This window comes from Schistocerca nitens, chromosome 11, assembly GCF_023898315.1.
Source record: "Schistocerca nitens isolate TAMUIC-IGC-003100 chromosome 11, iqSchNite1.1, whole genome shotgun sequence".
NCBI classification, from domain to species: Eukaryota; Metazoa; Arthropoda; class Insecta; order Orthoptera; family Acrididae; genus Schistocerca; species Schistocerca nitens.
Window position 1 is genome coordinate 71704677 of NC_064624.1, and position 288358 is coordinate 71993034.

A 288358-nucleotide genomic window follows, 5' to 3' on the forward strand; every position below is an offset into this window, starting at 1 on the left:
GTCAACAATGATTTACAAAACATCGTTCTTGTGAAACACAACTAGCTCTTTATTGGCATGAAGATTTGAGTGCTATTCACAAGGGATTTGAGATCGATTCCGTATTTCTGGATTTCCGGAAGGCTTCTGACACTGTACCACAGAAGTGGCTCGTAGTGAAATTGCTGACTTATGGAATTTCGTCTCAGTTATGTGACTGTATTTGTGATTTCCTGTCATAGAGGTCACAGTTCGCAGTAATTTGATGAAAAGTCATCGAGGAAAATAGATGCTATTTCTGGCGTTCCCCAAGGTAGTGTTATAGACCCTTCGCTGTTCCTTATCTATATAGACAATTTGGGAGATAGTCTGAGCAGGCATCTTAGGTTCTTTGCAGATGACGCTGTCGTTTATCGACTAATAAAGTCATCTGAAGATCAACACAAATCGCAAAACGGTTTAGAAGAAATATCTGAATGCTTCGAAAATTGGCAGTTGCCCCTAAATAACGAAAAGTGGGAAGTTATCCACATGAGTGCTAAAAGAAATTCGTTAAACTTCGGTTACACGATAAATCAGTGAAATCTAAAGGCCGTAAATTCAGCTAAATATCTAGGAATTACAATTACGAAAAACTTAAATTGGAAGGAACACATAGAAAATATTGTGGGGAAGGCTAACCGAAGACTGCGTTTATTGGCAGGACACTTAGAAAATGTAACAGACCTACTAAGGAGACGGCCCACACTACACTTGTCCGTCCTCTTTTAGAACACTGCTGCACGGTGTTGGATCCTTACCATACAGGACTGGCAAAGTACATCGAAACAGTTGAAAGAAGGACAGCACGTTTTATATTATGTCGAGATATGGGAGAGAGTGTCGCTGAAATGATACAGGATTTCGGCTGGACATCGTTGAAACAAGGGCGTTTTTCTATGCCACGGAATATTCTAACGAAATTTCAATCACCATCTTTTCCTCCGAATGCGAAAATATTTTATTGAGACAGACCTGCATAGGGAGAAACGATGACCACGACAACATGAGGGAACGGAGAGCTCGTACAGAGAGATACAGGTGTTCGTTCGTTGCACGTTATACGAGATTGGAATAACAGAGAATTGTGAAGGTGGCTCGATGAACCCTCTGCCAGGCACTTAAACGTGATTTGCAGAGAATCCATGTAGATGTATATGTTGTTGATACTGCCAAAGTGAAGGTCAATAGCTGTGCAGCTGATATATGGATTCCTCATTATCTATAGGTAATGATAGCTTAACGTTTACAAACGTTTGATAGACATATTACGCTTTATCATTCACGGAGAGTCAAAGAAGCTGTTTAATGTCCATCAATATGGATATCAGCAACTCTGCTGACGGATCACTAACTTAATCACAATTATTTACTTGAATTACGGAAAAAGTATCAAATTATTCCCTGTAATTCTGTTATTACCGCCTCAGTTGCACCATTCTGCCTAGGGTGGGTTCCATTTCATGTCTATCTTTGTGAAATTTGTTTGACTGTCTTGTGTTCATAGGTCACAGTTTCACTTTTGCCTGACTGAGAACTTCTACCCTTTTGACAACTTTATTTGGATGATGAAATGTATGCACGATGAAATGAAGATGGTATCAATTTCATTTTTGATGTGTAACATATTCCATTTCCCACCCATGGACCATAGACTTTGACGTTGGCGCGGAGGTTTGCTTGCCTCAGCGATACAGATAGCTGTACCATAGTTGCCACCATGATGGAGGGGTATCTGTTGAGAGGCCAGACAATCGTGTGGTTCCTGAAGACGGGCAGCAGCTTTTTCAGTAGTTGCACGGGCAACAGTCCGGATGATTGACTGATCTGGCCTTGTAACATTAACCACAACGGCCTTGTTGCTCTGGCACTGCGAACGGCTGGAAGCAAGGGGAAACTACAGCCTTAATTTTTTCGAGGGCACCGCTTTACTGTGTGGTTACATGATTATGGCGCCCTCTTTGGTAAAATATTCTCTAGGTAAAAAAGTCCCCCGTTCGGATCTCTAGACAGGAACTAGTTAGGAGGACATAATTATTAGGAGAAAGAAAACTGGCGTTCTGCAGATCGGAGCGTGGAATGTCAGATCCATTAATCTGGCTGGTAGGTTAGAAAATTTAGAAAGGGAAATGGACAGGTTAAAGCGACGTTCTTTGGCAGGAGAAACAAAACTTCTGGTAAGGTGAATACAGGGTTATAGAGGTAATGCAGGAGTAGGATTAATGATGATTTAAAAAATAGGAGTGCGGGTAAGCAACTACGAAAAGCATATGGAATTCATTATTGTAGCCAAGATATACACAAAGCGCTCGCAGTGGTTGAGAAGGGAGTGAGACAGGGCTGTAGCCTATCCCAAATGTTATTCAATCTTCATATTGAACAAGCGGTACATTTTCTGCAGTTCATCACACTGCTGACTAGGGCACCCGCCCTGCCAGAGTTGCTGCACGTGCAGGCGCTCTGCCGATGTGACGCCTGGTGCAGGGAGATGCACAGACGACGGAGGGAAGGCAAGAATTGAAAAAGGGAAAATATGCTGCAGCACCCTGCAGTGTCACCGTGAAGGTCTATTTTACCCCACACATCGTAATGTGTTGTGGAACTACAGTTTTACGGCTCTGTTGGGACATGTGTTACTAACGGTTTTCTACAGTTCGTTGTAAATAAACGTAAACCTATTATATTGTTTCATATCATGCGCAAACGATATGGTGCAAATATTCGTACTAACGCCATGTTATGAACACACTAGCTTTCAAACCATCTCTACTGCTGACACATGAGTAAATTTAGTCTGGGATCAGAACTAAGTGGTGTGAATATTGCTATTAGTCATATTGTAACAGAGGTCGCACACACAGAGGCAGTCTTAGATTTGAAGTGAAAATGCATTCTAACCATAGAGTTCATATGCCAGTAATATGGATGTGCCACACACGTGTTCTGTTTTCTTGGTACCAGTGTGTATCAGTAGCTCACGCGCACTCTTTGGTTCCAGCGAAGCTAAGAGTTCCTAGCTCCGCTGGTCAGCTGTAGGTGCCCGGGCATAGGGTATTTTGGGCACATGAAGGACAATTTTACATGGCCGATGGAGAATTTCGTGGTCAGAGTCATGGACGCTGAGGGGGACCTATTATTGCTGTGTTTGCGGTTGTTGGACTTTGCAGAGTCTTGGATTGTAGATGACCAATGGAGCTGTGTGATTAATGCATCAGGCCTTAGGCGGAAGGAAAATGGTTTGGACTGCCCGATACTGCGATTCTTGTAATTAACTGTGACACTTGATATGTCTTACCAAGTACTGGTTTCACATCGCAGTAATCCATCGCATTCTGGTTCCACCTCTATCTTTCTTCAGTTAATGTTCTCCTCTATGATTTTGCTGGCGCCTTTACCTGGTCAATTTGTACAAAGTTTGGCAGTTATATATTGCGTGCAGTGGTGGAACTTCAGATATATTTCTGTGTGGTCAATTCATGGGCTGTGAGAGTAACTGATCTTCGGTGTTAACTGCAGATATCGTTAGTTGTGATTGATTTGTGTTAGTATTCCGCGCTTCTCTTACAGACCTATGCTCTGGTTTACAATATGTTTTAGTGTGAGCCAACTGATGGACTGTTCTGAGAAAACTACTGATTTGGCTGCTTGTTATTTATTTTTGTTGTTGTGTACTAATTCCTACTATTCTTGCCAGTGACTTAAGATCTAGTATAAATGTCCATTACTAAATAAAAATACGAATAGTACAGGCCTAAGCCAGGATTTGTGACCAAGGTCATTACTTGTCTTAAAGGGGAGTCTGGCTAAGTTCAAAATTGTACTAATCCACGTAACACTGCTTATCCACCGTCACTCATTCTTTGTTCGTATCGTAATTGAGGTATTTGGAAATGTTACGTTTCCTTTAATAGTAACCGTAGGCCAGTGTGTGTTAATTGCATAGTGTGCTTATTTACTCTTCCTCGTGAGCCTCCTACAGGTATCCAGCGTAGTGTTAACTTTACTCTGTTTGTAACCTGTGGAACGCTGTTGGCTGTTGGGCACTACTCTGCCCAACAAGACTTCTGCTAAGTCGTTCCAGTTAGAGCAATTGGTTACTTAAGTTTATTTTCGTCTTCTTTTTATATACTAGTTTCACACAATAGGTAGAAGTTTATGCCAAATTATATGTATGGTCACATTTGACCGACATATATGAAGTTCCTTTTCATACATTCATTTATTTACAGAGAGAAGTTAAGCAAGAGCGCCTTATCTGATGCCTCTTGACCAGCTAAAACGCACACATCAAGAAAAGTTTTGCATCAACTCGGTTCGGAGGGTTTCGGAATATGTATAGAATCTGGAATAGAGCTCAACATAAACATCATTTCCTCCCCTTTTATTGCCCATAAAAACCACACACTGCATGTTGAACCACCATAGAGCGAGACGTTCAGAGATGGTGATCCAGATTGCTGTACACACCGGTACCTCTCATCCCCAGTAGCACGTCCTCTTACATTGATGCGTGCCTGTATTTGTCGTGGCACACTACCCACAAGTTCATCAAGGCACTGTTGCTCCAGATTGTCCCACTCCTCAATGGCGATTCGGCGTAGATGCCTCAGAGTGGTTCAAGGGTCACGTCGTCCATAAACCGCCCTACCTATCCCAGGCATGAGCGATTGGGTTCATATCTGGAGAACATGCTGGCCACTCTAGTCAAGCGATGTCGTTATGCTGAAGGAAATCGTTACAAGATGTGCACGATGTGCACGATGGCAGCGCAAATTATGGTCCATGAAGACGAATGCCTCGCTAATATGCTGCCAATATAGTTGCACTATCGTTCGGAGGATGGAATTCACGTATCGTGCTGCCATTATGGCCCCTTCCATGACCACCAGTGGCGTACGTCGGCCCTACATAATGCCACCCCAAAAGAGCAGGGAACTTCCATCTTACTGCACTCCCTGGGTGGTGTATCTAATGCGTTCATCCTGACTGGGTCACCTCCAAACCCATCTCTGACAGTTGTCTGACTGAAGGCATATACGACTGTTATCGGTGAAGAAAACTTGATGCCAGTCCTGAGGGATGCATTCACATATTGTTGGGCCCACCTGTACCACAATGCATGGTGTTGTGGTTGCAAAGATGGACCTCACCATCGACATCTGGAGTGAATTTTGTGCATCATGCAGCCTATTCCACACAGTTTGAGTTGTAACACGACGTCCTGTGACTGCACAAAAAGCATTATGCAACATGGTGGCGTTGCTGTCAGGGGTACTCCGAGCCATAATCCGTAGGAAGCGATCATCCACTGCAATAATAGCCCTTGGGCAGCCTGAGCGAGGGATGTCATCGACAGTTCCTCTCTCTCTTTATCTCCTCCATGTCTGAACAACACCACTTTGATTCACTCTGAGACACCTGGACACTTCCCTTCTTGAGAGCCCTTCCTGACACAAACAATGCGAACGCAATCAGACCGCAGTACTGACCGTCTAGGCAGGGTTGAACTACAGACACCACTAGCCATGTACCTCCTTCTTGGTGGAATGACTGGAACTGATCAGCTGTCTGACCCCCTCCGCCTAATAGGCGCTGCTCATACATGGTTGTTTACATCTTTGGGTGGGTATAGACAACTCTGAACAGTAAAATAGACTGTTTCCGTGATACAGTAGCCAAAGTCAACATCTATCTTCAGGAGTTCTGGGAACTGGGGTGATGCAAAACTGTTTTTCATGTATGTAATTGGCTTAGAATAACACGTAAACATAATCTTAAATTACTCTACATGAGATACAGCTCTGAGCATTGTTTGATAGATTGTTACATTGACTCTTAAGGCCAGATTAATAATATTTTACCTTTTATTTCTTTAAGTTGTCGTGATCTTACGGTTTCCACTTTGTGCAGCATACTACATGCAAGAACCAGTCAGTATTTGTTTCACCAAAGATGATTTATTTTCATGTATGTGGACTCCTCCAATGAAAATTTCTGTGGGTGTATGCCTTATAAATTTTGGAAATCGTTGCATTGTGAACACATTTGCATCTCCGCAAGACATGGATATAATTAGTGAGTGTGTTTCTCTTGTAAATGCTTGTCCTTGGCAAGTAAGAAAATTCTTGATGTTTTTAAGAAGTGCTGTAATATCTTTATGGTATTGTAAGAGGAATGGTTTGTTTTAGTAATTATTGTTATTTTTTCCACAGCTACTGTGATACTGTATTACAGTATTCTGAGACACAAACTAAGCCTCTGGGGTTTCCTTGGGGATGACTGATGTTCCTGCTCAATACAACGTGCTCTTTTTCTGTTCAGACGACTGTCTTTGGACTTTCATCATAACTGTTTACTTAAAGTCATACTTGACAGACACTCACTGGCAGTGTTTGCAAACTGTGCAGTTTGCTGAATAAATAAATTGTTGTTGATTAAATTGAAGATTTATTGTTACTGTAGTCCAGCAACTTACCGCAACAGTACAGAGCCTTACTGCCACACTGGCTGTGGTGTTATGTGTAATAGCATATTTTTACCAATTACTTTACAATAATGAATTTAGTTAAAAACATGTTTATTATTAATGATATACGTTTCGATTACTGTTGAGTTTTCATGGAAGGAAACTCGCTTCTTGCTACACACATTAGTGTATATGAATCTCACATTGTCGCTACTGTTGTGATTTTACTAGAGCAGTGTTCTATTTACTTCAGAGGTGTGTATTGAAGTGCTAGTCTCGTGTTATCCTGTCTATCCAGTGTTGGTGGTTGAACTGCCTGGCGTGGTCCACTGGGGTTTTCCCCTTGTGATTCCTGGCCCCGCTGTCAGCCCCTGCATCGAGTAGTGCAGTCGCCTCCTCCGTGCGGCCGTGCTCGGCGGCGAAGTGCAGCGGCGTGTCCCCGTCCACGTTCCTGGCATTGAGGTCTGCAGACGACGCCGCCAGCAGCCGCACCACGGCCGGCCGGCCGCCCCATGCAGCCCAGTGGAGCGGCGTGTTCTGGACCCAGTTCCCGGCGTCCACCTCCGCGCCAGCCCCCACCAGACAGCTCGCCGCTTCCACGTGACCCTCCCAGGCTGCCCAGTGCAGCGCAGTATTCTTGTTCCCATCCGTCGCACCAACATCAGCCCCAGCTGCCAGCAGCATCTGCAGCTCTTGCACTGTCCCATCGTTAGCTGCCTTGATCATCCTCCTGCCTTTCTCCGCTGCAGAGTGGGTCCTACACAAAACACAGAAACTCTCATACTTTCCTTCAGACACACATTTCTGATGAAGAAGCGTATCAGAGTGGTACAACTGTAACCAATTCTAAAACTCATCTCTCTGACAACTGATAAATCTCCCTTCTGTAATACAGAACCCTGAGAAAGTTGTATTATATTAACGTACAGATGCACAGTTACGTCATCCTCTCATATTCTTCATGCACTCTCCACAAAAAATTCCTACACTCCAACTCTCAAGATACAAAGTTATCACATTTTGTCACTTTAATTCGTGATCGTTAGTTTTTTGACCTTAGAATTCAGTCGTTATAGAAGTTGTTGCCTTCCACTTCGTTCAGCCATTACTACGTCTCTGTGTGCAGAAGTCCTCTCTGACACTTGCAAACGTGACAAATAATGCTAATGACGTCTCCTGCTATTTAAAGAGAAGTTTCTGTTATTACAGGAGCAAAAGTAAACCCAATTATCAACAAGTTTCTTGACACAAACCATTGACAGGAAACCATTTAGTAGTGACGTTTCGGATACAGCAATGATACCAACTGAACTCCTCTACCCCTACACACAATCACGCTCATTGACAGATGCACGGCCGGCCGAAGTGGCCGTGCGGTTAAAGGCGCTGCAGTCTGGAACCGCAAGACCGCTACGGTCGCAGGTTCGAATCCTGCCTCGGGCATGGATGTTTGTGATGTCCTTAGGTTAGTTAGGTTTAACTAGTTGTAAGTTCTAGGGGACTAATGACCTCAGCAGTTGAGTCCCATAGTGCTCAGAGCCATTTTTTTTTTGACAGATGCACATACACACAAGAACTAACACAAACAAACAAACAAACAAACACATACACACACACACACACACACACACACACACACATACACACACACACACACACAGAAACATACACATAGAGAAAGAGAGAGAGAGATAGAGAGAGATAGAGAGAGAGAGACAAAGAGAGAGAGAGAGAGAGAAACTTTCGTCTTTTATTCATCTGGCTGTGATGCGCATTAAGGCGACAGCGAGATCATGAGAGTAAATTAAAGTTTAATGTACTTGTCTCAATATGACAACCGTTGGAAAGTAAATCTTGTTTCCTGGAAAGTGCTGCAGTATGTAATTTACATGCGACAATCTCGTTAGGACGGGTCTAAACGAAAATACCTTCCTGCTGATACAACGCACTGTGCGGCATGTGTTCAGGAGAAGAATTTAGTAATATCTTCTGAAACTAAAGTCAATTAAGAAGTAATTATTTCCATTATTCTGGTAAATGACGTATTAAAATAACGAATCCAATATCCGCTGATCGATAAAATATATAATTCCTTTTTCTAGAAATATTTTGGGCAGACAGATTTGCAAATGTTGATGATTCTATTGGAAATCATACAGTTGACATACTCAAAACTCATTTTATAGTTCTGATACCTGCATGAGATAATAATGGTTCTTTTCTATATAGAGAGAAACAGACGTGAATCCTGAATGACTGTACAGGAACCAACAGCTCTGAAGCCCTTTTGACTCCTACAGTGCTTAACTTGGTGTGGTCCCAGTGGAGGCAGTGTATTAATGTTTGCCTCGCACACATGTTTGAGTGTGTGTGTGTGTGTGTGTGTGTGTGTGTGTGTGTGTGTGTGTGTGTGTGTGTGTGTGTGTAGTCTGGTGAAGGTGTACCCACGGTGTGACACTGAATGTTTGAAGTAGTGCTACTTAGTTTTTAAATGCACAGATCACTGACAGACGTCAAAGTCACATCTCCAGATTCTAAAAACTCCTACAGCTGAGAGCCAGACTCTGAGCTGTTTGGGCAATTTAATACGGAGCTGTGGAAGCTGCTTCACAAACAGGCGTTAATCTATCATTACTGGTACTTTAATGGTAATCATTTATAACCTGACCAGAATCAGTGACGATTTAAGACACTTAATCTACTACAGTTTCTTATTACTACTGAATATTTTATGGAATCGCCACTTTAATTACACCTCGTTGCCTCATGAGTACACCCAGTGCATGATCCCCTCTCCTCCAATCCAACAGATTTTCTGGGTGGACAAGATGCTGCAAGTCTATATTCTGTTAGATCAGTCGTATGTGGGCTTCTGTGCCACTAAGGTTTTCGCTGTTAAAAAATTATCCGCTACTCTGTACTCTAAATCTGTTGCTGAAGCAGCCACACACAACTTCTACAGAGCGATGAGTCTTTGCCTTTCATATGTGTGGTTATTGGGGCTGGTAGTGGTACCACCCAGCATGGGCGTGCCTCAGCTGTGAACCGATGATAGCCACCTTCTATACACGAGTGATCTCTGATGGGGAGTGGTGTAGCAGGCAATTTGTTGAGTGGTGTTTCTAGCACTGATGTACAATGGATATGGTGGAGACCTGCAAACCATGCCCAAAATTGCAAGCATGAAGATGAAAACTACACGTCATAAGCTTTTCTAGCATTTTCTCTCATATTTTTGACAAATATTACATACATATAAACTTTGTTAGTAATAATGAGTCATTCCCAATTCTTTCAGTATTTAGCAGCAGTCCTTCCACTGCCCAAAAAATTTCATAACAGAACACAGCCAGTGGTGTGTCACTTTCTATGTAATGACAGCATCTTCAAGACTGCCTTTAGTGTCACAATGCTACAGTACATACAGATGTAGGATCTCAAACCATGGGACTGACTGTGCTCCCATAAATTAAAAGTTCGCTCTCTGCATATGGATTACTGTACGTAGAATACTAACAGGAAATGGGGTAACCTATGATTCACTCTGAAATGTATGAATGACTTTATAAAAAATTGGTTATACTTAACGGACTTTTAGCTGAAAGAATCTCAAAACAGTGTTTTTCATTTATAATTTTGGCACACAATTTTTCCTCTCTAGTGATGAAAAATAATGTTTCACCTCATGAAAGTAGCAGGAACACAAACCTATTATAAAAATATAATTCAGCTATAGTAAGTAGTTTTGAGAGGAACCCGGCCGAGGTGGCCGAGCGGTTCTAGGCGCTACAGTCTGGAATCGCGCGACCGCTACGGTCGCAGGTTGGAATCCTGCCACAGGCATGGATATGTGTGATGTCCTTAAGTTAGATCGGTTTAAGTAGTTCTAAGTTCTAGGGGACTGATGACCTTAGAACACAGTGCTCAGAGCCATTCGAACCATTTGAGCGATAGTATGTGCCATAAGCAATAATTGAAGTGAAATTAATCTAATGTACTAAGAAAGAAGAAGCCAATCACACTGAAAACAATGAACATGCACTGAAGTGAAATGATATCCTGGAAAACTACTCAGAAAAGTTGAACTTGCAATGAACATTAGTGACAGTTTAAATTTGGTTTGACATCACGACCGCAAGTTAGATTTCCTGCTTAGCATGAACAGACACTTTAACAGATTTTTTAATCTTTCACTTTGGGAGACAGTTAATAGGATTTCTTTTCTTTAAAATAGTGATTTACTGCTTTAGTGATTAGTATACACTCCTGGAAATGGAAAAAAGAACACATTGACACCGGTGTGTCAGACCCACCATACTTGCTCCGGACACTGCGAGAGGGCTGTACAAGCAATGATCACACGCACGGCACAGCGGACACACCAGGAACCGCGGTGTTGGCCGTCGAATGGCGCTAGCTGCGCAGCATTTGTGCACCGCCGCCGTCAGTGTCAGCCAGTTTGCTGTGGCATACGGAGCTCCATCGCAGTCTTTAACACTGATAGCATGCCGCGACAGCGTGGACGTGAACCGTATGTGCAGTTGACGGACTTTGAGCGAGGGCGTATAGTGGGCATGTGGGAGGCCGGGTGGACGTACCGCCGAATTGCTCAACACGTGGGGCGTGAGGTCTCCACAGTACATCGATGTTGTCGCCAGTGGTCGGCGGAAGGTGCACGTGCCCATCGACCTGGGACCGGACCGCAGCGACGCACGGATGCACGCCAAGACCGTAGAATCCTACGCAGTGACGTAGGGGACCGCACCGCCACTTCCCAGCAAATTAGGGACACTGTTGCTCCTGGGGTATCGGCGAGGACCATTCGCAACCGTCTCCATGAAGCTGGGCTACGGTCCCGCACACCGTTAGGCCGTCTTCCGCTCACGCCCCAACATCGTGCAGCCCACCTCCAGTGGTGTCGCGACAGGCGTGAATGGAGGGACGAATGGAGACGTGTCGTCTTCAGCGATGAGAGTCGCTTCTGCCTTGGTGCCAATGATGGTCGTATGCGTGTTTGGCGCCGTGCAGGTGAGCGCCACAATCAGGGCTGCATACAACCGAGGCACACAGGGCCAACACCCGGCATCATGGTGTGGGGAGCGATCTCCTACACTGGCCGTACACCACTGGTGATCGTCGAGGGGACACTGAATAGTGCACGGTACATCCAAACTGTCATCGAACCCATCGTTCTACCATTCCTAGACCGTCAAGGGAACTTGCTGTTCCAACAGGACAATGCACGTCCGCATGTATCCCGTGCCACCCAACGTGCTCTAGAAGGTGTAAGTCAACTACCCTGGCCAGCAAGATCTCCGGATCTGTCCCCCATTGAGCATGTTTGGGACTGGATGAAGCGTCGTCTCACGCGGTCTGCACGTCCAGCACGAACGCTGGTCCAACTGAGGCGCCAGGTGGAAATGGCATGGCAAGCCGTTCCACAGGACTACATCCAGCATCTCTACGATCGTCTCCATGGGAGAATAGCAGCCTGCATTGCTGCGAAAGGTGGATATACACTGTACTAGTGCCGACATTGTGCATGCTCTGTTGCCTGTGTCTATGTGCCTGTGGTTCTGTCAGTGTGATCATGTGATGTATCTGACCCCAGGAATGTGTCAATAAAGTTTCCCCTTCCTGGGACAATGAATTCACGGTGTTCTTATTTCAATTTCCAGGAGTGTATTTTGGTTTAGGAATGCACTTGAATTCCATGTGTTTGTAAGTTGCTCTGTTGGTGAACATGTTTTTTCCACCATGCAGCTCCATTCATCGTTTGTCTACTATTCAGAATTGCAGGCAAAGTAAACTTGGAGGGATAGAAAACTGTATAATTTATCTGTGATGGGAACATTATCACAAATTACCTCCTACCTGCTGGCTCTGAGTTTTGTGGTCAGCAAGGGATTATTTAGATTATTCCCTGAAAAAAAAAACTCTCCAACAAATACACGGAAACAGAATCTAGCTTGTGATTTATTAGATCTACATTGATCGAAGTGTATCTGCTAGATGCTTCATATGGAGTGAGAATGCATTTGGACATAGCAGTAATTTCTAGTCTTTCGTGACGTTCAGTTCCATGGCTTGAGATCCAACATCTGCATGTCCTGTAGCATTGTGACACTAAAGATGGTCTTGAAGGTGCTGTCATTACACATGAAGGAATACACCACTGCCTGTGTTCTGTTTCGAAATGTTGTGGACAGTGGAAATACTACTGCTAAATACTTTTACCAATGGTATAAGTCTTCATGAAAGTTACAACTTGTATCTTATAAGTAATTTTTGTGTCACAGCCGTCTACCCTTTCAAGCACTGACATACGGTTATGTTCCTAACTAACTCAAACCTTATTGTAAATTGTGGGAAAATACATAAGATCCGCAAGCATCCTCTCGTCTGTTACATTTATGGAGATGATATTTAGCCTAGTTTTGTGAGCTGGAACTGTTTCGTAGTCTATTACTGGTCTCACTGTTCAAACGTGTGCAGTTTTCTGCAAATTTTAGTTCCTGTTGAACTGAAAACTGATTTATGAGCATTTTCCTTACATATCTTCTTCATCTTGGAAATCTGAAGTCCTTGTCATATTACGAGATGTGATTTAAAATCAGAAGCATGTGATGTTGCTGACAGCAGCCATCCCATACTAATCTGGGTATAGTGGTGTCATAAGATGCTGACTAACGATGACCGTGGATGCCTCGTTAATTACAACACTGTGCATCATGTTAGTCACTCATCCGTTATATCGCATTTTGCTCACAGTCATATTAAAAATTGTTTTTCACTCAGTCATATGCATTGTCAAACCCAACTATCATTTTCGCTGGATGTGATTTACAAGCTGAGGTCTGATATAAAATATATCTGTACATTCTGGCAATAGATCTGACATGTTCCTAGCTATAGCACTACGAAAACTGCATTGAGTTCGATTGTTTATGAGAGCAGTTTTAGTTGGTTGGTTGGTGTGGGGAGTAAATGGGTCAAACTACGCTGTCATCTGTCCCTTTCCCAACATTCAAACAGCTCTAGGGTTAAAAACATTACGAAAACGAATTCGGGAAAGTAAAAGGCGAAAGACTGACTCGAAACCACACTGAAGAAGAAAACAAAAAAGGCTAACAAAAGGGGAAAACGTAAACTAAAAGAAAAAACAGTGGATGGTATCAGAATAATGTAGCAGATGGCCAGGACTGGGTGATCACAACAGGAATAAAGGATGAGCGAGCCACTCTGCAACACACTAAAACCTCCAGCCTTGAAGACAAGGCTAGACGAACTTGGACAGGGAAAATACGAACGCCAAAGCTAAAAAACAGCAAAGAAAGAGTGAGGAAGAGTTAAAATAAAGGTAGAAAAAGCCAGATGCTCACCATTAGATTGTGTGATAAAAATTCCCCTCACAGATAAAACGTAAAACGATGTCAACCTTTAAGACATTGACTCCCAACACCGTTAACAGTGTGATGGGAAGGTTAAAAGTCCACTGCAGAGCAACTAAACTAGGCAGTCCAGTGAGATGAGGACGACAGTCAAGTGGGACCTACAGCAACACTGAGGTACGTCCTAGCGACGGAGGAGGTGTCAATGTGTCAGCCAGGTGCGGCTGATGTGGGGTTAGCAAAGGACAACAGGCTCCCTGCGAGTGGCTTGCATGGATGATTATCACAGATTTGTATTCTCCTTGACAACACATAGTTTATTTGGTGTACTGACCGTGTGTCATTAAGCATCCCAGATCCTGAAAACTTTACAGCATAAGACCAACTGGAGATCAGTCTCCAGTGGGAAGATTTGCAGAGTTGGTTTACTGATAGCATGTTTGGTCAGCCTGCCAGCAAGATCCCAGCATGTCCTGGGGTCCTAATGTAAGTCACTGAATGTCCGCTGTCGCCGAGGGCACAAAGAGACTGCTGGATGGTTAACAGCAAAGGGTGGTGAGGGAAGCACTGATTGAGAGCTTGTATGCTACTTAAAGAGTCACTAGATATGACGAAGGACTCACCTGTGCAGGAATGGATATGCTGAAGAGTGCGCGAGATAGCTACCAACTTTGCAGTGAAAACACTGAAGCAATCCAGCTAGGAGCTCTGTTCAGCATGTCCAACGTGAGCATAAGTGAAGCCAACAAGAGCCATTGAGCCATCTGTGTAGACTGTTTCTGAGTCCTGGAACTCACCAAGAATAGAGAAAAACTGCCAGTGGAGGCCACAGGTAGAACTGAGCCTTTTGGGCTTTGCGATAGGTCCAGACGAACCAGTGGCTGTGGTATGGACCACGAAGTGAACACATAGAAAAGTGATAGAAGGAACGTGTCGAGATCAGTAAGAAGCAAACACAAACAGCATTGGCATCCCCAATCTGCGCTGCTGTTGTCAGGGATGGATAGCCACATTAGGGAAAGGAGATCATAATTTGAATGGTAAGGCGAATAATGAATATGGGCAGTATAATTCGCAAGCAACTGCTGTCACCTAATTCGCAATGGAGAAACACCAGCCTTTACAAGGACGCTGGTTTGGGAAGCTGCTGTCGCACAGTGGTGTGTAGAGTCCAGCAGCTGGAATGCTGAGGGCAAAGCAGAACCACACACCAGGCATCCATAGGAAAGAAGGGACTGCAAAGTGCATTGCACAGCTGCAGCAGTGTAGGGCGATCAGCAGCCCATTCGTTGTGGTGCAGGCATTGAATAACATTAACATGCTGCCAGCACATTTAAGCTGACGAAGATGGGGAAGCCAAGTTAAGCAAGTATCAAAGACCAGTCCCAAAAAGCAGAATGTCTCCACTACATTAGGTAGTTGGTCATCAAGGTAAAGTTCCAGATGGAGATGGCAGTACAACAAAAACAGAAGGGCATGACACAAGTCTTGGCAGCTGAAAACTGAAACCTGTGAGTGAGGACCCACTGCTGCACCTTTTGTAAGACTTCAAGCAGTCGACGTTCAGTCACACCAACAGAAGAGGAGCAAAGGGAAATACAAAAATCATCAGCATATACACTCCTGGAAATTGAAATAAGAACACCGTGAATTCATTGTCCCAGGAAGGGGAAACTTTATTGACACATTCCTGGGGTCAGATACATCACATGATCACACTGACAGAACCACAGGCACATAGACACAGGCAACAGAGCATGCACAATGTCGGCACTAGTACAGTGTATATCCGCCTTTCGCAGCAATGCAGGCTGCTATTCTCCCATGGAGACGATCGTAGAGATGCTGGATGTAGTCCTGTGGAACGGCTTGCCATGCCATTTCCATCTGGCGCCTCAGTTGGACCAGCGTTCGTGCTGGACGTGCAGACCGCGTGAGACGACGCTTCATCCAGTCCCAAACATGCTCAATGGGGGACAGATCCGGAGATCTTGCTGGCCAGGGTAGTTGACTTACACCTTCTAGAGAACGTTGGGTGGCACGGGATACATGCGGACGTGCATTGTCCTGTTGGAACAGCAAGTTCCCTTGCAGGTCTAGGAATGGTAGAACGATGGGTTCGATGACGGTTTGGATGTACCGTGCACTATTCAGTGTCCCCTCGACGATCACCAGTGGTGTACGGCCAGTGTAGGAGATCGCTCCCCACACCATGATGCCGGGTGTTGGCCCTGTGTGCCTCGGTCGTATGCAGTCCTGATTGTGGCGCTCACCTGCACGGCGCCAAACACGCATACGACCGTCATTGGCACCAAGGCAGAAGCGACTCTCATCGCTTAAGACGACACGTCTCCATTCGTCTCTCCATTCACGCCTGTCGCGACACCACTGGAGGCGGGCTGCACGATGTTGGGACGTGAGCGGAAGACGGCCTAACGGTGTGCGGGACCGTAGCCCAGCTTCATGGAGACGGTTGCGAATGGTCCTCGCCGATACCCCAGGAGCAACAGTGTCCCTAATTTGCTGGGAAGTGGCGGTGCGGTCCCCTACGGCACTGTGTAGGATCCTACGGTCTTGGCGTGCATCCGTGCGTCGCTGCGGTCCGGTCCCAGGTCGACGGGCACGTGCACTTTCCGCCGACCACTGGCGACAACATCGATGTACTGTGGAGACCTCACGCCCCACGTGTTGAGCAATTCGGCGGTACGTCCACCCGGCCTCCCGCATGCCCACTATACGCCCTCGCTCAAAGTCCGTCAACTGCACATACGGTTCACGTCCACGCTGTCGCGGCATGCTACCAGTGTTAAAGACTGCGATGGAGCTCAGTATGCCACGGCAAACTGGCTGACACTGACGGCGGCGGTGCACAAATACTGCGCAGCTAGCGCCATTCGACGGCCAACACCGCGGTTCCTGGTGTGTCCGCTGTGCCGTGCGTGTGATCATTGCTTGTACAGCCCTCTCGCAGTGTCCGGAGCAAGTATGGTGGGTCTGACACACCGGTGTCAATGTGTTCTTTTTTCCATGTCCAGGAGTGTAGGTGGGGAGATATTGAGGACCATTAACGATGATTAAAAAAATTCGAACGCTCAGGACAGAGCCGTGTGAGACCCCATTCTCTTGGATGTGCGGCGAACAGTGTGAGGCACCAGCTCGAGCTCTGAAATGCGTAGCGACAAAAAGTTCCGTATAAAAATCGGGAGCGGGCCCCAAAGACACCACTCATGCAGAGTAGAGAGGATGTGGTGCCGCCAAGTGATATTGTAGGCTTTCGTCAGACCAAAAAAGGCGGAAATGAGGTGCTGACGCCGGGAAAAGACCATTCAGAGGGCAGTCTCCGGGTAGAGAAAGTTGTCAGTGGTGGAGCGAACTCGCCAGGAACCGCCCTGAGAGGGAGCCAGAAGACGCTGAGACTTGTGGAGCCAACACAACGGCCAGCTCACCATACTTTGAAGCAGCATGCACAGAACGTTGGTGAGGCTGATAGGACGATAACAGTCCAAATCTAGCAGGTTCTTACCAGGCTTTAGCACTGGGATGATCATACTTTCCTGGCACTGCGATGGGGAGTCGCCATCGCTCAAGATTCGGTTGATGATGACAAGGAAGTGGCATTGATACTCCACTGACAGACGTTTAAGCTTTTGGGAATGAATGTGGTCTGCCCCAGGGGTTGAGTCAGGAGAATTGGCAAGGGCACTGAGCAATTCCTACTCACTGAAGGAAGCACTATATGGCTCGGATTGGTGTGGAGCGAGAGATAGGAATTGTCGTTTCACCACTGTTTAATTCTCAGATGCTGAGGTGCGAAGATAATGATCCACAAGACATTCTCCAATTATGTGTGGATCGGCATATACAGCTCCATCTCGAAATTCCATGTATACCTGCAGGAGTCTCATATCCATAAAGGCAACTGAGCTTGGTCCAGACCTGGGAAGCAGAGGTTCTTGTACCAATGGTGGAGTTGTATCGTCCCCAATACTACCATCATTCAATGAGCTGACAGACCTGGACACGATGTTGTTTGAAGGCAATGACGTGCCCTAGAAATCCATGGCGCTTATGATGTTGAAGGGCCCACCTACAGTCTCTAATGGCCACAGCGATTTTGAGTGACCACCAAGGCACTGACTTCCACTGGGGCAACCTGAGGAACTAGAGATTCAAGATTCAGCTTGGGCAACAATGGTAGTAACGGTGGTCCTATACAAAGGAGATTCAACAGCTGTAGTGCACTTGAAAGCATCCCATTCAGCCTTGGTAAGAGCCCATATGGGCAAGTGTCCAGGCGATGCTGGGGTAGGGACAGAAAGAGTGGAAAGTGGTCACTACTGCACAAGTCGTTGTGACATCTCAGGTGGATATAAAGGAGCAGACCAGGACTGCAAACCAAGGGATCAACGGCTCAGTATGTGTCATATGCCACACTAAGGTGAATAGGGGCACCTGTAATAAGGAGGCAAAAACTGAGGTGAGTTAGTAGATCATTGAAAACCTTACCACAGCAGCAATCTTGATTCCACCCCAAACAAAGTTAGGGGCATTAAAATCACCCAGAAGTAGGAAAAGTGGGGGTGGGGATGCGACTTGAGAAATTAGGGCAGCTAAAACATGGTGCAAAACTTCATCGTCTGGAGGGACGTATATATTGCTGATGGTAATTTCCTGCATTGTCCTCACAGCTCCCAAAAGTGTTTCAAGGGGCATAGGTTCGCTACAGACATAGACATAGATGCAGACTCCACCTTGCAGTTTGTCACAGTCAGTACAATTTATGTAGTACCCATGTCAGGCACAAAGGGCTGGGGTCCACATCACAGGAAACCACGTTTCCTGAAAAGCAATGCAAAACGCAAATGTAATGCTTAAAAGTTGTCATAATTCAGCGAGGTGGGAGTAAAAACCGCCGCAGTTCCACTGGAGCAATAGGTAGTCAGTCATTTGGGAATGTATGAAGGGATCAAGAAGACAGTTTATGCCTCAGTGTCACCATGAGTGCTAGTATCCAGGACTGTTGCGTCTGAAGCGTCAGCAAGATCTAGGACCTTGAGGGATTCTACGATCTCCACCTCGTCCCCAGACCTGGAACTGCTAGGGACTCGTGGTGTTGGGACCACTGGTGAGCCATAGTAAAATTAGCTTGGAAAAGCGCGTCACAGCACGTAGCGTGAAGCAGTCGCCCTCCTTTCTCTGACGGTGGTGCTGTTGTCGCAATTGAAGGCTTCGGTGTCTCCCTCTAGAGGGAAAGGGGAAAAGTGGGCTGTTCGCGTGGGTTTATGATGTGGCTGTTTGGGCTCTTGTGGAGAGTTTGCAGTTGCGGCGTGATGAAGCGACTTCTCTGCTGGTGCCAGAGGGACAGCGCGCAGACCACGGCATCAGCGTAAGCGACGCGAACAGCGGCTCCATGGTATGCGGCGTTAACTGCTCGTCGCGAAAGGAATCTTCCTGAGCGTGGGTCGCGAGGGGCCTAATTAGCAGTTCGGCCGTATGCTGTCGACCGGCGAAGAGGTTCTGAAAATCGGCGCGCCTTCCTGCGTCCGTTGAAATGGCTGGCAGCGGGCGGCTCGGCAGAGGTGTTGCGTTGGTTCAGCCTGGGAGTCGTAACGCACCAGAAGTTGAGTACTGATTGTTACAGATTTTATGAAGTTTAATTGAATTCAATTTACTTATTCTTGTTAATTATATCAACCGTATATTTGGGGGGTTTCCCGCCATTCATTCTCGTCTTCCCACCTGCGGGAAGGTGGTAATATTAGAAAGGGTGGTCCGCTTGTCCCCTTTTGAGGTCGAAAGGGGGGGGGGGGGGGCGAGTCAGAGTAAATCTGTGGTTCGGATTGCTTCTTTCCTCTCCCAGCTTACCTACGGGTTTGGTTCAAATGGCTCTGAGCACTATGAGACTTAACATCTGAGGTCATCAGTCCCCTAGAACATATAACTACTTAAACCTAACTAACCTAAGGACATCACACATCCATGCCCGAGGCAGGATTCAAACCTGCGACTGTAGCAGTCGCGCGGTTCCGGACTGAAGCGGCTAGAACCGCTCGGCCACCGCGGCAGGCCACCTACGGGTTTATTCGACTGTTAGCCTCTGCTATGTCTGTGAAACTCTAAGGCACCAATGGTTGTACTGTTTAAAATGCAAGGCACTAAGAGTGATTCATTCTCTCGCCTGCCATAACTGGTACTACTAGACTCACATGTAAAAGGTACTCCAAGAAAGAAGAAAAAATTCCTTTTTCTTCGTAGTAAGAACTAGTCAATTGCATAAGGAATTCCTGCTCATCTGGAAGCTCTAACTTACGTAAATTTGTGTTTATGTATACATGGCTATAATCAAGCAAGGTTGTTAATGTATGCCATAGTGGATTATTTTATATTGTTTATAGCCAGCAAGAACTGTTGTGTGTTTTTTCAGTTCAGTACCTTTAAGGCTTTTACTCAACGTGCTTACGTGTTTTATACAGTTAGTTGGTTATGAGTGTGTTTTCTTGCCATGAAAAAAAATGGTTCAAATGGCTCTGAGCACTATGGGACTCAACTGCTGTGGTCATCAGTCCCCTAGAACTTAGAACCACTTAAACCTAGCTAACCTAAGGAAATCACACACACCCATGCCCGAGGCAGGATTCGAACCTGCGACCGTAGCAGCAGCGCGGCTCCGGACTGGAGCGCCTAGAACCGCACGCCCACAGCGGCCGGCCTGCCATGAAAATGTTTGCCATTTCATTACGGGTAGAAATGGTTGCCTTGAAAGGAGAATGTTGTAACGGTTCGCAAGTCTCAACATGTGGTGCTGGAAATACTGTGGGGAAAACATATGCCCAAATTACCAGCAGTTAAAGCACCATATAGGGGGTAGGACGTATGGTTTTACATCACATCGATATACCATCACCTTGATTTTTTGGGAAATGGACGAACCTCAAAGGGCCAGATGTAGGCACCTGTAGCCACCCTACTGTTTTTCAGTCCCCTATAGATATGCCGAATGAAGTGAACACCCCACTGCTCTAAATTGGTGTGGCGCTTGTCGTCAGATTGCAAGAGATGTTCCTGGTGGAAAATAATCCCCTCGACCATGTTGTGGGGGACCATGTTGATGGGGGATGACAGAAAGAGAAATATGACTGAGCAGGTCACAGGCGAGCAATGCCCAGGGCTGGGCTGAAGATACTGTCTAATTTAGGACTGCCACATTTCTCATATTCGACAATACAGCCACTTCGTCAAACTCGTCCTCCAGGTTCTTGATAAAGAAAATAGAGGCTTTATAGCCAGAAAGCAGAGCCCATCTACTCTGCTGCAGACTAAATACCTTGGCGAACAAGGTTCTCTCTTTTCCATACTCCTTTGTTCCTCCCATGGTGTAACTACGGAGGGGAACAATTCAGGATCATATCTGTCAACATTGTAGTTTACCCTGCTCTTCTTAGAGATTGCTGGCGCCAGTCACTAACAAGAGATGACTTGGTGCACTTTATTGCAGGTCGTGCGCCCTGATGCCACGCACTCTGATCAGAGGCTCTCTCCACAGGCGCCACCCAGCCACAGCAAAGGCCAAAGAATCAGATTCAGTATAACTGTCACCCTTATTTAGCCTTCCTGTACATAATTCTGATTAAATTTATGTGTGTGTTATCTCTACATTTACACAACACAGTGCTCTCGAAAATTATGGACTACTGCTTTGTAGGCGTGGAGGTGCCGTCTGATAGCGAGCTAGATGTGTTCCATCAGGTTCACACGATGAAAATTATGTGAACGAGACAAGACGAGTTCAGTATCATTCTGCTCCAGTCACTGTACCACAATCCTGTCTTCGTGACAGGGTCATAGTCGTTGAGGAAGATATAATGCTTGAAAATGTACAGGTTATCTGAATTAGTGTACAGGTAATCCTGAGCTGTCATGGTGGCATCGGTGACAGATGTCAAGTAAGCCCAGGTGATTGCACCCACCACATAGTCTGGCTTTCGCTGTGCAGAATATATGGACCTGCGCATCTTTTGGGTAACTGTCCACCTGGACGATGGCATGTCTGGACATGGCCATCAGCATAATGTAACCAAAAGAACATGATTCATCCTACTAGAACATACGTTTCCAGTGATCCACTGTCCAGTCTCGATGAGCCTGCTGTTACTACAGTGGTAGTGATGGATCTGGCGTAACCACGAGCGCCAGAACGAAGAAAAAGAACGCAAGACCAGAGAAGGCAGAGAAACGACATGGGCCAATGGTGCACTGATTAGCACCGCACCATGAATGGATTGACACCTGCAAGAAATGAATATATGCGCCGCTCCTGCCAGCCTCGGCCAGACATTAGTGGACAGCATTAGCATGGCCTAGCAGAGAGTGCTACGAGAACTGATAGTTGTGATCCACAAACTGAGAGACAGACTTGCCTGAACATTGCATATTGCACTGGACTAGTTTATATTGCATGTCGCCCATCGCTTGTGACACCTTTTTACATTAAAGTTTTGTCAAACTGCTTTATAGGAATAAAACTACTAACGTTTTATGCTTAAGTTATTGTGTAGAATTATGAGAAAGCAGCATCCATTAAGCACCCTATACAAGACGAGTGGGCAAGATCCAACAATGATGATTTAATCTGTCCACATGCAAACTTGTATCAGATCATGCAGTATGCATATTCACATTCAACAACGTGTGCCAGGTTTTTGCTGTGAACCACTTGTGCCGGCACCAGAATTCTACTGTGCCGCCAGACTGCCACCTGCCCTGCTGTACAAAACTCTGACCTCAGTGTTCTGAGATGGGATGTGGGCGCTCAACACACCACTGTCTGCTCGTGGTTTCACTGGTCTCCAGCCACTTTCTCTAGACGCCGACGACACTGGCACGTTAGAAGCCTCTCCGTTTCTGAGGTTATCATTCGTAGGCACTTAGTGTTTCATAACTTGTGATCTTTTATGTAAGGTGTTTTACGTCTTCGCACAGCCGTCAGCGAGGAAGGTCTTAACTTTCTTCTACCTGTACATCGATGTGCTTATTGGAACCATGCATAACAAAAGTCTTTCTCGACACACGTTCTGCTCTCTTCTTGTTATCCTTACTAACACAATTCTCGACCTGTCTTTTACATACTGTCGTAGTTTGTTTTGTGTTCTGTTCTAACATTTATTTCCTTCTCCAGTGGTTCCCTCATCGCTTTTTTACAAATTTTATTAGGATTGCGTCCCTCAGGTTTTCGTAACTCTATAAATTGGTTTAATTCCTTTCCTGTCACGTACTTTACTGAGATTCCACTAATTTTGAATATACTGCATACAATATATTTTAAACTTTTTCCTCGACAGTATGTACACTGAGCTTAACGATATCGTATGTTTCGCGGTGTGCATGTTGGCTTGTCACGTCAAGCAGAGAGGTACCTGGCATTTCTATAGATTCTCGCTGTGCTCTGTCTCTTTAGTAATTTTTTTGTATACTTTCTTCTCGTTGGCTGTTAGCATGCACCTCTTCTTGTGTTACATCACCTGCATTACTTTTATGCACGACATTTGGCAAATGCTTGTCAGTTTCCAGTTCGTGATGTAACTTCAGAATAAGTGTTCTGTCTTCCATGATTATGTATTACTGTGTGTGAATTGTATTGTCCACCTATGGCGTATGAGGTTTTTAAATGTAAATTGAATCTACAGTTTATGCATGCCCATGGCTGAATGTCCTGGTTCACCAAAGCACGAAGTACTGGAATCTCTGTGGAGCAGGCGTTGTGTTTCCTTAAATTCACGTATGGACTTCGTACCAAAATATAAACTTTACAATACTTCTTTCGCTCGCATATATCCCCTTGAATAATAAAGAAATTCTTATGTCACACAATACCTTATTTTATTACGCCTTAATTATATTAAGAAAGCATGTTGAATACTGTCATTGTTGCTAATTGAGGGCACGTATACGCATAGTTCACGTGCAAAATACATAGTCTTTGACTTTAACAGTAAGTGCATTAGCAATGAAATCATTATATGGTCCTGTGCATTCACTACATACACATAATACAGCTCTCTTGGAAGCCTTTCTATGGTTCGCAGCAGGTGCATAAACACATTGCCTGTGTCCAGTGGCCTATGGAAGGACAGTGAGGCTAGGACAGAGGAGCACGCTACTCAGAATGCTGCGTGCTTTTGGCACCACGTCAGTAGAAGCCTTGTGTGTGGTTCTGGGGTCTTACCACATTGACATCATTATCCACCACAGAGCGGCGGTGTGCTGGCTAAAGAGGGGTACACATGACTAGATTCCAGTAATAACAGGGGAAAACTTTGTAGACATGAGTCAATTAAATAACAGCCACCTTGAGACCTGAAAAATGGACTGGAAGATGACCGACAAAGGCCATCGTGTTTTCTCCTTCTTCCACAATTTACAGGTACAGGTTCATCACAAGCATACGGATCCAAGCCGTGCCGTTGTTCACATTGCGACTGGGCTTGAACGGAGTGGGCCTTAGCTAGAGTACTACACGCACATGTGGGGCATATGGGTCTCCTGAACATGTGACATTACATTCAACACCCTCACACATATAAGATCTGTAACAGAGTATAAGAACATCAAAGAAATGCTACGAGACCCAGACAAATAGTGTACCCTAAGCAACGCAACTGTTAAGGTTCCAAGAACACTGCACGAGATCTACAGACGAGGAAACTCATATGGCAGATCTCAGACAGGCACATAACAACCACAACAACACGATCCTTGGGAGGACACAAACTCAGACACACCACAGACATTGACGTAGATGCGGGCACAGAAAATGACACAAGCACAGCAACAACATCAGACAAAGACTCATATTATAAGAGGTTCAATACCTAAAACAGACAAAAAAAGACAACTATAAGAAAGGAGGCATCGCATGTGATTTTTTCATTTACCTGATATGCATTTTCAATACAACAGTTAAAAATGGGAAGGAAAACGACTAACTGAAGAACTGAGACACTCATTACATCTAAGGAATATGCTATATGGTGAGGCGAATCTTTAGGTTCTGTGGTTCCACTCCAGCCTATGACATTGCTTAAAGATAAAAACATCATGCTCAGAGACATACAAGATAACAGCACACGTATGACATGTAACTACATCTAGCCATGGCAACACAAATAGTGCAATAGTATTCCCTAGATAAAATCTAATTAGTGTCACTACTCCATAGACAGTATAAACAAATACACTCGCAGTCACTCGTGATGTATTTCATTTAGTAAGGTTTCTGCCAAGGCCCTCCCACATGGAATGGCAACCACACAAATCATAATTTATATGTTATATTTTGTTTTAACAGTAAAATAATATTTGGAGATCATTCCTTTCCTATGTTTCTATTTTCTGTTCTAAATTACTATGATTTATTAATAATCTATTTCCTACAACTAATTTAATTTACTTTGTAATTAATTGTTATTACCCTCCTTTTATAGCTCAAAACTAATTTTACTAGTGATGTAGAACAATGCAGTATTATATGTAAAATCGCATAATGCACGAGATGCTTTTTAAAATGTCAGGTAGCAGGTCTTTAAATATGCAACAAATGTAATGCAATGTGCCTTCACAGTTTTTCGTGAAGTCAACTACCATTATCTGCTACCATCGACAACCGATTTGCATTAATATAAGTCGATATCAGGATCCATTTAGGCAGAAATTTCCCCATGCTTGTCAGGATCTGTTTACAGAAGACCTAGTATGCTACTACATACGACTCCACCCGACCACACGCGCAGGAGGATTGCAGATTAGCACGAGCAGCCATCTTGACCATTATGTAGTGACCACCGAAAATTTGTCCCATACTGGCTGTCGAATACGGACTTCTTGCTCATCACAAGCAGTCGCCTTTACTACTAGGCTGCCTCACCACACGACTGCACGTGTGACTTCCAGTTTCATTGAGGCTGATGTTCCAAACAAATGAATTCCATGAACTACTGCCAGACGATCTCATATTCAGCTCTCGTGGCAGACTGAACCTCCGTCTCTTACTGACGCCATTCATCCAATGGTGCTGTTCCGGCTCATTCTGTGAAACGCAATTATAGTGTCTGCAAAACAAACATGGAAATAAAACTGACAGCTGAAAGTTTGAGCCAAGTGAGGTCGTTGGATAGGATGACCTACTAGTTAAGGCTACTGCTTGTTGCAAATGTTAAACAAGTATTTTACACCCAGTATGGCGCAAATTTTCAGCTGTTGCAAAGTACTGAAACGTCAAAAACTAATTTGAAGAAAAAATGCAGAAAATCACATAAAAATTAAACTTCACTCTACAACATTCCATAACCCTATTCTGCTGATGGATATTGTTTTTACGTCTTTTCCTTCATAATGACCCAACATCATTTCCTTTTGACGACCATAACGAACTTGTACATAATTATTTATTCGCATTAAAGTAATATTTTAGTTACAATGCATAAATGTAGCTGTAACACCAATTTTATACAAATTTACTTTAGGAGATGGGAAACTACCACTGACACGATAACTTTCACCCGACACACCTATTCATTCACTAAATTTGGAGAGAAAATGTTGTTTATCGTACCTTTGTCAAATAACTGCATGAGTGGACCAATTGTGGTCTGAACAGGTTGTAATTCACACTCTGTTTCCACAAAAATATCTCGAGAAACACTATGATAAATGCTTACACAAACATCAAAAATTAACAAATAAAATGCCGTTTCTTGACAATTATAACTTCTATTTTATCGAAAAATACAATAAAGTGAAATTCTGTTTTTGGCTAATATCACTTGGCTAAAGCCCTCATAAGTGGTATGGTGAATGTGGAAATCGTGCATGTATAGCGACAGTACTCACCGCAGGAAAGAGACGGAAGCATCGTCAAATGTGGGAGTGGGGCAGGTAGCTGTGTGCTTTGCAGCTGGAACAGGAGCAATGCTGCAGTTTTTGTGGCCCATGTGCAGCTGACTGGTCGGGGTGACCTCGCTGTCTCCAGTGGCTGGAGTGCTGTGCAGAGACACAGGGTGTGGTCACGCAGTGCACACGGAGGACAGAGGGCAGCCTACTGCAGACAATGCTGCTGAGAATTTGTCCAGACACAACTAATTGAACACACAATTTCAACATCAGTAGTAGGTCCTCTGAGACGAAGGACTTACCCCTGTGCTAATCGGTTTAGCCCTCACACTAGTAGCATCACTTAGCAAACAACAGGCTGAATAAATTAAAGTACAAATAAAAGATACATGCTAAGGTCAACATTTAGGTTGAACTGACATGACAACTAGTCATCAGCGTAGTTTAAATACATAAAAACAACATTCCTACAGAAATAAAAATGGAAATAATCTTTACATGTACAACTTGTTCCATTATCATCAGATAGTATCGGTAGCTGTTAGGGACTTGGCTGTAGGATGCACAGCTGGTAAACTACAGAAGAGTAGTTTCTGAACTGTGCACCAAAAGAAATTTAGAGAAGCAAGGGATACAGAATGTGTGATACTGTGCGGCTATTCCCTTAATACGTTTAACTGTCACCAAAATAGGCAAGTAAATATATTTCTTTCACGTTGGCCAACGAGCACTGTCAATAAACTAGCGAACATTGAGCATTGAGTAAGACAAAAAAGGCAAACATAAGCATTCTATACATACACTTATGGGTGATATGTAGTCGGAAGTTATTATTTGAAAGAAAATAGAAATTCTGTTTAATTCTTATGTTCTATATATACAGTTCTATCACACTGTGATAAGAAGATTTCCTGTAGAACGAAGGAAAGAGTTGGATTTAAATTGAGGAGACATGGGTTATGTAACACAGGAGACAATGTAATGTTGTGTAAAGACGCATTAAATCATTATTAGTCATTAAATGTGACTAAAGTAAGCTGTGGCTGCTACAAGTGAGGAGAAGATACAGGTTGGTGAGTGGAAACTCTATCAGTGATGGAAGCATACATAGGGTGTTCGGAAATTCTCTTTACAAACTGCTAGGACTTGTAGAGGGGGGAGAGTACTTAATATTTTGAACAGTAATCCCGTCTGGAAATGTACTGTATGCATTCTACGACAGTTTGAGTTCACATGTTTAAATCATGTACTTCTGCTTCAGGAAGTGAATTAGGCATGATGTAGTACAGTTATTAGATAACAGACCGAAAGTAAACATAACGAAGCATCCATTTATCAGTTCCGCACATTTGTTTGCATTAACACTTAAACATTACCTTCTGCATGTACAGTATTCTAGGTTGATTTTATGTGTTGGAGTAATGTGAACACATAATATTTAAGTGATAATACAAACAAGGAGGCTTAGCTGATAAAGGGATCTTTCGTTGTGTTTCTTTCGAATTGTTATCAAATGACTGTACTGCATCACACCTAACTCAGCTGCTCAAGCAGAAGTGGATGAGTTAAACATCTGAACCGAGACCGTCGAAGGAGGGAAACGGTATGTTTTTGGACATAGATTCCAGTTCTCACTCCCCTCAACAAATCATATAAGTCTCTAAAGGAAATTTCTGAACACACTGTACACACACACACACACACAATATATATATATATATATATATATATATATATATATATATATATATATATATATATATATATATATATATAGTTAAGTGATATAGCATATAAAGAATGATAATGAGACAAAAAGTCTTATGAATACTCATATTGTGGGAGATCTATCAGTAACTGCAATGTATGGGCTAGGGAAGGTCCTAACACTGTGAAGTTCTTTGGGCAGCCTTTAGAAACAGCATAGAGAAGTACAAGCAAGGCCGGCAGGTTACTAGACAACTGACAGATGTTCCACCAAGAAGCACATACAGCGTTTTGACTAATAAAACCACCTCTCCTAATGTGCTAGAAAATGGGGATGTCAAAATTACAGCATATATCCTTTGGAACAACTGAACAAAATGCGAAAGGAAATGGGAAGCGTTGTGTGAATCTGCGCATTTTGTGGATCTTTCTGAGTTGTAGAGACTGGCCTGTTGTCTCCTGAAGTGGCCGCCGGCTGTGTGAGGAGTAAGTACCTACAGCTTCCTGGAGACGTACTTGTGTCACGTCCTACAACTGAAGTCTTCCTCATGATTCGATTCAGGACCGCACCCTTCTTCTTGGAACCTAGCACACATCTTAAGACGTGTATCTAATAACACTGTACTATTTGTGGAGAATAAACGAAGTTTGTTCTCTGAACCGTAGGTATATTTCAGAAATAAACATAGAAAGTGAAGGAGAAACATAGAAACCAAACTGCAGTAGTTATGTGGAAATAGCGATCAGTCTGACCGTCTTCTGTAGAGCACCTATTTTTTCCAAGGTTTGATATTTATGTCATGACAACAGCAGAGATTGAAAGTTTTAAATTCTTTTCTGATCTCTTTGAACTGCGCTGTAGAGTTCCTGGTGTTAATGTCGGACTACACGTTTGTTGATCAACGCCATCTTTCCATTATGCAGCATATGTCGCTTGTAAATATCTCATTGTGAACACCAGCAGAGACAGCAGACAACAATATATGTAATACTGAGTAAAGAGATTTATGGTGAATTGCACAGCAGACAGAATAAAACCTGTAGGCTCGCTGCCCTGGCTGCTCACACTACACATCGTTGTGTCTACGGTACATCTGCTGTGAGCAGCACACCACTGTGTCCACCACTGATATGGCTCCTGCCGTCTTCACAGCAAATTTACCACTTACTCAGACACTTTACACCACAAAATATAAGGCTGTTGCACATATGCAGTTCAGCACAAATAATGACCGCAAATAATGATAAAACCATTTATAAATCGACGAATAATTTAGTTCTCCAATGACTTTTTTAACCTAACCTATCCGCTAATAAACCCAGTGGGACCTAGTACTTCTTTAAATCTAACAGGTGTGAATATTACAGTTTAAGAAGTCAAGGCTGCACATTACTAAACACGAATTCTTTACAGACGAATGGAAATGGTAGAAAGCGAGCACGGGAAGACCAGTTCGGATTCAATAAAAATGTTGCAAGACGTGAGGCAATACTGACCCTACGACTTATAAGATAGATTAACGGTACGTAAACCTACGTTTGTAAGATTTGGGGACATAGAGAAATCTTTTGAGAATGTTGACTGGAATACTCTTTTTCAGATTTTGAAGGTGGCAGGGGTCAAATACAGGGAGCGAAAGGCTATTTACAATTAGTACAGAAACCAGATGGCAGCTGTAACAATTGACAGGCATGACAGGGAAGGAGTGTTTGGGAAGGGACTGAGACAGGGCTGTAGCCTATCCCTGATGTTATTCAATCTACATATTTAGCAAGCAGTAAAGGGGAGAAAAGAAAAATTAGGAGTAGAAATTAAAATCCATGGAGATGAAATAAAGACTCTGAAGTTTGGCGACAACATTGCAATTCTGTCACAGACAGAGGACCAGGAAGAGCATTTGAAAGAAATAGACAGTATCTTGAAAGGAGGATATAAGATGGACATCAACAAAAGCAAAAGGCAGATAATGGAACGTAGTTGAATTAAATCAGGTGATGCTGAGGGAATTAGATTAGGAAATGACAAACTTAAAATAGTACATGAGTTTTGCTATTTGGGGAACAAAGTAGCTGATGATAGTGGAAGTAGAGGGCATATAAAATGTAGACCAGCAGTGGCAAGGAAAGCGTTTCTGAAGAAGAGATGTTTGTTAACCTTGGGTATAGGTTCAAGCGTCAGGAAGCCTTTTCTGAAAGTATTTGTATGGAGAGTAGCCATGTATGGAAGTGAAAGATGGATGATAAATAGTTTAGACAAGAAAAGAATAGAAGCATTCCAAATGTGGTGCTACAGAAAAATGCTTGAGATTAGATTGGTAGATCACATAACTGATGAGGATGCATTGAATAGAATTGGGGAGAAAAGGAATTTGTAGCACTTGAATTAAGGAAGGGATCCGTTGGTTGGACATATTCTGAGGCATCAAGGGATCACTCAATCAGTATTTCCGGGCAGCGTGGGGGGTAAAAACTTTAGAGGGAGACCCAGACATGAATATATTAAGCTGGTTCAGAAGGATGTAGGTAGCAGTAGGTACTGGGAGATGAAAAAGCTTGCACAGGATAGAGTAGCATGGAGAGCTCCTTCGAACCAGTCTCTGGACTGAAGACCACAACAACAACATTAATCTAACATGAGAAATCAATGAAAGCATCGCTAGATATCAGAAAATGTCTGTCAGTGATGGCTTATTTTGCTGCACAGCTACACGTAAGGAAACTCGGGAGCTGGAAATACACGCACACACACAGAACTACACAGGACTGGACAACGGAGACATGTAGCTTGTCTTGTGTTTACCTGGTTTCTGCTGGTGGCTCAGACAGCAGCTTGAGCACTTCAATCAGATCTTCAGGCTGACAATGTAGCGCATCTGCCCAGCCCTTCGTGGCCATCACGTGTAAAATATGAGTCTTTATGAAGGCGGTGGCGGCCTTTTTAAGGCTGCTACAGGAGTTCCGAATAGCGAGCACAGCTGTGGTCACCGCAGTCTCAACAGACAGCTGTGAGGCCAACTGCTGCTCGCACTGTGCCTTCAGGCCTGACAAGCCGTACTTATCAGCCGCGACCAGCAGCTGGGGGGCCATCCTGGCCAGCTGCGGGGCCTGCAGGGTATACATGTAGGCCACGAGATGGCGCAGCAGTGGGCCCCCCACGTCTGGGACTGCGGCCTCCAGCGTGCCGTGGCTGAAAATAGAGGCGAACACGGGACTCCTGGCGGCCAGGACGGCCCTGTGCGCTGCCAGACGTGTGTCGCCCGCCACCAGAGTCACCACAGCGCTGTCTCCAGCGTCCAGCAGGGTGCCCAGGTCCACAGCTGCAGCGTCTTTCCCCTCCTGGACCTGTCCTGCTGTGGGCGATTCTGAAATACAGCGTCACTGAGTAGACCTTCCTCCTTGCACAGCACTCTCCATGTGAGAACATGCTTAAGCCACAAGTGGATCTGCGTCAACCATCACTTCCTAACACTAAAAGAAGTAGACTTCGCCAAACTGCTGGTAGTATCATGTGGGTCATTTTTTACCTGCAGTAGAAAACCACCATTTTGCTCGTATTTGGGTGGTATTTTGAGTGTCTTCATGTTGACAATACGTCTCTAAAATGAATAGTACACGGTAAAATATAAATTTTCTCTAAGTAAACATTTTTTTATTTTAAATGTCACAGAAGAAATTCCACAATCTTTCGTAAATTTGGTAAAGCAATGTTGTAATGTTTTTCTTTATAAAAAGATTGAAACAGAATCAAAAGATATTGTTTATGTATTAATAGTATTTTTCCTTTTATATAATAATAAGATAAGTACCAAATATTTGTGAAAGATTCTAAAAAGCCGTAGGTGACTAAAATGCTCTGCATTTTTTGTAGTTATTGCTATGAAGGAAATAAAACATAAGAACAAATAACTTCAGCCTATAATTATAAATATTTAAGTATATTTAAGAACAAGGACGTGACAGAGTTGCCTAATCTGGGATTCTGGGATTCAGAAAGCCGACAAGAGTTTTTGCTCGTCAACTTTTGCACACATACTTGTTGCACTTGACGTTTTATTTCCCTTTGTTGTTTTGTTGTCTGCAGCAAACCTGAATTTGAGAAGACCTTCTAATTCCTTATTGGCCACTGGCAGTATCGAGGGCCTGTAAGGGGAGACTGACTTTTGTCTGCAGTGTGTAAGAGGCAGCAAGGTCATCTGCTACTCTGAGGATAAGGTCCGGACGTGAAATCTTCTTAGACGTAGGTAACTTAAAAATTGTGCGAGCGTTAATCATGGCGAGGTCAAGGAAAAGACACTTACAGGGTATCGTTGGGTAACAACTCAGAGACTGTAGTATCTAGCGATTTGGTCAAAAACATTATAAAACTTCACAGTTTATGGAAGTTACCTCTCAGTATTCTCATTCATCTGACATTCGGCAGGCATGTTATTTTTTTTTCATTGTTACTTAAACACCTTTACAAGAAAGGTAGGCCGGCAGCGGCCTATCTATGCCGCTCTTTGGTCACAGATAACACACATGTAGCATGATGAGAGACGAAAAAACAAAACGAACATGGTGGATAAAAAACGGTAGTCAGACATATTAAACTACATGTAGTCATTCACAGGCGCAATGTCCGAATAAAAAACGTTCAGCACTTGTTCACAAACAGAGAAGACAGAAATTACACACGTGAAATGTTGGAGCACTAACATAGACACACTTAAGCACTAACACGATACACACACAAACACTAGCGACAATCTCCGGCGCATGACTATTCACTGTTCATGCACAAAGCCAGGGACTCGCCAAAGGGGAAAGGTGTGGGTAGGACAGAGAGGGGGAGGGTGTAGATGCCAGAGGAGAAGTGAGGGGGGAAGAAGGAAGGGGGTACTGGAAGCCCAGGGGAGAGGAGGGAGGGAGGAAGAGATGAGGAAGAGAAGGAAGAGAGGGTGCCCTGGGGAAAAACCACAGGTGGAGGAAGGGGAGGATTAAAATTGGTAGGAGGGGTAGATGGAAGGGGTGAGGGCATCATCAGGGAGGGGGAGTTGGCAGAAGCCACCTTGAGGAACGGTACGGAGTGTGGAGAGATGGAGAGTTGGTGGGATGTGGGAGTACAGGCGCAGAAGTGGACGGGGGTGGGAAAGCATGGAAGAGACAAGTGGGTGAAGGAAATCAAGTCTCAGGAGGTGTAGAGGATCTGTATCAATTCAAGAAAAAGGAGGAGGTGTGGGAATGGAATGAGGTCCATGTGGGGGGGGGTAGGCAGATGCAATAGGCGAGGCAGAGCACATGGTGTTCCACGATTTGAAGGGATTTGTAGAAGGTGGAAGAGTCAGTGGTCCAGGAGGGATGGGCGTAGCAGAGGATATGGTGGATGAGGGATTTATAGATGTAAAGGATGGTGGAGGGGTCCAGATTCCATGTGCGGCCAGAAAGGAGCTTGAGGAGGTGGGAGTGTGCCTTGGCTTAGATGGTCTGGAGATGGGGGTTCCAGGAGAGGTGACGGTCAAGGGTGACACCAAGGTACTTGAGGGTGGGGGTGAGGTTGATAGGATGGCCGTAGATGGAGAGATAGAAATCCACAGAAGGGGTGGTTTTGCCTACAGTGATCGCCTGGGTCTTTGAAGGATTGACCTTGAGCAACCACTGGTTACACCATGTGATGAATCGGTCAAGATGGGATTGGAGAAGGTGTTGGCAGCATTGCAGGGTGGGGTCGAGGGGAAGTTAGGCAGTGTCATCAGCGTAGTGGAGAAGGTGAATGGGGGCTGAAAGAAGTGGCATGTCCGTCGTACATAGAAGGTAGAGAAGAAGGGAGAGGACAGAACCTTGCAGCACACCGGCGGAGGGGTATAAGGTGTAGGAATCCGTATTATGGATGCTGACATAGGAAGCACGTTGCAAAAGATAGGACCCGATCAGACGGACGTAGTTAATAGGAAGGGCGAAGGTTTGGAGCTTGAAGAGGAGACCGGAATACGATACACAGTCGTAAGCACGTTCAAGGTCGAGCGAGAAGGAGATGGCGGAGCGACTGGAGTTGAGTTGTTCAGAGGGGAAGTGAGTGAGGTGAGGGAGAAGTTCATCAGCAGCGAAGGAAAGCCACATTGGGTAGTGAGAAGGAGGTGGTGCTGCCTGAGATGCTGGTGGATGTGTCGGGTGAAGATGGATTGCATGCTACTCAGGATACAGATATCTTTTACTTTTTCCTGTGGTAAGCTGCGAGAAGATGGTCGCCTGACTTGTGTGTTGCATACCATGTGTCCTCTCTACTTCATGCTGCAGGCAGAACCTCATTGAGTGATCTCCGAAGACCACCAACTAAATTTGTTCCTTTTTGTTTCAGCTCGTCTGCCTGTTTCATGGAGGTGAAGAAGCTGTCAGTCGTAACGTTCCATAAGGGCGACGCGACTAACATCTGCTGTAGGGTAAGAGAACTGTTAGCAGTGCTCCAGACAGTAGTGTAGGAGGGGGCGAAGGATTCTGCACTGTATAATATGTTGTCTCGAACGAAAAACAGCCCGCAGTTGCACTAAATTTTGTTTATTTTAAATATGGACCATGGTTTCTGCTGTAATAATATATCCTTGTTCAGAACTCATAAACACAAATAAATGAAAAATGTCTTAGACCAGCAGCTGCGTCAAGACCAATAAAATTACATATGGCAACGTATGTCCTCCGGCACTACCTCTTTTATACTGTCGCTGCCACGATGAAAATAATGAAGTGTAATATGTCACATATTATTCTGTAGTTTTGCGTAGGTCTGCATGTCGCCAGTTCATAGAAAACGGAAAGCCTCGCTGATATAAAGTATCATTCGACAACCGAATAATTTGTATTTAACATTCTTTTTGGCCCAAAGTATAATATACTCTAACAGCTCGTGAATAACGTCGAGGCGTGCCCAGAAACTATTTAGTGCCAGAAAACCGGTATTACCTGATATCAAACTGTGCGGGTACGGGTCAAAAATGACCCACATCGTACTACTGGTATAATAGATAAATTTTTCGTACTTATAGGTGAGTGAGCTAGGGGGGATGAAATTTGGGTAAGTTGTACAACCCCATAAATGATGAAAAGTCACGGGAGCATTTGGTCGTGCTATGATTATAGAGGCGGGTAAGCTGGGTCAAAAATGACCCACATAGTACTCCTAGTAGAAATATTGTTCTTCACAAGTCAGTACAACAATACGACATTCTTCCTGTGTCAAAAAAATGAGTCACGTGAATACCCACATATCCTTAACGACACTATTTGATCCAGCACATCTTAGATTCCACCTTAAATGAAGTGGACGAAGTCATGGCGAAACTGTATTTTTAATGGTTTGTGACGAAACGACGACAAATCAGCGTGCGAGTACCTGTCGTGGATGGCCACGTACTCTAACACCTTGTTGCTTATTTAGGAAATAAAATAGCTGGAGGAGTAAGGAGCGAGGAAAAAGTAAGAAACAGAACAAAACCTAGAAAAAAGATGTTAGCCTCTAAAACTGACTGCTAACACACCAGAAAAATGCTTCCAAAAGCGTGTTTGTAGTGTTGCATCTTGTAAATGTGAGACCTGGACTCCTTGATATAAGGAACTGAAAAACGTAATACTTTTGAAATGTGTTGTTAAAGGCACACCATGAAAAGTCAAAGGGACTAATAAGATAACAAACAACGAAATCAATAAAATAATGCTGGCTAGAAGGGGTTTGTTGATTATCTGTTTAGGTGCAATGGACATATATATATATATATATATATATATATATATATATATATATATATATATATATATATATATATCATCAGAAAAATACCAGAGGAAGTCCACGGTTGAAGTTCGAGAATAAAACGAGAGATGCCAGCTGCTACATCCACACAGAGGTAGCAAAATCATGGGATAGCGGTATGCACTGTCACATATGGCGGTAGTCCGGCATACAAAAGGTATGAAGCGGCAGTTTATTGGTCGAGCTGTCGATCGTATTCAGGTGATTCACACGAAAAGGTTTTCAGCTTGATTATAGCCGCATGACGGGGATTAATAAACTTTGAACGCTGATTAGAAGGAGGAGGTAGACAAATGGGACATTCCATTTCGGAAATCGTTAGACAATTCAACATTTGGAGATCAACAACGTCAAGAGTATGCTGAGAGTACCTCTCATCACAAACAGGGCAGTGGCCGACGGCGTTCATTTAGGGGCCGAGAGCAGCGGCGTTTGTCAGTGCTAAGAGGCGAGGAACACTTGGCGAAACAACCGCAAAAATCAATGTGAGACATACGATAAACGCATCTCTTATGACAGTGCAGCGAACTTACGTTAATGGGCTATGACAACAGGTGACCAATGTGAGGGCATTTGCATAACAGCACGACTTTCCCTGTAGCCCCTCTCCTGTGCTCGTGATCACACTGGTTGGACCCTAGACGACTGGAAGACAGTGGTCTGATTGGATGAGTCCCGATTAAAGTTGGTAAGATCTGATTGTAGAGTTCGAGGATGGTGCAGATCCCGACGAAGTCATGGCCCAAGTTGTCAAAAGGACACAGTGCAAGCTGGTGCTAGCTTCATACTGGTGTGGACTGTGTTTACATCGAGTGGACTGGGTCCTCTGGTCCCATTGAGCCGATCATTGACTGGAAATGGTTATGTTTGGCTGCGTGGAGACAATACACGATCGGGCTGTAACTATGAGATAAGTGTTTGTTCGCCAAGTATAAAAACATTTGTTTACCACATGAAGCTACAACAATTCCAAAACTATTCTGTGCCTAATGCAATTTATATATTTCCCCTCACTTTGAAAATTTGCCAATATCGTACATTCAACTTTATTTCGTATACTCTGCCAAAGTGGGCGTTGTCTTCTGTAAGTATTGTTTGTTTTTCGCTATGACGAGTCTGGTAAAGGCAGTAATCAAAATGTTACAGCCCTGCAAAACTCCAAGTTTCTGGTGTGGAAGCAAGATCTTCAATATTTCAACATCCAGGCGTGCAGTACTTACTAACTTACTATATAGCTACTCTAATCCATGGTCAAAATTTTGTTCACATGATGATGAACAAGGCAAAAGATATGAAACATCGCCAGGACCACGGCTTGGTGGAGCAGGTGGGAAGGAAAGAGAAAAGGCTAGACTCTCTCATCGATGTGGTGATTATCTGTGGATGTCAGGAGACTGCATTAAGGCCCCCTTAATGACTTATATCCTACTGAAGTTGACAAACAAGATGACAAGTACATGGGTAGCTTTCGTGCAATTATAAAGCATGTTTCTGAGGACTGGCCTATGACTGTGCTGCATCTATGTGGGGGAATTCCTGTGGGGTTCATGCATTCATACATCAGAACTATCCTTTAGCTGTTTATTCTCACTGTGGAGCTCATAATTTCTGCAAAATCCGTTTTTCATTATTGAGTATCCCAGTTGAAGCAAAAAATTTTCTTAGTTCTATTATTGTCTGTTCGAAAGGCAAATTAACTGTCACAATTTATAATTACAATCTAACTATACCTCCTCTGTGTTTCCGAACAAAATACAATTCTGTGGATTTGGCTCCACCTAAATCCCTGGAGCCGGAACACAACATTGAAATGACCAACACTCAATGAGAGCCGTTTTCCAAATCAGAAGCCTACTTCTCGCCGCTAAATTGTCCTCATCGATAGCGTAGAGACAATAGCATGAATCGGCCAACTCTCGTCGATGGGAACTGTCCACAGTGATCGCTGGGTTTCCTTAAATAGTTATTCTCCAGGAAGAACCGTGCTGTCCCACTCTAACTCGTGACCATATACGGGCACGGTTTGCGATAAGGCCAGCGACCTCTTACTTTTGCCTGTCGAGATATCTATTGGTCTGTAGTTCTTGGTGCGCCTTCTGAAAATCTTGCGTGGCTGCTATGGACTGCATGAGTGTTACATTCTGTGACATACATGGTACAACCATAGTTCATGTTGCCGCTGCCCGCCCTTCTCCCCCAAAAGTGCATCTAGGCCACAGCGGGCCCTGGAGGCCTCGACCGTGTTGGAGCATTCACCATTCGGGGGGGGGGGGGGGGGGGGGGACTGGATCCACTTCCATTCATATGGGATGAGAGCGTGACGAATTGTGGCTGGCCACAGGAGGTCTTGAGTTGGGGCAAATGGTAGATGGCGCAAAGGGAGTCGCATTACAGGCATCTGGAGTGCAAGAAGGAGTTATGGCACCCATTAGTGGTTTGTATCCATGAAGGGCCCATACTTCATGTATATGCCAGCAGCAACAGCCTCTTTGCAGCAACTGGAATTCAAACATTGCCTGCCCAATCAAATGGAGAATAAAGGGAGGGTGTCCACAGCTGCACTGGATCCTGCAAAGAAAACCTACACAATCCATTGATACAAGAAGCTATGTGGCTGTTCTGATTCTAGGGAAAATGGTGATTTGTGAGGTTGACCATGTGGACTGATGAAATTAAATTGAACACTAAGAATCAGAATTCTGCTGATGATAATTGGGGCCATTGTCAGTGACAAAGGCTTGTGTGACGCCTTTAAGGGTGAACCACCATGCAACAATCTGGATCGTCTTCGCAGAGGTTGTGAATTGCATGAAAAACACAAAGCAGAACCCACTGCTCACAATGAAAATCAGACGCCACACAGATCCAAGGAATGGGCCAGCAAAGTCCAAATGAAGACAGGACCAATGAGTCACCATAGGAGGCCATGGAAAATACTGACAGGGGGGCACAGCTTGCTTGTTTTGACATGTGAGGCACTCTTTCACCATTCTCGCATTAAATGTCTCCATACCCTTCCAGTGGATGTATTGTTAGGAGAGCCAAAATGACTTCCCAATGCCATAGGGTTCTGGGAATGAGGACCTGAGCGCGGCCCATCACGATCTTTATCAGCACAATGTGATGCAAGGATAAAGACTTTTGCTGCATGCTACAGAAGGCTTGGAGGTCTGGGTACATGAGACATTACTTTGTCAGCAGGCCATCTTTCTGTTGTATAATGCAAAACCTCCTGGAGGACATGGCCTGTCACTGTGTGTTATCCCACAAGGCGTGCATCAATTTTGGAAGATAGGTCTTTGATGATGGCAGTCTCACTGTCCTCATGACAACAGACTTCTGGATCCTCATGAAATTCTGGGTTCTGGCTGACATGAAATCGCGATAGGATATTGGCATTGGCAGGGGCGGCATTAGGGTGATATTGGATACCATAGGCATATCCTGAGAGAAACAGAGCCCACAGTGGCAAGTTGCTGAATACTTGAAGAGACGCATTAGAGGCTTATGATCTGTCATGAGTGTGAAACGGCGGCTATAGATGTGGGCATGGAAGCGTTTGCTGCCAAAGATGATGACCAAAGCCTCCTTTTCTATGTGGTTCCTCTATCCTGCTGTAAGTGTCTTGGATACAAACGCCATTCTCAATATGGGACAAAAGTGTGCCAGTCAGCATCGGCCACTAACACCAATGGTTTCGTTGGATTGTATGCCATGAGACAAGTAGGTCGAACAGGGCCTTCTTCAGGTTTTGGAACACCTTATTACATTAAGATGGCCACTTCCAGAGAACTCTGTTACAGAGCGAGTGGTGCCAGAATCGCTGAAGCATGGCGCATGAATGGTCTATAGCAGTTTCGCTGACTTAGACTTCGGCTGGAATACATCTATCAAGGCCAGTAATTTTTGGATGGCAGGCACACAATGTGGTGTAAGCCATTTGCCTGATATCCTGAAGATGTGTCGTAAATATTCGACCAGGTGGATGGAAAAAGAACATTTGCCAAGATTACAACGAAGGTAAGCTTCTGTGAATGGGGAGAAGAGCAACATCAGCTGTATACTTTCCAACAACCAGAAAATTGACAAGGTAGTTCACGGTCCCTGAGACGTCCTTTAAATGTTGCTCATCCCCCCCCCCCCATGAACCATGGACCTTGCTATTCGTGGGGAGGCTTGCGTGCCTCAGCAATACAGATGGCCATACCGTACGTGCAAACACAATGGAGGGGTATCTATTGAGAGGCCAGACAAATGTGTGGTTCCTGTAGAGGGGCAGCAGCCTTTTCAGTACTTGCAGGGGCAACAGTCTGGATGACTGACTGATCTTGGCCTTGTAACACTAAACAAAACGTCCTCGCAGTGCTGGTACCGTGAACAGCTGAAAGCAATGGAAAACTACAGCTATAATTTTGCCCAAGGGCATGCAGCTTTACTGTATGGTTAACTGATGATGGCGTCCTCTTGGGTAAAATATTCCAGAGGTAAAATAGTCCCCCATTAGGATCCCCGAGCAGGGACTACTCAAGAGGATGTCGTTATCAGAAAAAAGAAAATTGGCGTTCTACAGATCGGAGTGCGAAATGTCAGATCCCTTAATTGGGCAGGTAGATTAGAGAATTTAAACAGGGAAATGGATAGGTTAAAGTTAGATATAGTGGGAATTAGTGAAGTTCGGTGGCAGGAGGATCAAGACTTTTGGTCAGGTGAATACAGGGTTATAAATACAAAATCAAAGAGGGGTAAGGCAGAAGTAGGTTTAATAATGAATTAAAAAAAATAGGGGTGCAGGTAAGCTACTACAAACAGCGTAGTGAAAGCATTATTGTGGCCAAGATAGACATGCAGCCCATGCCTTCTACAGTAGTACAAGTTTATATGCCAACTAGCTCTGCAGATGATGGGGACGTTTATGAAATGTATGATGAGATAAAAGAAATTATTCAGGTAGTGAAGGGAGATTCAAATATAATAGTCACAGGTGACTGGAATTCGAGAATAGGAAAAGGGATAAATAGTAGGTGAATATGAATTGGGGATTAGAAATGAAAGAGGAAGCTGTCTGGTAGAATTTTGCACAGAGCATAACTTAATCATAGCTAACTCTTGGTTCAAGAATCATAAAAGAAGGTTATATACATGGAATAATCGTGGAGATACTAGGAGGTATCAGATAGGTTATACAAAGGCAAGACAGAGATTTAGGAACCAGGTTGTAAATTGTAAGACATTTCCAGGGGCGGATATGGACTCTGACCACAATGTATAGGTTATAAACTGTAGATTGAAACTGAAGAAACTGCAAAAAGGTGGGAATTTAAGGAGATGGGACCTGGATAAACCGGCTAAACCAGAGTTTGTACAGAGCTTCAGGGACGGCATAAGGGGACAATTGACGGGAATGGGGGAAAGAAATACAGTAGAAGAAGAATGGGCAGCTCTGAGGGACGAAGTAGTGAAGCAAGCAGAGAATCAAGTAGGTAAAAAGACGAGGGCTAGTAGAAATCCTTGGGTGACAGAAAACATATTGAATTTAACTGATGAAAGGAGAAAAAATAAAAATGCAGTAAATGAGGCAGGCAAAAAGGAATACAAACGTCTCAAAAATGATATCGACAGGAAGTGCAAAATGGCTAAGCAAGGATGGCTAGAGGACAAATGTAAGGATGTAGAGGCTTACCACAATAGGGGTAAGGTAGATACTGCCTATAGGAAAATTAAAGAGACCTTTGGAGAAAAGAGAGCCACTTGTACGAATATCAAGAGCTCAGATGGAAATCCAGTTCTAGGCAAAGAAGGGAAAGCAGAAAGGGGGAAGGAGTATATAGAGGGTCTATACAAGGGCGATGTACTTGAGGACAATATTATGGAAATGGAAGAGGATGTAGATGAAGATGAAATGAGAGGTACGATACTGCGTGAAGAGTTTGACAGTGCACTGAAAAACCTGAATCGAAACAAGGCCCTGGGAGTAGACAACATTCCATTAGAACTCCTGACGGCCTTGGGAGAGCCAGTCCTGACAAAACTCTGCCATCTGGTGAGCAAGATATATGAGACAGGCGAAATACCCTGAGACTTCAAGAACAATATAATAATTCCAATCCCAAAGAAAGCACTTGTTGACAGATGTGAAAATTACCGAACTATCAGTTTAATAAGTGACAGCTGCAAAATACTAACACGAATTCTTTACAGGCGAATGGAAAAACTGGTAAAAGCCAACCTCAGGGAAGATCAGTTTGGATTCCATAGAAATGTTGGAACACGTGAAGCAATACTGACCTTATGACTTATCTTAGAAGAAAGGCAAACCTATGTTTCTAGCATTTGTGGACTTAGAGAAAGCTTTTGACAATGTTAACTGGAATACTCTCTATCAAATTCTAAAGGTGTCAGGGGTAAAATACAGGGAGCGAAAGGCTATTTACAATTTGTACAGAAACCAGAAGGCAGTTATAAGAGTCGAGGGCCACAAAAGGGAAGCAAATGTTGGGAAGGGAGTAAGACAGGTTTGTAGCCTCTTCGTGATGTTATTCAATCTGTATATTGAGCAATCAGTAAAGGAAACAAAAGAAAAGTTCGGAGTAGGTATTAAAATCCATGGAGAATAAATAAAAACTTCGAGGTTCACCGATGACATTGAAATTCTGTCAGAGACAGCAAAGCATTTGGAAGAGCAGTTGAACGGAATGGATAGTGTCTTGAAAGGAGGATATAAAATGAACAGCAAGAAAAGCAAACGAGGATAATGGAATTTAGTCGAATTAAGTCGGGTGATGCTGAGGGAATTAGTTTAGGATATGAGACGATTAAAGTAGTAAAGGAGTTTTGCCATTTGGTGAGCAAAATAACTGATGATGGTCGAAGTAGAGAGGATATAAAATGTAGACTGGCAATGGCAAGGAAAACGTTTGTGAAGAATAGAAATTTGTTAACATCGAGTATTGATATAAGTGTCAGGAAGTCGTTTTAGAATGTATTTTTATGGAGTGTAGCCATGTATGGAACTGAAACATGTAGATAAATAGTATGGACAAGAAGAGAATAGAAGTTTTCGAAATGTAGTGCTACAGAAGAATGCTGAACATGGGTAGAACACATAACTAAGGAGGAAGTGTTGAATAGAACTGGGGAGAAGAGGAGTTTGTGGCACAACTTGACAAGAAGAAAGGACCGGTTGGTAGAACATGTTCTGTGACATCAGGGGATCACAAATTTTGCATTGGAGGGCAATGTGGAGGGTAAAAATCGTAGAGGGAGATCAAGAGATGAATATACTAAGCAGATTCAGAAGGATGGAGGTTGCAGTAAGTACTGGGAGACGAAGAAGCTTGCACAGGGTAGAGTAGCATGGAGAACTGCATCAAACCAGTCGCAGGACTGAAGACCACAACAACAACATAGTACCTCCAAAAAACTGATGTAACTTTGGCGATGCCAAACGGAAGCTATGTACTCGTATATTGGAGCAATCTAAAAGGAGTGGCTATGACGGTTATGATTACAGTCTCCTGGGAGCCGTTACGCAGTTTGAGGTGTAGATAAGCATCATGAAGGTCATTTTTGGCAAATAAGCATAATGTAGGTCATTTTTGGCAAATACCATAGACCCAGCGAGATGTAAACAGTGTCCTGAAGCATGGGAGTGATATATCTGACGACTACAGATTGGGCATTCACAGTATCATGGAATTCACGACAAATGCAGCCAGTGCCTGATAGTTTCTCCACAGTCAAGTTGGAAGGGCCCACTGGCTGTGTGTTACTGGGTTGAAGACGCTCTCGTACTGAAGATGTTGCAAGTCCTGTTGACACTTATCCTGGTATGAAAACTCGACGCTACAGACCTTAAATAATTTTGGAGCTGCAGTAAGAGATATATGTGACTGGAACCCCAGGATGCTCACTGGCAGAACACTGGTCCTAATTTAACCAAGATGTAGGTGGTGTAAGGAGAGGCCCAGGGCTTGGACTGCATCAGAGGTGGCGCAGAACTCAAGCCCCTAGGCATGGAATAAGTCTACGCTGGATAGATTAGAGACCTGAGGCGCCACAACCATCAGAATCCAAGCTGGAGTTACTGTGGCGCCACAGTTGCGTTTGCTATGGAAAAGTCCTCTAACAGATACGTCCTGTAACAGAAATGGTGTTGTTACTAAAACTACATAACTTTGTTGTGAAGGTATGGAAATGAAAATGCCGTGTGACTAGGGTCTCCCGTCGGGTAGACCGTTCGCCTGGTGTGCCTGGAGGAGACTTAATGGCTTGTGTAGGCCAGTCGATTACTGTAGCTGATGACCCAGTGTCAGTCTGGAGGGTGACTGGCTTGCGTTACAACTTAGCTTGTATAGAAAGCAACTGAGTAAACTGCAAGACTATAGCCTGTACCAGTGTCGCTTCTGTAAAATATGGATGGGTAGAATATTCCTTGGTGTCGCCCAGTCACCAGTCCACAGACATAGAAGTGCAGGTGTGGCAAATTTCAGCTTTGTGGGTACGCTAACACCTAGTAACACAATTCACCTTGTGGAAATGGCATTGAGGACTTCTCCAGACTTGGGCTACAACCAATGTTGCAAAGCTTCCAGTTTGGGTTATGTGGCTAATACCAGAGTTGGGTCTTCGATGAAAGCTGCTGCTGTGGCAGCCTGCTCAGAAGCTCGAATGATAGGAAGTCATGAGATGAGCAATGGATCTTTGAGGTTCATAAGATTCTATTGGAGATTTTCATCAGGAATGTGAGCTAAAATCTTGTCACAGATGAGAGCTGATGCACAAGGGGTGCATTGTGGCACATGGGGACCAGCATTCCTGAGAGAGACCCCGGATCCTAGCTATTGATTTAGGAATGTAGATTCTGACAGCTAAAAAACTTGCATTGGGCCGCAGCAATGTGTACCTGAGCACTGAAGTTTTATACGGCTTTCATGCGTTCATGGCTGGACTATGGGTGCATGGTTTATGCGAGGCCTTTTGATCTGAATTGACACTGTCCACCTTGAGGGGCTCCAGTTGGCCACAGGTCGCTATAGGACCAGTCCCATACCCAGCCTATGTGCAGAGGCTGGGGGTCACCAGCAGCTCCACCTAGTGCATCAGGCATGCAAGTTCCTCACAGCTCCAACTTCACCCACACTCTATAATGTTGCTCATCCCCCTTATTTCCAACCATCTAAGAGCCACATGCCATTTGCGATTCACGTGCACCATGTACCGCCCCAAATCCAGGGTTTTAACTGTCTGCTGCCATGGTTACTGGAGAGACCCAGAGTGATTTTAGATTTGGGGCGCTACAAGAGAGATTACACCCCTGCTTCCGCTTTTAATGACATATTTTCTGACATTTTACCTGGGCACCACAATATAGCTGTTTTTATGCATGTATCGCTACAAGGGGATCCTGTTGGTTGCTCTTTTTTTTTTGACAGATCTTGTCCTCAAGATCAGACTGCCTTAAGCGCTTACTGTCTTTTATGCAGAATTTTATGCGATCTTGCGGTCATTGGAGTAGGTGAGACGTTCTTCCAGTGATAAATTTCTTGTCTCATCCGATTTTCTAAGTTCCCTTCACTCTGTAAAACGTTTGTACTCAGCAGGGAAGCTAGTCCCTCCTCCATCTACAACGACTGGGGATTTAGGTGTCTTTTTGCTGGGTACCAAGACACATCGGAATTGCGAGGAACGAAAGGACAGATCTGGCAGCCCAGAGGATTGTCTCAAGTATTACAGTGTGCCATCCTCCTGTATGCTATCGCCTCGATGTTGAGCTTAAGAGTCTTGCATCCGTGGTGAGTGGCTGGAGGAGACTTTGGTCCACAAAGAAAGCTCTGTTCTGGAGAACAGATGTAGCGTAGGTGCATAGGAAACACGACAGAACCCAGACGACAAGTGCTGCATTCCACTTGGTAATGTATGCAAGAGTTAAGAAGAATCAGGATACTTGTATAGAATTCTTCGACCTAGGAAAAGCGTTCTACAGTGTGAAATGACTAGAAATACTCGGAAATTTGGGTGTACAATAATATGTATAGGAACACAAAAGAAGCCATAAGAACAGAAGACTATGAGAAAAGAAATGTGCTTAATGAGGGTGTAAGGTAGTGAAACGGTGTTTCTCCCCAACTATCTAATCTGTACATTTAGGAAACCGTAATGAAAATAAAAGCGAAATGTAGGAGTTGGATTAACAGTCATGGTTATAAAGTGCCATGGGGAAGATTCGCTGAAAACATTACTGTCAGTGAAGATCAGGAAGAATAATAAGGTCTGTTGTATGGAATGGGGAGTCAAATGAATGCAAATATGTACTTAGTGTGAACAAATGAAAGATTAACGTAATGAAGAATACCAGAAATAGGATTAGCATTAAATTTAACGTCAAAGTCTGGGATCACAAAATAGATGAAGGAATTTTGCTTCCTTGAAAGCAAAATTACAGATGAAGGACAAAGTAAGGCGGATTTGAGAGGCAGACATGCAGAGGGAAAGATGGCTTTCCTCCGTCGAAGGTGTCTACTACAACCAAACATAAGGAAAATATTTCTAAGATATTACGTCCTGGTATGAATTTTCAACATGGAACGTGAGATAACCCGTTCTACTCTGAAGGTAAGAGGTTGGCACAGGGAGGAAGTCGCGACAGTGCATCAGACTAGGCAGAAGGCACATGAAACACACTGACCAGGTACATGAGATGCTCAAATGTCACGGACATTAGACTTGCAGTGTATATCGTACAACAACTAACTCCCAATATTTTACACGAAAGTTTTGAGTCACCTGTCTGTAACCACTTGGTATCTCAACCAAACCATCCTGCCTTCCAGAAATAAGCATCACATGATGTGGCAGTACATCATGTAAACAGCTGAAAACCTACTCTGGGGAAATAGATGGAATAAACAGATTTCACTTATGTTTAAATGCAACACTTCACCACAGTATTGGTCTTATCAAAATGAAATACACCGTCATATGAACTCTTTAGAAAAAGGTGCCCTACACAAAATTCCAGGGAACTCTAATTGGATGCTACAAATGTGGAGAACAAATTATTAAAATAATTAATTCATACAATTAAATGTATTGAATACTTTGCAATTAGGAATAAAAATAATTTGGCTTTCAGAGGAATATTCCTATCTTTGTATTTGTGTATAACTTAGAGCATTGAAACAGAAATTCTTTTTCTGTAAATATCTTGTTTGATCGGACTAAAGCCTTTGTGCTGTTCAGCCTGCTATTAGCAATTATAAAATCAGTGACTCATCAGTTAACTGGCTAAAACCTTGTCCCATCACAGGAAGTTTCTGTGGCATCAGAACAAGGTGTTACATTTTTGTATAGCCTAGCGTCCCCTTATGCTTCGAATTTCTGGTAACAATCTGCACACAGCAGGCGTTAATTAGGTGTGAAATTAAATTAATGCTTACAGACGACACCAACGTGGTTACCTAAAATTTATGACCTACAGACATCAATTACGTCCCATTCTTGAATGACATTTTGTTTACCATGTGGTTCCTTTGAAACAGTGTACATATCAGCTACATACTGCTACGAAAATGTAGACCTACTTGTAGTTACTTTCTGTAACGTATTGTTACAGAAAGTAAATAGCAATAATTTGATGGACATTCACTCAGATAGCAATCATAATAGAGAACATGACATATCTCACACTGTGAAGAGGAACATGGTTTATTATTGATTTACTTATGTTACTAACAAGAGAACGATAATGCTACTGGTATAGTTGCAGCATGTGCCATGTAACTGGCTCTTAAGCTCATACTTGTCTTCCTAAAAAACCATTATTTCCAAGAAAAGAGAAACTAGTATGTTGTTCAAAATAAATTGAAGGAGTAAGTGCTACAAGTTATCTATATAGATGGGAACACTTAACACTCCTTCAAAATTTACTGTTTGTGCCCATGTGAAGGTTCTATGGAACTCTGTTCTACATGAAAGCAAATGTTCAGCTGAACCGCAATGATGACATCCACCATTAATTTAAAAATTCTGCCACTGATGAAAGGACACTTTGGAAGCAAACGTACCATAATTTTCAACCCATACCTCAATGAATTTAAAAAGATAAGAAACAGGGAATAACGTAGTCAGCACAAGCATTACAATTTCTGATGGATACCTCCGGAGATGATTACCATTGTCAGATTCGTGTTTTTAATTGGTTATATAAATATTGTGAACCTAAGAAGGTTTTTCTGTAGTCAATATAAATTTATGGAAGGCGGTGAACAATGTACTACCGTAATCCTGGAAGACATGTCAAATACCTGTATACCACGACTACTTATGTGAAATAGATGCTGTTTAGCTTCGTCTATTCATGTGTTATATTGATCTAGACGGGACCAGTAAACCTTTACGAACATAATTTAGAAAAAGGCTATGATTACCACTCTCAAGGTCTACCAACACGTATGTAATACATATGTAAACTGTATTCCAACTCATACAGACTATAAAAACAAAAGTAATAGTATAGAAACTCAGTGAAGTTAGAGATTTTACACATAATAATCAAATGACCCAAATCAGTTATTAAATCATCAAATAAGTCTAGCAATGAGATAAGTTTGTACTGCATGAATTTCTTGAACCATGAAATGTTTCTGGAAGTAATGGAAAATAATGGCACTTAGTCAAATTGTCAGTTCCAAAGTGGTAGACTGTGAGTTCAGGATCGAGAAACAAATATATAAAATACTTAATGAAAATATGGAATATGTTTTTCATTACCTGCTAAAACTGGTTATTCATTATCATATACAGACTTACGTAAATTTATACAAGTAAAATCTTTACCTGTACTGGGATGAGAGTCGCTATAGTCGGCAGCTGTGAGTACTGCGACAAAAATGCAGATGAACCAACTAACGCTTCTGCAGAACATGATGTAAGGCCAAATAAACAACTGCTGGAGAATCTGTAAGTTTATGAGTAAATATATCTCCACAATTTATTTACTTTCAACAAACTGGATAGAAAATCTAAATTAATATAATAACCTAATCTGGATTACGATGGTTAATGGGGAAACCACACTAGGAGGTTCGAAAAATCCAGTTTTTATTGTATAAATCGCTAAGCTAACTATCCAAGAATACTCTGTCAAAATTTCAAAGCGAAATTCGCATTCGTACAGAAAGAAATTCTTCCGATATAAGATTTATCAGGGGATGAATTACTGGATAAATGTGTAGGTGGCCACACACAAAATGCTAATGAAACTATTAATTCCACTATTTTGTGATTAGCTCGCAAACACTTGCAGTCCGGACTAAAAGTGGTTGATTTGGCGTCGTATTTAGCAGCTGGCTTATTCAATGAAGGAAATTCATTCCTTCTGATGGCCATGAACGAGGCAGGAACTGTAGGAGACACGTAAAGCTTCAGTTATGCCGAACAAATGGATAACCAGCGCGTATGCTGGCACAATCGACGTAGTTCATTGAATCGGAGGAAAGTCGGAAGGCACGCAAAGCACTGCAGCAAGCGCAAAATGAAGCCTGTGAGGAAGAAGAATGGTTACTATATGGCGCTGGAATCGCCAATCAATTGGCAAGCATTTTACATTATTGTTGACTTCCTTGAATTTCCAGTTTCCAAGAATTGATTTCTCAAACGCGTTCATCTCCAAATGACTTTTTTCACATTTGCGTGCAGTCTAACTCAAAAAGTATTGAATCGATCATTATTAAATGTGATAGTATAATTGTGTATAAAATTACTAATTATATGAACCAACTTATGAGGCGATGTCATGATTTCACGGGTATTTTTCTTCGCCTAAATGGAGAAAAAAACGTGAAAATCGCAGTAAATTGTTCCAACGCCTGCACAGTCTTTAATTTCCATTATTTTCACCTGCACTGAGGCTCATATTCTTAGAAAATAAGTTAGTAACGTAAAATCAAATCCTTTCTGATTTCAGATGAAAATCGGAATGGCTACACTGCACGTAATTGGAGAACTATACTCACAATCTTCAGCGGATATCACAGAGCAACTTTGCTATTTTTGGCTGAAATTAATCAAAAAATTCACAAAAACTCACGGACTTTGAACATCGCCTGGCGATTAGACGTCACTTTTATAATACGTCTGTATGCGAGATTTCCACACTCCTACACATCCCTAGGTCCACTATTTGACATGTGATAGTGAGATGGAAACGTGAAGCGCCAAATACAGCACAAAAGCGTACAGGCTGACCTCGTATGTTGACTGACAGACTGCCGACAGCTTGAGAAGGTTGTAATGTGTAACAAGCAGACATCTATCCAGACGGTCACACAGGAATTCCGAACTGCATCAGGATCCACTGTAACTACTGTGACAGTTAGGCGGGAGATGAGAAAACTTGGATTTCACAGTCGAGCGGCTGCTCGTAAGCCACACATCGCGCAGGTAAATGTCAAACAAAGCCGCGCTTGCTGTAAGGAGCGTAAACATTGGATGACTGAACAGTGGAAAAACGTTGCGTGGAGTGACGAATCACGGTACACAATGTGGCCAGCCGATGGCAGGTGTGGTTACCGAGAATGTCCAGTGAACGTCATCTGCCAGCGTGTGTAGTGCAAACAGTAAAATTCGGAGGCGGTGGTGTTATGGTGTGGTCGTGTTTTCCATGCAGGGAGCTTGCACCCCTTGTTTTTTGCGTGGTACTATCACAGCACAGGCCTATATTGATATTTTAAGCATCTCATTGCTTCTCACTGTTGGAGAGCAATTCGGGGATGGCTGTTGCATCTTTCAAAGCGATCGAGCACCTGTTCATAATGCAGAGTCTAAGGCGGCAGTAGAAGACAATAACATCCCTGTAACGGACTGTCCTGCACAGAGTCCTGATATGAGTCCTATGGAACACCTTTGGGATGTTTTGGAACACCAACATCATGCCAGGTATCACCGAAAAACCGATATCTCCCTTCAGTGCAGCACTCCGTGAAGAATAGGCTGCCACTCCCCAAGAAACCCTCCACCACTTGATTGAACGTATGCCTGCGAGTGTGGAAGCTGTCATCAAGGCAAAGGGTGAGCCAACACCATATTACATTCCAGCATTAGTGATGGAGAGGCCACGAACTTGTAACTTATTTTCAGCCAGGTGTCCGAATACTTTTGATCACATTGTGTATTTTCAAGGTCAAAATCTTATATGAGTCATCTCGCATATATTAAGAGAAAATCAGGCACTCCCTCATACATTACTCACTCACGTTCTTTATGTACAACAAAGCATTTGCACAGCATTACACAGAATGTTACCAGTTTCCTGTATAGTGGTAAAGTCAAAACCAGTTCACAGTAATTGTACAAATCGCACCAGTTGTGGAAGTGGACTGTGTCAAGAATGCGAGAGAAGAGCACTGGCAGAGAAACCAACATTCTGCTACATTTTGAAAACTACGGAGTACGCGAGGTCTTGTCCAGGCTGGAGTTTAGGGACGTTCATCAGTCTGTTAGTGAAGTACTGGTGCAGGAAAGAGAGAAGAAGGTAGCGCGCGTTTAGAGCAAGCTGGTTTCTGGTACCAGAGAGCAGAGAAGGGAAAAGTCGGCAAAGTGCGGTCAGCTACGACAGAAGGCTGAAAATACAGGAGCGTCTGCTCTGCATGGCGACTGCGTCACAAGAGGGCGACTTGAGTGTCCTCTGCTCCACAGGACGCGCCCAGTGGCAACATGTGACCCCTTTCCCAAGCTTCCCAAATGGCTGTGGGGTACATTCAGCAGAGGAATGAAATCGTACCCTGTCAACGGATTTTTCTAGATAGAGCCCCATATGCTATGCAGGGTTCTACATCTACATCTACGTGATTACTCAGCTACTCACAATAGAGTGCCTGGCAGAGGGTTCAATGAATCACCTTCAAGATGTCTCTCTACCGTTCCACTCTCGAATGGTGCGCGGGAAAAACCAGTACATAAATTTTTCTGTGTGAGCTCTAATTTCTCTTGTTTTATAGTGATGATCATTTCTCCCTATGTAGGTGGGTGCCAACAGAATGTTTTCGTAATCGGAGGAAAAAACAGATGATTGAAATTTCATAAGAAGATCCCATTGCGACGAAAAACGCTTTTGTTTTAATGATTCCCACTCCGATTCACATATCATTTCTGTGGCACTATCTCCCATATTTCGCGATAATATAAAACGAGCAGCCCTTCTTTGAACTTTTCAGGTGTCATCCGTCAGTACCACCTGATGGGGATCCCACACCGCACAGCAATACTCCAGAATATGGCGGACAAGCGTGGTGTAAGCAGTCTCTTTAGAAGACCTGTTGCGCCTTCTAAGTGTTCTGCCAACGAATCACAGTCTTTGGTTTGCTCTACCCACAACCTTATCTATGTGCTCGTTCCAATTTAGGTTATTTGCAATTGTAATCCCTAAGTATTTAATTGAATTTGCAGCCTTCAGATTTGTGTGAGTCATCGCGTAATCGAAATTTAGCGGATTTCTTTTAGTACTTATGAGAATAACTTCACAGTTTTGTTTATTCAGTGTCGATTCCCATTTTCCGCACCACACAGATATCTTATCTAAATCATTTTGCAATTCGGTATGGTCATCTGATGACATTGTAAGACAGTAAATGACAGCATCTTCTGCAAAGATCCTAAGACGGCTACTCAATCTGTCTCCTATGTCGTTAATACAGACCAGAAACAATAGAGGGCCTATAACACTTCCTTGGGGAACGCCGGATATTACTTCTGTTTTACTCGATGTCTTTCCGTCTGTTACTACAAACTGTGACCTTTCTGACAGGAAATCACGAATCAAGTCGCACAACTCAGGAGATATTCCATAGGCATGGTTGGAAGAAGCTTGTGAGAAACAGTGTCGAAAGCCTTCTGGAAATCTAAAAATAGGAATCCCCCGTCGACAGCACTTATTACCTCGTGAGTAAAAAGACCTAGTTGTGTTTTAAAAGAACGATATTTTCTGAGTCCTTGCTGATTATGTGTTCATAGTTTTCTTCTCTGTGCTTCATAATGTTCGGATGAACTGGTTGGTCACATAGGAACTGCAGGAACTCATGCTAGTTTCCAGGACAGCAGCTTGGATGCAGCTATATGCGTAACAGAAAATGTAAGGTATACATACAGGGTAGGGTGACTAACATAAAATTTCCACCGGAAATATTGCGGAGATGGAAAGTGCTATTGATGCGCAGTTATCACAGAACGTACAGGTAGTCAGGGCTCCGTATTCTTGGCCAATAAACAGTTTGTAATAATATTTGTAAAGTGTATTTTTTGTGCAAAGGTACACTTTTTGAATGGAACAATGCTTACTGTCATTAAGAAACTAAAAATAGTGTAAATTATAATGTTGGTTAGTTTGTTGCAGGATTCTAGTGCTAGCTGTTCACAATATAAATACTTTGTAAAGTTGCCACACTGTCACTTGTACAATACCTGTGGTAGTACACACTAAAGGACAACGTAAATGCATGCACTAGTTATGTGGATCCAGGGCAGTAACGAGGTAACCGACCATCACAGGTTGTGTTCACAATGACCACCAGCAGCGGCAGCACACGTTTCCTATCTGATATGGAGCGACTGCTGCACACATGCTTGCATTTCGTCGAACATCTCCAAGCAGGCTGCAGTTATGACTCGTTGCGTATCATCAAGTGTAGTCGGTATGTCCTTACAGACAGCGTCATTCAGCTTTCCCCACAGAAAAACTCTACAGGCATCAAATCTGGAAAATGGGGCAGCTAACGTACTGGTCCTCGCCATCCAATCCAACGTTTTGGAAACAATTTGTGAAGACACGCTGTAATACTCCACGCACTATGTAGTGCACAGCGTCATATTGCTAACACAGGTTCCTCCTTGTGCGCAGAGGAACGCCTTCTAGTATCTGTGGGAGATGGTTTGTTATGAGGCTGTGATAGTTGTGCGCATTCATTGTTCTATCTATGAAACTCATGCCTATGATGGTTTACTATCCCACAGCAAATGTTTACACTCCATGGGCACTGATGTTCCACCCAAGGAAGCCAATGGGGATTGTCAACATACCAATAGTGCACGTTTTCACCGTTTACCTGGCTTCACCACTAAAGAAGACACATGAAACATCTGGAGTACTAGTCGTAATGCTTATGTACAGAAGTTAACACGATTCTTATAATTGTTTCCATGGAGCTCTTGACTGAGGTAGATGTAATGGGGATGGAATTTACGGTGATGGAGAATGTGTAGGGCACTTGCCTGACTCATGCTACTTCCACAATCGATTGCACAGGAGGTACTGTGTTGATCAACTGCAACAACAACAAGAATATTAATTTCCCCCCATCTGTCATCACTTGTTTCATTCTGTTGCGTCCCATAGTTGTTACACTATCATTTTCACACAACTGATTGAGAAGGTGGCCGAGATTGGGCTCCTGCCGCATGCACTGCATTCTTCCTACATTCTCCATACACCATGAACATGTCAGCTTTTTCTGCACCGATAAATCCCATTATACACACATGAGATACTGCTTAGACTGTCACTTAGTAACTCATAGCAGTGCACTCAAGGAACACACAAGCACACTGTAAACCAACGTAACAACATCGATCTAACAACTATGCAGGTTGAATGGCACAAAGAAGTGTCAATGTGGAAACTTTTCACAATGTGATATCCCATAACTGGCTCGCATTAGACTTCTGCAGCAAACAGCACTGAAATTCTAGTTTACCCCATCTTTAGTTTGTTACTGGCAATAAGATTTGTTTCATTTGAAAAATTGCAGGTACAGAAAATGCAGTTTCTAAGTATTATTATAATCTCTGTATTGACTAACGGTACTAGACTCTGGTTTCCAATTCATTCTGTGAAAACTGCACGTCAATATCACATCCCATTTCCATTATATTTGCAGTGCAAGTTTGAGATGGTTCACCCTGCAGTCGCCATACAGGGCACCACAACATATAAATCAAGAGAAGAAAATGGTTTCAAGCCGTTGACATGTAGGCCACACAGTATTATAGGTGTGTTGTGGGAGTATTATCAGCTTGTTTTGTCATCACGTTTAATAGGGGCTACATGTATGGGGAGGTTGAAATACATAGAGAAGGGAATGCTAGAGAAAGGGGCAGATAGGGATGGATGGGGATAAAGAGGGATGGAAAGAGAGATGGAGCACAAAGAGATGAATAATGAGAGCTTTATAGCGTAAACTCACGAATCCAGTCACAGATGATACTCCACAGGTATGTAATTTTATTAGAAGCTGGTTGTGAGGAACGGTGTCAAAAGCTATCTGTAGGTCTAGAATTATGGAATCAACTACAGGTCCTCTGTCGATAGCAGTAATTACTTTGTGTGGACAAAAAGCCAGTAGGGTTCCATAAGAAAGATATTTCCTGAGTCAGTGCTGTCCATGTACCGATAATTCAAGGTACTTTATAAAGTTGGATCAGCCTGTATATTCCTAAATCTTACTGACTATAATGTCTGTGATATGGGTGTACAGTTTAGAGGATCAGTTGTATGTCACTGTTCCCACAATTTCACTTGCAAACCTGTATGGCACATATATTGCATACATCTCTGCCTGCACACTGTCTTCATCCATCTCCTCCTCACCCCTCTGTCTGTCTGTCCAGTCGTATGCCCTCATCATTTTCCATCTTACAACTACTCACCTACACTATCCATCTGGCTCCTGCAACCCCTGTCTCAGTTCATCTCATTCTCCCTCTACCTCTGATTATCTCCTCTATTTTCTTTCTCTACATCTCCTCCTCCTCCCTCTCACTCTGTCCATCTTCTCCACCCCCTCTCTCCATTTTCTCCTTTCCCTTTTCTCACTGTCCACATCCTCCTCCCCACTTTGTCCATAGCCTTTCCATCACTCTCCCTCTCCAACTCCTCCTGCCTCCAATCTATTATTCCATCTAAATCTGCCCCCTCTATATATCCATTTCCTCTTGCACCCTCTCCCTTTGCATCTCCCATCCTTCCCTTTCCACTTCTCCTTTCTCTTATCCATCTCCTCCTGCCACCGTTTCTCTTTCCATTATCTCCTACACCTCTCTACCTTCCTGTCCTCCTCTTCTCCAAACCCATCTCTTCTTCACTGGCCACTGTGGCCGAGCGGTTCTAGGCGCTTCAGTCTGGAACCATGCAGCTGATACAGTCGCAGGTTCGAATCATGCCTTGGGCATTGATATGTGTGATGTTCTTAGGTTAGTTAGGTTTAAGTAGTGCTAAGTCTACAGGACTGATAACCTCAGATATTAAGTCCCATAGTGCTTAGAGCCATTTTGAACCATCTCTTCTTCCCTACATTTTTTCCTCTCCTCCTGCCCATCTCTCCTACCCATCTCCTCCTATCCCCCACTCATCTACTCCAGCCGCCTCTCCTCATTCATCTTCTACTCCCGGCCACTCAGTATTCACCTCCTCCCACTCCCATCTCTCTTTATGTATTCTCCTGCTCCTTCTCTGTCGGTCCACCGCCTCCTATCATCTCCCCCTGCCTCCACTTATCCAGTCCATCATTTCCTGGTCCCTCCCTCAGTCCATTCCCTCCTCTATCCATTTAGAAATTCCCCAGCCATGCCCACCCACATATGTAGCCATTACTAAACATGTCGATAAATCAGGCTGATAATATTCCCACAACAAACATATTGTGGATTGCAGCTTACACATCAGGGACTTGAAACCAATCAGTGCCCCTGATGTCATGCAAAGAAAATCGATAAACCAGGTCAGTTCTACTTGGTCCCAACACACTGTTGATCAGTACAGCCTACCCACTGTTAAACCATTTTGTACAGTCGATTAGTCGGCATCACAGCAAAGCAGGTTCCTAAGACCAGCCACCTCTATATGAACACAACATGCCTATTATACGGAGCAGCTGATATGGCATGAGCTGTCAAAATACGATATGGTCCATATTCCCACTCCTATCGACCTGGAAGGCTACAAGACAAGCAGTGATGATGCTCATACAGTCATGTAGTTTGTCATATTTCGGTGAAATGGGTCCAGGGGTTTAATGGGAGGTCATAGGCAAACACTACGAGAACAAAAGCATTCGGACACCCCCACAACAAAAGCATCCGGACACCCCCATAGACATAAGTTTTTCGTATTAGGTGCATTGTTTGCTACCTACTGCCAGGAACTCCATATGACCGATATCTGCAGTCATTCGTCACTGTGAGACAGCAGAATGGGGCGCTCTGCGAAACTCACAGACTTCGAATGTGGCCAGGTCATTAGGTGTCACTTGTGTCATACATACACAATCCTAAATATCACTAGGCCCACTGTTTCCAATGTGATACAGCACAAAAGCGTACAGGCCGATCTCGTCTGTTGACTGACAGAGAGCGCCTACAGTTGAAGAGGGTCGTAATGTGTTATAAACAGACATCTGCCCAGACCATCATACAGGAATTCCAAACTGCAATAGGATCCACGGCAAGTACTATGACTTAGGTGGGCGGTGAGAAAACTTGGGTCTCGTGGTCGAGCGGCTGCTCATTAGCCAAGCATCACGCTCGCAAAACTGTACGAGGTTAAATTAAAGCACGATTTCTATTTATCTTGTTGTTACTGGTCTATTGAATCTAATAAAACATGACCCAGACGTCTATCTGCAGTGGAACGTCCAGAGAAGGTAAGGTTGTTATACAAGTAAATCTGTTTACTTTTCATTAAGAATGTAGAAACGTTTATGTCATTCTTGGTTACCATTAATGAGTTGTTTTAGTCGTTCCCTAACCTTTACACGAGTTAGTTTTCTGTACTGTTCAATCAGAGAACACAATAAGAACAGTGTATTTAAGTAAAACCATATAGTAACTGTTGTAGTTTGTAGATTATTTCTGAAATAGGGATGCCTTTCAAATTTACGACGTATGAATACGCCGATATATTGTTTATTTATGGAAAATGTGATGCCAATGCTACGGTTGATATTAACGAATATCGCGGACGTTATCCATCTCGGAGGATTACGAATTGATGAATCATTAGTGGAGTATTTCGAATGTTACAGGAGACAGGTTCTCTACCTAGCGTTCATAATCAGTACGAGAGCTCGACACGTGAAGACGATGATGAAGATATTATGGATGCTGTTCAAGGTAGCCTGTGTACGGAACACGGCGTATCTCTTAACTATTAGGCATTTCACAATGTAAGGTATGATGTACACTGAAGTACAATTATGTGTGTCTCTACCATAAACAAAAAGGGCATCATTTACACCTGGGAGATCCTGCCCTTCGCTTGGAGTTTTGCAACTGATTAAAAACTAATCGACAGTTACACAAATACGTTTTATTTATTGATGAGGCACTGTTTACTCGAGATAGTATAAACAATTTTTTTAACGAGTACGTATGGTCTGAAGGAAACCCACAAGCAACAGTGCAGCACAATTTCCAGCAGCGATTCAGCATAAAATTGTTGTCTGGTATAATCAACACTCACTTTATTGGACCATTCATTTTCCCAGGACGTCAAAGTGGCATGTCGTACTTACAATTCCTTCAAGAAGAAATGCCCCACTTGCCCGAAGATATTCCGCTTGCTACGTGACTGCAAATGTATTTTCAATATGACGGCGCGCCTCCACATTTCACCAGCGCAGATACTTCACATTTAAATGAACATTTTCCGCAGAAATGGGTTGGTTTGTGGTGCTACACGTCTGTGGCCACCCAGATTGCCCGATTTAACACCAATGGATTTTCGTTTATGGGGATGGATGAAAGGCATAGATTATGATGACAAAGTCAATAAACGTGAGGCACTACTTGGTTGCATTATGAATGCAATAGACGAAATTATGAACAAGTCTGTGAAACTGAAAAGAGCAACAAAATCTGTTCATACACGTGCAGCTAAATGCACTGAACTCGGTGGAGACGTTTTTGAACATTTATTGTGATTGTGATTGTATTGCGAAATTTTATATACTTTGTACAAGTTTCTTAAGTGAGCTTCGTTTTTTTCCGGTTTAACACGAATTCACGTGTGCTGTGGTATAAATAAAAGCAGATTATGTGACACATTCATACAGTTTCAGTTAACGCTTTTACCACAATTTTCCCAAAATTAAATTCTCTACAACTTCTGTTGAAAACTTTCTGCAATTGTCTGGAATTTAAAAAAAAAAAAACAAATTAGGCCAAGTAGTTAATAAATTTAAAATTTCACGAAATGACGCCTTTGCTTCTCTGGATATTCCGGAAAACTATTGTAGATACACGCCTGGGACACGTTTTATTAGATTCATCAGACCAATAACAACAAAATAAATGGGAATCGTGCTTTACTTTAATCTCATCCAGTTTTGCGATATCTTCATATTAGCGAAGTTGCTAAATTTCAGGCAAAATTTTTACTAGCCATAACTCCGTAACTAAACATTTGCATATCTTTGTGAATCACCCTGTATATGAGGACCGTACGGCAGTATTCCAGCAGATCTGTAGTCCTTCAGTTGTCGGATCTGACAAGTTTGCATCGAAAGTAGCATGCACTCGGGAACCTGTTTCTAGTGCACACAACATGTAACAATAGTTAGTGTGACCAGTGGCGCCATTACGTCGACTGTGCCGTAAGAATCAGTAGCTGCTGAAATGTGTAGATGACGGGAATCGATACCGGAATGCATATCAAGAGTTGTTGCGCTAGAGGTCGTAGAAACATTTGAGAAAATTGTGTTAAAACTCGGTACCACCTCTAGCTAGTCTCGTTTTCACAGATACCGATATTAAGGAGGATAACAATGAGAACGGGAGACCGTCAATTTGAGGAAAGTGATACGCACAGCACACCGCACAGTGCTGGAAGAAACACATAGAGACTTACCAGATGTGTGAGTTCTGCTCTGTGCCGCTGCAGCCAGTGTAGTGGGCTGTCGCGAAGACCGCCTTTTATCCTTATCTTGGCCACTGCCAGACTACTCTGTCCGCAGTCTGCCCTCCGCTCCAGAACCCCTCCACCTCATCCCTTGCCCCCCCCCCCTCCTATAGCGCTCCCTGATCAAACTTTCTCGGCGTCCGACGTTGGAAGTATTCTTGCGCAACGCCTGGCAGCACTGACCTGAAGGGCACGAGATAATTATGGCAACCGCTCTGCTGCTCATTCTGACTTCGCTGCATCTTCCAGGTACCAGCTCACAGCAGGGTGCTCACATCAGAGCCTGTTCCAGTCCATCCCCCGACAGGAACGCCGTGAGGATTAAAATACCGTCAACACTGCGTGTACCCTTGACAGTGGCCTCCATTCGGCTACGAAGGAAATACAGGGATTTCGTATGATATGCACCAAATGATGACTACATCTGTAGAGCTACTAGTTGGGGGTGAGCTGCGATCACACACTGTTCCAGGAACTCGCAGACTCGCATTTCTATGGGACTAACATCGATAGATTTAGTGGGGCTATTAAGATGTGATCGGGTTCCTGAGCGTTTGTCATGAGGGGAACGTATCCATTCAGTCCTGTGAATGTGGCTGTTGTCATCTATCCAAACGGGAGTGTCTACAGCATGCTCATCAGGAAAAAAAATTGTTCAAATGACTCTGAGCACAATGGGACTTAACATCTATGGTCAACAGTTCCCTAGAACTTAGAACAACTTAACCCTAACTAACCTAAGGACATCACATAACTCCCAGTCATCACGCTCATCAGGAAGTGCAGAAGTAAGTGGTAAGATGGTAGAACAGTAAGCAGGGCACATGGGCTTTTGGAGTGGAATGCTCACCTCATTTGTGGACACAAAAATTTATTCTCAGGGCATTAATTAAAACAGAGCACTGTTAACAACACAATGCTTGGTTAGCATTTGCAAATTGGGATGATCTACACCGGTTATTCAATTGCATAAAAGCAATGAGAATAATTCAAAACATAATTTTAAAGAGAAACAGCCTCATAGCCACAACTTTAAATTAATAAAGAATTACTTTACACAAATGTAACCATATCATAACTACAGTTCTGAGCTCACTAATCACTTGCGAATATGAAAACTTACAATTTGTAAAAGCTATTTGGTTTCAAAACAAATACTCAAATAGCAAGGTCTCATAAATCCGTGAATTAACTATTATGGAAAACATTCGGGAATATGATGTTACGATAGCCTGAAAGCAATCAGCACCTTCTCGACGTTTGGCGTTCACACCGGCCGCGCGTCTCAATTCCGTGCTCGAGAGCTAAAGTGACACCAACAGGCAGGAGGGCCTGCGCAAATCAATAACGGCTTCTAGATCACACAAACCCAGTATTAATACACAGTTCACTAAAATCCTAAAACCAACAGCCAAGTACTGGGTAGCGCCAAAAGCTGGACGAGATGTTAAACGTTATAGTGTGCCAATCCCAGTTACTGTTAAAGCAATAGTTCATTACACAGTCTCCAATGACGTCAAATTTCACTTGATAAATTTTTAAACCACAACTAGTTCAAGGTGAAAATGATCAGACAATCCGCACACATCGTTAAAAAGCAAAGCGCCATTTGAAGATGCAAAGTTGTTACTATTACAGTTGCCAACGACAATGAAGTTGGCAATTCCAATTTAAATTGGCGGCTCGAGTTTTATACAGAGAATAAGCTTTGACTCATAAAATTGACGACTTAACATATTAACAATAATAGTAATAAAAGGAATCGCCGAATATCGGCCACACTTGTAAAGCAACAGAACCAGGGCACAGTGCAGTTAGACGGACTTGCAATACCAAGTATCCCACATCCAAGTGGTTGAAGGAATGACTAGCGGAAATCAAAGAGGCTACACGGAGCAATGACTAGTTCTACGAAAAATGACTCACCATTTACAGTTAGTTCAGGAGATGGTCGTTAGCTTGCTCGCCAGGGTAAGCTCCGGCGCTCTGCTCAGGATTCCAGACAGACCCGGCTCTCAAACAGAGCCCGTGTTGGCCGGTGACTGCTTCCGCCAGACCCAGGCGCCGGAGTGTCAGCACGGTGCGTCCCCGCAGTACACGGAGCGCCGGCCGGCTGCTCGCGGCGCCCCGCGCGCTGCCTCCTTCCCCCTCTCACTGCCGCCTCTCCTCGCGGGCCGCGGCCGTCCCAATTAGAGGGCGCTGGCCAACCTGGACGCCGCAAAGAGCGTAGCTTCGACAGAGAAACTATCCTGCCAGTAGCATCGCAGGAAGTCACGGCTCAGTAACGGCAACACCAGGACACCGAGAATGTACCAAAGTACACACGATGGTTCACGTTCACGGTAACCTGAATGAACGGGCCTGAGTAACGGTACACCAAACACCGCGAAAGCTGACTGAGCCGCTTCCAGCGTGAACTGCAGCCTCCACACGTACCGGGCAGAACGCCTCGTTGCTTCTTCGGTGCACTCAGGGCCACGCGTCACTTGACGAGGGAGCAGACCTGTGATACGTCGGGCCAAACGGCACACCTCCAGCCGGCTACCGCCCAGTTCCTGTGCTGTCTGGCACAGCTGAAGACCAGCAGTCTCGTGTGCTGCGGGCTACCAACGCTAAATGTCCAGTGGATACGGTTCTGTCAGCAAAGTTCACTCGCAAACATGTCGAAATGACCATACATACAGTGACAGCAGCAATCAATAATAGGTTTGATGCCTGCTGTCATTAACGAGGTGTGACACTCGTCTTGCTTGTTATGATCACTGTTCCCACGTCGCATTACACGGAGTGAGCGTTAAGACACGTTGGGCAGTCCGCTTTGGTATACACTCAAATCAGCTACCTTTATTCAAGTTTTAGTCCTACCTTACAATCATTATACAACTTCCGTTGATTGTTTCCGATGAGGTCATCGGTCTTTTAATTCCTGTATAACTACAGCAATCTATATTCATTTCAATGTACCTACTCTACTGAAGCCTCGGTCTCCTTCCACAACTCTTACCCCCACTGCCCACGTATCTTTACACAATGAAATTGACAGCTCATTATTGCATCAAGACGTCTCCTATCAACTAGTTTCTTCCTTTAGTCAAGTTGAGTCATAAATTTGCTTTTCCCCAATTCATTTAAGTACTTCCTCACTTAATCAAATGAAAGTATATGGTTCCAGAGATCTCTTCAAGTCTGAAACATCAGATATATGTAGACTGCACCCTAGGCAGCTGTGCTGGTTAGTACGCCACCCTGCCACGGTGGGTTTGCAGAACAGTGTGCACTACCCTTGCATGCCTCAATGTTCAATTAAAATTCCCATTCCTACCAAACGGCCTCAGGTGTGAATACGGATTTGGTTTGGGGAGGGAGGTGCTCTAGGATAGTCTGTGGAGTTGTGCAAAGCCATTGTGCCAGCGTGGCGTAGCGGTTACTGCTTCTCCGTAGTGCGCATGATCCTCATTTCAAATCCCTGCCTTGGTACAAATTTTTGTCTGTCTCTTCTATCTTTTTCATTTGTCATTCAGTCCATCATACCTTCAACATTTTTTTTAAATAGCACCATGCTGTAAAAGCTTATATTCACTTCTTGTCTGATCTGTTAATCATCCACGATTTACTGCCAAACCAATGCCTACATGTCATACTCCCTAACACTTAAACTGATATTACACCTTAACAAACACTTCTTCAGTATAGCTTTCCTTGCTATTGTCACTCTACACTCTATATCATCTGCACTACGGTCTTCATCAATTATTTTGCTATCCAAACAGTAAAAGTCATCTACTACTTTTAGTGTCTCATTTCCAAATCGAATTACCATGGCACTGCCTCATGTAATTCTGCCACACTTAATTGTCGTTGATTACTAATCTCGATGTTCATCTTATAATATATCAACTCACTATCCATTTATTCCAAGTGCTCTTCCAAGTCCTTCGCAAGCCTTATAACATTAGGATGTCGTAACCATACTTAAATGTTTTTATTTTTTTACCCTGAACTTTAATTACCTTACAAAATGTCTCCTGATTTTACTTCAAAGCTTGCTCCACGTACAGACTCAATAGAAGCGGCGATTGTTTGCAATCCCGTCTCTCTCCATCGGCACTTATAACCACCATCTTGTTTCTGTACTTAATGTGAATAACCTTTCACTACGTACAGTATCTGATCAAAACCATCCAGACACCCGGTTCATAATGACTTACAAGTTCGCGGCGCCCTCCATCGGTAATGCTGGAATTCCTTTTGGTGTTGGCCCCCCCTTAGCCTTGATGACAGCTTACACTGTCGCGGGCATACCTTCAATTAGATGCTAGAAGGTTTCTTGGGGAACAGCAGTTCATCCTTCACAGAGTGCTGCACCGAGGAGAGGGGTCGATGTCGATCACTGAGGCCTCGTACGAATTCGCGTTCCAAAACATCTCGGCGGTGTTCTATAGGATTCAGGACAGGGATATGTGCAAGCCAGTTCATCCCGGTTCTTGTCGTGTAACCAATCCGCCACAGGCCGTCAATTATGAACGGGTACTCGATCTTGTTCAAGGATGCAATCACCATCCCGAATTGGTCTTCAACAGTGGGAAGCAAGACGGTGCTTAAAACATCAATTTAGTCCTGTGCTGTGATAGTGCCACGCAAAACAACTAGGGGTGCAAGCCCCCTCCAAGAAAAACACCACCACACCGCAACACCACCGCACTACACAAGCTGGCAGAGGTCGTTCACTGGGCATTCGCCATTCCCACACCCTGCCATCGGATCTTCACATTGTGTACGGTGATTCGTCACTCCACACAGCGTTTTCCCACTATTCAACGTTTACGCTCCTTAAACCAAGCGAGGCGTCGTTAATCATTTACCGGCGTGATGTGTGTCTTATGAGCAGCCGCTTGACCCTGAAATCCAAGTTTTCTCACCTCCCGGCTAACTGTTATAGAACTTGAAGTGGATCCTGATGCAGTTTGGAATCCCCGTGTGATGGTCTGGAAAGATGTCTGCCTATTACACATTACGACCCTCTTAAACTGTCGTCAGTCTTTGTAACTCAACAGACGAGGTCGGCCTGTACGCTTTTGTGCTCTACGAGTCCCTTCACGTTTCCACTTCAGTATCACATGGGAAACAGTGGACCTAGGGATGTTTAGGTGTGTGGAAATCTCGAGTACAGACGTGTGACACAAGTGACACGCTATCACCTGACCACATTCGAAGTTCAGAAGTTCCGCGGAGCTCCCCAGTCCGCTCTCTCATGATTTCTAATGACTATTGAGGTCGAAGGTATGGAGTACCTGGCAGTAGGTGACAGCACAATGCACCTAATATGAAAAACGCACGTTTTTGGGGACGTCCGGATATGTTGGATCACAGAGTGTATATTTCATCTCAGTGTCTTTGAGAACTCGAAGAGGTATTTCAATCAACATTGTCAAAAAATTTCCCTAAATCTACAAACGCTATAACAAAATGTTTGCCTTTCTGTTCTAGAGAAAGTTGCAGGGTAAGTGCAGCCTGGTGTATGCCTGCATTTCCTTGGAGCATATGCTTATCTGCCCTGACATGAGTTTTTTGTCACTTTTTCCGTTCTTCCATAAATAATTCGTCTGAACATATGGCGACTGTACCTCACTAAATTTGTGGGTCTGTAGAATTTTCACTTGTGAGCATCTGCATTATGTGAAATAGGAACTCTCACATTCTTCCAGTGGTCTGAGGATATTTCGCCTGGGCCTGTCAACACTGATATTGACTGTTGATGACTGGAAACATGTTGACTGGTCGGACGAGTCACGTTTGAAATTGTATCTAGCGTCTAGACGCCGCCTCATGAATCCGTGGGCCCTACATGTCAGCAGAGGTCTGTTCATTGTTCTATAATGGTGTGGGACGTGTGCTGTTGGAGTGATATGGGACTCCTGATACGTATAGATACGACTCTGACAGGTGACACGAATGTAACCATCTTGTTTGGTCACCTGCATTCATTTCTGTCCATTGTGCATTCCGACGCACTTGGGCATTTCTAGCAGGGCAATGCGACACCACCACACGTCCAGAATTGCTACAGAGTGGCTGCAGGAACACTCTTCTGAGTTTAAACACTTCCGCTGGCCACAAAACTCCCCAGACATGAACATTACTGAGCATATGTGGGATGCCTTGCAGTGTGCTGTTCAGAAAAACTTTCCACCCGTTCGTACCGTTACGGATTTATGGACAGCTCTGCAGGATTCTTGGAGTCATTTCCCTCTAGCACTACTTCAGACAATAGTGGAGTCCATGACACGTCGAGTTGCGGCACTTCTGCGTGTTCGCTGGGGCCCTCTATGAAAATAGGCAGGAGTACCAGTATCTTCAGCTCCTTCAGTATATATGATCCAATTAAGACTTTTTGTAATTTTGCAATAAATGCGTTAGATATGGTAACGTTAATAGCTGATCTTCCCAAAACCCATATATATTTGCAATTAATATGAGAAAAATAAATATAATATATCATATTTGAGTAAAATAAATTATCTGAAATGAATGGGCTTAATAGAATGAGAGAGATGAAGTGTAACAACGTGAAATCATACCAGTGCAATGAACACATCATCAGACATTAAGATACAATTATTTTTGAAGCTTTTGTGGAACTCCTTTCGTCGTGGAATGACAGTCGAATCGTTTAGTTGTGGTTTCGCAGCTTGCTTGAAACCAGTGGCCAGCTGCACTGATGAGTGACTATCCACCATGAAAACGCTCAGGCGCTCCCTGGACTCGTCGCGGGTCAACAGCGTAGGGGTCGCCAGCGATAGCGCGGGCCTCGCCTTCACCAGAGCGTGCCGTTTTGCGACCAGATAACACGAAGTAAAGGAGAGTTCATTTCTTGTTGCCGTTCTAATGAAAATTCGAATGGCAAAAACCAAAAGAACAGCTTTAAAACAAGAACAAGTGGAGCAACAAAGTAAATGAAAAAAACACAAGTCTTGACATTTTCCAAGAAGGAAATTAGAAGCAATCATTGCTGACGTCAAGCTGCTGTTGAGTTATGGAACAAGTTTTATGCTCACGTATCACGTACTCTCCTTGAGTGTCAGAGCGCTGTAGACATCGGCGGCCAGCTTGATTCCTCCTAGTCTACTGACTTCAGGAAGTCACTTGGGGCAGTGCCGGCTCTCCGTTTGCTGATGAAACAAGACGTCGCCGGTCAGGGGGCCAGGCTCAAGCCTTCCCTGCGGCCAGAATTCAGCACGCTGCTGTTAAAGGAAATACATCGTCAGGTGGAAAGGTGATTTCATTCGCATCAAAAGGACGTGTCAAAGGACCGATACTGTTAACATTACATACCGGGTGTTTCCGTAAGGTCGAACAAGAATTCAACAGGACATAGAGATTGCTCCACTGAACAATTTGAGGTATGGAACCTGGGGTCTGAGAAACCAGCTTAACAAGATATGGGAGTATACTCGTCCACCGCTCTGTCTAGTGTTACTCTTTTCCAGCTTATTTACAACTAACACGTGTAGAAGTTTACTGTTTGCCCTCTGAATTTTACTATTGGCACGACACACACTGGCAAAAGACGTTCACTTCGCATTCGACATACCACACCCTGCCAAACTGTGCTGTGATTCGTCACTCCACACAGCGTTTTTCCATTGTTCAACCGTCGAGTGTTTACGCTCCTTACAGGAAGCGAGGCGTCGTTTGCTATTTACCGGCGTGATGTGTGGCTTATGAGCAGCCGCTCGACCACGAAATCCAAGTTTCACTCACCTCTCACATACCTGTCGTAGTACTTTCAGTCGATCTTGATGCAGTTTGGAATTCCTGTGTGATGGTCTGGATAAATTACACATTACGACCCTCTTCAACTGTTGGCGCTCTCTGTCAGTCAACAGACGAGGTCGGCCTGTACGCTCTTGTGCTGTACGTCTCCCTCCTCGTTTCCACTTCACTATCAAATCTGTAACAGTGAACCTAGGGATGTTTAGGTATGGGGAAATCTAGCGTACAGACGTGTGACACAAGTGACACCCCAATCACCTGACCACATTCGTAGTCTGTCATTTTACGTATCATTTGCGAAGTTGGTTGACGTATAAAACTGGTACTGCTTTGGTTGGTTTTAGCTTCCTGTTTCTCTTCGCCATGATAATGCATTCTCTGCGCTGTTTACAGTGCGATAGCCACGTTTCTGTTTTCTTCTCCATTGTTAGACCTACATCTACATTACCCCATTTGACTTTGTATTGGTAAACCTATATTGACTTCACCAAAAGTCCTGTCCTTCGTCCTACCACACTTCACTACTCCCACTGCATCTAAATTGAAGCTGTTCATTTTCTTTTTAAATTCTCTAACCAACCCAAACGGCTAACGTATTCCCCTCTGTGACCTCTAGAACGCCAGTTTCGTTTTTTTTTTTTTCTGTTGATGACATCTTCCCGAGTTTCCCCCACCCAGAGATCCTCATGGAGGACTACCATACCTCCAAAACATTTTACCCGACAGTGTGCCCTCATTATTTAACTATACAGCAAAGCTGCAGGCGCCGCGCGGGATTAGCCGAGCGGTCTTAGGCGCTGCAGTCATGGTCCCAGTTGCGGTTCGAGTCCTTCCTCGGGCATGGGTGTGTGTGTGTGTGTGTGTCTTTGTCCTTAGGATAATTTAGGTTACATAGTGTGTAAGCTTAGGGACTGATGACTTTAGCAGTTAAGTGCCATAAGATTTCACACACGTTTCAACAAAGCTGCAGGCGCTCAGAAAAGTGAAGACAACTAGTAATATTTTGTTAATAGCTTTCTTCCTGATCCTGCAGCGTCAAAAGACGGCAGAATATTTAATGAAGTATGTATGTATTCTCCACACATCCATGTTCCCTCGACACACAATAGGGATTGTTATAAACTAGAACTGTACTCCGTCCGAACAGGCCATGAAGGTCCAACTGTAACGACCGGCCGCCGTGTCACCGTAAGCCTATATGCGTCACTGAATACGGATATGGAGGGGCATGTGGTCAGCACACAGCTCTCCTGACCGTACGTCAGTTTACGAGACTGGAGCCGCTACTTCTCAGTCAAGTAGCTCCTCAGTTTGCCCCACAAGGCCTGAGTGCAGCCCCCTTGGCAACAGCAATCAGCCGATCGTATGGTCACCCATCCAAGTGCTAGCCCAGCCAGACAGTGCTCAGCTTCAGTGATCTGACGGGAACCGGTGTCACCACTGCGGCGAGGCCGTTGGCACTAGGGTTTATTGCAGGTCGTTGTTAATTTCAGCTCTACAGCCTGCCCACTGAATCAGATACGGCCCTCTCTCCCTGAAGCAAGAGACATTAAACCCCAGTTTTGGCAATGCTTATTATGGCTAACTTGTTTTAGGTGAAAAGTATACTCGATGCACAGTAGCCATGTTCTCGCTTGCCCAGATGGCAAGGCAACTTCTGCTTCGGTATATTGACTGACGTCCTCTAAAATCGCTACACCAGGAAGAACAGCAATTAACAAAATATTTGTTGACGGTATGCAATATGACAAGAAACACACATGATTAACTCTGTAAGTGACATAAGGTATGGACCTCGGAGAGGCTGCTACACCGCACGGTCTCAGGCGTCTAGTCACGGTTCACGCGGCTCCCCTCGTCGGAGGTTCGAGTCCTCCCTCGGGCATGGGTGTGTGTGCTATCCATAGCGTAAGTTAGTTTAAGTTAGATTAAGTAGTGTGTAAAAATAGGGACCGATGACATCAGCAGTTTGATCCCAAAGGAACTTACCACCACCCCATCACCTTAAAACTCTGAACAAAGGTGAAGCCAAAACGAAAATTAGAATTTAATATGACTCCTTAGATAGTTTAACAAATTCGGTATTGTTGTTATTGTTGTGATCTTCAGTCCAGTGACTGGGTTGATGTGGCTCTCCGTGCTACTCTGTCCTGTACAAGCTTCTTCATCTCCCAGCACCTACTGCCACCCACATCCTTCTGAATCTGCCTAGTGTATTTATCTCATGGTCTCCGTCTACGATTTTTACCCTCCGCGCTGCCCTCAAATACTAAATTCATGATCCCTTAATGGCTCAGAACATGGCCTACCAACCGATCTCTTCTGCTAGTCAACTTATGGAACAAATTACTCTTCTCCCCAATTCTATTCAGTATCTCCTCATTACTTATGTGATCTATTCATCTAATCTTCAGCATTCTTCTGTAGCACCATATTTTGAAAGCTTCTATTCTCTGCTTGTCCAAACTATTTTTCGTCCATGTTTCACTTCCATACATAGCTACACTCCATACAACTACATTCAGAAAATACTTCACGACACTTAATTCTATACTCGATGTTAACAAATTTCTCTTCCTCAGAAACGCTTTCCTTGCCATTGAAAGTCTATATTTTATATCCTCTTTGCTTGGACCATCATCAGTTACTTTGCCTCTATAATAGAAACACTCATGGACTACTTTAAATGGTTCAAATGGCTCTGAGCACTATAGGACTTATCTTCTGAGGTCATCAGTCCCCTAGAACGCAGAACTACTTAAACCTAACTAACATAAGGACATCACACACATCCATGCCCGAGGGAGGATTACAACCTGCGACAGTAGCGGTCATTCCAGACTGAAGCGCCTAGAACTGCACGGCCACACCGGCCGGCGGACTACTTTAAGTGTCTCATTTACTAATCTAATTCCCTCAGCATCACCCGATTTAATTCGACTACATTCCATTAACTTCGTTTTGCTTTTGTTGATACTCATCTTATATCCTCCTTTCAAGACACTGTCCATTCCGTTCAGCTGCTCTTCCTGTTACTATGCTGTCTCTGACAGAACTACAATGTCATCGGCGAACCTCAATGTCTTATTTCTTCTCCATGGATTTTAATTCCTACTCCGAATTTTTCTTTCGTTTGCTTTACTGCTTGCTCGCTATACTGAATAACATAATATTCAATATAAATGTCGTGTGGCTAGGGCCTCCCGTCGGGTAGACCGTTCGCCGGATGCTGGTCTTTCAAGATGACGCCACTTCGGCGACCTGCGAGTCGATGGGGATGAAATGGTGATTATTAGGACAACACAAAACCCAGTCCCCGAGCGGAGAAAAATCTCCGACCCCACCGTGAATCGAACCCGGGCCCTTCGGATTGCCCTTTTTTCGCGCTGATCACTGAGCTTCAGGGGGCGGACATAATATTCGGTAAAATCACATTCGATGTTATACAATAGATTTCGATAAATGCTGTTTTCTTTATGATTCTTAGAAAAAATAGTAACTAAGCGCCGATCCACGGGAGGACAGGCAAGCGGTGGTGGTGGTAGGTTCCTATGGGTCCAAACTGCTGAGGTCAATGGTCCCTAGGCTTACGCACTACTTAACCTAACTTAAAGTAAGTTACGCTAAGAAAAACACACCCATGCCCATGAGAGGGCTCGAACCTCCGACGGGGGTAACCGCCCGAACCGTAGAAACGCGCCCCCGACCGCGCGGCTACCCCGCGCAGCCACAGCTAGACGGCGAAACCTTGGAACCTCAAGCAGGGCTGCACTAGTATGTGCGTGGGACTCTGCGGCACAGTTTTTGTGCCCGCAGTTCGCAACAGGAGAAGAACATAACACTGAGTAACCTACACCTGAATCATACATCGCAAGAGACTTTCAAGATGTTCTACTATAAAGAAGCTGGTTTAACGCTAGACTGCTGAATTTCTTTTCTGTGAATACAACAAATAAACAGCTTAAGCAAAATTTGGAAGCTTTTTGGTGTGCTTGCAGGAGTGTAAAATCTAACACAGAATGAACTGAATACTTCTGTTTCAGAGACGCTCACGCATAAAATACAGAAAGAGATATATGAATCGAATTTTGCCTCAGTTTTTCTTGTATGTCGTCTCAATACTTCGCTAGGTCACAGCTGTTACTGAAGTCGAACAAAGATTTTTTTTAAAGGTAATGAACATTCTCAGAGCTACGACGGAGCTGCAGTTATTGTCTGTCATTTGTGTGGACACGTTTTCTAATGCAATGTTGGGTCACCGTTTCGCTCATCATCTGAATTCAGTGGTGTTGCTAGTCTTGTCAGAGGTAAGTGCAGTAATAGTTTCCTCACTTTAAATGGTCTCGTTCCTTCCATTCCACCTGAACCTAATTCACTTGAGCTCTATAGGAGAAATTAAACAAACGAATGCCTTGAGCATGAGCCGTGTGGTGCAGTACAGCATATAGTTTGGTGAAATCCTCATATCGCAGACAGTTAGCTTCACTTTTCAACGACGATATAGCTCTGGATAAGGAGAACGATGAAGCCTGTAATTCTGCTCATGGATTTGAAATCACGATTCAAGATATTAGTTTCCCTCATTCGACATACTTTCGCAGATATTATCCCTCTCACTAAAACCGTACCCGATATATTGTAAGGCCGAGTTTATCACACTGGCAAAAGTGTAACAGCAATTTGTGCGTTCCAAGCTGTGTTGAAAACCAAATGTTGGAGAGTGCATTTCACGGCCAATGTACGGACGAAAAAGCAACTATACATCCTAGGCCTGATGCTGCCGTAAATCTAGAAGCAAACATAATTTTGATCAATGTAAGCAGTAATAACTGAAGCTTGTACAAAATCGCTTTAAGATTTCTTTGGACGATTTTTCTGCACTTGGTTTTATTTTTCCTTTTTTTCGTTCGCTGCTGTTTAAGATCACAACCGGTGGTTGCGCATATTTCCGGAGAAATGCTGGTGATTTGTCGGATTTTATTGTCAAATGGACTCCAGACAACTTTGCTGTGTTGTGCAGTGTCTCTGGTCGCGCCTCGTCGCACTTTCCAGCTCTGAGCACAAAATGAGCAGCTACTGGTGGCGTAAGCAATAGAGACGCGCTCCAGGTGAGAAGTGTGTGCTCCAGTTCGATTTCTTTATGCTGAGGGATTCCGCCTGATCTCATGCGGCCCATGTAACACAACCCTCACGTGTGATAGCAAGGAGTGGCAGTCATGCAAGATCTTTGAAGCAGGATGTCCATGATTCAGGCGGTCAGGGAAGGAAGCGAATGACAGCCGATTTCCTTGTTCACTGATTGGATAAGGCGATTCGAGAAAATCGACCTTAAGGGGCAGTCCAGAACAAGCGAAGAGGAACCCTGCCATTGGGCGGTGACCCTCTTCATGACAATGCTCAGCAGCTCACTTCAGATGCTATAAAGACGCTCGTGCAGTCTGAGATAGGAAGTGTTTGGTCTCCCACAATAACAGCGTCGATTTTGATTTATCACTAACGGCAGTGTGAAGCTGTGTCGGATGCTTCCCTGAAGTCAAAGAAAACGTCACAAACATGGCCACCGGTGTATACACCGTAGTGGGTCTCATGGAAGAACACAGCGAGCTGAGTGTCCCAAGATCTCTATACATGGAATCCATGTTGATTTTTATACAGTAGGCTTCCGTGAGCGTAGTTCATATTCCGTAATTCTTGGTTGATGTCAACGATACAGGCGTATTATTATTTACCTCGGTCTTATGAACCTTCTTCGAAATGAAAATGACCGGCGCTTCTTTTCAGTCGCTAGCTACGCTTGGTTGCTCCATGCAACCTACGATAAACAGGTCCTTCTTGTTCAGGATTCAGCGCTGTTCTTCATCTTCCTGCCACTGGAATTTTCAACAGCACGCCACTGACAGTAAAAACACTCGTTTTCTCCGTGTTATCTACAAAAGATAACGTGAGGTGACATAACCTTCAGATTGCCAGCTCTGATCCATCGAACAAAAGGAAGGACAAGAATAGAACTAAAACCAGAACATGATTCACACACCCTACCAATGACAACGCCGTTTGAAAAAAATCAAGGCTAATAGCCTCATAAAACTCGTTAATTCACATGTCTATGAACGACCTAACGTGAGAGCCGGTCGGGGTGGCCGAGCGGTTCTAGGCGCTACAGTCTGGAGCCGCGCGACCGCTACGGTCGCAGGTTCGAATCCTGCCTCGGGCATGGATGTGTGTCATGTGCTTAGGTTAGTTAGGTTTAAGTAGTTCCAAGTTCTAGGGGACTGATGACCTCAGATGTTAAGTCCCATAGTGTTCAGAGCCATTTGAACCATTTGAACCTAACGTGAAAAATATCAACATACACTGCACGCACCTGAGGACGGCTCGACGAGAATAGTTCAGGCCCGGATTTGGATTTGGGGGGGGGGGGGGGGGCAGACAGGAGTACCTGCCCAGAGCGGCAATTTCACAGGGCGCCAAGTTCATATTCTTGAAGAAAGACACCTTGTTTCACATGTCGCCTGAGCATCCAGTGCATGTTGTCTATTTTAAGTTGGTATCTGAAAGAATGATAAGTTGTTTTCGCATGTATACATAGTCTAAGTGATATCTCAACCAAGGAATTCCCTCGCGTCTGGAAATAAAAACAGAGGACGGTGCTATACGAGCTGAGCCGAATAAACCCGAACGGGTGAATGCTATTTGCAGTTTGTTTACGTGGTTGATTGCCAGTGCGAATTATCAGCGTTATTTTATTAGTTAAATCCATAAATTCAGGCTATCAGAGTGGAAAAAGCTGGTAAGACGGATTACATATTATATTTCTGCGCTTATCCAATAAAAGGAAATTTTGACAGAAAATTATTGGCAGATCGCTACATTGCCAGTTGTACACTCCCCGGTTAGCAATCGAATTAAGTTCTGTTCTCGGTAGAGAGCGGAAAACGAGTCGTACGAATACGTAATGACGCCTGAACGGGGAATAAACGCGCGATAGTTGAACCTGTGGTGCTGGCAGGGTTACTGAAAGTAACCAGAGATTAAGCTTTCACAATGGAGGGAATAGTTACAGAATTTTTGATGAAAAGATTCTTGTTAGAACGAGGAAGGAGAGGAAACGGCTACACCACACAAATTATGTGGAAGAATATGACGACTGCAAATTTATATAAATGATTTGGTACAACTATTTTTCGATCTCATGAACGAAACGTGATACTATTTCTTAATATAAAACTTTCTGCTTGTAGTAGGCCTAATAGGCATTTGATATTGATACTTTGTGAATTATGCTGTCATGTTACTTACGTAAGAGAGGTAAATAAAAATGATCATTTGTGCGAAAACACACTTATTTGGTGTGTGTTAGAATTGCAGCAATATTAGGAAGCTCAGTTCATTTTATCTAGCAGACAGTGGAAAAATAGACATAATTAAGTCGAAAAACCACACAAGTCTTGAGTACTACGCGTATTAACAGTTTTTACAGTATTAGAAGACGACATCCTGATTTTGCATATAGCAGACCGTTTGACGGACTTTGATGAGGTAGTAGATTCTTTCACAGTAAGGAAGGCACACCATGGAAATCTGTAGCAAGATTAGAGACAAAAAAATTCTGGGACCTAAGGATTAAAGAGATGTGTATTGTTTTGATGGTCTCTTGTTTCTTACTGTCTTTTTTTTCTTCCTTAGGAGGAGGCAGGATGTGAAACCGAATGACTAGGTGCAGGAAAGACGCTACAGGACAATTTAAATTCCACTGCCCTGAATATACGTTTGATGGCTTCCACTGCAAAATATACACGATCGAATTCCAAAGAGCAAAATACAGTGACGTGTGATAGACGAATGCTGTGTGAAGAAGCGTGGCACTCCAGTTTGGCATACTTAGGACCGAATAACTTGTCTTACAAATCCTCGAACATATATATTTTATACATCAAACCCTGGAGAAAGATGCGCAGTTCAAGATGAACACATGTTTGAATAATCTAATCTTTTTAAATTTTTTACGTCATATCACAAACACTCGAGGTGGTGGGGGGAGGAGGATGGGTTCCACTACGTTCCTGCCTCGCTCGCCATGTTGTAACTCTGCGAACTGAAACAGCCTCTCCAGTGCACCGCGCTTTGTCGGTGTGACGTAGGGAGCCGCCGACTTAGCGAAGGCGAGGCGCCGCATATCGCTTGTGAACCAGTGACCTCGACCGCCGGCAGTCGCTATCAAGGTTTATTTTTTTCTTTTCTGAGAAGTAATTACTCACCAGTGCAGTTGAGCAACAAATAAACTGCGAAGAAGGGGGCTGCACAAGAGGAAAAAGACGTAAAGGCACTCTCTGTATGCACATTTTATGATATGTTTAATATACAGGCTCACGTCAAATTATATCACCGTTTTCATTATACAGGGTGTATGAAAAAGAATCATCCGATCAGGCACGTCTACATTTTTGAAACTAATGAGCGTTTAGGAGGTTGTTGCATTAAGTAATGCCCCACGATATTTTCCTCAGAACGTATAAATTGTTAAGAGTCAGAATTTTGTGACAATATACATCAACATGTGTTGTGCATGTCCTATTTTTCTACGTAGTCTCCATCACGATCTATGGCTATACGCCAACGTTGTGGAAGAGCATGTATTCCCTGTTGGTAAAAGCTCTTGTCCTGAGGGCGTAGCCACGTTTTCACTGCATAACTGACACTCTCGTCATGTACGAAATGTGTTCCCTGTAGAGAATCTTCAAGCGGCCCAAACAGATGGAAGTGTGTGGGGTGAAGGGGGGGGGGGGGGTGTGCAGGTCTGGACGGTAGGATGGATGCGGCAATGATGGACAACGCAATTTGGCGATTAGTTCCAGGGTTCTCAGACTTTTGTGCGGGAATGCATTATCGTGTAGGATCAAGATTTCTGCTGGATTCTTGTCCGATCGCACATGCCGGATACGGTTCTTCAGTTTATTCAGAGTCTCCACGTATGCCAGTGAATTGATGGTTGACTCCCTTGGCATCACATCTACCAGAATGACGCCATCACAGTCCCAGAATACTATCAGGACTTTTCCGGCAGAGGGGGTTGTCTTGTATTTCTTCTTTTGTAGTGAATGAGGATGATGCCACTCCATCGACAGACTTTTTGTTTGCGGCGCAAAGTGGCGCACCCATCTTTCGTCGCCGGTAACGATCCGTGACAGAAAGGTCCCTCTGTCGGTCTCAAAATGTCAGATGATATGGCTTTTCTTTGAATCTTGTGGTCCGCTGAGAGCATTCGTGGCCGGCCGCGGTGCTCTTGCGGTTCTAGGCGCTGCAGTCCGGAACGGCGGGGCTGCTACGGTCGCAGGTTCGAATCCTGCCTTGGGCATGGATGTGTGTGATGTCTTTAGGTTAGTTAGGTTTAAGTAGTTCTAAGTTCTAGGGGACTGATGACCTAAGATGTTATGTCCCATAGTGCTGAGAGCCATTTGAACCATTTTTAGAGCATTCGTGCAACCAATCGTCAGCACCTCTTTGCATATCCGTGAGCCTCGATCATTGCAGACCCATTTCCAATGCTGGCCGACAACTGCCGAGGCAATTGTTGAGTTGTGATGCGCCGGTCGGCACGAATAATGGCTTCCGCACGACTCAGCATGTCTGGAGCAGCGGCTGTGACAAGACATACCGAGCATGGCTAATCATGGAGCTCTGTTTCTGAAATTCCTGAGGCTGTAACTTTCTTTACCCATCGACCAACTGTACTCCTATCAACTGCATCATCGCCAAAGACTGTACGCAAAATTTTATAGATGTTCGCCCCATTTCGTTTTTCCGCACACAAGAATTCAATAACAGCACGCTGCATGTAACGTTAGTCGTATGTAGACCCCATGTTGACGCTGTACTACGGCTACGCCATCTGCCAGAACGGTTCGAAACTTCACCGTGCACAGAACAAACATAAAATGTGAAGCATCAACAAGGACATTTGTCTTTGTACATTAACGCATTTTCAAAAAAAAAAAAAAAAAAATGTGGAACATTACTTACTCAGTGACCCTCGTACAATGAATATTCTTTTTTCATTAACGGGAAACTGAAAAAGTTTCTTTTTCATACCTTTTCGTAGGTGTTCAATAGGCTTCCCTTGACATGAATGGCAAATGTCAATCCGGTATTCAAACTGCTCCCCACTGCAGCTAGCATGTCCTGAGTTACAGCCTCCACAGCTGCTGTCATGCGATGTCTCAGTTCACTCATTGTTGTTGGTAATGGAGGCAAATAGACACAGTCTTTTATAAACCCCCATAAGAAATAATCACATACAGCCAGGACCGTAGACCTGGATGCCAATAATGTAAGGGTGAATCATTTGGTCTACTGCGATCGATCCATCGTTCAGTAATCCTTTGATTAAAAAATTCCCGCACTTCCAGATGCCAGTGTGGTGGTGCCCAATCCTGTTGGTAACTGAAGTCGTTCGAATCCAGTCTCCAACTGTGGGATAGGATCTCTCACAAACATATCGAGGCTTGTGCTTCCTGTAACAGTGTTCTCGGCAAAGCAAAATGGACCGTACATCTTTTACCGTCTAACTGCACAAAACACATTAAAATTTGGAGAGTCCCTCTCATGTTGTACAACTTCATGTCGTTGTTCCGTACCCCATACTCTCGCAGCATTGCGGTCCACCTTTCCTTTAAATGGAATGTTGCGTCGTCACTTAACACTAAGGGTGGGAGAAAACTGTCACCCTCCATCTGGCTGAGAACGAAATTACAGAACTCCACACGTTGCTGCCTGTCACATTCACGGAGAGCTTGCATTAGCTGAATTTTGTATTGTATCGAGCACAAACGTCGACACAACACACGCCTGACGGAAATCGGGATCATGTTGACCTGTCGAGCTGCACGGCGAACGGATTTCTGCGGCCTCCTTGTGAAACTATGGCGGATGCGTTCGACGTTTGTGTCAGACACTCGCAGATGTCCCGGCGATTTGCCTTTACGGAAACAACCTGTTTCTCGCAATTGTTCGTGCCATCGTCTAATGCTCTGTGCTGTAGGAGGATCCACACCATACCCAGTACGAAAGTCACGCTGAAAAGTTATTACCGTCCCGCACTGCACAAAACGCTCTCTGTTGTCTTTACTAGAACTGAAGTAGGTGCAAACTACTGCTACTTGGCGAGAACCATGTAAAACTTGAGTTTTCTCTTTCCATCAGTACATTATTCACGCACGTATCTCAAGTAACTTAATAGTTGCATTTTTACCAGGTCATCGAATTTTACACTTACTTGATTGGAATCCAAAGAAGGTCAGAAAACTCGGAAAGAACAGCTGCAAGCGCTAAACGAAGCATATGAGGAAGATGAAGGGTTACTATTTGCTGCTGGAATCGCAGAAATCATTTTACAGTATTGTTAACTTGAATTTCTAGTTTCCGAGAATTTATTTTTCAAAGGCGTTCATCTCGAAATGACTTTTTTGACATTTGCGTGCAATCTAACTCAAAAAGTACAGAACCGATCAATATGAAATTTGATAGTATGATTTCTTATAGAATTACGAAATATTTGAACCACTGTGTCAAATGATATCGTGGTTTTAAGGGTATTTTTCTTTGCTTAATTAGAGAAAAACAATCCTGAAAATCGAAGTAAATTGTTGCAACGCCTGCAGACATTTTAATATTCATTATTTTCACTTGCACTGAGCTTCATATTCTTATAAAATAAGCTATTAATGTAAAATCAAAAACCTTTTGATTTCAGATGAAAATCGGAATGGCTGCACTGTACGCAATTGGAGAACTATACTCACAACCTTCAGCGGACATCACAGCCTAACTTTGTTAATTTTGGCTGAAATTATTCAAAAAAATTCACAAAAACTGTTCGAAATATGAATTAAGTGATATAAAAATTGCTTAAAATTCTGATTAAATCTTCCCACCCCAAAAGAATCTCGAAAATTCAGTGTCAAACAGCTTCCTCGTGTGGTTTCCCCCCTCAATCACAAGATTATCGACATCTTTATACACTTTCAGGCGCGAACGCCTTCTCCTCCAACAGGAAGAATATAGAAAAGGCCAAGAACTGTTTGGAACAGCGAACGAAATGTAGCAGCCAAGATCTTCTCAATATTGTAGCTCTACAAATCTGGTCATCAATTGTAGGGCGCATCGCTGGATCGAGACCACTGCCATGGCTGGACGAAGGGCTGACGGCAAGTGCGGGGCGCCTCCTGAGGGCGAGTATTTGTCTGTCCGGGGTGCGTATCTCGCAGAAGGAGAGAGGAAGGCCACTGAAATGAACACCTCGTGGTGGGCAAGTACGTCGCTGTCGGGGAATGGAGTGGGCAGAGGCTGGGAACGAACAGCATCTGATGTGTCCCACGTGGCTTTCTGCTAGTCAGAGGTTCCAGCCACTCTGTTCCGCGATCGCTTATCTCAGTCTCTGCAATTTGGGGCTTCGTGCGATGATTGAAAGGAGGGACCGTATTTCGCGGTGAAACAGTTTAGAAATAGCGAATGCATCACTTTGCATTACGGTGCCAGAATGGCCACTGGGCGACAGAATACGCGATATGAATTGACTTACAGCCTTTGCGTAAGAGCAAGAATTCTTAGTGTTTCGGCTAAGATCACATGGCAGAAATATTTCGAACGTCAGACCTATCCAAGGGTTATCGTTGTCGGTGCGTAGGGGGGAGGTGGAAGGAGTGGGGGAGGGAGGGGGTCTCGAGGAAAACTGCGGACAGAGTGGGTGGGAGGCGGCAGCCCAGTCCAGCACAGGAGGCGAGTCTCACTGCCGACCACCACTGCACTGGCTGCCGCGGCGCCCGACGTGTCTGGTGAGTCTCCACGTACTCCTTCCATCAACGTAAGGTAGGTATATACTGTGCGTGTAACTTCCCTCAATTTGACACTCTCCTGTTCTCAGTGTTATCCACACTTAAAAGCGGCGGGTATGAAAACGGAGGAAAACTAAAGGGAGACCGAGATGTTTTTCTCTTTTCCCAACTATTTTCTTCTGCCTGTAGCGTGACAGCTCATATTATGAACTCCTGTATTGTATCATGTCAGCTATGATCTTTGGTAAATACTGATTCTTACAGCACAATGGAAATAATGGTGCTACTAGCAGTAGCTATTATTGTCCCGAGTTGCATGGTTTTGAAAGTGGTTTCAGAACGAATGTTGCTTTTGATGTATACTTGTCGGATCTAAATGACAACTGAAGCAGGCGAGGCTTCCGCAATAAAATTTTCCCTCCGCACCAGAGTGTGCCTAATATGAATCTTCCTGGCAGAGCACTTTCCAGAGAAAGGCAAATGTCCCGAGTTCGAGTCTCGGTCCGGCACACGGTTCTGATCTGCCAGGACGTTTCAGGCGACAGTTGCTGGAAGATTTCTACAGAGTGGTAATGTACCTAACATCTGTTTTCCAGCAGGAAGAAATTCAGATGCCCTGGGTTCATAAATGTTTTTACTAAACTAAGTAACAACGTAGAGGAAAGTTGAATGTTCAATTTATGTTCAGGCTGATTCCAAAAGTTTACTCAGCAACGTTGTGCACAACAGCAGGTGTTCGAAACGACGACTAATTGGAACGCCTGCAGCCTTCAAAAATGGTTCAAATGGCTCTGAGCACTATGGGACTCAACTGCTGAGATCATTAGTCCCCTAGAACTTAGAACTAGTTAAACCTAACTAACCTAAGGACATCACAAACATCCATGCCCGAGGCAGGATTCGAACCTGCGACCGTAGCGGTCTTGCGGTTCCAGACTGCAGCGCCTTTAACCGCACGGCCACTTCGGCCGGCTGCCTGCAGCCTTATCTGTGCAAGTACGTGACATATACGATGCTACATATCCCAGTCACTGGATAGAATGGGGAAACCAATTTGCAAGTCTCCTGCGTTCCTCTCATCGGACGCCTCATAATGTTTTTCATCTCTTATCATATCAGAAACATTGTCTACATGACACGGTGTCTGTAAAAGTTCCGTTTCGTTAACACATGTTGCCGTAAAATTTACAGTCCATCACTCAAGTTGGATGGCGTCACTTTATTTGATGTCGCACTTTTGAGAACGTGTGTTTTGGTCCTGACATTAAATAATTTGTGCAATACTTAATCAGTTTATTACTTCCCATTCGCTCAAGCACCAAGTCGGTACACACTCAAGTTTTGTATCAAAGTCTGCAAAAAATGGTTGAAATGGCTCTGAGCACTATGGGACTTAACTTCTGAAGTCATCAGTCCCCTAGAACGTAGAACGAATTAAACCTAACTAACCTAAGGACATCACACACATCCAAGCCCGAGGCAGGATTCGAACCTGCGACCGTTGCGGTCGCGCGGTTCCAGACTGTAGCGCCTAGAACCGCTCGGCCACTCTGGCCGGCTCGAAGTCTGCACCATTGCTGTAGTTCGCTCTATTTCTCAGACGAAGTAACTCTTTTATTTCGTACACAATCTCTCTTAGAGTAATGTATACCCGTGTTCTGTAATAACTATTGGTTCCTTCTCGTACTTCCCTTGTCTCCACACTTCTTCTTAATAATCTTATATCGTTTCCGTCGATACACAGCTGAAATTTGAGTTCTTGGACCTTTTCTCTTTCCTTCTGTCTTCTGACTTCTCTGTCGATAATTTCGAAACGAATAGTGGTCTCTCCACACATTTTTGTATTTTAATGCGACAGTGCTGCTGTGTTACTTTGCCGGCTACTTTACCTTTTCCTTAGTTTCTGCGTGCTCAGACTACTTCCACTGCCGGCGTCCTATAATTCGTTTCCACGTAATGCACAGTCCGACTATTACTATATACTTTTCAGTAAAATCATTACTTTTCCTACTATTAAAATAAGACTTCCCTTCGGCCCACCTGTACACAACCACAACCCTCGTTCAGCTAACTCGCTTTCGTCTTAACAAAATTTATACATCTGCATCTACATCTATGTAATTCCTCTGCTATTCACAATAAAGTGCCTGGCAGAGGGTTCAATGAACCACCTTCAATCTGTCTCTCTACCGTTCCACTCTCGAACGGCACGCGGGTAAAACGAGCACCTAAATTTTTCTGTGCGAGCCCTGGTTTCCCTTATTTTATCGTGATGATCATTTCTCCCCATGTAGGTAGGTGCCAACAGAATGTTTTCGGAATCAGAAGAGAAAACTGGTGATAGAAATTTCTTGAGAAGATCCTGTCGCGACGAAAAACGCCTTTGTTTTAATGATTGCTATTCCATTTCACGTATCATGTCTGTGACACTACCTCCCCTATTTCGCGATAATACAAAACGAACTGCCCTTCTTTGTACTTTTTCGATGTCATTCATCAGTCCCATCTGATGCGGATCTCACACCACACAGCAATACTCCAGGATTGGGCGGACAAGCGTATTGTAAGCAGTCTCTTTGGTAGCCAGTTGCACCTAAGTGTTCTGCCAATGAATCTCAGTCTTTGGTTTGCTATACCCACAATATTATCTATGTGATCGTTGCAATTTAGGTTCTTTGTAATTGTAATCCCTAAGTATTTAGTTGAATTTACAGCCCTCAGATTTGTGTGACTTATCGCATAACCGAAATTTAGCTGATTTCTTTTAGTACTCATGTGAATAACTTCACACTTTTCTTTATTCAGTGTCAATTGCCACTTTTCGCACCATGCAGATATCTTATATAAATCATTTTGCAATTCGTTTTGATCATCTGATGACGTTACAAGGCGATAAATGACAGCATCATTTGCAAACAATCTAAGACGGCCACTCAGGTTGTCTCCTATGTGGTCAATATAGGTCAGGAACAATAGAGAGCCTATAACACTTCCTTGGGGAACGCCGGATATTACTTCTGTTTAACTCTATGACATTCCGTCTATTACAACGAACTGTGAACTTTCCGACAGGAAATCATGAATCCAGTCGCACAACTGAGGCGATACTCCGTACGCACGCAGTTTGGTTAGAAGACGCTTGTGAGGAACGGTGTCGGAAGCCTTCTGAAAATCTAAAAATATGGAATCAATTTGACATCCCCTGTCGATAGCACTTATTACTTCATGAGTATAAAGAGCTAGTTGTGTTTCACAAGAACGATATTTTCTGAATCAGTGCTGACTACATGTCAATAAATCGTTTTCTTCGAGGTACTTCATAATGTTCGAATACAGTATATGTTCTAAAAACCTACTGCAAATCGACGTTATTGATATAGGCCTGTAATTCAGCGGATTACTCCTACTTCCCTTGTTGGGTATTGGTGTGATTTGAGCAAACTTAAAGTCTTTAGGTACGGATCTTTTGTGAGTGAGTGGTTGTATATAATTGCTAAATATGGAGCTATTTTATCAGCATACTCTGAGAGGTACCTGACTGGTATACAATCTGGATCGGAGGCGTTGCCTTTATTAAGTGATTTAAGCTGCTTCGTTACTCTGAGTATATCTTCTTCTATGTTTCTCATCTTGGCCGTTGTTCTTGATTGGAATTCAAGAATATATACTTCGTCTTCTTTGGTGAAGGAGTTTCGGAAAACCGTGTTTAATAACTCTGCTTTAGTGGCACTGTCATCAGTGACTGCACCATTGTTATCGCGCAGTGAAGGTACTGATTGCGTTTTGCCACTGGTGTGCTTTATGTATGACCAGAATTTCTTTGGGTTTTCTGCCAGATTTCGAGACAGAATTTCGTTGTGGAAATTATTAAAAGCACCTCGCATTGAAGTACGCGCTAATTTCGAACTTCTGTAGAACTTTGCCTGTCTTCGGGATTTTGCGTTCTTTTGAATCCGGCATGCTTTTTTCGTTGCTTCTGCAACAACGATCTGACCCGTTTTGTGTACCATGGGGGATCATTATCATCAATTTGCACAGATTAAAATTCTCATATAGGGCTAAAGTATTCTCTTTTACTCACAAAGCAATAGGAATTTTATACACACTGCGATTAATTTAGTTTAAGATCAGTAATGCCTACTTGTGTTGGCAACAGGTAATTATTGTTTGTCTGAAATCTCACTTTTAAGTCGCTGGAAGGCGAAATAGTTTTATGAGGATTAACAACAAGAGTGTGCCTTTTACCGATGTCTTTATGGGACCTCGCACGCCATTTCCACCCATTCCGAGGTCAGTTTCATTCCTGTGACACCCATCTATTTCTGTTATGAAAGTCAGTCTCCACCAGTGCAGAAAGGATTCCGTTAACGCCACAGCTGCCCTGTAGAACTTTGTGGCCTACACAGTCAAAGACTTTGGCAACTTCATCAAAATATACAGCGGAATATTTGATTTTGCTTACCTCTGCAGTCATTCCTTTTCTGAGCTTCGGTACTGTTTTCTCTATACAGAACTCTTGGTAAAAGTCAAAGTGAGCGCTGTTAAGACGTTCTGGTCAGTCACATGAGTCAGTATTCTATCCGAGCCACACTCTCATAGACTTTTGAAACGAATTGAAGTACTCTAGTAGGTCTGTAACTAATTTCGCCTAACTGAGTTTTTACAGATCTCTGTTTCCACGAGTCATTAAAGTCTGTCAGGAAGTACGGCCCCAGTAATTAAATGATCACATGCAGACTTAATAATATTCCTAGGAACTCAGGACCAGATTAAAATACGTAGAAATAAATCTATTGCGCCTGTACTGGGCTTGTTGCCAGTTTGAAGAAGTAACCAGAGTCGCTATGGTAGAGATTGACACAGTAGCGGGTCGGACCCACATGGTAATCAGATTATAATGCTTTAGTTTCTCGTCGTAATAAATTGTGCTTGGTTTTCTCCACACATTACTCATCCACAAAATTGGTAGTAACTGACCCTTTGCACAGATACTGGGTACGCTCTTGGGAACAGCAGTCATACCTGTACCGAATGCTACTTAGCCATTACAATAGGTGGACCACTATCTGAAGAAGGAAAGGAAGGACTGAAAACCGTACCTCTTATTGTTGACAAACTGAGGAAGGAATGAGGTAACTAGTCCACATGAGCATTTTACACTACGTCCAGAACACGCGTGATCACACTGCCATGCATGTGTTGACCAGGTATGTAAGCGTACTTCATCATTTGTGTTGTTCTAGTAATGGTATTAGTAGTAGCAGTAGTAGTAGTTTATAAGTAGATCACTTCTCACAGGATATCGGACACGTCTTTACATCACAATTTAGGTAAGTTAAGGTAATTCGCATATACATACTTATGCAGGCTTATAAGTGTAGAATGGCAAGATTGCAATAAGTAGTTATCTGTTGCCTTATAGTAGGAATAAACATAGCATTTACCTGAGATGATTTACGGATACCACGATAATCTAAATTATGGTGGGTGAATGAAGAGCGGACCATCCACCCTCCCGAATATAAGGCTAGTCGGTTTAAGATGGTTCTACCTCATTCGGTTTATCCCTTGCGTACAATACTTCAGGTAGCAGGGAGCTAGGTTGGATGGGTAAGGTGCTGGTGGCCAAATGAGCAAATCTAGCACACAATACGAATTCATCAAACAAATTCGATGTCTTGAATAATTAGAGAAGTCGATCATTAAAGAATTAAGCACGTTACATGATAACAAAATTTAAACGTACTTATTACTCTGAGGTCATATAATAAGATTACACCTGCTTCACAGAGCAACAGCAGAGGTTGCTTCGAACTTTATACCGACACAAGCATTTAATTAAATTCAGACTGAATGAAATATTTTGTCAAAAAATGAAGGAATCATTAAGTGAAATTAAATGCATATCAGGCTTGCAGTCAAAGAAATTCATAGCACAGTAACCAATAGCAAAGGATATACTAGTTACATAAATAACAACATCAAAATGTCTTAATGAACAATATGGAGACGCTCTATACAAGCAACAGCTGCAATAAGAGCTTATACTGATTGAGTTTTCCAGGTAACTTAGCCAAGACAATTATTCAGGGAATCTGACATCACTTACACCTTATAATGGTCGGTCCGTGAGACAATTCCAAGTTGCAATTCAATTCCCAAAATCATGACAAGCCACTCAGATAAAACTGGTGAGTTAATGGCTCAATTTATTATTTAACACAAACATGCGCTTAAAAGGTGAAAGGCTCGCCAAAACACATAAAATGAGCATGCTAAAAGCTGCCAAGATTCAACAGTAATTAATCTTGGGCCCAGAACACAACGAAACAGTTTGCTGATGTACGGATTAAAATTTGGACCAACAATTATACATGTTGCCACACAGGCTAGCACGCTGTGGAACAAATTTTTAAGCTCTCTCGGATTCAGCAACTTAGGTAACCAGACATCCGCCCCAAAGCAATGCTCTACCTTCGTTCGTTTAAAACAACTTCATCGTAACTGAAGCATGTTATTTTTGTGGTCTTCAGTACAAAGATTGGTCTGATGCAGCTCTCCATGCTACTCCATCCTGTGCTAGCTTCTTCATCTCCAAGTACCTACTGAAACTTACATCCCTCTGAATCTGCTTAGTATATTCGTCTCTTGGTCTCCCTCTAACATGTTTACCCTTCACACTGCCCTCCAGTACTGAATTCAACATCCGTTCATGCCTCAGATCATGTTCTACCAACCGACCCCATCTTCTAGTCAAGTTGTACCAAAAATTCCTCTTCTCTCCAACTGTATTCGGTACCTCCTCATTAGTTACGTGATCTATCCATCTAATGTTCAGCAGTCTTCTGTAGCACCACATTCCGAAAGCTTCTCTTCTTGTGTAGACTATTTATCGTCCATGTTTCGCTTCCATACGTGGGTACACTCCACACAAATACTTTCAGAAAAGTCTTCCTTACACTTAAATCTATACTCGATGTTAACAAATTTCTATTCTTCACAAACACTTTCCTTGCCATTGCCGGTTTGCTTTTTATATCCTATCTACTTCGACCATCATCAGTTACTTTATTCTCCAAATAGCAAAACTCATTAAGTTTCTCATTTCCTAATCTAATTCCCTCAGCGTCTCCTGATTTAATTCAACTACATTCCATTATCCTCGTTTTGCTTTTGTTGATGTTCATATTATATCCTCCTTTCAAGACACTGCCCATTCAGCTCAACTGCTCTTCCAGGTCCTTTGCTGTGTCTGACAGAATTACAGTGCAGTCGCAAGACCCACTTTTTTTATATCTTCGCCATGGATTTTAATTCCTACTCCAAATTTTTCTTTTGTTTCCCTTACTGCTTGTTCAATGTACAAATCGAATAACATTAGGGATAGCCTACAACCCTGTCCCTTCCCAACCACTGCTTCCCTTTCATACCCCTCCACTCTTATAACTGCCATCTGATTTCTATACAAATTGTAAATAGCTTTTCGCTATTATACCCCTGCCGCCTTCAGAATTTAATACAGAATATTCCAGTCAACATTGTAAAAATCTTTCTCTAAGACTACAAATGCTGGAAACGTAAGTTTGCCTGTCCTGATATCTTGCAAGATAAGTCGTGGGGTCAGTATTGCCTCTTGTGCTCCAACATTTGTTCAGAATCCAAACTGATCTTCCCTGAGGCCGGCTTCTACCAGTACTTCCATTCGTTTGTAAAGAATTCGTGTTAGTATATTGCTGCTGTGACTTATTATACTGATAGTTAGATAACTTTCACACCTGTCAACACCTGCTTTTATGGGATTGCAATTATTACATTCTTCTGGAAGTCTGAGGGTATTTCACCTGTCTCATACATCTTGCACACCTGATGGTAGAGTTTTGTCAGGTCTGGCCCTCTCATGGCTAATTCTAGTGGTATGTCTACTCCTGGGGCCTTGTTTCGATTTAGGTCTTTAAGTGGTCTGTCACATTCTTCACACAGTGTCATATTGCCCATTATTGAGACGTTTGAATTTCTTTTTGCCTGCTTTATTTACTGCATTTTTATATTTTCTCCTTTCATCAGCTAAATTCATTATCTCTTCTGTTACCCAAGGATTTATACTAGCCCTCGTGTTTTTACCTCCTTGATTCTCTGCTGCCTTCACTGTTTCGTCTCTGAAAGCTACCCATTCTTCTGCTACTATAGTTCTCTCCCTCATTCTTATAAATTGTTTCCTAATACTCTGAAACTCTCTACAACCTCTGGTTCTTTCAATTTAACCAAGTCCCATCACCTTAAATTCCCACCTTTTTGCCGTTTTTTCAGTTTTAATCTACAGTTCAATAGAGTGTGGTCAGAGTCCACATCAGCCCCTGGAAATACCTTACTATTGAAAACCTGGTTCCTAAATCTCTGTCTTACCATTACACAATCTATCTGAAACCTTTCAGTGTCTCCAGGTCTCTTCCACGTACATAATCTTCTTTCATGATTCATAAACCAAGTGTTAGCTATAATTAAGTTATGCACTGAGAAAAATTCTACAAGTTGATTTCCTTCTTTTTTCCTTACCCTCATTCCATGTTCACCTACTACTTTTCCTTGTCTTCCTTTTTCTACTGTTGAATTCCAGTCCCCCATGACTATTGAATTTTCGTCTCCCTTCACTCTCTGAATAAATTCTTTTGTTTCATCATAGATTTCTTCAACCTCTTCGTCATCTGGGGAGCTAGTTGGCATATAAACTTCTACTACTGTAGGCTTCGTATCTATCTTGGCCACAATAATGCGTTCACTATGCTGTTTGTAGTAGCCTATCCGCCTTCCTATTTTTTTATTCATTACTAAACCTACTCCTGCATTACCCCTATTTGATTTTGTATTTATAACCCTGTATTCACACTACCAGAAGTCTTGTTCCTCCCGCCACAGAACTTCACTAATTCCCACTATATCTAACTTTAATCTATCAATTTTCCTTTTTAAATTTTGTAACCAAAATGCCTGATTAAGGGATCTGACAATCCACACTCTGGTCTGTAAAGCACCAGTTTTGTTTCTCTTGATAACGATGTCCTCCTGAGTAGTCCCTGCCCTGAAACATATAACACAGTAATAACCGAGCAATCCAAAATACAAAGGTAGACATTTGTAAACAGTAAAGAAACTATTTAGTACCCAAATGTGTAACACCAAATTCTTTTTCTCGAGTGCAGGAACTTGACAAGTCCTTAACCTGTTACCTTGTTTGATCATGATACATATCACAACCTTTAACTAACAGACATAGTAGGGTATTCAGATTCAGTGTCATTTTCCACATGCCATTACACAGTATAATAGAGAAACCATAAACAGCACACAGTCTGCTTACAACAGAAATAGACAAAACATTAAACTTCAGAAGAAAGATATACAAATCCGAATACACACGGTGAGAAGACTTATGAGTGAACCCCAACTGACAGGCCACACGCTAATGACAATTTAAAGCGTCAGATTCTCTGTCCACTTGACAGGAATTTACGAAATAAAAATCAGAACTCTCATGGGATAGGATTACGAGACGCACGACTAACTGGCACTTTAATTCGGATCGCACTTTATGAAAGTTCAGTGGGCCTGTGGTAATTTAACTGGTACGGCAAACGGCCTTAATGCAGTCAGCCCAGCTCACAGCCAAACGATCACAACTCAGCACAAGTGCCTCGGCGACACAAACATCAAAACCCGCTTACTGAACAGACGCTGGGATGCTCATCGTAAGGACCGGATGTAAAGTCCCACTTACACGATGCGCATAAAGCGTATGCCTATGCACCAGCGCTCCAAGTGTGCATATCTGTAACTACAGACTGGTTCACGTCGACCTATTACACCAGCCACGAGGTAATGTACCTGTCGCACATGCGCAATAGATGGTAGTAACGCGCGAAACACGAATAGAACTGTCTGATTTCATGTTATGTCGTCCGTTCTACCGCGAGAAACACAATTGGAACAGTGTGATATATTGTAACGCCATTCGATCAGGGTACCTGTTTAATAAGAAGTTGTTTTCTTATTATTATTTATTAAGTAATTGTTAGTCTCTACTGTAGGTTACTACTGTTCAGAATTACAGACTCAACAGTTAGTTTTATATTACGACACTTGGTTACAAAGGTATATGTATATATAAATATACATTTATACCGCATTCTACACACGGAGGACGCACTTGTCTTAGGAGTTGTTGCTCTGGTAGTGACTGTCAATCTTCGGATTAGTGCAGAACGACGGTGTGAACGAAAAGCCAGATTTTGTTGGGTTTGACTCTGGGACAGGGTTTATGCATTCCTTAAGAGTGCTTAAAAGCCAGTGGCTGAAAGGGAGTAACGAAGGCATTCGAATATATTCATTGCTAATGAAAGAAATGAGGCCCGGAAATCCACAAAAATTTCGGAACTTCGAGAGGATGGACATGGCTTGATTCCAGAAACTGTTCTCTGAGATAGAAGAGAGAATTAGCAAGTGTGACACAGTCATGGGGGTGGCTATCCTATCTCACAATCTCGAAAGAGAGAATTAAATCATATGTTTGCAGGTCTTGTGATCATACCAGCCTAGATCACTGATAAAAGAACGGCTCATGCCCTATTGTGTGACAGGCTGTTGGTAACATTACGTTACCTGGCGACTGTGGAATCTTGCAAGTCCGGCTTTTAGCCACAGGATAGCACAGCCCACCATCCGAAAGTTGTTTTGGGTATATTCACTCCATTTAGCAACACTTTAAAGGCCAAATATTTAAGGGTGCACTTGTGTTATTTTTCCAAGTTCGGTATATGACCTCATCAGTCGCACTGGGAAAAACTGCACGCTGTGGAACTAATTTTTAAGCTCTCTCGCATTCAGCAACTTAGGTAACCAGACATCCGCCCCAAAGCAATGGTCTACCTTGGTTCGTTTAAAACAACTTCGTCGTAACTGAAACATGTTGTTTTTGTGGTCTTCAGTACAAAGACTGGTCTGATGCAGCTCTCCATGCTACTCTATCCTGTGCAAGCTTCTTCATCTCCCAGTACCTACTGCAGCCTACATCCTTCTGAATTTGCTTACTGTATTCATGTCTTGGTCTCCCTCTACGAATTTTACCCTCCACGCTGCCCTCCAATACTAAATTGGTGTCTGGACCCGCGTGACTGCTACGGTCGCAGGTTCGAATCCTGCCTTGGGCATGGATGTGTGTGATGTCCATAGGTTAGTTAGGTTCAAGTAGGGGACTGATGACCTAAGAAGTTAAGTGCCATAGTGCTCAGCGCCATTTGAACCACTTTCGAACCATTTGAACTAAATTGGCGATCCCTTGATGCCTCAGAATATGCCCTACCAACCGATCCCTAGTCAAGTTGTGCCACAAACTCCTCTTCTCCCCAATTCTATTCAATACCTCCTCATTAGTTATGCGATCTACCTGTCTAATCTTCAGCATTCTTATGTAGTACCACATTTCGAAAGCTTCTATTCTCTTCTTGTATAAACAATTTATCGCCCACGTTTCACTTCCATACATCGCTACACTCCATACAAATACTTACAGAAGCGACTTCCTGACACTTAAATCTATACTCGATGTTAACAAATTTCTCTTCTTCAGAAACGCTTTCGATGCCATTGCCAGTATACATTTTATGTCCTCTCTACTTCGACCATCATCAGATATTTTGCTCCACAAATAGCAAAACTCCTTTACTACTTTAAGTGTCTCATTTCCTAATCTAATTCCGTCAGCATCACCCAACTCAATTCGACTACATTCCATTATCCTCGTTTTGCTTTTGTTGATGTTCATCTTGTACCCTCCTCTCAAGACACTTCCCATTCCGTTCAACTGCTCTTCCATGTCCTTTGCTGTCTCTGACAGAATTACAATTTCATCGGCGAACTTCCAAGTTTTATTTCTTCTCCATGGATTTTAATACCTACTCCGAACTTTTCTTTTGTTTCCTTTACTGCTTGCTCAATATACAGATTGAATAACATCAGACATAGGCTACTAACCCTGTCTCACTCCCTTCACAACCACTGCTTCCCTTTCATATCCCTCGACTCTTATAACTGCCATCTGCTTTCTGTACAAATTGTAAATAGCCTTCCGCTCCCTGTATTTTACCCCTGCCACCTTCAGAATGAAAGAGAGGATTTCAGTCAAGATTGCCAAAAACTTTCTCTAAGTCTACAAATGCTAGATACTTAGGTTTGCCTTTCCTTAATCTTTCTTCTAAGATAAGGCGTAAGGTCAGTATTGCCTCACATGTTCCAACATTTCTACGGAATCCAAAGTGATCTTCCCCGAGGTCGGCTTTTACCAGTTTTTCCATTCTTCTGTAAAGAATTCGCGTTAGTATTTTGCAGCAGTGAGTTATTAAACTGATAGTTCTGTAATTTTCACATCTGTCAACACCTGCTTTCTTTGTGATTGGAATTATTGTATTCTTCTTGAATCTTTAGTGTGGTAGAGTGATAATCTGGTACAGTTCATGGATCGTTCGTTCGAGTCTCGCCTTCGTCATTTGTTTCGGTCAATTTCAAATACCTACATCTAGTAATTGCAAAATTCATCATTTTTATGAGTAATGCTCCTCTTCTTGTATCAAATTACATATTCCGCGCGAAATTCCTGTTTTCATTAGAAATATAAATTCTTAATTATCGAGTTTTATGAAAGATTGTTAATAAAGGTTGCTTGAATTAAGAACACATAACAATATAATTTTTAGGCGTAAAATAAAAATAAACGAACACTCTTTATTTGCACTGTGTCCATTGTCTTATACTACAGATGTAGTGTCACACGAACGAGAGTAATGAGTGTCGCAGCAACATGAAGAACAATCATTTTCACAACATCGAGCTCGCCATAAAAATACAGCACTCTCACAGTTGTTACTGTCCCATTACAGTATGAATCCAACAGCACTGATCGGGAGCCAAGCTAAGGGATTTGGCCTGAGAAATAACAAGACTGTTAATTTGCCAGACAGACGTATTGGAACTAATGCACACAGCTTTTTCACATGCCACTTCCGAACGCCGGCGGGTTATAGAACGGCACCTCATAAAATAAGACGAGAAAATACGGCGCCTGAGTGACTTTGTGGATTCTATTGTTGATCGCCTCGTTATCAATGTAGGAGATCATAGTTCCGAAACTGAAACGTGTTTCTCGCATTCAGATAAACAAGGAGTTGAGAGATGACGAGACGACTGACTGTAATTAATGATTTCAGTAGCTTCAGTATTCAACAGTATGGTGAAATACCTAAAGTATGCTTTTGCATCTCGCATAGCGCACTCAGAAAATTGACCTTGAGTTTAAGTTAGGAATTCTAATCACTCTTGTTTTTAATTAGAATACTACTGAAATTTCCACTTTGTATGTAAAGAATGACAGCGCTGGAAAAAATCTTATGTTATTTGATTTTCAAACAGCTAAGTAAAATTCAACGTACTCAAACAGTTTTCTCTTTACTTATTCTGAACATCACTAAACTGACAGGTAATATTTTAGCGCAACGCAATGTGACTTTCAATAATCCTACAGAAGAACTACTGCAATACAGCGAGCGCCAGTACTGCCAGCTAAATAAAAGATTCTGACTACTGAAGGCAGTAACTACTGACAGGCATGGTTAGCAAATGAAAGATTTTTATAGAGAACAAACAATGTATTTACCTTAATAGTATTCAAAAGTCATAATAGACATCCAGTCTTACAAATTTCCTTTTTCTGACGGTCACACGTCCATATCGTCCGCTAATAGTAACCTCTCAAAACTCTAGCATCTCTCTCCCCACATCCAACACTGCTGGCGGCTCACCTCCAACAGCCCAACGCTACAGGCTGTTCTCATCTAACTGCCCAACGCTACACAAGCGAATATTCCAACCATGAGTCCAACCAGCCACTGACTGCACACAGCACAGTCAGCGATTTTCATACAGAGCGCTGCGTGGCGTTACCAACATAAAAACCTAAAAAGCCCCATGCGCCCCGCAAAAAATTTTACAAATTGTTTTGGGCAGTGGACAGTACTGATTTGAAAAAAAAATCATAATTACAATAACAAAGATATCAAATGCACGCATTTATTCACACAATGTTGGTGAAAAGCAAAAATTGTCCTCACAGTCCATAAAGGCAGTCCTGATCCTTCATCACAGTAAGAATTATAGTTTTATGCCCAAGCCTGAGCAGTGAAAGAAAGTGCACACGGAAGTAGTGGATTTCCATGCAGTCTTGAAGAAGTTGTGTTGTCCTTCCAATAGAAAGACAGTGCTAACTCTTGACATGCAGACAGGTAATGGGCCACAACAGAGCAAACCCACAGTCGAAGTTTTGCAGAATTTTGGTAGGTAGGTGATCAGAGCAGACCCACAGTATTTCCTGTAGAAATGATGGTAATAGAGAGCCACCACCGATGCAGACCGACGTTAGTCCTGGTGGAGATAATGTTATTGGTGGGCCATCAAGGTGCAGACCCAGTGTAGTCCTTGTACATATAGCAAGCAATCATCTGTTGCGACAGTGTGGGTGCACAGTTACCATCAAAGAGTGTGGCAGATAATATAGTAAATCCATGAACCACTGCTTGTGCAGTCACAAACTTTTTGGAATGTAGTTAACCAGTCTCTTGGTGAATTATCAACACATGTCCAAACACTAACACAGTCATTTACCATCTGAGATTTGACACAGTATGACCAACAGAAATGTGTGCAGTAAAATGAATCCCTACTATTCACTTAATTTGAAGAACTGGTGTCTGCACAATTACAAATTTATGGCATAAGAATACAATTATAAAGGTACAGAAAACATCATTAAAGAACATAATAATACAAACAACATTTGTAGTAATACAAGTTCAACAAAAGAATAGAAATAAACACATACATGAGTATTATAGGAATTGTGACATAAGTAAATAGATGAGAAAAGAGAATATTGTAACATTAATTTGACATATGATCATTAAAGGAAAACATAACAGAATAAATAATATCTAAACATTTTTCCATAGTATTTGAGGATAACAGTACTCCTCATCATAGTAAATGCAGTTTAGTATCAGAAAATTCTACACCAAAACTCTTAACAGATAAACACATAAAGACAGGAAGAACATAGACACCCAAGGGTACATGTAAACACATAGCAGAATAACACAAAAGGAAAGGACAGGGTTTGTTTTCAATATAATATTTAGTACTGCAGTCCAACCCTAAACTTCATTCAGTAGATCTTTCCTCTTATTTCAACACTTTTTTCGCAAAAAGGTCTTATCTAAGCATGCTTTCTGTATTTTCTATTACCTTAGCTCGTCATTTATTTTTCGCTATCTTACCACATCATTTGTTTTCAAGAAAATCCTACCTAAACCTGTTGTCCTCAACCCTACTTTTTTGTTTATATCCTCTTTCAAAATAATTATTCTTCATTGTGCACTACTTTTTTTGGCCAAACCTTTCTCATATAGCTTCTCAATGCATTCTTTCCCTATTCTTAGTTTCTTATATAGTATCCCCCCTCTTAAGCTAAGTTAAGCCTACTGAGCTCAGACACATAAACAAAGGAACGAGGCAATGCAGGAGCACAAGCATTAACACAAACAGAAATGACAAAAAAAATGCATTTGCAAAGCAAGCAGCAATATATCTAAATTACCAAAGCAAATGCAACATTACAACTAATAGAAGGCAATATGCAGCAAACAAGAAAAATAAATCAATGGTAAAACTGGCTTATATGAGTAGTACAAAGTAAAATTCAGTAGGACAATACCTGACAAACAGCACCAGCAAAAGCAGTAAACAATACCTAAACTTGACGAAGCCGAAGCAGAAAAAGTATTACATGAAGATAGCAATGCAGGTATGGAAATGTCTATTTACATGTTAATACCTGTGTCACATCTTAACACTAAAGTGATGCACCACAACAACCTATTCTACAAAAAAATTGCCAAGTCCTTGAAAAGGAAATTATGTATACTGTTCTTTTTGTCAATCACTTCTCCATATGCTTCTTTTGTTTACTAGTGCTCCTTTTATCAAGAATGTAGATCATAAAATTATTATTTAATACATCTGTAGACAGAACATATTTACATTAGTACAGCTATTAAATTCCATTTGAACCAATGCTGCAGCACAGCTAGAAACCAGTTACTAAACAAAATGAGCAAATATATATAAGGCAAAGCATACTGGTTTCATTCACTAACGATAAGGCAGTAAAGAACTCTCAACTAAAAAGACAGTAGTCATAATCAGGCACATAGATATAAAATATTTCTCATCACTTCATTAGGCATTTTAGTAAATATCAGAAAGTATGAGCTCCACACTGTAATCATATGTTGTTAAGTCATACTTGCAATGCTTTCTACAAAGAAATGTCAATAGTGAGGTTTGTGGCCTCTTTTTCCTACACCTTAGCCTCTGAAAGGCACACACTAATGGTTTTTTTCCAGGCAACTGTCATGCAGGTGGGTGCCCACAGCACATTACGTCAAGGTCACTTACTCTCTTACTGAAACACTTCAATAGTGGTTTCCACTACAGTGGCAGTCTCATATAAAAAATTTCACAGGTTGAAAATTAATGTTACTAGTGTGTAGAAAGAAAATTCCATAAATATAACAGTGTCCAAAAATTTCAGTCAGCATAGTGGTAGCCACAGTCATGGACCCATCATAATGACCACAACCACACCTCAACGTCACCATACATATTGTTGTCGCGATAATAATAGCATAACACCTCAGTCAGATCTCAAAAACATCGTAGCTTTCTTAAATAATTTCAAAATCTCTAAAAACATGCTGTCATAGTATCACAGTGGTTTCTTAAGCAAATATGAACAGTTCACAAAAATGTAGGCACAATCCAATTTCATAAGTGTGAAGTTATCTGTGTAATTTCATAAACATGAGTCGCTGATGTAGTAAAAAGAATCTTTGTCTCTCTCAGCTAAATGATCAGATAGCTGTGTAATTCTGTGTTAGAGAAATGTGGTACTAATGTGTAAAACTGAATAAGCAAATGCCATATTAGCTAGGGCTCTATGCACTTGCCACACACTTAGTACACAAAGTAAACGTGTACCCCCTGAGCATTAGTGTAATTATAACATCAGGTGTTACAGGTTACAGCAATGGAATGAAATGTATCACCAACAACCTTCCTTGTATCTTTGTAATTAGAGAATCTTTGAAAAAAAAAATGATTTAAGTACAAAAATTAATCACTCAAATGCGTGTCCTATAGCTCTAACAAGGGGAGGCCGCCAATTGTGAAATTCAGATTCGATTCATACTGCGCATAATAAAAGCTCATGGCCAGAGGTGTAATGTGGCAAAGCACCAAGATGCACTTCTCAGCCGTTGTCGAGAAAATCGACAGTTAAAAGAAACCGCTGCGGTGAAATACTCTCTACGATTAATAATTTTCTACAGCGTCGTGGCGCAGCGGTAAGCGCTAGGGTTTGTAATCCAAAGGTCGCCGGATCGAATCTCGCGCCATGCAACCTTTTTTTTTTAGTATTTGTTTTTTGTTATTCAAATGTGTGTATAGACACACACACACACACACATATAATTCCTGGCAATCTGTTGCAACAATTATGCATATAATAAGTTGTTGAAAGTCGTTTGTCATGGAAAAACTGGCGACTTCGAACATCATTACGTTTTCCGCAAACAAAGTTGTATTTTATAAATGTTATTAATTGTCCTAATAATGTTAACCACGTATAGTTAATGGAAGACGTAGAAACGATATTCCGAAACGAATACGTATAGCTTAAGTCAAACGTTCGAATTAGAATAGAGACCCCACGAACACAAATTTGCTGTGGCAGGTATGAAATATAAACTCCGTTACTCGCTCGTTACACTTGGACAGATGTTGAATGGGCCGAAACGAGCCGCCGCATGACAGCGTAGTTGCCTGCTAACTTCTAAAGAAGGTAGATGCAGTCCCTAGCGCAACTTATAACATAGTCGAAAATCGGTGCGGACGGGAGAGCTTTGGTACACCCTGTTAAACAAACGGAAATATGGAGGCGGTACAATTGGAGAGCGATCCGCCTTCAGCAACATGCATAAGCAATTCATTAATAGTTTATATATATATATATATATATATATATATATATATATATATATATATATATATATATATAATTTGAATTACAAAAAACTAATAATAAAAAAAATTGCATGGCGCGAGATTCGATCCGGCGACCTTCGGATTACGAACCCGAGCAGTTACCGCTGCGCCACGAGGCTGCAGTAATTTATTAATCGTAGAGAGTATTTCACCGCAGCGGTTTCTTTTAACTGTCGATTTTCTCGACATCGGCTGAGAAATGCATCTTGGTGCTTTGCCACATTACACCTCTGGCCATGAGCTTTTATTATGCACAGTATGAATCGAATCTGAATTTCACAATTGGCGGCCTCCCCTTGTAAGCTGTGTGTCTTGCTGTAAGATAATTTGTGTCATTACTTAACGGTAAAAAATGTCCCATGTGTCTTAGTTATCGTCGTCCATAAAAAAAGTTCTACAAAAGTAAATATACTTATCTCGTTATAAACAAAAGTGAAATGCTATGCATATAATGTCGTAGTTATTTCATACATTACCGTGACCAAGAAAGTATTGTACTGTAATGTATTGTTGTGCTATGGAAAAGGCTGTCTCCTTTTAGCTATACCACAAAGGTTACTACTAGAACATATTTTACTTTCCAGAAGAATGTAGAAAAACTGTGCGGATATAAAACAGAAATGGCGCAGAAGCAATAATGTAAATTGTATTACTCATTAATAGCGACGTCATATAATCATGTAGCTGTCAAATAAACTAACAACTGTGTCATCTCTTATCTCTCAGAAAGTACTTTAAATTCCGAATGTCTATTCAAGTAAATCAAAATGTTGCATTAAAATCTCATTAGCAGTATATGCTCTAATTGTGTAAGCCTTATAGTCGTTACATAATCGTGCAACGAGCAAGCAAGAATGTACACACAATAACACTGTGTCGATTGTTCACTACAAAAATGCATTTGTAATTACTGTCTAAATATGTTACATAGGTTCTTGACTGGATAACTGACTTCAAAACATTGTTACAAGCTAAGACTTTCTAAGTGTGACAAAGCATACTAGTAACATGAAGTAGAAATCTTATAGCAATGACTAATTCAGAGAGCAAATTATCTCTCAATAAATGGTTTTACTTGTGAAATGTGATGTAGTTCAAATGGCTCTGAGCACTATGGGACTTACCTTCTGAGGTCATCAGTCCCCTAGAACTTAGAATTACTTAAACCTAACTAACCTAAGGACAACACACACAGCCATGCCCGAGGCAGGATTCGAACCTGCGACTCTAGTGGTCGCGCGGTTCCAGACTGCAGCGCCTAGAACCACTCGGCCACTCCGGCCGGCTGTGATGTAGTTCTTTACCTTTCCTAGTACGCAGAGTTTCAATTTCAATGCAATTATCATGTGGTATATGTCGGATCCTGTAAGGTCCATTGTAAATCAGAAAGAATTTTGGCTCAAGTGTTTCTTCTTATGTGACAATGAATGAGCTTCAATGAGAACTTTCTGACCAATATAGAGTTTCTTTGCATTTGCTTTACCGTTTAGTTTTCTCCTTTTGTCTGCAGCAGAATTCATATTTTTAATAGCCAAATCAATTATGTCTTTCTGTCGAAGTTTACGTGTATTCGGAAAAGGTACAAAGCTCTCGGATTCTGTTCGGTGGTTCATCATTCTTTAGCACAAGAATATGTGGTAAAGCAGGGGAGTCATGAGGCATTTCATTCAGCACGTTTTGAAATAAGTGTAAATATCTGTCCCAATATTGATGCTTTCTGTGACAATAAAGTCTGCAAAGCTCACTGATGTCTTTCACGATCCGTTCAGAAGGGTTACAATGTGGTGAGTACAATGAAATAAAACTGGTTTTGATTTTATGATTCTGAAGCATGCGTTACCAAACCGCAGATCTGAATTGCGATCCGTTATCTGAAATGACTTTAGCAACGTGTCGAACTTCTAGTAAGATATTTCTATCAAAGGCATTGGATACAGACCATTCAGTGGCTTTACGTAACCATGTGAAAGAAATAAATTTTGAAGTAAGTTCAACACTGACTAAAACGTTCAAAAATCCATTTGATGTTCTGACAAGGGGTCCCAAGAGACCAACAGCAGCAAATTCTTTTTAATTTAGAGGGAATGATAGGAAACAACGGAGCACGATGTGAGGTGGTATATGGTTTAGCTTTTTGACGAAGTTTAGAAATAGACAAGACTCTTCGAATTTTCTTTTCCATATTTTAAAATAACAAGTCGTCCAAAGAATATGATAACATTGTCGTGGGCCAAAATGTGTGTACCTGAAATGAATGTACCAAACGACCTTATTGACAGAATCGTCAGGAATGCAAAGTACGCATATCTAGTCATCAACAGTGCAACGTTTGAAGAGTATGTTGTTTCTAACCAGATAATAATACCGAATCTGTGTGTGTGTCTTTTCGTGCCATTTACTTTTGATGCCTTTCCAAATCGAATCTTTATCTTGTTAATGAGCTATGTCCTTTAAAGATGTGATGATGAAGTTCTCAAACGCGACTTTCTTAAAGTAAAGAATACTGAAATTTTTCTTCAGGTTGGTTTCTGCGTTACTTTTCTGAAGCCCAGTCGGTGCACGTGATAGTGCGTCCGCAACAATGTTCTCCTTGCCCGGAATGTAGACTACTGTGAAGTAGAATTCTTGCAGAAACAATGCCCAACGTTTTAACTTGTCAAGATTTAATTTTGAATACATAAGAAATTGTAATGCACGATGATCACTGTATACTTTTACGTGTTTACCAGAAAGAAAGAAACGGAATTTGTTGAATGCCAAACGATAGGTAAAGCTTCTAATTCAGTAACGCAATAATTATTTTCCGATTTTGTTAGCACGTGGCTAGCAAAAGCAATGGTTTTCTGAATAGTAGTGTAATTTCCTATGGCTTCTTGAAATAAATGAGCACCAAGACTGACTTTAGAAGAATCTGTGCTAAGGCAGAAGTCTTGTGACAGATCTGGATGAGCTAGTATTGGGGCGTTAAGAAGCGCTTCTTTCAAAGAATTGAATTCAAAGTGTGCCTGTTCGTCCAGGTTCCAAATAGTAATTTTTCCAGTGAGAGAACAAAGTTTTGGTGTTACTAGAATTTGCATATTCAGAAAACGACGGTAATTGTTCACGAGACCTGGTAAAATATGGACATGTTTTTTTGTGGATGGAACTGGAATGGTTCTGATTGGTTATAACTCTTCAAGATCCGGCTTAATGCCTTCAGAAAATAATGTGTCCCCAAAAATTCACCTTTGTCCTATCGAATTCAGACTTGTCCAAGTTAACTGTAATTCCAAATTCTGATAAAATACGTGATACACTGTTGAGGATGCGATTATGTTGTTCCCATGACGCATTTGCTGTTAGAATATCGTCGACATATAAGGTGATGTGACGTTTTAAGAACTCAGGTAATATGGAATTTAGCCCACGAATAAATGCTGCCAAAGAAATGTTCAAACCAAAACGAAGTTTCCGAAATTGATAACAAACGCCGAAACAAAGAAAATGTGTGTATTTTCTACTTTCTGGATGAAGTTCGATCTGATAAACGTTGGATCTGAGATCACTACAGGACAACACTTTTACACCATTTGAAGAAGTTCTTCCAACATATGTGCACTGTCTGTTTCAGGAATGACGATAGTATTGATTTGTCTGAAATCTAAGACAAGTCTGACCGATCCATTTTCTTCTCAACAACATGTAATGGATTGTTGTATGAGCTTACTGCTGACTGAATAATTCTATCGTCGAGCATACAATGTATTTCTGTTCTAACACAGTCCCTATAATGTGCCGAAATTGCACATGGTCTAACACAAAATTTAGTATGCTCACGAACACGAAACTGATATTGAAATCCTTTGATGGTTCCTGTTTTGTGAGTAAAAGCTGTGGAATGTGCTTGAAAAATGTGAAGAAGATCCTGCCTATCAGTGTCACTACATTTCTCAATTGTTTTAATTTAGTTTTGAATTAAGTCATTAGTCTCGAATGCGTCGTCGATATCATCCCTGTCAATACTTGCAGAGTGATTGGTAGTGTCAAGTTCCGTGGAAAGTTCCGAACTCTTGCCTATCAAGAGGTAATGCCGCTTAATTTCGTTGTCATGGGTTGAGAGCCAATCTTCAAATTTCAATGCTATTGACTTACGTTCTTTCTCTTAACTTATTTCAGCATTGTGAAAGTTTAAGATTGCTTCATATTCATTCAAAAAGTCTACTCCCAATATAATTTCTGTCAGCAATAATGGAACGATAATAAAGTTCATGGTGAATCTGTGACTGTGACAAAGGAATTCTAAGTTGGTTTGTTGGCATTCATCTACACCTTTTCCAAAAATTTTACCTTGTAATTTAATCTGACGTAAAGGAAGTGTAGGGCAATCGTTCGATTTATTGCATTTGCTAAAGGCTGTCTTACTAATTACTGAAATGGGACTGCCAGAGACAAGCACTGCTATAAATTTTACGTCATTTACTATAATGTGAATTACGGGATATGCAATGTTGTTTTACGTCGAGTTCCTGGAGTAATAAGTCCCTAAAGTGTTTCATTTTTACGTAATTAATAGCCACGGCAGCTACATCGTCAGCTCCATAAGTACGTTTTGTCGCTGTCAGCGGTGTCAGTCATTTGCCTACTGTCTCTTTGCTGGCGCGCGTCGCTATTGGAATTTGGAGATCTAACCTCTACAATTTCAACTTGTCGAGAGGGCCCTGCCTTGTTTCAATCACTCCAGTTTTTGTGAAATTCTGGTCTGTTGTTAAGACTATATCGTCTGTCATGATGTTGGTAATTTCTATAATTTCTTCTTGTCTGTCACGTGATGGAGAATTTCTCCCTGAATTGTAACTGCGCGGTGGGATGTTGCATCTGAATTTATTCTGTCTCCCTTCATAATAATTATTTTGGTTCCCACATTGTATGTTTCTATGATTATCTCTGTCATAATCATTACTGCAGAGAAGTGATCTTTCCCTGTAATTATTATTTCTCAGCCAACGGTTGTCATACAGGTGGTGTCTGTTTTGCTCACGATCTGCGTTGTAAGAATACCCTTGTACAGTCCAGTTATTATTTCTGTCGTCACGAAGTTGTGACGGCTGTGACCTGTAATTGTTGTTTTCCTGGTTTTGCGTCCAGCGATTGTCATTGCCAATTTCCACTTCTTGTATAACTGAAAAGCTTTGATATTGTCTTTGCAACGTCCTGCCAAAATAATATGTCTTAAATGTTCAATTTGATTAAGCATATGCGGATGAGTTCTGAGGGGCTGTATGGATTTGTCTTCAAAATGTTTGACAAGACTGGAGAATTCAGATTGTTGAAAGTCTTTCATCATTATGATGCTATGTTTTACCCGGTCTAGAGTATCCTGAGACCTATATGCTGAGAGGGAGGGATGACAGAATTCTCCTTCAGTGTGACAATCGCGAATGACTAAACGCATTCTTACGGCTGGTTCATTTTCCAAATAGCCGCACATAAATTCCAATCTGTACTCTAATGACCAGCTGGTAGGAAAACAGTGAGAGAATTGATGGAGCCACGCTAGATGAATGTCATTGCCGGAATTCTTAAATGTTTTGAATTTACGTGTAGTAATGAACAGGTTATAGTCAAAATCATTATGACGGCGAGTCGCATATCGGGCATTGTTACGTCGTGTCGGCGGTTCCATCGCAGATTTTGATGCACCTTGCCATTTACTTTCACAATTTCCAAAATGCCCTGTGCTATTATTTTGTGACTCTTCGTATTTCCAAGTCCCTCTTCCTGTGTTGGAGCGCGAGTCTCCTCTGTACCTATGTCAACTGGTCTTGTACCTCCCGGATATCTCTTTCGTACTGTGTATTGATTTGATTCTGATTTTGTTTCAATTTCTTAATTTGTTCATACCCTTCTGTGTCAGTGAAGGCTACCGGTATTGTGTCATTCAGATTATCATGTATCTTTGTAGATAAGCTAGTGAACTGATCCGAAAGTTCGGCTACTTTCTCCGATAATTAGTTGATTTATTCCCTGTGTTTTGCTCAACTTAGTTTTAGAGTATCTAATGTGTTCTTCAAGTTTTCCTGAGTTTTTGCAAGTGGCGTAACCGAATCGGTAGATGCAACTGAGTCAATTTTAGGCCGAAAGGTGTCGTGATTTTCATGAACAATAGTTTGCAGTTGTTTTATAGCTGCTTCGTGATTCTGTAATGCATTTTCATGCCGCGAAAATATAGTTTGAAAATTCTAACAAATTTGTGTTTTTACGTTATCACAGACTTTTTGACATTTAGTTACGATGTTAAGTAACTCAGCAGTTAAATCTTCGCATGTTTGTTCAAGAGTTGTGTCTAACTATTGAAGCTGTTCCTGTGTTGGTGACTGATTTTGTTCCATTTGTTGCTGTGATTGTTTTTGATTTTGTTCCATTTGGTGCATTAATTACAATAATAATGTATTAGTGTCTGGAACCTGTTCCTATATGCTTTTCGGCAGTGCATTTGCACCGGAAACATTCGCATTTTGAAAAGCAAAAAATCTGTCTTGACTTAACTGAGATAACGGTGAGGACGCAAAATCTACGGTATTTGCAAGATTGTGTCCTGTAATTTCGGATTCCTGGGGCGAGCTGTTGCCGACCGATCGATCGACAATACTACCCTGTTCACTAGCTGTTGTACTGTCTACACCCTTATTTATTACCTGGTCCGTTTCCCTATGCACAATTACCAAATTACTATTCTGAATATTTGTTAATCCATTACACGGTGGCGCTAACACACTACTCTCGTCTTCACTGTCATTTCTCAATTTAATTTGCAGCCTAGTGTTACGTTTTTCACACGCCATAATTGGCAAAATATTTCACACGATAACCCAGAGAAGCACAATTTGGAGAGCAAAATAAGAAAACACATTAAAATTGCACTGAAAATAATATGGACTTAATTGCAACGGCGGCTGCGAAATACTTGGTGCGAATCTAAATGCATTTCGCAACTGTTTTAATGTACAACAATGGAAAACTACAACTACAAAGGAGATTCCCTCTACAACTGAGCGCTAGCAATAAACAATAACTATACTAATTACACAAACTACAAGAAAAAATCAGAAGGTTCCATTGAGGTATCCTCGGCTAAGGATCGACATACGAAATTTCCCCTTTGTATGTAAAGAATGACAGTGCTGGAAAAACTCTTACGTTATTTGATTTTCAAACAGCTAAGCAAAACTCAACGTACTCAGTTTTCTCTTTACTTATTCTGATCATCACTAAACTCAAATATAATATTCTAGCGTAACGCAGTCTGACATTCAATAATCCCTACAAAAAAATAGCCCTGACTAACAATAACTGATGCCTTTCATGAATGACTTATCTCACAAATATCTTCGTTACTCGAACTACTGCAATACAGCGAGCGCCAATACTGTCAGCTAAATAAAAGATTGTAACAACTGAAGGCATTAACTACTGATAGGCATAGTGAGAGAATGAAAGATTTTGATTGAGAACAAACAATGTAATTACCTTAATAGAGCAAAAGTCATATTCATGACATCCAGTCTTACAAATTTCCTTTTCCTGACGGACACACGACCAGATCGTCCTCTCATAGTAACCTCTCAAAACTCTGGCATCTCTCTCCCCACATCCACCGCTGCTGGCGGCTCACCTCCAACTGCCCAACGCTACGCCCTATTCAAGTCCAACTCCCCAGCGCTACACTAGCGAATATTGCAACGATGAGTCCAACCAGCCACAGACTGCACACAGCGCAGTCAGCGATTTTCATACAGAGCAGTACGTGGCGTTACCAACATAAAAACCTAAACAGACCCGAATTATTTGAAACAGTAACGCAGAATAGGGAATCAGAGGTCATAAAGCGGTTACTCCATCGATGACTTGAGCCGTAAACAGGAATATTGAAAATCGTAGGAAGATTTTTCTGTTTAACAAAAGTGACCGATATAAACTGGGAGACTTAAACGTTTAGTACGGGTGACAGGGACAATGAATCCAGTGAAAGTTTTTTAAGTGCATTATCTGAAAACTACCTCGAGCAGTTAAACAGAGAACCGACTCGTGGCGATAACATATTAGTCCTTTGGCTGACAAACAGACCCGAACTATCGGAAAGAGGTAACGCAGAACAGGGAATCAGCGACCATAAAGCGGTTACTGCCGTAAATAGGAATATTAAAGAAGGTAGGAAGATTTTTCTGTTTATCAAAAGTGACATAAAGCAGATTTCAGAGTACCTGACTGCTCAACACAAAACTTTTGTCTCAAGTACAAATAGTGTTGAGGATCAGTGTGAGGAGAACTATGCGAGAGGCGTTGAATAAATTCGAAAGTAAAGTTCTATGTACTGACTTGGCATAAAATCCTAAGAAATTTTGGTCTTACGTCGAAGCGGTAGGTGGATCAAATCAAAATGTCGAGACACTCTGTGACCAAAATGGTACTGAAACAGAGGATGACAGACTAAAGGCCGAAATACTAAATGTCTTTTTCCATATCTGTTTCACAGAGGAAGACTGCACTGTAGTTCCTTCTCTAGATTGTCGCACAGATGACAAAATGTTAGATATCGAAATAGACGACAGAGGGATAGAGAAACAATTAAAATCACTCAAAAGAGGAAAGGCCGCTGGACCTGATGGTATACCAGTTTGATTTTACACCGAGTACGCGAAGGAACTTACCCCCCCCCCCCCTTCTTGCAGCGGTGTACCGTAGGTCTCTAGAAGAGCGTAGCGTTCCAAAGGATTTGAAAAGGGCACAGGTCATCCCAGTTTTCAAGAAGGGACGTCGAACATATGTACAGAACTGTAGACCTATATCTCTAACGTCGATCAGCTGTAGAATTTTGGAACACGTGTTATGTTCGAGTCTAATGACTTTTCTGGAGATTAGAAATCTACTCTGTAGGAACCAGCATGTGTTTCGAAACAGATCGTGTGAAACCCAGCTCGTGCTATTCGTCCACGAGACTGAGAGGGCCCTAGAGACGGGATCCGAGGTAGATGCCGTATTTCTTGACTTCCGCAAGGCGGTTGATACAGTTACCCACAGTCGTTTAATGAACAAAGTAAGAGCATATGGACTAACAGACGAATTGTGTGATTGGATTGAAGAGTTCCCAGATAATAGAAAGCAGCATGTCATTCGCAATGGAGAGAAATCTTCCGAAGTAAGCGTGATTGCAGGTGTGCCACAGGGGAGTGTCGTGAGACCGTTGCTATTTGCAGTATATATAAATGACCTTGTGGATAAGATCGGAAGTTCACTGAGGCTTGACTGATGACCTCCGATGTTACGTCCCGTAGTCCTCAGAGCCATTTGAACCATTTCAACCAATGAGCCTTTTTGCGGATGATGCTGTAGTGAATCGAGAGGTCGTAACAATGAAAAATTGTACTGAAATGCAGGAGGATCTGCAACGAATTGACGCATGGTACAGGGAATGGCAACTGAATCGCAATGTAGATAAGTGTAAGGTGATGCGAATACACAGAAAGAAAGATCCTTTATCATTTAGATACAATATCGCAGGTCAGCAACTGGAAGCAGTTAATTCCTAAAATTATCTGGGCGTAGGCGTTAGGAGTGATTTATAACGGAATGACCATAGAAAATTAATCGTCGGTAAAGCAGATGCCAGACTGAGATTCATTGGAAGAATCCCAAGGAAATGCAATCCGAAAACAAAGGAAGTAGGTTACAGTACAGTACACTTGTTCGCCCACTGCTTGAATACTGCTCACTGGTGTGGGATCCGTACCAGATAGGGTTGATAGAAGAGATAGAGAAGATCCAACGGAGAGCAGCGCGTTTCATTACAGGATCATTTAGTAATCGCGAAAGCGTGACGGAAGACTCTGCAAGAGAGACGCTCAGTAGCTCGGTACAGGCTTTTGTTGTAGTTTCGAGAACATACCTTCACCGAGGAGTCAAGCAATACATTACTCCCTCCTACGTATATCTCGCGAAGATACCATGAGGATAAAATCAGAGAGATTAGAGCCCACACAGAGGCATACCACGAACAACACGAGACTGGAATAGAGGGGAGAACCGATAGAGGTACTCAAAGTGTAGCGGCGTGGCAAGACAGCCAAGCCACTCGGAGGTTAGCCGAAAGGCACGCGTTAAGCTCACGCAGACTGGCGTGAGGTCTGGAACAGTTAAGGGAATGTATAGTAGCAAATAAAGTACGTAGTGGATGTAATACTTAACTTTAATCCACAATTGTAGAACATCTCTCGTTACTGTACATGCTTCACAATATTAATTATCAAATGCTATGGCGCCTTGCTAGGTCGTAGCAAATGACGTAGCTGAAGGCTATGCTAACTATCGTCTCGGCAAATGAGAGCGTAATTGTCAGTGAACCATTGCTATGAACGTCGGCTGTACAACTGGGGCGAGTGCTATGAAGTCTCTTTAGACCTGCCGTGTGGTGGCGCTCGGTCTGCAATCACTGACAGTGGCGACACGCGGGTCCGACGTATACTAATGGACCGCGGCCGATTTAAAGGCTACCACCTAGCAAGTGTGGTGTCTGGCGGTGACACCACACAAAGTACCCTCCGCCACACACCGTCAGGTGGCTTGCAGAATATGGATGTAGATGTAGACAGCCTACTTACACCATGTCAGGTGAGAACGAGAGCATTTTATGGCTTCCGTCTGGACAGCTAAGAAGCGTGAGGTAGTGCCGAATGTTATTTCATTCTCTTTAAAGATTACTGACATTTGAAGCTACATTGTTTCTCTGCTCGTCTCTTTTTACGTCTGAACTCCAACTGCTCATATCATTGCAGTTTAGTTGCACCAGATGGCTGGTCAGTGCTGCGGCTAAACCTGTTGTTCTGCATTATCACGTAGTCTAAGCGGAGGTAAACGTAGCATAAAACGTATTCTTATGACCGTACTTGATTGTACTGGACACAGCTTCGGTTCCGCTCCACGTGATACCTCACTGTCTCCAGGTGTAAACACGGCTCAACTCGGCTCACGCTGCCCGGAACTCTACATCCTCGTTTTCGGCAGCTCGCGGCCTTCTCACCGCGGGAAGTGCCGAGGGTAGAATCATGTTCAAAATGGTTCAAATGGCTCTGAGCACTATGGGACTTAACTTCTGAGGTCGTCAGTCCCCTAGAATTTAGAACTACTTAAACCTAACTAACCTAAGGACGTCACAAACATCCATGCCTGAGGCAGGACTCGAACCTGCGACCGTAGCGGTCGCGCCTTTCCAGACTGTAACGCCTAGAACCGCTCGGTCACAACGGCCGGCCTAGAACCAGGAAATGGCGCTCTGTTGACGGATAAGCCGGCGCCTTGTTAGGAAACTTGCGTGCGCGGAGGAATACTGTCTCACAAGCGGGTTACTTCACAGTGATCAAACGCTAATGCTACACTGTCCTTTTACTTCTCACACACTGTCACTTCTCACGCTAAACACGCTGTATACAGATTGTTTCATAGCACTACACAGGCGCACACTATCAGCTGACGTGAGGAGCATTTAGTGCACCGCAGCTTCGCACCTGCTAACCTGAAAAGCAGAGCCTGCATCCCTCTATAACGAGTGGGGTGCTTAGCTCAGGTGGAGGACAGGGGTCTCACTGTTATACACTGCACAGCTGTGGGAGGCGCAATCCCTCCAGAAAAATGAAGGCAAAAAAGTGGGGAAGGGAAATGTAGAGTGAAAAAGTTACATCGAAAATTAGGTTTTTTACTATCGTTATTTTTTGTATTACATTTACTTACCAGGCCGTTCTCTGCGTTATCTAAGTATTCCTTCACTGTATAGAATGTTTGGATTAACAGGTACATTTCAGTTTTCTGTTTAAATAGGTTTGTATTAGCAATATCCGTGATCTCCTTTGGAAAAGTAGTGTGCAGTTTTATTCCTTTTTTCTGGCTAAAGGCAAGTTCCGTCTTTATCCTGTTCCAGCTCTTCGTGCAGTAAAAGCAAATGTCATCTTTGATATGTACAACTGGTTTCTAAATGTACACATACAGTGCACTTAAAACCCCAGTGTTTTGGTCAGATCTTTGCAATTACCTCGAGTACAACGCTTGGTTATTGATGTGATGCCACTTTTCTGCAGTTTGAAAATTGTATTCGTATTTTGTACATTTGATTCCCAGAAGAGAATATCATAATTAAGAATTCAGCGTACATATGAACAGTGTGTAACTAAAAGATGCTGGCTGTAATACACTGAAGAGTCGAAGAAACTGGTACACGTACCTGGCAACGTGCAGGGCTCCCTCGAGTGCGCAGAAGTGCCGCAACACGACGTGCCACAGACTCGACTAATGTCTGAAGTAGTGCTGGAGGGCATTGACACCACGAATCCTGGAGGGCTTTCCTTAAATCCGTAAGAGTACTAGAGGGTGGTGATCTCTTCTGAACAGCACGTTGCAAGGCATCCCAGATATGCCCAATAATGTTCATATCTGGAATTGTCCTGCTGGAATTGGCCAAGCCCATTGGAATGCACAACGGACATGAATCGGTGGAGGTGAGCAGACAGAATTTTTACGCACATGTCACCTGCTAGAGTCGGATGTAGACACATGAGGGGTCCGATATCACTCCAAGTGCACATGCCCCACACTATTACAGAGCCTCCACGAGCTATAACAGTCCCCTGCTGGAATGCGGCGTCCATGGATTCAGGAGCTTGTCTCCGTCCGTCCTCTCGATACAATTTGAAACGAGACTCACCCGACAAGGCTAGAAATTTCCAGTCGTCAGTAATACAGTTTCGGTGTTGAGAGGTCCAGGCGCGACGTAAAGCTTTGTGTTGTGCCCATATCAAACACGTTTCGTTGAATGGCTCGCTCACTGACACTTGTTGATGCCCTAGCATTGAAATCTGCAGCAATTTTGGGAACGGTTGCACTTCTGTCAAGATGAACGATCCTGTTCAGTCGTCATTGGTCCCATTCCTCCAGCATTTTGTTCCGGCTGTAGTGATGTCGGAGATTTGATGTTTTACTGGTCTCCCGGTATTCACGGTAAGCTCGTGAAATTGTCGTACTGGAAAATCCACACTTCATCGCTACCTCGGAGATTCTGAGTCCCATCCCTCGTGCGCCGACAGTAACTCCACGTTCAAACTCACTTGAATCCTGACGAAGTGCCATTGTAGCATTAGTAACCGATGTAACAACTGCGTCAGACACTTGTTATCTTATGTCGGCGTTGACGACCATAGCTCTGTATTCTGCTTGTTTACGTATCTCTGTATTTGAATATGCAGACCGATTTCAGTTTCTTTGGTGCTTCAGTGTATAATGATGGCGGGTCTCTAAGGGTATAGCGTGCTGAATACGTTACCTCGCAAGTACCTTTGGCTGTTCAACTGAGAATCAGTATTCATCACTAGACGTTTTCCATTTGTTACATTGTCTATAGAGGTGCCATCTACATTTAACTGAATAGGATCACTTTCACTCTTCAAACTAAAATTCCTGGCGTTTGTTCTCTTTATCTTCAATGACACTTTATGGCTTATTGTCAGATTGTAAAACTCCTTAAGGGCCTTGTTTTCTCCCTCTACAAAGAGTTCCCTAGTTTTCTCAGAGACTACAGTACTGCTGTCATCAGCAAAGATATTATTTCTCCATGACTGTCAATAGTGGGAGAGCCATGGACGTATATCAGGAAGAGTATTGTTCATAAAATGCTACCCTCAGGCACTCCTGTATTAATATGTATTAACTTTGATAAATGCTTTACTAAGACTTTAGACATATTTGACGTATGTGATATCTGTACAATTTTTACCCTGTGCTAGATATGGTCAGAACCAATCATTAGCTACTGTTCTTATTACTAATGTTTCTAACTTATTTAGTAGAATGTTATGGATTTCAGTATCAAAAGCATTCAAATAATCTAAAAACTGTGTGTCACTCACTCATCTTTGTCAAGAGCATCAAGTTATGAGTTACACTATGGCTCATTCTATACTCCTACTCCTTCGAAAACCAAAAAATTATTTAGTTAAAATGTCTTTCATAAGTGTTTTATATTTTCCAGTATGTTCATAACAGGGCAATGGGCCACTAGTCTTCTAACTGTCTGCTTACCTCTGGTTTGGTAGGTGTACAACTTCTGCCTGTTTTAAACATTCTGGAAATTTCCCTGATGTCAAGAATTCGTGTGTATTAACGGAGCTTGTATACTCTCTATGCAGTGTTTCAGTACACACATTATTACTTCGTCTAATCCTTTTCACCTTTAATACTTTAGTTTTGCATAGTTTTACTAGGTTCTTGCTCTGTTGTTGTAGCAACTTTTTGCAGCAGTTTGCGACTTTTTGTAAATCTTTCGGCACCTACGATAAGGATTTAATAATTCTCGCTCATTAGGACTGTTTTTAATGTAACTGAGGCACAGAAGGATTTGGAAAGACTTCTAAACAACTGCGGTTATTCATTTGTTTTTGTGAAACATTTTTAGTGATTTGGGTGCTTTTCAAAAGGTCTTTTGAAAATTTAATTTAAATAATGTTGAGGATTTACCATTTACATTCGTTCCTCATTACAATTTATCCCAGGTTTAGGTACGCTGGTTCTTTTGGAAAATCTTGTATTTTGATTTCTGATAAATATGTTTCATAAGCTTGCAGTTTTGGGGAATTTTCCATATTCGATTTTACTGTTATTTGACAGAAACGCTCTGATAATCCAAGATATTGTACAGCTATTTCACACTTTTGTCTGTCCATACTTTTGGCGTGATTATCAATCACTGATGCCGTTGTTGTAGTAACCATTGTTGTACTATTGACCAACTGGGACATCCCAAAACTCTGAAGGATATTTGTGGGGATGCTACTAGTTTCTTTTATGATACTTGTCTTCATGTTTATGTCTCCACACAACAATATGTAGACTATTGTACTTGAGGATTTAGCTAGTACTTCCGTTAATTTATTGAGAAAAATATCCAAATTATCACCAGGATATCGAGACAAACACATACATATTGATTAATTTGTTGGCGTTATGAGTTCCTGTCCATTAAATAGCCAATATAACAGAGAGTTTTTCTGCACTTACCGTGCTAAGGTCATGTCTTGCTTCAAACTGTGTTCATTTTCTGAAATAAATACATGACCCTCCGCCATTTGAAGTAGTCATACAATAAGAGTCTATCCTTTCATCCAACGAAAATACTGCATGTTTCATATCTGTGACTCTACACAAATGCTCAGTGACAGAAAATATTGTACAGTTGAACGATTACACTCAAGATAAAATTTTTGTATTTTATTTTGTGTCTATTGCATGTTTATTTCTTATTCAATCTACCTATCTAATCTTCAACGTCCTCCTGTTGCACCACATTTCAGAATGTACCATTATCTCCTTGTCTGAACTATTCACCCTCCACGTCTCACTTCCAATCACGGCTGCACTCGTAACGGATACCACTAACTGGCACTTAAATTGCTATCAGAACTTAATAGATTTCTTCTTTTCAGTAATTCCTTTCACGATGTTCCAGTCTGCATTTTATATCCCATCTACATTGGGAATCAACAGCTATTTTCCAGTCCGTAGAACAAAGTTTTGCAACTGCTTTTACTGACTCATTTACTAACCTTATTCTCCAGTCAACACCATCTAATTCGACGAAATTTCAGAACTATTGTCACACTTTTATTGATGCTCATTTTACACCCTATTTTCAAGACTGTATCCATTATGTTCAACTGATCTTTCAAATCATTTGCAGTCTGTGACACAATTACAGTTTCGTCAGATAACCTTAAATATTACATTTCTTCTCCGTTAGTTTTTTATTTCGTTTCTCAATTTGCCCTTGGTTTCTTCACAAGACGATCAATGTGTACATTCAATTACGTACGCAATATGCTTCAAAGCTACCTTCTCATGTCCTTATAATTTCAGTCCTATTTCTGTACAGGTTGTAGATAACGTTCCATTACCTTTTTTATTTCTAATACAATGAGAAATTGTAAAGAGAGAATTCCAAATCTAGGAACGCTTCGCTCCTCAAATGTACGGTATATTGCTGCTGGAGGAGGAGAAAAATTCTTTCGCATGCTGCAAATAGAAACAGATTGATATTGTGTCAGATCCAGTGCCTATTCCTCTGCAGAATAATTTCACTTGTTTTTCTTTCCAATGGATATATATTTCGATATCTGTTGTTCAGACGTTCCCTTGATGAATTAAATAAGGCACCATAGTAAGATCGTCCTCAGCGAAAAAAGTTTGGAGACGAAGTTTAGTATATCCACTGTCTGTCAACCCCTTTTCGGTACCATTGCGTCACATAGTGTCAGGACATATGGCTTCAAAACTTCCACTGAATTAACTTTCAGATTTGTTGAGTCATACAGCTTATTGTCTTTTGTCCACGGTATTTGGAAAGAAGTAGAATAGATTAATTTATTTTTCCAGTTATTAAGTTTTGTACTGAGAGTAGAAAACTTCGTATTTACTCACATCCAAAAGAATTCGCGAATTTACGTACAACAAAGCTTCGGTTCGATGTTCAAAAGACATAAATCCTAAACGGTAAATTTTATTTGGAAATGAGTCGCCTCCGTACCTTCTGGCAGCGGTGTCTGGACGTCGCAAGGCCATAATATCAGACCTGCACTACGGGCTGGCTCCCCTTTACGTGTCACAGAGGTCGGTCGCAGATAAGAAATGATTCATTTCTCCAGCAATTTATAGGCTATTTAGCGGAGTGTTGAGAAATGGACTGAACAAACAAAACCGTAAGGCTAATGAAGATGACCAACATCATCGAATTATAGTTCAACATTCATAAATATTTATTGATATTACTGAAATATCTGTGAATGGTGATCTCACTTCAGTGTGGATTCAAAGCAAAGTCATTAACAAACAACCATAAATAAAGTGCAGAAGTACAGCGTAAACGCAGAACATATGTTTTTAGATTTCCTTTTCCTCAAAACAGTAATTATCAAAACTATGTGCAAACATTTCAAGAAATTTTGATTCTTTACTAAACACAATGCAAAACATCGTTCACTGCTCACATGCCACCAATAACATCAGCTATAGCAAAGTAATCTACACTGTGACAAATTAGCAAATTAGTCACAAACTGTGACTAATTTGCTAATTAAGTTTACTTAACACGTAAATTTCACTACAGATATTCGACTGTAGGTTATGAGACGTTCGTTATGTCTGCCATCATTGGCGATGATGTGGTGCCCACGAATAGCGAAATTCTGCACGTCCCGCTGAAGTGTCGGAACTTCGATGCTGTCGATGACCTCCTGAATGGTTGTTTTCAGTTAAGCAGTGGTCTTGGCGTTATTGCTGTACACCTTATATTTAATACAGCCGCACAATGAGGAGTCACATGTGTTCTTATCCGGAGACTATGGCAGTCAATCAAGGCTCAGGCTGGGGGCCTCTGGGTGCACCAGAGCCAGGATGTGGTCCCCAGAGTGCTTCTCCAGGACATCAGACACTCTCCTGCTTCGATGGTGTCGAGCTCCGTCTCGCTTGAACCACATCTTATTGATATCAGGGTGATTTTGGATAATGGGGGCGACATCATTTTCCAAAACCTTCACGTACCTTTCGGTAGTCACCGTGCCATCAAGAAATATCGCACCGATTACTACGTGACCCGTTGAGGATGGAGAGATTTCTCGATCGCGGAGTACGGATTCTCAGTCCCGCAAATGCGCTTGTTTAGCTTATCGACGAACCCATGCAAATTAAAGCGGGCTTTGTCACTAAAGCAAACCGAACGCATGCGGATATTAATTCCCATCATGCCCCATGGCTAACCGCGTAGTTTTAACGTCCTAACGCAAACCGTTGAGACGTTATGGCGATTTTATTTCATTCAGTTCAATAATATTCACCCTGTAATTTCATTTCTGCCTTGATTCTCACTAGTACGAAACTAGATGTCCAACAAGTGCTCCAAAATAAATCATCGAAACTGTATTTATAGTATTCCAAATCCTGCAGGAAGCGTGGGGCAGAGCTCAGTAAATTAACGGAAGTCCAGCGCTCTGCGCCCAGAAAGAGTTTGCGTTAACTCGCCGACCAGATCTGTCTACAGGTTTACCTCTCGTGAGATCACCGGAACGACACTCCGAGACGGAAAGCTGCCGAAACTCGAATCACGAAACACCAAATACCGAATGAACCGAAAGACGCAAAGAGAACACGCGCAGTGATCCACGCCCTTCCACATTCTCTGTGGCATCGCCCAACACTGACTGGACGTTTAACACTGAGAAATATTCATATTTAAGGCTGTCCCACATACGTACTTTACATTTAATTCCAAATCATTAAATTCAAATTAACCTCAAAGTTATCACAATCATTTTTTTGCCACTCAAAACATGAGCTGTGTGGTATTACCTAATATATTAAGAAAAATGTAAATCATATTTAGGTACGTTGTTCAGTACTCACAAGAACTGTGCTACTTAAATATATACAATTAATGTGTGACTAATTTAAAAGGAGTGTTAGTCTGCCATCTGTTCATTTCTTCTTTAAAACTTTACTTGAAGTGCACTTTTTACTAACGCCGATTTGCATCTATGAGTAAACCTAGTATGAAATGGTATTCAACATTAACTATGGTATTCATCATCGATTATGATTACCTATGCAACTGAGTAACTTAAACTACCATCTTATTTCGTTCAACTGTGGCTAATTCAGAATATTGTCACATTTACACAATCGTGCTGCTACAAGACAGAGCAAGTTACATAAATGAAATCAGACTTTTTTTAGTGTTTATGACCACCTTTAGCTTTGATTTGACACCATATATGGTACGACACCTCGAAGAGCGAGCTAGTTATTAATTATGAAAGGCCTATCGCAATATTCATAATCAAAAGCATTCCTAAATGTTGCAATAAATATCGCAAAATTGTGATCCATGTTGCGGTGAGGTCATTTCTTCACGAAAATCTCTCTCATATCCTCGGTTTCATGATATGGTGTTTAGGAGAGTGTTGCGTTTCGAGCCACCGTCAGTTGCAGGCAGCATCAAAAATAATCATCCTATACGGCACACCTATACTTCTGAAACTAATAAACAAATACAATTGATTTTGTTTTTTTATGAACGGGAAATTCAAAGTTTTATTTCATGCCTTCTCATAGTTCTTCCATATGCCGGCCTTGAGACGTACGGCAAATGTCAATGCCGTATTCAGATTGTTCACATACTACAGCGAAACACTACATTTCAGCAGGATAATGAACGACCGCATGTTGGAGGTAATGTACGGGCCTTTCTGGATACAGAAAATGTTCGACTGCTGCCCTGGCCATTCTCCAGATCTCTCACCAACTGGAAACGTCTGGTCAATGGTGGCCGAGCAACTGGCTCGCCACAATACGCCAGTCACTACTCTTGATGAACCGTGGTATCGTGTTGAAGATGCATGGGCAGCTGTTCCTGTACACGCCATCGGAGCTCTGTATGACTCAATGCCCAGGCGTATCAGGGCCGTTATTACGCCCAGAGGTGGTTGTTCTGGGTACTGATTTCCCAGGATGTATGCACCAATATTGCGTGAAAATGCAATAACATGTCAGTTCTAGTATAATACATTTGTCCAATGAATACCCGTTTATCATTTGCATTTCTTCTTGGTGTAGCAATTTTAATGGCCAGTAGTGTACTATAGTTTCATTTGAAAAAGAGAAGTTGATCCCCATCTCCTACAATGAATATGAGTATGACAACGGACTATACGTGGCTCATACAGCAGTCTCATTTAATCAGGTGCAAACATCATAACGATCTCTTAAATGCTTTCAAAACTTTTTGACGTAAACAGTTTAGCTGATCAGCCAGTATACAGGTTGATTTACGAGGATATGCAAGTATTTTAATATGTTATTCTACAAGTAAAACTATAGAAAAAAGTTCATATAAACAGAGATACGCAAAAGATTATTTACGGAGTTTCGGCTAACAAAAGATTTTGCCTGGAATTTAGCTCCTTAGCTAATATGAAGCCATCGCGAAACTGTACAAGTTTAAAATAAAGCACTGTTTCCATTCATTTTGTTGTTATTGATGTGGTGAAGCTAATAAAACATTTTCCCAGGACGTCTAACTGGCGAGAAGTACTTACAATTCCTTCAAAGAGAAATGCCCCGCTTGCTCGAAGATCTTCCACTTGCTACGCGACTGCAAATGCATTTCCAACATGACCGCGCGCCTCCACATTCCACCAACCCGTCACTACACATTTAATAGCACATTTTCCCCAGATATAGATTGGTCGAAGTGCTACACGTCTGTGGCCACTCAGATCGACCGATTTAACACCAATTAATTTTTGTGTATGGGGATGAGTGAAGACATAGTTTATGAGGACAGAGTCAATAGACGTGAGGCATTGCTTGCTCGCGTTGTGAGTGCAACAGACGAAATTAAGAACAACCCTGTGAAACTGAAACGAACAACGAAATCTGTTCATACAAGTGCAGCTAAATGCATTGAATTCAGTGGAGACATTTTTGAACATTTATTGTGAATGTATTATGAAACTGTATGTACACTGTACAATTCCCTTAACACTGAGCTTTGTTTTTTCTGGTTTAAGATGAATTCACGTGTGCTATGACACTAAAAAAAAGCAGATAATCTGACACGTTCATACAGAGTCAATTAACGTTATTACCATCATTTTTTCCAAAATTAATTTGTCTGCAACTTCTGTTGAAAACTTTGGGCAGTTGTCTGGAATTTAAAATAACAAAATTGGGGCAAGAAATAAATTAAAAATTTTACGAAAATACTTATTTGCTTCTTTGGATGTTCTGCAAAACTACTGTAGATACACATGTGGGGCATGATTTATTACATTCACCAGACCAATAACCACAAAATAAATGGAAATCGTGCTTTACTGTAACCTCGTTCAGTTTTGCGATGGCTTCATATTAGCAAAGTTGCTAAAGTTCAGGCAAAATCTTTTATTAGCCGTAACTTGGTAACTAAGCATTTGCGGATCTATGTTTATTCGAACTTATTTCTTTAGTTTTACTTGTAGAATAACATATTAAAATATTTGCATCCCTTCGTGAATCACACTGTATATTCAGAACAACGGAGTGGCATCCACCTTGTAAAATGGTGTGATCCAAATAAATTTGCGCTACTTCATTTAATATACAGGTATTGGCAAAAAATGTGTTTTGTGGTTACACTTGTTCGTAAAATTTCAGGTTGTTCAGCAGACTGCAAGTTTGGTGAAGTTATTTTGAGAGAAAAGTTCCTTACTTGGATCGACACCTTCGTCCTTCCACCATGTTCCGCAGAAGCTTTAGTTGGTTCATCCGCATTTTTGTGGCGCTGGTCATATTTACTGGCTACTGTCACCCAGTTCCTGTTACAGGTAAAAATTTTACTTTGTTCGATTCATAGGAGTCTGAGTATGATAATGGATAAAATTTATTGTGAAATAATGAACAATAAGTTTAATTTTTTATTGAGATTTTTGCGAATTTCTTTTTCAGAATCCTATACCGGAGTCACCTTGCCTACTTTAACAACCGACAACTCAGGTAAGTGTTTGATCTGTTACTACTAAAAACACCTCATGGTCCACGGGGTTCATTTGGTGCTATTTTATTTAATCACGGCAGTCTTATCTGGTGGTCTGAGACGTCCACGAAGGCGCCGTGGGGCGGCGGTCGTATTCAAACACAGTAGATTGCTGCTTGAATATATCGAGCTTTTATTTTTAAAACAGCGATAGATGATGTAAAATAATTGTGCACTAATTTAATCTTTATAATGTGATATCTCATTTGTTCAGAATGCTGTCTCGTCCAAGGGTCACACAAACTTGTATTCAGTACTGTTCATTGCTCCTGGATGACAGGCAATACGTACATCCCACGCTACTGCTTTGCCAGTAGCATAACACCCGTGGTATACGCCGGAGTGAACTTGTTCGGGTATCTGCTTTGTGTCACGTTGCAGACAAAAGGATACTGCGAGCGAACTTCGCAACATCATTGGGTATCAGTGTATCATCGCTTTTGGTGTTCTAGAAAGCTCCAGTTCGAATGCCATTTAGTCATCACGTAGCGTATACAGGATGGTTTTTACCAGCGTATACAGACTCTAGGGATTGATCGATGAGAGGATACGGAACAAAAAGGTCTAATGAATTTATGTTTGGAAACGCATGGTTTCCACACAGACACAAATTATTCATACAGTGTTACAAAGACTGCGGTCTAATACTCGCTGTACCAAGCAGCGACAGGTACAGTACGTAATGAAAATGGTTTCCGTGTGCCTCAACGCATGCGTGTATACGCGCAGTAGCGTGCTCCGTCTGTTACGTTCTAATCGGCCAGGCTGCATACGAACAGCGTCATAGGCAGGATGAATACGCTGCTCCAGTGTCTCCACATCTGCAATGTCCTCTGCGTACACGATACTTCTCAGGTGGCCCCATAACCAGAAATCGCACGGGTTGAGATGCAGTGAACGAGCAGGCCATGCAACTGGACCCTCTCGTCCGATCCTTCAAACTGGGAAGACACGTTTGAGATGCATCCGGACGTTAATGGCGAAGTGGGCTGAAGCATCATCATAACATAACCATTAGAATCATCAATGGCACTTCTTACAGCAAGACGCCCGTAAGAAACACCGATGATTCCCCTCTGTTAGGTGACGTGGAAGGAAGACTGGTCCCAAAATACGGTCGCAAAGTATCCCAGCCCACCCATTCCGGCTACACCGATGCTGATGGTTCGCTGTCACCGTACCACAGGGGTTCTGCATTCTATCCCACAGATGACTGTTATGAAAGTTGAAGATGCCACTCCACGTAAGGCTGGCCTCATCGGTGAATAGGATGGATGACACAAATCCTGGAATCATGGTTGCCTGGTCAAGCAACCGACGACAAAACTGCTGCCGATGTGGAATGTCTCTCGCTAGTAACCCCTTCACACGCTCTAACTGATAAGGGTAGTAACAATCGTCATGGAGAATGTCCCACACGGTCGTCTGTCTTACCCCGTACAGGCCGGTCCATTGCCTGGTACTGACAGTTTTAATCACATTTTTTACCATGTCTAGTGTCTCTTCATTTCGGGTACGTCCTTCATGATTTCCTGCATGTTAGGTCATGACGTGCCAGAAACAGTACGACCCTCTAGGAGGAAAAAAATGCATTCTATAAGTATGGCTGCGTGGTATTGCACTGCAGCTTCTGTAACAAAGTATGATTGAATAAATGGTCTCTGTCATGGGAACCATGCGTTTCTGGACACCATTAGAACATTTTTGTTCCTTATCATCTCACTGATTAACCCCTAATGTTTGTACATCGTAGAAAAAAATCACCTAGTATCTTCCATAGACCCTTACAGTGATAAAAGCAATCTGTCTACGGAAAGTAATAGTAAAATTTTCAAAGAGGGTTACCAACGCGCCTTTAGTTGCATTATGCTGCACACTGTACTTTTCTTTTTTTTTTAGAGACGTACTGATGTTGCAGAGTTCATTTTTGACACGCAAGTGCCAAATGTGACACCACGAAACCAGCAAAATGGAGAATCCGGCAGTTGCCTTGGCTACTTACTCATAATTTCGTATACAAGCCAACTTCCGCTATTTCCTTCGTGTCCGAGTAAAACCAGAGGTGTCAGATAAATTCGCCTCTAAAAGTCACGTCCTAACACTTCATATCAATTTTAAACAAGTTATTCGTGTTAACTGTATCAAAATCCGTGTTTGTGTCGCACTATATTCCGTATTTTCGTACGCTGTGTGCCATGAAAAACGAATTTTGTGCTATAGAATCCGTTACGAGCAGCCTTTATCCTCTATAAAAATTACGGAGTAGCAATCTCATTCGTTTATCCCATCATTCATTGTATATCAACGTGAATTAATATAAATTTTTGAGAATTTTACTAAGTTACCAGTGATGAGAATTACGTATGTCGTAGAAAATGTGTTTTTGTAGCACTTGTTGTAAGTTGCATGTCGTGTTCCATTGTCTGCATCTACCGCAAAGTAATTATTATCTTGATTTTGTTTTCGACTACAGCCTCTAAAAAAATTCAGGAGATTAGTAGCATTTATAGAAGGTGATACTGAGACTGTAAAGGAAACATCGATTTCAGTACGGACTGCTTCAGATATTAACGGTAGCTGGTCATACTGGGAGCTTAACTGGTCCAGAGTATAAAAATGATTCTCTAGGCTTAATTTAATGACACTTGTTTACCATTCTGTAAGACATTACACCAGCCACACTGCAGCCCTACTATGAACACTCTCCTCGAACGTGGGAAGAGTATGCCGACGTTCATAAGCTAAGATCAGCCGCCTGCAAGCTGCTGTGCGTGGGTGTTTCGGGAGAGTTACCAACAGTCATGTATGCGTTATACCACAGGTACCTGAGTCACTATCATATCCTGCTGTCACTTCTACACGAGGTACATGATCTGTCACCGTTCATGCACTTGGCTGTGAGCGGTCTGCTAGTGGCAGTACTAGGCTGCATGGACGGTGGAGGCAGGGACTGGGGAGGAGTCAGCACGTGGTACTCATCACCATAACCAACAAATATGAGGTTCAGGCTTCCACTGACTTCAGCTGTTGAGTAACATGGTATGTGCTGTGTCGAGAAGGGGGAAACATAAAAGGGTAGGATCTATTAACAGCAGGAAGTTCAAATGTATGGCAAGTGAATGTATCCCTTAGGGAAATGCAAAAAGCGATGTGAGGGAACACTAAGTGTGTATGGCTGGGAGCCTTATTCAGCATGTTACAGAGGCCGTTCAGTCAGCCGCTGAGAGAGCAGGGCGCTACCAGCTGCTGACTGTGCTCTGCGGCCACACTTGGATCATTCAAATGGCAGAGAAGGTTGACAAAGCTGGCCTCATCTAATTTCAGTGAGACTCACAATTTGCTGCAGTGAAAAACTGGTCGTGCATCCCACGTTCTGAATCGAATGGAACTACTGACTCAGAATTCGAAGGTTCTGTAACAAAGCAGCCTGAAAATTCTTGGACTTGCATCAAGGGGTTGAGTACTCTATGAAAACCCTAAATGGGTGAGGTGTGTGGTACACATCAGAGGCTGCTGCTCAGGTAGCTGTTTGGGTGTGGAATGTAAACAATGGTTTTTAGATTAGACTACTCTTCGTCCAGTCCAGATAACGATAGGCACCTGAAAGTGTCAGTAATAGTTCCAAAGAAGTGTCACGTACTTGCGATAGTATTGCAGTTCAAGTAACTTCCGAAGCACTGATATCAACGTGCCAGGGTTTGAAGCTGCCCCAGTACAGCTCACATAATACCCAGTTCAGAAAGTTGGTGAAAACGCGGAATTGACAGCAGTGAGACACTGATAAAACTTTCAACCTGTATCGAAAATATACACTGAGATAGTATGGCATTTGCCACAGGTCACAAACAAATTGTACCAACAAAAACAGAAACATAAATTGCGTGTGAGGCTTTCTGGGAAAGACACAGTATCATGGTGGGCATTCATTTGGAATCAGGTCCCTCTGTCAACTTCTAGACCTACTCCAGATGCAACCAAAAATTATGCAGAAGCCTAAAGCCCTGTTATATAATTTTCCAAGTCATTCTCTCATTGTTGAAATAGATGTTAATTGGGCAACAATCTACTGGTTAAATGACAGTTCAGTAAGGGGTGGGGGAGACAAGACATCTGGTGAAACATTTCTAAATGAGTTGTCTGATGATTACCTAAACAGGCTGGTTGGGAGCCCCCTCATGATGTTGCACCTGATAGTTTCAAAATGACCATACCTCTTTGAGGAAGCTCACACAGAAACTAGTATCAATGACCATGATTTACAACATGCAAATGGCCACTAAAACAAGTAGCAGATTACATATATGTTCAGCAAACAAGATAAAGAAGCAATTGTGACCTATTTGAATACAAAACTCGAAATATTTAGCTCTTGAGAACAACATGTAGAAAAATTGTGGTTGAGGTTTACAAGAACAGTCAGCTGTGCACTTGGTACGTATGTAAAGCAGTTCATGATAAGAAGGACACTCCACGGTCTGCATTCATTTGAAAGAAACATCTAAAGAAAGAAAGACAACTGGTCAATGAATGCTAGGCAAAACGTAGCCCTACATGTAGGAAGATGCTAAATGTATTTGGCTGAAGAGAGAAAGTTCCGTCCAACCTACTAAGCCTACTGAGTCACAGATAGGCACAACAAAAAGACTCTCATAATTAAAGAAACACTGTCTTTCGTGGTGGAATGACCGTTATGTAGTGCTGGAATGAAAACAGGGAAGGGGTTGGATGAGTGAAGACAGTGTCCTCCTTTGTTAGTCACTGCCCTCACCCATCCAGCAAGGTGCCCTGTTCCCATTCCAACACTACCCAGCCATCATGCCACCACCACCCCAGTCGTTTTATTTCTCTACTTTTCTGCTTCTTTCCCTCCCTGGACACCCTTCTGTTGCCCTCTGTCTAACTAGTAGCACTTCGCTGTCCACCACCCCACCATCCTGCCGCTCCTCCTCTCCCCACACCCAGTCGCCACTCCCACCATGCACTCGTGCTGCCGGTCACAATGTGGTTTCAGTTGCCTGAGACTGCAGTCGTGTGTGTGAGTTGCGTTTGCTCTTGCGTTTGCACGCGCGCGTTTGTGTGAGTGCATGTGTGTGTGTGTGTGGGGGGGGGGTGTACGTGTATGCATGTCTGTCGTCTCTTGTTGACAAAGGCCTTATTGGCCAAATGCTTTAATTCTGAGAGTTTTTTTGTTGCGCCTATCTGCAACTCAGCATTTCCGCTCTATGGTGAGTTGCAACTAATATTGTCACATTCCATCCTGGATTTTTCATAATATGATTCCTACTAAGACTATTGTAATAGAATAGGAAGGTTCTCTCACGAAACCAAGGAGATTCCGGTACCGTGTAAAGCTGGTACCAAAGTTAGTGTTCAGACACTCGAAGACTGGGTAATGACAGCAATTAAGAATAGCAAAACAAAATCAGAAACTCTGAATTAGTTTTCAGAAATGTTTGTTTAGAGATGGTACTGTGGGGTATTGCTCCAATTTGTGACGATGACAGATATAGATGTAGAATTAGTGTCACTAGTGTTGAGAAACAGCTGAAATTTAACAAGGCTCCAGAGCCTGATGGAATCTGTATCAGATCCTACACCGAATTAGCGACTAAGTTAGCCCCCTCTTAACCAAAATCCTCGTACAAATAACACAATAATACATTGTAAATCTCTATCACAAATAGCAGTGTCCAGTAGTTACGAGAAGTCCGAGGAGACACCCATCAAGTAGAGGCGCACCAGGAGACATTCACAAAACTACCGTATAATATCCTTGCCATCCATTTGTTATAGGATTCTTGAACATATTCTGAGCTCAAATGTAATGAGGTTCCTTGAATAGAAGGACCTCATTGCCAATCAGTATGGATTTCGAAAATAGTGACATTTCCTTCATGACATCCTTAAAGCCATAATCTAGACAGTAAGATAAATGCAGTAACTTCGGAATTTCGATAAAATCATTTGACTCACTACTATAACCACACTTATTACCAAAAGTAAGATCATATGGCGTATGTTGCGAAATTTGTGGCATAACTGAGGACTTATGTGGTAGGGAGGACTCAATTTATCATACACATATTGAAATGTACGTCGTATAGGGTGAGTCCGTTCAGGATATCTTTCAGCATACGTTCAATGCAGAGAAATTGGTGTGGACAATGTAAGTGTATTGGGATCGCAGGATCTGTTATATATTAATCGTCTTGCAGCAATTTAATAGTTTTAGAATTTTCGTGGATGATGCACTTATCTATAATGATGTACTATCTGAAGAATTCTGCACAAATATTGAGTAGGATCTTGATAAAAAAAAATATAGTCACCAATGAAAGATTACAGCTGGCACCAGTTAATTCATACATATCTCTGGGTGTTACAATTTGGGACTTCAAACGGAACGATCATGTGCTCTCGGTTGAAGACTAGATAGGTGGAAGGCTTCGGTTCATTGGTAGAATACTAGGGTGATGGGATCAGTCCACAGAGATGATTGTTTACAATTGTCTCATGTGACGATACGAGAATATTGCTGTTGTGTGTAGGAACCGTATCAAATAGGACTGGCAGCAGGTATTGTAAAGACGTAGAGAAGAGCAACACGAACATTCAATGCTTCTTTGATCCATGAAGAAACTGAACTGGCACACTTTGAAGACAGACGGAAACTATTCAAATAAAGACCATTCTGAAAGTTTCAAGAAGCTACTTTACGCCTCGAATCTAGCAATATACTATAGCCCACAGGTGTCGTGAGGATGAAATTAGCTGAATTACAGGACGCACAGAGGTAATTTAAACAATCATGCCCAAGCTCCAATTGTGACTGGAATGTGAAGAAGCCCTGATAACTCATACATTAGGAGGTACCCTCTGCCACGCACTTCAAAGTGGTTTGCAGAGTATGGAAGCAGATGTATACGTAGATGAACAGAGTTGATGGGGTTATCGAACAGAAAATGTAAGATTTTTGTTTGAGAAAGCGTCTAAATTCAGTGGAGAGTGGGTTGAAATTAAGAGCTATTAGTTTCTAATATCTCCGTTAATCAATGGCCGATTTTTCAGTCCATTGTGGATCCCATTATTCTGGATTACGAGAAAATTTGCTGTCACGCATACTTGAGAACCCCACACGACAGTTGCAAGCGAGCTCTCGTAGCGATCACTTTTTGATGTGCTCCCGTGCGTTGACTGTGTTGCGAGTTAGACGATTCGCACTCTACACGTTCTTATAAGTCTTTTGGTACTTGTTGCGTCGTTATCGTAGAGGAAGAGCTTATAGTGTGAGATCCGCCAGAGTTATACACCTCAACCTACCCACACCTTCACGATCGTAGTCATCGTCAGTTAACCTTCTGACACTGTCCTGGTGATGCCGCCACCCTAACAGGTTCATTCATGACACCAGTGCAGCAGGCCATTAGCAGCAGAAGAGCAGGCCATATTACTAAAATGCTCGGTGCCGACTCTCTAATACTTTCCCAGACTGTGAGGTACCGGGTTCAGATCCCCTTCTGCTGTTGGTACAGTGCTGAAATACAGAGAACACTCTCGGAGTCATCCCCCGACCCCCCCCCCCTTCCCCCACCTCCCCACGACACATTTGCTCGGTCGAGTGTCTACAGCGTGAGTCACTAACCATTGCGACCAAGAATAACTTGAAAAGTGTGATAGAACCTGAAACGTTTGTGGGACAAAGGATGCATGGGACCCTGGGGGTGATAACATGCCGTTGGTTTTTGTTGCTTGGTGGAGTCGTGTCAGAGATATGAAGGTCAATTTTGTTTTTTTAAATAACATGCTACAGTTTGGTACTTATTTTATGAAGGCAGCTATCGAGACGAATCCAATGATGTGTAAGTTCTTTGAAGGTCAACAGGGTCACAAAGGTAGCATGAACGTGAATTTACAAAAGGTGTTCGAATGGCTCCAACCTTCTTATCATGGACTGAGTGGTATTCGTCATCACATCAGCACTTATCAAAGCACCAGCTCTGACATTTCACTCTTGAATATCTTAGGTGTAGTAGGAACGTCTTTATAAATAATGTCTTTTACGAATCCACACAAGAAAAAAATCCAGAGGTGTCAGGTCTGGCGAATGAACCCCTAACGACACATCTCCTACGCATCCAATCCAACAATTTGGGAATTGTCCCTGCAGCTCATTTTTAGCCATCATCGAAAAAGGCGCTGGACACCCATCGTGTTGATACCACATTCTATTCCTCGTTCCTAAAGGTATTTCTTCCAATAACAGACCTAATGTTCCTTACAGGAAGGTGGTGTACATCCTACCATTAAGATTTCCTTGGATGAGTATGGGCCTATAATTCTGTCCTCCAGCATCCCACGCTATAGATTTACCAACCACGGTTTTTGGTCTGCAACTTGCCACTGCCAACACGGATTTTCAGTTGCTCAATAATGCATGTTATTCAGATTAAAATTTCCATGAATGTAGCCTCGTCAGTAAATAAAATCAAATTAATATATCTGTCATCCCTCTGAATATGAAGTTGAGCCCGTCGGCAGAATTCGGCGCATACAATCGGTAGCAGTTAATTCTTGGTGGAGACGGTTATGGTAAGGATGATATTTATGTAGATACGTACCAAGTGCACAGCTGACTGTTCTTGTAAACCTCAACCACAATTTTTCTACATGTTGTTTTCAAGAGCTAAATATTTCGAGTTTTGTATTCAAATGGGTCGCAATTGCTTCTTTATCTTGTTTGCTGAACATATACGTATTCTGCTACTTCTTTTAGTGGCCATTTGCATGTTGTACATCATAGTCATTGATACTAGTCTCTGTGTGAGCTTCCTCAAAGAGGTATGGTCATTTTGAAACTATCAGGTGCAACATCATGAGGGGGCTCCCAAACAGACTGTTTTAGGTAATCATCAGACAACTCATTTAGAAATGTTTCACCAGATGTCTTGTCTCCCCCACCCCTTACTGAACTGTCATTTAACCAGTAGATTGTTGCCCAATTAACATCTATTTCAACAATGAGAGACTGACTTGGAAACTTATATAACAGTGCTTTAGGCTTCTGCATAATTTTTGGTTGCTTCTGGAGTATGTCTAGAAGTTGACAGAGGGACCTGATTCCAAATGAATGCCCACCATGATACTGTGTCTTTCCCAGAAAGCCTCACACGCAATTTATATTTCTGTTTTGGTTGATACAATTTGTTTGTGACTTGCGGCAAGTGCCATACTATCTCCGTGTATATTTTCGATACAGGTTGAAAGTTTTATCAGTGTCTCACTGCTGTCAATTCCGCGTTTTACCAGCTTTCTGTACTGGGTATTATGTGAGCTGTACTGGGGCAGCTTCAAACCCTGGCCAGATTCCCTTGTGATTTGACGTGAACTAACACAAGAATCTCGAACCACAGTGGCAAGAGTACCAAGTTCCGTTTCCTCGTTAGTAACTTTCCTTCGCCTGATATGCTTCCGATACGTTCAATATCCAGTTGTTCTCAATTTATCATACACATATTCAAATGTACGTCGTATAGGGTGAGTCCGTTGAGGATATCTTTCAGCATATAAGTCTCCAGCTCTCACTGAATTTCGTTGGCACTCCCCGTAAATGAGAAGCATATCGACTTGTTCTTCGAAGGAATACATCATACACATTCGCTTGATTCGACGATATTAGTGCTGTATTGCGAAACCGTCGAATGGCGTTTACATGTCAAAGGCACGTTAGATGGATTTATTATATTCGGCGAATATTTACTATTTGCACGATATACGAGAGAGAGTTGTCAGAGTATGTGCTTCTCTAAGTGGTGATGTGGTAAGGAATACCAATCAATCCATGAGAAGAAGATTGCAGTAATGCATTGATACCGATGGTCATCACTTGGAACACCTTCTGTAAATGGACGTTCAAGTCACCTTTGGACACTCGTTGACCTTCAAAGACCTTACTGTTACACATCAATGCATTCGTCTCGATAGTCGTTATCAGAAAACAAATACCAAACGATAGCATCCCATTTAAAGGAACAAACAAAGTTGACCTTCATATCTCTGACACGACCCTATCTAGCAACAAAAAACCAACGTCATATTGTAACCCCCGTTGTCCCATGCAACATTTATCCCACAAACTGTTTAGCTACTGTCATACTTCCGGAGTTAGTTTAGGTGGCATCGGTTAGTGACTCTCCCCGTACATACGGTACAGTTGATCTGATGAATGCCCATACTTCCTCCTCGTAGAGAACTTAGATAAGAAGAATGGTAAACTCAATAACATTTTTCTGGTTTTGTGACTGCATTGTAGGTATATAAAACTGCTGACGTTTCGGTCACTGTTGCATATATCCTTCTTCAGGGTGTTTTTGCTTACAAAACATTAAACCAAAACACACAGCAGAAGGTCACTTGCAACAGTGACAGAAACATCGGTGGTTTTACAATGCAGTCACAAACCCAGAAAAATTTTACTGGCTGTGACAATGGCTGCGGAAGACTACAGTTATATTTAACATTGTTAAACTCCATCTGGTGTTACTGGCCAAGCTGTTGCATGCCTGTAGCTCTCATTTAAAGCATGACATTATCAACATTAGCCTGACAGGCAGAAACAGAGTTAATATAAGGCTGAAGTCCGCAGTGGCTGCCGGTAGAGTCCTCCGTTCTCAAAGTTCGCTGTATGTATCGCCACCTTCCTGCTTCATACATAGCGCATTATTCGCCATGTTGGTGTTAATTCGACAGACGAGCAGATAGGCGACGAAATGCAGAGCCAGTACCATATCGCAAGCACCAAATGCTAAGTCAACAAACATCATTTAAATCCGGAATTAAATGTGCTGCTTCCAGTACGCGTGGTAATTTTTCGATCACAAACTACCCTCACATGTTGCTATCATGGGGACCGACCATTCTGTCGAACCTGTATCACTGTTACAGATACTGTCTGTATTTGTCTTGCGTCTTATGTAACTTCTTTGCTCGTTTCTATTTAATACGGCTTCTGTATGCCATGCTCTTTAATGTAACAGTGACCCAGCATTGAAATCACTCGAAAACAACTTAAAAATGAGCAGCGGATGCATTCATAAATCTGATAGAATGGCAATTGAAAAGCAATTGGAGAGACGAGATTATAGGAGAGGTGGTGCGCATGTGTGGCTATTCATCCAAGTAGCGTTCCATACCCGAAAACGGCGGTTCAGCCTTATGCAACCTGACTAATGCACATTTTCGTCAACTGCGTCGGTGAAACATTTCACAAAAACAAGAAAACGCGACACAAGGACTGTGTAAATGTGGAAACCCAGTTTGCTTTTTGGTGTATAAAAGAAATGTATACTTCTCTTTCAGCTCTAAAAATTAGCCTAAGCTAATTCATAATGTTTTAGCAATGAATGTAATATTCTGAAACACAAAAACTAAATACGTTAAAAATCAAAAAAACATTTTCTGCTTGCACAACATCTCATTAATTTTTCACGAAAAGAAAAAACAAGAGCAATTATTGATAAAAGTGAAGCAAACATTTTAGCAGCAGTAACACACGATGCAAATGTAACTGAGAGGCATCTCGTAAGTTGCCAGCTTTCAACTGAATGCAAGTGGCGGGCAGGCGAAAACGCTATCCGTCTGTGCAGGTGCGCCAACATTGAGGCGTTACCATAGAAGTCTACTCAAATTTTATTTTCGAATATGTGGTGCGCTGTCCTTTCAACATATCTGTGTGTGTTACACGGTTCAGCGGCAGTTCTTGCATTCCCGTATGTATGACGTATGTGAAATGGTGAAGTGGTGTTAATTATAAACTTCAAACTGCAACTCGTCATAACACAACTGGCTCCATTTTCTCTTCTTTTTACAAACTAATTGTAATAGTTTCTGCGAAGCAATACTTTCACTATCAAGCTAACCGGATGGTGCAGCCGTTACCAAATTGGTTCCTTATTAGGGAATACGAAGGTTTCGAATCTGTGTCTGAGCATACAGATTTAGGTTTTCGTGATTACCTTAAGTCGCTCCTGGAAAATACTGGAGTGGTTTCTTTGAAAGGGAACTGCCGTATTCGTTCCCCGTCATTGAAACATTCCGACCGTGTGCTCCGTCTCTAATGACCTAGATCTCGATGGGACTTTAAGCCCCAATTTCCTCCCTTCCTCCGTTCAAATCAGATCTTTACAAAGAGCTATTGGTCAATGTAGACCTCTAGCACGGAAGAAAAAGGCATCACGAACCGCAGAAACAAACGAGCAACTTGAAGTAAGAATGGGAAGCAATCGACTACGCGCTTTTCGATTCAGACGAACACTGCATACCGATCTATATCTTGGTTCATTAGACTGTGGTCCTAATTATGATTTGAGGCTCACACAGGTGGGGTTATCGTAAAAACTGATAATTGTAACTTTTAGTGCCCTCTAAAATGAAACACCAGCAATGCTCTGAGCAGGTAGATAAGAGAAACAGAAGAAATTACATTCATCACCGTCAACATTGTCACTGTTAGTGACAGGTGACATAACCCTATCGAACATTTGTTTGCACAAATGACCACTCAGGTTATTTTAACATATTCACACGCAGACATTCATGGGATGAAGTAAAGGAACTTAGGTTCACTGGGGGGTCATCACCTGAATGTCATAATATTTTCTGCGCCTGACATTAACCAAACACAGAAGTTCTGAATAATTTTCATTGCCGATCATAATGGTTTTGGAGAGACACGCTTCTGGATCTATTCCGTTGAACGGCAAAGTAGAGGAGTGTCACAGGCATACATTTCTATTTTCGTGACCACAAAATCCAGGCAACTTCACACTGATCAACAGAAGCACACATACCCGAAGTCGACAGTGACCCATACTTAATGGAAGTCTTCAACAAAAACATGATTTATAGACTATATGACTTCTGCAACAGCGATTATCCCTGCATGCCTGTCGGGAAATGCCGGAAAAGTAAGAAAAGGTGACTGTCGGCGAGACTACACCTGGCAATGATACCAGTTTTGTCGTCGACCATTGACTGAAGATACCGAAAAATCGATCACTTTAAAACTATGTAACAATGATACTGAAGTAGTTAATCATTACGATATACCACATTCACTGTCGTCCTCGAAAACGTGCAAGTCTCACACCAACAGCGAGTAGTGGAATTTGGCAATTTGGGAAAATGTTAAATCCAGCCTAGTCTCGGATCGCTAGGCAACACTCAGACAAATCGTATTCGTGAGTTTTATTACGAAAGGAAAAGATAACAAAAGTTTGTCAATTAGACACATGTGTCACAAGCAAAGGGCGACATGAAAAATACGCAATGATCTTCAGTATAAACGCCGGCCGCTGTGGCCGAGTGGTTCAAGGGGCCTCAGTCCGGAACCGCGCTGCTCCTACGGTCGTAGGTTCGAATCCTGCCTCGGTCATGGATGTGTGCGATCTCCTTAGGTTAGTTAGGTTTAAGTAGTTCTAAGTCGAGGGACTGACCTGGGATGTTAAGTCCCATAGTTCTCAGAGCCATCTGAACCATTTTTTTTTCAGTATAAACAATCCTAAGTCGCTGATATACTAGTGCCTAATCTCGAAGCTGCTGTAGAAGTCGCTGACCTTGAAGCTACCACTCAGTTGCACCGCGACCAGTCGGGCGCGGCGCTAATGTCCTCTTGGCGTACGGGCCGCCGCTCTCGCGTTGTCATCCTGGAGAAGCGTCGGCCAGTGTGCGATTCTCACAGCCATCTCCTCTCTATCGTTCACGACTGATATACCGGCGCTTGACTTTACGCTGTAGCAGAAAACATCGGCGAACAAGTTGCAACGCCGCCATCAACGTAGAGCAGTTCCAGGTCGTCCTAGTTTGTAGTCGTCCGACGGGTTAGGCCGCTTGTATACTGGTCGCCGAAACAATGCAGAATGCTTTTGTTTACGATTCAGAATAACGATGTCAGTGAAGCGATTTACGTTCCTGTTATCTGCTTTGAGATTTCAATATATGAATTCTAGGGAAGGAAGAAGAACTAATGGACGCGCTACTCTCACTCAGAAACATTTGTAAATTTCATTCTGAACTGTCAAAAAAAAAAAAAAATAGCTGCTCAGGACATTTGACAGTTGATGAACTGCTTTGCCCTTTTAGAGGGAAATGTTTTTTCAGGGTTTATGTGAACTTGAAGTCTGCTAAATATGGCATCAAGATTAAGTCCCTTTGCGACGCTAAAACACACTGTTTACACAATGCTTTTATCTATACAGGCAAAGCAATTACTAATAAAATAAGCCAACTTTCAGTTCCAACAGAGAATGTACTGCAGCCTGCAGAACCTTTATTTGGAACAAATAGAAATATAACTGCAGATAATGGGTTTTCTCCCGTGGAGCTCGTTGACAGACTGATTGAAAATGGTTGGACCTTCATTGGAACGATGAACAAAATTAAAAGGGGAATACCACCAGAATTTTTAGCCAATAAACAAGGGGTACTAGGATCTACGTTATTTGGTTTCATGAAGGATAAAACATTGGCATCTTATGTCCCTAAGAAGGATCCAAGCGCAGTTGTGACCTCATCAATGCACCATGACAATTCAGTCAATGAAAGTAGTGGAAAACCTGAGAAATTGAATTTTACAACAGAACGAAAGGTGGTGTTGATACATTACATCAGAAATTCGCCAATTATTCAGTCTTTGCAAGAACATTCAATGTTGCGAGTGAAAATGGATTCGTATTATGGAAGGCATCAAATGGTGGAAAACGTATGAAAAGTAATAATTACAGAAAAGAAATTGGAGTAAATTTGATAAGGCCCTTTATCACAGAAAGAAAGATTCTTCATGTTCAGTAGATTTGAGAGTAGCATAGATAATTTTCTAGGGGCAGCTGATGAACCACAAAATGACCATTGACCAGAAAATTCACCTTGTAATCAATGTGGATCACGGAAAAGAGGAAAACGTTATCTATGTGGTCCTAAAACTGACAGCAAACAATCACAAAAATGCGACACTTGTTTTAAATTCATCTGTAAACGGCATGCAGGAAAAGAAGTGTTGTGTGCCAAGTGCCATTCTTCGTTCAGGTATTGATACAGATAACATTCGGACACTTCCATGTTTCATTTTCATTATTTTTGTTTCTGACTGATGGCATGTAGAGTCGTTATTTATGTTAAGCGGAAGTTATGAGAAACCCCACAGTACATCTAGGTTTTTTGATGTAAGCAGTCATGTAGCATTCCAAAGTAACATGCAAAAACATTTTATAAAATATAAAACATAGGACTTAAAGTTAAACAAATAAAACAACATAAAATTTTTCCTGAATAAAAGTTTATTTATATTTGAAATAAAATTTATTTTAATACAATCATTACGCATTTACATATGAATTATATCTTTTATGGGGATTGCCCGCATCTCGTGGTCGTGCGGTAGCGTTCTCGCTTCCCACGCCCGGGTTCCCGGGTTCGATTCCCGGCGGGGTCAGGGATTTTCTCTGCCTCGTGATGGCTGGGTGTTGTGTGCTGTCCTTAGGTTAGTTAGGTTTAAGTAGTTCTAAGTTCTAGGGGACTTATGACCACAGCAGTTGAGTCCCATAGTGCTCAGAGCCATTTGAACCATTTTTTTAATGGGGATTGTGTTTAATTTTTATTCAAGGGTCCATTTGGACCCGCGATTTTAGTTACGTTCGTTAAAATATCGCTTCCAGTTAAGGGTTAACATCCATGCATTCTAATAATCAAAATCCGACCATTCGATTACTTCTATAACGAGGTAATGGTTTCGATGGACGACATATACTTATCAGTCCCTAACAAACTTTTGGGAATGGCTGCCCCGAATCTGCCTCAAACAACGTTTTCGTTCACAATAAGCAGCGGGAAACACTCTATAACGTTGACTAATTGGGCACATCTGTTCAAACGAATCTTCTGGGATTGGTTCCAGAACAACATATAGGCTATGACACAACCATGCGTACAATTACAAGTCAATGTCGTTGATAGTATATCCTACATGCCCCAGGAGGCAAAATCAGTACGTTGTCCGTTTCATTTATTTTGAAAAACATATGGTCGGAATAAAGTAGTACCCTTGCAGCTGTGTCATCTGGAACTGCAGCAACTCTTTTCGATAGTGGCCAAACATCGCTTTCAGCAACAAAATTACTGTCGAATGTTCAATCAGTGCGATATCTCCTTCCAGTACCCACACAACTACCGTAATGGGTACAGAACTCCAATCACGGCAGCTCATTCTGAGGGACGAATGCACTACAGAGCAAAAAAGAGTTCATCGTACTCTCAGAGTTGAGAGAAAATTAAGAGCACTTTGGTAGCGCACTCGCCTTCTTGTCTGCTGCTTCTTGACAAAGCTCTATCAGTTGTACCTCATTCAGAAGCCACTGATGAAGTGAAAGCACTTCTCAAATTATCGGTATTATAGAAATACGTGCAGAAATGACTTTGGAGACGAATATCAATGAGAAACAGCTACATGATGCATTTGCTGAACGTTATGCAACACAGTTGTTCTATATTTGGAATGAAAGAATGACAACCAATAAATCAACACAATGCATCACATTGGCAACGAACTGCCGCAAAGCCACAGCATTCATATACAAAATGATGCTAACTACTCCTTTAGAGGTATTTCTTCTTACTGAATTAGTTGGATTAACCAGTTGAAATGAGCAAAAAACAAGAGCAGTAATAAAAAACCACAAACTAATAATTAGAAAACTGTGTTCAGATGTGTGTGAATTCCTAAGGGACCAAACTAAGGTCATCGGTCTCTAGACTTATACACTACTTAAACTAACTTATGCTATGAACAACACACACACTCATGCCCGAGTGAGGACTGGAACCTCTGGCGGGAGGGGCTGTGCAGTCTGTGGCATGGCGCCTAAACCGCGGAGCCACTCTGGGCGGCAATAATTAGAAAGTAACATTTAATAATTTCATTGCCTACAAAACTGAATACGATGATGATGCTTGTGGGTACGCCAGGAGCCTCACCTGTGTGGAGTCCAGCCACTTGTTGCAAGGCTTTTCATGTGAAGTCAATTCGGCGCCTACGTGTCGATTGGGACGAAATGATATTGAAGTCAACACAACACCCACTCACTGGGTGGAGAAAATGTCAGCTATGCCTCATTGACCACTTTTTTACCATGTTTCTCACGTTCTTGACTATACCTAGGCATAAAAAGAAAAGAAGAAGTTGATACCATATCCACTCTTATCCTAAACTTAATAAGAAGCCCCCCCCCCCCTCCCGAAAAAAATGTCCTCAACTTCATGTGTAGCCCCAGTTAATAAGACACCATTAACGTTTACCAAAGGGGAAAGTTCATTTTTAATTGTGTTTTTAAGCCATCTCCGCTGCACCAGCACTTCCCCATGAAGACTGACGATAGCCTTCTGCATCATCGCGAGAAAATCTGGGTGGTAGGGATGCGTTAGCAAATCACTTACGTACAGCTATTCACAAGTGTGTATGAATAACTGTTCAGGGGATAGATTCCGTGAAATGGAGTAAAGGAAGGTATGTCGCTGTTCCTAGCATGTATGATCCAGCTGTGAAGGTGGTTACAGAAAGCACCCTTGAGAATGTCTGATAAATATTGTAGATTCTTAGAGTTCTTGACAACCGCACAATGACAGTCATTAAGGTACTGCCACATACCGACCACCACCAAACAGGTAGTTGGCAGCATGTCTGCTAATCCAAGCTTCTGATTGAGTCTTAGTCCACAGGAAACAGTCCATGCCTGGGAAGAGAAGCTTTTAAGCTGTGATGATGTCAGGAGTCATGTGTGAAATAAATGCCGACATCTGTTGGACCATAGGCTAAACATCACTCGCCTGGACTTCACAGCCATCGTTTTAGGCCACATGTGGTATAGAATGGCGATGCTACGAGGTGTATCCTGGATAGAAGCGACTCCAATATCTGCTTCCCATTAACCATCATGTATCAGGTGGATTGGACATCTGACGCAATAGTAAGGGCCTGCACTTCCATCCATACAGCATTCCACGCAACAAGGGGTTGTTTCTCCTCAATCACATTCAGCAGAACTTACGGTTGCAAGTGAGGCAAAATCTTGGCCATCGGTAGATATGGAGGAAGAAGCGGGGTCAAGATGTAGTTGTATTCATGAAAGAAATAGCTCCAGCAGGGAAAGGACATTGGGAGATTTGTCAGCAGCATTGGGGCAACGACAGCGACTGGTCAATAGGCTAATCAGACAAGTCACAATACGTTGCCACATCTTGACATCCAAGAATTTAAAGAGGGCAGTTGTTGATATTGGAGATGACAAAAGCTGAGGCCTCCTTTGCGCTTCACAAGGGTGGGGGACTCATAGCCCACCTTAAACAACATGCCAGTGTGGATAACTTGTGTCTATCCTTTGACGGCAGGATGGGAAAATTCTGGGCCATGTGCAGGATTTGCGATGAAACATAAATGTTTGCATACTGTGTCCATTGTAGATGTGCAGGGTTCAGATTCAATGGTAAAGGAGCTCTGCCCAGATCCAGCATAATAAGTACCTATTGCTAAGGGCGACAAAACACCCCAAGTTGGCTGTAAAAATTAATGCGAAGACATGTTATCACGTCACGGACCTGCAGCAGAGTAGCGCATTCAGCAGGCAGTCCACGTCTTATAGGCAACGAGCGAGTTTTGAAAATGTTAATGACACTGCCTAAAGCAATTCCCTAGTACCCCACCCACTTCAGTGTTGCTTGAACATCGTTTCTGCTGCGCAGAACAAGGACCAGGTCGCCCACAGACTCCCTGAGGAGTTGGCGGAGGCCGCAAAGTAACGGTTCCATGTGCGAGAAAGTACAGGACTTTGGAAGAGCATCTGCCACACCAATCCTTGTACCAGCATGAACGGCATAAGTCGACGATCATATAGGATCCAAGATGTTGCGTAGCAGAGCTGTCTGGGAATCCCATATTCTGCATCACTGCTGCCAGATAAGAGTGATGAACCCTTTCGAATGCAGCTGAAATCAAGGGAGGCCAAGACTCCCATCACACACAGTGTCTGCATAAGCACAGTAATGTTACAGTACCGACATAAGACAGTGCAGATGGTGTGACTGCCTCCTAAAGACGCCTGATTGTGGGAGACCATAAAGCAGGGAACCCTTCTCAGCTGTGGTGTAGAAAGTCAAGTGAAGATTTTCATGTCAGAGTTCTGGAGCAACAGGGATCAATAGACACTGATGCTTCCACTATTCAAGGAAGCCATTACGTTGCCGGATTTCCACATTGCCTCCATGAGCTGTTGGCATTCAGGCTTGAGAGATGCCGTGTACGTGGATGGGAATTGCTGTTATGGTGCGTGAAACCCTCCCTATTGCCATGTACTTATTCCCACGTGTCAAAAAATCGAAAGTCCGCCCCGGTAGCTAAGTGGTCAGCGCGACAGAATGCCAATCCTAACTGCCTGGATTCGATTCCCGGCTCGGTCAGAGATTTTCTCCTCTCAGGGACTGTTGTCCTCATGATCATCATTTCATCCCCATTGAACCGCAAGTCGCGAAGTGGCGTCAAATCGAATGACTTGCACCCAGTGAATGGTCTACCTGACGGGAGGCGCTAGTCACACGACATTTACATTTGAATGAATCGTGGAGAGGGCTTGATATGGTGTGTAGTTGTCAGATGGTGTAGATATTTACAGTTCTGATGCCATGGAGAGTGAGCGCCGTGCCGCTTCTGTGAGGCAATCAAGCCTTCACAGAGAAGGACGTCATGATACTGCCAATGGCAGATGCGTGGAAAACATGAGTGGTGTATCTGAAAGAGCTGACGAAATACATCACATCTCCTGGAGGAGGGCTATGCCTGCACCTGCTGTATTCTGTGAGCCTTGTAACATCGTCAGTTTATGGCGCACATTAATGTTACTGACATTGAGCATGGCCTGTCAGTATTATTTAGTCCCCTGGAAAGTTACATGCCCTCTGTCAGTGGCTCTCCATGGTATACCAGCCGTGGCATCTGTAGCATTGTCAGTCACTGTGTTGTAGCTCTACCCCATACCACCATCGGGATACTCCATTCGGTAACAGAAGGCGGTAGTGCGGTGTCATCCTCTACCTCATATTCCCAGAAGCTCATTACTGTAGATGTTGTGTCGTCTGCTGTGTGCACAAGTGGAGTCGGTACCAAAAGAGTTGTGCCACCTGGGATGCACGCAAAAAGGGTTGGCACGACTGTGTCACTATGACATTAAGCAATCATGAGACAAAGTGTCAGAGGACTTGGCATCATCAGACATTTGGTCATCACCAGGCACCATTTGTTAAAGGTCGGTGCACAATTCTTCGGTGCGCATACTGACACCTTCAACATTACCAGTAATGGAAAAGTGAATGCCAGTTACATCCTGTGGGTCCAGGCGAAGATCATCCCGTACAACTCAATTTCAAAAGGTCGTAGCCGTGCATATTGAAAATTGATCCTGATCGCTACCCAGCGTTCAGTGTGCGCCACGGCTCGCTCGTAACAGGGAGCAGTGCACGGAGCCGCGGTGGGGAGTAAACAAAGAAATCGAGCTCGTGCACTCCACGACGGGCAGAACGTAAGTAGACATCGGCGCGTCATAGCTATGCGAGACGAACTATGACTCAGACCTTTAAAAACAAATCAGACTTCATATTTCTATGATCTTTTTACATGCAGTCTTTTTGACACAATGGGCTGAGCGTTTACAGTTTCATCCAAAGCATTTAGTTGGGAACCCAGGAAGTGGGAAGCACTAAGGATGAAATTATTCTCCTTGTCACCAAAGCGATTATCTGCTATCTAATTTTTCGACAAGATCTATAAATAGGAAAAACTCGCTCTTATTAAGTATTTCGCAAAAATTAAGTCTTCACATGAGAAGGAAATATATAGATACAGGTACTGCAGGCTGAGGTGAACTAAGCCAACTAACGGAATGGCTTCTCTCCTCTATCCCACGCAGTTAGCACAGTTCGGAACTGGAGGCTGAACTTAAGTAAGAGGACATGTAACGGGACATCCTCCTCTAGCACTACTTTTCCATAACAGTACTTGTCGATACCAGTATTATTTTCCGAATCTTGGAGAGGTCAATATTATCTCAGTTGCCTTTCTGAAAACTTTCATATAATTTCATATGTGGTATGTAATATTACGAGCTAAAATTTATGAAATGCAATTACTTTATGAAATATTTTAGTTTAGATGTTATAATCGATAAGTAGTAGTTCTGAATGTATAGTTAAAATAATTTTTTTAGAAACATTTGAAATTACGAGTTATGTCACACTTAAAATTACTGTAATTAATTACAGAATCCTATACTGTTTACTATGTTGATTTCTGGCTTCATTTGTGAGACAATAATCAAAATTAATTACGTAAACAAATCTAGTAAAAATTAATCTGTTAACCAAAATTGTAAACCCTTTCGAATATTGCTACTTCTGCAGAATTAGAGAGTCGTAAGCATGTCTGTGATCGGACGTATTTTTGTGTGGACAGTTCAATTTCGGCTTTGTTAATGCGAAAAATCAAAATTCTGTTGGTATACTACAAAATGAGAAAATATATTTATGTGAAAAACTTGCTGCAACCACAATCTTCCAATGTATTTGATTTAAACCAAGGGCGAGGGGCTGATGTGACATTTATATCTTCAAAGAATCAGACTTCTAGAAAAGAAGAACTGGAAACAACTAAAAATGACATGCTAAATAATCTAGAAAGTTAACTGTAATCTTCACTCCTCTCAAATCATCATAAAATCTTTTGCCTTATGTGGACAACAAATGGAAGTAGCAAGGAGGGGTGAGATTACAAACTGACAGAACGGTTTCAGTCTTCTAATCAGATGCAGTCCGTACAGTCCACCACTAGGAGGTCAGAACGAAGGACATTTACTTCCTGGGAATCGGCTGTACTCAGTATCAAGGCAGGAGAAATTTGTTACGCGGATTCTAACTACCAATATATAGGGGAAACCAGAAGTAAACGAACTACATTATACTAAGAGAAAGGCCACTTCAAACAGTTCCTTCCTCAGAATAGTTCATTTCAACTAATTCGTTCATGAACTACACATCCTTAAACATACTTATTCATCTACATGTAAAACAAAGTATCGGGCGAAGCGACTGTATATCTATGCACTTATACTGCAATGAATCAGAATGAAGTTCTTAAAAATTCAGCCACATTCCTAAATTCACTTCAGGCCTTCCGCTGCACGGTTTAATGATGGAAATTTGCTTGGATGTCAGCCTTCTTCTAATCATAAAGCCGCCACGATTTTCCAATGGTACCACTTTTTTGGCAAAAAAATTTGACAATATGATTAATACCACACGTTTAAATGGGAACATTGCAGGAGAAGATATACTGTTGCTTCACAACTCAATGATTCCAGCAGATATGCCACTCGAGTTGAAACGTTTGCTGTTTCCGGTTGCGACTCACATTTTCAGAAACCAGCAGCAAAGCACAGGAACTTTCGCTGCAAGCGTGATTACTAAATTAGGCAAATACATGTTTCTCACATTCTGCATGTGGCCTGATGACACGTTGGAAAACCTTCTGATTTATTCGTGTCCGCGCCAGATGGAGAAATAAAAAATACTGTGTATTAAAAAATACACTCCTGGAAATGGAAAAAAGAACACATTGACACCGGTGTGTCAGACCCACCACACTTGCTCCGGACACTGCGAGAGGGCTGTACAAGCATTGATCACACGCACGGCACAGCGGACACACCAGGAACCGCGGTGTTGGCCGTCGAATGGCGCTAGCTGCGCAGCATTTGTGCACCGCCGCCGTCAGTGTCAGCCAGTTTGCCGTGGCATACGGAGCTCCATCGCAGCCTTTAACACTGGTAGCATGCCGCGACAGCGTGGACGTGAACCGTATGTGCAGTTGGCGGACTTTGAGCGAGGGCGTATAGTGGGCATGCGGGAGGCCGGATGGACGTACCGCCGAATTGCTCAACACGTGGGGCGTGAGGTCTCCACAGTACATCGATGTTGTCGCCAGTGGTCGGCGGAAGGTGCACATGCCCGTCGACCTGGGACCGGACCGCAGCGACGCACGGATGCACGCCAAGACCGTAGGATCCTACACAGTGCCGTAGGGGACCACACCGCCACTTCCCAGCAAATTAGGGACACTGTTGCTCCTGGGGTATCGGCGAGGACCATTCGCAACCGTCTCCATGAAGCTGGGCTACGGTCCTGCACACCGTTAGGCCGTCTTCCGCTCACGCCCCAACATCGTGCAGCCCGCCTCCAGTGGTGTCGCGACAGGCGTGAATGGAGGGACGAATGGAGACGTGTCGTCTTCAGCGATGAGAGTCGCTTCTGCCTTGGTGCCAATGATGGTCGTATGCGTGTTTGGCGCCGTGCAGGTGAGCGCCACAATCAGGACTGCATACGACCGAGGCACACAGGGCCAACACCCGGCATCATGGTGTGGGGAGCGATCTCCTACACTGGCCGTACACCACTGGTGATCGTCGAGGGGACACTGAATAGTGCACGGTACATCCAAACCGTCATCGAACCCATCGTTCTACCATTCCTAGACCGGCAAGGGAACTTGCTGCTCCAACAGGACAATGCACGTCCGCATGTATCCTGTGCCACCCAACGTGCTCTAGAAGGTGTAAGTCAACTACCCTGGCCAGCAAGATCTCCGGATCTGTCCCCCATTGAGCATGTTTGGGACTGGATGAAGCGTCGTCTCACGCGGTCTGCACGTCCAGCACGAACGCTGGTCCAACTGAGGCGCCAGGTGGAAATGGCATGGCAAGCCGTTCCACAGGACTACATCCAGCATCTCTACGATCGTCTCCATGGGAGAATAGCAGCCTGCATTGCTGCGAAAGGTTGATATACACTGTACTAGTGCCGACATTGTGCATGCTCTGTTGCCTGTGTCTATGTGCCTGTGGTTCTGTCAGTGTGATCATGTGATGTATCTGACCCCAGGAATGTGTCAATAAAGTTTCCCCTTCCTGGGACAATGAATTCACGGTGTTCTTATTTCAATTTCCAGGAGTGTATTTCACTACACAGAACTTACATACAGACACTTCGTTTGTTTGAATGGCAATGGAAAGCATGCACAGTACTCGACACGACTCGCAAATCGAACCTTAAGTACTTAACGTGGCTGAAATAAAAGTAGTGCATTGGTCTGCGTGTATCCAACAATAATTACGAAAGGAAGACCATTGACTGTGAACAGTGCTTTTAAAGAAGTACGTGTGCGTTCACGGAAGACATACGACAAGAACATTTAATGATTAAGACTGGTAAGTTATGTCTCGATATATGTACACAAACATACATAAGCACGGAAAATGTTTTCCGTGTTGTTACAAATGTATGAAAGGGAAAGTCAACAGGCAATACGCACAGAACGTGTATGGGTGTATACAGTGAGATTTATGATGAGTCATCTACACTGGAGTGCCAAAGAAACTGGTATAGGCCTGTGTATTCAAATACGGAGATATGTAAACAGGCAGAACACGGCGCTGCGGTCGCCAAGGCTTGTATACGACAACAAGTGTCTGGGGTAGTTGTTAGATCGGTTATGCTGCTACAATGGCAGGTTATCAAGACGTAAGTGGGTTTCAGCGTGGAGTTATAGTCGGCGCAGTTGCGATGGGACACAGCACCTCCGATGTCCTGATGAAGTAAACAATTTCCCGTACCACCATTTTGTTCAACTTAACAGAAGTTCAACCCTTCTGCAAATTGCTATAGATTTTAATTCTGGGCCGTCAACAAGAATCAGGCTGCAAAACCAGACAAGGAAAAATCATCGATAACGGACTTCGGAGCTGAAGGCCCACTCGCGTACCCTTGATGACACAAGTCTTCACGCCTCGCCTGGACCAGTCAACAACGACATTGGACTGTAGATGATTCTAAACGTATTGCCTGGTTGGGCGAGTCTAGTTTCAAACTGTATCGAGTGGATGGAGGTATGGAGACAACCTCCGGAATCCATCGACCCTGTATGTCAGCAGGAGATTGTTCAACTTGGTCGATGTTCTGTAATGGTGTGGCACCTGTGCTGTTGGAGTGATATGGGACCCCTAATACGTCTGGACACGACTTTGACAGGTGACACGTACATAAGCTTCCTGTCTGATCAGCTGCATCCATTAGTGTCCATTGTACATTCCGACAGACTTGGGAAATTCCAGAAGGGTAATACAACACCCCACACGTCCAGAATTGCTACAGAATGGCTCCAGGAACACCCTTCTGAGTTTAGACACTTCCACAGGTCACCATACTCCCCAGAAATGAACATTATTGATCATAAGTGAGAGCCCTTGTAACGTGCTGCTCAGAAGAAATCTCCACCCCTTCGTACTCCTACGGATTTAGGGACAGCCGGACAGCCCTGCAGGATTCATAGTGTCAGTTCCCTCGGCACTACTTCAGACATTAGTCGAGTCCATGCCACGTCGTGTTGCGGCACTTCTGCGGGCTCGCGGGGCCGTACACGAAATTTGTTTGGTTCTTCAGTGTATATAACATTCAAATGCTTAATGTGTGTAATTAGTTATACGTGCAGATCGTTAACCTTCCTACATGTAGACATACATGGTGTAATGGGTATAACTGCAGATATTTCTACTGGTGACTGAGAACAGTGTACTAAACAATATTATATCAGTACTTGCGCCATTTGCAGACTAATAATTATGGCTGTTAGTGGTCGTACGTTTTAGATGGATTATTATTTGCAAGTACACATGGCACAAGCAAGCCATTGAAAGTGTACTTTTCTATGGGCAGCAGATCAGGTATTGAAGGGTGAATGCGTAGAGGCAAAATGAAAGTCTATAGTGACAGGCGTAGTCCATTTTTACTTACAATTACGACGGTGAAGTATACAAGATATATATATATATATATATATATGTATGTATATATATATATATATATATATATATATATATATATATATAAACTGAAAAATTATGTATGGTTGCAAAATACTTAAGTGCCTATACAATTTAAGTTAATCATATTAATCTTTAATTTGTGTCAGGTGTTAATGTGTCAGGTTCGAGTCCTCCATCGGGCATGGGTCTGTGTGTCGTCCTTAGCGTAAGTTACTTTATGTTAGATTAAATATCGTGTAAGCTTGGATGACCTCAGCGGTTTGGTCCCATAAGACCTTACCACAAATTTCCAAATTTTTCCCTCTGTTGTTCCTGAACAATATTAACGACATAGGAGACAATCTGAGTAGCCCTCTCAGATTGTTTGCAAATGATGCTGTTATTTAACGTCTTGTTAAGTCATCAGATGACCGAAACGAACAGCAAAATGATTTAGATAAGATATCTGTATGGTGCGAAAAGTGGCAATTAAAGTTGAATAAAGAAAAGAGTGAAGTTATTCACATTAGTGCTGAAAGAAATCCAAAGAAATTTTGATTACGCGATAAGTCACACTTAATATTAAGGCTGTAAATCCAACTAAATACTTGGGGATTACAATTACAAATAACCTAAATTGGAACGATCACATAGATAATTTTTTGCTTAGAGCAAACCAAACACTGCAGTTCATTGGCAGAACGCTTAAAAGCTGCAACAGCTTTACTAAAGAGACTGCTTACACCAGGCTTGTCCGTCCTATTCTGGAGTATTGCTGTGCGGTGTGGGATCCCCATCGAGAGGGACTGATGGACGACATAACAGTACTGCGCTCGTTTTTCATTCATAATTGACTATTGTCTTCCAAAGCTGAAAAAAATGTATTTGCCTAAGGTGAAAGACGTAAGAGCAATACACTGGCGTATGTTTACGATTATTTGGTTTATTAAGGAAAGGCAAGCCTACGTTTCTAGCATTTGTAGACTTAGAGAAAGCTTCTGACAATGTTGATTGGAATACTCTCTTTCAAATTCTGAAGGCGACAAGGGTCAAATACAGCGAGTGAGTGGCTATTTACAATTTGTACAGAAACCAGATGGCAGTTATAACAGCCGAGGGGCATGAAAGGAAAACAGTGGTGGAGACTGGACTGAGACATGGTTGTAGCCCATCCCCAACGTCGTTCAGTCTATGTACTGAGCAAGCAGTAAAGAAAACAAAAGAAAAGTTGAGAGTAGGAATTTAAATCCGAAGAAGAAATAAAAGCTTTGAAGTTTGCCAATGACATTGGAATTCTTTCAGAGAGAGCAAAGGACCTGGAAGAGCAGTCGCATGGAACGGACAGTGTCTTCAAAGGAGGATAAAAGATGAACATAAACAAAAGCGAAACGATGATAATGGGAAGTAGTCGAATTAAATCAGGCGAGGCTTAGGGGATTATATTAGCAAACGAGGCACTTAAAGTAGTAGATGACTTTTGCTATTTGGGGAGCTAATTATCTGATGATGGTGGATGTAGAAAGGATGTAAAATGTAGATTGGCAATGACAAGGAAAGCGTTTCAAAAGAAGAGAAATTTGTTAACATCGAGTATAGTTTTAAATGTCAGGAAGTCGTTTCTGAAAGTATTTTTATGGAGTGTAGCTATGTATGGATGTGAAACATGGACGATAAATAGTTTATACAAGAAGAGAATAGAATCTTTCGAAATGTGGTGCTACTGAAGGATGCTGAAGATTAAATGGGTATACCACGTAACTAATCTGTAGGTAGTGAATAGAAATGGGGAGAAGAGAAATTTGTGACACAAATTGATTAGAAGAAGGGACCTCTTGGTCTGCCTTTTCTTGAGGCATCAAGGTATCACCAGTTCAGTATTGGAGAGCAGCGTGGAGGGAGACCAAGATATGAATCCATTAAGTAGAAAGCCGTAGGTACTTTGAGATGAAGGAGCTTACATAGGATAGAGCAGCATCAAACCAGTCTCTGAACTGAAGACCAAAACAACAACAACAACATGTTTACGATAGAAATCAGGAAGGAAAGTTATTCATACAGGGTGACACTTCGAGAGTGAAATTTTCACTCTGCAGCGGAGTGTACGCTGATATGAAACTTCCTGGCAGGAGTGCTAGTGAAGTTTGGAAGGTAGGAGACGAGGTACTGGCAGAACTGAAGCCCAGAGGACGGGACGTGAGTCGTGGCTGGGTAGCCCAGTGGACAGAGCAGTTGCCCGCGAAAGGCAGAGGTCCTGAGTTCGAGTCTCGAGAGGAGGAGGAGGAGATTAGTGTTTAACGTCCCGTCGACAACGAGGTCATTAGAGACGGAGCGCAAGCTCGGGTGAGGGAAGGATGGGGAAGGAAATCGGCCGTGCCCTTTCAAAGGAACCATCCCGGCATTTGCCTGAAGCGATTTTAGGGAAATCACGGAAAACCTAAATCAGGATGGCCGGAGACGGGATTGAACCGTCGTCCTCCCGAATTTTAATCTGCCAGGAAGTTTAAGGGTGACAATTATTGACCTACATGAAATGATATCTTCATAGCTTCTGAACGGTTTCCTTTATGACGTTCAAATTGCACTGTTGGCTGCGGGGGATGATGGGAGTTTGGTTCAAATGGTTCAAATGGCTCTGAGCACTATGGGACTTAACATATATGGTCATCAGTCCCCTAGAACTTAGAACTAATTAAACCTAACTAACCTAAGGACATTACACAACACCCAGTCATCACGAGGCAGAGAAAATCCCTGACCCCGCCGGGAATCGAACCCGGGAACCCGGGCGCGGGAAGCGAGAACGCTACCGCACGACCACGAGCTGTGGACGATGGGAGTTTGCATATGCACGTGCGCCTTGTTGTTGTTGTTGTCGGCTATGTGCACGAGAAAACGTCACGGTACAGCGTACCTGAACATATACCACTTGTGAAGGCCTACTACACGAGCAATAACAGCCCAAATGCGGCTCAAAGGAAGTGGTGCGACCGAGATCAAGATGAAGACAACCGGTCCGCGTGTGCTAATAATCAAGAATATGATTTGCAAGTTATTTCGGTGGGGCTATATTAAGGTCAAGGTGTACAGCAATAGCCCAGAGACTGTTGCTGAGATGAAAACAGACATTCAGGAGGTCATCGCCGGCATCGACTTTCCGACACTTCAGCGGGTCACGCAGAATTTCGCTATTCATCTGCGCCACCTCATCGCCAATGACGGCAGGCACATCGAAGATGTCATAACCTTAATCCGAATATATGTAGTGAAGTTTACATTTTGAATAAATTGTAACACGCCGAACTTTGTAACTAATTAACATTTTTTCTTCTTCTTTATATACAGTCAGCCAGAAAAATGCATGCACACCATAAGGAACGAAAACTATTACTTATGTGTTTATTTTACAACTAATAATTCATCACATATGTTGTACAACTTTCAGCTTAACATAGGGTTACTTTAAGTGTTAAAATGTTTATAGTCGGCGGCTATACACATAGCAGAATGACGAGCGGTCGTTAAAATTCTCTAAGCACTATGGTACTTAACATCTGATGGCATTACTCCCTTAGACTTAGAACTACTTAAACCCAACTAACCTAAGGACATCCCACACATCCATGCCGGAGGCAGGATTCGAACCTGCGACTGTAGCATGAGCGCGATTCCGGACTGAAGCGTCTAGAACCGCTCGGCCACAGCTTCCGGCTCGTCGCAACTATGTCAGTCACTGTTACAGTGTAGATCGCTGCACATGTCGCTGTAATCTCCTGGCGAAGTTTCTCCAGCGTGCGAAGTTCCTCCAGTTTCCCACAAGTAAAAGTCCGTAGGTGTTAGATCTGGCGACCGTGGAGGGAACTCAATGGGTCTTCTTCATCCAGTCCAATGCCACAGCCGCGGGACACGATGGGAATTAGAATGCCCATCGAACACCCCATGTTGTTGTCGGCCACTTTTATTTGAATGGATTCGTTAGTAAGTGAAATTGGCACGGTTGGGGGCTGAGAGTCAGTATTTGGCGATCGAGATGTCACTTCACCCTCAATGGGAGACTGTGTGGTGTGCAATGTCCACTCATGGATTATCCAAATTCACCATGGAGGTGCATTTTTGGGACCATTCTGGTTCTGATGCACACAGAGGCCACTAGCATGGGCCTAGATTGTATTCACTTTCAGATAAAACAGCTATGCCATCCATACCTGCTCTATTCTCCTGTATTACTACATGTAACACTTCTCCGCCTTCCTAAGTACCTGTTCGTTGAATAGATTAAAGATAATTGTTTATAGTACACCACCCTACCGGACTCATTTGTAAACATGCGCAGAACCTGTGTAGAGTGCACTCCAATGGAAGTCTTCTCTTTTATTATACAGCTTCCACATAACATATCACTCTCTACGCATATTCCTACTCTCTCCTGTATCTCAAACTTTATTGGGCCATTTTACATCATGAGACGTTTCCTGTATACCTACCAAAGCTATGTATTTACAATTTCAAATTAAGTTTAATGATATTACTCCTTCTTTGATTCTTCGTTTCTTTCCGAATCCAAACTGACTTTCTGATAATCGTGTGTCAACTGTTCGAAGACAGTGGAAGCCTTTATTTGATAAGGCATTCACAACTAAGCTAAGACTTCGGTAATTTTCGTATTTTAAGACATTCCTCCTTTAAGGACAAATATCGTATAATGTTTTTCTAGAATATGAGGGCAAATTCCCCCGTTTCTATATGTTACGATAGGGAGTATTTAACAGATTTCTAATTCCAATTCTTCCACGTTCGACAAATTCAGCTAGAATGTTGTCTTTCCCAGGGCTTTCTTGTTTCTCGGATTTTCAGAGCTAGCTGATAGAAAATAAGTGCAATAAATAGTAGTAATTTAAAATGTCAATTAAAGGATCAACCTGATCATCTAACGTAGTAACTGGAACTGTGACTATTTTCAGCGCTAATAACAGCTTGTAATGAAGAACTTACACCAACTAAGGTCAGTTATCAGTACCATCTGCAACAATTTGGTAGGGTGTCATCAATTATCAAATGATGGAAAAAATGTGTGTTGAAAATATGGCATATTCTCTATGACTGGCCCTGACATATCCCCCTACAGTAATGGCTCCCGACCTTTCTGAGACCATTATCCCAGAGTGCAAAAAGACACTAGCTAGAGCTACACCTCCCCCACCCCACCCCCCTACCCACCCAAACACACACACTAAGTCATCATCTTTAGCAATTAACTAAACTCCACTAAGAAGAATATTGCCTTCGAACATTTTTATTTTGAAAGTGATGAAAGATAAATGATACTTAGCTTTTGCAGACGTTTTATTAAACCTCAGACTAATGTGTCAATTATACAATTGGTACTTCTTATTTGTAATGATGTAGCCTTTCTCATTGCGTCTAAGACTACTCAAAAATGGAAGTTAACTAACTGTCTGCAGTGAAGTTATGCAGTTGTTACAAAACTTGTTTCCTCTACACCACTTCTCTCTCTATTGACACTTGTGTCACCCTCACCCTGCACCTTTACTTAAAATCAATAGAGTGAAAATTCGTGCACTCTACTTACTGTTTCTGAATCACTTGATTGCTGGACTCCTTACTTCTGCAGTGTCAGAAATCGAAAGATTTTAACTTGCCAACGCTTTGTGTCTGACTAGGTGCCACAAATAATAATAAAAATTAAGTACTGTACACATCTTACACTACAATAGTAGCCACTACATAGTAAGTGTTGAGCTGAAGTTTAATATTTTTTTATTTATTATAATGAAGTGAGTGATGACGAAATTTCTGGTCATTTGCTACAAATTTTTATGAGATATTGAAATATATGTGATCTATATGTCTCGATTTCTCCATCATGGTACAAAGTGAAAACTATTGTGTGCAGCAGGAGGATTATGTATGGAAGATGAAGTTCATATATTCGTTTGACAAGCTGTAGCATGCACCACATTGTATCATTCATTACTTCTATATTTTTAAAAATAAAAATTAACTAATGTTAACTTACATAATAACTATTACATTGTTGTGAAATAGTAATGGTAAACAAGATCTTTTAGATATAATTTAGTATTGTGAGCGAAACACAGTTGGATGCAATTGTTTGTAAACCATATAAAATTTAATTTTATCCACTGGGGGAGGGGGTGGGGGCGATGGGGCCGTTATGCCACTACCCTACAAAATATTGGGTGTTGTCATGTTGGAATATGTGAGATGTTGCCATCAAGCTATGCCTGCCACCTCTATATCATGTTTCTAGAAAGTCATTCCAGACTGTGACAGCAGTTAGTTGATCCCCTGTATCAGTTCATGGAGACAAACATGCTGGGCTAGCGGTTAAGGGCAGAGGGATACAGATTTCAGACATAAAATATCAATGTTTTCTTAAATAAGTGCAGAAATTGGGACTGCGTGTTGAATAAAATAATCTCTCAGTTTTGTGCTAGATCTCCATTTTGATACTTTGAGCAAGTAATTGTACAAAGAGACAAATCATAGGCGGCATCTATTCCTTCCGTAGCATTTTTTACAAGCAAATAGGGAAGTTTTAAGAGGTAATATATTTTCAAAAGTATTATTTCCTTCATCTACACACTTTAATCTATGTTGTGTGTGAATTTTATACTGATGGCAGCTTTATAAATGCCTTTAAATTGATAAATGATTAACTCTGCACTGGCAGCCACTCCCACCTTTCCCTTGGGAAACTGTGTTCCAGAGTCCCTCACAGTGGGACGAGTTCAGGAGGCTGAGGAGGCCACGGCCGTGGATCTGGGTGCCCTGCTGGACGCCGGGGACGGCGCTGTGGTGACTCTGCTGGCCGGGGACACGCGGCTTGTGGCTCACAGGGCTGTCTTGGCCGCCAGGAGTCCCGTGTTTGCAGACATGTTCCGTCGCGTCACTGTAGAGGGCAGCAGCAGCGAGCTCATACTCTCAGACACAGAGGGTCCTGTGCTGCGCCAGGTGCTGGCATACCTGTACACCCTGCAGGTGCCCCAGCTGCCCAGCATGGCCCCACAGCTGCTGGTCGCCGCCGACGTATACGACCTGTCGGTACTGAAAGCGCACTGTGAGCAACAGGTGGTCGCCCAGCTGTCTGTCGAGACTGCGGCAGCTGCAGGTGTTATCGCGATTAGGCATTCTGCCAACAGGCTGAAGCAGGCCGCCGTCGCCTTCATAAAGGCCCACATGCTCCGTGTGATGGCGACGCAGGGCTGGGCTGAGGCTGTAGTCAACGACCCACAAACTGTTGTGGAGTTGACTCACCTGATTGCAGAGACACCGACAGACACCAGGTAAGCATGAGACAAGCTGCTCAACTATATTACACATCTCTAAGTGTGCGTACTGACAAGCCTTTAATGTCCACCACAAAGTTTAATTAGATGTGGATGCGCAGTAAAATACACTACTACTGATACTCATTTTCTTGTATACACTATGTGATCAAATGTATCCAGACACCTGGCTGAATATGACTTAGAAATTCAATGAAGCCCTCCATCGGTAATGCTGGAATTCAGTGTGAAGCTGGTCCACCCTTAGCCTTGACCTCAGCTTCCACTCTCGCAGCCACAAGTTCAATCAGGTGCTGGATGATTTGTTGGGGAATGGCAGCTCATTCTACAAGGAGTGTCGCACTGAAGAGAGGTATCGATGTTGGTCAGTGAGACCTGGCACGAAGCTGGCGTTCCAATGTATCCCAGATGTGTTCTGTAGCGTTCAGGTCAGGACTCTGCGCGGGCCAGTCCTTCACAAAGACGTTACTGTCATGCAACCACTCGGCCACAGCCCATGCATTATGAAAAGATGCTCTTTCATGTTGAAAGATGTAATCGCCATCCCCGAACTGCTCTTGTACAGTTGGAAACAAGAAGGCGCTTAAAACATGAATGTAGGGCTGTGCTGTGGTAGTGCCACGCAAAACAACAAGAGGTGCAAGCACCTTCCATGACAAATACGGCCATATCATAAAACCACCGCCTCCGAATTTTACTCTTGCCACTACACATGCTGGCAGAGAGCATTCACAGGGCATTCGCCATACCCACACCTTTCCATCCGATTGGCACATTGTGTACCATGATTAGTCACACCACACATGGTTTTTCCACTGTTCAATCGTCCAATGCTTACGCTTCTTACCACTGTGATGTGTGCCGCCGCTCGACCATGAAATCCTGGTTTTGTCACCTCCCGTCTAAATGTCATTGTACTTGTAGTGGATACCGATGCAGTTTCGATTTCCCGTGTGATGTTCTGGATAGATGTGTGCCTATTACAGATTACGACCCTCTTCAACTGTCGGCAGTCTCTGTCATTCGACAGACGAAGTCGGCCTGTGCGCTTCTGTGGTGTCCCTTCACGTTTCCACTTCGCTATCACATCGGACCTACGCATGTTTAGGAGTGTGGAAATCTTGCGTACAGACGTATGACAAGTGAGACATCAATCACCTGACGACATTCGAAGTCCGTCAGTTCCGTGGAGTACCCCATTCTGCTGTATCATGGTGTGTAATGTCCACTGAAGGCGCCAATATGGAGTACCTCGCAGTAGGTATCAGCACAATGCACCTAATATGAAAAATGAATGTTTCTGGGGGTGTCCAGATACCTTTGGTCACATAATGTATGTCACACAAATACCGGCGTTGTCTGCATTAGATTGTCACACAAAAATGGTTCAAATGGCTCTGAGCCCTATGGGACTCAACTGCTGAGGTCATTAGTCCCCTAGAACTTAGAACTAGTTAAACCTAACTAACCTAAGGACATCACAAACATCCATTCCCGAGGCAGGATTCGAACCTGCGACCGTAGCGGTCTTGCGGTTCCAGACTGCAGCGCCTTTAACCGCACGGCCACTTCGGCCGGCGATTGTCACACACTAACTGAATAGCTTGTCTAAATGCTCTCAAGGAACACGCATGCTCGAAGTAAGCAAACATAAAGACATTGTACTTCGCAACTAAGCAGGTTCAATGCCACAAACAAGTGGCAAGTGCCGATGTCGAACATTTCAAATACGGTATCTCGTAAACGACTCGTACTTGGATCCTGCAACAAACACCACTGACATTCTCATCTATGCTACTTTTCGTTTGTTAATATCAATAGGAGTTGGTCTATTTAGAAAAGTGTATCTGGGCACAACAAATACACTTCCTCAGTATTAGTACAATCTATGGATTGGCTAACAATACGAGCTCCAGACTACCAATCCACTGTATGAAAACAGCAGATGAATAGCACTTTCAATACCCGCAATATTTCTGGAGGAAGCATTAGGTGTTTTTCCCTATATGTTGGCAAAATAGTAAAATTTCTTCCATACTGACACTCTAACCTGGATCCTGGAAGTTGTTAAGGCCACTGCTCGCATAAAGTGGGAAATCCAGGTTCGGGTCCCAGTCTGGCACAAATCTTCTAATGTCACCAGTAGATTGTAGAGTGAGAATCTCATCGTATTTTAAACTGCAAACACATTTCTTATGCTAAATACAGCTGTGAACTGCAGCAGGGTCTGTTCCTTCAGACATGCATCCTTGTCTGAAGGACATGCCATAGGAGGTTTTTAAACACAGGCACTGTAAATAGTATTCATATGCCCAGGCAAAGGTCGTGACAACAATAAGTAAGTTTCTTCCTGTGTGTGAGTTACAGTGATTGTTCTACAGCAAGCCATGGAAACTCACGGTGATATGTGGAGTTTTAGGTCGGTCATTGAAGCATGCTCGCATAGACGAAGTTGTTCGGCGATCATACTTGCACATTGGGAAATTCAGATTCCAGTCCAGGTCTGACATCAAGCTTTTTACATCACCAGTAAACGGTACAGTTGGAGTGTCATCGTATTCACGATTGCGAATACATTTCTCGTACTTCATGCAGCTGTAGCTCACAGCGGTACCTGTTTCTTCAAACATGCATGGATGTCTGAAGGCCATTGCACAGTAGACCCATAAACACACACACTGGAAATAGAAATAGCGCTTTCTGATGGCTCACAATGCTTTCGTTGAATTCTAATAACATTTTCATCAAATCTTTTGTTAGCAGATAAGTTAGCAAGAAGAAAATCATGCAATAGCCAAGATTTCCATAGCTACGTGGATTATTTAGGTCTTATTTGCAGTCAACATTTCTATTGAATTGCATGTGTACAACAAGCTGTTATTTACGTTAGCTCCTGAAATGTTTGAAGAGAAAGGAAAATTAGCTGTGGCCACTGCAGGTTCCGTTCTAGTGATGGACACAATGATGGACTGCTCAGATCACAGACAGACACCACAGTGACATGTGCTGTTGGCAGCTAGGGAAAGCCCGCTCTGTTCTCTGTGCTGTACATGCTACCCTAAACCTCTTCCTTCAAAGTACCCTCTGTTCTCGTTTGTTGTCTCCCCTGCTTCTGTGAATGAGATACCTATAAATGGCGTTATACTGTGTAAAGTGAAAGTGAAGAAGCGGAGCAGGTCTGTCGCTCCTTACCAGGACCAGGGAAACATCTACACTATGTGGTGAAAAGTATCCGGACTCCCCATAAAACATACGTTTTTCATATTAGGTGCATTGCGCTACCACCTACTGCCAGGTACTCCATATCAGTGACCTCAGTAGTCATTAGACATCGTGAGAGAGCACAATGGAGCGCTTCGCGGAACTCATGGACGTGGAACGTGGTCAGGTGATTGGGTGTCACTTGTGTCATACATGTGTATGCGAGATTTCCATACTCCTGCACATCCCTAGGTCACTGTCTCCAGTGTGATAGTGAAGTGGGAACGTGAAGGGACACGTACAGCACAGAAGCATACAGGCCGACCTCGTCTGTTAACTGACAGAGACCGCAGACAGTTGAAGAGGGTCTTAATGTGTGATAGGCAGACATCTATCCATATGATCACATAGGAATTCCAAACTGCATCACGATCCACTGCATGTACTATGGCAGTTAGGCGGAAGGTGACAGAACTCGGATTTCATGGTCGTGTGGCTGCTAATAGGCCACACATCATGCCAGTAAATGCAAACAATGTCTCGCTTGGTTTAAGGAGAGTAAACATTGTACGACTGAACCGTGGAAAAACGTTTGTGGAGTGACGAACCACGGTACACAATGTTGCCATCCGATGGCAGGGAGTGGGTGTGGCGAATGCTTACTGAACGTCATCTGCTAGTGTGTGTAGTGCCAACAGTAAACTTTGGAGGCGGTTATGATGAAGAGCAATTCGTAGGTGGTGATTGCATCTTTCAACCCGATCAAACACCTGTTCTTAATGCACGGCCTGGGCTAGAGTGGTTACACCTCAATAACATCCCTGTAATGGACTGGCCTGCGCAGAGTGCTGACCTGAATCCTACAGAACTTTTTGTGATGTTTTGGAAAACCAACATCGTGCCAGGCCTTGCCGACTGACAAAGACACCTCTCCTCAGTGCACCACTCCATGAAGTATGGGCTGGCATTCCCCAAGAAACCTTCCAGCACCTGATTCAACGTATGTCTGCGAGAGTAGGAGCTGTCATCAAGGCTAATGGTCGGCCGACACCATATTGTATTCTAGCATTACCTATAGAGGGCGCCACAAACTTGTAATTCAATTTCAGCCAGGTGTTTGGATACTTTTGATCACATAGTGTATCCTAGAATGCTGCAGCACAGTTCAAGGTGTGCAGCAACGTATTTTAAATTCCCCATTCGTGATGTTTCCATTCTGTAAAACCTGAAATCTTCGTTGTAGTGGTCAGTCACATTAGTCGCTACACCCATATCAGTACAACAGTTTTGTGTGTTGTGTATCTCCCTTTTACTTTCTAGGTATATATATGGGTTTCGCTGACAATTTCTGTAGCAAAATTCATTAACTCTAAAAAACTATTCGAGGGGAATTAGTAAAGACTTTTTTGAAGTTTATTAATCTCTAATGAATATGTTGTCATTCTCAATCGGAGCATATTTGGAACATCTCCGTTGAAGAAGATGAAATAAAAACATAATTCTTAAACACAACATGACCACCTAACAAGAAAGGCGACTGGGTTTCACAACAGCTCTGCCGCTTCAGGCAGTTCCACATAATTCTCTGTCTTCCTTCACATTTCCTTCCCGCTTCTAGTCTGTTCTTTCCCATGACATTGCCATACTTCAGTGCACTCCCTTGTGCAACACACAAAGGAAGGCGCTTTTTTGTGTGAAAACTCCGTACTTGGCTCTTAGAGGAGGGTCTGTCGAATATCTACTGACCAGTCTTTGTTTAATTTTCCCTGTGGTTTTTGTAAATATTAGTCCTGCAGTGTTTTCTTCTGGTAGAACTTAGTGTTTTCCTTTTCTGACCTGTTCCAGTTATTGGTCCATCCCCAACCACGTCAAAATGAAAGAGATCTTTAGATACTTCTATTCTTTTTTATGAGCATATCACATTATAAATACTCACTACAATGCTAGTGACTAGTAATTATCATAAATTACTTTTATTTTTAGATATATCTGAATATTTATGCACCACTTCCTGAGCTGCTTCAAAAACTGGAATTCATATCCTTCACATAATAATCCTTACACTCAATTATTCATTTCTCATTTATTTTTATTGTTACAGAAGTGTATTCCATAATTTTAAACGAAAATCAATGTTTGAATGAAAATGCTTATCTCCACAGACATGTTTTCAAGATGCCTATTATTTACACATTAACTTTAAATACGTAATTCTATCTGAATTATTTAGAAGTAAAGTTGGGAAATCCACTTATTAACTTAAATAGCGTGCATGTCACAAGACCCAACCAGTATCTTCTTCATTGCCTCAAGCTATGTACACTATTGCATTGTAGCTATTCATCTGCTTACCATGACAACCAGTTCACACAGAAGTATCCATCCACATTACGTGCATATACATGAAGCCTCTCTTCTTATGTCAATGGTAAATTCATCGCCCAGTTTCGTCGTGAGAAATCACAAACGTTAACCAACACACACACACACACAACTACAACTGCCAAAAGTAGAAATTGCCACATCTTCAGTAACATAGTTCTCATATGATACACGTATCTCCAACCAGTTACTGCCATTGAACACCGCTGCTACATGTAGCATTGTTTGCAGAGCTCTGGAAATGCTTGAATTTTTCCATGACAACACTTGCTTCATAAGCACCACTTGTAAACTGCACGTCGTCCAAACACCAGCCACAACTTTTTCACTGGTTATCACACTACATACAAATTTCCATCAACTGGCATATGTAGCATAGTTCCTTTGTCTGTGCATTGCACTTATGTTCAAATTATTATGCACTAATATAAAACACACACACACACACACATACACACCTACACACAAACACACACACACACACACACACACACACACACACACACACACACACTCAAACACTTCAGTGACTACGTTGCAGTCTCCAGATATTTGCCTGTATCTTCTTCTAACTTGAAGAAGGCACAATGGACTTTCTCTACTTTCTATGTGAAAGCTTGATTTCAAGAATCTTTACTGAGATATATTTAGTGCATTGCCTTATGTAACCTATTTCTCATGGTTTCCAATCATATTGAATCATTCTTGTATCCATGACATATACTAATACAGTCTGATAAATATCATTACACTGAACCTAGTAACAAAACCAATTCTTGATTTCAGTGAGAGACAACCTGTAATCAGCCCTTAGGCATATATATATATATATATATATATATATATATATATATATATATATATATATATACAAAATTAATGTGTCTGCTTATTTTGCTGATCATACTCATAGACTTGTTGAGCCTCCCAGTCAGGTACTATTCAACATTCACCTGTTTCGTGTGAGTGCTCATTGGCCAGTGTGAATCAAATAAATCTATTGGCCGAAGTTTCAATTCTGTGATAAAGGTTTTAATGGAAGTTAAATTTTTACTGCAGTAGCTTCGTAATATGACAAATACTGTGCTCCATTTTTCTCTGCATTTCCTTCCGCAGTCATTTCAGAAGTATCTGTCACCATATTTACTGTATGTTCCCCCTACCGCCCAGTCTATAGCATATGACCTACAAACACCATCTGATGGACACAAAAACAAATTAAGTAAATTTGAACGTTATGCCAATCTAATTTCTGAGTGATTGTAACTTGGTATGTTAAACTGCTAGTATCAGGAACTCATGAGAGGCTGTGTGTAAACTGATTGTCTCACTAGGTAAGTCATTTATCTTAGTGGAGTAGTCGACCCACTGTCTACCTCTGCACTGTGGGGCAGCCACTGGACACAGCAGGACCAACCCCCAATATACAGTCACACAGTGAGCACAGTGACTGAGGCCGGACCCTCGTCACAGCTGTGCAGACCACAGGTCCCCACTCAGCCCCCGTCTGTGGCATGTCGTGAGTTCTGTCACTACAGAAGCATATCTTTAAACAAATTAGAGGAGGGTGGCGTTAGCGATGTGTTGTGGCGAAAAAATTGAATTTTAGTTTCTAAAAAGCAGAGATGGCAATGGTTAACAGTAAACTTATTGTTTTAATCTATGTCAACATCTTTCTTTGTATTATGTTCATTCAGTGTGGTAGTATGGGGATTGTTTCCCAAGCTAAAATTCTTTTCCAAAATTTCTGTATTTATTAATGTAGTGGATGGAGTTTCTAGTTTCATTGTTTGTTATATATCTCCCAAATTAATCTTGAAGGGAATGGATGTGGAAGTAGGTTGCTGGTGCATTGCTATATGAGATGAACATAAATTTATGGACTTTACCAGCTGCAAAACTGAAAGGTAGCGTCTGCAGAAAGTGAAGCATGTAAGACTGGAAAGATAACCTCCATGTAAGACTATGAACACCACTTCATGTGGAATTTATGTTTAAATATACATTACATCAACAAGAACTGAAGTATCTGGAAAGGCTAACGAAACTAAATGATGCTTCACAGGTTGAGACAGTATGTGACATTATATCAGTCATTGAAAAATCCAATCAAATTTACACAGAACTTAGTGGCATGAACTGATTTATAATTTGGCATTGCAAACACACTTACCTGTACACATGCGTTGGTCCTTTTGGGAAGAGCATCCTAAAGTCATTATATCCTTTCTTGAGGCAAAGTGGCCCATAACCATTGCAATTCGTCCTTGACATCACGGTTACTACGACTGCAATGGATTGACACCCGACATGATCCTACTTGTTAGATCTGGATGTCTTTCGGGACATGGGGGTATTTCAGCGTCATGCAGACAATTCATGGAGATACATCCCATGTGTGGGTGAGCATTTTCCTGTTGATTGTTGATGTCACAACACTATTGCAAGAGAGGCAGCAAATAGGGACACGGGATGTCAGTGGCGTACCATTGTCCTGACAGTGTCCTCAGTCAGTATGAGTCTTGAGCTGAGGTCATACCCAGTGGTTCCACACACCATGACACCAGAAGTAACACTGCTGCACGTCTCCAGAAAACAGGAAGAATGCGACCTCTATCAAGGTCGCCGCCATAGTGTCTGACGATGCTCATCTGGTCCAGTACAAAATGTGATTCATTGCTGTAATGCCAGTAGTCTATGCATTATATTCACAGCACCACCCCAGTAGTAGCCTTTTCTGTGTTGGTAGTAATAATTCCATAGTCCATCTGCTAGTAGTCTCTGACACCAACGGAGGGACGAGGAAGACATGCTCATGGCCTTAGGGACTGTGAACAAAACAATACATTACTGCGATTGGCTGGTCCAATAAAAAAAGTGTTGACGGAGGTGACCATGAGTGTATCTAAGAAGATTAGGAAAATGAGTGAAATATAAGTGATACACTTTGATCGGTTGCAATGCTGTCTCGAGGCAGTAAAATATTGCCGGACATGATAGCGTGGCAAATCTGGCTCCAAACCTAGAGAGACCCTAGATACTTCTGTTAGTACAGGATGATGCAAATGAAAGTGGCCTGGGAGAATGAATACGATTGCACGTGAATATATGCATATAGCCACACCCTGTGACATGCACGCCATGTGATCCACCACGTGGCTGTGCCATTGTGAGAGGAGCTGAGCAAATGGGGCGATGGTACTCATAGTGGAGCGGCAGGCGTTCGTTGCGAAAACTTACGTGAGAACGAAGTCATGGAAACGGTATGGTCAGTTGTTTTCTGCGAAATTTAGTGGTGTTTAAGTGTGAGCAACGAGTCCCATGCAACGCTTAATCCGAAAGTGCTGTCAAACAGGATCTGTTTTGAACCAGTAAAAAAAAAAAAAAATGCCTAAGCTCCCCTGCACACCACAAAACATGGCTGCCGTTGCGCCAGAAAATGTTTCAGAGACCTACCAAATCAATCCAACACCTGTCACAAGAGACCAGGATGTCACACTGATTATGCAGACCTTCATATTCAGGGTGGTCCATTGACTGACTGGGCCAAATATCTCACAAAATAAGCGTCAAATGAAGAAAACTTGTCTAGCCTGAAGGGGGAAAACGGATGTCAACTGCGTTTTTTTAAATAGGAACCCCCATTTTTTATTACATATTCGTGTAGTACGTAAAGCAATATGAACCTTTTAGTTAGGCCACTTTTTTCACTTTGTGATAGATAGCGCTGTAATGGTCACAGACATACGGCTCACAATTTTAGATGAACAGTTCGCAACAGGTAGCTTTTTTTTTAAATTAAAATACAGAACGTAAGTACGTTTAAACATTTTATTGCGGTTGCTCCAATGCGATACATGTACCTTTGTGAACTTATCATTTCTGAAAACGCATGCTGTTACAGCATGATTACCTGCAAATACCACATTAATGCAATATATGCTCAAAATGATGTCGGTCAATGCATATGACAATATGTGTAACGACATTCCTCTCAACAGCGAGTAGTTCGCCTTCCGTAATGTTTGCACATGCATTGACAATGCGTTGACGCATGTTGTCACGATAGCAAATATCCATCAACTTTCCCCACAGAAAGAAATCCGGGGACGTCAGATCCTTTGAACGTGCGGGCCATGGTATGGTGCTTCGACGATCAATCCACCTGTCATGAAATATGCTATTCAATACCGGTTCAACCGCACGCGAGCTATGTGCCGGACATCCATAATGTTGGAAGTACATCGCCATTCTGTCATGCAGTGAAACATCTTGTAGTATCACCCCGTAATTTCTCTTGTGCCCAGTGGCAGAGCTACACAAGACGTTCAAAGTCGTCGCCATGCAATTCCTGGTGGACAGAAATATGGAACGGGTGCAATCGATGTTGATGTAGCATTCTTAACACCGACGTGTTTGAGCTACCCGATTCGCGCGCAATTGGTCTGCTACTGATTTGCGGATTAGCCGCGACAGCAGCTAAAACACCTACTTGGGCATCATCATCTGTTGCAGGTCGTGGTTGACGTTTCACATGTGGCTGAACACTTTCCTTAAATAACGTAGGCTAACTATCCAGCGAACGGTCCGGGCACTTGGATAATTTCGTCCAGGATACCGAGCAGCATTCATAGCACACGCCCATTTGGCATTTTGATCACATTAGCCATATATCAACAAGATATCGACCATTTCCGCAATTCGTAAACGGTCCATTTTAACTTGGGTAATGCATGACGAAGCAAATACCTTCCGCACTGGCGGAATGTTACGTGATATCACGTACTTGTACGTTTGTGTCTATTACAGCGCCATCTATCATTAAACGAAAAATGTGGTCCACCTAAAACATTGATAGTTCTTTACGTACTACACTAATATGTCATAAAAATGTGGGTTCCTATTTAAAAATACGCAGTTGATATCCGATTGACCTATGGCAGCGCCATCTCACAGGCCAATCATAGCGCCATCTGGTTTCCCCAGTTCAAGCTAGACGAGTATCTCTCTCTGTAGTGTTTTCGTTTGATGCTTATTTCGTGAGATATTTGGCCTGGTCACTATCAATGGACCACCCTGTATATCCCTACCGCATGTCTGTTGGTCATGCATTAAAACCACCAGATGTTCCTAAGCATCTCCACATTTGTGAATGTCCATTCACTGAGATAACAGTGAATGGCTTGGACATGTATCGTTTCTTTATGTCTGATGGAGACAAATTTCAGCTGAGTTGTTACGTCAACTAACAGAATCACAGGTCCTGGGTAGCAGAGAGTCAGCAGAACTTCCACGAAACACCTTTGCACGTTCAAAAGGTTGGATTTTGGTGTGCAATGTCTGCACACAGCATTACTGGTTTCACCTTCTTCAATCAGCTGCTGACTTTGGCCCATCACATTGTCAACATTTTGGAGCTATTTGTGGCAGCATTAATGGAGGAGGGAAACGCGTTCATTTACTTCCAAGAAGATGGAGCAACTGGTCATACAGCAAGCCGAACCTTTGAGACAGATACACAATTTCATGATTCACAGTTGTTAGCAGAGGGCAGCCTGACCTGTCAGTGTGTTATTACACTGCACGAGAGCCCTCAAGAGCAGAGTCAATCACAACAACCCTCACAGTCATCAAGAACTGCAGCAGAACACTCCAGATGAGACTGCAGCAATTCAAGCATCCAGCCTTTGATCTGCCTTCAGCAACCTACCGACCAGGGCCCAAAAGCATCAAGAGATGAATGGTGGTCATTTTCAACAGCTACTATAGTCATCTTAGTGCTGCATTTACTTTTCTCTGTTGTATTGCTTTGTACTATAGAACTCTAATCTCTGGCTGTCTTTATTTGACCCCACCTTCTAATAAATTGCGTGTGTATGTGCGTCCACCTTAGACTACTGTATATGGAAAGAGCAAAGCTATACAAGGCAGTAAGATATAATGTTATCTTTTGTGACTGCAGTATAAGTATTTCTATTAGTGTTAATATTAGTCACAACTGTCAGTAGTAACATAGTAGTAACAGTAGTAGTTGTAGCTTCTACAGAAAATTCATGGTGATGTAGTATTAATAGGGGCTTTCAATAGTTGTAAGAGTTATATTGTTTATTACTGGAATTACAGTATCAGTTCTCATTGTAGTGTTAATAGCAATATGTAAAATGAAACAGTAAAATTAGGCAAGATGATTTGAAATAACGAATGCCCCTATGTAGAGCACAACATCGATATCCATATAAATGTTGGAGCATACTAGTAGACAGAAAAAGGACAGTGAAAATCTTATATTTCAGACATACCATATTATAATGTTCAAACTAAGAAAGAAATAGAAGAAAAACAAGCTTGACGTATTTGAGGTACCTAGTAGTTTCCCGTGAGCATGGCAGAGGATGTCCTGAGGTGGTATTGTGTACCAAAACCAGTAACCAGTAGGCTAAATGAAAACTGCTACTAAGGACTAAAACATAAACACTCATCAGCCAGAACATTATAATCACCTATGTAATAGCTGATATGTTCACCTTTGCAATGGATAGCAGCAGTGACACATCATGGTCTGGAAGGGAATTGGCGCCACACTGCCCACACAAGGCACCTAATTCCCAATAATTCCTCACCGGAGGAATGAGCTCTTACGCCACGTCGAGGCACATCCCAGATGTGTTCAATCACATTCCCATCTGGTGAGATGTAGGGCGAGCACATGTGCTATCGCGTCACGAGAGCTTTGCGGTCCCTGTGTTGTTTTGGGCCATCAATAATGTTCGGAAGCGACATCCCACAACCTAACAACCTTGCACAACATCATATCATTGGCATAATTCATCCCCTTCTTGATTTATATCCCATTTCTTCGTGTTCTGGGTTTATTTTCGCATCATTCAGACAGACAACAGCGACGAAAGAGCCCAAAGAGATTTTTAGATACCTGTCTCCAATTTCTTCCCCCTATAGTCCGATTCCTAAGCGGTAGGGTGTCAAAAATTAAAAAAAAATCGACTTTTCGAAAATATGTCTGTTTTGTAGAGTACATCTTTCTGAATAGTTTGATGTATAAAACATATATATTTCAGTGATTTTAAGGCACGCTATTTGGTCCTACGTGTACCAAGTTGAAGCGCTAGACCACAGACGTCTGCTGTCATACATACGTTTATTTCGCTCTGTAGAATTCGAATGTTTATATTTGCGCCAGAGATGGTCATATGTGTAACAAAGGACTATTGACATAGAAGATATGTCTTGACGGCGGCACTCAAACCCCAATGAAAGCTTTAATGAATGTGCATGGAAAATATTGCCAAAAACCAATTTTTGTGTGGAAGAGATGCACTTGCTGTTGGTGTTTATGATGCAGTTACATGTTTTAATGATGGTGTGCAAAGTCGGATATATATTTTAAAGAAAATGGGAATAAAGGGCAAAGTGAACTGCATCAAATCTTTGTATGCGATAAACAGAGAGTGTATAGTGAAAGCACGTAAATCGTTTTTGGAAGTGATAAATTCGGAAAGAGTGAAAGATAAGAATGTGGAAAAGACGAAAACTGATTTACAAAATGGAAAAAAACAACTCTTTATGGTGCTGGACAGTTCTAAAAGATGCCAAATGCAGCCAGAAACTTTAATGGCCATTTTCTGCAAAACACAAATTTCTGTTCTCAGGTACAAGTAACATCCAAAATAAATATCCCATTCCTTTTCCAACGTGGTATCCTTATTAAACACAAACTCCTTAATGCAAAACTCTAGAATTTTCCATCCCTATTAAAAACTGTGGTCAAGTTTGAGATAATTAACTACAAAATTTGAGCTTTTTCTAAACATGAAGTTTAAAGTGTAACAGGTCATTCATTTTCTTGAAAATTAAATAAATTCTAGAATTTCATACACCTTTATGTATGGATTGTATGCTATGGAAAATTCATCGAAGAATCTCTCTTACTTATGAAGAAAAGTACACCTATAGCAAAAAATTCAGCCAATAGTAAGTAAAAAAATTATAAAATTTCACATGTAAAAAAATTTATTTCGTTATATTTTTGAACTTCCACTGCTATGATTGTGAATCCTGGTCATGCTGACAAAAATTCTATGAATTTATTTGTAAAAATATAGACAGTAGAATTTAGTATCTTGTGGTGCCTCTTCTGCTCCAAGTCGGTCCGTTTGACGTCCAACCCCCTTAACATACGAGCTACAAACAGCATCCCATGACGGTAGTACCACATTAAGTCCATTTAAGGGTTACTGTCATTCAAATTACTTTGTGATTTACGCTGTTGTCTATTGAAATTATGTTGACCAATGGGTGTTGTAAGCACAGTTGTTGAACTTTGTACATATCTTATATTTATACTTTATTTTGTACCAAATATTGTGAAATATGCTAGGCTACAAGTATGAGAAAATGAGGAGAAGTGAGATGTATGAATACCTGAATGCTGTCATTCGTCTTACGTGGGCCACTACTGTCTTTGGCAGTGTGTGTTCTATTATCTGTGTGTGGACAGTACCTCAGCCATACAGTCTGTGGTAATCTGCCCACTGGACTCGATGTGAAAACCGTTTTTGAGGCAGTGTTCCTCCTGTGCAGCACGCCAAGCGCTGGAGAGAGCAGGACCGGCCCCTCCTCGCAGCCGCACAGTGGCCACAGCGACGACGGCCGGAGGCCAGCCACAGCTGTGCCCCCCACCTCTCCCCAGGCCACTCCACAGCCTGATGATGTCGCCGTCTCTCTCCTGCGGTGAGTTCAGTCACTTTACGTGTAGCCTGTCCACAATCACAGCGCGACATGTTGGGCAGTTAGCCAAGTGATAAAGTCAAGAAATTGAATGTCGCTATTTTACGTTTTTGATGAAGCAGAAGTTGTACGTCTCGTATAAAGTTTTTCCTTTCATTAATTGTGACGTTCGACGAGGCAAGGATATAAGGGGATCTATACACCCTTCTACAGGTTTGTGGCATGACTCGTTTTCAGCTCCTAACACAGCTTACTTGTGTAAGATAACACTAAATATTTCCCCAAAAATAACGACTGTGCTGGTGTGTTGGGAGCAATTTCAGTTTTCAGCGAAAACTCTGTCTAGTAATCTCGCAGAAAGCCCTAAGATATTCTGGTAATACATTAAGCACACTAGTGGAAAGAAGCAGTCAATAACCTTCACTGTGTCATAACAATGGCGAAGTAACTGGTTACAGTGCCACTAAAGCAGAGTTATTATACATAGTTTTGCGAAACGCCTTGACCAAATAAGAGGAAATAAATATTCCTGAATTCCTATCAAGAATAACTTCAAAGTGAGAAACATAGAAGCAGATATCCTCGTAGCAAAGTAGCTTAAATCACTTAATAAAGGCAGGGCCTCCGATCCAGATTGTATATCTGTCAGGTTCCTATCAGAATATGCTGTCACAAAAGTTCCATATTTAGCAATTACATACATCAGCTCGCTCACAGAAAGATCCGCACCTAAAGACTGGAAAATTTTTCTTGTCACACCAATACCCAAAAATGGAAATACGAGTAATCCGCTGAATTACTGGCTCATATCACTAACGTCGATTTACAGTAGGGTTTTGGAACATATGCTGTGTCTGAACGTTATGAATTATCTCGAAGAAAACGATTTATTGGCATTATCATCAAGGGCTTAAAAAATATCGTTCCTGTGGAACATAGCTAGGTCTTTATAGTTGTAAAGTAATGAGTGCTATCGACAGGGGATGTCAAAATGATTCCATGTTTTTAGATTTACAGAAGGCTTTCGACACATTTCCTCAAAAGCGTCTCGTAGTCAAACTGCGTGCCTATTGAATATTGCCTCAGTTGCGCGACTGGATTCGTGATTTACTGTCAGAAAGACATTAAGTAAAACAGATGTAATATCCGGCGTTCCTCAAGGAATTGTTACAGGCCCTCTATCGTTCCTGGTCTATATTAGTGGCAATTGATCCTGAACATAGAAAAGTATGAAGTTATTCACACGAGTACTAAAAGAAATCCACAAAATTTCGATTACGCGATAAGTGTCACAAACCTGAAGGCTGTAAATTCAATTAAATACTTAGGGATTACAATTACAAATGACCTACACTGGACCGATCACGTAGATATTGTTGACGGTAGAGCAAACGAAAGACAGCGAATCATTGGCAGAACACTTAAACGGTGGAACAAGTCTGCTAAAGAGGCTGCTTACACCACTTTTGTCCATCCTATTCTCGAGTATTGCTTTGCAATATGGGATCCGTATCAGGTGGGACTGACGGATGACATCGAAAAAGTTTAAAGAAGCGCAGCTCATTTTTTATTACCGCGAAGTAGTGGAGATAGTGCCACGGACATGATACGTGAATTGTATTGACAATCATTAATACAAACGCGTTTTTAATTGCGACGGGATCTTATCATTAAATTCAACTACCAGTTTCCTTCCTCCGATTGCGAAAACATTCTGTTGGCACCCACCTACATAGGGAGAAAGGATCATCACGATAAAATAAGAGATCTCGCACAGAAAAGTGCTCATTGTTCCCGCGCGCCGTTTAAGAGCGGAACAGTAGAGACACTGCTTGATGGTGGTTCATTGAACCCTCCGCCAGGCGCTTTATTGTGAATAGCAGAGTAATCACGTAGACGTAGACGTAGATGGTTTCCTATCTTATGAATTACCTATGTAGGGAAGAACCCTTCACTTGCATTTCCACGATTATTCTCCAAACGGTATAATGAGAAATCCTCTGACAGGGTGTGTGGTAACACCGTAGCTGAGGGAGTGAAATGAGCTGAGATCCGTGGCTTATCCTACTACGAGAGACGTATGTGATAACGTCTATTGGCAGTTTTTGGAAATCATTCGTGGCAACATGAGCTTCTACGAAAGTGGAAGTCGGACCTGTCGGTGTCCAAGTGATAAAGGCGGCCATTTTGGATCAATAAAAATTAGGTCAATCCTATTGTATGGGCATGGTTGAGTGGAGATGGACACAGTAGCCATATATCGACAGCTGTAAAACCTTCTGTAGCTCAGGGAGTTTTACAGGCGAAGTGACAGAAGTTTTTCTTTTTATTCATCGCAGACCAGTTTCAGCGTAAATTCGTCATCACTTCACTTTTCTTCTTTGAAATCATTGATCTATAGTGGTAGTCACCGATTTTTTACTGTCGCTTTGTGAAATAATAACCGTATCTGATAGTGAACTGATATTGTTGCTAGACACAGTTCAGTTGATGCCTGAATTCAACAGGCTCAAAAGTGGCAGTTCAGAGTATTCAATGTACCTTTACATTTAATCAGAGCACAATCCAACAAGTTATTGGGCAATAGAGGAGTCTGTACCCATTCAAGAGAAAACAAGGAACCCTACCAAGTATTTTAACAATGACAATGGGATCAGTAATGTTTCAGTGGACTTATGAAAACTCATTCTCTCCCAGTGATTCAAGGATTTCGGGCTTTAATTACCTACAGATGTACGATGTCAGACGATCCAGGTGGCCAAATCATTTACTCGATTGGTCCACAAATTGAGCAAATACTTCTCAGAATACTTTTCCCAATTTAAAAGCTTTATGCACACAGGCAGTCAACAAAAGTTCATCCATGGGTCTGATAGTATAGAAAGATACAGAGAATGTACGCTGAAATTTTATAAGAGAGCCTGACTAGTATTTACCCAATTTGTCATATACAAATAGCATCAGCCATTTGACATAAGAAGACAACCAACGAGAAGTAAGTGTAACAGGAAAGACTAAAGATAGAGAGCACAACGAAGAATACTTGTTAGATAAAACAGAAACTCATAAATGTAACATGATGCACCATAATCAAAAATAATTAATGTATATGATCTCAGGCAAAGTCTGTAAATTATGTTACACGTACTAGATATAAAATTAGCAGAATCTCAGTAGAAAAGGAGCTGAAAAAAATGGAAAATAAATTATTGTTGTTGAATAAGAGACAAGACATGGAAATTGAAAAATGTTTCTGCATAAAAAGACTAATACAAAAAGAGGAGAAAGCTGGCTAAAAAGCGACAGAGAAACATCAGCATGAGGAAATAAACTATTAAGAGCAGGAAATGAAACATATTAAGACAATACTCGATAGTGGGGTGAAAAGTTTGTTGAGAGTGAGTTAAGAAAACCAGCCTGGAGAGCAGATCGTGCGTAACATGGTAGTAATGTGAATAACAATGTACAGGGCAAAGAGAGCCAAGGCTTCCTTTTTTCTTCGGCATCCGACGGCTGTGGTGACTAGTAAGAGGTCCTACATAAATATAGGCTTTGGAAGACTAAAGGCGAGAACAGCTTTAAACAAAAATAGTTTACAGTCATAAATACACGGATTTAAAAGAATCACAAAACCAAAAACTTGTTAATATAGAACAGTGAAACGTCGGGAATACATTTGCCAGGGTAACATATTTAACTGATTAACATTGTAGGATCGGAAGTTAATGTAAGTGTGAGATAAGCCACTGGAAACGTGAAATGCTGGTGCACTACCACAAGGTCGGATGCAGGCATGCAAACATGTATGGATTGTGTTGCTCAAGTATCAGATATCAGTATTTGAAAAGGAGTTCGATGCCTGATGCAGCTGGTTGGTCAGTATAGGGACGGTTAATGCTGTTGGTGCATGATGCTGGAGTTACTGTATGATGATGACCCATATCTGCTCGACTGGAAACAGACCTGATGATTGAGAATGCCAAGAGACTTGTCAACACTCTATAGAGCATGTTGGGTTACAAGAGCGGTAAGTGAGCGAACGTTATCCTGTTGAAAAACTTCCCCTGGTATGCTGTTCGTTAATGGCAGCAGAACGAGTCGAATCACCAGATTGAAACAGACAAGGTGTGTGGGATAACCATGTGAATGTTCGTGCTGTCATACGAAATCGCACCACAGACCATAACTTCAGGTATAGATCCAGTGTGTTAACACACGGAAAGGCTGGTTGTAGGCCCCCAAGTGGCCTAATCAAAACATGACCAATACCGGCAGGGAGGCTGGTGGTTTGGGATCAGTGAAACGCATGCTACAGAGCATCTGGTTCGGAGCTGTCTTTAAAGTAACCGATTTGTAAGAGTTCATTGTGTTACTTGGTGACAACTGCTGCTCAAACTGCTGCTGGAGATGTATTACAATGCGCTAGAGTAATACGCAGAACACGATAGTATTCCCTCTCAGTAGTTCCACTTGGCCGTATGGAACCCAGTCTTCTTGCAACCGAATGTTCTTGTAATCGACGCTGCCAGCAGGCGTGTATAGTGGCTACATTACTGTGAAATATTTCTACATCACGGAAGGAACAACCAGAATCTCGTAGCCCTATTACAGACTTCGTTTAATCCCTATGAGATGCTGATAAATGAGTCTTAGTCGTCTCAAAGACATTTTTTCCCTACATAAACTCACCAAGTCCAGTCTCAAAATGTAACGAACGCTAAAGCCCGTTACAGCGTATAATTAAAGCAGGATTCATTTGCTTCCTCACAGTGGTGCTACTAGCGCCACTCTTGAGCGACGTGACTGCCGCGAAAAGTCATCATCATTCAGATGTAGAAACACGCCTACCAACTTTCATTTATGTCGCACTTCTTCTTCTTGGTGCTGCAATCCTTCATTGTGTGTACTATTTCGAAAGTAAAAGACGTTGTTAACAATGATACCAAAATCTCAAAAAGTTCTTGAACGACTTACTTCACATTTTTATACTATAGTCTAATAAACGTTGGGACAGTGTTTGCTTTTATATACCAATGGCTTAGGAGTGCGTCATTTACTAGTGATCAAAATTTTTTGTGTCCCAGTTTTCAACACAGGCACTGCTTAACCTCTGGACAAAAATTAACAGCGGTGTCAGCAGAAGACATCCAGCATAAGAAGTCGCCATTTTCCTGACAAAGGCTTTGTCAAATAGGGTGGAGGAACGACAGAGCTTCAGGGCATTCCCTTGCCCTTGGGGTGGGAAATTGCCTCTAAAAGGGAGAAGAGTCAGTAATGATCAATGACGCGAGGATGCAGAAGGCAATTGGAATCGAATAAATTAAAACCACATAACGTGTATTCATAGGACATACGTCGTTAACAGGGAAACGGTCTTGAAGCAATCTGCATTGAGAAAAGATTCCAGACAGGTTACCCTTTTGGATCTCTGGGAGTGGACTACCAAGGTCGAAGTGACCATGAAAACGAGATGGAATAATTTACAAAGGGATAACCTTCTACGACTTGGAGCTTTGAATTCAGAAGTTTGATCGTAATTGGAAAGCTAGGGAGTCTAAATACGGAGGTGCAAAGGCCCCAGTCTAGATACGGTGGGGGTCATTGATGTGAAACAGAAAAAGGCTACGAATTTGTCATAAGACACATTGAGGTAATATCAACAGCGACCGAAAATGGTGTAATGGGAGAGGGATCGTTATGTATAAGAAGAAGGAGAGAGAGAGTGGGCTACTGTGAACAGCTCTATGACAGAGTTTTTCTCACCAGATTCGAAATCAAACGATCGCCTACAACGATAGTTCAGATACACATGGCAACGACACAAGTAAAAGGAGAAAATAGAGGAAGTATGGAATTGAAATGCAGTTTTAGGGGGAAGAAAAGAAGAAAGGGTCATGGGGTATACAGGCTTGGCATAGGGATGAGCTGGGTGAAAGTCTAATTGATTTCTGCAATCAAATTGAGATGGTAATAACGAATACTCTGTTCAGCAATCATGTGAGGAAAAAAGGAACTTGGAAAGACCCAGAGACACTGGAAGATTCCAGCTGGATTACATCATAGTCAGACAGAGATTCCAAAATCAGATATTGGAATGTAAGGCGTTCCCAGATGTAAACATAGATTTAATAATTATGAAGATCAGAGTGAGGTTTAAGAGAACCGACCAGAAGATTCAGTGTAGAACAGGGCTTAACAACTGGCCGGTTTTGAGCGCGAGTACTCGCGTCTGCTCAGGCACGTGCTCGCGAGCAGCTGCAAGGTCGCGGAGTACGGTGGGAGGGGAGGGAGGGGAAATGCGCGCTCGTTTGAATAGGGCCGCAGCGTGCCTATTGAATTCGCGCCGACTGTGTAACGTTTAAAGTACTACGATCAGCTCTTAACAGTCACTTCGCTGGTTAAGAATCATGTGAAGTCGCCGTTGTGTAACCCCAACCATGCTTTCGCAGTTCAACCCCCATTGGGAGGAATTGTATCTGTTTACTGAAAAAGATGGTGTTCCAAAATGTTTAGTATGTCACAAAACGCTGAATTCTTTTAGGAAATTTAATTTGCAGCGACATTATATGTCGTACCACGCGAAAGACTACGGACGTGGAAAATGTGATTGACCAGATCTGGACGACGAAGAAAAATCAACTGAGGCAGCTCTCAAAGTGGGTTACAAAATTGCTTTGCTTTTAGCAAAATCCCTGCGCCCCTTAACTGATGGCGATTTAATAAAAGAATGTTTGGTACTTGCAGCGGAACATTTGTGTCCATCTCAAGTTGAACAGTTTCGGATTGTGCCATTATCTAACATGACCATTATGCGTCACATACAGAACATGGCAGACGACGTCCAGAGCCAGCTTGCAAATATCTGTTAAGATTTTATGGCGTATTCTCTAGCTCTGGACGCAAGTGTTGATATCACTGGAACAGCGCAGCTTGCCATATTTATTAGAGGTGTTAACAGAGATCTTCAGGTGAGGGAGGAGCTCCTCGATGTATTAGCCATGAAGAACACTACAACCGCAGGTGATATTTTAAGTAGTGTTGAATAAAGTGTTGAAAATATGGGATTGTCGTGGAATTCTTTAGTTTCAGTGTCTACAGATGGTAGAGTCATACACTAAGCTAATAAAATTATGTGGCACGTGTACATTCTCCTTTATTTGTTTCATTTGTCGCAGTAATAATTCGTGAGTGATATCCCTGCAGGTGGCCGCGGATTCACATTGACTGGCGGCAGCTGTTGTGTGCCCCACGTGACTCTCCCCACTCTCCGCTCTGGTCCGGTAGTGGGGGGTAGCGTGCTCGCGCTGCTCCATGCTCGCGCCTTGCTGCTCACAGCTTGCTCCGCGAGCACGTATGTTGTGAAGCCCTGGTGTAGAAGGATGTAGCATACTGCAGTACTGAGAGATGAAACTTAAAGTTATATTGCGGTAAGGAATATCACAGTGGGCTGTTCAGTTGAAGAGGAGAGGACATCTCTAGAAAGTAAAATCACAGACGGTGGACAGACGAACACAGATAAAGGGAAGCTAACTTCGAAGAAATATTCAGTAAGAAAATAAAATACAACTGATCGATGAAAGAAGAAAGTATAAAAATATTCAGAGAAAGACAGGAAGACAGCTACATTCACTAAGGTGGCAACAGTCGTGGGACACCTCCTAATATCATGTCAGACCTCCTTGTGCCCAGCCTACTGCAACAACTCGACGTGGCGGCGAACCAAGAAGTTGTTGGAAGTCCCCTGTACAAATAATATGCCATGCTGCCCCTATAGCCACCCACAACTGCTAAAGTGTTGCTGGTCCAGGACTTTGTACAGGAACTGACCTGTCGATTATGTCCCATAAATGATCGATGAAATTCATATTGAACGATCCAGGTGGCCAAATCATTTACTCGAGTGGTCCACAATCTTCTCCAGGCGAGTGGTGAACAGTTTTGGCCCACTTACGTGATATCGTTATTTGAGAGCATGAAGTCCACAAATGGCTGAAAATGGTCTCCAAGTAGCATTCAGTGATAGGCTCAGTTGTACCGGAGGACCCAGCCCATTCCATGTTAACAAAGCCCACGCCGTTATGGAGCCAACACAATTTTGCACAGTGCCTTGTTGGCAACTTCGGTCTGTAGCTTCGTGCGCTCAACGCCACACTCTAACACTACCATCAGCTCTCACCAACTCAATCCGAGACTTACCTCACCAAGCCACGCTTTTTCACTCGTGTAGGATTCAACCAATATGGTCATGAGATCAGGAGCTGCATGTGACAACATACTGTTAGTAAATGCACTTTCATTGGTCATCTTTTGCCGCAGCCCACTGACGCCAAATTTAGCCGCACTTCCGAACAGGTACGCTGGTAGTACCTTCTACATTGATTTCTGCGGTTATTTCACGCAGTGCTGCTTGTCTCTTGCACTGACCAACCTATGTACAAGCCGCTGCTTTAGGTCGTTATCTGAAGGCTGTCAGCCACAGCATTGACCGTGGTGACAGGTAATGCCTGAAATTTTGTATTCTCGGCACACTCTTGACACTGTGGATCTTGGAATACTGAATTCCCTAACGATTTCCGAAATGTAATGTCTCATGCGTCTAGCTTCAACTACCTTTCGGTGTGAAAAATCTGTTAATTCTCGCTGTGTGGGCATATGGCCACAATCACGTCGGAAACTTTTCACATGAATCAACTGATTACATATGATAGCTCCGCCAGTGCACTGCCCTTTCATATCTTGTGTACACGATACTACCGCTATCTTCGTATGTGCACATCACTTTTGCACAACTTGTCACCTCGATGTAAGTCATTTAGGAATGACATAAGTACCATGTTCTGGTATCCAAGGCTAAATAACTGCAGAAAACTTAAGACAAAACTTTAAACAAACAGTCGTAGGAAGGACTGACACAGAATATAGAAAAGTCAAAACAATAATTACCATGGGAATTCCATTCCCAACGTCAGAAGAGAGAGCAGATAAATGGAAAGATTACATTGAGAGCCTCTATGAAGGAGGAACTTTTCGGATCACATGGAAGAGGAAGCAATCTGAGTTGGCGTGGAAGACATAGAGGATGTACTGTTAGAGGCAATATTTAAAAGAACTCTGGTCGATTTGATAACAAATAAAGCTAAAAGGATACATAAAATTTAATCATGACTACTGAGTTCATAGGGGAAAGTGGCACCCCAACGACTATCCAAGTTCGAGTGTAGAATCTATGAGACTGGCATAAATAAGAATGGAACAGAAAATTGAGAAACTGTCAGATGACGGTCAGATTGGCTTTAGGGGAGGTAAAGGCGCCAGAGAGGCAGTTCGAAAGTTGTACTTGATAATGGAAGCAAGTCTGACGAAAAGTCAAAATACAGTCAAAAGTATTTTTACCTAGAAAAAGCGTTCGACAATATAAAATTATGCAGGATCTTCGAAAGTCTTACATAAATATAAGTAAGTTACAGGGAAAGACAGGTAGGTTACAATATGTACAAGAACCAAGAGGGAAGAATACGGGAAAATAAAGAACAAAGTGCTCAGATTAATAGTGTGTAAGATAGGGTGCAGTCGTTTCCCCTACTATTCAATCTATTCATCGAAGAGGCTATGATGGAAATATAATAAAGGCTCAAGTGTGGGATTCAGATTAACAGTGAAAGGATGCCAAAGAAAAAATTTGTTGATGACACTGCTGTTCTCAGAGAAAGTGAAGAATTACGGGATTTGTTGAATTGAATGGAGAGTCTGATGAGTAAGGAATATTAATTGAGAATGAACCACGGAAATAAATGTCTAATGAGAAGTAGCAGATATTGGAATTTTTTACATTTAAATTGGTGGTCATGAAGTAGACGATATTAAGGAATTCTGGAAGCAAAATAACCCATGATATAAAAAACAAAAGGACATAAAAAGCATACTAGCAAAGGCAAAATTGGTACAACTAGCCAACATAATTCTACTACTATGAAACAAAGTTCATAATTTGAGGAAGAAATTTATGAGAATCTATGTTTAGAGAACTACTTTGTATGATACTGAATCGTAGACAGTGGCAAAACACCGTGACTGAGGAGACTATGACCGTCTGAGATGTGGTGCTAGAGAAAAGTTTTGAAAGTTAGGTGGACATGGTGCATATGGAATGATGGGGGTACTCTGCAGAATTAGTGACATGGGGAAAGACTGACAAGACGAAGGGGATGTAGAAACTGAAGAGAAAGACAGATTGGCCTACATCCAGAAGATAATTGAGCATGTAGTGTTTACCTGCTATTTTGAGATGAAGGTTGGTGCAAGAGAGGAATTCGTGGCAGGCCACATCAAACCAATTAGATAACTCCTGGCTAAAACAATTTCATTTGACAAATTAATAGAATTTATTTGTACTTAATGGTCTTTAGTTCACAAAGAGAGTTTTACATGTTATTCCTGAGGCTGCTACACACAGGTTGTAACATCAAAATGTAGGTGTTGCTGTCACATGCAAATAACATGGCCCGTTTCTCAGTAGACATTCAGTTACATCGACAGTTTCTGGACACTCATTAGTGAACATTAATAAGGGATGTGTCAAAGTTTCATCTCTATGAAGTCTTTGACTCTGCTGAGGAAACTTTCAGTAATAGGTCTGAACTTCAGTGGAGAAATGAGAACCCATCCTTCCTCAACGTTGGACTCTTCAATCTGCATCGAAGTCAGCTTCTAACTCATCCTAAAGCAGTTACATTGGATTCAGCTTGGAATTCATGGCAGAATACTACATTCATCGAATGTTGTTGCTCACAAACTCTCTCATGACAGATAATGATTTATTACAAGGAACACTGTCTTGCTAATACAAACAATGACACTGTATTGTATGCAGTACATAAAGCTGGAAAACGTGATTCATATGCTGTCGAATTTAGTGTTCTCTTAAGCTCAATAGGGGAATAATAACATAACCATGGATATACCCCACAATGTAACGCCATCTTCTCACTCCTTCACTTTTGGCATTACACAAAATGGCAGGTAATATTCGTCAACCAAAAACAGAACCTTCCATCGGACTGCCACAGGTGGTTCATCTGTCTGGACCATTCATTTCCACTCATCCATCGCCCAGAGGCGTTACGCTTTACACCAACGTAAGTGTTGCTTACCACTGACTGCAGAAATGTGTGGCTCATTGGGGGGGGGGGGGGCTACTCGACCATTTTACCCCCTTCTTTTTACCTCCCTGTGCACAGTCGTTGTGCTGGCTACGCTGCTTCATGCGATTTTTTACAACGACCCTCCGTAAAGCTCCATGGTCCCTATTGGTCGGTACATGGATCCGCCTCTTCTACCTTTTGCTATGGTTGTTCCTTTGCATTTCCACTTCACAAGGGCTACTATGTAAGGGTCGAAATATTACTGGTACATTTGTTACTCAGGTCCACATTCGAAATTTCTGAACCTCCCTGATGGACCCATTCTGCTATTTCTGGTTCTCTGCTGACAACACATGTGTCTCTGCCTCCTTTTATACTGGCGGATGGTCCTTTCATTACATTTGTTGGTCAGTCACACATTAGATAGAGGTGTTTAGATAGTTTTGATCCTATTGTGTAGCTTGTCCACAATGTTATTCAATCTGTATATTGAGCAAGCAGTAAATGAAACAAAAGAAATATTTGGAGTAGGAATTAAAAGAAATAAAAAGATTGACGTTTGCTGATGACATTGTAATTCTGTCAGGGACGGAAAAGGACCAACAAGAGCAGTTGAAATGAATGGACAGTGCCTTGAAAAGAGGATATAAGATGAACATCAGCAAAAGTAAAACGAGGATAATGGAATATAGCCAAGTTAAATTAGGTGATGCTGAGAGAATTAGACTACGAAATGAAACGCTTAAAGTAGTAAATGAGATTTGCTATATGGGGAGCAAAATAACTGATGATGGTCGAAACGGATATGATATAAACTGTAGAAAGAGTTTCTGAAGAAGAGAAATCTGGAACGGCGAGTAAGGATTTAAGTGTCAGGAAGTCGTTTCTGAAAGTATTTGTATGCAGTGTAGCCATGAATGGAAGTGAAACTTGGACGATAAATAAAAAATGGCTCTGGGCACTATGGGACTTAACATCTATGGTCATCAGTCCCCTAGAACTTAGAACTACTTAAACCTAACTAACCTAAGGACAGCACACAACACCCAGCCATCACGAGGCAGAGAAAATCCTTGACCCCGCCGGGAATCGAACCCGGGAACCCGTGCGTGGGAAGCGAGAACGCTACCGCACGACCACGAGATGCGGGCGGACGATAAATAGTCTACACAAGAAGGGAATAGAAGCTTTCGAAATGTGGTGCTACAGAAGAATGCAGAGGATTAGGTGGGTATATAATATAACTGATGATAAGGTACCGAACAGAATTGGGGAGAAGAAGAATTTGTGACACAACTTGAAGCAGGGATCGGTTGCTAGGACATGTTCGGAAGCATCAAGGGATAACAAATTTAGTACTGGAGGGCAGTGTGGAGGCTAAAAATCGTAATCAGAGACCAAGAAATGAATACACAAAACAGATTCAAAAGGATGTAGGTTGCAGTAGGTACTGGGAGATGAAGAAGCTTGCACAGGATAGAGTAGCATGGAGAGCTGCATCAAACCAGTCTCAGGACTGAAGACCGCAAGAACTTCAACAGTGTATGTAAATGCTGTCAAGTCTTTAGTATGTTCAGGCAGCCAAGATCCAGATTGCCTAGTAATTTGAATGGTATGAAAAGCACATGAAATTCGATGTACAGTGGTGTCCAAAATTAAAGCAACAAACTGAAATTTTGCGAGATTGCGTTTATTTTGCCATAAAATAATACAAACAGGTGATAGTGAAGTAGGAACAATGTTAAGAACAAATAACATAAACAACTACAATATGCATAAAGTTAAAAAAATGTTCTTCGTTTTTTCCAACTTAACAGATTTGCACTCACAATCCAACAACTGGATAATGTGCTTAGCATGGGCCGTGACCACCTCTGGTTCATACAACCCTGACATCGACACGGCAAGCTGTGAATGATGTCATCAATCTCATGTGGAGGCAATAACACCATTCCTCCTGCAGAGCTACTCTCAAGTCTTATGGAATTGTTGGTGGATGCTTGTGTGATGCAACCCATCTCACTACTACATATATTTCGTATGCGTACTACAAACAAATCCACACATTATAGAATAAATTGTCCTCTAAGAAATTTACAATATTACAATGCTAATTTATAAAATAAAATTCATGGAAAACTATATACAGTATAATAAAAAAATTTTAACAGGCTTTGCTTCACATGTCATTCTTCCAGAAGTCCACATATGCCCTCGCTACTTTGCTGCACGCCATCAGGTCCCGGGCAGTGCATGCTCTTGGATGGTTTACTAACGGACATTGAAGCAGGTGGTTCATAGTCTGGATGTTCCCACACAGACACAAATCACTTTCACCAATTCCCCACTTGTGCAGATTTCTGTTACATCTGTCCATTCCTGAACATAGCCTGTTCAGGGTTTTCTATCTCTCCCACACAAGTTCCACACCTGATGGCAGCACTTCAGAATCGTGTGCATATTCTTGTCTTCTTTTTCTAGAAGTTTTTGGTGAACCTGTGAGCGGTTCGGTTGAGTGGAGAAAACTACTTCTTGACGTAAGGCGTTTTGGTACCATTTGGTACCCATGGACCTGATGACGTTGATTTTGAACCTGTTTTGTTCGTTCAATTCTGCTCTGTATTGAACATCGGACATTTGGCGGAGCAATTCCTGACAAGCAGTATAGGTGTTCTACTCTTGTTGGCTTAAGACATCCAGTAATATGTCCACACATCTGGTTCAGGACAGTGTCCAGCTTGCAAACTCAGCAGCAGAGTACAAGAGTGGCATTGTGGTGGTGTGTAAAACTTTTGGATTAGGTCGACATTTTGATGTTGTTAGCTTGCCAAGTAAATTATTTCGTGATTGGATTTCTGCCCTGCTCTTCTCAATGTGCCACTTGAATGACAGTGTCCTATGAAGAGTAACTCCCAAATACACTGGGAGAGGGCAGTGTGTTAATCTTGTGCCGTTGCACCAAACATTCAGTTCTTGTTTCGCCTCTCTGTTGTTAAGATGGAATAGGCAAGTCTGGGTCCTACTTGTATTGGGTTTCAACTGATTTTCACTGTAATAGTTGGTGAGATTTTCCAGGTTCTCAGCTAGTATTTCCTCAATATCCTTGTAGTTTTATGCCTGAGCTGCTATTGCCCTATCATCAGCGTAAATGAAAGATCTTGACCAGGGACTAATAGGTTGGTCATTTGTATAAATATTGAATAACATGGGTCAAGAACACTGCCCTGGGGAAGCCCATCTTTTTGTAGTCTCCATCTGCTCTTGTTACCTTGGAACTCAACAAAATACCTCCTGTTAAATAGAACTGATTTGAGTATAGCAGTCAATTGAGGGCTTTTTGTTGCTTTTTGCACTTTTGCAATGCGATTTCTGAGGTTGATGGTATCATATGCTTCCATAAAAGCTATAAGCACCATTCCTGTAGTACGTCTTTTCTCAAACCCATCTCCAATATAGTGGGGTAAGCTGAGAGCTTGACTGGTACAAGATTTGCCAGGCCGAAATCCTGCTTGCTTTTTTATTAGGGTACCCTCAGTAAGCTCTTTGAATCTGCTTAGTATCAAACAGTTTGTGTGTTGTGCACAACAGAGAGATTGGCCGATAACTCTTAGGATCTTCTGGGTCCTTACCAGGCTTAAGAATTGCAGTTATTTTTGCCTGTCTCTAGATTTCAGGAAATCCATTTGCCCAACAGCAGTTCATAAACTCCAACAGTCACAATTTAGAGCGAACACCAAGACGTATCATCTGTTCATTTTCAATATCATCTAGGCCTGCGGCCTTACCAGTCTTTAAACTTTTGATTGCTTCTTTCAGTTCTGATATTGTAAATGTATGATCGAGTGTATCATTATTTTCTTCTTGGACAGCATTTAGTCTACTCGTATGCCCTTTCTTCAGTCTGTGTTTCGCTTTACCGTTTTTCAGCAGTTGGGAGGCTGTTTGCTGTACTGCCAGCAAAGCCTGGTGTACCTGCAGGTATACCATCTAATTTTTGAGCAGTCTCTACGCTTTCCGACTACTGTGAGTCATGTTAATGCTTTCTACAGTGTGTTACCACTTCTGTCTTCTATTTTCAATCATTGTTGTTATGACTTCTTCACCCGCCTCCATTGTTTATGGGGAGAATGGGTGTCATAAAGACCACAATACGTTTCGTATTTCTCTTTTGTCTCTTCGCTGTACCCTTGAATGTACGATTTTCTACATCCTCTCGTGTATTCTGCCGTGCACAGTATTTTAAAGCTTTAACAAACTCACTGAAGTTTTCTGGTAGAGGTGTGTATCCGCAATATGCTCTATGGGATTCAAATTGGGAGATCGAGCTTACCATCCCAGGTGTGCAATATCTTCCATTTCCAAGAAAACTTCAATCAGCTGATCTCTATGGGGCATACCTTTATCGTCCATCAATACGAAGTGATAGACCACAGCACCTCGATCTGACGGCATATGAGGTTCCAAGATCTCGTCACGATACCTGACAGGAGTTAAGCCTTGCCAATTCACCCATACAACGTCATGAAGAGGTGTTCAGGTAGTCCACACCATTAAAGAACCTCCTGACATCAGTCTCTTTTGCACGATATTTTGGTCACGAAATCCTGTTCCACGTTCCCTCCACACGAAAATCCGTCGAGAATCGCTCTCCAGACCATTTTCGGACTCACATGTGAAAATAACATTGGCCTTGCTTGTAGTTCTCTGTGCTGTTTCTAAAGGCTGCCCAAAGAACTTCACAGTGTTAGGACATTCCCTAGCCCATACATTGCAGTTACTGATACATCTCCCACAATATGAGTATTCATAAGACCTTTTGTCTCATTATCATTTTCTATATGCTGTATCACTTAACAAATGCACCATAAAATCCTAATGCCCAATAGTTCACACATATTTGCTTTTTGCAGATGTTTTGTGTGTGTGTGTGTGTGTGTGTGTGTGTGTGTGTGTGTGTACAGTATGTTCAGGCATTTCCTTTAGAGACTTATATGATTTGTAGAGGGGAGTGAGTACTGGAATCCATGTCCAGAAACAAACCGTTTCCCTCCTACTACGGTTTCAGTTCAGATGTTTAACTCATCCACTTCTGCTTGAGCAGCTGAGTTAGGTGTGATGCAGTACAGTCATTAGATAACAATTCGAAAGAAACACAACGAAAGATTCCTTTATCAGCTAAGTCTCCTTGTTTGTATTATCACTTAAATATTACGTGTTCACATTACTCCAAAACAAAAGATCAAGCTAGCATACTGTACATGCAGAAGGTAATGTTTAAGTGTTAATGCAAACAGATGTGTGTAACTGATAAATGGATGCTTAGCTATGTTTACTTTCGGACTGTTACCCAATAACTGTATTACATCATGCCTAATTCACTCCCTGAAGCAGAAGTGCATGATTTAAACATGTGAACTCAAACTGTCGTAGAATGCATACAGTACATTTCCAGACGGGGTTCCTGTTCAACATATTATGTACTCTCCCCCCTCTACAAGTCCTAGTAGTTTGTAAAGAGAATTTACGAACACCCTATGTATGCTTCCATCACTGATAGAGTTCCCACTCATCAACCTGTATCTTCTCCTCACTTGTAGCAACCACAGCTTACTTTAGACACATTTAATGACTGATAATGATTTAATGCGTATTTACACAACATTGCATTGTCTCCTGTGTTACGTAACCCATGTCTCCTTAATTTAAATCCAACTCTTTCTTTCGTTCTACAGGAAATCTTCTTGTCACAGTATGATAGAACTGTATATATAGAATATAAGAATTAAACAGAATTTCAATTTTCATTCGAATAACAACTTCTGACTACATATCACGCATAAGTGTATGTATAGAATGCTTCTGTTTGCCTTTTTTATCTTACTCATTGCTCAATGTTCGCTAGTTTATTGAGAGTGCTCGTTGGCCAATGTGAAACAAATATATTTACTTGCCTATTTTGGCGACAGTTAAACGTATTAAGGGAGTAGCTGCACAGTATCACACATTCTGTAACCCTTGCTTCTCTAAATTTCTTTTGGTGCACAATTCAGAATCTGCTCTTCTGTAGTTTACCAGCTGTGCATCCTACAGCCAAGTCCCTAACAGCTACCGATACTATCTAATGATAATGGTACAAGTTGTACATGTAAAGATTATTTCCATTTTTATTTCTGTAGGAATGTTTTTTTTATGTATTTAAACTACGCTGATGACTAGTTGTCATATCAGTTCAACCTAAATGTTGACCTTAGCATGTACCTTTTATTTGTACTTTAATTAATTCAGCCTGTTGTTTGCTAAGCGATGCTACTAGTGTGGGGGCTAAACCGATTAGCACAGGGGTAAGTTCTTCATTTCGGAGGACCCACTACTGATGTTGAAAGTGTGTGTTCTATTAGTTGCATCTGGAAAAACTCTCAGCAGCACTGTCTGCAGTAGGCTGCCCTCTGTCCTCCGTGTGTACAGAGTGACCACACCCTGTGTCTCTGCACAGAATTCCAGCCACTGGAGACAGCGAGGTCACCCAGACCAGTCGGCTGCACATGGGCCACAAAAACTGCAGCAGGGCTCCTGTTCCAGCTGCAAAGCACACAGCTACCTGCCCCACTACCACATTTGACGATGCTTCCGTCTCTTACCTGCGGTGAGTACTGTCGCTATACATGCACGATTTCCACATTCACCATACCACTTATGAGGGCGTTAGCCAAGTGATATTATCCAAAAACAGAATTTCACTTTATTGTATTTTTCGATAAAATAGAAGTTATAATTGTCAAGAAACAACATTTTAATTGTTAATTTTTGATGTTTGTGTAAGCATGTATCATAATGTTTCTCGAGATATTTCTCTGGGAACAGAGTGTGAATTACAACCTGTTCAGACCACAATTATTTGACAGAGGTACCAAAAACAACTTTTACTCTCCAAATGTAGTGAATGAATAGGTGTGTCGGGTGTAAGTTATCGTTTCACTGGTGGTTTCCCATCGCCTAAAGTAAATTTGTATGAAATTGCTGTTACAGCTACATTTACGCATTGTAACTAAAAATATTACTTTAATGAGAATAAATAATTATCTACAAGTTCGTTATGGTCTTCAAAAGGAAATGATGATGGGTCATTATGAAGGAAAAGACGTAAAAATAATATCCATCAGCAGAATAAGGTAATGGAATGTTGTAGAGTGAAGTTTAATTTTTATGTGATTTCCCGTATTTTTTCTTCAAATTATTTTTTGACGTTTCAGTATTTAGTAACAACTGAAAATTTGCGCCATACTGGGTGTAAAATACTTGTTTAACATTTGCAACAAGCAGTAGCCTTAACTAGTGGGTCATCCTATCAAACGACCTCATTTGGCTCAAACTTTCAGCTGTCAGTTTTATTTCCATGTTTGTTTTGCAGACACTATAATTGCGTTTCACAGAATGAGCCGGAATAGCACCATTGAATGAATGGCGTCTGTAAGAGACGGAGGTTCAGTCTGCCACGAGAGCTGAATATGAGATCGTCTGGCAGTAGTTGTTGGAAATCATTTGTTGGAACTTCAGCCTCAATGAAACTGGAAGTCACACGTGCAGTCGTGTGGTGAGGCAGCCTAGTAGTAAAGGCGAATGCTTGTGATGAGTAAGAAATACGTATTCGACAACCAGTATGGGAAAAATTTTCGGTGGTCACTACATAATGGTCAAGATGGCTGCTCATGTTAATCCGGTAATCCTGCTGCGCGTGTGTTCAGGTCGCGTCGTGTGTAGTGGCGTACGACGTCTTCTGTAAACAAATCCCTGCAATTGACAGTGTGTCATAGGTGTTGTGGGTACAGATCTTGACTCGGCATGGGGAAATTTCTGCGTAAATGGATCCTGATATCGACTTATATTTATGCAAATCGATTATCGATGGTAGTAAATAATGGTAGTTGACTTCACGAAAAACTGTGAGTGCACATTTCATTACATTTGTTGCTACCTGACATTTTAAAAAGCATGTCGTGCATTATGCAATTTTACATATAATACTGCATTGTTCTACATCACTAGTAAAATTAGTTTTGAGCTATAAAAGGAGGGTAATAACAATGAATTACAAAGTAAATTAAATTAGTTGTAGGAAATAGAGTATTAATAAATGATAGTAATTTAGAACAGAAAATAGAAACATAGGAAAGGAATGATCCCCAAATATTATTTTACTGTTAAAACAAAATATAGCACATAAATTATGATTTGTGTGCTTGCCATTCCATGTGGGAGGGCATGGGCAGAAACGTTACTAAAGGAAATATATCATGAGTGACTGCAAGTGTATTTGTTTATACTGTCTATGGAGTAGTGACACTTACTACATCTTATCTAGGGCATACTATTGCACTAGTTGTGTTGCAATGGCTAGATGTAGTTACCCATATACATGTCGTATGTGTGCTGTTATCTTGTATGTCTCTGAGCATGATGTTTTTGTCTTTAAGCAGTGTCATAGGCTGGAGTGGAACAACAGAACTTAAACTTTAAGATTCGCCTCAGCATATAGCATATTCCTTAGATGTAATGAGTGTCTCAGTTCTTCAATTAGACGTTTTCCTTCCCATTATTGTTGTATTGAAAATTCATATCAGGTAAATGAAGAAATCACATGTGATGCCTCCTTTCTTATAGTTATATTTTTTTGTGTGTTTTAGGTATTGAACTTCTTATAATACGAGTCTTTGTCTGATGTTGTTGCTGTGCTTGTGTCATTTTCTGTGCCCACATCTACATCAATGTCTGTGGTGTGACTGAGTTTGTGTCCTGCCAAGGATCGTGTTGTTCTGGTTGTTATGTGCTTGTCTGAGATCTGCCATATGAGTTTCCTCGTCTGTAGATTTCATGCAGGGTTCTTGAAACCTTAACAGTTGCGTTGCTTAGAGCACACTATTTGTCTGGGTCTCGTAGCATTTCTTTGATGTCCTTATACTCTGTTACAGATCTTATATGTGTGAGGGTGTTGAATGTAATGTCACATGTTCAGGAGACCCATATGCCCCACATGCGCGTGTAGTACTCTAGCTGAGGCCCACTCCGTTCAAGCCCAGTCGCAATGTGAACAACGGCACGGCTTGGATCCGTATGCTTGTGATGAAGCTGTACCTGTAAATTGTGGAAGAAGGAGAAAACACGATGGCCTTTGTCGGTCATGTCCCAGTCCATTTTTCAGGTCTCAAGGTGGCTGTTATTTAATTGACTCATGTCTACAAAGTTTTCCCCTGTTATTACTGGAATCTAGTCGTGTGTACCCCTCATGACCCAGCACACCGTCGCTCTGTGGTGGATAATGATGTCAATGCGGCAAGACCCCAGAACCACACACAAGGCTTCTACTGACGTGGTGCCAAAAGCACGCAGCATTCTGAGTAGCGTGCTCCTCTGTCCTAGCCTCACTGTGCTTCCATAGGCCACTGGACACAGGCAGTGTGTTTATGCACCTGCTGTGAAGCATAGTATGGCTTCCAAGAGAGCTGTCTCATATGTTTGTAGCGAATGCACAGGACCATATAGTGATTTCATTGCTAATGCACTTACTGTTAAAGTTAAAGACAATGTATTTTGCACGTGAACAATGCGTATACGTGCCCATAATTAGCATCAATGACAGTATTCAACATGCCTTCTTAATATAATTAAGGCGTAATACAATAAGGTACTGTGTGACATAAGAATTTCTTTATTATTCAAGGGGATATATGGGAGCGAAAGAAGTATTGTAAAGTTTATATTTTGGTACAAAGTCCATAAGTGAATTTAAGGAAACACATCGCCTGCTCCACAGAGATTTCAGTACTGCGTGCTTTGGTGAACCAGGACAGTCAGCCAAGGGCATGCATAAACTGTAGATCCAATTTACATTTAAAAGTCTCGTACGCTATACAATACAATTCACACACAGTAATACATAATCATGGAACACAGAACACTTTTTCTGAAGTTACATCACGAACTGGAAACTGACAAGCATTTGCCAAATGTCGTGCATAAAAGTAATGCAGGTGATGTAACACAAGAAGAGGTGCATGCTAACAGCCAACGAGAAGAACGTATCCAAAAACTTATTAAAGAGACAGACCACAGCGAGAATCTGTAGAAATGCCCGGTACCTCTCTGCTTGAGGTGACAAGCAAACATGCACACCGCAAAACATACGATATTGTTAAACACAGTGTACAGACTGTCGAGGAAAAACTTTAAAATATATTGTATGAAGTATATTCAAAATTAGTGGAATCTCGGTAAAGTACGTAACAGAAAGGAATTATACCAATTTATAGAGTTACGCGAACTTGAGGGACGCAATCCCAATAAAATATCAAAAAGTGATGAGGGAACTACTGGACAAGAAAATAAATGTTAGAACAGAACACAAAACAAACTACGACAGTATTTAAAAGACTGGTCGAGAATTGTGTTAGTAAGGATAAGAAGAAGAGGGTAGAACGTGTGTCGAGAAAGACTGTTGTTATGCATGGTTCCAATAAGCACATCGATGTGCAGGTAGATGAAAGTTAAGACGGCTGTGCGAACGCGTAAAACACGTTACATAAAAGATCACAAGTTATGAAAGACTAAGTGCCTACGAATGATAACCTCTGAAACGGAGAGGCTTCGAACGTGCCAGTGTCGTCGGCATCTAGAGAAAGTGGCTGGAGACCAGTGAAACCACGAGCAGACAGTGGTGTGTTGAGCGCCCACGTCCCATCTCAGAACACTGAGGTCAGAGTTTTGTACAGCAGGGCAGGTGGTGGTCTGGCGGCACAGGAGAATTCTGGTGCCGGCACAAGTGGTTCACAGCAAAAACCTGGCACACGTTGTTGAATGTGAATATGCATACTGCATGATCTGATACAAGTTTGCGTGTGGACTGATTACATCATCATTGTTGGATCTTGCCCACTCGTTTTGTATAGGGTGTGAATCAGCATTACTACATTAGCGTCCTGGCTACCCTACGTGAGCGAGTACGGAGAAAACGGAATGATTTGTGGAGAAAAAAGTCATGGATCCTTCACCAAGACAATGCCCCAGGTCACAGTGCGTTGTCAGTCAAGACGTTTTTGGCAAAACACAACATTCCCATCTTAGATCATCCACCCTACTCACCTGATTTGGTCCCCTGTGACTTTTTTCTTTTCCCTAAAGTCAAGTCAGCTTTGAAAGGAACTAGATTTGAGACTGTTGAAGCAGTAAAAGAAAAAGCGACGGAAGTAATGTATGGACTTACCGAAAATGATCTGCAGCATTGCTATGAACAGTGGAAAATTCGTATGGAGCGGTGTAGAGACCGAGGAGGGGAGTACATTGAAGGAGATAACATGAAATTGTAAATAATTGTAAATAAATGTTTTTTACAGCATCAGTCCGGTTTTTTTCTAGCCGCACGTCGTAAATCAGAGTCCTGTGCAATATGCAGTGTTCAGGCAAGTCTGTCACACAGTTTGTGGATCACAACTATCAGTTCTCGTAGCAATCTCTGCTAGGCCATGCTCAATCTTTCCACTAGTGTCCAGGTGAGGCTGCCAGGAGTGGCGTTTATATTCACTTCTTGCAGGTATCGCTCCTGTCATGATGCAGTCTTAATCAGTGCACCATTGGCCCATGTCGTTTCACTGCCTTCTCTGGTCTTGCGTTCTTTGTCTTCGTTCTGGCGCTTGTGGTTACACCAGAACCGTCATTAGCACTATAGTGGCAGCAGGCTAATCGAGACTGGACAGTGGATCACCAGAAACGTATGTTCTAGTAGGATGAATCATATTCTTTTGGATACATTATGCTGATGGCCATGTCCAGACATGTCATCATCCAGGTGAATAGTTACCCAAAAGATGCACAGCTCCATATATGCTGGACAATGAGAGCTGGACTATGTGGTGGGTACAATCATCTGGGCTTACATGACATTTGTAACCGATGCCACCATGACAGCTGAGGATTACCTGTACACTAATGCAGATAACCTGTACATTTTCACGCTTTATGTCTTCCTCAACGACGATGACTCTGTCACGAAGACACGATTGTGGTACAGTGACTGCAAGAGAATGATACTGAACTCGTCTCGTCCACATAATTTGCATGGTGTGAACCTGATGGAACACATCTGGCTCGCACCTCCACGCTTACAAAGCAGTAGTCCATAATTTTCGAGAGCACAGTGTTGTGTAAATGTAGAGATAACACACACATAAATTTAATCAGAATTATGCACAGGAAGGCTAAATAGGGGTGACAGTTATACTGAAGCTGATTCTTTGGCATTACACATTACACGCTACAAGCAAAACAAAGTAGGTGCCAACGGAACAGTTAGTGGGCGAGAAGGAAACGCAACAGCAGACACAGGAAGGAATTACACAACATGTTCTAGGCATTCTCGAACCCTGTATGTGAATCCAGAGATAGGTTGTTCATGAGGAGACTATTTTTACAGGCGGAATTACTGTGAAAGGTAAAAACAATTTATTACTCACTTTCATCAGACGAGAACTAAAGAAGATGATCTACTCAGAAATAAAGCAATGAACATTTGTGGTATATCTTTGCAACGTATTGCGCAGCTATCAGCGATAGTGGGCAGAGAGTGTACATGTATACATGTGTAACTAATATTTCCAGGAGATTTTATTGACAGGCTGGTAGTGTTCATCCTAAGAATAATGAAGCAAGATTGTAGATTGATAATATTAGTTAATTCTGATTATAAATTTTAACATGTCTAGTAAACAGCAGACTAAAACTGCACCCCCAGTCTATTTGGGGGTTATAGTAGACCATAGGTACTCCTGCTTATTGGAAGAGGCGATAGAATGGAGTCTCCCACTTTTCGGCCTAATAAGTTCTGGTCCCCTTTTAAGGTTTGACCTCAAACTTCCCAAATTCTACAAAAGTACAGACGATTTTGGGATGGACACCTTACGTGCTGCACCAGATATCCATTATACATTTAGATCTTCACCACCTCGTATTGTCACAGCTGTTCAACTCCGCCAACAATTCAGCTGTTTGGGTGATGTCACATTCCAGGGTACATCATCTTCTTCCATTCTCCACTGTCCTCTTTCGTCCCCCTCACTATAGAGGATTTCTCTGCATCTACTATCCAGCACGGTAGCCATCCATCTTGGGCAGCTGTCAGGTACCCTCTTGGTCCTAGCCCTCTGACAACACATGGATCGCACTGCTGATGCCTGAGCTGCAAACTCCCCACATGTGCCAAGGAGTACATGCCCGTCTTCTTGGGGAATCAGGACTCCTGGCCACAGCCATCGTGCCAGGTGGCCTTTGCTGTGGCTGGGTGGCGCCTGTGGAGAGAGCCTCTCATCAGAGTGCGTGACATCAGGGCGCATGACCTGCAATTAATCTCTTATTAGTGAGTGGCGCCAGCAGTCTCAAAGAGGGGCGGGGTAGACAGATATGATCCTGAATTGTTCCCCTCTGTACTTACACCATAGGAGGAACAAAGGAGTATGGAAAAGAGAGAACCTTGTTCGCCAAGGTATTTAGTCTGCAGCAGAATAGATGGGCACTCCTTTCTGGCTATAAAGCCTCTATTTTCTTTATCAAGAACCTGGAGGACGAGTTTGACGAAGTGGCTGCATTGTCGAAAATGAGAAATGTGGCAGTCCTAAATTAGACAATATCCTCAGCCCAGCCCTGGGAATTGTTCGCCTGCGACCTGCTGACTGATGTTCCTCTTTCTGTCATCCCCCATCAAAGGCACAATATGGTCGAGGGGACTATTTTCCACCACTACTTTCTCTTGCAATCTGACGACAAGCACCACACCAATTTAGAGTAGTGGGGTGTTCACCTCATTCAGCTTATCTGTAGGGGACTGAAAAACAAAAGGGTTGCTACTGGTGCCTACATCTTGCCCTTTGAGGGTGGTTCATTTCCCAAAAAATCAAGGTGATGGTATATCGATGTGATGTAAAACCATACGTCCTACCCCATATAGGGTGCTTTAACTGCTGGTAATTTGGGCACATGTTTTCCCACAGCAATTCCAGCACCACATGTGGAGACTTGCAAACCGTTACAACCTTCTCCTTTCAAGGCAACAATTTCCACCCGTAATGAAATGGCCAACTTTTGCATCGCAAGAAAACACACTAATAACCAAGTAACTGTATAAAACACGTAAGCGCGTTGAGTAAAAGCCTTAAAAGGCACCGAGCGAGGTGGCGCAGTGGTTAAACACTGGAGTCGCATTCGGGAGGACGACGGTTCAATCCCCCATCCGGCCATCCTGATTTATGTTTTCCGTGATTTCCCTAACTCGCTCCAGGCACATGCCGGGATGGTTCCTTTCAAAGGGCACGGCCGACTTCCTTCCCCGTCCTTCCCTAATCTAATGAGACCGATGACTCGCTCTCTGGTCTCCTTCCCCAAAATAACCCCAACCCCTTAAAAGGCATTGAATTGAAAAAAAACACACAACAGTTCTTGCTGGCTAGAAAGAATATAAAACAATCCACTATGGCATACATTAACAACCTTGCTTGATTATAGACATATATACATAAACACAAATTTACGTAAGTTAGAGCTTCCAGATGAGCAGGAACACCTTATGCAATTGACTAGTTCTTACCACGAGGGAAAAAGGAATTTTTTCTTCTTTCTTGGAGTACCTTTTACATGTGAGTCTAGTAATACCAGTTATGGCAGGCGAGAAAATGAATCAGGTCTTAGTGCCCTGCATTTTAAACAGTACAACCATTGGTGCCTTAGTCTTTCACAGACATAGCAGAGGCTAGCAGTTGAATAAACCCGTTGGTGGCCGAACGGTTCTAGGCGCTTCAGTCCGGAACCACGCGACTGCTATGGTCGCAGGCTCGAATCCTGCCTTGGGCATGGATGTGTGTGATGTCCTTAGGTTAGTTAGGTTTAAATAGTTCTACGTTCTAGGGAATTGATGACCTGAGATGTTAAGTTTCGTAGTGCTTCTTCATGCCGCAACTGCCAACTGAGCCCATACAGCCACTTCTTAAACCCATGCGAACAGCCCACTTTTCCCCTTTCCCTCTAGAGGCAGACACCGAAGCCTTCAATTGCGACAACGGCGCCACCGCCAGAGAAAGGAGGGCGACTGCTTGACGCTACATGCTGTGGTGTGCTTTTCAAAGCTAACTTTACCATGACTCACCAGTGGTCCCAACACCACCAGTCCCTAAGAGTTCCACATCTGAGGACGAGGTGGAGATTGTAGAATTCCTCAAGGTCCTCCTATATCGTGCTGACGCTTCAGACGCAACAGTCCTGGATACCAGCACTCATGGTGACACTGAGGCATAAACTGTCTCCTTGATCCCTTCATGCGTTCCCAAATGACTGACAACCTACTGCTCCAGTGGAACTGTGGCGGTTTTTTCTCCCACCTCGCTGAATTATGCCAACTTTTAGATTTGCGTTTTGTATTGCTTTTCAGGAAACGTGGTTTCCTGTGATGTGGACCCCAGCTCCTTGTGCCTGACAGGGGTACTACAAAAATTGTACTGACTGTGACAGACTGCGAAGTGGAGTCTGCATCTATGTCTATGTCTGTAACGAACCTATTCCCCCTTGAAACACTTTTGGAAACTGTGAGGACAATGCAGGAAATTACCATCAGCAGTATATACGTCATTCCAGACGGTGAAGTGTTGCACCATGTATTAGCTGCACTAATTTCTCAACTCTCGCCTCCTCCCCCACTTTTCCTACTTGTGGGTGATTTTAATGCCCCTAACCTTGTTTGGGGTGGAACCAAGATTGCTGCTGTGGTAAGGCTGTCGAGGATCTACTAACTCACCTCGGCTTTTGCCTCCTCATTACAAGTGCCCCCATTCACTTTAGTGCGGCATATGACACATACTGAGCCATTGATCCCTTGGTTTGCAGTGCTGGTCTGCTCCTTTATATCCACTGGAGATCTCACGTCAACTTGTGTGGTAGTGACCACATTCCACTCTTTCTGTCCCTACCCTAGCATCGCCTGGAGACTTGCCCATATGGGCTCTTACCAAGGCTGAATGGGATACTTTCAAGTGCACTACAACTTGATTCTCCTTTGCATGAGACCACCATTGTTGTCCAAGCTGAATCTTGAATCCCTTGTTCCTCAGATTGTCCCAGCGGTAGTCAGTGCCTTGGTGGTCACTCAAAATCGCTGTCGCCAATGGAGACTGTAGGTGGGCCCTTCAACAACATAAGCCCCATCGATTTCTAGAGCACCTCATTGCCCTCAAACAGCATTGTGTCCAGGTCTGTCAGCTCATTGAATGATGGGACTATTGGGAATGATACCTCTCCACCACTGGCACAAAAACCTCTCCTTCCCAGGTCTGGACCAAGCTCAGATGCCTTTATGGATATGAGACTCCTGCAGGTATACATGGAATTTAGACAGATGGATCTGTATATGCCGATCTGCATGTACTTGCAAAAAGTCTTGTGGATCATTAGCTTCGCATCTCTGCATCTGATAATTAAACCGTGGTGAAACGACAATTCCTATCTCTCGCTTCACACCAATCCGAGACGTATAGTGCTCAGTGCCCTTGCCAATTCTCCTGACTCAACCCCTGGGGCAGACTACATCCATTCCCAAAAGCTTAAACGTCTGTCAGTGGATTATCAGCGCCACTTCCTTGCCATCATCAACTGAATCTTGAGCGATGGCGACTCCCCATCGCAGTGCAGGGTAAGTATGCTGATACCAGTGCTAAAGCCTGGTAAGAACCTGCTAGATTTGTATCGTCCTATCAGCCTCACCAACGTTCTGTGCAAGCTGCTTGAATGTATGGTGAGCTGGCCGTTGTGTTGGCTCCTCAAGTCTCAGCGTCTTCTGGCTCCCTCCCAGGGCGGTTTTCGGCGAGGTCGCTCCACCACTGACAACTTACTCTACCCTGATACTGCGATCCGAATGGTCTTTTCCCGGCGTCAGCACCTCATTTCCGCCTTTTTTGACCTGACAGAAACCTACAATATCACTTGGCGACACCACATGCTCTCTACTCTGCCTGAGTGGTGTCTTTGGGGCCCACTCCCGATTTTTATATGTAACTTTTGTCACCACACATTTCAGAGCTCGAGCGGGTGCCTCACACTGTTCACCTCCCATCCAAGAGAATGGGGTCCCACACGGCTCTGTCCTGAGCGTTCCAATCTTTTGAATCATCGTTAATGGTCCTCAGTATCTCCCCACCTATATGCTGATGATTTTTGTATTTCCCTTTGCTCCTCTTCTGTTGGTGTGGCTGAGCGTCGACTGCTGGAAGTCATACAAACGGTGCAGCAGTGGGGCCTCACTCACAGGTTTCAGTTTTCAGCTGCCATGACTTGTGTCATGCCCTTCTGTTTTTGTTGTACTGCCATTTCCATCTGGAACTTCACCTTGATGACCAACTACTTAATGTAGTGGAGACGTTCTGCTTTTTGGGACTGGTCTTTGATACTTCCTTGGCTTCCCCATCTTCGTCAGCTTAAGGAAATGTGCTGGCAGCATGTTAATGTTATTCAACGCCTGCACCACAACGAATGGGGTGCTGATCGCCCTCCACTGCTGCGGCTGTGCAAAGCACTTTGCAGTCCATTTTTTCCTATGGATGCCTGGTGTGTGGTTCTGCATTGCCCTCAGCATTCCAGCTGCTGGACTCTATACACCACTGTGCGACAGGAGCTTCCCAAACCAGCCTCCTTGTAAAAGCCAGTGTTCCTCCATTGCGAATTAGGTGACAGCAGTTGCTTGCGAATTATAGTGCCCATATACATTATTCGGCTTACCATTCAAATTATGATCTCCTTTTCTCTAATATGGCTATCCATCCCTGACAACAGCGGCGCTGATTGGGGATGCCAATTGCAGTTTGTGTTTGCTTCTTACTGATCTCGACACTTTCCTTCTATCACTTTTCTATGTGTTCACTTCGTGGTCCATACCGCAGCCACAGGTTCATCTGGACCTATTGCAAAACCCAAAAGGCTCAGTTCCACCTGTGGCCTCCACTGGCAGTTTTTCGCTATTCTTGGTGAGTTCCAGGACTCAGAAACAGTCTACACAGATGGTTCAATGGCTCTTGTTGGCTTCGCTTATGCTCACGTTGGACATGCTGAACAGAGCTCCTAGCTGGATTGCTTCAGTGTTTTCATTGCACAGTTGGTAGTTATCTCTCACACTCTTCAGCATATCCATTCCTGTGCAGGTGAGTCCTTCGTCATCTGTAGTGACTCCTTAAGTAGCCTACAAGCTCTCAATCAGTGCTTCCCTCACCACCCTTTGCTGTAAACTATCCAGCAGTCTCTTTATGCTCTCGGCGACAGCAGACATTCAGACATACATTAGGACCCCAGGACATGCTGGTATCCTGAGCAGTGAACTTGCTGGCAGGCTGACCAAACATGCTACCAGTAAACCAACTCTGGAGATCTTCCCACTGGAGACTGATCTCCAGTTGATCTTATGCTGTAAAGTTTTCAGGATCTGGGATGCTGAATGACACACGGTCAGTACACCAAATAAACTATGTGTTGTCAAAGAGAATACGAATCTGTGATAATCATCCATGCAAGCCACTCGCAGGGAGTCTGTTGTTCTTTTCTAACCCCACATCAGCCGCACCTGGCTGACTCATAGACACCTCCTCCGTCGCTAGGACGTACCTCAGTGTTGCTGTAGGTCCCACTTGACTGTCGTCCTCATCTCACTGGACTGCCCTAGTCTAGCTGCTCTGCAGTGGACTTTTAACCTTCCCATCACACTGTTAACGGTGTTGGGAGATAACGTGTTAACGGTTGACATCGTTTTACGTTTTATCTGTGAGGGGAATTTTTATCACACAATCTAATGGTGAGCATCTGGCTTTTCCTACCTCCACTTTAACTCTTCCTCACTCTTTCTGTGCTGTTTGTTAGTCTTGGTGTTCGTATTTTTCCAGTTCAAGTTCGTCTAGCCATGTCTTTAAGGCTGGAGATATTAGTGTGTTGCAGAGTAGCTGGCTCATCCTTTATTCCTGTTGTGATCAGCCAGTCCTGGCCATCTGCTATATTATTCTGGCACCATCCACTGTTTTTTCTTTCAGTGTACATTTTCTCCTTTTGTTAGCCTTTTTTTGTTTTCTTCTTCAGTGTGGTTTCGAGTTAGTCTTTCGCCTTTAACTTTCCCGAAATCGTTTTGGTAATGTTTTTAACCCGAGAGCTGTTTGAATGTTGGGAAAGTGACGGATGACAGCGTAGTTTTATCCCTTTACTCCCAACCAACCAACCAACTAAAACTGCTTCTCGTAAAGAATCGAACTCAATGCGGTTTTCGTAGTACTATAGCTAGGAACATGTCAGATATATTGCCAGAATGTACAGATATATTTTATATCAGACCTTAGCTGGTAAATCACATCCAGCGAAAATGATCGTTGGGTTTGACAATGCATATCACTAAGTGAAAAACAATTTTTAATATGACTGTGAACAAAATGCGATTTAACGGAAGAGTGACGAACATGAACTACAGCATTATAATTAACGAGGCGTCCATAGTCATCGTTAGTCAGCATCTTACGACACCACTATACGTAGGAACCCAGATTAGTACGGGATGGCTGCTGCCAGCAACATCACATGGTACTGATTTTAAACCACATCTCGTAGTATTACAAGGACTTTAGGTTTCCAACATGAAGAAGGAATACGCTCATATATCAGTTTGCAGATCAACAGGAACTACAATTTGCAGAAAACAGCATACGTTTGAACAGCAAGACCAGTAATTGACTATGAAACAGTCCCAGCTCATAAAACTAGCCTAAATATCATCTCCATGAATGTAACTGACGAGAGGATGCTTGTGGATCTTATGTATTTTCCCACAATTTACAATACGGTCTGAGTTAGTTAGGAACATAACCGTATGTCAGTGCTTGAAAGGCTAGGCGCCTGTGATACAAAAATTACTTATAAGATCCAAGTGCTAACCTTCATGGAGACTTACACCATTGGTAAAAGCTTTTAACGCTAGTATTTCCACTGTTCACTACATTTCCAAACAGAACACAGGCAGTGGTGTATTCCTTCATGTGTAATGACAGCAGCTTCCAGACCATCATTAGTGTCACAATGCTACAGGAAATGCAGATGTGGACGTCAAGCCATGGAACTGAACGTCACGAAAGACAAGAAATTACTGCTATGTCCAAATGCATTCTCATTCCATATGAAGCATCTAGCAGATACACTTCGATCAATGTAGATCTAATAAATCAGAAGCTAGATTCTGTTTCAGAGTATTAGTTGGACGCAAATTTTTTTCACGGAATAATCTAAATAATCCCTTGCTGACCACAAAACTCAGAGCCAGCAGGTAGGAGATAATTTGTGATAATGTTCCCATCACAGATAAATTATACAGTTTCCTATCCCTCCACGTTTACTTTGCCTGCAATTCTGAATAGTAGACAGACGATGAATGAGGCTGTATGGCGGAAAAAACACGTTCACCAACAGAGCAACTTACAAACACACGGAATTGAAGTGCATTGCTAAACCGAAATATACTGATCACCAATGCACTAAACCACTATTTCGAAGAAAAGAAATCCTTTTAACTCTCAAAGTGAAAGATGAAAAAATCTGCTAAGGTGTCTCTTCATGCTAAGCAGGAAATGTAGCTTGCGGTCGTGATGTGAAACAAAATTTAAACTGTCAGTAATGTTAATTATATTACTTTGCAAGTTCAACTTTTCTGACTGGTTTTCCAGGATATCTTTTCACTTCAGTTCATGTTCATTGTTTGCAGTGTGATTGGCTTCTTCTGTCTTAGTGCATTAGACTAATTTCACTTCAATTATTGTTTATGGCACATACTGTCTCTCAAATGGCTCAAATGGCTCTGAGCACTATGGGACTTAACTTCTAAGGTCATCAGTTCCCTAGAACTTAGAACTACTTAAACCTAACATGACACACATCCATGCCCAAGGCAGGATTCGAACCTGCGACCGTAGCGGTCGCGCGGTTCTAGACTGTAGCGCCTAGGACCACTCGGCCACCCCGTCTGGCTGTCTCTCAAAACTACTTACCATAACTAAATTATATTTTTATAGTAGGTTTGTGTTACTGCCACTTTCATGAGGTGAAATATTATTTTTCATCACTACAGAGGAAAAAATGTGTGCTAAAATTATAAATGAAAAACCCTGTTGTTGAGAATCATTCAGCTAAAAGTCCGTTAAGTATAACAACTTTTTTATAAAGTCATTCATACATTTCAGAGTGAATCATAAGTTACCCCATTTCCTGTTAGTATTCTACATACAGTAATCCATATACAGAGAGCAAACTTTTAGTTTATGGGAGCACAGTCAGTCCCATGGTTTGAGATCCTACATCTGCATGTACTGTAGCATTGTGATACTAAAGGCAGTCTTGAAGATGCTGTCATTACATAGAAAGTGACACACCACTGGCTGTGTTCTGTTAGGAAATTTTTTGGGCAGTGGAAGGACTGCTGCTAAATACTGAAAGAATTGGGAGTGACTGATTATTACTAACAAAGTTTATATGTATGTAATATTTGTCAACAATGTGAGAGAAAATGCTAGGAAAGCTTATGATGTGTAGTTTTCATTTTCATGCATGCAATTTTGGGCATGGTTTGCTGGTCTCCACCATATCCATTGTATCAGTGCTAGCAACACCACTTAACAAATTGCCTGCTACCCCATACCCCATCAGATATCACTTGAGCATAGGAGGTGGCTGTCCTCGGTCCACAGCTAAGGCACATCCATGCTGGATGGTACCACTACCAGCCCCACACACATGAAAGGCAGAGACTCATCAGTCTGCAGAAGTTGTGTGTGGCTGCTTCAGTAGCAGATTTAGAGTACAGAGTAGTGGAGCATCTTCTAACAGCGAAAAACTTTGTGGCACAAAAGCCCACATACGACTGATCTAACAGAATATAGACTTGCAGCATCTTGTCCACCCAGAAAATCTGTTGAATTGGAGGAGAGGGGATCATGCACTAGGTATACTCATGAGGCAACGAGCTGTAATTAATGTGGGGATTCCAGAAAATATTTAGTAGTAATGAGAAACAGTAGTAGATAAAGTGACTTAAATTGTCACTGATCCTGGTCAGGTTATAAATGATTACCATTACACTACCAGTAATGATAGATTAACGCCTGTTTGTGAAGCAGCTTGCACTGCTCCATATTAAATTGCCCAAACAGTTCAGAGTCTGGGTCTCATTTGTAGGAGTTTTTTGAATCTGGACATGTGACTTTGACGTCTGTCAGTGATCAGTGCATTTAAAAACTAAGTAGCACTACTTCAAACATTCAGTGCCACAGTGTGGGTCAACCTTCACCATACTACACACACTCATACACACACACACACACACACACACACACACACACTCAGACATCTGTGTGAGGCTGACATAAATACACTGCCTTCACCAGGACCACACCAAGTTAAGCACTGTGGGGATCAAAAGGGCTTCAGAGCTGTTGGTTCCTGTACAGTCATTCAGGATTCACGTTAGTTTCTCTCGTATTATATAGAAAAGGTCCATTATTATCTCATGTAGTTATCAGAACTATAAAATCAGTTTTAGTCAACTGTATGATTTTCAATAGAATCAGCCACACTTGCAAATCCGTCGGCCAAAAATATTTCTAGAAAAAGGAATTATGTATTTTATCGATCAGTGGATATTAGATTCATTATTTTAATACGTCATTTACCAGAATAATGGAAATAATTACTTCTTAATTGACTTTAATTTCAAAAAATATTGTTAAATTTTTCTCCTGAGCACATGCCCCACACAATGTGTTGTATCAGCATATAGGTATTTTCTTTCAGACTCATCCTAGCGAATTTGTCGCATGTAAATGACATACTGCAGTGCTTTCCAGGAAACAAGATTTACTTTCCAACAGTTGTCATATCGAGACAAGTACATTAAACTTTAATTTACTCTCATGACCTCACTGTCGCCTTAAGGCGCATCACAGCCACAGGAATTTAAGACGAAAGTTTCTCTCTCTGTGTGTCTCTCTCTCTCTCTCTCTCTCTCTTTGTCTCTCTCTCTCTATGTGTATGTGTAAGTTTGTGTGTGTGTGTGTGTGTGTTTGTCTTAGTTCCTGTGTGTACGTGCATCTGTCAATGAGTGTGATTGTGTGTAGTGGTAGAGGAGTCCAGTTTGGTATCATTGCCGTATCTGAAACTTAACTACTAAATGATTTCCTAGTTAACAGCAGCTTTCTCTGTTTGTCGAGTTTGTGTGAAGAACTTTTGAGGTAATTGGATTTACTTTTGTTCCTGTAGTAACAGAAACTTCTCTTTAAATAGCAGTGTCAGAGAAAACTGCTGCACTCAGAGAACTAGTAATGGCTGAACGAAGTGGGAGGCAACAACTTCTATAACGATAGAATTCTGTCAAAAAACGGCCACGAATTAACGTGACAAAATGTGATAACTTTGTATCTTGAGAGTTGGAATGAAGGAATTTTTCGTGGAGAGAGCATGAAGAATATGAGAGGATGACGTAACTGTGCATCTGTGCCTTAATATAAAACGACTTTATTAGTGTTCTGTATCATAGAAGGTTTATCAGTTGTCTTAGAGATGAGTTTTAGAACTGGTTACAGTTGTACCACTCTGATACGTTTCTTCATCAGGAGTGTGTGTTTGAAGGAAAGTCTGAGAATTTCTGTGTTTTGTGTAGGATCCTCTCTGCAGCGGAGAAAGGCAGGAGGCTGATCAAGGCAGCTAGCGATGGGACAGTCCAAGAGCTGCAGATGCTGCTGGCAGCTGGGGCTGATGTGGGTGTGACGGATGGGAACAAGAATACTGCGCTGCACTTTGCAGCCTGGGAGGGTCACGTGGAAGCGGCGAGCTGTCTGGTGGGGGCTGGCGCGGAGGTGGACGCCGGGAACTGGGTCCAGAACACGCCGCTCCACTGGGCTGCATGGGGCGGCCGGCCGGCCATGGTGCGGCTGCTGGCGGCGTCCTCTGCAGACCCCAATGCCAGGAATGTGGACGGGGACACGCCGCTGCACTTTGCGGCAGAGCACGGCCGCACGGAGGAGGCGACTGCACTACTCGATGCAGGGGCTGACAGCGGGGCCAGGAATCACAAGGGGAAAGCCCAGTGGACCGCGCCAGGCAGTTCAACTACCAATACTGGATAGACAGGATAACACGAGACTAGCAGTACAATACACACCTCTGAAGTAAAAACAACGCTAGTCTACTAAAATCACAACAGTAGCGACAATGTGAGATTCATATAAACTAATGTGTGTAGCAAGAAGCGAGTTTCCTTCCATGAAAATTCAACAGTAATCGAGACGTATATCATCAATAATAAACATATTTTTAACTAAATTCATTACTGTAAAGTAATTGGTAAGAATATGCTATTACAAATAACACCGCCTCCAGTGTGGCAGTAAGGCGCTGTACTGTTGCGGTAAGTTGTTGGACCACAGTAACAATAACTCTTTAACTTAAGAGGCCGGCCGCTGTGGCCGAGCGGTTCTAGGCGGTTCAGTCAGGAACCGCGTGACTGCTCCGGTCGCAGGTTCGAATCCTGCCTCGGGCATTGATGTGTGTGATGTCTGTAGGTTAGTTAGGTTTAGGTAGTTCTACGTTCTAGGGGACTGATGACCTCAGGTGTTAAGTCCCATAGTGCTCAGAGCCATTTTTTTTAAATCAAGAACAATTCATTTATTGAGCCAACTGTGCAGTTTGTAAACACCCAGTGCAGGTCGGCCAAGTATGACTTTAAGTAAACAGTTATGATGGAAGTCCAAAGAGAGTCGGCTGAACAGAAAAAGAGCACGTTGTATTGAGCAGGAACATCAGTCATCCCCAAGGAAACCCCAAAGGCTTATTTTGTGTCTCGGAATACTGTAATACAGTATCACAGTAGCTGTGAAAAAAATAGCAATGATTACTCAAAACAAACCATTCCTCCTACAATACCATAAAGGTATTACAGCACTTGGCTCAAAATGGCTCTGAGCACTATGGGATGCAACTGCTGTGGTCATAAGTCCCCTAGAACTTAGAACTAAGGAAACCTAACTAACCTAAGGACAGCACACAACACCCAGCCATCACGAGGCAGAGAAAATCCCTGACCCCGCCGGGAATCGAACCCGGGAACCCGGGCGTGGGAAGCGAGAACGCTACCGCACGACCACGAGATGCGGGCAATTACAGCAATTCTTAAAAGCATCAAGAATTTTCTTATTTTCCACGGACAAGCATTTACAAGAGAAACACACACTCACTAATTATATCCATGTCTTGCGGAGATGCAAATGTGTTCACAATGCAACAATTTCCAAAATTCATGATAAGGCATACACCCACAGAAATTTTCATTGAAGGAGTCCACATACATGAAAATAAATCATCTTTGGTAACACAATTACTGACTGGTTCTTCCATGTAGTATGCTGCACAAAGTGGAAACCGTAAGATCACGACAACTTAAAGAAATAAAAGGTAAAATATTATTAATCTGAGCTTAAGAGACGATGTAACAATCTATCAAACAATGCTCAGAGCTGTATCCCATCTAGAGTAATTTAAGATTATGTTTACATGTTATTGTAAGCCAATTACATACATGAAAAACAGTTTAGCATCACCCCAGTTCCCAGAACTCCTGAAGATAGATGTTGACTTTGGCTACTGTATCACAGACACAGTCTATTTTACTGTTCAGAGTTGTCTATACCCGCCCAAAGATGTAAATAACCACGTATGAGCAGCGCCTATTAGACGGACAGAGTCTGACAGCTGATCAGTTCCAGTCATTCCACCAAGAAGGAGGTACATGGCTAGTGTTGTCTGTAGTTCAACCCTGCCTAGACGGTCAGTACTGCGGTCTGATTGCGTTCGCATTGTTTCTTTGTGTCAGGAAGGGCTCTCAAGAAGGGAAGCGTCCAAGCATCTCAGAGTGAATCAAAGTGATGTTGTTCAGACATGGAGGAGATAAAGAGAGAGAGGAACTGTCGATGACATCCCTCGCTCAGGCTGCCCAAGGGCTAGTATTGCAGTGCATGATCGCTTCCCACGGATTACGGCTCGGAGTAACCCTGACAACAACGCCACCATGTTGCATAATGCTTTTTGTGCAGCCACAGGACGTCGTGTTACAACTCAAACTGTGTGGAATAGGCTGCATGATGCACAACTTCACTCCAGATGTCGATGGTGAGGTGCATCTTTGCAACCACGACACCATGCAGTGCGGTACAGGTGGGCCCAACAATATGTGAATGCATCCCTCACGACTGGCATCAAGTTCTCTTCACCGATAACAGTCGTATATGCCTTCAGTCAGACAACTGTCAGAGATGTGTTTGGAGGTGACCCAGTCAGGATGACCGCATTAGATACACTGCCCAGCAAGTGCAGCAAGATGGAAGTTCCCTGCTCTTTTGGGGTGGCATTATGTGGGGCTGACGTACGCCACTGGTGGTCATGGAAGGGGCCATAATGGCTGCACGATACGTGAATTCCATCCTCCGATCGATAGTGCAACTATATTGGCAGCATATTAGCGAGGCATTCGTCTTCATGGACCATAATTTGCGCTCCCATCGTGCACATCTTGTAAAGATTTCCTTCAGCATAACGACATCGCTTGACTAGAGTGGCCAGCATGTTCACCAGACATGAACCCAGTCGCTCATGCCTGGGATCGGTAGTGCGGTTTATGGACGACGTGACCCTTGAACCACTCTGAGGCATCTACGCCGAATCGCCATTGAGGAGTGGGACAATCTGGAGCAACAGCACCTTGATGAACTTATGGGTAGTGTGCCACGACGAATACAGGCACGCATCAATGCAAAAGGACGTGCTACTGGGGATGACAGGTACCGGTGTGTACAGCAATATGAATCAGCATCTCTGAACGTCTCGCTCTATGGTGGTTCAACATGCAGTGTGTGGTTTTTATGGGCAATAAAAAGGGAGGAAATGATGTTTATGTTTAGCACTATTCCAGATTCTGTACATATTCTGAAACTCTCCGAACCGAGTTGATGCAAAACTTTTCTTGATGTGTGCGTTTTAGCTGGACAAGAGGCTCTTGCTTAACTTCTCTCTGTAAATAAATGAATGTATGAAAAGGAACTTCATATATGTCGGTCAAATGTGACCATACATATAATTTGACATAAACTTCTACCTATTGTGTGAAACTAGTATATAAAAAGAAGACGATAATAAATTTACGTAACGAATTGCTCTAACTGGAACGACTTAGCAGAAGTCTTGTTGGGCAGAGTAGTGCCCAACAGCCAACAGCGTTCCACAGGTTACAAACAGAGTAAAGTTAACACTACGCTGGATACCAGTAGGAGGCTCACGAGGAAGAGTAAATAAGCTCACTATGAAATTAATACACACTGGCCTACGGTTACTATTAAAGGAAACGTAACATTTCCAAATACCTCAATTACGATACGAACAAAGAATGAGTGAAGATGGATAAACAGTGTTACGTGGATTAGTACAATTTTGAACTTAGCCAGACTCCTCTTTAAGACAAGTTATGACCTTGGTCACAAAACCTGGCTTAGGCCTGTACTATTCGTATTTTTATTTAATAATGTACATTTATACTAGATGTTAAGTCACTGGGAAGAATAGTAGGAACTAGTACACAACAACAAAAATAAATAACAAGCAGCCAAATCAGTAGTTTTCTCCGAACAGTCCATCAGTTGGCTCACACTAAAACATATTGTAAACCAGAGCATAGGTCTGTAAGAGAAGCGCGGAATACTCACACAAATCAATCACAACTAACGAAATCTGCAGTTAACACCGAAGATCAGTTACTCTCACAGCCCATGAATTGACCACACAGAAATGTATCTGAAGTTCCACCACTGCATGCAATAAATAACTGCCAAACTTTATACAAATTGACCAGGTAAAGGCGCCAGCAAAATCGTAGAGGAGAACATTAAGTGAACAAAGATAGAGGTGGAACCAGAATACGATGGATTACTCCGATGTGAAACCAGTACTTGGTGAGACATATCAAGTTTCACAGTTAATTAGAAGAATTGCAGTATCGGACAGTCCAAAGCATTTTCCTTCCGCCTAAGGCCTGATGTATTAATCACGCAGCTCCATTGGTCATCTACAATCCAAGACTCTACAAAGTCCAACAACCGCAAACACAGCAATAATAGGTCCCCCTCAGCGTCCATGACTCTGACCACGAATTTCTCCATCGGCCATGTAAAATTATCCTTCATGTGTCCAAAATACCCCGTGCTCGGGCACCTACAGCTGACCAGCGGAGCTAGGAACTCTTAGCTTCGCTGGAACCAAAGAGTGCGCGTCAGCTACTGATACACACTGGTGCCAAGAAAACAGAACACGTGTGTGGCACATCCATATTACTGGCATATGAACTCTATGGTTAGAATGCATTTAAACTTCATATCTAAGACTGCTTCTGTGTGTGCAGACGATGCATTAATTGGCGACCTCTGTTATAATTTGACATTAATAGCAATATTCAGACCACTTAGTTCTGATCCCAGACTAAATTTACTCATGTGTCAGCAGTAGAGATGGTTTGAAAGCTAGTGTGTTCATAGCATGTAGTTAGTACCAATATTTGCACCATATAGTTTGTGCATAATATGAAACAATATAATAGGTTTACGTTTATTTACAACGAATTGTAGAAAACCGTTAGTAACACATGTCCAAACAGAGCTGTAAAACTGTAGTTCCACAACACATTACGGTGACATTGCAGGGTGCTGCAGCATATTTTCCCTTTTTCAATTTTTGACTTCCATCCGTCGTCTGTTCCTCTCCCTGCACCAGGCGTCACATCGGCAGAGCGCCTGCACGTGCCGCAACTCTGGCAGGGCGGTTGCCCTAGTCAGCAGCGTGATGAACCGCAGAAAATGTACCGCTTGTTCAATATGCAGATTGAATAACATTTGGGATAGGCTACAACCCTGTCTCACTCCCTTCTCAACCACTGCGAGGGCTTTGTGTATATCTTGGCTACAGTAATGAATTCAATATGCTTTTCGTAGTTGCTTACCCGCACTCCTATTTTTTTAATTATTAATCCTACTCCTGCATTACCTCTATAACCCCGTATTCACCTTACCAGAAGTTTTGTTTCTCTTGCCAAAGAACGTCGCTAATTTCCACTATATCCAGTTTTAACCTGTCCATTTCCCTTTTAAATTTTCTAACCTACCGGCCCGATTAATGGATCTGACATTCAATGCTCCGATCTGCAGAACGCCAGTTTTCTTTCTTCTGATAATTATGTCCTCCTAAGTAGTTCCTGCCTAGAGATCCGAACGGTGGACTTTTTTACCTACAGAATATTTTACCCAAGAGGGTGCCATAATCATTTAACCATACAGTAAAGCGGTGCCCCCGGAAAAATTACTGCTGTAGTTTCCCCTTGCTTCCAGCCGTTCGCAGTGCCAGAGCAACAAGGCCGTTGTGGTTAATGTTACAAGGCCAGGTCAGTCAATCATACAGACTGATGCCCGTGCAACTACTGAGAAAGCTGCTGCCCGTCTTCAGGAACCACATGTTTGTCTGGCCTCTCAACAGATACCCCTCCATCGTGGTGGCAACTACGGTACAACTATCTGTATCGCTGAAGCAAGCAAACCTCCGCGCCAACGGCAAGGTCTATGGTCCGTGGATGGGAAATGGAATATATTACACATCAAAAATGAAATTGCTAACATCTTCATTTCATCATCCACACATTTCATCATCCAAATAGAGTTGTCAAAAGGGTAGAAGCTCCCATTCAGGCAAAAGTGAAACTGCGACCTCTGAACACAAGACAGTCAAACAAATTTCACAAAGATAGACATGAAATGGAACCCACCCTAGGTAGAATGGTGCAACTGAGGCGGTAATAACAGAAGTACAGGGAATAATTTGATACTTTTTCCATAATTCTAGTAAATAACTGTGATTAAGTTAGTGATCCGTCAGCTGAGTTGCTGATATCCATATTGATGGAAACTAAACAGCTTCTTTGACTCTCCGTGAATGATAAAGCGTAATATGTCTATAAACGTTTGTGAAAGTTAAGCTATCATTACCTATAGATAATGAGGAATTCATACTTCAGCTGCACAGCTATTGACCTTCACTTGAGGAGTATCAACAACGTATACATCTACGTGGATTCTCAGCAAATCACATTTTAGTGCCTGGCAGAGGGTTCATCGAGCCACCTTCACAATTCTCTATTATTCCAACCTCGTGTAACGTGCAACGAACGAGCGCCTGTGTCTCTCTGTACGAGCTCTCAGTTCCCTTATTTTGCCGTGATCATCGTTTCTCCCTATGTAGGTCTGTGTCTGATGTGTCGACAGAAGTGCCGACACAGTGTGGTTTGAGGAGACCGAAATGCACGCTATAAGCTCACGCAGGATGGCGTGAGGTCTGAAACAGGATACGTAATGAATGCTGTAAAGAAAAGTACGTAGCTTCTGGAATACTTAACTTTAATCCATCATTGTTGTACATCGCTCTTGACGATACAAGTGAGAGACTGTAGATAAATGCAATGTAAGCTAATGGCGCCTTGCTAGGTCGTAGCCATGGACTTAGCTGAAGGCTATTCTAACTATCTGCTCTGCAAAGGAGCGAGGCTTCGTCAGTGTAGTCGCTAGCAAAGTCGTCCGTACAACTGGGGCGAGTGCCAGTCCGTCTCTCCAGACCTGCCGTGTGGTGGCGCTCGGTCTGCGATCACTGACAGTGGCGACACGTGGGTCCGACATGTACTAATGGACCGCGGCCGATTTAAAGCTACCACCCAGCAAGTGTGGTGTCTGGCTGTGACACCGCAAATCGGCGAACGGTCGTGTGATAAGGCTTCCGCCCGCCGTGGGGAGGACCCCATGTTGACGTATGCGATGAGGTGGGGAGCCTAACAACAGGCGAGGCCGTACCACCCGCACGCTGCCATTCGGTCCGAGGGGAGCTAGGAAACGCCTGAAAACCTAGTCCAGGGTGCACGCCAACATGCGGTGTATGCGCCCGTAAAGTGACAGGAGAGGCCGAAGGGTCGACCTCCATCGCGTCGGGGTACCCGACGCGCGAAGACGCCATGTGGTCCGGAGCGGGCAAGAGTTCCATGGCGGAGGACAGCTGGTCACGGGAAGCGATCGGCGGCGCGTGACCAAGGGAGGCGCCAGGCGGTTGCAGCGACGCGTCCACTGCGGGCGGCGCCGGCGGGAGAACAGGCGGCGGCCGCGCGTCGCCATGGGGCAAAATGGAAGGCAGCGTCGGTAACACATGGGGATGAGGCGAGCCAGTAGATGGGTCCCCCAGGGCGCTGACCGTACGGCACCGTCGCTGAAAGCAGACGGGGAGCGGCAGAACCCGTGCGACGACAGAGGCGCAGCTGATTGAGATGCCGACGCACCTCACCAGAGGCACCCAAAACCAAATACATCGCGCGGCCGACGCAGCGAAGAATGCGCCCTGCGAGCCAACGCCGTGAACCGCGATAGTTGCGATAGAATACAACGTCGCCTGGAGCAAAAGCAGGAGTCTGCCGCTGCACAGGAACCTGATGCGGCGGATGCAGCAAAGACATCAAGGTTCGATGAGAACAACAATGGAGCAACTCAGCCGGCGAGCGACCATCGCGGGGCTGAGAGCGATACGAAGACAAAAAGAGCAATAACGCGTCCTCCCTAGAATGTGACTCTTTCAACTTCAACATCTGTGACTTGAAGGTCCGGACCAATCGTTCAGCGGCACCGTTTGAGTGAGGCGAAAATGGCGCGGATGTCAGATGTTGAATACCATTGGCCTTGCAGAATGACTGAAATTCCGCGGACATGAATTGTGGGCCATTGTCGGAAACAATAGTCTGTGGAAGACCTTCAATGCAAAACATAGCAGACAACGCTTGGATGGTGGCAGATGACGTCGTGGAAGACATCCATACAACAAAAGGAAAATTACTGAACGAATCTACCACAACCAACCATCGAGCATTCCAGAATGGACCAGCAAAATCGATGTGCAAGCGTTGCCAAGGGGAAGTGGCTTTCGGCCATGCAAAGAATGTCCGCGGTGGTGCTGATTGTTGTTCGGCACACGCCATGCAAGAAGAGCACAGATTCGTAATCGCAGCATCGATTCCGAACCAAGTACAGTGCTGACGAGCAAGTTGTTTCGTTCGCACTATACCCCAATGTCCTTAGTGAATAAGCCGTAAGACAGAGGACTGTAACGAACGTGGGACCACGACTCTGGACTGATCATTATCAGAACGCAACAACAAAACACCATGTCGTACAAAAAGTCTCTCCTTGTGAGCAAAAAATCGGCTAACAGCGGATCCTCGATCCGCGACTTTGAGAAGGGCCAGTGCGTAGCAACAAAACGCAGAACGGTAGCAAGGACAGGGTCAGCAGCTGTGGCTGTAGCTACACGACGAAAATCAATCGGCAACGATTCGATCACGTTATCGGTTTCCGCATCAATGAACATGCAAGCAAGTTCGGAAGAATCGAATGCTCGATCCTCAGAAACAGGCAAACGGGACAACGCATCAGCGTTTCCGTGCTTAGCAGTGGACCGATACAAGATATCGTAGCGGTACTGCGAGAGGAAAGTAGACCAGCGAATGAATTTTTGCGCTGTACGTGGAGGTACAGGCTTGTTCGGATGGAAAAGCGATGTCAAAGGTTTGTGGTCTGTGATGATGGTAAAGTGACGACCATACAAGAAATCATGGAACTTAGTAACACCAAAGACGAGAGCCAAAGCTTCTTTCTCGATCTGTGAATAATTTCTTTGCGCGGACTAGAGCAATTTTGACGCAAAGCCAATAGGGCGATCATGCGATCCTTCTTTGTGCGCAAGCACAGCACCGATCCCGAAATCCGACGCATCGACCATCAACAAAAGGGGGTTTCTGGGGACCGAATGGCGTAAGGCAAGTATTTGAAAGCAACGCCGATTTCAACTGGCGAAAGGCGCGTTCGCATTCCGTCGTCCAGACGAACGGAACACCTTTACGGCGTAAGCGATGAAGCGGAGCTGAAATGGAAGAGGCATGCGGGAGAAAGTTATGATAGTAGTTAATTTTTCCCAACACACTCTGTAGCTGCTTCAAATTCTGCGGCGAAGGCAAGTCTTGTATGGCTCGGAGGTGCTCTGGACTCGGATGTATGCCTTGTGCATTTATGACATGTCCCAGATATGGTAAGTCACGAGCAAAAAACACACATTTGTCCTTCCGCAAGCGAAGACCATTTTGTCGCAATACCTGAAATAATGTTCGGAGATTTGCTAAATGTTCTTCTACTGTCTTTCCGGAGATCACAATATCGTCCAGATAGTTCGCAGCAGTAGGGACAGACGCACAAACAGTTTGTAAATATTGCTGAAACAATGCAGGGGCGGATGCACACCCGAATGGCAGTCTTTTGAATCGGTACAAACCAAGATGCGTGTTAACCACCAAGACGCGCTGGGATTCGTCGTCCACTGGTATTTGCAAGTATGCATCAGCTAGGTCCAACTTCGAAAAGTATGTACCCAGGCACAGTTTATCAAAGAGATCTTCCGGGCGGGGTAAAGGAAAAGTTGCAATCACTAGTTGTGGATTCACTGTTGCCTTGAAGTCCACACACAGTCTCAGTTTTCCGGAAGGTTTTGGCAAAATTACTAATGGTGAGGCCCAGAGAGAAGCCTGCACACGTTCAATTACACCTTGTGATTCTAAATCGTGTAATGTTCTTGCGACCTCATCACGCAATGCGTGGGGAACATTGCGCGCTCTGAAAAATTTCGGTTGCGCGTTGACTTTCAGTTCCAAATGTGCTTCATAGTTCGTAGCGCAACCAAGGCCCGGTGCAAAAATGTCTGCAACTTCTTCACATAGACTAGAAACACTGGCTGAAGGCACAGTCTCGTTCACTGATAGGACCTGATTGACTATAGACATGTTAAACAACTGAAATAAATCTAAAACAAACAAGTTCACTGCAGTAGAAGAACGAAGAACGTAAAATGACACAAGTGTTGTTTGTCCCTTGTATGTGGCAAGAAGGCTGCACTGTCCTAACACAGGGATCTGCTGTCCTGAATAACTAGTTAACTGAACCTTTGCGGCATGCAACGGAGGTTTGCCCAGTTGTTTGTACGTGTCGTGATTGATCAAGGATACTGAAGCTCTGGTATCGAGCTGGAATGGGATCACTTTGTCTTCAAGGTCCAAGTCTACAAAAAGTTTATTGTCCTGCTGACGACAAGAGCGACTTTCTCGCGCAATTTGAACTGATACTGGTACAGAAGCACTTGCGACCGGACGCGAATTCCGTCGACGTCGACGCACAATTTTTGTGGGACGAAATCAGTTAGAGGAAGTGGCACTGGGCGGAGTGGAATTAACTACATGAATGTCCATGGGCGAAGGTCCACGAGCCTGAGTGTCCTTGGTTCGATTCCGGCGCGAAGCAAAGGGCCGGGAATGGTTGTGATTGTCTGATCTGAGCTTTTTCTGGCAAACACTTTGAACATGTCCTTTCTTATTACAGTAAAAACAAATAGCGTGACGGGCAATTGTCACGCGAATGTCTGGTTGCACACCGCGCGCAGACACGTGGCTGCGCGGACGTGCGCGAGGGCTGTTTACAGTTCCGTGCAGCGCGCCCGGCGGGCCGGTTAATATGACACACTGCTGGCGAATGTTCAAATGATTCCTGAGCAAAGTCAAGTGTGTCTTGCCTATCCAATATGTCTATCACTTGTTGAAGGGAGGGATTAACTAGTTTCAAAATCTGTTCCCGTATACGAACATCAGAAACGTTCTGTGCAATTGCATCACGTACCATTGTATCTGAATAAGGGAGGCCACATTCACACTCAAAAGCACAATCCCTAGTAAGGCCTTGCAATGTTGCAACCCACTCCCTATTAGTCTGACTGGCCGTACGTTTTGTACGAAAGAACGCATACCTTTTTGCAACGACATTGACTGTTTCTTTGAAATAGGCATGTAATGCCGACAAAATTTCTTCGTAGGACAGAGTTGCTACGTCGCGTCGAGGAAACAATTTCACTATCACACGGTACGTGTGCACGCCGACACAAGACAATAAGTGAAGCTGCCGCTCGTAACCTTGAATTCTGTAGGCGGCGAGATGAAATCCAAATTGGCGTGACCACTCCGTCCATGTTTCCAGTTCCGCATCGTATGGACGAAACTGGGGTGCAACAGCATGTTGTGGCTGCGGTAGCGGTGAAACGGCGGCTGCCGCATCGGTTTGCATTGCACGTTGACCCTGGACAAGCTGTCCAAGGGCATCCAATAAGGCTTGCGTCTGCTGATTCTGCAAGCGATAAAATTCGGACAGTACATCTGGAGATTGTGGCGAAGCCATGAAAAGTAAATTAGTGTAATACGAACGCGAAATCCTCTTTTAAGCCTCGTCGCCAATATGATGTGTCGACAGAAGTGCCGACACAGTGTGGTTTGAGGAGACCGAAATGCACGCTATAAGCTCACGCAGGATGGCGTGAGGTCTGAAACAGGATACGTAATGAATGCTATAAAGAAAAGTACGTAGCTTCTGGAATACTTAACTTTAATCCATCATTGTTGTACATCGCTCTTGACGATACAAGTGAGAGACTGTAGATAAATGCAATGTAAGCTAATGGCGCCTTGCTAGGTCGTAACCATGGACTTAGCTGAAGGCTATTCTAACTATCTGCTCTGCAAAGGAGCGAGGCTTCGTCAGTGTAGTCGCTAGCAAAGTCGTCCGTACAACTGGGGCGAGTGCTAGTCCGTCTCTCCAGACCTGCCGTGTGGTGGCGCTCGGTCTGCGATCACTGACAGTGGCGACACGCGGGTCCGACATGTACTAATGGACCGCGGCCGATTTAAATCTACCACCCAGCAAGTGTGGTGTCTGGCTGTGACACCACAGTGTCAACAAAATATTCGCATTCGGAGGAAAAATTGGTGATTGAAATTTCGTTAGAATATTCCGTCGCATAGAAAAACGCCCTTGTTTCAATGATGTCCAGCCCAAATCCTGTATCGTTTCAGTGACACTCTCTCCCATATCTCGAGATAATATAAAACGTGCTGTCCTTCTTTCAACTGTTTCGATGTACTCCGTCAATCCTATCTGGTAAGGATCCAACACCGTGCAGCAGTGTTCTAAAAGGAGACGGACAAGCGTAGTGTAGGCCGTCTCCTTAGTAGATCTGTTACATTTTCTAAGTGTCCTGCCAATAAAACGCAGTCTTCAGTTAGCCTTCCCCACAATATTTTCTGTGTGTTCCTTCCAAATTAAGTTTTTCGTAATTGTAATTCCTAGATATTTACCTGAATTTACGGCCTTTAGATTTCACTGATTTATCGTGTAACCGAAGTTTAACGGATTTCTTTTAGCACTCATGTGGATAACTTCCCACTTTTCGTTATTTAGGGTCAACTGCCAATTTTCGAAGCATTCAGATATTTCTTCTAAACCGTTTTGCGATTTGTGTTGATCTTCTGATGACTTTATTAGTCGATAAACGACAGCGTCATCTGCAAACAACCTATGATGCCTGCTCAGATTATCTCCCAAATTGTCAATATAGATAAGGAACAGCAAAGGGCTTATAACACTACCTTGGGGAACGCCAGAAATAGCATCTGTTTTCCTCGATGACTTTTCATCAAATTACTGCGAACTGTGACCTCTATAACAGGAAATCACAAATACAGTCACATAACTGAGACGATATTCCATAAGCACGCATTCCGGATATCCAGAAATACAGAATCGATCTGAAATCCCTTATCAACAGCACTCAACACTTCATGCCAATAAAGAGCTAGTTCTGTTTCACAAGAACGATGTTTTGTAAATCATTGTTGAGTGTTCGTCAATAGACTCTTTGCTTCGAGGTAATTCATAATGTTCGAATACGATACATGTTCGCCCGCATCTCGTGGTCGTGCGGTAGCGTTCTCGCTTCCCACGCCCGGGTTCCCGGGTTCGATTCCCGGCGGGGTCAGGGATTTTCTCTGCCTCGTGATGGCTGGGTGTTGAGTGCTGTCCTTAGGTTAGTTAGGTTTAAGTAGTTCTAAGTTCTAGGGGACTTATGACCACAGCAGTTGAGTCCCATAGTGCTCAGAGCCATTTGAACCATTTGAACGATACATGTTCCAAAATCCTGCTGCATATTCAATCCTCAGTGCGTTTTCATTTAAAGCATATACATAAGTTGTTTTAGCGTAGACGAGTTACAATTTTTTTTTGCCGCCAGCAAAGCCGAATAGTTATCGTCATTGACTTCAGTGCGGAAGGACGAGAGTTCGGATTCTGGAACCACCTCATCTTTTCTATGAGGCCAGGAAGTCTGGAGAAGGTTCCACCCAGCCCTGTGGGGCCAGTGGAGTAGCTGCTCGAATAAAGAACTGGTGATACCATCAGGATTCATCTGTGGCAGTAGCAGGTGGAATTACTGGCTACATGACGATGACAAGGGCCACGGTCATAGATAGCTCATCAGTCTGATTTGTAGGCATACGTTGCCAAGACTGAACAGACCTAAGGCTTAACCTCTTAATGATTTACGTTCTACATCCCATATTTTGTGTGTACAGTGTACAGGTGATTTGTCACTAGGACAGAATGTACACTTTTTCACGATTTAACACAATGAGGTGACAAAAGTCTTGAGATACCTCATAATATCGTGTGAGACCACCATTTGCTCGCCGGCGCGTAGCAACTCGACGTCGCATTGACTCAACAAGTCGCTGGAAGGCCCCTGCCGAAATACTGAACCATGCTCCCTCTACAGCCGTCACTGACTTTTTAAGAGTGTGTCAGAACTCTCCACTACATGAAACAATATATCCAACTGAACGCTATTCTTTCCATTGTGTAAGCATTCAAATATCGGTAGTAACATATCTGAGGGCGAAAGATGGGAGCGCATTGCTGTGAGACGAGGTGTGTCTGCGGGAGTGAAAGCAGTGGTGGAAGTCGAGAGCTCGGCGACAGAAGACGTTTCACGCTGCCCTCACAGCTGTGACGGCGGATCTCACCACACTCAAGGCTTGATTTCATTTATACAGCCAGGAGGGATTTAGATGGCTTAACTACGCTTGGAGATGGAATTCCAGGTAAAATTCGGAAGCATAGCGCAAAAGCAACTGCAAGGTTAGACTCGTGATTGTTAGTCCGAGTTTGCAATAATCCCATGTTTCGCTTGTCAGTGAAAGAAGGCTCCTTATCTTCCAAATAATAATAAATATTCTCCATATGTAAATAATATGCTGTGGTTACTAAATGTTAACGCAATTCTGAAACTGAAATAATTGGTTAATCTGGCACTCAGCCATTATTGACACATACGTCATTTGTCATTGTCATTATTAGTACTTGTTCATGATGATTCTGAAGTTTACAATAGACTTCACTGATAAAATCCCTTCTCACAAGTTATTTAGCAGTTAACAGCGCCCAAGCAAACTACTTTTTATTAAATTTACTCTTAGTAACAATAAGCTTTAGCCGCTGCTGCTGCATACTGCTGTGCATTGCTGTAAGCCACATGGAAAAAGGCAGTCATCTAAAGACGTTATTGGGCCAAAACAGAGACACTGTCTCATCAAAACATGTCATGTACTCGAATCCAGTACATTCCGTTGCACAAGTCAGATTCTGCATCACTTTTAAATTCATGTTCAAAAATGCAGTCACATAATTTGAGTATTGTTTCAGGTTCATTTGTTCCTGTAGTTTTTCATATTAAAATACGCAGTGAGATAGCTTATCCAAATGTTAGTTTTAAGTTTTTCATGTAACGGTCGGCTGAGGGCTGAAATGACAGTGAATCTGACACTCATACCACGCACACAGTGTTATATGCAGGTTACATTCCAGTTTCACAAACGAACACAGGCAATTTTGGCTATAGCTACGTTACATATATTAGTTGAATATACGTTACAAACTGCGGAAATGTAGCCACTGGAAGATTTTGTGACGAAGTGACGTCTCAATTATGTCCCATATTTTTCCATTTATGTCGGCCGATCTGGGAGGGCAGTTATTCGCGCGAACTGTGCAGAGAATTTTGAAAACCAATCTTGAACTTTTGTGGCCCAGTGACATGGGACACCGTGATCTATAAAAATTCGATTGTGGTTTGGGGACATGAAGTTCGTGAATGGCTGCAAATGGTCTCCAAGCAGCACAACATAGCAGTTCCCAAGCAACGATCGGCTCATTTGTGCAAGAGGAGCCAATACACTCTATGCGAACACAGCCCACAACATTGTGGAGCCGTCCCCGCCTTGGACAGCACCTTGCTGTCAACCTGGGCCCATGGTTACGTGGGGTTTGCTCTTAGCAACTGAAATCTGGATTCCTCTGACCAGGTCGCCGTTTTCCAGAAGTCTAAGGTCAATAGTCCAAGAGAGGCGGTGCAGGCAATGTGGAGTTGTTTACAAAGGTACCTGCGTCGGTCGTCTACTGGTACAGCCCATTAACGCTAAATTCTGCACCCCTGTCCTAACAGATACGTTCACCGTACGTCTCACAATGATTTCTGCAGTCGTTTCACGCAGGTTAGCTTGTCTGGTAACACTGACAACTCTAGGCAAACGCTGTTGTTCCTGGTTGTTAAGTGAAGGCCGCGACCACTGCGTTGTCCGTGGTGAGAGATAATGCCTAAAATTTGGTATTCTCGGCCCAGTCTTGACGATTTGGATCTCGCCATATTGAATCCCCTAACGATTTCCGAAATATAATGCCCCATGACTCTAGCTGCAACTACCATTCCGCATTCAAAGTCTGTTAAATAACGCTGTGGGGCCAATCACGACAAGAACCTTTCCACATGAATCACCTAAGTATAAAAGACAGCTCTGACAATGCGCTGTCCTTTCACACACTGTGTGATCATGTGTGTCCGGACACCCCTAAAAGCAGTCGTTTTTCATATTAGGTGCATTGTGCTGCCACCTGCTGCCAGGTACTCCGTATCAACGACCTCAATAGTCAATAGAAATCGAGAGAGAGCAGAATGGGGAGCTCGGCGAAACTCACAGACTTCTAACATGGCCAGGTGATTGGCTATCACTTGTGTCATACGTCTGTAACCGGGATTTCCACACTCCCAATTATCCCTAGGTCCACTTTTTCCGATGTGATACTGACGTGGATACGTGAAGGGACACATGCAGCACAAAAGCGTACAGGCCGACCACAGCTGTTGACTGACAGAGACTGCCGACAGTTGAAGAGGGTAGTAATGTGTAAAAGGCAGACATCGGTCCAGACCATCACACATAAATTCCAAACTGTATCAGGATCCACTGCAAGTACTATGACAGTTAGGGGGGAGGTGAGAAAACTTGGATTTCATGGTCGAGCGGCTACTCATAAGCCATACATCACGCCAATATATAAAAAACGACGCCTCGCTTGGTGCAAGGAGCCAAAACATTGGATGATTGAACAGTGGAAAAACGTTGTGTGCAGTGACGAATCGTGGTACACAATGTCGCGGTCCGATGGCAGGGTGTGGGTATGGCGGATGCCCCGGTGAACATCTGCATCATCTGTAGTGCCAACAGTAAAATTTGTAGGTGGTGCTGATATGGTGTGGTCGTGTATTTCATGGATGGCGTTTGCACACCTTCTTATTTTGCGTGGCACTACCATAGCACTTTTCCACATTGGTGTTTTAAGTACCTTCTTGCTTCCCACTGTTAAAGAAAAATTCGGGGATGGCGATTGCACCTTTGAACACGATCGAGCACCTGTTCATAACGCAAGGCCTGTGTCGGAGTGATTACACCACGAAACATCCCTGTAATTGAGTGGCCTGCACAGAGTCGTGACCTGAACCCTATAGAACACCATTGCGATGGTTTCGAAAGCCGACTTCGTGCCAGGCCTCACCCACCGACCTCTGCTCAATGCAGCACTCCATGAAGAATAGGCTACCATTCCCGAAGTAACATTCCAGCACCTGATTGAACGTATGCCTGCGACAGTGGAAGGTGTCATCAAGGCTAAGGTTGGGGCAATACCATATTGAATTCCAGCATTCCCGATGGATGGATCCACGAACTTTTAAGTCATTTGCAGCTAGGTGTCCAGATACTTTTGATCACATAGTGTACTTTGTGTACGCGATACTACCGCCACCTAATATATGCATATCGCTATCCCAATACACTTGTCGCCTCAGTGTATTCTCATTGAATGATTATCAACGAATTAAGACCTCATACACGGCAACCAGAACGGATTTCCATCACGCATTTCTCCCAGAATACCCCGACAGCAATGGGTTAACGGCCGCACAATGTCGTACAATGGGAAGCATATACTGCCGTGTAGTTCAACACTTTTTAGAGAGCGGATATTGCTCGAGAAATGTTGATAAGCCCAAATGCACAATGTATAGTAAAACACCGAGTACACTCCGTACAAGTACTGATACAAATTCAAGGACAATATGTAATTCAAGGACAATATGTAATTATATTTCTAAAAGCATTCGTTACAATAGGCCTGCTATGATAAATAGCTATCGTCAGATTATCTGCAAGTACTTGGTACATAGTTTTGGTACAATGCTCCTAGAATTACAGGTAAATATTAACTAGAATACATTTTTATAATTATTTTTACATACATCAGAGAGGTTTGACAACCGTAAGTTATCGTATTTCTATCACTGTCTCTTGGTTTTAATTATATTCCATTAGTGCTCTTGGAGTAATACCGGTCGGTTATACTAGATGTGAATTATTGTCTGACGTAATTTTCAAATTGTCTTCTACTTCTGAGTAACAATTATCTGACAGAATATTTAGCAGACGTACCAGCGTTATTGTATGGTTACAATCAGTTTATCATGCTGTAACTGCAGGAGCCTTTACTACTGGTACCATGAGTGGACAGCAAAAAGAAACTAGTCCCACTATCGTATTCCAGAGATCTCTGCACTGATAAAGAAAGCAACCACATGAAGTGTAGCACAATTTACCTTCAATACCGGTTTTTATATTTATCCAAATTGGGTTTAGGGAAAATCTGTGTTGTGAGGTTCTCAACGGCATAACTATGAGCGCCGAATCGTTTTACTGTTTGGTCTCGCTATTTCCCGGATGATGATGAAATGATGAGGACAACACAAACACCCAGTCCCGGGCCAAAGAAAATCCCCGACCGGGCTGGGAATCGAACCCAAGACTCCGTGATCCAAAGACAGCAACGTTAACACCAAGAACTGCGGATTTTTTTAACAAATAGTCCCATTGAACTTCCCTACAACCCGTTTCCTGCCTACCGACACGTCTGCCTGATAATGACTGCAAACAATGGTTCACTGCCCTAGAATACGAGTAAGTTGCAATTCAAATAGTTCAAATGGCTCTAAGGACTATGGGACTTAACATCTGAGGTCATCAGTCCCCTAGACTTAGAACTAATTGAATCTAACTATCCTAAGGACGTCACACACATCCATGCCCGAGGCAGGATTCGAACCTGCGACCATAGCAGCTGTGCGGTTCCACACTGAAGCGCCTAGAACCGCTCGGCCACATCGGCCGGCTAGGTTGCAATAGTCTGTTGTATGCGAATTATTATTGATATGCACAACACTTTGAAGGAACCTTCCAAAGAAATGTAATCGACCCACGCCCCATGGTGTGTATAGAATGACGAAGTTGATAACAGATAGTGTGATATTAATTTGCAGCCCACAGTAGTGTCACAGTTTTGATGAATGTAAAAATTTGAAAGGTGTGAAGTGAAAATACATCCAAAATTCCAAGGAAGTGGCAGTACCAGTTATTTGTACAAAATATTGTGACACACGAGGCAGAAGAATGGACACTGACAATGTGAATAAAAGAAAGGGTCCACTGAGTACAAATGATATGTTTGATGAGGTGTTGCTGTAGACAGAAAAAGAGAACAGACCACGTGATGAGGATATCAGACAAGTTATGGAAAGAGATTCAGTATTTATACTGATGCACCCGTGCTCTTGGGATAGCATCTATGATTAGTAATCAAAACGTCCTCGGTCCCTGGTTCGAAACACGCCACGACTCTACTTTTGATTAATAATCAGCATTGGCGGCCGAAGACTTCTGGGGTTAAGAAGTCAACCTCATTCTGCCTACGGCCTTGTCAAAGAGGGCGCAGGAGTGGACACAGGTTCATGGTACTCTCTTGTCCTTGATGTGGGAAACTGCCCCTAAAGGCGGAGAGAAGCAGCAATGATCAACGGCATGAGGATGCAGAAGGTATAGAACTTGTGAACTGTAATTGAAAAAGTGTCGTGATGATCTCTCCATTGGCAAAATAATTCATAATAGTTCCCCATTTGGATCTCTAGGAGGGGGGGGGGGCAGACTGCCAAGGGGGAGGTGACTATGAGGGAAATGCTGAATAAGCAAGTAAACGATAACGTTCCATGAGGCTGGGAAAGGAATGTCAGGAGCTTTAATGTGGTAGAAAGCTAGAAAATCAGGAAAGGGAAATATAAACTCTCAATCTAGACACAGAAGGTATCAGTGAAGCGGAAAGAAGACAAGGATTTATGGTCAGATGGGTATAGAGTAATATCAACAGCACCAGAGAATGGTATAACGGGAGTAGGATCCGTTATGAGTAGGAAGGTATGGGAAAGAGTGTGTTATGATCAACATATCAGTAATAGGGCTGTTCTTACCAGAATCGATAGCAAACGAACAATGACAACGATAGTTGAGGTATACATGCCGACATCGCAAGCTGAAGATAAAGACAGAGAAAGATATGAAGATACTTAAACTGTAATACAGTATTTAAAAAGCGATGAGAATCTAATAGTCATGAGGGACTGGAATGCAGTCGTAGGGGAAGGAGTAGAAGGAAAGGTTACAGAGGAATACGGACTTGGGACAAACAATGAGGGAGTGGGAAGACTAACTGAGTTCCGTATTAAATTTCAGCTGGTAATAGCGAATACTATGTCCAGGAACCACAGGAGGAGGCGGTATACTTGGAAAAGAATGTGTGATACAGGGATATTTCAGCTAGATTACGTCATAGTTAGACAGAGATTCCGAAATCAGATACTGGATTGTAAGGCGTACCCAGGCGCAGATACAGACTAGATCACAGTGTAGTAGTGATGAAGAGGAAGCTGAAGTTCAAGAAATTAGTAAGGTAGAACCAATACACCAAGAAGTGGGATACAGAAATACTAAGGGATGACGAAACACTCTTGAAGTTCTTACAGCAATAAGGAATAGCTCAGTAGGCAGTACAGTTGAACACAGATGCACGTCTCTAAAACGGGCAGTCACAGAAGGTGGAATGAAAAATGTAGAATCAAAGAAGATAAGTGCGAAGAAACCGTGGATAACAGAAGAAATACTTCATGAAAGAAGGAACTACAAAAATGTTCAGATAAATTCAAGAATACAAAAATACAAGTTGCTGAGGAATGAAATAAACACAAAGTCCAGTAAAGCAAGGACGAAATGGATGCATGAAAAGTGCGAAGAAATCGAAAAAGAAATGGTTGTTGAAAGGACTGACTCAGAATGTAAGAACGACAAAACAACTTTCCGTGACCTTAAAAGCAAGGGTGATAGCATAAAGAGTGCAATGTGAATTCCACTGTTAAATGCAGAGGGGGAAGATTCGTCTGATGTGATAGAAGAAGAATCAGGAGTCGATTTAGAAGAGATAGGGGATCCAGTAGCAGAAAAAGAATTTAAGAGAGCTTTGGAGGACTTACAACAAATAAGATAGAAAGGGTAGATAACATTCCATCAGAATTTCTAAAATCATTGGGGGAATTGGCAACAAAACGACTCTTGACGTTGGTATGCAGAACGCATGAGTGTGGGGACATGCCATCTGGCTTTCGGAAAAACATCATGCACAAAATTTCGAAGGCAGCAAGAGCTGACAAGTGTGAGAATTATCGCACGATCAGCCTAACAGCTCATGCATCCAAGTTGCTAACAAGGATAGAACATAGAAGAATGGAAAATAAAATTGAGCATTTGGCCTTGGAAAAGGTAAAGGCAAATGACAGGCAATTCTGACATTGCGATTGATTCTGGAAGGAAGATTAAAGGAATATCAAGACACATTCATAGGATTTGTTGTGAAATATTACGATCATTCACACTCCGTACTCGTACTTATATACTGAAAGTTATTCGAACTAAAGGCTGTTAGAGGTCATGTATGCATTTCTTTTATTTAATGATGGACAAGGTAACCAAAATGTATTTTATAATTCATAATGAGTAGAAGATTTGGGTCAGATGGATTACACAGAGGTTGTGTGTGGACATTGTGTTTTCGGATTGCATGGGATGATAAACTGAAGTTTGCACTAGGATTTTATCTGTACTTGTTTGTGGAGACTGCCTAGAGGAAAGAGTTGTTATGGAAGTGAAATGATATTGGTGGTAAGGTTTATATGTATCGATGTATTGAAGAGGAATTATTGAGGCATTGAGATTGTGTGAAGTTGATGATTATTGGAGTTTTGGTGGACAAGAGGTAAGGTAAATGATATTGATGATAAGGTTTATAAGTATCGACGTAAGAGGTATTATTGACGTATTATGATTATGTGATGCTGATGATTATTGGAGGTAAAGTAAGTGAGGAGCATTTTTTTTGTTGTTGTTGGTTTATATGGAACAAGGAGGATGAAGATGGCAAACTAAAACTCTCAAGCAGAAGGAAGATTGTCTACACACACACTTTGTTAAATCAATAAGCAGTATATACTTTTTTTCGGAGAGAGGAAGTATTTGCATATCTTGGCACACTGACAGTTGTTCAGCAACCGTACATTTTAATTTGGCTTGGCAAACATTGGTCTTGACATGATGACTATGACATTGACTAACTATTATTGACTGTTATACACTGTGCCACTACTACTTGATACACATGTTGAACATCAAAGTTTGACAGAATTGCATTTACACAGTTAACACTATTCAATTACACAGTAGTACTTAATGTGGATGAAAGATGAGTGAGTGTGTTTTGTGTGTTTTCCTTTCCTAATCCCAAAGAATTGGTACCGACCTATCTCCTAAATATTATTTTACTTGTTTGTTGTGGCTTGCACTGACACCCATAAATATTATAGGTCTACTGGTATTTGTGTATTTGTGATAGTTAATATGACAATTATCTGATATCAATTGCGTGTTTATTATTATTTGTATGTCTAGTGTAAGAGCATTGATGATAATTTTGTAACAGCAATTGTGTGTGCATTCAAACTGTTGTTCGTGCTTACACGTATTGACATTGGTGGGTGCCACTTGGAAATATTTAATTTCTGCTGATAAACTCTGATGAACTGTCTGATTAGTGATAGTGAATATTATGGACTGTTACCTGCACCTGCTCAACATTGCTGGGTGCCACTGATGGAACTGCTTCTACTGACATAATGTCAGTTGTTGGTGTCTGCACCTGTTCAACATTACTGGGTGCCACGAATGGAACTGCTACTGCTGATGAGGTCACTTGTTGGTGTCTGCACCTGTTCAACATTGGTAAGTGCCACTGATGGAACTGCTTCTACTGACATAATGTCACTTGCTGGTGTTTGCGCCTGCTCGCCATTGCTGGATGCCACTGTTGGAGCTGTTTAATTACTGGTGATGAAATATTATGAGACTGCTATTTGCACCTGTTGACCATTGCTGGGTGCTACTGGTGGAATTGTCAACTACTCTGAGGAGTGCTACTTGTTTATTGAACTACTGAAAGGATTTTATGTTGATATTTGTATAAACTGATTTTTTTGTGTATTTACTGTTTATGAAATGTTATAAGACTCTTACCAACACCTATTCGTCATTGCTGGTGCGATTGATTGAATGATACATGTGTAAACTATTATGTAAATCACATTTGTATTCCCTACTGTATTTTATATTAGGTTATTGAAGGGTCAGTGCAAAGCCAAAATTTATCTAGTTATGTGATATTTACTTATTAATATTATCTTTTATTTTTGTCTGTATGTTTTTTGGAGGAATTTGGTGGTATTTTCACCACCAATGCTGGCAAAAATACCGTCAAATTCTAGCCCGTGGAGGAGGGGCATATGAAAGGTGGCTACACTGAGTCACAGCGCCAGAGATTGCGCCAAAGAGTTTTATTCCACCGCCTCCACTGGCAGTGCTTGTTCAGAAGTTGCTGTGGGAAGTCGTAGTTGAGAAGTTGCCGTGCTTAGTGCTTCTTGAGAGGATGTCGATAGTAGTACTAGTTGTGAGCATGTAGTTTGCAGCTGTTCGATTGGGGATGTTGTAATGATCAGAGTGTATATTTCGTCAATATATATGAAGGTAAGAAAACATTTCTTTTATTTTAAATTTCCTAACTAACAATGTCTCTTGGTCACAGGTTCAGTCAACAAAGCATCTGGCTTGTGTTCATGTATTAGAATATAATTCTGGTTTCTATGTGCAATCACAGTATTTCTGTTTTTTTTTTTAATTACTTCATTGTAAAAGGCGTTTAAAGAATCTTGTCGTATTGAGGAAGAACCGTGCCAGATGTGTACGTTGAATCACACTTCCACACACAGAACAGTTACACTTGTGGTTTGTTGTTTCGTAGCTTTTATAGTTGCTGGGGACTTAATTAATTAATTGTGGTAACGGAAATTTCCTTTCATTCTTTGTTGTTATTCTATGCAGTCAGATTGCGGAGTAATACTAGTCAGGGCCAACCGGTTACGAGACTTCGTAGCCGGACATACAGCTACTAAAAATATTTGCATTCTATTTAATTAAGCCCCCATGCAACTTTCCGTTACTTTCCTTTCATTCTACTGTGAAAACTAGTATTTTTATACGTCGCCACACGGTTGTATATCAAAGCAAAGTACACTACTGGGCCAGACGGCGCAGCGCGTGGCGGCGCGTCTCTGCTCTTCGTGTTTCAAAACACGCTGCATAAACGTCCGTAACTCCTCGATGCCTTCACTTACAATCTTAAAACTTTGACACCGCCAAGCGACCACCAACCTCAGTACGTCGTGAAAATTTCAACTCGATACGCCCTTACTTTCCGACGCAAAAGAGCACTCAAAGAAGGAAAAGAAATACGGATTACACAAACGCACGCTAAAGCTACTTTTTCGTCTTATGTAGTTACAAATTTAACACTTTCCGTTACTTTCCCTTCATTCTACTGTGAAAACTAGTATGTTTATACGTCGCCACACGGTTGTATATCAAAGCAAAGTACACTACTGGACTGTTTCTGAAGAAACTTTTATTTTTTACATTTGAATGTGTCTCACTTCTGTTGTAATCTATGTCTAATACACCTTGAAAACGCAAACGGCGGAAATCTGTCCGATCGGTTTTAACTCTCTTGGTTATGGCATCCAAGTACATAATTATTTATCGCTTTATCTCCTGATTCAGCAAAAGGATTGCACGAGTCGTGTAGACGACATGTTTACGTCGCTGTGACATCTTCTTTCCCGAAATGGTGCTGTGGTCTCCTCCACATTACGGTCATATATAAGAACAGGCCCGTACTCGTATTGTTGACAATGTGGAAACACGTAAAGTTATCATTTTTATAGCCTCCTGTCAAGGATGCTGTCCATTATCCATCGAATATGAATAGTGCATACCAAGATGCTGCGTGAGAAATAGGTAAGCAGCATATATCTACACTCTTATCAAAACCAAGCCCCAAAAAGGCTTCCAAAAATGTAACTTAATGTGAACAACGTTATTTCATGCGGTCTGAAGCTATCGGTATGAAGGTATATGACTAATGCAATGGACAGGAAGTTATTTTTTGCATGAATTCAACCAAAAAAATTTCGCTTAATGTTTCATTAAATCGAAACGTACAGAAACGGTTATATCTACATCTACATCCATACTCCGCAAGCCACCTCACGGTGTGTGGCGGAGGCCACCTTGAGTACCTCTATCAGTTCTCCCTTCTATTCCAGTCTCGTATTGTTCGCGGAAAGAAAGATTGTCTGAATGCCGCCGTTACTAACTACAAATGTGTCCTTAGTTCCCAAATAAAACAGTACACACTGCGAGAGCTGAATGACATACACAAGAAATAATGAGACGTCGTAAAATGTGGTGATATCAAGCGCTTTTTTCTTCCAAGTCTCGATGTACACGGACGGCACAAGAGTGACGTTATCTGTGTGACGCTTTGCTGTACGTGCATGAGCGATGAAGCATAATCTGCCGAAACAAACAGGCGCTATCAGTTTCTTACGGCCAGAAGAAAACGTAGCTTCATATATACCAGTCTCAACTAAACTGAAAGCTGCTAAGTATTTTCTCCAGAACCGTATGTGGATAAGTTCCAGAACTTTAATAGTAGCTGGAAGTTTCGATGTTTACATCGAAGCACCGGTCCGAACGAAACAGGAGAGTCGTGGTACGCGTACGGAAATCAGAATTCCAGAGACATTCTCCTACGCAGAGTCAGTGTGTTAAACAAACTAAATATTTCTGTAGTACACAGTAGTTCTAGCATAAAAATTCTGTTTACGCTGGTAGCGCCAATTCCTAGTAGTTTTCTGCTATCGGCTATTCGGACACGAGAGCGTGCGGTCACCGCTGCTATTGATAGATTTCTCCTCTGGCGCCATCAAGGCTACTACGGTGCTAATGGCATGCGCCATCTATATATGTATCTTTGTGGTCAACTGTACGAAAAGGCGAACGAGCAGCGTACAACGCAGTCAGGCACCGCCGACTAAAGCTTTGGTTACCTTCGTTCTCGCGACCGGCTCTGCCCAAAATCACGACGAAAGAATGTGGAAGACACAATTTTGTTTTAATTTTACACCGCCTTTTCAGTGAATTTATGTTTGACTTAAATGTGGTCTTTGTCCTCACATGTGCAGTGTATGAAGGTCCTGGAATGGATTTTTATTTTTTTTTTCTGTTGCCAGTTACGAATGAAATCTGTGAAATCTGTCGAAACAGAGGAACAACAGCTGAACACATTGCCACGAAGTAACACAGTTTCTCATACAGCTTTTAGATACCACATTGCTGCAGATCAGATAATATTGTCAACTTTTTTTATATATATCTTCACAGTCGATGGCTGGTGACAAAATATACACGATTAAGATTTCGCCTTGACTCAATGTGAATCATTCTGGCCGTTACAAGTTTTGTGGACTGGCAAGACAGCCAATCCACTAGGACGGGAGGCCGAAGGGCACGCGTTTAAGCTCACGCAGGATGGCGTGAGGTCTGGAACAGGACAAGGTCTTTATAGTGGCAAAAATAGTACATAGCTTCTGGAATACTTAACTTTAATCCATAATTGGTGAACATAGGTCTGACGGTACATGCATCACAAGATAAATAGCAAATGATAATGGCGCCTTGCTAGGTCGTAGCAAATGACGTAGCTGAAGGCTATGCTAACTATCGTCTCGGCAATTGAGAGCGTAATTTGTCAGTGAACCATTGCTAGCAAAGTCGGCTGTACAACTGGGGCGAGTGCTAGGAAGTCTCTCTAGACCTGCCGTGTGGCGGCGCTCGGTCTGCAATCACTGACAGTGGCGACACGCGGGTCCGACGTATACTAACGGACCGCGGCCGATTTAAAGGCTACCACCTAGCAAGTGTGGTGTCTGGCGGTGACACCACACACGTCTTCATAACCTTAGAGCGTAAATACGATACATCTCTTACCGCCCAACACGTGTGATCCTGGTGAAATAAAACAGTACCACATGCGTTAATTGGCTCGTATAACAATGTTTTGACGGTATTCATTGACCATTTCAAGTGTTTCTTGGAAGATTATCTCACATAAGCTCCTCCGTTTAGTGAGTTTAGGTTAACATCAGCTGGAGGCATCTGTGTGGACTGCGAAACAGCACTGTCTTGGCTGAATTAAAATGGTGGAACTGGCCAGCGACTAAGAATGTGATTCACATGTGGGAGTAGAAACGCATTACGTAAATGACAGGCTACGCGAAGTAGATTAAAAAAAAAATCTCGTTTTCGCTTGTGTCAGAAAACCGCCATTACTCGCGAGAGACTTAAACTGCCGACATTTCGGAGCGCCAGCGGCACCTGTCAGTCGCTAAGGCAGTCACGAAGCTGTGTCGGCCGCAGGAGACGGAGAACCGACGGAAAGATACACTCCTGGAAATGGAAAAAAGAACACATTGACACCGGTGTGTCAGACCCACCATACTTGCTCCGGACACTGCGAGAGGGCTGTACAAGCAATGATCACACTCACGGCACAGCGGACACACCAGGACCCGCGGTGTTGGCCGTCGAATGGCGCTAGCTGCGCAGCATTTGTGCACCGCCGCCGTCAGTGTCAGCCAGTTTGCCGTGGCATACGGAGCTCCATCGCAGTCTTTAACACTGGTAGCATGCCGCGACAGCGTGGACGTGAACCGTATGTGCAGTTGACGGACTGTGAGCGAGGGCGTATAGTGGGCATGCGGGAGGCTGGGTGGACGTACCGCCGAATTGCTCAACACGTGGGGCGTGAGGTCTCCACAGTACATCGATGTTGTCGCCAGTGGTCGGCGGAAGGTGCACGTGCCCGTCGACCTGGGACCGGACCGCAGCGACGCACGGATGCACGCCAAGACCGTAGGATCCTACGCAGTGCCGTAGGGGACCGCACCGCCACTTCCCAGCAAATTAGGGACACTGTTGCTCCTGGGGTATCGGCGAGGACCATTCGCAACCGTCTCCATGAAGCTGGGCTACGGTCCTGCACACCGTTAGGCCGTCTTCCGCTCACGCCCCAACATCGTGCAGCCCGCCTCCAGTGGTGTCGCGACAGGCGTGAATGGAGGGACGAATGGAGACGTGTCGTCTTCAGCGATGAGAGTCGCTTCTGCCTTGGGGCCAATGATGGTCGTATGCGTGTTTGGCGCCGTGCAGGTGAGCGCCACAATCAGTACTGCATACGACCGAGGCACACAGGGCCAACACCCGGCATCATGGTGTGGGGAGCGATCTCCTACACTGGCCGTACACCACTGGTGATCGTCGAGGGGACACTGAATAGTGCACGGTACATCCAAACCGTCATCGAACCCATCGTTCTACCATTCCTAGACCGGCAAGGGAACTTGCTGTTCCAACAGGACAATTCACGTCCGCATGTATCCCGTGCCACCCAACGTGCTCTAGAAGGTGTAAGTCAACTACCCTGGGCAGCAAGATCTCCGGATCTGTCCCCCATTGAGCATGTTTGGGACTGGATGAAGCGTCGTCTCACGCGGTCTGCACGTCCAGCACGAACGCTGGTCCAACTGAGGCGCCAGGTGGAAATGGCATGGCAAGTCGTTCCACAGGACTACATCCAGCATCTCTACGATCGTCTCCATGGGAGAATAGCAGCCTGCATTGCTGCGAAAGGTGGATATACACTGTACTAGTGCCGACATTGTGCATGCTCTGTTGCCTGTGTCTATGTGCCTGTGGTTCTGTCAGTGTGATCATGTGATGTATCTGACCCCAGGAATGTGTCAATAAAGTTTCCCCTTCCTGGGACAATGAATTCACGGTGTTCTTATTTCAATTTCCAGGAGTGTATATTCGGCTTGGGCGTTACTGGGATTTGCATTTGTGACTGAGTGTGATCAAAACCACTACAATGTCATCATGGAACACTGACGCTGGTTTCATGACTGTGTATCGCGCGCTAGCATTCCTGTTACGTGGCGGAACATAGGCGGACGACGCGACAGGTGATATACGTGTAACACACGTAAAAAAGAAAAGGTATAACCTTAGCAGTGCTGGCTGAGCGAGCTTTGCCATCCAGTTGAGTTATATATGCTTGACGTGACGTGACAGAGTGATGTGCCGAAAACGGCTTAATGCGGAGACAGACAGGCAGGTACGCTAAAGGAAATGAGATACGTGTGAGAAAGGCGCTATGAAAGAAGGTATAAATTGTATTTCCTGATTCCTGATTACAAACAGTCCTGTACCAAAGTACTAAATATATAAACGTCGTGACAAAAATGTCTCTCACGCTGTTATAGGGCACCTTACGTGTCCCTACAGAGTCGATATTAATGAGTGGAACGACTATGCACCATTGGTCAATTGCCAAAGTATGGAAAATTAAATAAAACTTTCCACTGTGTTGGTAGCATTGTTCCTATAGTAGTGAGTAACCTCGAAATACTTATATGGCGTCTGTGGTTTGGAAGTGGCTACTCCTCATTGTATCTCGATATATAACTTCAATACATAGACAACGATCTATGGAACCATGTAGCCTTCGTTTTTGCTCCCGACCGAAGGCAAACACTATTCTATTTATTAATGGTTTTGACTATACTGGAAGGTGGTAAATTTTGCTCAAGGCTTTCATTAAGGTGGGCGGCTATAATTTGATACCTGCTGCGAGTTTCGGTGTATTTACTGAGTCTCTGCCACTAGAGTGAGACGCTGGGTGTGGTTGCGGCAGTTTAGAAATTAGCCAGCGATGCACGATGCAGCACTGCTACGTATCAGATCGATTTCTGTAATGCACTGTGGTTCCTTCTCTAGATTGCCGCACAGATGACAAAATGGTAGATATCGAAATAGACGATAGAGGGATAGAAAATTAAAATCGCTTAAAGAGGAAATGCCGCTGGACCTGATTGGATACCAGTTCGATTTTACACAGAGTACGCGAAGGAACTTGGCCCCCTTCTTGCAGCGGTGTACCGTAGATCTCTAGAAGAGTGTAGCGTACCAAAGGTTTGGAAAAGGGCAAAGGTCATCAGCGATTTCAAGAAGAGACGTCGAACAGAGGTGCATTACTATAGATCTATATCGCTATCGTCGATGAGTTGTAGAATTTTGGAACACGTATTATGTTCGAGTATAATGACTTTTCTAGAGATTAGAAATCTACTCTGTAGGAATCAGCATGGGTTTCGAAGAAGACGATCGTGTGAAACCCGCGCTATTCGTCCACGAGACTCGGAGGGCCGTAGACACGGGTTCACAGGTAGATGCCGTGTTTCTCGGCTTCCGCAAGGCGTTCGATACAGTTCCCCACAGTCGTTCGATGAACAAAGTAAGAGCATAAGGACTATCAGACCAATTGTGTGATTGGATTGAAGAGTTCCTAGATAACAGAACGCAGCATGTCATTCTCAACAGAGAGAAGTCTTCCGCAGTAAGAGTGATTTCACGTGTGCCGCAGGGGAGCGTCATAGGACCGTTTCTCTTCACAAAGTACGTAAATGACCTTGTGGATGACATCGGAAGTTCACTGAGGCTATATGCAGATGATGCTGTAGTATATCGAGAGGTTGCAACAATGTAAAATGTGCTGAAATGCAGCAGGATCTGCAACGAATTGACGCATGGTGCAGGGAATGGCAATTGAATCTCAATGTAGACAAGTGTAATGTGCTGCGAATACATAGAAAGAAAGATTCTTTATGATTTAGCTACAATGTAGCAGGTCAGCAACTGGAAGCAGTTAATTCCATAAATTATCAGGAAGTAGGCATTAGGAGTGATTTAAAATGGAATGACCATATCAAATTAGTCGTCGGTAAAGCAGATGCCAGACTGAGATTCATTGAAAGAATCCTTAGGAAATACAGTCCGAAAACAAAGGAAGTAGGTTACAGTACACTTGTCGCCCACTGCTTGAATACTGCTAACTGGTGTGGGATCCGTACCAGATAGCGTTGATAGAAGATATAGAGAAGATCCAACGGAGAGCAGCGCTCTTCGTTACAGGATCATTTAGTAATCGCGAAAGCGTTACGGAGATGATAGATAAACTCCAGTGGAGGACTCTCTCATTAGCTCGGTACGGGCTTTGTTGAAGTTTCGAGAACATACCTTCACCAAGGAGTCAAATGGCTCTGAGCACTATGGGACTTAACATCTGAGGTCATCAGTCCCCTAGACAGAACTACTTAAACCTGACTAACCGAAAGACATCACACACAACCATGCCCGAGGCGGGATTCGAACCTGCGACCGTAGCAGTCGCGCGGCTCCAGACTGAAGCGCCTAGATCCGCTCGGCTATTATGGCCAGCTGACCAAGCAGTCAAGCAGTATATTGCTCCCTCCTACGAATATCTCGCGAAGAGACCATGAGGATAAAATCAGAGAGATTAGAGCCCACACAGAGGCATGCCGACAATCTTTCTTTCCGTGAACAATACGGGCCTGGAATAGAAGGGAGAACCGATAGAGGTACTGAAGGTGCCCTCCCCCACACACCGTCAGGTGGCTTGCGGAGTATGGATGTAGATGTAGATGTAGATATAACCGTGTCTGTATGTTTCGATTTAATAAAACATTAAGCGAAATTCTTTTGGTTGAATGCATACAAAACATAACTTCCTGCCCAATGCAACAGTCATATACCTTCACACCGATAGCTTCAGACCGCATGAAATAACGTTGTTCACATTAAGTTACAATGTAGGAAGCCTTTCTGGGGCTTGGTTTTGATAAGAGTGTAGATATAGGTTGCGCACCTGTTTCTCACGCAGCTTCTTGGTATGCAGTATTCAAATTCGATGGAGAATGCACAGAATCCTTGACAGGGGGCTATAAAAATGATAACTTTACGTGTTTCCACATTGTCAACAATACGAGTACGGGTCTGTTCTTATATATGACCGTAATGTGGAGGAGACCACAGCACCATTTCGGAAAAGAAGATGTCACAGCGACGTAAACATGTCGTCTACACGACTCGTGCAATCCTTTTGCTGAATCAGGAGATAAAGCGATAAATAATTATGTACTTGGATGCCATAACCAAGAGATTTAAAACCGATCAGACAGATTTCCGCCGTTTGCGTTTTCAAGGTGTATTAGACATACATTACGACAGAAGTGAGACACATTGAAATGTAAAAAATAAAAATAAATGTTTCTTCATAAACGCACGAAACTAACGAATACTCAGTGGATTAGTTTAGTAAGAAGAATGTCAGGCCAGACACACTTGGTTACAGGGGAAGCATATGCGACGGTGCAGGATCTTTCGCAGTGAATGAGTCGCGAGTGTCGTTGTTGTGACGTCACCACAGTGTATCAGCAAAGGATGCCCTCGAGACTTGAATATATGTTACGCAACTGAAGCGATGGAAACAGTTAATTCCGGGAAGCGCGCCATATTTCCAACATTTTCCCTCGTTTTGTACATGGCTCTTCTAACTTTAATATTTAAAACTAGTGTTTTTGACGAAAATATTTACAATACTGTTATTAACTGAAAACCCAGGGATACAGATATTTTTTTGCATCATAAAAAGGTTTTACATTTTCTGTCATCAGAGAGGCGTCACAGATCAGATTTCGCAACAGCGGCTGTTGTCTTAGCGTCGAAAGACCACAGAACAATCGGCCGAATTTGTTTGCCATAATTGGAACATGGTTTTAAAGATTAGGTACACATACGATTCGCGCAAATTTCTAATGCAGCTTTCTAGTATGGGCTATTCAGACATGTCGGAGACCGGACATCAAATTTCGTACAAGTACCTATTAATCGCAAATTTCTTCTCTGTCATTATCAAGGCAATTCTGATACGGATTTGATTCGTGGTCGGAGGTCTAAGAAATCACAGCACTATTTTGCCCAGAAGGCTGGAACTACGACGTTAACACTTTGGTGACAGAGGTTGCACAATTCGATTGTGGGGGCAGAAAACAAAGCGATGGTAATTGGTGCGCCAAAAGATTGGTTCATTCTACGACGAGTTTTTACAGCTGTAGCAGAACAAAAAGGTACTCTGTTTAAAATCATAAACTTGATAATAGGACGAATCTTTCGGAATACTAAATGTATCATGTTAGATAGAAGAACATAAGGCCTAAGCTCTTGTCGATCGTAGGGGCGGTATATGTGGCGTTGCAGAGTAAGACGCGAGTGTCCGTGTTATGACGACACGATTGTGTATCATGGAACGAGGTCTGCCGCGGTGTATACAACGTTAGAAAATGTTCTAAAGTAGGTGTCTACATCTGCATGTGCTTTTCCAGGGCTGGGTAGACGGCGGTGAGTTGTCGGCACTGCTTAAGAAGCAGGTACTTGCCGACCATTACAATCACACATGAAACCAAAGTCGTTACGTTATGCACAGTGACGCAGCACTGAGGAATGTTTGGACACATTCTTTCAAAACGGAGAATTTCAAGCCAAATGACTGCTTGCACAAGCTACGCAGCAAAACTGTTAAAAATCCTCTCAAGGTTTGAAAGAGGGGATTAACGTCGGTCGACATGATCTTAATCTGTAACTCACTATATTAGTGTCCTCTACAAGTAACATTTTCTGGTACATCACGCTTCTTATCTCGACATGATGTCGGTATCTGTACTGAATTAAGCAGAAGTAATAGCCTCTTATTCTGGGTAACATTCAGACATTACGGATGTTATCTCTTCTATAAAGTACTGTAAAACTTATCACGCATACTGATGAGGAAATGACCAGGAAACATTTGATCTTTCGTGGAAGCGGCCAGGTTCATTAGCCAAGTCCAACAAGAGCAGGAATTCATCGAATGAGTAATTCTGTCGTTCTTCAAAATACGGAATTGTCGGGACAGTGTTTGAGACGCTTGCTGTCATTTCACGTAGCCAAATGGACAGGGATACGTATCGCATTAAGAATGCGAGTCTTGGGGAACTAAGGTTAACTGAATTACTTCATGTGTGACACTAGCAGATGCACGACAGAATAATATCGGTGACACAACTTTTTTTAATCTTTTTATCGCCTTTTCCAGTCAATTAATTGTTAACTTTAATGCAGTCCTCCTCCTCTCACGTGCAGTGTGTAAAGCCCCTCGCTAGATCTTTTCTTTTTGTCTGTTTGGAGGCACGAATGCAATCTGTCGAAACAGAAGGCCAACAATTGAAAACATTGGCAGGAAGCGAAACCGTGTCTCACACTGCTCTTAAAATCCCCATCAATACGGAATAGACGATGCTGTCAACTTCTTTTATTACATCTTCACAATCAATGGCTGGTGACAACGTATCCACCACTTTTACGTATATGATTAAGGTTTTGCCTTGATGCGAGAGGAATTATTGTAGCCCTTCTATGTTTTAGGAACCCTGGAGTGTACATACGTTCCACGTCGTCTTATCGCTTCGCCCATTTTCCACAATGCGTGTGACCCAGGTGAGCATAATAAAACAGTATCACACGCGTTAACTGGCGTGGATAAAAAAGTTTTGGCGTTATGTTTTTACGATTTCTGTACCTGTTTTCCGGAAGATTTTCTCACACAATGTCCTGATTCTCAGGAGTTTAGGGTAACATCAGCTGGAGGCAACTGTGACAGAGGAGTGCGAAACAGCACTGTTCGGATGCCTTAAAATGGTACGACTGGCCAGCGACTAGGAGTGTGATTCACGTGTTTGAATGGACACGCACTTCGCAACTGGATGACTATGCGAGGTTCTGTTATGTGAAAATTTTTAACATTACGTCGCTGAGCCAAGCAAGGATTCACTCTTATTTTGATAACGAACTCTTGCATGTAAATTTTTTAATCGGTTACATTCACTTCACACCACCGCCATTATTCGCGGGAGAGTTTAAGATTCCAGCTTTCCACGGCGCTAGCGGCAACAATCATTCGCTGAGGCAGCGACAAAGGTCTTACGGCTGCAAGGGACGGAGAATTAACGTAAAAGTCAACGCAGCTTCTACATCACTACCATGTGGATTTGTGAATGTACTCACAGTCAGTAATGTGTCAATATGCAACTATGGTACCAGTTCCGTGATTTTGTGGATAGCGTGCTGGCCTTCAGTGACATCGCGGAATATAGGCGGACGACAGGGTTGGGAGTCGTCCAACAACGTATATGTAACATACGTAAAGAAATGAATAATTTGAGCAGTGCTGGTTGAGCGAGTTTTGCCATCGAGCAGCGTTATACAGGATTAGGAAAAAACGTTTGACCAAAGGTGTAGGACGAACAGGAAACATAGGAATTTTAGCAACTAAGGGTCGCAACAGCGTATTGTAGGCTCTACAGGAACCTAACCAAAATCTGTCATATGGGCGTCTTTACTCAAAATGAAAGCTAATTCACAGAAAATGTATACGTGAACACAGTCTTTGGACTAACCACTCTTCACGGTGAGAACAAGATAAACTTAAAGCATCACATTCCCAAATGGTTCAAATGGCACTGAGCACTATGGGACTTAAGTGCTATGGTCATCAGTCGCCTAGAACTTAGAACTACTTAAACCTAACTAACCTAAGGACATCACACACATCCATGCCCGAGCCTAGATTCGAACCTGCGACCGTAGCGGTCGCGCGGTTCCAGACTGTAGCGCCTAGAACCGCTTGGCCACCCCGCCCGGCATCATCACATTCCCATGTATCGCATTTAACTGACGTACCAGACAGTACTTCTTTCGAAATGAAAACAATCACATGATCATGTTTCATGTGTTGAATATGTCAAAGTAAACGAAAATGAGCTACCTCTTAATCAAGGTAAGTATGTCGTAGCTACTGTTCAATCCGACCACCGTTTTCATGCTGCCATAGCGTCGTAAACAAACTACGATCGCCATTAGCCAAAATTAGCTACGTTATGTGTATTCACTTAAAACTAAGGGACATCAGTTCTGTCAAAAGACAGGCCGTAGAGACGAGAATGTTCAGCAGTAACTTGTACCGACACGGCGGCTGTTGTCTTAGCGTTGAGAGACTGCAGAGGATATCGGACATTTGTTTACGTTTTCGGCATGCCGACATCGACACCTTCTTTCGCAGCACGGCTGCAGTCGGCTGGATAAATTTGCTATTCAAATTTAACGCGGCAAGAACACCGAGAGCGTGTGTCACAAGAATGCTGCTGTGAGAAACTCCGTTCCCAGTTGTAACGGAATGTTCGGTCCACAACTCTTTTCGCAGCATTTTATAAATTGCACGTCTCTGTAATTGTACGCATATATTTTGCTGATGGCCTGAAATCCTAAGAACTGAGGAGAAATGTAATTACGGTGATGGGTCGACCAAACGTTTAGCTTCCGAGAATGATCGATTATGGAAAATATTATCACTTATATCATTTTTCATTGACGAATACGACAGTTACTATCTGTAGGGATGAACGGTCACTTTCGCGATTCGCTTTCACGACCCTAAATCGTTATCACTGCATGTGAAGAAACCGGTGGTCGAAAGGTCACATGACATGTGTGAGTACAGACATGATAATTATGAAGCCAGAGGGTGATATTTTTTTATATCTCTACCGTTACAATTATTGAACTATTTTTATATGCGGACAGAGGGCATAAAGGAGCACATTCAAACTTGACGCCAGCAGTGGTTAGTGGAAATCAGTATCGTTTTCAGCGAAGAAAACGATACCTAATTTCGTTTGGGAAGAAAGATTACTTTTGCGAGTTTGTCTGTGAAGGCATAAATCTAAATGTGGTGTCACCGCCAGACACCACACTTGCTATGTGGTAGCCTTTAAATCGGCTGCGGTCCATTAGTATACGTCGGACCCGCCACTGTCAGTGATTGCAGACCGAGCGCCACCACACGGCAGGTCTAGAGAGACTTACTAGCACTCGCCCCAGTTGTACAGCCGACTTTTCCAGCGAAGCTACACTGACCAATACGCTCTCATTTGCCGAGACGATAGTTAGCTTAGCCTTCAGCTAAGTCATTTGCTACGACCTAGCAAGGCACCATTACCAGTTTATATTCAGTGTAATAATGTCTAAACAAGAGCGATGTTCTCCAATCGTGGATTAAAGTTAAGTATTCCAAGAACTACAATCTTTTCTTTATAGGATAATTACTTTACCTTGTTCCAGACCTCACGCCAATCTGCGTGAGCTTAACGTGGGCCTTTCGGCTACCTCCGAGTGGCTTGGCTGTCTTGCTAAGCCACTACAGTTGGCGACGAGCTAAATCGCGTTTGTACCAATTGATCTTGCCTTAATTTACTTGTGTCATGGCTTTGCCACAATCTCCAGATGTACTGTCCGAATTTTATCGCTTGCAGAATCAGCAGACGCAGGCGTTATTGGATGCCCTTGGACAGCTCGTCCAGGGTCAACATGCAATGCAAAACGATGCGACCGCCGCCGCTCCACCACTACCGCAGCCACAACATGCAGGTGCACGACCTTTTCGTCCTTCTGATGCGGCACTGGAAAGCTGGACGGAGTGGTCACGCCAATTTGGATTCCATCTCGCCGCCTACAGAATTCAAGGTAACGAGCGGCAGCCTTTTTTGTTAGCATCCATCGGGGTGCACATGTACCGAGTGATAGTGAAATTATTTCCCTGACGTGACGTAGCAACTCTGTCCTACGACGAAATTTTGTCTGCATTAGATGCATATTTCAAGGAATCAGTCAATGTAGTTGCCAAACGGTATACGTTCTTTCGTACAAAAGGTACGGCCGGTCAGACTAATCAGGAGTGGGTTGCAACTTTGCAAGCCCTTACTAGCGATTGTGCTTTTGTGTGTGAATGTGGACTCCCTTATTCAGATACAATGGTACGTGATGCAATTGCACAGAACGTTTCTGATGTTCGTATAAGGGAACAGATTTTGAAACTAGTCAATTCCTCCCTTCAACAAGTGATGGACATATTGGATCGGCAGGACACACTTGACTTTGCTCAGGAATCATTTGTAACTTCGCCAGCCGTGTGTCACATTAACCGGCCCGCCGGGCGCGCTGCATAAAACAGTAAACAGCCCTCGCGCCCGTCCGCGCAGCTGCTGCCAAGCTCTCCGCTACGTTTGCCGCGCAACCACGCAAATGCAGTGCTAAAGTCATGCCCGCGGTATGCTACTAGACATTCGCGTGAGAATTGCCCGTCATGCCAAGCTATTTGCTTTTTCTGTAATACAAAAGGACATGTTCAGAGTGTTTGCCAGAAAAAGCTTAGATCGGACGCTACCAACCATTCCAGGCCCTTTGCTTCGCGCCGAAATCGGAATCGAACCAAGAATACTCAGGCTCGTGAACCTTCGCCCATGGAAATTCATGTAGTTACTTCCACTCCGCCCAGTGCCACTCTCTCTAACAGTGACTGTGTTCGTCCCACAAAAAGAGTGCGTCGACGTCGTAGGAAATCCCGTCAAGTCGCGAGTGATTCTGTACCAGTGTCTGTTCACGTTGCACGAGACAGTCGCTCTTGTCGTCAGCAGGACAATAAACTTTTTGTAGATTTGGAAATTCATGGCACCGTGATTCCATTCCAACTCGATACTGAAGCTGCAGTTTCATTGATCAATAAAGACACGTACAAAGAACTGGGCACACCTCCGTTGCATGCCACAAATGTTAAGTTAAATAGTTATTCCTGTCACAATATCCCTGTGTTAGGACAGTGCAGCCTTCTTGCAACATACAAGGGACAAACAAAACTTGTGTCATTTTACGTACTTCGTTCTTCTTCTGCTGTGAACTTGTTTGGTTTAGATTTATTTCAGTTGTTTAACTTGTCTATAGTCAATCAGGTCCTATCAGTGAACCAGACTGTGCCTTCAGCCAGTGTTTCTCGTCTATGTGAAGAATTTGCTGACATTTTTGCACCGGGCCTTGGTTGCGCTAAGAACTATGAAGCACATTTGGAACTGAAAGTAAACGCGCAACCGAAATTTTTCAGAGCGCGCAATGTTCCCCACGCATTGCGTGATGAGGTCGCAAGAAAATTACACGATTTGGAATCACAAGGTGTCATTGAACGTGTGCAGGCTTCTCTCTGGGCCTCACCCTTAGTAATTTTGCCAAAACCTTCCGGACAATTGAGACTTTGTGTGGACTTCAAGGCAACGGTGAATCCACAACTAGTGATTGCCACTTATCCTTTACCCCGCCCGGAAGATCTTTTTGACAAACTGTGCCCGGATAAATATTTTTCGAAGTTGGACCTCGCAGATGCGTACTTGCAAATACCGGTGGACGAAGAATCCCAGCGCGTTTTGGTGGTTAACACGGATCTTGGTTTGTATAGATTTAAAAGACTGCCATTCGGGTGTGCATCCGCCCCTGCATTGTTTCAGCAATATCTGCAAACTGTGTGTGCGTCGGTCCCTACTGCAGCAAACTATCTGGACGATATTGTGATCTCCTGAAAGACAGAAGAAGAACATTTAGCCAATCTCAGAACATTATTTCAGGTCTTGCGACACAATGGTCTTCGCTTGCGGAACGACAAATGTGTGTTTTTTGCTCGTGACTTACCCTATCTGGGACATAAAATCAATGCCCAAGGCATACATCCCAGTCCAGAGCACCTCCATGCCATACAAGACTTGCCTTCGCCGCAGAATTTGAAGCAGCTACAGAGTGTGCTGGGAAAAATCAACTATTATCATAAATATGTTCCCCATGCCTCTTCCATTTCAGCTCCGCTTCATCGCTTACGCCGTAAAGGTGTTCCATTCGTCTGGACGACGGAATGCGAACGCGCCTTTCGCCAGTTGAAATCGGCGTTGCTTTCAAATATTTGCCTTACGCCATTCGATCCTCAGAAACCCCTTTTTTTGATGGTAGATGCATCGGATTTCGGGATCGGTGCTGTGCTTGCGCACAACGATGGATCGCATGATCGCCCTAATGCCTTTGCGTCCAAATTGCTCTCGTCTGCGCAAAGAAATTATTCTCAGATCGAGAAAGAAGCATTGGCTCTCGTGTTTGGTGTTACCAAGTTTCGTGATTTCTTGTATGGTCGTCACTTTACCATCCTCACAGACCACAAACCTTTGACATCGCTTTTTCATCCGAACAAGCCTGTACCTCCACGTACTGTAACGTCTAGTAAAAAATATATATATATATATATATATATATATTATGTAGTGACGAGAAATCTATATGTGTCATAGTGTGTTATTGTATGAAATTATGTATTTTTTTTATTATTTATTTTTTAGAACATCTGCGTCGGCGAGTAATGAAACCGCCACAGACGATAAATGTCCAACAAAGATTAAAATAGGTAACTAGTATATAATACGTGACGAACATTAATTTCTTTGTCTTCTTTATCTGGGAGTCGAGCGAGTAAGATATCCTGTGTCGTAGTAGCGAACGCTAGTGTAGCATTCTTTTGTCGAGACTAAGAGATGTACGCCATTACGTGTGAATTCATAAAGGTGTGTAACAATTGAAATATTTAAATGTTTTAATAGAGTTATTTAAATGAAAACTTGCATTATTAATTGTTAAAGCTTGCTTGCCTATCATCCCATCCTGTTGAGACATTTTTCAGTTATATAAATATTATCTGTGGTGCTGAGCTGCGTGGCGAACGAAAGAGCCGCTGCCGCGGCGTATTCAAACGACTTCCAATATAGTCTATCATACCGCAAGGAAGCGGTAAAGTAATAGTAAAATAATATTATTTCTTTTAGCTTCCAGACTTGCAGTGCAGATCAGCAGATTTTATGATGTGTTGCAGGTTAACGCTGCCTGCTGATAGTATATAATTCACAGTACAAATAAGTTAATGTACCTTCAAAATCTAATAGGAATCTTGCTGTGCTCCGTTCTGGTCTGGCAAACTTTATAGTGGAAAAGTATTTTTTCAATAAGAGTCTCATGTTCTTGTGCTAGTCGTGGTATTGAATGGTGTTTTACCGAGAACCAAAATCCACTGCAAAATTTTGTTGTTGAACGATCATACGACTGTAACATCAGTGTTCATAACAAAGTAATTTCAATTTTCAATAACTATAAAGTACGGAAGATATGTTGATTTTTAGAATGAGTTACAGTCACGAAAAAACGTTCCTTTAATTGTAGGCCAGATACAGAACAATAAGATCTCAATATATATATTTTGTTTTGTTAAAAGGTAATGATGATAAAGAAATTCAAAGCACAGCATCGCTAAAAAGTATTTCGCGGCTCTTTTCATATATGCGTTGTTACAAAAATAATAATAACGCAAATAATGATAATAATAATAGAAAAGAGTTATAACGAAACAATTACGAGAGACACGAAACTGTCGCCCAAAAACGCGGGGCCCGAATTTGCAGTGGCCACAAATATAAAATTTTTATGCATTTTCCTTTCAGTGTCTATTGTTATATATATATATATATATATATATATATATATATATATATATATATATATATAGTGATAAATGTATGTATGTATATCATGATTAATGCAATGTATTAATGATTGTGCAACCACTCTTTCATGAAAAAACGTACTACTGCAAGCGAGTCAGAGAAGACGATCCTGATAGTACTGAGAAACTGTAACGACTACGTAATCCGGGGGGCAGCCGAACCCCGAGATCAGATAAACTAAAGGTAAGACTACAGTGTAGTTGTCCTGTTTGTAGAAGCTGAACTCCAGTGAAGTGATCTCATATCGCTAGTGGTGTGCATATTTTGCGTAGTTTGATGTTAGTGTTATGACAGGACAAAGTTGATGGTAGATAGTAATTTTTAGTGTGCAGTGTAGTGTAGCTAAATTAACGTATTTTGTGATGCAAGTGGCAAAACTGTCAGATTTTGTGTTCGAGTAGACAATTTAGGAATATGGTTAAATTGCGTAGTCAACGTCCGAGCAATATGGATACTGAGGAACAGCAATTAGTTAGCGCAGGAAATGTAGAAACGGGTGCATTAAGCAGTACAAGTACTCTCTTTAAGGATATAACATGCGAAAATGTGGGGGCAGGGGCACAGGAAGTGGTGCCACCGCCCACTAGTGCTCAAGGAGATGCAGATAAAGAAATTGCACCACCACCAGAAAAGCAGGAACCAGAGAGTGGTAATCTGCCTGGGGGGTATTCACTTCAGGCTATGTTAGAGCGCGTGCTGGATTACCAGGCAAAATTTGCGCAACAACAAGCTGAAAAGGACGAAAAAATTGAGATCTTTCTCGCACAGCAAGCTGAGCGAGATCGTCAGCAAGCTGAGCGAGATCGCAGGCTAGAAGAAAATTTACTTGCCCAGCAAGCCGAGCGAGATCGCCAGCAAGCTGAGCGGGACCAGCAACTTGTGCAATCGTTAGAAAATATGAAAAAAAGAGATTGCAGATATGAAACAGAATTATGAGTCGATACCTAAGGCCGTGCAGGAGCTGACTGAACAGGTCAACAACCTGCAAGTAGCAAACACTAACAGGGTAGACGAAATAGGTGTATTAGCCAACCAAGTAGAAAAGCTAGAAATAGATTCCACACAGCTTGTAGAGCAGAAGTGGAACGAACAAGCAACTAAAATTGAAACAGAATTCAACTCATGGCTAGAAGTGAAGGAGAGTGAGATCGACAAAAATATTAATTCTAAAGTACAAGCAGCCATAGCAGATAGAGATTCCGAATCGTTCAGTGCCGCAGTAAATAGTCAGGTACAGAACGACGTGCAAACCATCAAACAAATATTCAGTGAGGATATTCCGCAGTGGCAAGTGAATATTAACAAACGGATATCCGACCTGGAGAAGGGTTTAGCACAAAGCAGAAAACATCTGGAACAGGAACCTATGTCGCCAACAGCCCATGGTTTTGGCAACGCACAAACTTATACGCGATACAACAATGGTGAATCTGTAGTCGATAATGCGAAGAGCTGTAGCTTCGGTTCGGAGCACACAGCATATGTCCCAGGAGCAAACCCATGTAGTTCAAAAATATTAGTTGAAGAAAGTTTAATCAAAAATAGGCAGTTTCAAACGTTTACTACTGAACGGAAGTCCGTACACCCAGTAGTATTCATCAAAAGCTTTAAAAATATCTTGCCTAGTGTGTGGAACGAAGCACAGAAAATTCAATACGTAATGTCATACATTCAAGGTGACGCAGCGTTGTGGGCTACGGAAGTAGCAGACAGCTGCATGACATATGAACAGTTCGAAAGGGCGTTTCTGTCGAAATATTGGTCGCCTTGTATACAAGAGCGGCTAAGAAAAGAAGTATACAATCCCGAACCGTACTCACCCCGTCTTGGGAATTTGAGACGGTATTTTGAAAAGTATATAAACAAAACGCGCTACTGGGACGAGCCTATATCACCAAGAGACATAATAACACCACTAAAATCACATTTACCCATTCATATCAAAGAGAAATTAATACACGTACCAGAAAGCGACATGGAACACTTCCTGTCTGTTCTAGATTCAATAGACTTGATCCAGGAAGACGCAAAATCAGCATGCGATCACTCGCGGAATAATGGATCTGGGTGTAAACATGACAGGAATAATAGTGCACAAAACCACAACCATGGAAATGGTGGGGGTGGTAACAAGCGGCAAGAGCATTCGCAAAATAGTAATAATGGTAGAAGCCAGAACGGGTATGGGCAACCAACTAATAACAAAAAGCGTCGATTTGACGACCGGTACGAATCCGGAATGTCAGGGACCAACCGCTGGAAAAATGCGCGAGGTCAGTGGCATAACCATTATAGTGATAATAATCGAAATTGGCATCAGAATCAGCGAACAAGCACAGAGCGACAGGGTAATGACCGGTATGACAACAATAGACCACCACCGCAAAACGCGCCTATTGCGCAGCCGTGGCGGCCTACAAATCAGAATGTACATATAGTGGAGGTCGCGGACAATAGCCGTCCAAGTACCTCACAAGTAAGCAATCCAACAAACTAGAATCGGCCTCGATATGCTCTCCATCGCTGGCCGAGGGGTGGAGTGAGAGCAACACGAATGATAATAATATACCTGGAATATGTATGCTGCGATACAACGACGGTATTAGTATGGATAAAGATCTACTGAACGAACCGCACGAATGTAAGAAAGATGACAATGAAAATGTGCAAGCCATAATAGAAGCGAAAATCAATGATGTTGCAGTGAATATAATCATCGACACAGGTGCCTCAGTAAGTGTAATGAGTATAGAGTTATTTAAAGCACTGGGAAAAGGACGTAGCATACCGACTTTCCCGGTTAATAATTGTAAGGTGTCTGGAGCCATAGGTGCACAGAGCCAATTAGTTCAGTACCAGGTGCAGGTGGAGATTTGTAAGGAGGGCGAAGCCATAGTGAGCTCGTTCCTTATTGTTAAAGGATTAAAGGTCGCCTGCATTCTGGGAGTAGATTTTCTCCGTGAGAGGGACGCAGTGATCGACCTCTCCTTGGGGAAACTAAGCATAGTTAATAAAGGTAGGAGGATTGAGTTATCTATGATGAAATCGAAGGAGGTACTTGTGCCATGTTGTAATCGAATTAATATCAAAGGTAGGAACCCCTGGGTACTACACCTCGATGATTTTTCACATGTAGCAGACCTCTATTACCCGAATTTAGAGGATCGAAATTTTGAAACAAATGTTGAGACATTTCAAACCAAAGTGTAGGAATCTGAAGGTTTAAGCGATATCCAAAAGCAACAGTTGACGCAGCTGCTATCGGAATATACTATGGTATTTACCGACAGACCAGGAATAGTCAAAGGGTACCACTATCACATAGAGGTGATGCCCCACAAAACATACTGTCGCGCAACTTACTCCATCCCTTGGTCGAGGAGGGAATTAGTAGCTAAAGAGATTCGGAAGATGTTAGAGTGGGATATCATTGAGCCCTCTTTCTCTCCATACAGTAGTCCTCTTGTAGCAGTGGCGAAAGCCAATGGAAAAATCAGGCTAGTGTTCGATGCGAGGGACATTAATAAAATTATTATACCTGTCCGGACTCGTCCAGAGAATTTAGATGAGCAGATACAAAAATTTCATGGAGTGCAGTACTTGACCTCGGTCGATCTTAAAAGTTCATATTGGCAAATCCCACTTACACCGGAATCAAGGAAGTACACAGCTTTCATAATCGGAGGGCGAAGTTACCAATTCAAGGTACTTCCCTTCGGATTGAATGTGAGTGTTGGAGTGTTTATTACTGCTCTAGACACGGTACTGGGTCCAGACTTGTTAGAAAAAATCACAGTATATGTTGATGATTTGGTAATCGCTACTGCTACTTGGGACGAACATATGGAATTGCTGCATAGAGTACTAGAGAGATTTAAGCAAGCAGGTGTGACAGCAAATTTAGAAAAGTCAAAATTCGGACGGAATAAAATTAAATTTTTAGGCCATCTTATCACACCACTTGGTATCAGCCCAGACAACAAAAAACTAGAGGCGATCCGAGAATTTCGAAGTCCCCGCACTAAGAGATAATTGAAAGCGTTCATTGGACTTACGTCTTTTTTCAGAAGGTTCGTACCTAATCAGTTGTTAAATGACGCGTCATTACTAAATCTACTACGAAAAAATGTGCAGTGGGTTTGGACTGACAAATGTCAACAAGCTTTCGAAGCGATTAAAACCGCCCTACTGAATGCAAATATTTTGCAGCAGCCAGATCTGTCCAAAGATTTTTGTCTTGCGACGGATTCGTGTTCCTATGGCTTGGGAGCGTGCCTGTTCCAGTGGGAGGAAGGCAACGACCCGGCAACAATAAAGATTATCGGCTTCGCCAGTAGGACTTTAACTAGCTGCGAGAGAGCCTACTCGGCAACCGAACTGGAAGCGCTTGCAGTAGTCTGGGCTGTAAAAAAGTTTAATTACTACCTACAAGGGAAAGAGATTAGAGTGTATAGTGACCACCAGGCGTTAAGTTTTTTGATGTCATGCAAGCTATTCCATACCCGACTGAGGAGATGGATGCTGACCTTACAAGAATACCGGATAAAGATTATGTACATAAAAGGCCAAGATAACATAATAGCGGATGCTCTGTCGCGACTGCCGGTAGGATTACCGGAGTTAGCAGAAATGTTAGAACAATCCGCCGAATATAAAGTGCTGTTAGTGCGTGACAATACTTACACGAAGGATTTTTTATATATATGTAAAAATATGTTTGAATTACAGAGATCAGATCCGATGTGGGAAAAAATCATTAATAATATTGAAAAGGGTGCTAACAATAGAGAGGAGCAAGGTTTTAAGATAGTGAACCATATTTTGTATCATAAACTTAGCACGAAAGAAGACTGCTTGGCAGTATGTATACCTAACCAGTCGGTAAAAGTTATAATATGGCACACGCACTTGGCATGGGGCCATGCAGGGATTGGGAAGTGTGCAGAAATCATGGCGAGATACTGCTACTTTCCCCGAATGAAACATCAGATTCAGGCAACAGTTAGGACTTTCGTTATATGTCAGAAAGCAAAACACTATAATAGATCCACCAAATTTGAACTACATCCCATAGTTCCACTCAGGCCGCTTCAATTAGTATCTGTGGATGTAGCAGGTCCCTATCCCATGGCCAGAGGAGGTATGAAATATATACTGGCCGTGTACGATATTTTTTCCAAATACTTGGCAATTTATTGTATAAAATCAGCTACTGCCAAAACCATAGTCAGGCGGATCAATCAAGAATACTTGCCTCAAGTGGGAAAACCCGAAGCCATAACGACTGATAATGCCTCTTATTTCACGGGTCGCACTTGGAAAAATTACCTACGGGAACAAAATATACAGCATATTCTAGTATCCCGGTTCCATCCAGAAGCAAGTTTAGTTGAAAGAACATTCAGAGAATTGAATAAGTTCCTTAGAATCTACATAGGGAACCGACATACAAAATGGCCTGGGTTAGTACCTAAATTTGTAGAAATACACAATTTAACACCCCATTCAAGTACAGGATACCCACCGGTAGAGATATTGAATGGAGTTAATGAGACACCGAATGAATGGCTCACGCCTTTACCGAGATTGCCAGCCAGGGCAGAAACAAGGGAGGAAAAGATAAAAAAGATATGGAACAAACTAACCAGCTGTGCGGCAAAGAGAAAAAAGAAGTACGACCGAGGTATAACGAACGAACAGAAATATAATGTAGGGGACCTGGTACTTATTCGTAACCACCCTAAATCCTCAGCCACCTTAAAACAGAATAGTAAGTGGCAATTGCTATATTCAGGGCCCTTTGAAGTAATAAGCGTGCCACACGAATGTAGCTATTTGTTAGCACATCCCCATACGGGGAAGATAAAAGGATTGTATCCACGTAAAGATGTAAAGTTATTTATTCAGTGACATGCCACATATGAGGAGTAATAGTTGTAAGAAGATTTTAATTGTGTTTTAGAGTATAAGTATGTTAGTATTAAGAAAGAAATTTGTGTGTAACTAAAATTGGAGGAAGTGGAATCAGGAAAGTGAGTAATAGCATACATAGGGAAGATTTTGTTTAAAGACAATTAGAGCCATTAAAATACTATACGCTCATCAAGCAACGAACAATCTTCTTGTTGATAAAGTGAGGATTAATTTCTTAAATCAGTTTAGAAAGGATTAATTTCTTGAATCTTTTCTATGTGTAGTATGTAAGTACAATTAATGATGCAATCTTATACAGTAAGGTAACAGTTGTAATTGTATTAGAATAAGGAACCCTGAGAGAGAGAGTCTCTACTAGCCAAAAAATTGACTTTGTAATATGAACCAATTGTGTGATGTGATGTTTGCTGCCAGTAGTGATCTGAGAACGACACTGGAGCAGAAGCTAAACAAAAACAAGCCCGTTCCGTGTAAACTCCGATTTGTATGTATCGAAGCTTCAATTGAAGCCTGTGTACTTGGTACACGCCCTTGAATATTCATTACGCGATACGCAAATTAAGTCAATCAACACGGAACCTACACTGTAGTCATGTAGGAAAAATCATTAAAAATAATGCTAGTACTAAATGAAGTATTTATTGAGCAATATGCCCAAGACAAGCTGTCATGCACATGGTAAAATCTGTTTGCTAGACGGGTGATAACCAGGCAAGCTACACTGAAATAAGGAAAGGGAAACTATGTACAAAAAAAAATCACACACCTTTAAAAAAGGATTACAAAAGGGCCATATACGCCTAGTAATAGCATTAAACGTGTGTTGTGTCAAGGTAAAAACAATGGACGCAATGTAGATGAGAGTGATTATGCTAAGAACAGTTAAAATGCATTAAAAATAAACTGTGTGCATAAACAATTGAGGAAAGGATGGAATATTGTGTGTAGTAGGGACAGAAAATGACTGTTGTACCTGCACCAATATATACGTCGATATAAGTCAAGTGTTGAGTGACAGACTGTCCTAGTGCAGTGCTCAACGAACAATAGACAGTGTATAAAAACAGTAGTTATTGATCCGTTCGGAGTCGATTCAAACAAACATCGCTCGACGGAGACATTTAGTATGTGTGTACCGGAACATTTTCGCGTGTTGAAAGACGCTCTGGCAGTGTATCAACCGTGAGAGTGAGTGAAAGTGTGTAGTACAATGTGCGTGTGACGAACCCTGAATACCAGTGTCACAATGCCACAAGAAACCTGTTATCACGCCAAAACATACTGTGCATATCAGTGAAGCGACGGCTTACTGAACAATAAACACTTTTAAACAAGTTGCACTTTCTTCCACAGCTAGTAATCTGTGTCCTTAAAGACAGTACACCGTTGTGGAATGTTTGTTTCATGTGCTACGACGGGGAGCCATGAGGAGAAGCAGAGACGAGTGCCGTGCCGCCAGCCAGCTGGTCGCAGTAAACCACTGCAACACGCCGACATTGGCGAATGGTGCGACGCGGTTCGCGACTGCTTGGGCGCCACGTCAGCACGACGTCGCTGTTACTGAGAGCCGGTCGCCGACCCCAGCGGCCGTCGGCACGCGACGTTCCAGACGACGCTACTCAACAATTGCGTCGCGCCGCCCGCTCCGTACAACATCGTTGTCATTCAAATGAACTATCAACTATGTGGTTAATGCACAAATATGAACATGGTTTATTAGACACGAAATGACGTGACAAACATTTGTTTTTTCTTTAGTTACTCGATGCAGACTCAAAGTATTCATTGGTTCAGTGATGTATGGATATAATATGTTTTCATCATGTTAATGAAGTAAACTCGCACGAATGCTAGAACATTTTAAAACAATTGTCGTGAGTAAGTGCAGAGACGATTCATTATACTACTGTAAAACTGTTTAATGAGTGACTTTCATTGCAATACAGAACACAAATGTGAAAAAGGGTAGAAAGTATATTGGTAACAAAGAGACTAAAAGTTTAACATGTTGTCATAAATAGCCTTTGTTATCTGTGAACATTGGATAGAGTCTGAACTTTTTTGTGATCGAACTGGGTATTAAAACAAACCAAGTGAGATGACCATGGCTCCGGCGCAGTTTTCCCAGGTTTTCTGATCACACGTAGCCCGAATGGGGGAGCCAGATAACTGTAATGACCCTGGGACTAGGTTTACGGTCACCTCGCAAAGTGTAAAACCAGTATAAAAAGTGTAATTAAAACTACAGTGCTAAGGAACTAAGAAGTGTAAAGTGAATGTTCCAACCAAGGTAACAGACAATAAACAAACAGACGTTAGTGGCAGCATATTGCCGAACATTCTTAACGTTAGTCAATTGCTGCCAGGGGGCATTGTAACGTCTAGTAAAAAAAAAAAAAAAAACAATATATTATGTAGTAACGAGAAATTTATATGTATCATAGTGTGTTATTGTATGAAATTATGTATTTTTTTTATTATTTATTTTTGAGAACATCTGCGTCGGCGAGTAATGAAACCGCCACAGACGATAAATGTCCAACAAAGATTAAAATAGGTAACTAGTATATAATACGTGACGAACATTAATTTCTTTGTCTTCTTCATCTGGGAGTCGAGCGAGTAAGATATCCTGTGTCGTAGTAGCGAACGCTAGTGTAGCATTCTTTTGTCGAGGCTAAGAGATGTACGCCATTACGTGTGAATTCATAAAGGTGTGTAACAATTGAAATATTTAAATGTTTTAATAGAGTTATTTAAATGAAAACTTGCATTATTAATTGTTAAAGCTTGCTTGCCTATTATCCCATCCTGTTGAGACATTTTTCAGTTATATAAATATTATCTGTGGTGCTGAGCTGCGTGGCGAACGAAAGAGCCGCTGCCGCGGCGTATTCAAACGACTTCCAATATAGTCTATCATACCGCAAGGAAGCGGTAAAGTAATAGTAAAATAATATTATTTCTTTTAGCTTCCAGACTTGCAGTGCAGATCAGCAGATTTTATGATGTGTTGCAGGTTGACGCTGCCTGCTGATAGTATATAATTCACAGTACAAATAAGTTAATGTACCTTCAAAATCTAATAGGAATCTTGCTGTGCTCCGTTCTGGTCTGGCAAACTTTATAGTGGAAAAGTATTTTTTCAATAAGAGTCTCATGTTCTTGTGCTAGTCGTGGTATTGAATGGTGTTTTACCGAGAACCAAAATCCACTGCAAAATTTTGTTGTTGAACGATCATACGACTGTAACATCAGTGTTCATAACAAAGTAATTTCAATTTTCAATAACTATAAAGTAGGGAAGATATGTTGATTTTTAGAATGAGTTACAGTCACGAAAAAACGTTCCTTTAATTGTAGGCCAGATACAGAACAATAAGATCTCAATATATATATTTTGTTTTGTTAAAAGGTAATGATGATAAAGAAATTCAAAGCACAGCATCGCTAAAAAGTATTTGGCGGCTCTTTTCATATATGCGTTGTTACAAAAATAATAATAACGCAAATAATGATAATAATAATAGAAAAGAGTTATAACGAAACAATTACGAGAGACGCGAAAGTACAGCGCAGAAATTCATTCGCTGGTCTATTTTCCTCTCGCAGTACCTTTACGATATCTTGTATCGGTCCACTGCTAAGCACGGAAACGCCGATGCGTTGTCCCGTTTGCCTGTTGCTGAGGATAGAGCATTCGATTCTTCCGAACTTGCTTGTACACTCCTGGAAATTGAAATAAGAACACCGTGAATTCATTGTCCCAGGAAGGGGAAACTTTATTGACACATTCCTGGGGTCAGATACATCACATGATCACACTGACAGAACCACAGGCACACAGACGCAGGCAACAGAGCATGCACAATGTCGGCACTAGTACAGTGTATATCCACCTTTCGCAGCAATGCAGGCTGCTATTCTCCCATGGAGACGATCGTAGAGATGCTGGATGTAGTCCTGTGGAACGGCTTGCCATGCCATTTCCACCTGGCGCCTCAGTTGGACCAGCGTACGTGCCGGACGTGCAGACCGCGTGAGACGACGCTTCATCCAGTCCCAAACATGCTCAATGGGGGACAGATCCGGAGATCTTGCTGGCCAGGGTAGTTGACTTACACTTTCTAGAGCACGTTGGGTGGCACGGGATACATGCGGACGTGCATTGTCCTGTTGGAACAGCAAGTTCCCTTCCGGTCTAGGAATGGTAGTACGATGGGTTCGATGACGGTTTGGATGTACCGTGCACTATTCAGTGTCCCCTCGACGATCACCAGTGGTGTACGGCCAGTGTAGGAGATCGCTCCCCACACCATGATGCCGGGTGTTGGCCCTGTGTGCCTCGGTCGTATGCAGTCCTGATTGTGGCGCTCACCTGCACGGCGCCAAACACGCATACGACCATCATTGGCACCAAGGCAGAAGGGACTCTCATCGCTGAAGACGACACGTCTCCATTCGTCCCTCCATTCACGCCTGTCGCGACATCACTGGAGGCGGGCTGCACGATGTTGGGGCGTGAGCGGAAGACGGCCTAACGGTGTGCGGGACCGTAGCCCAGCTTCATGGAGACGGTTGCGAATGGTCCTCGCCGATACCCCAGGAGCAACAGTGTCCCTAATTTGCTGGGAAGTGGCGGTGCGGTCCCCTACGGCACTGCGTAGTATCCTACGGTCTTGGCGTGCATCCGTGCGTCGCTGCGGTCCGGTCCCAGGTCGACGGGCACGTGCACCTTCCGCCGCCCACTGGCGACAACATCGATGTACTGTGGAGACCTCACGCCCCACGTGTTGAGCAATTCGGCGGTACGTCCACCCGGCCTCCCGCATGCCCACTATACGCCCTCGCTCAAAGTCCGTCAACTGCACATACGGTTCACGTCCACGCTGTCGCGGCATGCTACCAGTGTTAAAGACTGCGATGGAGCTCCGTATGCCACGGCAAACTGGCTGACACTGACGGCGGCGGTGCACAAATGCTGCGCAGCTAGCGCCATTCGACGGCCAACACCGCGGTTCCTGGTGTGTCCGCTGTGCCGTGCGTGTGATCATTGCTTGTACAGCCCTCTCGCAGTGTCCGGAGCAAGTATGGTGGGTCTGACACACCGGTGTCAATGTGTTCTTTTTGCCATTTCCAGGAGTGTATGTTCATTGATTCGGAAACCGACGACGTGGTCGAATCGTTTCCGATTGATTTTCGTCGTGTAGCTGCAGCCACAGCTGCTGACCCTGTCCTTGCTACCGTTTTGCGTTTTGTTGCTACGCAATGGCCCTTGTCCTAGTCACGGCTCGAGGATCCGTTGGTTCGCCGATTTTTTGCTCACAAGGAGAGTCTTTTTGTACGACGTGGTGTTTTGCTGTTGCGTTCTGATAATGATCAGTATAGGGTCGTGGTCCCACGTTCGTTACAGTCCTCTGTCTTACGGCTTCTCCACCAAGGACATTGGGGTATAGTGCGAATGAAACAACTTGCTCGTCAGCACTGTACTTGGTTCGGAATCGATGCTGCGATTACGAATATGTGCTCTTCTTGCATGGCGTGTGCCGAACAACAATTCGCACCACCGCGGAAATTCTTTGCATGGCCGAAAGCCACTTCCCCTTGGCAACGCTTGCACATCGATTTTGCTGGTCCATTCTGGAATGCTCGATGGTTGGTTGTAGTCGATTCTTTCAGTAATTTTCCTTTTGTTGTACGGATGTCTTCCACGACGTCATCTGCCACCATCCACGCGTTATCCGCTATCTTTTGCATTGAAGGTCTTCCACGTACTATTATTTCCGACAATGGCCCACAATTCATGTCCGCAGAATTTCAGTCATTCTGCAAGGCCAATGGTATTCAACATCTGACGTCCGCGCCGTTTTCGCCTCAGTCAAACGGTGCCGCTGAACGATTGGTCCGGACTTTCAAGTCACAGATGTTGAAGCTGAAAGAGTCGCATTCACGGGAGGACGCGTTATTGCTCTTTTTGTCTTCGTTTCGCTCTCAGCCCCGCGATGGTCGCTCGCCGGCTGAGTTGCTCCATGGTCGTCTTCATCGTACCTTGATGTCTTTGCTGCATCCGCCGCATCAGGTTCCCGTGCAGCGGCAGCCACCTGCTTTTGCTCCAGGCTACGTTGTATACTATCGCAACTATCGAGGTTCACGGCGTTGGCTCGCAGGGCGCATTCTTTGCTGCCTCAGCCGCGCTATGTATTTGGTTTTGGGGGCCTCTGGTGAGGTGCGTCGGCATCTCAATCAGCTGCGCCTCTGTCGTCGCACGGGTTCTGCCGCTCCCCGTCTGCTTTCAGCGACGGTGCCGTCCGGTCAGCGCCCTGGGGACCCATCTACTGGCTCGCCTCATCCCCAGGTGTTACCGACGATGCCTTCCATTTTGCCCCATGGCGACGCGCCGCCGCCGCCGCCGGCCCTCCCGCCGGCGACGCCCGCAGTGGACGCTTCGCTGCAGCCGCCCAGCGCCTCCCTGGGTCACGCGCCGCCGATCGCTTCCCGTGACCAGCTGTCCTCCGACATGGAACTCTTGCCCGCTCCGGACCAGATGTCGCGATGGAGGTCGACCCTTCGACCCCTCCTGTCTCTCTAACGGCGCATACACCGCATGTTGGCGTGCATGCTGGACTAGGTTTTCAGGCGTTTCCTAGATCCCCTCGGACCGAATGGCCGGGTGCGGGTGGCACAGCCTCGCCTGTTGTTAGGCTCCCCACCTCGTCGCATACGTCTTTGGGGTCCTTCCCACGGCGGGCGGAAGCCTTATAACACCACCGTTCGCCGATTTGCGGGGGAGGAATGTGGTGTCACCGCCAGACACCACACTTGCTAGGTGGTAGCCTTTAAATCGGCCGCGGTCCATTAGTATACGTCGGACCCGCGCGTCGCCACTGTCAGTAATTGCAGACCGAGCGCCACCACACGGCAGGTCTATAGAGACGTCCTGGCACTCGCCCCAGTTGTACAGCCGACGTTCATAGGAATGGTTCACTGACAATAACGCTCTCATTTGCCGAGACGATAGTTAGCATAGCCTTCAGCTACGTCAATTGCTACGACCTAGCACGGCGCCATTAACATTGGTTATTTATCTTGTCATGCCCTTACCGACAGACCGATGTTCTACAATTGTGGATTAAAGTTAAGTATTCCAGAAGCTACGTACTTTTCTTTATAGCATTCATTACGTATCCTGTTTCAGACCTCACGCCAGCCTGCGTGAGTTTAAGTGCGTGCCTTTCGGCTTCCTCTCATTGTGTCTAGGCTTTCTTGTCTAGACACAACAGAAACATTCTAGTTTCTTCAGATCACAGCAATATAACGCCCAGGTTTCGCATCCATATAGCAGGGTGGAAATGACTACAGCTTTGTACACCATCAGTTTGGTGTAAGTGTTCGGTCTTTATTCAGGAAGGCACGCTTTGTAAGACGTCCAAATGCTACATGGGCAGCACGTAATCCATTCTCCACATCTTTTCCAGATGAGCAGTTAGATGACAGTATGCTTCCTAGGTAGAGGAAATGGTCCACTTGTTCCAAGGGTGTATCATAAATGGATATGCTGGAATCAGGAACGGAGGAGCCAGGAGTTGGCTGCGCCATCACCTTTGTCTTTGGAATATTGATGGAGAGACCAAATCGTTCTTATGCCCTGCTGAAGGAATCAACTAACCTAAGGACATCACACACATCCATATTCGAACCTGCGACCAATGCGGTCGCGCGGTTCCGGACTGAAGCTCCTAGAACCGCTCGGCCAGAACGGCTGGCTCTTCCGAATAAACTACAGCTAAGAAATGGCCTCAATCTCATCATCGTGATCACGTTACTTTCCACTTCACCGCTCTGTAATTCGTCATTATCAGATAGAGGGACGGTTAAAATGACACGGTGTTTATAAATTGCCGCGAAAACAACTGTAGGCCGAAAATTCCTTTACAACCGGAACGGAGTTGTTTACGACGGCATTCTTGCGTCAGACGTTATCCGTATTCTTGCCCCCAAACTTGAGTAACAAATCAAGATAATTTCGAAACTGATCTTCGCCTTTTTTTCCGGGACCCTATCAGTGGTGCCTTGCTACCACATAAGGTGTCGTTGTCTGCGACGCTGTTTCCCCACATGGGTCCCAAATAAATTCTGCCAATTGCTCTGTGGTCACTCGACGTTAAGACAATAGCCGCTGTCCAGGTTGGATTTATTGTTGCGAAATATGATCCGTGAGGACTCTCAGATGACAGAAAATGTAAAGCCTTTTTACGATATAAAAAAATATCTGTATCCCTCGGTTTTGCGTTGATAACAGTACTGTAAATATTTTCGCCTGAAACACTAGTTTGAAATATTATACTTAGATAAGCCAAGTAGAAATCGACGGAAAATGTTGGAAATATGGCGCGCCTCGCAGGATTAACTGTTCCCTTCGCTTCATTTCCGTTACGTATACTCTGGTCTCGGGGGACGTCTCTTGCTGATACACTATGGTGACGTCATAATATCGACACTCGCGACTCATTCATTATTAACGATCCTGCACTGCCGCGTATGCTACCCCTGTAATCGAGTGTGTCTCCTCTGACATTCTGCTTCTTAAAGTAATGCAATGACTACTCTGAAAGTTCCGTGCGTTTATGGAAAAACTTTTTTTTAAATTTTACTTTCCAGTGTGTCTCATTTTTTTATAATGTCGGCCACGATACATCTTGAAAAAGCAAACGGCGGAAATCTTTCCGATCGGTTTCGTTAAAAAATGTTCAAATGTGTATGAAAAATTATCGGACTTAACTGCTAAGGTCACCAGTCTCTCAGCTTACACACTACTTAACCTAAATTATCCTAAGGACAAGCACACACACCCATGCCCGAGGGAGGACTCGAACCTCCGCCGGGCCCAGCCGCCCAGTCCATGACTGCAGCGCCCGAGACCGCTCGGCTAATCCCGCGCGGCCCGATCGGTTTTAACTCTCCTGGTAACAGCTGCCAACTATACAATTATCAATCGCTCTGTCTTCTGATTCAGCAAAAGGATCACGCGAACCCTGTAGACGACGTGTTTACACTGCTGTGACATTTAAATTTCCTGTACGGAAATGGTGCGCTGATATCTTCATCAGTCCTGTCGTATGTAGCAACGGACCCAAACACGTCTTGTTGACATTCGGCAACAAGTAAAGTTATCATTTTTATAACCTCTTGTCAAGTATAATGTCGATACTCCATCGTGTTTGACAGTCGATAGCACAAAGCCGTAACAGAAAGAGGTCCCCAGCCTGTATCTGCAATTATTTCAAAACCATGTCCCAGTTAGAGCCAAACAAGTCTCTTATGCTAGAATTATTTGTTAGCATTTGAATCCTTAACGTCTCAGGAAGACACTCACGTACGTAAGCGTATGTAATCCAGAAATCGTTTCTGCGAATGACGCATAGTACGGTTTGTTAAGTGCGTCCTACGAGGGGTCATCAAAGGCGGATCTGTCTCACAAAACAGCTTCTCGTTGGTCATGTTGACACTGTTATATCGATTCTGGAAATGCGGTTACCGATAAAAGAGTTCCAGCTCCACAATCGATATTTGCTCCCACGGAGACGCTCAACCGTTTTAAGAAATGCTCACATTGTCACGTTCCCTCTTGCTTCCAAAAATGTTGGTTAATGTGGACAAAGTTATTTGATGCGGTGTGAAGATGTATGACTACTGCAACGGGCGAGAAGTTACGAGGGTTGGAAGTTAAATAGTGGCAACTGGTTATTCACAACCGCTACAAAAGAGTTACATGTTTGCACCTGTTATTGTCCTTCAAAGTAGTCAGCAGCGTTGTGTAGAACCCGTTGCCACGGATGTGGAAGGCGTAGTAAACCGTCAGCAGAGTCTCTTCTGTTGATGGTGCGAATGGAGCGGTCTACTGCCTGTCGAATCTCTGGAACAGTTCTGAAGTGAATGCCACGAAGTGCTTCCTTCATCTTCTGAATCAAATCAAAGTCACAAGGACTTAAGTCAGGGGAGTACGGTGGATGGTACAGTACATCCCAGTCTCATGGACCGAACAGAGCAGCCACAGCTTGCATTATATGCGCCCGCGCATTGTCGTGCAAAATGATGTGTAGGTTGCGCAGAAAGTATCGCCGCTCCTTTCGCAAAGCTGGTCGCAGGTGATGCTCCAAAAACGAACAGTAATACCGTGCTTTGACGGTCTGCCGTGGAGGAACGTAATGCGTTAGGATAACACCCTCACAGTCGAACACGAGAATCACCATATCTTCAGTCCGCTCCATTTGTACCATCAACAGAGCAGGCTCTGCTAACGGCTTGCACATTGCTGGCAACGGGTTCTACACAAGGCTGGTGACTATTTTGGAGGACAGTAATAGGTGAAAACACGTAACTCTTTTGTATCGGTTGTGAATAAATAGTTGCCTCAATTTAAGTTCCAACTCTCGTATTTATTGCATTTAACTGAAAATATTGCACTTAATTTTTATTTAATTGGAAGATACTGAAATTATATTTTTGCTGCACCACATAAATCCATATGACACGTAGCAGTCCTGAGTCGTCCACCGCTGGCTGATTTCTAACCTGCCGCGACCACAGCCAACGCCTCACTCAGTGGCAGAGGCTCTCGTACGCATCTGGTGGCTGGTGACATCGCAGATGCCAGCCAAATGTACAGGAGTGTTTATGTGCCTCTCCTCAGTCGGAGGTTTTGCAGCGATTCGTCGACTCGGAAACCTTGCGTCGAATAATCTTCCACCAGCGACCAGTTCATTTATTTACAGAACGCTCGTAATCAGGGTGCGGTGGTGCTGTGTGGGTTAATAAGGCGGCTTCGAACGCATAGACTGATGTATTTTTGAGTTTTGGACACCCCTCTTGTGCCGTATGCTCCACCTCCGTAAGATTCCACTTTTGTCCTACTCTCAAAAAAATTATTATGACATTACTGCAAAGTTCGATTCAACCAGGGTAAATGTCATTCAGAGACCAAGGGTGTAAAAGTAACACCAATATAAAAAAATCCATGCGCCTCTAACAAGTTTATAAAAGTTTTCACCTTGCTAGTTTTGTGGATCGTGTAAACGTTGTGTTTGTTTTATTGTCCCCACTGGTGCCTCAGTATGAACATGGAAACTTTCAGCGGATAGCTTATTAAATTCTTGTAGTTGACCTACGTTGAGACGTGAGGCAGTGTAGTTAAAACTGTAAATATATGTCATAAAGTTAGCCTCTGGCCAGGAGTATTATTCTTGTGCCGTAGGTATGTAAGACGATAGCAAGAGGACTTCATGTCTCCGTATTTTTGTCTCTCTGACTCAGATTCATCTACAGGGGCGTGCTGTAAAGTAATGCCTCCGATTTTTTTGTATGGAAGTTGTTAAAAAGTCTGTAAATGAAACAAACGTTATTCATATTGCACGTCTGTATTCTTCGAGCCCACGCGGTGTGTGAGAAACTGTTCAGGAAACCGGAAGCCACGACCACAGCCACCCACTCGCTCGGCGACGGAGGCTGCCGCACACCAGCAGTGGCCGGCAACACGGCGTCCCGTGACTCTGGGCACAGCGGTACGGATGGGGCCTTACTCGATCAGATGTATTCTGGCCATCCCTAAACGCCTAAAGTCTTGTTCTTACACCAGCGATCGCCTCACTCTTCTTACCACAAAGAGCGTAATTTCGGTCGCTCAATAAAGCAGCTGCCAACGCTTTAACGGACGTGGATAATACTTTTGTACATCCCCTTATGTGGGACCTCATCATCATCATCATCATCATCATCATTACTACTAGGGCAAGGTTCGTTGCAGCCCACTCTCCATTGTTGCCAAATTTATTCAAGATGGCGGCGCTGACATCATCCAAGATGGCGGCATGTAGACTTGGCAACAGCCCATGACATCATCCAAGATGGCGGATTTTAGTGGGAAAATAGGTCTATTGTGCTATGTCCACTAACCTAACCTCCAGAAAAAGTGGCGGGAATTTTGAATTTTGGCGGGAAAATAGACCGATTGTGGTATGTCCACTAACCTAAGCCTCCAGAAGAGAAAATGGCGGCAAGTTTGAATTCCAACAGGATAATGCATGCAAAACTGTACTTGTCTTTATTATTATTATTGATTATTATTTATTAACATTCATTATCATTTATTGTCATTTAAATAGACCAATTGTGCTATGTCCACTAACCAAAGCCCTCAGAAAAAATAGGCCCCAAATTCAAATTCCAACAGGAAAATGCACGCAAACCCGTACTTGTCTTTATTATTATTCATTATTATTGATTATCATTCATTACCATTCATTGTCATTTATTATCATTTATTGTCATTTATTATTATTTATTATTATTGACCTGCCTCCACTAGAAAATTCCCTCCAAATTCAAATTCCAAAACGATAATGGCTGCAAAACCTTACTTTTGTTTATTACTATTCATTATCATTTATTAACATTCATTATCATTCACTGTCATTTATTACCATTCATTATCATTTATTATCATTTATTATTATTATTATTTATTATTACAGGACTACCTCAACTAGAAAATTGCGCTAAATTCAAATTCCAACACGATAATGTTGAAACGGAACTTGTTGTACCGTTCCAATGTTTTATTAAATTGCTAGCACGCCGAAATTATTAGCAAGAGTTTCTTCTCTGGCAGGTAATACCTCAGCTGGTGTCCAAAAGGAGAGAATGGACTAAACAGGGTTATTTATTGAAATTTTTCTGTTGTGTACCACGTTTCCCATTTTCCTTTCCCTTGTGCGGCCTGGATGGTATAAATGAGTGAGTGGGTGAACTAGCAGAAAGCTTTAGGCACAGATTGTAACAGTGCATGAAAGGTCGTTCTGGGGTAGGGTAGTACCAACCATCCAAAGCGTGAACAAGTGTAGCAGAGACCAAGTTTGCAGGTCAGGGCAAAGATGACACGCAAGCGCGCGTATTGGCTCTGTCAGGTTGGCGCGCCACCCCCACCACGTTTGTAAGCGGAACGGTTAGGCGAATTCGGTTGGAAGAGCACTTGTTCCTGGGTCGTGATGCTGGACAGACATGGAGACGCAGCTCACGTCTTGGTAATGTTAACATAGGTATTAGATTGTCCGCAATCTGCTTTGTAATGAAGTCCAGATGTTGAAATCAAGTGCGAAATTACCACTGAACCCCATAAGGGAATGGATTTTCTTAATTTACTCGAATTTCAGTAGACCTTGAGTTAGTGCCTTGTTCAGGCAATGCACTACGTGCCTTAAGCTCACGGTCACATTATTGCTCTGTGCTTAACGGAAATTCACTCATTCAATGTATTTTAATCTGCTCTTCCAGTTACAGTAATATTTTGGGGATTTTTATTTATTTTCCATGTGTTTTCTTTGTGAACTTGCTTTCGCGCCACGTGGTTGGTTGGAGCAACCGCCGCAGTGATAAATTATAGTTTCGGTCTGAGAATATATTGTACACGATGAATAATCATACGATAGTGAGCGAGTGTAAAATAGGGAAGGAATAATCGTGTGGGTCCATATTTTTCTGGGTTTCTGTTGGCTACTGAAACTTGGCCATGTGGGTTGAACAGCGTTGAAGTGATGTTTCTTGTGCACCCCAATAACGAGTTGATTTGTTGGCGATGTTGTGCGTTAAGTAAAATACATGTGCCACTAGGAAAAGTATCGGATTTTAATGCCCAGTAATTTGATAAAGATTTGCAAAATACTCTTCCACCCTGACCTAGTTTTGCTTGCATTGTCTTTGCGGAACTTGTTCTGAGTAATCTATAGTAACTGAATGTAATATCCGATGGTATAGGTATAATTGTGTGGTTGTCTAGAATTACATTGTAGGCAGGTCTGCGCTCCTCTGTCCCATTCCATAATTACGTGGCGAAACTGAACCATGTTAGCTAGAGACCGGTTATGATGATGTACATTGCAAGAGAAACATGACTAGTTGTTGAAATACATATCGGTACTTAATAAATATCAATTAATCTCTACCCTCGACTGATTATTTACTCCGTCCATCATAAAGAATAGGTGGCAGTCAGTACCACAGTCGATTTATGGGTCATGAAAGCAAATAAAAGCTATATAATGCCTATTAATTCCTGTATAGGTGCCTTCTGTAGTGGTTCAATAAACACGTTATCCGTTGCGTTCAAATTTCTACCGGTTCGTTAAAACCTTGCGCTAGAAATTATTAATACCCAGCAATAACTCGCAGGGGCCAGTAATTTCGTGGACCACACGAATTTAAGAAACCATTTACTGCAGACGGTAGCTTGCAGGAGCGGTAGGACATGTCAAAGCGATAGTAATCTACCTACTTAGGTGGACTTATACAACCACCAGTACTGGAAGGTTACGTTGCAATTTGTACATACTTGTGTATTACTCGTACGTAAACTCATACTCGCCATTATTATGTACTTGGTTTTCATTTTAGCAATCCACTATCACCAATAAAGTGATGCATAAAAATGAATAAAAATACACACGAATGAAGAAATTCGAAAAGATGTACATAAAAACACATATGTGCTCATCAGAGAGCCGCCTTCCCACTGTAAATTCATTTTATTGAATAACTTTGCTTGTAAAAAGAAAAATAGATACCTTTGGTTTCAATAGTATGAACAATTTATAGTGCCTAAAACTGAAAAACTATATGCTTTTGTAACATGAAATTTCATGTTCTACAACTTTGATTACGTTTTCCATTTGGAGTAGGCATTTTTGAGTTACAGGAGTTGAAGACGATTTTTTAGACAAGTTGCTAAAAATGAACGAACTTTGACAACTTACTGCAGCCAGATGGCTACAACGATATTGTTTACGTAGTAATTCGATGCAAAATTTAATGCTCCTTCATTTTGCTAGTAGTGAAATTCTGAGTAGGATGCATTGTGACCGAGCAGTAGGTGAAAACCCGAGAAAAGTACCCAAATATTGTGGTTTTCTGTCCACAAAAATTGTCCTGAGGGTTTTGAATTCTACATGCTCTCAACTATATGCTAAAGATGAAAAAAATTAAATATTCTATCTCAGCTTTTGCAAGCAAACAAACCCCATTACGGACTAATACAGTTGAAATTGCAGCAGAATAATGAACAATTGGATTATTAAACTAACAACTAAGTGCAAGTCAGGTCAATAGTTTGTGAAACAGCCGAGTCTCAGTATAGAAATAAACTTGTAAATACTTTACATGTACTGTTACAAAACCTACAGCAGTTCTCATTTCACAAGGCATCTATGGTTCTCAATAACTACATTATTTCATTCAAAAAGCCTGGAGTCGCTTGAATATCGAGGCAGACATTGAATTTTACATATTAATCATATGCCAAAACACTCTCGTGCTATCATTTGCCAAAATATTGTTTCGATATCTCAGACCATTAATGACGTACGAGGAAATTTTGAATATGTCGTTCTAGTTTTTCACTGACATACGAGTTCGTGATGGAGCGCTTTACATACATTCTATTATCTCGAGATTGGAAACAGACAGCGATATACTTCCAAGTTTAAAGAATGTTTCAATGTATTATCTACATTTAATACACAGCAACATGTAATCTGACATGAACCAAACACAGATTCATAGGGGTACCTATTTTTCACTGCAAACTAAGAATTTCTTGAATAGTTTTCCTACTAGCGAAATATCACAATAAATATAACCATTCACGAAATGCTAGATGGTCCATCATGAAGCTGGCGAATTAAGCTATAAGATGCGCGAGAATGAGCATTTACTACCGAATACTTTCTTTAAAATCGTTTCAGAAAGATCGCAGATTGGCCGGCTTGAGTGGCAGTTAAGCGAGCCTGACTGGTTCTGCGCCGAGTAGGTCTGTACTGGCATTACACTGTGGTCACCTGCTCACCCGCCCAGCACACACTGGTAAACTGCACTTCCCTCCACTCGCTCTGTAGTGAAGTGTCGAGAGTCGCCACTTATTTTAAACGCACTTAAACTTCAGGTGTCCATAGTGTAAATTTACCACAGTTTTCAGTGATTAAATTTTCATAAACGTAATAATTAAACAAAAGCGATATTTTGGCAACAAACATTCTTTTAGACAAATTGTTACAGGAAATCAGTCTTAGTACTGATTGTTTCGTATCCTACATATAGAAAGAAATAAACAAGCATTTAGCGGTATAAATCATGTGTTTGGTGAAGAATCGTGTCTGTATGGTCATCACAAACCACTGTATCATATTAAAATCGTCGGCAAACGTTTAGTTCTGAGTAATTAAGTGTATAACATTATATCTGTACTTTAGATTTCTATATGTAGTGCCATAATTGCTGAAAGGTCACGTTTGATTTGATTTCATCTTTTGGTATATTTCAACATGCCAGGAAGGAGAAACTACCAAGAGTAGGTGAGAGTGCTCGATTACAAAATGAGTAAAAATGATTTACTGGTTTAAGTCTTACTTCTGTCTAGACGAAAGTGTCTCTAACATTACTGTATCAGTTGAGTGAATTACTTCCTTCATCGACCGCCGCTTGTCGGAATAAGCCACCCCATTCTCACGAAGTTCCAGAACTCCTGCAGATGTGCGTCAGTTCCTTCATCAATAGGGAATACATGCCATTGCCTTTCTCCCTTCTTCCCAGCCTGGTTTGAACCCAACAATATCTGGCTTGTGCTCTTCATTATACTCCCCTAATCCTAAGAGTGACAAACACTGCCTGTCCAGTAGCTCGAAAAACCACTGCATCCTCCATGTGCATAATGCTGTAATAGTGCAGTTCAGACAAACATATTCTTGTGATGCCATATGTCATAACTTAAAACAAACAGTTTAGCCCATAATTCAGAACAGAAATAACATAGTTCCATGATAGTTACATATGAGAACAACAATTACTTAATAAATAATAATAACAAGAAATGTAAACAATTACTTAATAAATAGAAACTTCGAGTTCTCAGACATTTTTAATTTGAATGAACACCTTTACAAGAAATCAGACAGCCCACCTCAAGATTTGCACATAATTACCATCTAGTGTGAGTGCCTGGACTTACACTAGGACTATTCTGTCTGCATCATGTAATTAAGTGACGTTAACCAATGTGCAGTTCCAAACATGTACGCTTGGGGCTCTGCTGCATAGGCTTAGTACTACATATTAGGTACATCATGTAATACAGGCTTAAAACCATACCACCTACAAGCGACGACTTCAAGCGACTACAAGTGGAAGACAGTTTTTGACAATGATGGTTTTCAGTGATGAAGCCACATATTGTGTGTCTCAAAAGGTGAATCATCCAAACGACATTATAAAAGAATTTCGCGGTTCACCTAACATTAACGTCTTTTGAGCCATGTCCTCTTCAAAAGTTTACAGACTACTTTTCTTCCTGGAGAAAACTGTGGTTTCGTGTACCTACACACACTGCAGCTGTGGCTTATGCCCTGAAGTACAGCAAGCAAGTGAAGAGTTCATTTTGCAACAAGACAATGCTCCACCTTACTTTCTTTCAGACATTTATGGTTATCTCGATGCCGAACTGCCTCAGTGTCGAAATGCGCATGGTTCCCATCGTGACCCTCTTCTCCAATGGCCCCCAGGGTCACCTCTCTTAGCTTAATTTGATTTCTTCTTATGGGGTTAAGTCAGAGATCACCACATTCCTGCTTCCATTGCCACGTAATTTGGAAGAGTTGAAAGGATCGACTAATGTGGTCCCTGACAATGTAAAACTGCCTTGGACAGAGAAACGGCCTTGGACAGATTTAGAAGCATAGAGAACGTAACATTATGGCATAAAATAGAAAATTCAGTTTCCAGTTCTTCAGAAGGATGAGAAATAAACTGAATTCTTCCTAAAACTGACATGAAAGAAGGTGAGAAACCAATTTAAAAAATGGATTGGGCTTGTATGCTGCACAGTGATAAAAATTTCTCTGTATTCCTATCTGATAGTAAATACATAGCAGATTATGTTTATATTTGACACTGAAAAATTTCACTTGAGTACTAGTCACGAGCAGCATGACAACAGTAAATGATGTACTCGAGAACTAGACAACCTTAGGGTACTGCTAATTATTTTGAGCAGCTCGAGCTAATATGAAGAGACTAACACATATTTATTCTTTAATTTTTCTAAAGTGCGTTTGCGGAGAAAGACGTGTTCCCCTGAGTGGCATGTGACAGAGACCAAGTGAACTAGTTGTGACATGTTTACCACAAGCAACCAGAGATGCTAAACAGATCTATGAATTTCGAGTCAAAAGGTACCAACATGTCCTTCACTCTTTACGTAAATGTAAACAGTGGCATAAATGTGCACTTTTTCTAAACGTTATGGATTTTAACAACGGGTTAGCAGCCAAAGAGTGCTGTGTAGACAAGTTCCACAAGGTCCATTTTAGCTGTGTATGTTTTTACTTGTGGTAAATCTATCTGCAATGAAATTTTTGCGAAGCCTGTGTGGAATGTGCAATCCGATCTCCACTCAAATGTGAATATCACATGAGTGACGAATGCACAATGGAACATGATGTAGACCCAAACAAGTTTTTAATGATCTGAAGGTGACAAACTTAGCTGTTGAAACTGGTAAATAAAAAACAGTTTAGATCGAAATCTTGCCTATAGACTATTTCTTTAAAGTACGTAGAGATCTATGATTCTCATTTCTCATTATAAGAAACTTCAGACAAGTAATGTGCCAGTTTAAGCTTAGGGAACAGATGTATAATGAGCAGGTTGATGGAAATATGGGGTGAAGTATCACAAAAGTGCCATCAGAAAACAAATTTTGTGAACAAACAAAACAAAAATTTTGTACACCTGCTTGATACGTATTTACGTAGAAATCGATAACTGGCTGTAGTACCTTTTCAATATAAGGAAACTTTTGAAAGTGGAGTCTTCTTAAATGAAATTAGCAAAATAGAATAGAAAGTGATTGATGAACTTTTGTCATAGACTTCCTTCTACCAGTATAAAGCTTACAGTAAACGCACAATTTAACAAAACACACAGACTCAGAGAGGAACAAAGCACAAACTGAGTTTGACTGTACCTTCTGGATTCCTTCCTGGACTTTATTTCTAAACTAATATGGAGTAAAAATGTGAAAATGGGCAGTTAAATATTCATCTAATACTCTTTGCACATTTCTTTAACACAATTGTTTTCTTTCCAACATTCTAACGTTTTCTGTCATTGTTAGCACTTTTTTAAACGAGGACATTTAAGCTTCATTTGTCTTCTTATTTTTTTTCCTGAGGATCGCAGTTCCATGTGACTTTTCAATGTAAATACGTACATTACTTGTAACAATTATTAACAAAAGATTTACATGAAGTAATTGTATTTTGAATGCTATTAATCGCTTCCTGAAGCAAAATTAAATCAATCCAAGAGTAATAATAAGTACCAACAGTTGAAACTGCATACAGTTTCTGTTATTCCACTTGCTGTGGCATCACATTGGTTGCAAGTCATTCCTGCACCCCACAGCAGTTAAATAGGAGCAAATATTAAAGTTACTCTATAACGAATTTGGAATTATGCTTTGTGCAGGTGCACTTAAAGACACTCTAATACAATTCATTTGCATTGTCAAAAACTACACTTAATCTCTCTAATATCGTTCATTTCCTTTATTAAAAAGTATACTTGATCTGAGGTTACACTGTCACCAGAAACGTCCTTACTTCCTTCCTCAAATCCACTAGGTCAGTGTCTAACGCTTTGTACCCTGTAATGGAGACATAGGTAATCTGTGTACACTCATATTTAAACCGCCATCACCTGGTGGCGAGTGTGCCACAGAGAATTGCACTCTTTGTGGAAACAATAAGGTCACTGACCAACAATTAGGATATACATTAAAACAAGAAGTGCACTTTCTTGCAAGCATATTTACATAAGCATTACAATCCAAAACTTTTCATTGTTTGATATTTTTTGAAACACTTCAGGGTGGTCTGTTTCCACTATCATTTTACTGGAATTGTTCACAGATGAATCACTCTCATTATATAGACTATTGTCATGGAAATCCTTGTTGTTCTAGTTTTCACTTTAAGATTTCTGTAAAAGCTCTACAATCTCTACCTCAGAAAGGAATGTATATGAAGAACTAACCATTTCACACCTACTTACTTGAACATGGTAATTACAACTTTTCTCTCAACATTATGGCTATAGTTCGACACTGAGTTGACACAGACTTCCCTCAATGGGAAGCAATCAGGTTCGAGAATGGCGTATGTAAGAGCTATGAAAAGCAATATTTGGAATATCGAGCGCCACTGGCCATTGGAGTGGGAAGGATTGAGAGCATTGAAGCTGCCAAACCTAAAATCCGAATTTACTGCCAGTGCTGTATTTAGTTTCACCATTTGTATAAATGAGTGCGCTAATGTGCAACTACAGATCACATTCCATTAATTATACAATAATACTTACTTAGTCAGACAGAAATATTAACTGTGCATCATATAATGGAACATCATAAACAGTATAAATTAACAATGACATGCCCACAACTGCAGTGGTCAAACGTTTCATTGCTAGCAACCCCAAATGTAGAAAGTTAATATTATATTGCTGTTAAAATACACACCATATAGTCACAACAGGGCACATGCTGTTTTGAATAAAAGCACCCATGATGTTGTCAAAGTTACTTGGTACTCACCAATGATGAAATCATGCTCCACATCTCTTTTTCTTTTTTTTTTTGCTTAAGTACGGTAACATTATTATTGTGATCAAACTTTCACAACTATCTCTCTGCATTTCAAAGAATATGTAGGAATTTTTTCTAAATGCACATAAAATTAACTAGTACTTTCTTTAAGTAGGCTATAATATAACTTATTTGCAACTTCACAGTTGCAACATAATGTTTAGAAACCAGTCTTCATAAGTGCCAGTTGGACTGGCAGACACACCACTTCCTGTGGCTGTAGCACAACAAACAGTACTAAAACCGACACTTTTTGTAGAGATCTTTTGTATGGTGTAAAACTGAATCTGCGTATTATCCTAATACACTGGTATAAATATCAAAGCTACCAATACTGCATACTAGCTTCAGAATCATGAAACCATAATGGCAATTGCTCGATTTACTTCTGACACTAATTAGTGTGGGTGAAGGAAAGTAGTGCCAAATAGTTAAAACGACTTTGTCTTTTATGACGCAGTTAAAAGTGGCTTCACTTAAGTGATGCCACAGTAATCGGGGTGCTACAATTTCTGCATAGTTACACAATTTTCTATATAGCATCAGTGTCAACTGAAATTATTTAGGCAGGTATTATGTAGTACTACAGAGCGTGGCATTCGAATTGATTGAATCAAGAATTAATTACATATGAAAGAATATGCAAAGGATACCAAAACAGATTTCAGACAGGAATTAAATGGAAATTACAAATTCACCATTAAAAGTATTACCATTCAAACATGAAAACTGTTCTATAAAACATTCTGAACTACAAAAACAAATTTTGAGTACTTCTTGAATCATGTATCAAGCTCCATTTAAAGATGAGGAACACAAATTTTGGATGCAAACCCAGTTTGCCTGAAACTGCAGGTGATAGATACTGGCATGTCAGCGTGATAGTGCATATACAGTGTCCTCAAAAATACGGTTTCAGGGTACTTATATGAGATGAAGGATGCTGTTTACAGACGTAGCAATCATAATAAAATTTCTCTCTGTGAACCAATTTCGAATAACAAGAGCAAATGTTGCATAGTTGTAGAGCTGCATATTGGACACTATTTAAAAATCAGATACTTATATTAAAGATGCATTATAAGTTCGAGTGAAACTGCAAATGACACTTCGATATTTCACATGTGGCATTTACCTGTCATCTCCCCAATATTTATATCATGTCCCCAAATACAAATTTTTGAATTCCGGCATATTCTGTTGGATGCTGTTTACTATGACAAGAAGACACATTTGAAAGCTAATATTTTTTCATCCTTGCACCCAATGTCAGTTAAAAATGACAAAACATTAATGTTACTCTGTAATAAATTTTGTAGATATGCTTTGTTTAAGTGCACTATAATATAATCGAACATTGAATATCCATGTTGCTGTATTAAAAGCTAGAGTCAAGTTGAAAGTATATTGCCATCAGTAACCTTTGTTACTTCCTTTCTGAAATTCACTGGATAGATGCTCAAATGTATGTCGCCAGTACTATGATCTGAATACATTTTCAATATTGCACTGATTTTCAACATTTGTAGAATTCAATGAACTGCAGTAAAACTACAAATCGCCTTCCACTAATTACTCAATTACACGTTTACACACAACCAGAACCTACCCATGTACCAGAGAGCACGGATACGATACATTTCCACCACATATATTAACCATTTGTGCTCATATCTGCTATCTCAAAAACTTTGACTTTGAACAGCTTCGAAAGTAGGAAATTGATATATGCTTCTATTGAAATAATTGAACTAAAAACACACAGATCATGTTGTAAGAATTGCTGCGTACTCACCTTGTACCCAACCTACAGAATGATACCACACTTCATATCTTCTTGTTGTCACACCGGCTAAGTAGAGTAATAACAGTATTTCTACCCAACTTTCGCAAATTATCACAACATATTCTAAAGAAAATACAGATTGTTTTTTCTAACACAAAGAACAAACAAACACCATCCAAACAGGTCTTGAAGGTTCGATAGTGCTGACTGGCCACTGTGTCGTCCTCAATTATTAGGCATGGTCAGATGCGGAAATGGAGGGGCATGTGGTGAATACATCATTCTCCGAGCCATTGTCAATTTCCGTGAGCAGCTTTTGTAAACACACATAAAATAAAATAACAGGTTTCTAAAGTATAATTTGTTACATGTAGTGCCAAACATTTTCCGAAAACAATCTTTTTAGGTGCCAGATAAATCTGTACACACGCCACTCTTCTGAGATTTTAACAATGTCTTATGTTCATTGATTTAGACATAATGATTAATTCTCATTTTAGCTTTTGGCACAACTAAATGACAACTGTAGACAGTTCCTGTGTACCTACATCTACATCTATGCTCTGTAAAGCAGCCTGAAGTCAATGGCACAGGGTATGTCCAAATACCAGTTATTAGTGTTTCTTCCCATTTCATTCCCATGGATCATGGGAAGCATGACTGTTGGAACGCCTCTGCATGTGCTGTAATTATTGTAATCTTGCCCTCAGTATACCTATGTGAGCGATGCTTAAGGGGTTGTAATACATTCACAGAGTCATCATTCAAAGTCGGTTCATTGCACTTTGTTAGTAGCCTTTCTCAGGATAGTTTATGTCTATCTTCAAATTGTGCAGTTCAGCTTCTTCAATATTTCTGTGAAACTCTCACAAAGATCAAACAAACCTGTGACCATTTGTGCTGCCGTTTTCTGTGTACTTTCAATATCTCCTGTTGGTCCTATCTGGTATGGGTGCCACACACTTGACCAATATGCTAGAACCAATCACATGACTGATTTGTAAGCAATTTCCTTTGTAGACTGATTGCACTTCCCCAGTATTCTACCAATAAACTGTAGTCTACCCTCTGGTTTCCCAACAACTAAGCCATCTCATATCGCTACAAAGTGTTACACCCAGGTATTTTTATGGTTTCCCTATTCTAACTGTGACTCATTGGTATTATAGTCATAGGATATTACGCTTTTGCATGTTGAAGTGCACAGTTTTATGTTTCTAATCATTTAAAGCAAGTCGTCAGTTATTAAATGCCTTTGAAATCTTATGACGAACTGACTGAAAATTTACACAGCTTCTTTCAGGCAGTATTTCATTATGGATAACTGCATCATCTGCAAAAAGTCTGAAGTTACTGTTAATATTGTCTGCAAGGTCATTAATATACGCTATGAACAGCAATATCCTAACACACTTCCCTGGGGCACATGTGAAGTTATTACTACACGTAACAACGACTCTCCATCCAAATAACATGCTGCACGCTCCCTACCAAAAATTCCTCAATCCAGTTGCAAAATTCTATTAATACCCCATACAAACGTACTTTTGATAACAAACACAGGTGCGGTACTGAGTCAGATGCTTTTCGAAAATCAATAAATACTGCATCTACCTGACTGCCTTGATTCAAAGATTTTAGTATGTCATGTGAGAAAAGAATGAGTTGGGTTTCACATGACTGATACTTTTGGAATCGTTGCTGGCTGGCATGGAGGAGGTAATTCTGTTCGGGACACCTCATCCTGTCTGAGCTCAAAATATGTTCTAAGATTCTACAACAAATCGATGTCAAGGATACTGGAGACTGTAATTTTGTGGTTCACTTCTACCACCATCTTATAGATGGGTGTGTCCTGTGCTTTCTTCCAACTATTAAGCACCATGTTTTGTTTGAGGCAGCTGCAACTGATTTTAGTTAGAAGTGGGGCTAACTCAGCTGTAAATTCGGTATAGAATCTGGCAGGCATTCCATTGGGCCCTCGAGCTTTATTAAAGTATAACTATTTCAGTTGTTTATCAGCACCACTGACACTAGTACTTATTTCCCTCATCTTTCCAGTGATATGAGGAGTTAATTGGTGCATTTCTCCTGGGTTTTTCTTTGCAGTGGAAAATCTGAAAACAAAGTTAAACATTTCAGAATTTGCTTTGCTACTCTATGTTTCAGTTCCTGTTTCATTCGCTAGCGACTGGACACTAACTTTTGTGACACTAACAGCCTTTACATACCACCAGAATTGCTTTGGGTTTTGTGTAATATTATTTGACAACAATGCCCGACAATTCCTGCCCATCAGTACGTGAGGTCTGCCTGGTCTGGGTTCAGTTATGTTTGTTCCTTCACAGCTCCACTTCAGAGTCACAGCATCGATATTTGACGTGGGCAGCTGACAGAACACTTGACAATGTTCTGCTACAGCAGCCATTGAAAGCTTCACACATTGATCTCTTGACAGACAAATGCGTTTTATTGAGCAATTCTCTAGCTACAGCTCTATGTTTTGTTTTACATCTATTACGCAGTAGTCTCTGTTTGTTTAGCAGTTTCTTTACAGTAACTGTATACTGTAGAAAGTGCCTCCTATTATGAACTGTTCTATTGGGTACATATCTATCCAGTGCATGCTCAGCTATTCTTTCAAACTTGGGCCAGCGTTCCTCTACATGCTGCTGCCCTGTGCTTAAACTTTCAGTTCCTCATTGAGATATGACACTATTGATTTTTTATCTAGTTTAATGAACACACACACATACACACACACACACACACACACACACACACACACACACACACACACACACATATATATATATATATATATATATATATATATATATATATATATATATATATGCTTGTTTCAGTTATTCTTTGTACTCTGTTAAGCTGAATAGTGCATATCACAGTAACAATACTAGAAGGAAACATATCCACTATGAACAGCTAAATCTAAGTATGGTGCAGAAAGGAGTACATTTCAGTTGTTGTGAGATTTTTAATGCCCTCCCTTCAAGAATTAAGTGTTTGGTAGATGATGATCTATTGTTCAAAAAACCTTAAGGCAGTTCCTATTGCAAGGATCATTTTATACAATAGAAGAGTCCTTGAACTACAGTGTTTAACATTTCTTGTATTGTAAATTGCAAATGTATGCCCAAATTTGTATTTGTAATACCGAAAATTTTTATTGCGAACATATATTTTGTAATATCTATTTCTCTGTAACACTTATTATTTTGTAATCTTTATCTGTCTCTAAAATGTATTTTTTGTAGTGGGACTTAAGTTACTGTTTACTGTTTTTGTTTTGTAATCTCTGTCTATCTCTAAAATGTGTTTTTTGTAGTGGGACCTAAGTTACTGTTTACTGTTTTCGTTTTGTTTTGTGTATTACCATAAATTCTGGCCAAAAGCTTACAAAATTGACACATTCCATGTCCTGTGATAGTGTCACAACATGGATCACTGGAACAACATATAAATTAAAAAATAATAATAAATAAAAAAGTCATTGCTGTCGCAACCATATCATGTTCACTGATGTGGACATCCTCAAAGAGGTCAGGTCTGTTTGTTGTTGCCATTAGAAACAATATATTTTCACCATGAGAGAGGTTCCTAACTGTCTGTTCTAGGTAGTTTTCAGAGAAGCCATTTAGTAATGTCTCACAGGGTGTCTTACCACACCCATCACTAACAAAACTGTAATTTTCCCAATTGATTGTTGAATTAGTAAAGTTCCCCCAATGAGTAGAGTATGATTTGGAAACTTTCGTGGAAGCGAAACATTCTCACATGCAGCTTCAGTTACCATCATGGTGGCTTTAAGTTTTTTGTCTATTGCAACGAATTTCTCGTTAGCCCATTCTTTCGATATACTCTTAAATTTTCCCCAGAAATCTCACTGCCATTATTTTCAGGCTCAGCCATCTATAATTTAAGCAACCTTTATGTCTAAAGTTCTGTATTTTTGGTGATGGTTCTTGTACTTCCAGAAAAAGAACGTTCCCTACAGACAAATTTATGAAATGGAAACCAAATTACAGCAATGGTGCTTTAAAATTCAGTCAAAAGGACGCAGCCAAATGACGCAATCCACTGGTGGGAATGGCAAGTGGAGTCACAAAGTAGAATGGAGTTGAACTTTCTGTCACAAGATAAATGTTGCTTAATTTTTGTCATGTAACTGAAAACTGTGTCTTTACTCATTCAACTGTGGTGTCACTCCAGTATTCCATCATCTGGGGTGTCATATTAGTTGCATATGTGCACTGGGCTTAAATCATTAACGAAGATTTACTACAAACTATTTCACATACAGCACTATTAACTAAAGAAAACTCTCAGACATGCACTTTTGTTCATGTTGATATGCTCTGAAGTTAGGGATGTGGGATTCTCTGAATGCTAAAATTGTATAAAGCATTGCTTTATTTAAATTTGTTTCAAATCTGGTAGATGGTTCCTTAAGACAGTATTAAGCTGACAAATCATACATTCCACATTACACTGCAAGCCATGAGAGTTTCTGTTTTCGTTAGTAGTATTATTTTTAAAATTTAGTAAGTACAGCATATACTTTTCGCAATATTGTTTTAGTTGAAGCTTTGTTATATAGCCGATTGGGTGAACAATTTTTTTTTAAATCTGTGTGACCATAGTATCCAAAAATACTGTAGAATTATTTGTAGATTTCGAAACCATACTTGCAACTATGAAAAAATTAATAAAAAACGCACAGTTTCCTGTACGACCTTCATGAAACAGCGAGGTGGCGCAGTTATAGCACAATGAACTCGCATTCTGGAGGACCACGGTTCAAACCCGAGTACAGGCTACCTGATTGGGTTTTCAGTGACTTCCCTAAATCGCTTAACGCAAATGCCAGGACAGTTCTTTTGAAAAGGCACGGCCGACTTCCTTCAGCAACGGGACCGATGACCTCACTGTTTGGTCCCCTCCCCAAAATTAACCAAAAAACGACTTTAATTTTTTTCCTAGCAGATATGCAGCTCTGATTCCAACAATGTTAGAACGACCTCCGTGGTAGGTTCCTTCTTCCGCATTGATTGACTTTGACCACAGCAGCACATGACTGTAGACAAGGTTACTAAATAATCGACTGTAGAGTTAAGTAGTTCGTGTCATGCGTTTGTACGGTATTGTGTTGCGTTTTCTGTGTAATATGTAAGTGATTTGATGGTGGAGACAGGAAAGTACGGTAAGACACGTATTGAGTGTGGTACTAAGTCAATACTTAATTTTTATTGTCATTACAGCTAACTCCGTCGAATGAAGTAGTTTGCCAATGCTTTGTAATGATGCTATAGTAACTGTTCGTACAATTATAATATTAGTTTAATTTCATTTATTGGGCACATTTGAACGATAAGTTTGTTCCATATTTAATTCTTGTATCATCCTTGGCGCTTGTGGTTATGGTTTGAGATAGCCTTAGAATTTCGTAAGTAATTATTTCAGGTTATATGTATCAGAACCAAACACTTGTTATTTTCAGTGAGCTTGTGTTTCCGCATTGCGAGCAGGAGGTGACTAGTGTTTAGACAAACACATTAGCGCACATTACGTACCTGTGCTGTTCGGCAATTACGAAGAATACCAGATTGACGCGTGGGTATGTAATGTGCTTGCTGTTTTCGTACTGTCCGATAAAATTGCTAAATGTTTCCCATGATTTAGCAAAAGAACCGCCAGAAATTTTGATGTGTTGTCTCTAATTGCCTGAAAAGTGTCTATATGCTGTGGTGGTTAGAGAAAGTGAAAGTCAATGTGAAATACTTTGTCATGGACGAAAAAAGGCCCTCATGAAGTTCACACATACGCTGCATTCATATTGTTATATTTACTTGTGTTGTGCATGCGAAGTTCGGGTCGACAGAAGCGTCCGATCCCACGCGTCGGATTTGACCCGTGACGTAATGGTGTTGTCGTGTGCGACGTCATGTTTGGTTTGAGTGTGGCTGTCTCCAGTTCTGTTTTATCTTATTTTATTTACTTTTCTGATCTGTTCGTTCTATCTCGTGAGATTTTTTTTAAAAGACAAAAAACACTAATCAGCTACTAGAGCATCTTTATCTTCTATGGGTTGCAGGGGTTACGACCCCTGGGGAGGTGGGTGGGTATTCATGCATGGCTGTCTTCACTTACACGTTGTAGCTACGCAAGGTGTCTAAATTTCTTTACATTTAGTTTTCCCCCCACCCAAAACACCCCATTTCCCGCGCTTGTCCCGTTAGTGTCATTAGGCTTCTTGTGGAAAGTGTGTGTGTTTGTTTTAGATTTCCGCCATATTTGTGACGTCATGGGTCAAAGCAGTCGGGCGGGATCGGACGCTTCCGTATTTCCCGAAGTTCGGTAACAATATTTGTGAAGGAAGGAATAGGGACAGTAAGAGTTCATTAATCTGATCTGTAGTTCGCCCGGGTTGTAGCGCAAACAGTTGTACTGCCGATACATCAGATTCGTTAGCATACGTTAATACAGAGTATCAGGGATTGGTTATGTTGGTATGAAAGAGAATACTGTACAGGGAATTCATTGTGTTGCGTTTTCCATGGATTTTCAATGTGCCTATGTGCTCCATAGTTCAGTAAATAGTGTTAACTGCTGTTTGTAGTAATGTGCACGTTTCAATCTATGGAAGCATATGTAGTTGACTCTGTAAGGCCTACTGGGTATGTGTAATTGCCACCGACAAAAGCATCCGAAAACCACAGAACATTGTCATGGGTACGCTTATGAGAAAGTAATTTCGCTAAGTCTTGTTAGAGGTGTTAAATCTTGACAGTCAAGAATCATTTCTTTTTCTATGCAACGTGCAGGCAGCAGTGTATGTTTTTTAGTGACTGGGTAAAGATTGCAGCATTGCTCTATATTGAGTTGATAACGTTGAATATAGATTACTGTATAAGGAAACAGTTGTTAAAAATACATACTAAACTGACTGAAAAAAAGAAAGTTCTGTCTGTATGGGTGGATTTTCATGTTCAGCTTTTCTGAATACTATGAGCAAATATGGGTTTATAGATTGATTGAAAATGCAGCCAGTATGATTGAGAAATAATTCTTTTCTGTTCTTGCATATGTTGTTAAGAACATAATTATAAACCTCTTACATTATTCTATATATTAAGGAATTTGTAGGATACATTGTCAGGCTTCGATATAGCTCGAGACTCATTTTAATCTTTTATTCTTCATATGTAAAATTGTCTACAGTAAATAGATTTGTCTGGTAAATTCACTTTATCGTAGTTGCTTCACATGACAGTTAGAAATTTATGTGGAAAAAGAAAGATAAGTCAGCTACCACATTCAGAATAAGACTGATTTCCACAAGCAAATGCTACTAAGTAACAGCAGTATCTGAAAGTCATTTGTTTCCATTGTGTGGGGGTTTTTGTTTTCTCTCAAATTAAGTTTTGTTTCCCATTAATGACACTGAGGATTCAGAGTCCTCATAACCAGCAAGTTGTAAATCAGTTCATTTTGTCAGGTTCTTTGTCCCTCAGCCATTTTTAAATTTTTCATATGCATCGACTCATTTGCTGCAGCCAGCAAATACTGCCTGTGCACTATGTTGAATAATAACAATGTAAACATATCACTTTGGCTTTCTTGTTTTTCAGTGGCTTGGGAGGGCAATCATGGACTGCAAGGGAACTAGTTGGGTGAAAAAAGAGAAGAATGAAATATATGCTGAACCAGAATCTTTGGTAAATAGCTTCTTGCATTTTTTACCATTGTTTCATTAATTTCTTTGCGCAGTGGGGTGTGTAAACAAGCAGATTACATGTCCTGTTGTATGTCAGATGAAAAACTTGGAATTGGCTGTTGGTTTTGCTTCTTGACCAAACGAAGTTGTGACTGTTGGCTGTGCAACATATTTGCAATGGATTGGTGTCTTGTAGTATATGATGCTGCTCTCTAATATTTAATATATTTCAAAATTTCTGCAGCTTATTGTTAGTGTGATGTTGGCATCCCAGTAGTCAATGATCACATGTTTACTGTCTACTAGGAAATTGTCAAATGTTCTTCAGTTATGACGTTAGCAATCACTTGTTACAAATTAATTTCCTGCTTTGAAATTTAGTTCGGTGTGTTGTTAATGTGTAGATTTGTTCCTTTTTTAGAAAGAGGTATTTTTAATGGATATGATAAAGTAATATAAGAGTGGACATCACTTGCTAGAGTGCAGATGATTTAGCTACTACTGTAGATCAGTTGTATGGTTTGCTGGACGAATTGATCATATGCTATATTTGTGGTCAATTTTTAAGTTGACCAGAGTTGCTTTCTCAGACAAGAGGGATATATATGTGGATTTATTGCAAAGACAATATTTGGCAGTCTATTCGTCATGGTGCCTGATGGAGGAATCTAAACTCATGATCTACAATATTCTTTCCTGGTGTATAATTTTTGCTATTGTTCATTTTATTGGTTTTATACCCTCAAAGTTATTGTTGGCAATATTACCGTTCTTGATCTGTTTTTGTTTTGTCAGTAGGTATTCAGAATCTATTAAATATAGGGAAATGGTAGGGGACCAAGAGTTGTTGAAATCCTTTGAGGAGCTTAAATGCTATTAAATGAAAGAGCAGTTGGTAGTGTAATGTACAACCCTAAAAAGGAAATGGTGGTAATGCTGAAACTAAAAGGAAAAACATAGTGTTACAGTTTTAACTACAGAATGTTGGAATGTTTGCAGTGCTCTTTAACCAGTAGATCTTCACATTACCATTCTAAATATTTAGTATCAAATAAATTACTTAAATGTTAATATAATCAGAGTAAAACTGTGTGGGCTCAAGTATGACACGTCATGTCTGTAACATACAACATATGCTTACAGGTTTGGTGATCATATAACAAGTAATTATAGCAGTATGTCACTGTCAGCTTCAGGCAAATTAAAACATGCTGAAGTTACTGTTAGAGCTCACTCCTTGATTCAGTTTTTCTGAGATTAGCAGGATTTTCAATTTTCCAGTGTGTGGCCATCAACATTTTATGGAAAATTCACTCCTCATTGAGCTGGTTTTGAAAATATATCCTTCATTTCTTTCCTCATCAAAGTGCTGTAATTTGTTTTATGTAGCTAGATCAAAACACTCCTGTGACACTGTTAAGATGTCATTTGCTCTGAATCATTCATCTTGGGAGTTTCTCTAGAAGCAGTGAAAACACAAATGTACACTCACGCTAGACAATGTAATGTTATAAAAGTAGCCTTGTCAGGTTTTTGTTAGCGTCAGCTGCCAAAGTCTGCATCAAGTAGGACTTTCTTCCCCCTCCCCACCCCCCACCCCCACCAAAACAAGTAAACCTTTGTGCTTCAAATTTCTCACTTACCTTTCTTTCTATGAACTTGGTGTGTGTAGTGTCGTGCTCATATTCAGGTTGTTCATTCTTCTAGTGGTATTGTAGTTCGTGCATTGATATCAAAATGTCAGCAGTTGGTAAAGGCAAGTAGTTATAGATACAGCACACATGCCTTTGCTGTACCAATCTTCTTATCACTTCTTTGTGGAAGAACTACGGAATTGAGGACTACATTGCACCTTCATATCATGTGTTACATCTGTATTGTAAATGTATCTGTTTTTCCATTAGCTTAAAGCTGTGTAACTGAGCAATTCCTGTTCAAGCTTTTCATGTGAGGTTGTATCTGAACTGGTCCAATGGTGAGAAGCAAAACTCAGTTGCCGCAGTTGTGTTTTCCAAAGAACAGAGAAATTAAAATCAAACACGGGAAATGTCAGGATAGAGTAATGATATACAAAGCATGCGTGTTTTCACTGCTTCTAGAGAAACTCCCAAGATGAATGATTCAGAGCAAATGACATCTTAACAGTGTCACAGGAGTGTTTTGATCTAGCTACATAAAAGAAATTACAGCACTTTGATGAGGAAAGAAATGAAGGATATATTTTCAAAACCAACTCAACACATTGAGTTGACCTTAGGTTGCAGGTAGGTAGAATGAATTGACTGCTAAATATTTAAGCTTTTGGACAAAATAATTCATATGAAATACAGAACAACACTAGGCCATGAACACATCTAATGTGAGTAGAAATCTGTTGGAGTGAGAGTTAGAGGTGCTGTGGGGTGGGAAGTGAGGGATAGCAGGGTAGGGGTGGAGGTGATGCTGTGCTGCCTGTGGTATTGGTCAAGGACATGGGGGGACAGAATAGTGCTGCTAGGTGCAGTGTTGGGAGGTTGCGTGGGGCATGGGGGAGGGTGGAGTTGTGGGATAGGTGTGTGCAGTGCTAGAATGAGAGCAGGGTAGGGAGTAGGTGGGGTGGAGCATACAGACTAATCAACGTTGAGGCTTATGGGGATGACTGATATGTTGTATGAAGAGTTTCCATTTGCACAATTTAGAAAAGCTTGTTATGTGTGTGCGTTTTTTTTTTAATGTGCTCCCAAAGATGGAATCTTAGCTAATCTTCAACCTACCCTGCCACAAAAGACACCAATCATTTCCTTCACTGAGCTCCACAGTTCCTGCTCCTTTACCATTTGGCACCCTGCTCATCATTGTCAGTGCTGTCACCCTCTATGATTACATCCTCCCACACCCATGGCTTTCTGTTACTGAACAGTACCTTTCCCAGTGTCTGACTCTCTCCTAACCTACAGCCCCTTCCTGGTCGCCATGGCGAACTAGATTCTCACCCACAATTCTCCATTGAAGGCACTGCTTACAAACAAATCTACAGCACATCAAAGGGCATTTGTATGGCACTCTGTTCTGCCAGTTCACTCATATGCCACCTAGAGGATTCCTTTCTAACCATCCAGAATCACAAATCCTTCACCAGATCAAGATTCGTTGATGAAATTTTTATGATCTTATTGGTTTGTTAATTGAACCTGATCTGATTAGGTCCATCAGGCCCTCTATTAAATTGGACCACAGTTTCACAAATACTGTATCCTTTTTGTATCATATTTTCCTGAAACTAAGTTTTAATATGACAAATAGTATTACAATGATTTGGGTGTCTCAATTAGCAATGTCAGTGAATAATACTATGAACTAAAAGTTAATACTGGCAGTACTTCTACTACTGCAGTTGATACCACTAGTGGTGCTAGTAGTGGTGGTGATGAAAGAATTTGGAGGGCAAGGTAGATATTTTCTGATACAGTGTGTTATGGGGAAAGGAAATGTAAGGAGACTCCACCAGCTAAGAATATTGGGAAACAATGTGGTTGCAAGGAATATACTAAGGGTCACACTGAGGCCTCCACAGCCTAAAATTTCCTTTAGAGCGTTATCCCAGAAACAGATCTCCTATGCCTTGTCTTATCAGTCACAAATACAGAAGTGTCCAATTCCACCCATCTACTTTGATCCATGATGTCACAAATATGGCAGAAGCAACCATGCACTAAGTCTCCAATATGGCGCCTATGATGTCATTATGTAAACATGACCACTAACACGAAAATACAATTAAAAACCCAAACACAGAAACGCACACACGCGCGCACACACAAACACACACACGCGCGCGCACACACACACACACACACACACACACACACACACACACACACACACACACTCCCAAGGCACTGCTGTGCACTTATTATTTTCCCTTTCTCAGTTTCTCTCCTCCCCTTGCCCTCCCACAGTACAGCTTCCCAAAACTGCTGTTAGCAACCCACTGTCTCTGCCACATCCTTGCATGGTGTCACAGAGAACACATTATCTTCCCCCCACCCCTCCTCCCACCTTTACATTGCTATCCCTCTCTCCCTGCCCCGTGCCGCCTCATACCTCACAACCCACCCTAACAGATAGTTGCTCATGCCAAAAGCAGATGGTCTTTTGTGTGTGTGTGTGTGTGTGTGTGTGTGTGTGTGTGTGTGTGTGTGTGTGTTTTCTATTTCAGAAGGGATTTGTCCAGAATCTCAATTTTTAATACTCTTTCATTGTACATGTCTATGAGTCAGTATAGAAAGTAAACGTGCCAAATTTCATGTTGATGGGAAAGTGAACTGGGAAAAACACAACAACCAAATCTAGAAGAAAAGCCCTCAAGATTGTTGTACCTTATGTGTAAACTGAGAGTAGTGTTTGGTTGTAACACGCACTGTATGTCATATTTTGGTTCCTTTGTCAGATACATGTTTATTTCGCTGATATCAGTGGCATAAAAAAATCTGTGGAATATGCTAGGCAGAACATACAGTGGTGCCTGTATTTGTTTACCAGGCTTAGAATACTAATAGTTTTTGATATCTCTATGACTCCGCTGTTGGCATCAGGAAGAATGGTAAGGAATGTGTTGCCAGGACAGTTTACAAACAAGATACTGTAAGTAATGCAAACATCCACATCGCAAGGCGTGGGCTAGCAAGAACAGGAAACTCTCACATAGTGAATGACCTCAAAAGTTTTATTTATTATTCCCTCCCTGCTTCATCCACATCATTTTAAAATTTCAAAATAAAACTGTGTGATTGGCTAATAGAAAATCCATGTTACAATTAGTTGTATGGTGTGGGTATTGTTGATTTCAATATTAAAGATTCTGGTTGTACCCACTGATTTCAGTACACTATTGTTTTTTTATATGATGAAGCACATTTCGTATAAAATATTTACCGATAAGTAAATAAAGATTATGGGAGTAGGAAATATGATTCAAAGTAGCAGCATAGGAAAATGAAGTGCAAGATGTTAATAAATTTTCAAATTTCTGGTCACTGATCATTCATATAACTTTTAGATCACTACCATTGAAATGCACCTTACTGACTGTCACTGAGAAGGCCACTCTGAAAAGAATGAGTCATTTATTCTTTGGAAGTGTCGTAGACTTAAAATATGTGATAATGTTTTGTAATATATCTAAAATTGTCTTCTTAAAAGAACTCCTGGCAGATTTTTTAAATGTATGAGCAAGTGAACCAACAGATAATTCTAGAATTTGTGTGACTGTATGAAATTAAGCAGTGTTATGTTATGGCTCAATTTTGGTGAATGTAATATAGATTGGCTTTATGCACTTGCCCATGCTAGACTACCCTCTATAAACATCTTAATCTCTGATGACTCTCACCTCCTACATCCATTAGAACTTGCTTCTTGTCTTCAAGCCATAGTATCCCTCTACACTTTTTACCCTCACATATCCCTCCATTACCAACTTGACTATCCCTAAAAGCCTCAGAATTTGTGCTATTAACAGGTTCCTTGTGTTAGTGAAATTGGTCCCTATGTTCCTCCCTCATTTGTTTCGTCTACCCATCAAATCTTCAGCATTCTTCTGTAGCACATTTCAGATGCTTCCATTCGCATCTTGTCTGAATTGCCTATCATTTATGTTTTACTTCCATACAGGGCTGCACTGCAAATATCTTCAGAAAAGACTTCCTAACGCTTACATTTATATTAGATGTGAACAGTCCTCTTTATTAGGCACATGTTCATTGATATTGCTAGTCTTCACTTTATTTCTTTCGTACTTCGGCCATTGTCAGTTACTTTGATGCCCAAATAGCAAAAGTTGTCTACTACTTTTAATGTCTCATTTTCTAGTCGAAACTCAACATTGCCTGATTTATTTCAGCTAGATTCCATTGCTTTTATTGATGTATGTCACACAATCTCCTTTAGTGATGATATCCAATTTTGCTCTTCTGAGTTTTACCTCCCACACATCCCTTCATGGACAGTTTCAAGATGCCTGTTTTGTTTGATAGAATTACATTGTCATTGGTAAATACACAGTTTGCTTTAGTTTCTTCCAGATTTCCTTCGTGTCTTCGTCGTACAGAGTGCATATGTGATGTAGGCTACAAGCCTGTCTCATTTCCTACTCAATGCTTCCCTTTCATGTCTTTAAAGTCTTACAACTGGTGCCTGGTTTCTGTGAAAGTTGCAAACAAACTTTTGCTTCCTGTCTATTTATTCTGCTGTTGACCAAATTTCAAAGAGCGCAGTCAACTCCACATTCTCAAAAGCATTTCAGTAATTCTGCAAAAGCTGTAAACACAATTTTGTTTTCATTTAACTCATCTTCTAAGGTAAGCAATAGTATCAGTATTGCCTTGTGTTACATGTTTCTGGTACCCAAAGTGATCTTATGTAAGGTTAACCCTCTAATAGATTTTCCATTCTTGCAAGCATGTCATATTAATCTGATAATATTCACACCTGTTAGCACCTGCCTTTCTTCAAATTTGAATTATCACATTCTGGTTGATTTATGACTGTACGTCAACTATCTCATCTTGCACAAAAGTGGAATAATTTTGTCATGGATGGCTTTCCCATGTATCCCAATAATTCTGAGGGAATGTCATCAACTGCAATGGCCTTGTTAGTACTTCGCTCTTTCAGTGCTGTATCAAATTTTGGTCATATTATGATATTTCCAGTCTTGTCTACAACTACTTCCTTTCCCCTTTCTTGCGCAAGTTTGTTCCCCTTTGCCTTACAACCATTCTTGTTTAGCCATATTTCATGTTCTGTCAACATCATTCCAGTAATGTCTGTATTCCCTTTTGTCTGCTTAAATAGCTACATGTTTGTATTTTCCCTTCTCACCAATTAGATTCAGTATCTCATGAGGTGTGAAGGTATTCCTACTATTCCTTACTTTTTACGTATGTTTCCTCCTGCCTTCACTGTTTCATCTCAAAGCTGCCTATTCATCACCCAGTGTATACTTACCCTCTATTTATCACTTGTTGCCTAATGCTCAGTTTCAAACCATCAGTGAGTTTTGGTTCATGCAAGTTTATCCAAATCCCATGTACTTAAACTCTACTTTTACCATTTCTTCAACATTACTCTGCAGTTAATAAAAACAACTCTAGCCAGAGTCCACAGCTAGCACTGGAAATGTTTTGTAGTTTACATTCCTGTTTCGAAATCTTTGTTTTTGACATTACGTAATCTGTTTGAAAACTTTTGGTTTCTCCAGGTTACTCCACATACACAAGCTTCTTTCATGATACTTGAAAAAAGTGTTTGTAGTGACTAATTCATGCAATGTGCAAAATTCTACCAGATGGCTTTCCCCTTTCAGTCATTTGTGCCATTGGATGTTCTCTTAACTATTTTACATCCTGTTCCTACTATTGAATTTCATTACCTTCTAGAATTGGCTGTCATCTTCCTTAGCTATTGAATAATTACTCATCAAACTTTTTCCTATTCCATTCTTCTGCTGGTCTGGTTGCCATACGTAAATCTACCACTGTTGTATTTTCTTCATGCCTATTTCAGCTATGGTAATT

At 42.3% G+C, this 288358-nt stretch overlaps 2 protein-coding genes and 1 non-coding gene across 5 annotated transcripts; 1 reads left to right on the forward strand and 2 right to left on the reverse strand.

The window, feature by feature from the left end:
* Positions 1-6578: 6578 nt before the first annotated feature.
* Positions 6579-60213, reverse strand: LOC126213207 (ankyrin-2-like). Its single transcript, XM_049940839.1, has 5 exons — positions 60138-60213; positions 49082-49202; positions 31268-31829; positions 26761-26910; positions 6579-7241 (listed from the first exon to the last, which is right to left on the reverse strand). The coding sequence occupies exons 2-5, from the start codon at positions 49167-49169 to the stop codon at positions 6755-6757; spliced, it is 1287 nt and encodes a 428-aa protein (XP_049796796.1). The 5' UTR covers positions 49170-49202; positions 60138-60213; the 3' UTR covers positions 6579-6754.
* A 20478-nt stretch (positions 60214-80691) lies between these two features.
* LOC126213585 (uncharacterized) lies at positions 80692-204819 on the forward strand. 3 transcript variants are annotated; one of them, XM_049941433.1, is made up of 7 exons: positions 80692-80791; positions 120245-120414; positions 120536-120583; positions 153276-153888; positions 168073-168222; positions 185854-186003; positions 203107-204819. In XM_049941433.1, the coding sequence occupies exons 2-7, from the start codon at positions 120327-120329 to the stop codon at positions 203570-203572; spliced, it is 1515 nt and encodes a 504-aa protein (XP_049797390.1). In that variant the 5' UTR covers positions 80692-80791; positions 120245-120326; the 3' UTR covers positions 203573-204819. The 3 variants fall into 3 exon arrangements, with proteins under 3 accessions (XP_049797390.1, XP_049797392.1, XP_049797391.1); XM_049941435.1 differs by having other exon boundaries at positions 153312-153888; XM_049941434.1 differs by having other exon boundaries at positions 80709-80825.
* On the reverse strand, positions 100188-100271 carry Trnas-gga (transfer RNA serine (anticodon GGA)). The gene is given in 2 exon segments: positions 100188-100222; positions 100232-100271. It is a non-coding gene; the product is annotated as a tRNA-Ser (tRNA).
* Positions 204820-288358: the final 83539 nt, after the last annotated feature.

Coding starts and splice junctions, on each gene's coding strand:
- LOC126213207 (XM_049940839.1), bottom strand. CDS start 49,169: ATGTTCTGCAGAAGCGTTAGTTGGTTCATCTGCATTTTTGTCGCAGTA. Junction 31,830..49,081: donor CGACTCTCATCCCAGTACAG/GTAAAGATTTTA, acceptor GCTGTATTTCAG/AATCGCCCACAGCAGGACAG. Junction 7,242..26,760: donor GCTTCCGTCTCTTTCCTGCG/GTGAGTACTGTC, acceptor TGTTTTGTGTAG/GACCCACTCTGCAGCGGAGA.
- LOC126213585 (XM_049941433.1), top strand. CDS start 120,327: ATGTTCCGCAGAAGCTTTAGTTGGTTCATCCGCATTTTTGTGGCGCTG. Junction 120,415..120,535: donor TCACCCAGTTCCTGTTACAG/GTAAAAATTTTA, acceptor TTTCTTTTTCAG/AATCCTATACCGGAGTCACC. Junction 168,223..185,853: donor GTCGCCGTCTCTCTCCTGCG/GTGAGTTCAGTC, acceptor GTCTCTGCACAG/AATTCCAGCCACTGGAGACA.